Genomic DNA, 288,358 nt, shown 5'->3' with positions numbered 1-288,358 from the left:
ACCCAAGTCTTCCTCTTGAACACATCTGACTCCTTGTGTGCTGTGGATGAGATCTATGACAGGCCAGGAAGAGATGCAGCAGCAACAGCAACTATAAATATGCTCAGCGGAAGTCTAACCAGTGCTGAAGCAACATCTAATATTGCCTGTGCTGCTTGTCTGTGAGTTCCCATCATAACCTGAACTTTGAGACTCACTGAACAGCTCCTGGTAAGGCATCAAGGATATCGAGCCACACAACAGCGCTGGAAAAATTGGGACACTCAGCGCATAGAACTGCACCTGTATATATTATATGTCTTCCCTGCTCCTCTCACACCTCCCTCTCCTCTTGCCAAAAATCAAAAAAAGCTTCTCGAGAAAGGGAACTGTTTGGTGTACGCTCCGGTGCAAATCAACTTGAGGGAACGAGAGCGGCGACGTTGACTTACGGCAATTCTTCTCGTCGCTCATATCCCCGCAGTCGTTGTCGTTGTCGCACTGCCAAATGCTGTTGATGCAATTCCCGTTCGAACATCTGTACTGGTTGGAGAGACAGGTGTTTTCTGGTACGCGGCAGCAGAGAGGGGCAGGTGAGGAAACCAGCGCAGACAAACAAAAAATTAAAAGGAAAGTACAGCCAGGCTTCAATGACCAAAGCAGCGTTAAGAAGCCAGGTCCCAGCACAGCATTAGCATGCCACATCCGAACCATACATTTAAAGCATTGTTGTGCCACTTTAACATACATAGCTTCCCCCCAAAGGATTATGGGGGGTGTAGTTTGTTAAGTATGCCGAGAGCTGCTAGGAAACCCCTATTCCCCTCACAGAGCTACAATTCTCATAGTAGTTTGGGACTTTGGCCCCTCACCGTAGACAAGGGGCAGGTTTTAGCCCTGTAAGAGAAATAGCACAACAGCTTGGGACCAGTTTACCTGAGAGATTGCCTTAGCCCAAATATGCCTACTCAAACGCTCTGATCTGCAGAACTAGCATGGTTACAGGTGCTGCATAATGCTCATTTCAAATTTGTAAGGAATCAATCTTGTTGTGTGGCAGCACCCAAACTTTGGAACTTCCTGCCTATTGACATCAAGCAGTCACCTTCACTGTACTCTTTTGGCGCCTGCTAAAAACATTTTTAGGAAAGCCTATCCAAGCCTCGGCCCAGTATACCTGAAGGAGTGTCTCCACCCCCACCGTTCAGCCCGGACACTGAGATCCAGCACCGAGGGCCTTCTGGCAGTTCCCTCACTGCGAGAAGTGAAGCTACAGGGAACCAGGCAAAGGGCCTTCTCGGTAGTGGCACCCACCCTGTGGAACACCCTCCCATCAGATGTCAAGGAAATTAACAACTATCTGACTTTTAGAAGACATCTGAAAGCAGCCCTGTTTAGGGAAGTTTTTAATATTTGGTGTTTTATCGCTTTTTAATTTTATTAATTATTATTAATAATATTCTGTTGGGAACCACTCAGAGTGGCTGGGGAAACCTAGCCAGTTGGGTAGGGTATAAATAATAGATGATGATGATGATGATGATGATGATGATGATGATGATAGAAAGGTGTCAGGTGTTTTAAACTGCTTTTTAGCTTATTGTTTGTTTTAATTGTTTCTGAAGGTTTTTAACTTTTTTATTTTTTACTGATAAATTGGTCGTTTTATTCTTTTCATAAACCTGTTTAAGGTTTGCTTGTTTTTTCCCCCACCATCAATAGGTATATACATTTTATGAAATAAATGAGTATGCATAGCACACATTTATATCAGTTTCTGTACCACAGTAACTGTTATGGGTACTCTCCCGGCAAACTCTAGGAATTGTAGTTTGACAGGCTTCCACAAAGCCCTAGCTCAGTGTTTTCTAAACTTGGGTCTCCAGCTGTTTTCTGGACTGCAACTCCCATCATTCCTAGCTAGCAAGACCAGTGGTCAGGGATGGTGGGAATTGTAGTCCAACAAAAAGCTGGAGACCCAAGTTTGGGAAACACTGCCCTAGCTCTTCCTAACAGAACTACACTTCCCGGTTTCCCTTAAGAGAGAGTTACTGTTAATCCTTCAGTGCAGGCAGTCCCTGTGCACAAACAGAAGAGATGCACGCATCACAGCGGAGTGTGGAGGTGTGCTTCTTACCTTCCTTTACACAGGTGCTGTTCTTCAAGAGATACCCAGGCGGGCAATCGCATCTCACTTCCCCAGATGGGAGCACGTGGCTGGCAACTCCCTCGGGGCATTTACAGCTTCGGCTGTTGTTTGATCTTGGGAGGCACAAAAGGCTGCAAGGCTTGGAGATGCAAGCATTCTGCCCTGTCCAGAGGAAGGAGAGAGAGAGAGAGACACCTTATAAAATCCTGAAGCTTCCAGAGATCTTCCTTCAGGGTAAGCTATTAAGTCATGATTTTATTTCCATCAACAGTGGGGGGAAGCATTTGCAGCCCAAGGGCCACATTCCCCCCCTTTTTAAAAAATAAAATAATAATCTTTATTAGATATTCAAAGTATACACATCAAATTTAAAATCATACACACATACAATAAAAAATTGACTTCATATTGCTTTTACATTGATTATCTTGAAATATATAACATTCCTATGCTTCGTCTCCTTTTCAAAATTATTCCCTTACACCTTGAGTAATCAATGAAAGCATCTCACCAATTCTGTTACTATTCCTTCTTTTTTTCAAATACATCTCCATATACCTCCATTCTTCTTTCAATTTCTGCTTTGATCTATTCCTCCACCCAGGCATGCAAGATGCATTTCCGTAGTTCCAAGGGTGCATTCCAGGAAGGTAAAAACACTCAAGGAGGCTGCTAAGCAGGACCGGTGAGTGGTTTGGCAGAAGGAGAGTTCCAAGGGCCAGACTGAGAATTACGGAGGGCCACATATCTCCCCCAGGCCTACAATTCCCCACCCCTGATTTAAATCAACAATATGCTTTCCACTTCAAGCTTCCATAGCAATGCAGGAAAAAAAAATAGCATCTCATCTGTAATGGGTGTGCGTACGCGCACACACACACACACACAGAGAGAAACAATTACATAAAACTGTGTGGAACCAAAGCAGTCCAATGGGGATTGTGCATCCTCAGCACAAACTGAATTCTGACTGACAATGGGGAGGAGGAAGAAACCCTGGAGGAGGAGGAGGAGGAGGAAGGGAGAACAACCCAAAGAGAAGGACTTCACCCTACAACTTTTTGTTGCAGGTCCCACCTGTGTGCGCCAGGGTTTTATTTCTCTTATCAAGGGAGATCATGAAATGGAATAAACAGAACCATGCTCGTCAGCGGTCAAGAAATACCTGCTGTCTTTCCTCGGTAGAAGATCTTCATATCCATCACACCATTGAGATGGTCAACCAACGTCTCCATTTTGGACCCGCTGTGTTTGGAGGCTCTGAAAATGCTCAGCTGCGACCAATCGTTCCAATAGATTTCATTCTGAAAAGCAAACCTCTTATCTTTTAAGCAATAACGTTTGATGAGAATCGCAACTGCAGATAAGCTAAAACACACACACACAAATGAAACCAAGCAAAGCAAGTACCATTTAGATATATGAGCATAACAATAATACTTAACATTTATATTATGAATTTCATGTGTCACGTACATTATCTCAGTTACCTTTAAAATAGGTGTGCAATGTAAATCTGTGTTATTATCACCATATTATAGGTCGGGGACTGAGGCATGGCTGAGGCTACCTTACGAATTTGTGGATGAGATGAGATTTGAGCCAAAGCCATCCCAGATCACTGCTTGTACACTGAACCACTACACTAGTGAAATTTCCTTATAATTACCATATTTAATTTTGTATCTTTATTAAGGCTTTTATTGTCATTAATTTTTAAATTTAACTGTGTGTGTATTTGTCTTACTTTTGTTTTATATGAGCTTAAAGCTGAAATAAAGTGAATGATTGATTGATTGATTGATTGAACCACTACACTGGGCCATTTAATTCCATTGCACTACTCTTGAAACTGTAAGAGGGAGGGTTGTATCTCAGCAGCAGAGGGTCTGCTTTGTACGCAGAATGTCCCAGGTTCAATCCATAAGGCAGGTGGAGCAAGCTTGTTTTCTCCTGCTCCAGAGGGCAGGACCCAAACCAAAGGCTTCAAGCTACAAGAAAGGAGATTGTAATGAAACAGTAGGTAGAACTTTATTGATGGTCAGAGCTGTTTGAGAGTGGAACAGACTACCTTGGAAGGTGATGGACTCTCCTTCTTTGGAGGTTTTTAGGCAGAAGCTGAATAGTCTCATCTGCCATGGATGCTTTAGTTGGGATTCCTGCATTGTAGGAGATTGGACTAGATGAGGGGTCCCCTCCAACTCTATGATTCTATGTCCCGGGTCCAATCCCTGGCATTTCCAGGTAGGCCTGAGTGAGAATCCTGTTTCAAATCCTGCAGAGAGCTGCTTCCAGTCAGCCCGGACAATACTGAGCTAGAGGGACTCGGTGTAAGGCAGCTTCCTATGTCCCTATGGGATCCTTCCTTTTTTCATAACAATGAAGCAAGTTGTCGAGTTAGCTGCTCCACAACCAGTCAGGGCCATGGCAGCCCCCAATCCAAAGCAACCAATGACTGTTCCATTATCCCCTCCCCGACTCCATCCAATACGGCCTTCGCGAATCTGATGCCCTCCAGATGTTAACTAATCCAAGGAATTGCAGTTCAATGGGAACACAGCTTGGAGGCCAACTAGTCTACAAACACAAACGCACTAATGCAAACCCTGCAATGCAGGGGGGTGGGGAAGAGAGTGAAGGGTGTTTCTCGATCACACTGCTTCGCTTTCATTTTTGGTTTTTTATTTCAACGTTTGCACGCTACCTCTCGGAGCAAGTCAGTTCAAAACGCAGCCCAAAACGGACTTAAAGCCATACAATTCAACGCAGCATTAACGCGAAGGAAGAAAGTGCGAGAGATTTACAATGCAGTTGAACCAACGGTGCATGGGATGCTTCCCTTTTAAGCTGCAATGGGATGGCGCTCTGCTGAACTCACAAACGTGAGGAAAGAAGGATAATATCTAATAAATGTATCCTCTCCTAGCATCTATACGCATCCCTACAAAAAGGCCTCGGCTCAGCGGCTCAGCGATGGAAGGGCCCCTGGGTCTGCCCCTGGCACATCCAGTTAAAAAGAATCCAGAAATGGCTGGTGGAAGAGACTCTCCAGTGGGAACCCTGGAGAGCTGCTGCCAATCGCAACAGGCAACAGTGGGCAAGATGAGGTGGTATAAGGCAGTTTTTCCGTATGCAAAAAGAGGAGGAATTTCGCCACCAAAGCTTCCTGTTGGCATGGAGCAGGCAGGACCAAAACTGGGGAGGAGGAAGGGAAGCTCTTCCCAGTGTAAAGGGCAAAACTGTACCTACTTTGCATAGCCCTCCTCTATGTCGATAGAGAAATCAGGATTGTGATGGTTTAACTAGACAAGCTCTGCAAAATAAAAATCACAATCCCGCAAGCATTCTTGTTTAACAAGCAAGACTCTGTAATTGCCATATATTACTCTCAGTTCTCGCTGTGCTTGCAAGGACATCCTGTACAGAAGGACATCTTTTCCTTATCTGGTTGCCAGGGGCAACCCATAACCTTGATCCGGAGAGGGGTACCCAGAGGGGGGCTGGGAACTGGCTGACTGGAACAGAACTTTTAGGGCTTGCACACAAACGTTAAATGGTTTCTGCATGTACCCTGGGATCTATTAGCCCAGTGCCAACCCTAATTGATTTCAGCAATAGCTTTAAGGTTGTTAGTTGTACCAACAGAGTGACGTGGGTTTCTCTGGGAGTGTCATGTCAATGCACCTTCCTTCCTATCAGAGCCAGCCTAGAGCCAGAACTGAATGGATCTCTTCAGAGGTGGGTGAGGGGGGAAGTCAACCAACAACTTCACCTCATCACCCCAGGATAATCCGCAAAACTGGCACCTATCCACATATATATATTTTTCCTGCATTTGTAAGAAATGGATATTTTCGTGTGAAAGCACCCACACTTTGGAACTCCCTGCCTATTGACATCAACCAGGAATCTTCACTGTATTCTTCTCAGCGCCTGAAAACAACACTTTTTTTTTTTGCTCAGGCAAGGCTCTCCAGATCTCTATAAGACCAACATATGTTTTAACCTGCTTTTAAGCTCAACTGTTGGTCTTGATCATATTTTTATTTTTAAAAGGATCTGTGTTTTTTTAACCTGCACTTCTATTGGGCACTTATTTTCATTTCTTTAGAAAACTGCTTGGATGTTTTACTTACAATCAAGTTTACTTACAATATACGTTTCAATAGATAGATAGATAGATAGACAGACAGACAGATAGATAGATAGATAGATAGATAGATAGATGATAGATAGATAGATAGATTATGCTGCATAACTGGGGAGACCCAACCCCCCTCAGCTGGTCACACATCCAAAGCTCTAGAACTTCTGCCATCAATCCAAGGAGCAGAAGGCCAAACTAGACAGGAGAAGGTTGGCTCTACATTTAAGTTGCAGGTTTGTTTGTTTTTAAATGCAAATCCTATCAGCCACAGAGGGCACATAATTAATGGTCTCAGGGCATGCACTGGGAGGGTGAGATTTTGATCTTTTCCTCCTCTGCTGTGGTCCAGAAGAAAATCTCTTATCTGAAGCTATTATATAGATAGTCATGATGGCTACATTGCCACCAGTATCAGAGACAGAATGCCTCTGAATGCCAGTTGATTGGAAATATGTTAGCAGACTTCCTGTTGGCATCGGGTTGGCCCCTGCTGAGAACAGGATGCTCGGCTAGATGGACCACTGGCCTGATCCAGCAGGTTCTTCTTACGTCCTTACGTATTGGGAGGAAAATTCACCATTGGTGCCATGTGTATTTTGATTCAAGAAACGGTGCTGAGTCTGAACTAACACCCAGGCTAGAAGGCACAGACTAGTAGCTGCCTTGTTCTGACCATTGGTCCATCTAGCACTGTCTGCACTGACTGATGGCAGCTCTCCAGGGTTTCAGAAATAGGGCATTTCCAGCTCTGCTCCGAGGTGCAAAAGATTGAACCTGGGACTTTCTGCACGCAAGGTAGATTGCTGAGCTGGGCCCGTCCCCTAACTCCAGCTCCCATCAGCCCCAGCCCAGCATGCTGGGAGCTGCAGTCCAACAACATCCAAACGGCTACAGGATCCCCATCCCTTCTCCAACCCAAAAGATTTTGGTCCAAGAGAGAGAAACATGTTCGAGGGATATAAAACGAAAGCTTTAAATGAAGGCGCCCAGTGAATACCTTAAAAACAGCAATGGCGTAAGGATGCGGGAGGCTGTCCAGGATTACCGATCTCTGCAAGCCGTTGAAATCGATGCGCTCGATCCTGTCCATGTAGGCTTCTGTCCAGTAGATCCAATGATCATCCACCGAAATGCCATTTGGCCACCTCACTCCCTCGGAGACAACGCAAGTCGGGGAAGAGCCGTCCATCTCACTGCGGTAAATGCCAGGCTTGGAGTCCCCCCAGTCTGTCCAAAACATCAGCCTGATAAGGCAAATTATGGACGTTACAAGAAAATTATTGCTCTTCAGCACGTCCCGAGAGCAACCATAAGGAGCTGACTTATACAGAGTCAGACCTTCGGGGCACATCAGGGACAGGGATCCTGTGACTTTCCAGCAGCTGTTGGACTACAACTCCCATCATCCAAGATCACTGGCGAGGAATGATAGGAAATGGAGTCCACCAATGGGCTACACTGACTGGCAGCAGCGTTCAGACCTTTCCTAACCCTGCCTGGAGAGTCCAGAGACTGCACATATATTAAACGCAAGTGTCACATCACTGAACATCATCCCTTCCCTGAATTTAGGACAAGGTCTCTCCTCCTGGTCAACGGACAGGACTAACTTCCGACTTCACTAGAGGGAGGGGTTTTCCCTGCCTTCCCAAAACAACCCTGTCTCTTGGGCAAGGATTAGCATCTGTTCAAGGGTCTGAGCTCTGCGCTTTCCCTCTGTGCTGAAACTGCCCTCTGGAGAAAAATGTACTCCCCGTTTCCAAAAGCATTACTTTACAGTCTACATAAATGAATTTCACTCCGGGATTACACGATCGATCAATCCAAATCTCTTTATTAAGGTCAATGAACGGCTGCTGTGGTTGGCGTCTGTCTCGAGGGACAATGGAGTGAGCCTCCGGGGGTTAAGTCAAACCTCTGCATTAGCAGAACCGAGGTGACCTCCCTTGGACTGCCCAGGTGACAAGACCCGCCTTTCGGCCTCACTGATGTAGTCCAAAGGAAAGCAGAGTAACAAGTTTGGCACCAGCCTGGCTGCAGGAGTTGCCAATAGGAGGCGTACCATCAACCATCTTAGGGACTCCACTACAAATTTGTGTTGGGTTTGCCCCTTAGACTTTTCTTTTCCCAAAGATATCTGGCAAGGCAGTGGAGGGTTTAGGATCAGAGCTTTCCATCTTCTAGATGGGCTACCTTCCTAGGTTGACAAGCCCCATCTGCCCCCCACTGCCCTCTAGAGCATGGGCAGAAACCTCCTTCTAGACAGTTGCTCAGGAGACTATTGGTCTTGTCCACTCAATCTGCCAGAGCCTGTCTCCACATGCAGGGGAAATCCCTAACTCACTGAGGGTTTGAGACCCATTGGCTACCCTCATCTGGTTTAGCTGGCCAGTTGAAGCCATTTCCCGAGGTGTGGCCACTGTTGCGTGTTAACAGCTTCTAGGAGCCACAGGTGAGAGCTGAGTGCTGGGTGGGGACCAAAGGTGCAAACTAACCCAGGAGCACAATGTGCCCCCACCAGAGGTACTCCTCCTCCCCTGACCCTCCATACAATTAGGTAAAGATAAAGGTACCCCTGACCATTAGGTCCAGTGGCGGACAACTCTGGGGTTGTGGCGCTCATCTTGCTCTATAGGCCGAGGGAGCCAGCATTTGTCTGCAGAAAGCTTTTGGGTCATGTGGCCAGCATGACTAAGCCGCTTCTGGCGAACCAGAGCAGCGCACGGAAACGCCGTTTACCTTCCCACCGGAGTGGTACCTATTTATCTACTTGCACTTTGACGTGCTTTCAAACTGCTAGGTGGACAGGAGCAGGGACCGAACAGCGGGAGTTCACCCCGTCACAGGGATTCGAACCGCCGACCTTCTGATCGGCAAGCCCTAGGCTCTGTGGTTTAGACCACAGCACCACCCGCATCCCTCCTCCATACAATTAACAGCATTAAAAAAGAAACTGTACAAATATCTAAAGTAATTCCCAACAAAACAAAAGAACCGTAACAATAACATCACTACGTTACCATATTACAGAAAAGGAGGTGTAGAACAAACAACAGCAGCAAGTTTGCTAAAATTAGTCTCTGGCAAGATTTTATGTGCAGAAACATAATAATTGACCACCCCGAAAGAGAACGCATTAATTTCAGTCCTGTCCTCGCATCGTTCATCCTCCCAGCAACCCTGTGGAGCTGGCCACTATTCCGCTCAGGGTCTTACAAATCTGGCTGCTAGTATTTCCGATGTTTCACTTACCCTTCTTTAGGTACCAGAGTCAAGGCTCGCGGCCGTTCGAGCACAGAGGAATTCAACACCGTAAGTCGCAAGTCTCCATCTGGGTTGGCGACCTAGTGTGACACCACAAAGAGGAGAAACAAGGAGCATATCTGGCTGTCATCACTGGTAGCAGCAGCACTATTCCTGTACAGACTAGTCATTCCAAAGGCTTATAGCCAAGGATGTGGACAGTATTCAATGTACGTGTTCCTTTAGCAAAGGATTTGCGATCGCACAACAGAACTCGCTCCAATCCTTCTCCCCACCCCAACCTCAATCTGCTCCAGAAGGTTGCAGGAACCCCCCTCAAAAAAAAAACCAAAAAAAAAACAACCAACAGATTTGGGAAGCACACAGGAAGAAGAAGGAAAGTTCCATGTGCAAATGTCAATCTTTGCATTGACAGAATGAGGTTTGGCCCTACAGGTCAGAAGTTGCCCACTCACTTCACCAGCTTCATAAAGGAGGAAGATGGAGCCTTTTGTTGTTGTCGAACAACTGGGAGCCAGGATCTCTTGCCAATTTGCTGCCAACTACCCAGAGATCTACTGGTAGCTCCGAATCCTGTCTCTGTCCACCCCAGCCTTGTACTCCCAACCTGACCAAAGCAGGAAGCAGAAGGCTGTGGTGCTGTCCTCTGCCACTGGCTCTACTGAGATAGACAGATAGATAAACGCAAAGCAAAAGCCTGAACACACTCTGTAAAAGCACAGCAAACGGCTTCCTGACACTAACTTGGATTAATCTGTCCGTTGATTCAGCCTCCTGGTCACCTGTATACCAAACCTTATTGAGGCAAATGGGTTGGTCACCAGGAAGCAGCTGGAGAGAAGTGGTGGGTGGGGACTATCAGCTCACAGATGTGCCAAGGCTGACAGAGGGGGTGGTGGAAAACTATTTCCAACATCCAGGCTGTGGGAAATGCTCCTCATGTGGTCAAAACGGCCCCACTCATGAGCTTTACAGAACAGCAACAAGATACATTGAGATACATGGCTCGCAGGAGGGAAAGGAGAACTTAATTTTCCCTTAGGGTCGACCTATGCTCCGCCTAGTCTGCCTTCACGGGCCTGGTGTCCTCCAGGTGTTTTGGACTACAACTCCCATCAGCCCTGCCAAGCATGGCCAATGGCCAGGCATGATGGGAAACAGAAGCCTGTGGCTCTATGCACAGATGCGCCAAGTGGCGAGGGCAGTGAAGGTTCTGCAGTGGCCCTGCCTGTCTTGGCTGGCCAGTGGCGGTTCGCTCAACCTGCACAGGTCCCCCAGACGTTTAACGGTCCATTGATACCTGCGCTCACCACTTTGTTAATTAACCGCTGCCACCAACCAGTCTGTCTGGTATTTACTTCACTCAGTTCAGTCAAGGAGAATATTGGAACAAAACTGTTTTATTTGAAGTTTGGTACATAAGCATGTGGTTTCTGAATAAACAGTTCTTTCTTGGTTGTGTTCTTGTTAACAACAGTGCCCAACGTTTTCTCCCACCCCTGTTCCTACTCCTTCCCTAGCCACCCTCCTTCCAACCTCTCAATACCCACAACAAGCCCCCAAGACAAAGACAAAGACCAAGACCCTGACAAAAGACAAGCCAAAAGACCCCCTTCCTTCCCCGGGAGGGGTTTATATAGCCCACATAACTCCACCCCCTAAAGGTTCTTACTGGTTATTCCTTTTAACTCCTTCTATGCCATTCCTAAGTTTGGGTGATCATCACAGCCGCTAGTTCTCCTTGACAGGAAGGGCTGTAAAAGCTTCAGGGTGGGACTCTGCCTGGACAGTGATAGTCTTTACGGGCTCTTGGCTTAGTTTATTATTTTGGCCTCCTGGGTTTGACCCTCCCGGCTTCCACTGAGCTCCAAGAACAGGTGCTGCCTTGGGCAACAACACATCCAGGTTGCGCAGAGACGCATACCTCGATTTTTGGAATGCCGGCATTCACCCAGTACAGCAGCTGGCTGATGGGTTCAAAGGCCAACGCTTCAACCGTCTCCAGACCGGTGCTGACGATGATCTCCTGTCCCGAGCTCCCATTAAGGCACAGGCGCTGAAAATAAATAAAAACAAGGAATCCAAAGCATCAAATGAGTTCAATTGCTGTACAAGCACAGAGCAAATCAAAGGGGGACTGGAGATATAGAAAACAAAGCACATCCCTGGGCACTTTGAATCAAGCATGGGAAAAACTTTTTTTCCATCTGGAAAACTTTCGGGGGGGGGGGCAAATTTAAGCGCAGAAGTGAGTGTACATTGCACCTTTGTATCATAGCTTAGTTTCCACAAACACCCTTTTCTACCCAGGCAAGCAAGAAGCATCATCTGGCTCAGCTGTGAGTGCTGCTAAGACTGACAGGGAACAAGGGCAGGGTCTTTTCGGTGTTGCCCCCTCCCCACCTTTAGAATTTTCTCCCCCAGGGAAATATGCACATTGCAATGGCTGGTTTTAATGTGCTGTGCTTGTAAAAGGTTTTGGCGGCTGCTGGTTTGTAAAAAAATAAATTACTGGTGTTTTTATAGGTTTCGAAAATAAATAAAAAGATCTATAGACACACATATTTTGAAAACCAGGTTAAAAAGCTATTTAAAGTCATTCATTAAAGTTTTTGCCTGGCTAGGATGTGTCCTTGAACTCCAATCTTGTCTCTTGCTTGCCTGGACAAAGGGACATGTGAATGTGTCTATAAACTACCCTAGTGTGCAAAGGTGAAATTTATATCCATTGCCCCACCCACTTTTGCCTCTGGCCCTGCCCACCACTGGCATGTGGCCCCTGGAAGGCTGCCGAGAAGGGAATGTGGCCCTTGGGATTAAACAAGGCTCCCCATGATATCTAACTCGTTTTTAAGAGCGTTGGATAGCTCCATTGGTTAGAGCATGGTGCTGACAATACCAAGGTTGCAGGTTCGATTCCCGTAAGGGACAGCTGCATATTCCTGCATTGCAGGGGGTTGGCAAGATGACCCCCAGGGTCTCTTCCAACTCTACGATATCCCTGCATGTGTATCTTTGCCCACCCTCTTTGATCCTTGACCAAAAGCGATCGTCTGTCCTAGGATGTCATTCTCTAAAACAGCCCCCAACATTACGCCCTTGCTAATCCATATGGCTGCAACTCTCCCTGGGACTCCTAGGCGACGCCACCTTTCTTCAAAAACTTTCACCAAAGAAGCTCCGAAGGCAGAAAACTCACCTGGATAATGTCTAGTGTCACATCGGCCCAGTACAAACAGTTGCGGTCATAATCAAAGTCAAGCGCCACCGCCCCTCGCAACCCCGTCAGTGGCAGCTCTTCACTGATCCCAGAGGAGAGGTCGTATCGGTGGATGGAGTACCGGGTGGTGTAGAGAATGAATTCATTCTCCTCTGCAGACAAAGCAGACAAGAGAACATTGGGTGCAGCTTTTGGTCTCCACCTCCTCTGGCTAGAACAGTTGCTCTGGTTGGTGGTTCTAGTGGGGGCGGGAACTGCCTCCTTCCCACTTACCTGCTAATGGACATGGTACAGATTCCCCTTCCAGCCGAGCCTCGACGTCCCCCCCTGAGCAAGTGTCTCCGGATATCTTGCGGTAACTAACACAGAAAAGCGAAGGGTGTTAATGCTGCAGTCCTGCTCTGCGTCCACTGTCAGAGGCAGCGGTGCGGCTGAATGCCAGTTGCTGGAAAGCACAGGAATCATAGAATCATAGAATCATAGAGTTGGAAGAGACCACAAGGGCCATCCAGTCCAACCCCCTGCCAAGCAGGAAGGTAGAGTCCTCTTGTGCTCGGATCGTGCTTGGCAGTTTCCAATAATAATAATAATAATGAAAATTATTTATACCCCAACACTCTGGGCGGCTCCCAACAGACTATTAAAAACACAATAAAACATCAAATATTAAAAACTTCGCTAAACAGGGCTGCTTTCAGATGTCTTCTAAAAGTCAAATAGTTGTTTATTTCCTTTACATCTGATTGGAGAGCATTCCACAGGGCGCTCCATTAGGGCAGTGGTGGCCAAACTTGGCCCTCCAGCTGTTTTTTTTTTTTTTTTTTACTACAACCCACACCATCCCTAGCTAACAGGACCAGTGCTCAGGGATGATGGGAACTGTAGTCCCAAAACATCTGGAGGGCCGAGTTTGGGGATGCCTGCCCTAGACCAAATGATGCTCTTGGCGAGATGTATTGCCTCCTCTCTGTTCAAACTTAAAATACATTAAAAACAAGAACACTTGTGTCCCATTGCGCAGGCTCTCCTTATGTTCTTAGATAAAGGTAAAAGTAAAGGTACCCCTGACTGTTAGGTCCAGTTGCGGATGACTCTGGGGTTGCAGCGCTCATCTCACTCTATAGGCCAAGGGAGCCGGTATTTGTCCATTTGTCCACAGACAGCTTCCAGGTCATGTGGCCAGCATGACTAAGCTGCTTCTGGCAAACCAAAGCAGCGCACGGAAATGCCATTTACCTTCCCGCCGGAGCGGTAGGCCTACCTATTTATCTACTTGCACTTTGATGTGCTTTCAAACTGCTAGGTGGGCAGGAGCTGGGACCGAACAACGGGAGTTCACCCCGTCGTGGGGATTCGAACCGCCGACCTTCTGATCGGCAAGCCCTAGGCTCTGAGGTTTAGACCACAGCGCCACCCGCGTCCCTTATGTTCTTATCTAAGCACATTGACTTGATAGCCAGTCCCACTGAGACCCGTAGGAAGAACAAACCCATTCCCTCTTAAACCCGCTCCTTCTTCTGAATCCATATGGACAGAATGGCATCATGAATACACTGAGGAGGGTGACCGATGGCCCTCCTGTGGCCTTTTGAGGGAAAACAGTATATAATCTTAATAATAATAATAATAATAATAATAATAATAATAATAATAATAATAATAGATGAATGCATGCCCCCCAGGGCAGTCACCTACCCTCTGCTCTTCTTGTAAGTTGAACCAATGGGACACGGCACAGGGGGAGAAGATGGTTTGCCGGCAAATTCAGGGTCTGGTACACAAACTTCTAATGACAAGTCTTCACTCAGCTTGAAGCCAAAGTCACTGAGCCGGGGAAAAGCAGAGGCGAGGGGCAAGGGGAGGGGAGGAGAAGGAAATATGCCCTTCAAGTATAGGTTTATATGCATATGTATTTATTTAACTACTTTTTTACAATTGGGGGGGGTGGGAAGCTAAAGCACCAAATGTTCTGGAAATGCAGCTATTTAAACGAAGGTTATTATTAGCAGAATTCAAATATCTCACAGTATGCCCCTTTTCACTGGAGGACCTGTGAACACGTTAATGCATCCCAGGAGAGCTTGCCAGCTGGCAGCTACACAGCCCAAGAGCCAGATGCTGAAAGAATTTATCTTTACGCCCCCTCCCACCTGCCCTTGCCAAAAATTAATTTCATTTGCTTCTCCATGATGGACTTTCTTTCTTTCTGATGCTAGCCCCACCGCATTTTAATCAGAGTGTAGTAAAAAATGAATTAGCCCGCAATTACACCTGCAAGAAAGTCTGTATTTCAATGTACACATATGGAGAGAGAGAGAGAGAGAGAGAGAGACAGCTCACAAGGACTGTGTGAAGTAAGTTAGCCCAGGGTTGGGAAATCCACACCTGTCTCACCAGCTCACCCGTTCAGCTGGCGCATGGGGACTTCAAACCATCTCAGTTCAGGTACACCAAGTAGTTCTCATTGAGAGCTAGCCAGCAAAACTGAAACCCTACCCAAAGCAGAGCTGAACCCCATCTGGTGGTGCACATGAAGCTCAATCCTGCTTTGTGCAGCATCTTCATCTCCTGGTGGGCCAGTTTTGACAGCTGGACCACCCACCTGCCAATCACCTGGTGTTCAATATGACATCAGAAGATTGACAGTGGGTGATCCAACCCACCAGTAAAGTTGGCCCATGGGGTAGAAGAGATAAAGTTCTGGCCCAATATTACCCAGAGAACTTCAGTGCAGTAGGAGAACATCAACCCAAGTCTTGTCTGTCAAGCTTGGTCCAACAGTCTTCCCACTGTTCCACACCAGCTTACCTCTGTATATGTGCTCTAGAACAGGCAATCCCTAACAGTTCAGCAACAAGAAATTTATTATAGAGGTTGGCCATGAGAGGATTGGCTTGTGTGGCAAATACACATCCAGCCCACAGGCCACTGCCAGGGAAACAAAATGGCCCCAGGGAATGCCAAAGCTATTCACCTCCAAGTTACAATAATACAGTAGTTATTTCCACAAGCTCCATTCACCTCAAGGGGTTTTCTTCTTCCAGTTCTTCAAATATCCAAGTGGTTGTATGCTACCCAAGAGCTAATTGCTTTCTACAATATGGGTCCACTGAGGCCCAAACCACTGTCAAAATTTATCCAGCTGTGTTAACAAATTCCAGCATTTTTACTTTTATCTTGTGGCCTGCCTAGAATTATATTGAATAATTCATTGGATATAATAAACTGCTCTACAAAAAACAAAAAACAAGCACACTGAAATCTACTCTACATCATCTTGACTTTTGTTTCATTGGCTAGAAGGTCACCTTGTACTTTTGAGGAAAGTTGTGTTGGTTGGTTGTTTTAAAGCTGTTTTAAATATCATACTTCACAGCAATCAATCAGTAGTTTCTGACAAAGCGTCAATACCTCAAAATCCAGCCACTAGAATTCCATTTTCTTTTAGCCCCTTGCCCACAGACCTAAATTCCCGATATCTGAGGTTGTCATTCCCGTGTGTTGACGAATATCCATATACCCACAGCCTAGTGAGTTCTCCCCTTAACTCACCAGGTGACCATTAGTCAAGCCACTTCCTCTTGGCCTCCTCACCTGTAATATGGGTGGAACTATACTAATCTACCTCACGGAGTACGTACCAAGGATGACAACATGACAATGTATGTGAGCCCCTCTATGCATGCCAAAATGCTATATAAATGCTAAAGTATTAATAATCCCTTGTTCAGTTTGAGTGCTCAAGGCCAACTGATCAGTGGGAGTTATGCACTCATAATTACACAAGGAACTGCAGCCAACAATCCCTCGGGAAGCTGCCTTCATTTGAAGGGAAAAGTGACAAGGCAATAATAATTGCTCGTCTCTATTTCTGGATGCTCCAACCATCTCAGCAAAAACCTCATTCGCAGTGGTGGGGGGAAAGGATGCTCCCTACCGCGCTTTCCTATTTAGATTAGCCAGTCAAGCCAAAAGATATCCAGCGCTCAGATAAACTGGGTCTGTTTAGTGAGCATCCATTCTGATTTGTTTGTGGGCAGATTATTATACGATGCTCCCTTCGCGGTAAGTCACAGCCAAGCCCCCTTCCAAGATTATACAATAATTTGACAATTATACAACAATAATAATTTGGGGTGCACTGCAACGAACTGCACAGATCTCCACATGTTGCCTTTCAGCTATCTCTACGATTTTCCGTGCACATATCATAGAATCATAGAATCATAGAGTTAGAAGAGACCACAAGGGCCATCCAGTCCAACCCCCTGCCAAGCAGGAAACACCATCAAAGCATTCCTGACAGATGGCTGTCAAGCCTCCGCTTAAAGACCTCCAAAGAAGGAGACTCCACCACACTCCTTGGAAGCAAATTCCACTGTCGGACAGCTCTTACTGTCAGGAAGTTCTTCCTAATGTTTAGGTGGAATCTTCTTTCTTGTAGTTTGAATCCATTGCTCCGTGTCCGCTTCTCTGGAGCAGCAGAAAACAACCTTTCACCCTCCTCTATATGACATCCTTTTATATATTTGAACATGGCTATCATATCACCCCTTAACCTTCTCTTCTCCAGGCTAAACATACCCAGCTCCCTAAGCTGTTCCTCAATAAGGCATTGTTTCCAGGCCTTAACATGGACTAATCCTTCAGAGTGATTTAAGTTCGAGTTTTCCTTAAAGTTCCAGCGTATGCAACCAAACTTGCACGCCGTTCTTTTGAAATGGCTCCGTATTTTCAGTGTTCCTAAATGATTAGCCTTGGAGCTTAAGATGGCTAAATAGCCACCCCTTTCATGCTGATTGGGTGGCTCTAGGAGGCTGAAGATAGGGACCCTTCAGCAGGAATAACAAGGATCCTGCAACCCCAGATCATTACACCACTGCTGAGGCAGTGCATTCCCCTGTCAATTTCCATACAGCAAAATGTCTGATTTTTTAATTTTATTTTTGGCAGGGGGTGGGGGGAGAAGTTTTGGAAGAGCTTCAAATCAACTTTAAATGTACAGCCTATGTGATTGAATCCCACCTAAAAAACAGAAACAGCCATTAAGTGCCCTTCATTGCTGACATTTACCGTACTTTTCCATGTATTTCTTTAATAATTATTCAAAAAAGTGGATACATGAATAGTGCATAGGGTGGATGTTTGATTGGTTGCTGTCAGAGGCTATTGGGCACGTTATTGGTTGCTGCGTTGATGGCTGGTGTTGATTGGCTGATGCTGCAACAATTGGGAGGGCGATTGGCAGCTTCTGCCAGTGAGGGGACAGGCGAGAGGCAGACTTTGCGACAGGTGCTGGTGAACGATTTTCAGCAAACCCCCCCCCCAAAAAAAGCTCAACAATTCTGTGCCATCTCCCCCCATTTTCTTACATCTGAGTCCCCCAAAATAGGGGGCGTCTTATACATGGAGGCGTGTTATACGTGGAAAAATACGGTAATCACTCACCACTCATAGTCCTCTCTGGTGCAAGAACAGTTGGAGACCATGACCGGCCGATCAAAGTCTTCCCCATTGAAGCAAGTCGCATGGGGCGTTCGCCTTTTGAAGACCGTCTTGTGTCCCAGGAGACACTCATTGCCTCTCTCGTCAGAGGGGGACCACAGTTTGTAATCGTTTTCAGTGCAAGGCACCCCTATGGAACGAACAAGCAACATTAGATGGGGGGAGGATAGCAAAGGGTTTGTGCGTCTAAACATTAAGTGGGCTCACCATGTCATGGACTCAACATATCTGCTTTCAAAAAAGGGGGGGGGGGACTCCAAGATTTAAGCACAAATTTCTCTTAACAAGCATTTGTAATGTGGGTTTGACTAATTTTGCACATTCTTGTACATAATTTTCCCCAATGCAATTTTTATGGGGTTGTGTTTTTTTTTTACCAACCTTTGCATTTTTATGCACACATTTTGCCCTAGTACATGCATTTTCTGTACACATCGCTTGGCTGAAGAACTTCATTGCCAAATTAGGAAACGCAAAAGATTTCTAAGGATGGTTGTGTTTCTGCTGATGCGATGTTTCACAAGGTGTAAATTAGATAGGTCCATCTTTAAATGCGAGCTGGATAAAATTTCTCCCCCGTACCTACCTAAGACAGACAGCAACAAACCCTTTCCGCAGAGTATTCCTTGGAGTGAGTCACGTATATTATTTATATTTCAAACCCATTTGAGCTGCCAAGAAGCTCCACTTAGAACACTTACAGTTTTAGAAGGCATCAGTTCTACACTTTAGTCAAGCTCATTCTTCTGCCATGTTTAACTGCTTCTCCTGTTTCCAGATGTGATTGCATGCCGGTATTTTAAACACCCATAAAAGCAGGATTTCGGGACTGGAAATTTCTCCTGCCTCCCACTCCCCACAAATCTATGCCACCACACATGAAGCTGCCTTATACCATTGGCCCATCTAGCTCAGTACTGTCTACACTGACTGGCAGCAGCTCTCTGAAGGATTTGAGACAGGGTTCTCTCCCAGTCCAACTTGGAGATACCGGGGATTGAACTTGTCACATAGAATCATAGAGTTGGAACCCAAGGGTCATCTAGTCCAATCCCCTGCAATACAGAAATCCTACCTACAGCTGTCCCTGGGTGAGCTCAAACCACTAACTTTCTGGTTAACAGCCAGATGCACTGACCAATTGTGCCACCTGAGGATCACCCTCAATGAGCATGGCCAGAGTGGTCAGGCATGCTGGGATTTGAAGTCCAGCAGCCTCTGGAGGGCACCATGTCGACTACCCCTCAATTAAGCAGTTTATAATTTTATTTACTTGCAAATTTATAATCTGTGCTTTCATTAAAAAAGAGCAAGGTCAAGTACAATATATAATGATAAAAACCAACAAAAGAGTCGTAAAAAAATATATATCAATAAATATCAATGAATACTGACTGACTGACTGACTGACTGAAAGAAAGAAAAATAATATTGTAGTAAAGGTAAAGGTAAAGGTACCCCTGACCATTAGGTCCAGTCGCGGACGACTCTGGGGTTGCGGCGCTCATCTCGCAGCTTCTGGGTCATGGGGCCAGCATGACTAAGCCGCTTCTGGTGAACCAGAGCAGCGCACGGAAACGCCATTTACCTTCCCGCCAGAGCAGTACCTATTTATCTACTTGCACTTTGACGTGCTTTCGAACTGCTAGGTTGGCAGGAGCAGGGACCCAACAACGGGAGCTCACCCCATCGCGGGGATTCGAACCACCAACCTTATGGATGGCAAGCCCTAGGCTCTGTGGTTTAGACCACAGCGCCACCCACTGTTGTAGTCTTGTCTAAACAAAAGACTTCCGAAGGAAGGAAGGTGTAGTTCCTAAATGAGTCTCCTAAATATATGAATATCCAGTAAAGATTAAATTAAATTAACCAAGCTTTTGGCTGACTGACATCTAACACCTTTTAAAAATGTGTTTATTGGGGGGGGGGGGTTATTGGGTTGTTCTTTTTTTTTAAAGTATTTTGTGTTTTTATATTATTTGGCCAAACTGCAGGAGGCAGTGAAAGATAGGTGTGCCTGGCGTGCTCTGGTCCATGGGATCATGAAGAGTCGGACACGACTGAATGACTGAACAACAACAATATTATTGTGATTTTATGTTGTGAACTACCTCGAGACCTGCGAGTATAGGGCAGTGCAACAACAACAACAACAACTCAAACAGTCCTTTCCTCTCACCAAGGAACCATGGGAGTTATAATTCTATGAGGGAGGATATATAACAGAGATGTCTCAGTGCCAAAATGCAATTTCCAGAATACAGTCATACCATGGAAGTTGAACGGAATTTGTTCTGGAAGTCCATTCGACTTCCAAAATGTTCAGAAACCAAAGCGCGGCTTCTGATTGGCTGCAGGAAGCTCCTGCAGCCAATCAGAAGCCACGGAAGCCCCACCGGATGTTCAGGTTCCAAAGAACGTTTGAAAACCGAAACAGTCACTTCCGGGTTTGCAGCATTTGGGAGCCAAAACATCCGAGTACCAAGGCGTTTGGGATCCAAGATACAACTGTACTTCTACAGGATAATTCTACGACACATTAAAAATTGCAGTACTCAGACTCCCTCTGCAGAACTTGGAGGGACACCAAAAAAGCAACTTCCTCATTCACCAAGCACATCTGTGGTGTTGATCTGCAGGATGAGCCAGCTGTGCCTGTTCTCCTTGTAAGAGCCAAAGATGGTGAAGATGGTACTTTTCTCCCCGGGCTCCGTCAGGAGGCCGTAAACAAAGACCGGCTTCTCCGAAAAGGTGAACACCTTCCAGGTCTCCCCTTCGTTTGTGCTGTACCTACACAGAGAGAAAGAAAGGCAGGTACAGGCTGTTCAATGTTCACTTCTGCTCTACTCCCTTAATCAATACAAAGTAAAATCTAGACCGGTGCTTCCCAAACTTGGGCCTCCAGCTGCTTCTGGACTACAATTCCTATCATCCCTGTCTTGCTAACTAGGGGTGATGGGAGTTGTAGTCCAAAAACAAGTTTGGGAAACACTGATCAGGACCTGTTGATCTCTTGAGAACATGTTCAACAGGGACAACCTGTTCCTGCCCAAATGCTAAAAGAAGAAGCTAAAAGAAGGTAGATCTCCACAGAGGTGGCATTCCAGTCTCAGTCCCACCACTGAAAAGGCCCTGCCTCACATATATCCTTTGGTGCCCCTGCCCAAGTACCCCTGTTACAATTAAAATCAGAGCTCAGACCAGCTGCTTTCAGTTTTTTAAAAAAGAGGTTAAAGAGGCCCAACTATAGAACTTCTGTTTTGGTCTTCAATTTCTTCCTGAAGCACAGCATGAGAAGCGTCCAATCCAGTAGCCTTCTTCTACCTGCCTCATTTCTCTTTCCTTTTGCATTGTGCCTGCCAGACTGTCAGTCAACTGGCAGAAACTTATCTTTTAACGTATGTAGATAACTTATAAAATTTTAGGCGCTTTGTGATGCTAGGTTGCCTCCAGTGCTAGCCCTACTCAGAGCAGACCCGCGGAAATCAAGGGACACAAGTCATTTGAGTCCGTTGATTGCAATGGGTCTAACTCTTGAGTAGGACTAGCACTGAAGGCAGCCCACTGTTCATAGCTACAAGGAAAGCAGCAATAACTACATGCATTGTGATGCAAATCTGAACGGCAATTTGGATGGCTTGTTTGTTCCTGAGAGCAATCTGCTGCAAACGTTTTTTGTACAAACTGTAGTAAAATCCCAGATTCTCTAGCTCACCATCGCCATCTCTAAAAGAGGAATAGGGGGAGAGGAATCACACCATTCCTCAATTCTTGAAGCTCTCCATTGGTAAAGCTTCAGATAACGAATCTCAACAATCCTCCCCTATGTGGCCCAAAGGAAATCAAGTGGAGAGCTAATTATTGGCTATTCTACTGATTTCTGTTAGCTCAGATTCAGCAGCCCATTTGCCCATGGAACTTACTTGAGCTGGTTTGTCTCTGTGCCCTGTGTTACCGCCATGAGGATCCCTCCATGGTCGCCCCATGAGTAATAATGGGGTCCGGACAGGACCTGAAGAAAGAAGCAAACAGGGGTGCATGAGTGGAAGAAGGCTGGAGGCTAGGGCGGGGCGATATCAGGCTTTTCAACATTGCGGTGTATCGTCAGCCAAACATTGCGGTTTGGCGATATACCGCGATGTAGAAAAAACAAGGTGCTTTGGCCTCTGTACGTGAGCTGAGGCAGTTTCACCCAGGCACTCTGCTACGCATTATTAGTGGATTGTTTAATTTTATTGTCTACTTATTAATACAAAATGCGTATTCCAATGCACATGCCTATTTCAATTTTGTCATGCCTTACAACTCCCAGTGATTATGCACACTTTTCTGAAGCTATGAGCTGCTTTGAGCAACTTGCCATGGAAAAGCAGCATAAAACTGAACTGTGATGATCGTCTATTAGTCGCTCCCAAGCAATTTTTATATATGGTATACGCTTATAAGGCCAGCAGCATAAAAAGTAAAAACCCCATTTGCTTTGATTGGGCTACTTACATGACTACAGTTGTACCTTGGTTGACGAACGCCTTGCGACTCGAACGTTTTGGCTCCCAAACGCCGCAAACCCAGAATGGAGTGTTCCAGTTTGTGAACGTTCTTTGGAACCTGAACGTCTTGCATGGCTTCTGCAGCTTCCTGCAGCCAATCGGAATCCGTGCCTTGGCTTCCAAACGTTTTGGAAGTCAAACGGACTTCCGGAGCGGATTCCGTTCGACTTCCGAGGTACCAACAACTGCATTTAGATTTTAATTTACACCTTATAATCAGTGATTTGTTAGTCAATTGTTACGCAAACTTTTCTGAAGTAATGAGCCGCTTTGCCATGGGAAAAGCAACATACAACTGAACTGAGATGATATAGCGCATTTGTGGCTCCCAAATAGTTTTCTCTGTGATATACATTACAAGGCCAGAGGCAGAACAAAATCCCTGCCTGCTGCTGCTGTTGTCCTAGCAGCCTTGGTGCTGCCAAACCAAACCCACACCACTCTCAGAAAGGAAGACGAGGTGACTCCATTCACAGCATTTAAACACTTTGCAGATGTTAGAATACAGCCTTAGACTAACATCCGTCTAGAGAGGCCTGCCACAAACCCCACTGCAGACCAGACCACCCAATCAGCCAAAAGCACTTGTAAAATTTGGGCCAAGCCCTACCCTGATGGAAGGTGGCCAAAACTCTTTGGCTGAGCGCACAGACATACTCTCTCCGCACGCACCCCCCCCCCCCCAAAGAGAGAATCCCATTGACTATGTTTTCAAAGGCTAACAGCCAAACATAACACATGACAGTAAACCGGCCAGACTTCTTTTTTTTCAAAAGCTGTGATTTTGAGAAGGAAAATCCACACACATACACCCCAATTCGCCACAGATGCACAGCTCTCTCGCCATTAAATTCAAAAAGAGCTGTGCTTAATTTGCAAACTGAGAGGTGCAGGGATCCAAGTCATGGGCTCTAACCGGATTATTTCCTCCTAATCTGAGAGACATGGGAGAGCTGCTTGAAGTTACTCCACAAGGAGAGAAAGGGCAGAAGGGCAAGGTACATGTCATAATATGCTCAAGTTGTGTTTTCCTTCACATCAGCAGTGGGGTACCTCAGGCCTAGGTTCAAGTGTGACCCCCCCCCCAGACCTCTCCATTTGGCCCCTTGGGACTCTCCTGAGGGCACATCTCCTCTCCCCAGACCACACCCCTCTCCCTTGCCCTGCTTTGCGCCATTAGTATCCTTGCCTGGCTGGAACATGTCAGGGAATTCCATATAAAGGGTACCACTGTCTGCAGTGTTTGCTTAGCAAAACTGGGAAGGGGGAAAGAGAGAGAGGCAGAGAGAGAAGGTTCCTATCCCCTGCTTGTAACAGTTTACAGAAGTGGCAACCCAACTGGAATACCACCAGGTAACTTCCCGCCTCTGAGAATCTGTAGAATTTCTCCTGCCTCCTGAAGAAGGCCACAAATGTACAATTACACCTTTTTAAACAGTCATGGCAGAAGGAACCTAAACCAGCCTGACGTTCTCTAGATGTTTTGGACTACGACTCTCATCAGCAACAGCCGACATGGCCACAGTAGCTGAGCTGATTGGGAGCTACGGTCCAAAACAGCTGGAAGACCTAGGGCATCTATAAACAGGGATTCCCAGATAAATGGGCTGTTTTCTCCTGGAGTGCTTTTCCTTGCTACTCCAGGACCAGGGGAAGACCCCGTTGTGGTGGTCCACTCCAACTGCACAGAACCCCCAGACGTTTGATGGTCCATTGGTACTGGCACCAACCACTGGTTAATTACACACTGCCACCAATCAGTATATGTCTGGTAATCGCTTCACTCACTTCAGTCAGGGATAAGGTTGGAACAAACTGTGTTTATTGAAGTTCAATACATAAGCATGTGGTTCCCAAATGAATAGTTCTTTTATCTTTAATAACCGTTCCTATACTGGCCTATACCTACAGCTTCTAATCCCTTACAGTTCCAAACTATCTCTCCCTTCCTCTGACCTCACTACCTCTATCTTACCCTCAGACTATCTCCACTGCCCCCTCTCAGAACTCCCCGCCACCCTTCCTCAAACCTCCCAACCCCAAAACCCCCTCCCAGACTCCCCCAGGGTGGGTTTATATAGTCCTCCTAACTCCGCCCCCTAAGGTTCTGACTGGCTAATCCCTTTAACTCCTCCTTCTAAGTTTGGGTGATCGCCACACCCATGCAGAGACTTGCAAAAGCCTTACCTCTTTCCACCGGACCCCTGCGCTGCTTGAAATGTACACGTTCATTTTGTTTGCCATGTTCTTGCCCACAGATCCTACAAAAGCAAGCGTGTGAATCGTCAGGGTTTGGCTGCTTTTTTGATTCATCATTCCCCACTGAGGTGTGACCATGGCTGCTAAACCGTGAACATTGTGTGTGAGAGAGAGAGAGGGGTTAGCTTGGCTTACAGGGAACAGCTCTCTCTTTGAAGCACACCATCAGTGCCCCAAGCCAGCTCAGGAACAACACATAGAAACATCCTTGGTCATCTTTGGAGATTCTGGAGGTTCACCAAAGCCTGAACCTGTGCACCTTCCATAAATTGGGGAATTTGCAGAAATAATATATTCATGTTATGTGCAACGTTGTAGGTGTATGGCCATTAACATGTAATGTGAATTAATTGAAAATAATAAAAAATATTAAAGGGGGGGATTCAAATTAGCTTTAGAGGGCGAGGGATAGAGAAACACATCGGCTTAATCATTTTTACAGGTTTTCTACCTATAACAGAGTACGCCTGGATCTACTGGAGTCGGGGAATATGGACTACAGATTAATACAAAACCAACAAAGCTATACCTGTTGCGATGATCAGTCCCGGAGCTGATTCTTTGGAGAGGATGGGCATTCTGCGCAGTTGGAAGTTGAGGAGCTGGCTCAGCCGCTGGGCCAGGTGAAGAGAGCAGCCCTTGGAAAGCTAACAGAGTTGAACCATACGGGTATTACTTGTTGTGCTTCCCCCCGGTACAGGCAGCATGTGTGCCTGCCCTTGTTCCAAACAAATGCAGCGCTGGAGGTCTGAAGCATACCCACCCCCCATATTCAAGCATGCTAAATGTGCACAGCTTCCGTTTCACGTTAAAAAAGCCAAATTACATAATGCCATTTGTTTCTTTTGCACAACCCTTTTGCCTACGTGGGAAGGAAATCCAGAGAAAGCAAACAAGAGCCCTAAAAGGCTAGGACTTTTTTTTTCCTTCTGGAGGCATAGGTATGTGGGCTAGAGGCCATTTATTTTTCACTTTGTCGGGGGGTTTTATGCATACCTCGTCTCTCCCCAAAAAACTGTTTGATGCATCATACAAATTAAAAGATAGAAATAATCACAGCAGTAAAGAATAAAAAAGCACCGAGTCAAGAACTACAGTCATGCAAGAGAAGCAGATCAAAACAGTGCTGGTAAAATCTATTTTTGCGATTTAAAAATAAAATAAAAATTGAGAAGATAAACTAAAACAGTCATAAAACAACAAAATGTTGGTTGAGCCCCTCTCCACGCCATCCACCCCAAACCTGGAAGCTGTGTAGATTGCATAAACAGAAAGAAACATGGGAAAGGTATTTCACACTGAGGGTCATAGATAGTGAGGTGAGGTGAGAATATTCTCCGGAGAATATTCTCTGCTAGAAAATTCTCCGGAGAATATTCTCCACAAACTGTAAATTCTAATGTAAGAACCAGTTTTACAACCCATACTTAAAAAATCCTAGTAAATAATAAGTCAAGTTTTGATATTGCCAGTGTAAGTAATGAATAATGATATATATATATTTTTAATCCAGTTACATTACTGGGCATTGTGTCATTCACCATTGGCAGTTCTGAAATGTGAGCTAAAGATTTGATTTTTGATTTTTGAGTTTTAAAAATGCTATTCATTTAATTTGATGAACATTTCAATTCACATGTATTTCAACTATATGTAATAGCCTTTTTTCTATTTTGGTGTGACCTTATTCTATACCCTTGACTCACTGTGACTTTTTTTTTACAGAAATTAGCTTTAATGCTTTATACACTTAAAGCACCTAGGCCTATACAATTATGTGCAACAGCATGTGAAGGTACCCTCTGAACAAGTTTACCCATGAATAAACATGTATATTAACTAATTATATCATTTTCAAAGCATTAAAATGAATATTCTCCCATTTTAAATGAACATTCTCTAATATTCTCATTAGTCTTGCGATTTGTGCGGGAGGCGCGTTCGCAACCCACAGCGTCCGTAACCCGCAGCGCAGCGTCTGTGCACACACAGGTTGCAATTCGGCGCTTCTGTGCATGCGTGAAGCACAATTTAGCACGTCTGCGCATGTGTGAAGCGCCGAACCTGCAAGTAACCCATTCCAGTACTTCCAGGTTTGGCACGGTGCGCAACCCAAAAACACGCAACCAGAAGCGACCGTATTACTATATTCTCGATAATTTAACATCATTAGTCATAGATAATTCATCCTTTCTTCCCAGGTGTGTTTACACCAAGGATGGGGAAGCTGTAGCCCTCCTAATGTTGAAGGACCCCCTACCATCAGACCCAGCCAACACAGGCAATGGTCAGGTCAGGGATGATGAAAGTTGTAGACAAGCAACATTTAGCGATCCCTAAGTCCTGTAATAAACCTACTGGCTTGAAATATCACTTTTTGCCCCTGACAAACTGGCTTCGAGGCCACATTATGCCACGGCAGGTTAAGTGAGGGGAGGAGAACAAATAATTGGATTTGCAAGAATGGACAGCTGGCCAAAGCATACAAGTCTTTGCAGCAAACGGAAGAGGGGTGCATTTCCCCACAACCCTCTGGTACATCAACTCACACTGCATACAAATACCAACGGGAGAAGCAGCGGTTGGCGGGGCAGGTGGCGTAGCGGAGCTTTCCTGGCTCCCGAACAGCGCCCTCTCACTTCTGCTTAGGGAGAGGGCGAGCAGCAAGGCAGCGGGGAGCTCAGCAAGCATAGGCAGAGTGGCAGAGTCGATCTGAGCCTCCTGCCACAGTGCCCACACCTCCCTAGGTCCCGCTGCCTTGCCCTTGTGGTAAGTTGCTGTGGAGGAGGGTGTTCAGCAGCCCCACCCACGCTGCCTCGCTGGCCATCACTGAGCGGGGAATAGCAAGGGAAGTCTAAGGAATAAGTATTGCACTTCCCCCAGGAGCCTGGAATAGCCCATTCACAACCCACCAGGTATATACACCGCATGCATCTACAAGCTTCAGCTGAGCCTAGCCAGGGAACGAGAACGTAACACCCAATCCAAAAGCCCTCAAAGAGGCGGCGAGACGTCTTTCGCATCGCGGCATCATTACCTCACAATTTATCTTTTCGCCGTAGCGAGTATACTCTGGCGGCTGGAGAAATTCCCAAGTCCCACCTTTGTCGAAGGTGATGACAGACCGCATGTTCTCATCGCTGAAGGAACTGTTGATCAAGGTGGCAATGTAGACCCCCGGCACCCCCTCCACGCGGTGGAAGTCCGCAAAGGGCTCGTTCGCAAAGTACCTGCCGAAATTGGGGTGGGGGGGGAGGAGAGATAACAAAAGCACTGAGCCACGCACCTCCGTTAGCTGCAATTCCCCACTGTGACCAGTGGCGCAGCGGCAAATTCAGAACTGCAGGGCTGCTTCATGATGGGAGCAGCTGGACCCTGTCACAGCTGTGCCCCCTTCTAAGATTACACAACAGATTAAATAATAAACGTGCCATTATACAATAATAAGAATTAGGGGGGCATTGCGATGATCAGTGTGGCTCTCCACGTGTTGCCTTTGAGCTAGATCAACTGTTTTCTGCAGACATACACGGGCAAACGATTTGCGACGCTCCTTCCACTGTATGTGACAGAACTCGCACACTGTTCCCTAGAAACAGAAGCATCTTGTGTTAACTGTGTTCCTAAATGCTTTGCTTTGGAGCATACGGAACAACTCCTCTGTGTTCTTCTCATGCACCTTTTCCAGAGTGACTCCAGGAGCCAACCCTAGGAGGCTGACTTACCTGCTTTCACTCTGGTTGGTTCCTGTCAGCACAAAAGGTGAGAAGAATTATCCAAAACAAAATAAAAAAATAAAAATTTCCTTCCAGTAGCACCTTAGAGACCAACTAAGTTTGTTCTTGGCATGAGCTTTCGTGTGCATGCACACAGACCAACACAGCTACCTACCTGTAACAAGAATTATCCAGTGACTCAAAAGCTCCCCGTTTCATACTCTCTGGGCAGCCCCGGGGTGTTGGAGACAGGGACCCTGCTGCAGAAATAGTAAAGGGTCTTTGACCCCCCCCCCAAAAAAAAAACTCTAGACCACTGTGCCTCTGATACTCCCAACCCACAGAGATATATCTGGCACCTTCATGTCATAGCTTCTGACACATCTCTTTACCCTGGACTTTTCACCCAAGATATATCTAGCTATTATATGAAGATTATTTAGAAAAATACTGCTCAAAAAATGATATGCTAATGTGCCTAGATTAGAGTGTGAGGAATATAAAGGATTGAAGAAAGGATTATAAGTCTTTAGAATAAGAGATTAAAAGAGATAAGGAACGCAAGCTGAAAATAAAGTATGGGTTAAAGGAAATCGAGAAAAGGGTGGAGGGAAGGGTGAAGGGAGGGGAGGTGGGTGAGTGTGCATATGATTGTAATTGCTGTATATGATTACTAATGTACATCATTAGATATTTGGATTATTGATCATGGAATGTATGATTGTCAAGCAAAATAAAATCAATATTAAAAAAAATATTGCTTGATATTTGAAAGTAAATTAGTTTTTTATAGATTTTTTTTTTAAAGATATATCTAGCTATTGAGCCCAATGCTCAGGAATGATGGGTGTTCAACTCCAACAACGTTGAATCAAATCAAATCTTTATTACGGTCATAGACCAGCATGGGGGGCGGGGTTACAGTCATTTAAATCCTGAAAAACGATTAAAAATACTAAAACTAAAAGGAATTAAAAGTCTATAAAAATCTAAAGGAAAGCTAGGAAAGTCTAAAAGAAGGGGTAGGAACATTAGACGGGAGTGGCAATGCATAAGAGGTTAGTATATATGAGACTATAGCTATCAGTCTATAGAGCACTCTAATATGGTAAAGGTAAAGGGACCCCTGACCGTTAGGTCCAGTCGCGGACAACTCTGGGGTTGCGGTGCTCATCTCGCTTTACTGGCCAAGGGAGCCGGCGTACAGCTTCTGGGTCATGTGGCCAGCATGACTAAGCTGCTTCTGGTGAACCAGAGCAGCGCACGGAAACACAGTTTACCTTCCCACCAAAGCAGTACCTATTTATCTACTTGCACTGCATGCTTTCGAACTGCTAGGTTGGCAGGAGCAGGGACCAAGCAACAGCTCACCCTGTTGCGGGGATTCGAACCATCGGCAAGCCCTAGGCTCTGTGGTTTAACCCACAGTGCCACCCGTGTCCCTAATATGAGTGCTCATTAAACCTGGTTTGTGGCACAGGTCATAGTCCGGCGAATTTTGAGCGCTGCTGTGCAGAATCTGGTAACATTGTATGTTGTAGCAGGGTTGGTATCTGAAAGCAGCAAGAAGGTATAGAATTGTCCTGTGCACTCTGGGTACTTATGCAGTAATGGTAAGATGAGGCTAGTACGAATATCTCTGTAATACCGACACCGTAGAAGCACATGCTCTGTTGTTTCAACAACATATGGAAGGCCACAGAATCCTCACCCCTGATGTAAAGCTTGCCCCCCAACTTCCCACTACCTGCAAGGAGGGAGCTCAAACTCTTATTACTGTATATTCTGGCGTATAAGACTACTTTTTAATCCCGGAAAATCTTCTCAAAATTTGGGGGTCGTCTTATACGCCGGGTGGAGAATCTGCGGTCGAGTATATCTCAAACTCTATATTTTAACTGGAAAAGTTGGGGGTCGTCTTATACGCCCAGTTGTCTTATACGCCAGAAAATACGGTAGATTTGTTCCTTGGCTGGCTGGAAAAATTTTGTGCTTTGCCATCATTGTTTGAACAGGAATGATTTAATCTCATTTTAATGCACCTTCGCTTGGCAATCAGGTGTGGTACAGAGATTTCTTCAGGCCGTTGCTGACCTTTCCAAGCTAAGGACAAAATCCACGGAAGTAGCACAGAGACATCTCTCCGCTTGAGTGGAGCACATCTATCTACTTACTTGACCAAAGTGTCACTCCCCATTCCTCCAGGGCTGTAGTACAGGACGTTCTCCAAAGTCAACGAAAACCTTAGGCCTTCCGCTTCGGAGATGTAGAGGTTGGTGCTGTTGTTACTATGACTGACACATACAAATACCTGGTCTTCAGATGTGTCCGCAATATAGTATTCCTTCAAGACAAAGTTGGGAAGGAAAAAATAAAATGTTTTTGTTCCCCTGAAGGCATGCGGATGTGAGTTGCAAGCCAGGAAACCACCAGTTTCAGCACTCACACTTCTGCCGCGAAATCACATGCCTTACGCAAACCTTTCTCAGCCTCAGTTTCCCCCATCTGTAAAATGGGGGGTAATAATTATACTGCCTTTTGGAGCTCTTCTGAGGATTACAAACAAACAAAAATGTATGGGCGTATGTTCGAATAGGAAGCCAAAGAAGATGGGGGACTGTAAGCTGTACATTCAAAGATAGAAAGGAAGCTATGTGAGGATGGAGCTTTCAGGGTTAAATAAGCTCAACAGTACGCCCCTCCCACAGGGATGTGTCACAACATCCGGGGTATCTACTGTGTGCGATGTCTTTGTGATTTATGTGACGCACCGTTTATTTCCTGGTCAGTCTTACTTTCACTTTTGACTGAACCGGAGCGGAGATGTCGTCTGTGTCTCCGGGAGAGGCTCCGTGATTTATATGCTTGTAAATAAAGCGTACTTGCTTTAATCAACCCAGACGTTGTGGGAGTGTAATTGCTGGCACGAAAGGCACACATACCGCTGCGCAAGAAGAAGTTTGAAGTCTGAAAAAATTCTGCAAAAGCACTGGAGAAGCAGGAAAACGCAGAGGGAGCGTAGCTGGACAACACTCCAAGTGCTAAACTGGTTCTGAGGCTTTTCCAGTTAAAACCAAAAGTCCAACAAGCTATCTTAGAAGAGGCCCCCGCCGCGTGCCTACCTAATTGTTCTGTGCCAGAGTGGGAGGTGCCTTTTCTAAGGCAACACAATGGCAACACAATTAAGCATCGTCTAAAAACAAAAACAACTAAATGTTCTCTTACCTTATTGTTTCTCTGACACATACGTTTATGTGAATTTTAAATTCGTTGAAACTCACACTATAAACATCAACTATAAAATGAAACAGACCTAAAAAGTGGCATGCAGCGTGATCCTAATGCATGCCTACTAGGAAGCAAGCCCCACACTGTTCAACGGGGACCATTCCCACATTAAAGGTGCATGAGAATGAAGGCGATATACAGTCTGAAGGACCCTGTATGAGAGAGATGGGGAAGGGGAGATCTCTCAGGGCAAGAGGCTGGGAGAAGAGAGGGATGTTGCCAGGTGAGAGCTGGGAGGATAAAATGTATTTGTGAGAGAGGACCTTTTATTCTTCTATCTCTTCTATAGCTTTTCTTTTCTTTTCCTTTCTTTTTTATTACCGTATTGGCCCAAATATAAGCCGCACCCAATTATAAGCCGCACCTTTATAATTCAAGGGGGGGGGAAGAGAAAAAGACAATACCCAAATATAAGCCGCTACCTTCAAATTCCGCAGGCACTCACACCCGTTCCGTTTTACCGTATGTCTGTTTCAGCAGAGAGATCATAAAAGCCAATTTTTGGAAGGTTGTGAATTTCAGCCGCGCTTTAACTTTTCACGGTCAGAATTGGGGGTGGGGTGTGAGGCTTATATTCAGGCCAATACGGTATTCTTTGCGTAAATTAGCTTGTCTTTTATTGTATTGTGGAACGTGTTGATAAAATTTTATTTTTAAAAAAGAAAAAAATGGTGCATGGGAGTGCAGCCATTGTTATGAAAAGCAGCAAAGGGTTTGAAACATTTCTTCAAAACTTCTCTTTGGATTGCAGCCGTCCCTTACAGTGGGGATAAGGGATATTTGGCCCATGACCTGATCTCATGCTGGGGAAGAGGGGTGAACCCGTAGGGAAAGAAGGCCAGGAGAGATGGAGGAAGAAGGCTGAAATGGATGGAGGGAGTAACGGAAGAAATTTGGGGCAGGGGGATCCAGCAAGTTCAGACTTGTTGCAAGAGCAATCTGTCCTTTCCTGGGGCAGGGAAGAAGATGGAGAGAAAGAGGGAGAGAATGAGAAAGGATAGGAGTGATGCCTCCCACTTTTGACTCTGCCCACAACTGATTTACACCCCACCCACCAGCAACATGCGGCCCCCAGCAGATTACTCCTGCGATAATGCAGCCCTTGACAACAAAAGGATTTCCCACCCACATGTCAATACCTTAATGGGGTGCCTCGTCACAAACTGGGCTGCTTGCATCGGCTTGCGGTTAAAGGATACCCAAAGCTGAACGGATGGCTGCTGCGTCCCTAAAAGATGCTGAGAGAGGAAAAGGGGTTGGGGGGAAGAAATCAAAGTAGTGAGTACCTCATTAATCTTAAGTTTGTTATTGTTTACAGAAAAAGGCTTTAGGATTTAAGACAGGCATAGGCAAACTCAGCCCTCCAGATGTTTTGGGACTACAACTCCCATCATCCCTAGCTATCAGGACAAGTGGTCAGGGATGGTGGGAATTGTAGTCCCAAAACATCTGGAGGGCCGCGTTTGCCTATGCCTGATTTAAGAGCTTGTACAAATAAACAAAGCCACGCAACGAAGGCACAGCTTCCCACACTGACCCGCCGCCCATTCCCAAGTTAAAGGAAAGCAAATTTTGGTACGGTTCCCGATATGAAGATAGATTTAGCAATGTAATAAAATGGCAAGGGGAGTCATAGGGTTTCTTTCCTGAACGCCGTTACCCACTTCCAAACCTTTACTTCTTGGAAAATGCCACTTGCTCACTCACCCATGGCAATCTTAAAAAAAAAACAGTCACCCTCAGATGACCAGACAGGGGAGCCATTGTAAACTGGAAGACAGTTGGCTCTTTTGAATCTTTCTCTTTCAGGATTTCAATGTCACAAAGCAAAAGACGTATGAAAGCAATGACCTCCATCCCAACCAACCCATGTTTCCATTCTGCTGCAGTTCAGCTTCTGGCAAAAGCTACATTATTCAGCTTGATCTCCACTGTGGCGGAATTTTACATACAGTGGTGCCTCGCAAGACGAAATTAATTCGTTCTGCGAGTCGTTTCGTATTGCGAAAAATTCGTCTTGCGAAGCACGACCATAGGAATGCATAGGAATGCATAGGAATTTAATTCCCATAGGAATGCATTGAAATTTTCGTCTTGCGAGGCAAGCCCATAGGGAAATTCGTCTTGCGAGTCACCCTTTCGTTAGTGAATGCCTTTCGTCTAGCGAGTTTTTCGTCTAGCGAGGTACCACTGTATTTAATTACGTTGTTAAATCACATTATTAATTACGATCCTGTTGCCTCACTCCACACCATGCAAAGGAAACGCAATGCAAATCGAGGGGGCGGGGGGGGGGGACTCATGTGCAGACATTAGCATTTGCAGACTGAGATGAACGAGCAAACATTTGCCATGTCTGCCACCACTGGGATTCTCCAATATCCCTAGCTACAACTAATGTAGGCACATCCGGACTGAAGTACTAGCAAAAAAGGAACCATGCTGGGTTGTATCTAGCCAAGTTATTTTTACAGGTATGCACACACCACAGTTTTCTGGGTTTAATTATTTTTTAAATTGTTCTCTTCCCTGGGAGTCTGCCAGGAACCACTTTTTCCTCTCCACACTTGCTGTGACCCAAACCCACAATGGGATGGATTACATGATGGTGGTTCTGGGATTCCCACCTATGCCAATATTCACATCGTTGCTGGTTCAAGCCATTAAGTGGCGTTGCAATGTTTTAACTACCCCATAGGGCTGCTCTTTTAACTGGCTTAAGAGTGGGGTGGAAGTGAGGGGGAAAGAGGTAGGTAGGTAGGTTTATTTCGGCCATGTGGCCCATATCACATTGCAAAACACATTCATCATAATACACACAGAGTAAAACAATTTAACAAATTTAAACAATACAGTACGAAACCAATTTTAAAGCAACCCATTTATACCCTTCCATCTAAGTCACACTGAGATCTGAGTAGTCCAACTGAACTAGTTTTTTTTAATTAAAATAAAAATCTGTTAAAATTAATTTATCAGCTATTTTATCGCCCCAATAATAGGTCTTAATTATTTTCTGCACTGTCATAAATGGGAAGAGAACCATTCCTCTTCTTTGTAAATAGCACATTAGTCAAAAACCTAGCAACCATATGGGTTCTATTTGGTTCCTCGTCATTTAATAAGTAAATTAATTTAGCATCCTGAGGGGGAAAGAGATTTTCATCCTTTTGTACCATGGCCCATATATGAAGTCGCCCTGTGTCGATTCAAACCATCCAGCTCAGTTTTGTGGCAGGGGCGGGGGAGCCTGTGTCTCTCAATGTGATGTTGGACTCCAACTCCCATCAGCCCAAGCCAGCATGGCCAATGAGGCAGGGATGATGGGAGTTGTACTCCCACAAGCTTACCAATCCCCGCAAAGCAGAGAAGGTCCTCTCCCATCAGCCATCATTAGTTTTTTTTGTTTTTAACTGGAGATGTCAGGGATAAAAAGTGGGCTACCCTGCCTGCCAGAAAAATAGGGGCAGGGGGAGCGAGGGAGTGGCAAAGCTTATTTCTAGGTCGGCAAGCTGCATCCCACATGTTAACAGCTCTGAAAGAAAAATAAAACAGCATGATAAGGAGTCCAGCAATGAAGGGTGCAAGCTCTACCTCTGAGCTATCAGTATACAATAAGCAGCACAAAAACGGCGCACACAAATCTACCAAACCATTCCACGTATTGAATTCTATATTGGCAGTCCAATCAAAAAGAGAGCAATGCAAAAAGTCAAACAAAGAAGCCACAAACAGAAAACTCATTCAAGTTAGTACAACAGGACAATTTCAGTCTTTAAATGTCTTTAGCCAGGCTCCTGTAGATATTGATGAAAATAGGTCCAGTCAGATGATACGCACAGATATTAATAGATGAAAGCAAGTCCAATCAGATGGAATATTGAAGATGTGACACACACAAATTAGACAGGGTGCCGGCGTTTGTCCCCTGTTTCGCCCATGGACAATTTTGGGCTTCTTCAGTAAATTATTTCCCAGGATTTACTGTATATTCATACATTTGCATTGCTCTCTTTTTGATTGGACTACCAATATAGAATTCAATAAATACGTGGAATGGTTTGGTAGATTTGTGTGCGCCGTTTTTGTGCTGCTTATTGTATACTGATTTACCACGAGTATTGGCAGCATAGGTTTATTTTTTCTGCTACCTCTGAGCTATGGCAATTCTTCCAGATGTGAGCATACAATATGCCTTCTGGGGGCCGTGTGCAAAGGTGGGCAGGGCCCGGGGCAAAAGTGGGCGGAGCAACATATGAAAGCATTGCCTGTATGCAGTAGGCTAGTCTCTACGCACGCTCAAACACTCCTCTCCATCCTCTATCCAGACAATCAGGAGATATTATCAGGGCCTCGTTCTGCTTGACGAACATACTTTTCCTCAATAGTACTGCAAAAGCTCTTCTTCTCCCATGAAACCCTGCCCATCCATTCCCCTCTCCCATTCCCACCTATATATGCCTATTACTTACAGGCATCTAAACTTCTCCTTCCCAGAGCCTCCGCGTTTCACACTGACCTAGATCTGCCTAAAGTACTAAAATCAAACAGAAGTAGGCTGGCATTTTTTTTACCCTGTTGTTGCATCCTGCATGCTCCTGAACCACAAAACTCAGGCTCGTTCTGCTATTTCTGCTCGCTCTCCCTACAAAGGGGTCAGGGCAGTGAACATGCTCCCTGCTTTATCCTCAAGACGGCCCTGTGAGGTAGGTTAACCATTATACCCACATTGACTCTCGCACAAGAGAGTTGCAACTACATAACGTGCATTTTCTGGTCATAAAATGTGGCGGGCACAGGAGAAAGAGATTTTTAACCCAAAAAATTCTGGGTTCCCTGTTTAAAACAGCCATCAATGGTAATGTCTTATTGAGTTAAATTTTGCATTTGGACCAAGATGCTCATTCATGGGGAACTTGACGCCCTCCTGATATTGGACTCCAACTCCCATCAGCCCCAGCTAGCGTGGCCAGTCCTCCAGGATGACGGGAGTTGTAGTATGACAACATCTGGAGGGCTAAAGATTCCCTATCTGTGGTCTATATTAACATGCTTCCGAGTTATTTTAATCTTCCCTAAGCAGAAAAGTATTGCAGTACATACAGGCTGCCTGCCAGACCCCCATGAAGGGATAATAAATTTGGATCACAAACACAAGTCAAAGGAGACTCTGATGCTTTCCTTTGAGGCTCACAGCATGTTCCCCTCCTCTTCTTCTGTAGCTAATGCAGAAGTGTTTTCGGAGCATTGTTTTGGGACAGTGCTGGGTGCTCAAAAATCTGGCTCTGCTTCCTTGACACCCATGCACTGTGCTCCTTTATAAACTTGGGTTGTGTTTTTATTTTAAGCTGCTCCCTCGACGGCAGGGACAGGAAACTTCTTTTCGAGCCTGAGGGCCACATTCCCTTCTGGGCAATCCTCTGAGGGCCACTTGCCAGCGGCGGGTGGGCCCAAAGGAAAAACTGGGTGGAGCAACAACCTTTCTCTGCCCTTTATCCAGGGAAGAAAGAGGCATGATCAGAGCTCAAGGACACATTCTGACTAAGCAGAAACACTTGTGGGGTGAAACAGGAGCAGGGTTTGCATGGCCTGGGAAGAGTACCAGGGGCCACACAGAGGGGCTTTGAGGGCCGTGTTCAGAGTTCCAGGTCTGAGGTTCCCCACTCCTGCTCTATAGATCATCAACTCCTTACCACAGATTTTGTTGCAAACAGATACTTTTCCCTGAGCTGGAAGTCTTCAACCTCCTCGAGCAGAATCTCTTTGTTTTCTCTGGTTTGAAAGAAATCGGTGCTGCGGAGGATCGTGGAGGCCCGGGTAGGCTCATGCCGTTCAATGTAAACTGTGTAGGGTTTGTCATACGGTTCAACACCCCTGGTCAGAAAAAGAAAAGAAAAGAAAAGAAGCCATCTTTTCTATGTATACCGTTATTGTTGCATTACATTTATATCCCCACCTTTTTGTCTGTTCTAAATCTACTGCTCGTCATTTTCATTACTCTACCTAATGGGCAATAGGTGCCATCTTCTCCTAGACAGTTTGGTGCAACCTGCAGTGGCCTTGGAAAACCTCCGCTGCTCAAAATTTCATCGTTTTAAGATTCTAACCCGCAGGCCCATGAAACACCAGACAGCGTGCAGCGTGACGTGACAGGTGTTTCGACCTGATCAGTAATCTGTTTGGGAGATAGACCTGTATAATAAACACTTCTAAATACAGTGGTACCTCTGGTTATGAATGCTTCTGGTTACGAACGCTGCAGGTTACGAGCTCCACTAACCCGGAGGTTGCTGCTCCTGGTTGCAAACTTTGCCCCGGGATGCGAACGGAAATTGCGTATCGGAGATAATGCGGGAGACCTCATTAGCGAAAGCATGCCTCAGGGTAAGAATGGTTTCAGCTTAAGAACGGACCTCCAGAACGAATTTTTAAAAAAATAATTTTATTGAAAAAATTCACCAATAAAATAAACATTTGTAAATACGCACTCCTACATTCTTTCATACATTGGATAAAAATATTCATACATAACTGTAATCAATATTGTGCATCTTCCTTGTCCCACCCCAACCCCTCACCTCCACCATCCATCACCTCACCCTGTGTTAGACTTCCAATCACCTCAGCTGTAATATCTTTTAACTTCCAATATTTCTTCTTGCATACTGTTTACTGATACTTTTTATCTTTCTATAACTCATTGCTCTAATTGTTATTTAGTGTTTTAGTATTCATAATTTAATGTTTTGAATTCCTTCTTTTTTTTCTTTTTACCTATTTCGATCACGGAACTTGTTTCATTCCGATAGGAGTTCTGGTTTTTCAATATAATTTTGTATATAACCTTTAAAGACCTTCCATTCCTTTTCTATTAAGTTCGTAACCAGAGGTACCGTTGTACAGTTTCTAGCCCTCACTGATGCAGAAAATAATGAAAAACACACATTGCCTTGGTTTCAGATTTCAAAAATGCTAAGAAACACAACGGCTGCGCCTGCAAAGTGAAAGGCAAGTCTTGCTGCTCATTGGCTTTTCTCCTGTAGTCAAGACTTAGTGCATAAGAACAGCACAGCTGCATCAGAACAAAAGGCCCAACTATCCCTTCATTGTGTTTCCAACAGTGGTCAGCCACATGCCTCTAGGAAATTCATATACCAGGCACAAAAGAAACCTCATGCACACCTGAAAGAAACATTTAGAGTACTCCTGTCCCTGATGATCCATGCAAGGAACTTTTTAATTTTTCTAAGGAAGGAGACTATTAAAAGATATGATGCACACACTCCACCTTCATCCTGGAGTAGCAGAGCCCAGGATTCGAGGCCCGTTGCTCAGAAAGAGGTGTAGATTCCATTGCAATGGGTGGGGACGAAGAAGTGGCTCCCGAGAAGCCTGCAAAGAATCCCACCACTTACCAGGAAAACGATTTCACGTGCTCGTGAATCATTATCCACGTCTGCCCAAAATCATCCGACTTCCAGAGCTGCAAAAAAAAATTAGAACATGGGGAAATATGTTTGGATTCTGGTGGACCAGACAAACCCAGATGGCCGGGGAATGCATGGATCAGGGTGGGTCCTGGATGCTGTGCATTAAGCTGTCTCAGGCTGCCAAAGGCAGGTGCTGAGAGAAAGAAATATGGGACGGTGGGTTCAGGAAGGAGTTAAAAGTTCAAGAGATATGCTGCACCTTATACTAGGCCACACCCGTGTTCCCCCCACATGAGCACACAGTGGTTAAGAAGACACTATCCCCTCATCCGTCCAATGAACCGCTCCGGTTCAAATTAAATTAAGCCTGCAAAGTCCTAAGCATCAGGAAGCAAGCCTGGTACAGTCACATCTTACGCAGGGGTTCAGTTCCAAGGGTTCCATGTATACACGAAATTCAGGGGTACCCAAAACCTTGGAGCTGCCCCACAGGTAGCAAGTGGGGCAAGGGGAGAAAATCCCCTGTGCTCCCACATCAAACGTGCCTTGCCCAGATAGATAGATAGATAGATAGATAGATAGATAGATAGATGTTTATTCGGCATTTGCGCCCATCTTACAATACAAAACAGAACAAATAAAAGAGAATCAAATAAAACAACGACACCGTACAAGCCGCAAATAAAAACACAACTCACAAGGACCAATATTAACATTTCCATAAAAGCAAATCTCAGAGAAGTTTTAAAGTTAAAATTTAAGCATAAAACTAAAATCAGTGACTAATTTCATTTTGGAAAACATATTTATAATTTCATTAATCAGCTAACATCCCATTTCGTCTCTTATACGAAATAACGGCTGTTAGGAATCTAGCAACCTGTAGGGTTATGTAAGGGTCCACATCTTGACGTGCCTTGCCCAGGTAGCAAGCCAGAGTCCTTAAAAGCCCTTTTTATGCCAGATAACCTGGCAGGAAAAAGCGGCCTTGCTTGAGAGGCAAGACCCACTCAGCGTGACACCTCTGGAAGGCCGGAGATGCTTGTGGGAACTCAGGTGGCCCCGTGAAATCTCATGAAAGCCTCGCAAAGCCAGCATGCTGAGCAGGCCTTGCCCCCAAGCAAGGCCGGGAGCTTAAAACCTCTTTTAACCCCAAGCGGATCTGGTGCAGAAAGAGCTTATGAGCAATTTCGCCCTGCCTGTGAGTAGCAAGTGCCATGGCTTCTGAGATCAGGGCGAGCCCATGTCGGTGGAAAGGGAGGAATACAATGAGAGGAGAGTTCGCCGGCAAAGCAAAGGACCAGGGAGAGGTTGCAAGCGATGCTTCCTTCTGGCTCCCTGTTGCTGGGAGCCGGGAGATATTTCTCCTCTCTCTTTTTTTTAAATGGCGAGAAGTGTGGCTCTGGCTAACCGAGTCAAAGCGAGGAATCGTCTCCGAGTTTTTACCACCAACCCCAGGGCACTAACCGCCTTTCAGTTATGGTGAAGGAAACATCCAAACGTTGAAAGCGGGAGCGGGGAAGAAAAACCACCCAAATGTGACCACACAAGACAAACACTGTTGTTCCTGCCAAGTACCAGGGCAGCAGAGTTAGGCTGTCTGGCGTCCCTCCACCTCCCGGGCTCCTGCCCATTTCGAGAGCCAGGCGTGAGAACAATGCAGAGCAAGCCTGAAGAGGAACAAAGGCAGGCTTCTTGCTGGGAAGAGGGAATCGTTGGCCTATTTCCTTCCTTCACCAGGCTCTGAACACAGTATGGTTGAGAACAGGAGGAAGAGCAGGGTCGCAGAAGGACTCTTTTCCACAGAACTGAGAAGCTGCCAGAACACTGGCCTATCCAGCTCATTTTGGTCTACACTGACTGGCAGCAGCTCTCCAAAGTTTCAGGCAGGGGACACCCCACTCCTCCAACTACAGGAGATGCCAGGATCTGAACCTGGGGCCTTCTACATGTAAAGCAGATGCTCTATAAGACATGGTGCCTGCCAGATGTTGTTGGACTCCCAACTGCCACCATGCAAACATGGCTGAGGATCAGGGGCGGTGGGAGATGCAGCTCAAATTTTGCATTGATTGTTGCAATGCATCCCTAATTATTATTCTTGTATAGCCTTAGAAGGTTAGAATCAAAGAATCATAGAATTGCATAGCTGGAAGGGACCTCAAGGATCATCTAGTCCAACTCCCTGCAATGCAGGAATCTTTTGCTCCTCGTAGGGCTCGAACCCACAACCCTAAGATTAAGAGTCTCATGCTCTAAAAGAGTCAGGTTCTGAACAGGGTTAACAATCTAAAACACAAAAGACACAACAAATGATTAAGAACATAAGACGAACCCTGCTGGATCAGGCCAATGCTGCGTCTGGGCCTGTATCCTGTTCTCACAGTGGCCAAGCAGATGCCTGTAGGAAGCCCACAAGCAAGACCTTAGTGCAACAGCAGCACTCACCCCACCTGCAATTCCCAATAACTAGCATTCAGAAGTCTTACTGCCTCTGACTATGGAGACAGAGCATAGCCATCATGCCTAGTAGCCACTGATAGCTGTATCCTCTGTGAATTTGTCCAGTTTCTCTTTCAAAGCCATCCAAATTGGCGGCCGTCACTGCATCCAGTGGGAGGGAGTTCCACAGTTTAACTGTGCTCTGCGTGATCACCAAGGCACCTTCCCACACTAAGCATCTCGTTCGCAAGACACCCACTCCCTACGCACAGAAAGAAAAGCAGAAATTGGGAGCCTTCGGCATGTGCATCCGTCAAAGATCTACTCGCCTGCTTGTTGGGATGGGTCTTGTCAAATCCCAAGATGAGGTTTGGGAGTCGGCTGTGCAAAAGCAGATCTGCCGCTTTGAATGGAATTGAGAAGCCCTGGATGGTGTTGCAGAAGTCCGTGGTAAGCCAGAGGTACTGAGTGTAAGCATCAACAAAGATGTACTGTAAAAGAGAAAGAAGGAAGGGGTAGGACAAAAAATCAATGGGTCTTCAAAAATCAGCACACAGATCTTGGCAGAATTGTTTGGATGTGGAAGTTGCATACACACAAACACACACCCCAAACAAAAATCTGTACGCCAATTTTTGTTACATTTTCACCAGTTTTTTGTAGCCAGAATCCCTCACCGATGCAATAAATTATATTTTAAAACAGTGGTTCCAAATAAATAAATAAATAAATCATCCACTGCCCTCTTGGTTCTACAAACTCATTCCTTGGTGCCCCCTACCCTATTCAAAGCATTTTACACAACCCACTAAAGAAAATGATAGCGCAATAAAATTCAAAACGTGCAGTTTAGACCTTCCCTTAGGATGGGATGGCTGGGGGGACAAGGGGGACGGGCAGGTTATGGAGTTAAATGCTAGACTAGGCCTCCCTCCTTCAGTGGTGGAGATGACAAGTCTGGTGACTTCATTTCTGCAAGGCACCCATCAGCTTGGCTTGCAAAGCTAGTTTAGGATTCACATCTGCCACAGAAGACAACTGTACAGCCTTTGCTTTTAGTGAGAGTTTTTGAAGAAAAAAACAACGTGAAACTTTTGTTTTCTATTCTGCCCTCTCCCATCTCCCCACCGCAAAATAAGAAGCTACTCAGTCAGTTTTCTTGATCAAACGCAATCTATAATCCTCAGGAGACAAATATTTTCTCTCGGCTACATGAACCCATTTGCTGTTAGGTAAACAGCTGTTTGGTTGCAGCGATTTCTATTGTTCTGCCTGAGCATGGCACGCACTTAGGCCTTCTTGGTCTGCTCTGAAGGCCTGGCAGAGATGCTACGTCAATGACCAAAACGGTGAAGCGAAGACTTTGCAGAGGTCAAAACAAAGAGCTGGCGGGGGGGGGGAGTTTAATTGACATTTTCCGCACAAATTGACAAGCTCATCTGAGGATGGAACTAGACATTACAAAACAAACCTCACAGCTGCTGCCAAAAATGGAAACCACGAGTACAGCTTCTCCTTCCATCTACTTATCATAGCAGGGCCACATGGCCTCACAGGCAGGCTTCCAGGGGCCGCGTGCCTGGGGTGGGTGGGGCCAGAGGCAAAAGAGGGTGGAGCAACGGATGTGTCTCTTGCCTTTACCACATTCACACTACACATTCAACACACTACAGGCATGGCTTTCTCCCAAAGGATCCTGGGAGCTATAGATTGTTCATGGTGCTCAGAGTTGTAAGGAGACCCCTTATCCTCTCACAGTTCCCAGAGTTCTCTGGGAAGAAGGATTGTTAAACCACATTGAGCACCACTCAGGAGACCCCCCAGTTAGGTGAGATCAACCATGTAACCAGCCCAGAAAAGAGAAAGAAGCAAAGGTCAAAGTGGCACAGGGGAGAGAAAGAGCCAAATACTTGCATTAGATCCTTTTCAGGAAAAATGTGGAACCTACCCTGGTTTCTTTTTTTTTTAAACAGAATTTATTAGCATTTTCATAATATAACACAAACCCAACCCCACACCTACAAATACAAAACAAATACAAATACACATAATGTCAGGATTCTTCTTCTTATCTATATACCTTGCAAAAAAAAAATTCTAGTTCTGAATCTTGACTTTTGACTTCCCCCGCCTATACACCTTCGGTTTTAAATCAATATACTATTTCCTTAACAACTTTTCTCTGTAAAAAATGTAACTTTACTTAAAAGAAAAAACACAGTTGTCTTAATCTTTGCATTATAACCTAGATCTTAACCAAGTATTCTTATAGCTAAACTTATTTCTTCTATCCTTTATCATGCTGCTTTTAACTTAAGATTCAATATCTCCTTACTTATTTAAAATAAACTTGTAATTAACAGACTTCACACTCCGATTTCGGATACCATGGCAGACCATTTGAATTATACATTTAATATTTCAACCCACTCCCCCTCTGTCCATTGTCTTTTTCTGTCTTTCACCAGAACCAAATTTCCAATTGTCTTCCTCTAAGTGTCCACAGGTCCAGGCTGCATCCACAACAAACCCCGCATCGAGCCTCAGGGTGTTCCTCCCCTCCATTCTGGGTTTCTCCGTTTCTTTTTCTTCTTCTTCTTCTTCTTCTTCTTCTTCTTCTTCTTCTTCTTCTTGTAGAAATCTTAATTCCTTGTCCCTTGCCCCCGAGCTGCCACCTCGGAGTCTGGATATTGTAAATTTTCCCGTTCCAGGGCTGCCACCCCCAGAAACCGGCCCCCCTTCCTTTCGGAGTTGCCCAGCCATCTCAAACCATCCTTCAAGCGCCTCTCCCAGCTCTTTGCCAAAGTTTGTTTCCATTGTGTAGACCTTTTGAAAAGCCTCTTCTGTGGAAAGTAAGTTCTTTTCATTTATAATTCCACTCAAAATTTGTAGTTTTCGATTAAGCAGTTCCAGTTGCAAGACAGTAAGCATTTCCTCCTCCTCCAAACCAGAGCTCGATACCAGTGCAAGCGCAAAGTCCAGCATTTTAGGAGGGAGGGTGAGTATCAAGTTTCAGTTCCTGTCTCTTCCTTTCTTTGTTTCAGTTTTTTCCCACGAAAGTCCAAGTCGTCGCCATTTCTCCGATGCCGGAGTATAAAGACCAAAACTTCAAATGGATATATTTTTCCCCCAGTTAACCCCCGAAGGGAAATCTCAACAGTCTCAGTTTTCAAATTCCAAATACTTTCAATCGCTTGTTGTAGCAGCAGTCACTTAAAGAGTTAATTCCTTTCATCTCCCGAAGGGAGGGAGGCGGGCTGCCTTTCTTCTTTCCCCCAGATCGTTCCAGGAATACAAAGAGTCAATCAATTACTCACCGCCTCTGGGTTCTTAACAGCTCATTAAGGACAGGTAGAACTTAGACGCTCATCACAGGCTTTGTCGCCGCATTTACATCCCGGTTGGGGCATGTCCCCTATAGCCCGGCTCCGTCGTCCCTTCACCCCCACTCCCCCTTTACAGGGGGAGCGGGGGAAGGGTTTGGAGCCACAACGGGCACAGCCGGGGAGCCCAGGGTGCGGGACGCTCTTCCCGCACCCCAACCGGAGCCCCGCTTTGCGGTAGCAGGGCTCCTAACCCCCGGGATGGGCTGGGTGCTTCGCAGCCGAAGCAGCCCACGACCACCCGCAATGGCGTCAGCCGCCGGAAGTCGGAACCTACCCTGGTTTCAACCCCAAAATATTTAGAACACCCTTATTTAAATCTAGGGGGGGTGCAGTTGAAATCCTTTGTTTACACATTCAGACGATTTCTAATTTCTTACCCTCTTGTTGTCGGCTGGACTGTGGTAGAATTGAGCAATCAATGCTTGGCTGCTGTTCCCCGGGCCAAAATTGAATTTCTCCGATATCTTCTTAAACGTTTTCCCGTAGTCGTAAGAAATATAAACCTAGCAAGGAAAGATGCTAATGTTACAAACCGCACACACAAACACAAAAAGACCATTCCACCCCATCAAATCATGTGGTTCTTAAAAAAAATAAAAATTAAAAAAAAACCAAGGAAGTTGAGAATTATTTTTATTTACCAGGATGAGAGGAAGGAGCTGCTACAGCATTGCACTGGTGCAGAGCTATGGCGGCTGCCTCATTGTATAAAGAACGGTGTCAACTGAGCGTCCTCAGGCTTGCTCAGGAGACAGGACGGACTACTGCAGCTGCTCATCCTTAGCAACAACAAATGAAAGAGGAACGGGTCTGGGAGGGAGTAGGGAAGTGAGTTTGCAAATCAGGGAATAGGCATCTGCTACCGTACAACGGCGTTTCCGTGCGCTGCTCTGGTTCGCCAGAAGCGGCTTTGTCATGATGGCCACATGACCCGGAAGCTGTACGCCGGCTCCCTCGGCCAGTAACACGAGATGAGCGCCGCAACCCCAGAGTCGGACACGACTGGACCTAATGGCCAGGGGTCCCTTTACCTTTACCGTACAACAACAATCACTTGTTCCTGAAGGACCACAGCTCACTGGTAACGAGCATCTGTTTTGCATGCAGGTTCCAGGTTCGATCCCCAGCATTTCCGGGTATGGCTGGGAATGATTCCCTGTCTGGAACCCTAGACAGCCCCAAGCTAGATGGACCAGCACAACAGACCAGCTTCCACATTGTTCTTTAATAGTATTATTTTTGTTGTATTTATACAGAGCCATTAATGCACGGCAACCTACACAGAGTAATGCTTGCGAACAAAAGGCAAGTCTCTGCCCTTGTGGAGCTTTCCAACAACAGAGAAGGTGAGGACAAACGTCGTGTCTCTGGAACCTTTACTGTTTGTGATACTGAGCTGAGAAATCATAATTACTTTGAAATTTGACCTTCTGGTTTCATTAAAGTTTTCCGACTCCTCCCTGCACACTCCCAGCTCCAAAATGAATGATGCCGTGTAATCTATAGGGATGGTTCCTATAAAGAAGTCCTTTCCACATTACCTCCCTCTGATTTCATATCCTGTCCTGTCCTGTCCTGTCCTGTCCTGTCCTATCCCACAGTGCAACAGTGTGCTAAGTAGTTGAGAGGAGATGATGGCAGAGGAAGAAGCTCAGAGGAGACAGTGGGAATGGACTCACTTTCCCAGGAGGAGTAATATTTAATGACAGCTTTTTTTTCTAGTAGCATCCTTTTCGAAAGACAACTGGAGCCCTGCTTTTTCACTTATTTGTAAACGCCAAAGGAAGCAGCAATTGTCTCCTTGTTCTATTCACTTGCAGATTTATAAACCTCTTCGCGCCAAAAGTGGTGTACAAGGCAGCTTACAATAAACTAAATACAACTGAGCCATGCCTACAACAAGTACAAGTTAATATTCCCAAAAATGATTGGGGCACACTTTGGGGAAAGCCTGAAACGGCGTCGATAGCTGCCTGCTTATCTTATTTCATTATTTCATCTCATTTCCATTTAACAAGGTTTTGTATAAGATTTTAGCAGGGTGCCAAAAACAGCACAAAACAGAAATTAGGCACTAGTTGGAAACCAATTTGAGGGCTGGAGCATTAATCCATGCTAAGCAACTAACTGTGTCGGTGTTTGGTTATCTGTGTTATTTTCCACCTTAAACTTGTTTTTTTTAAAACACACACACACACACACACAACTACTTACATCACTTAACTTGGGGCCTAGGAAGGCTAAGCTATCACGGGCCAAAGCGACGATGACGTTGCTCTTCTCTCCAGCCCAGTGAACGACCATCTGGTTGTGGGAATCATTCAGGCTGACCTGGGGAAGCAGAAGAAAGAAAGAAAGAAAGAAAGAAAGAAAGAAAGAAAGAAAGAAAGAAAAGAAAGGGTCTTGTTAAAAGAACATCCAATGTGAGTGTCGTCACACTACAACTGCATTCAGATAGCATTTTATTCCATCTTCATGACATTTCCTTACCTCTTCATTTTCACATTTTACGTGATCTTTCACCTGGTGTGAAAGCCACTTCCCGACATCTGGAGGAATCTAGCAAAAGTTGGGCCCTCGGTTCTGTTTTGTTTCTGGATGGGTAGTGTTATGTACTGAGTTGAATAGGATCCAAACTGCAGCAGTCTGATTGGTCCTAGAACAATAGGATTGAGATTGCAGCAGTCTGACTGGTCCCAGAACAATAGGATTGAGATTGCAGCAGTCTGATTGGTCCCAGAACAATAGGATTGAGATTGCAGCAGTCTGATTGGTCTGCAGGAGCCACCCAATCCAGCTCCAGGTGGAAGTGAATCCGCACTCCGATTGGCATACAGGAGTATCCCGGAATTAGCCAATCATGTGGGGCCCATTGTGTAAATAGTGTATATAAAGCAAACGTTTTGGGGGAACTACATTCCTCACTACTAATTCCTCACTACTAATTAATTATTGGCTGTCCCTTTGGCATAAATTGCCAAATTACCATCTTATTCAGTGCCTGTGGAGAGATGAATTCACCAGCCCATGGGCAACAAAAATCCATTCCAAACTGTTGTCCTATGGAATCTCTCCTTCCGATATACTAAATTTAGATCTAATTACAGCTAAAAAGGTCATCAAACAAAGATTGGAGGAGGTTGATTTGCAACAAAATCTTACTACAGGTGGAGGTACATGTTCTCCGATAAATATGGGCATTACACCTATGTCCCAGATACCTCGATATCTGTCTACCTTATCGGTTGCGTCGCACAGATTCGCATTTGTTAGAGCCAGATTTAATGTGTTCCCCTCAAATGTTCTGAGCAATAGATTTTCTAACGGTAAAACCTCTGTTTTATGCGCATGTGATAACAAATCAATAGAATCCCTTTACCATATCTTGTTTAATTGCCCATTATACAGTGTTCCCCGATCAAGGATTCTGAGTTCAATCATTCTGGAAATTGTTGCTAAACCACCTGAATTGCATCTAGCTTATCTACTCCAGGACATAGACTCTTATAGAACATTACAAGTTGCCAGATTCCTGGTTTCAGTTCTTTCATATAAAAGACTTCATGGAATGCTGCATGACTATTAAAAATCTAGTAAACTCTATGCACCATCTTTATCTTCAAGGCCATAATATGGTACATCTAGAGATTGTAAGTAATGCGAAGGAGATTATGCGTTGAAATATTTTAGTTGATATTTTAGAATGTAAAATGCCGTTTTATTTATTGATTTGTTTTACTTTGTGGGCTTATAGCCGAATAAAGAATATCTATCTATCTACTATGAGCTGAATAAAGAGCATGAAAATCACACTGGACTCCGAGTATCTTTCAGGTAGGGTGGGGGGATCTGTTTGCAACCTGGTTAACCCTGAAAAATCTCTGGAGGCTGACATAATTTGGGGGGAATATAGGGTTCCATGATCACTGCAGATGGTGACAGCAGTCATGAAATTAGAAGACGCCTGCTTCTTGGGAGAAAAGCAATGACAAACCTAGACAGCATCTTAAAAAGCAAAGACATCACCTTGCCGACAAAGGTCCGTATAGTCAGGGGCGTCGCTGGGGAGGGGCGGTGGGGGCGGTACGCCCCCAGTGACAGGGTGAGCAGCGGCGGGTGGGGGTGACAAGCGGCGGCCCCTCCCACCACTCCCACGCGCCGCTGCGCCCTCCGTCACCCCGGGAGCAGCAGCACACGGATGGGGTGCTGCCGCCGCTTTTTTTCGGCGGGGGGGGTCGACCAGCGAGGGGGGGTGTCACGCTTGTCACCCCCTCCTCGCTGGTCACCCTCCCCCGCTGAAAAAAACCGCGGGGGCGGGGGCGGGGAAAGCCTGGAAAGGAAGCAGAGCAGGCGCGTTTAAGCGCCGCTCTGCTTCTTTTCCAGGCTTTCCGCCCGCTTTTTTTCGGCGGGGGGGGGGGGCCGACCAGCGAGGGGGGGTCACGCTTGTCACCCCCTCCTCGCTGGTCACCCTCCCCCTGCCGAAAAAAAGCCTCGGAAAGGGGGAAATCCCCCCTTTCTGCATACATGTGCGTCCTGCCCCTCCCCCAGGGGGGTGCCCCTGCGCTGCCGCCGCCCCCAGCAGCGCAGAGGCTAGCGACGCCACTGCGTATAGTTAAAGCTATGGTTTTCCCAGTAGTAATGTACGGAAGTGAGAGCTGGACCATCAAGAAGGCTGATCGCCGAAGAATTGATGCTTTTGAATTATGGTGCTGGAGAAGAAGAAGAAGAAGAAGAGTTTGGATTTGATATCCCGCTTTTCACTACCCGAAGGAGTCTCAAAGCGGCTAACATTCTCCTTTCCCTTCCTCCCCCACAACAAACACTCTGTGAGGTGAGTGGGGCTGAGAGACTTCAGAGAAGTGTGACTAGCCCAAGGTCACCCAGCAGCTGCATGTGGAGGAGTGCAGACACGAACCCGGTTCCCCAGATTACGAGTCTGCCGCTCTTAACCACTACACCAAACTGGCTGAAGATGGAGGAGACTCTTGAGAGTCCCATGGACTGCAAGAAGATCAAACCTATCCATCCTTAAAGAAATAAGCCCTGAGTGCTCACTGGAAGGACAGATCCTGAAGTTGAGGCTTCAGTACTTTGGCCACCTCATGAGAAGAGAAGAGTCCGTGGAAAAGACCCTGATGTTGGAAAAGATGGAGGGCACAAGGAGAAGGGGACGACAGAGGATGAGATGGTTGGACAGTGTTCTCGAAGCTACTAACATGAGTTTGGCCAAACTGCGAGAGGCAGTGAAGGATAGGCGTGCCTGGCGTGCTCTGGTCCATGATGTCACAAAGAGTCGGACACGACTGAACGACTGAACAACAACAACCAGCGTACAGTTCTTTCCCACCCTTCAAATTCAACTGGCACAGCCTGCCAGTGTATTGATCAAAAAGCCAAAATTCAAAACCACAATCCTCTCTAGCAAACAAGTTTAGGGGTTATGATTTCTCTGTACAAGATTAAAACCAGCACTCTTAATTGAACCCAGAAACAAACTGGGAGTCAGGGAAACTAAAACCAACATGGCACCAGACACTCATTTGCAAGCAGCCGTTGTGGCTTCCAAACGCTCTCCTAGGGCAGCTCCAAGCAGAGGGTATTACAGCAGTCCTAGTGGGGGCTAGATCAAGGCATGTACAACAGCGATGAGATATTTTTTCGCCCAAGAAAGTGTGCAGCCTACACTGTTCGTCGAAAAATAATCTCATCCACAAAAGGAGGGCAGGGGGTCATTACCAGGCAATTCCCTCACAAAGTTTCTCATTTCCTAGGATTAAAAAAGAAAACAGAGTAACACACCACTTCCCTGCCCTATTATCACTTCACTCCCTCAGGTCTCTGGCTCCTGGCCATCCCTTTCCCACTATTTATTCATCAAGGCATCTGCATCAGGAGACAGCCTCCCACGAGGCAACTGCAAACCTGTTTGTTACATCATGTGGAAGGTGACGCTAAGGGAAGGCATTCTCGAGACAATGGGCTGCAATCGACAAGCTCACCTCCCCTGAAGGATCACGCACTTCCAACCCTGCTTTTGCTAGAAGGCTTCCACTTAACGATTTAATTCCTTTTTCATTAAAAAAAAACCCGCAGCTGAACCACCTACGCTCTTCAGAAGTGGTACTGAGCAGAGCTCAAGTATTAATGCATGTTAAACACTCCAAACATCATGAACGGTATCAAAGCCAAAAGCCTCTTTTCAAGGAAGAGCTGGGCTTGCCGCTCAACGATTGTGAGAACAAGCCCATAGGGGATGCTCTTGCCTCTCTGGGTTACGTCAAGACCAAGCAAAAATTGCCGAGGGTCTTTTGATGCTCGGCCTTGATCTCATCAGAAAGCTTTGCAATCAAGGCGTAATGAGAATTGGGGTCCTTGTTCAAGCGGAGCTTTTGAGTTCCAAGCCTTATGACAAATGCAAAAAATGAACACATCGCCAGGTTTGGATGGTATCCACCTGAGAGCTCTTTTAAAAAACACACAAACCAAAAAAAACCCCTCAAATTAGATATTGCTAATCTTCTCACAAAAATACGTAATTTCTCCAAAGACGGGCTTCTGTACCCAAGGTCTAGGAAATGGCCAGTGTAAAAAGGTAAAGGTTTAAAAGGGATAGCTTAGATCCAGGACAGTAGGAGCCAGTACTGTCCCACACAAGTTGACGGGAAGTGTTTTTAAAGACAAAATTGCCAAGCTCACCTTATTTATTTATTTGTAGAGGTACTTCTAGCCTATGAAATACCTATGTGCTAGAACATGGGTCGTCAAACTAAGGCCCGGGGGCCGGATCTGGCCCAATTGCCTTATGGATCCAGCTGCAGATGGTCCAGGAATCGCCGCGTGGATCGGCATGGGTATTCTGATGGTTCGGGCTGCGCCATTCCCCCCTCTCCTTCACACACACCATGGCGGCGCCTCCTCCCTCCCTCCTCCTGGCTTCTCCCCGCCCTGCCTAGAGGAGGAAGGGAGCTGGGCTTTGTTGAGCCGCGGTTGGCTGAGCGCCATTTTAATCAGCCGCTCATAGTCCCTCCGCTGCCGCTGCCGCTAGCCCCTGCCACTCGCAAGGCACAGGTAAGCAGCCACCGGGGCTCATCCGGTGCTGTGAAGAAGGGAGGGAAGTCGTGTGTTTGTTTGTTTTTCCCCCAAAATATAGTCCAGCCCCCCCCCCCCAGTTCTGAGCGACAGTGGACTGGCTCCCTGCAGAAAACATTTGCTGACCCTTGTACTAGAAGAATAAGTCTTGCAGAGTTAGAATCAGCATGGCTTCTGAAAAGGGAAGTCTTGTGATGGGAGTGTCAGTAAACATGTAGACTGGGGTGATGCAGTACTGAGAATTTTCAAAATCCTTTTGACAAGGTCACTCACCCGGGGCTCCTGAGTAAACTTGGTGGCTGTGGGGTAAAAGGGCAGATTCTAGAATTTTCATTAAACTGTAAACCACCCTGTGACCTTTGGGTGAGGGGTGGGATAGAATTATTATTATTATTATTATTATTATTATTATTATTATTATTATTATTATTATTAATTGTGTAAATAGTATCTTCCTTTTGTCCTGAATCTACTAATGGCCTGTTTCACTCTCTTAACTAGAAAGCCTGGCTCCCCACCATGTCAGCTGCCTAATATATCCCACTATTTTAGCACATCCACCAAACACACACACACCAAAAAACCCCACCACCCATGTGCATTGCTGCCTCTTGATCTGACCCATGGCAGGGTTGTTTAAACACAGCAAATGTCAAGACCAATCATTATTTTGCTGCTTCAAGGCCTTGGCCAAGATGTCTCTTGAGGTGTCTTCCAACTCAACGATTCCACACCTCTAATTTATTTATGAAGATGCCTGTCTGCCATTTAAAGAAAGAAAGAAAAATACGGGCAACCTCTTATGTTTGGGGGGGGGAGGGAAAATCTGTGTGCATAGGCTCAGTTGCACTCATTCTGTCCGTTGCTTGTGTCTATCCCTGATCCTAAACCAGCCGGTCACCCTGCTGTTACATCAGGTCAACACAACCGCTCAAGGGAATCCTAACACTCAGATAGAAAAGAGAGAGAGAAAGACATGGTGTGTGTGTGCCTATTAGCCAGAAAGAGTAGCAGAGGAACAAAATTACCAGAAAGGAAGGATTAAAGGAATTTGAAAACCATGTTCATCAGTTAAGAAATATTTGCAGAACACTCTTGCAGTAATTATATATAGATATATACAGATGATACACAAACGTCTCTATTACAGTGCCTAACAAAACAGAAATTCTGAAGTCTTACAGCATGACACTTCGGCTTCTGAAATATATATAAATACATTTGCTTTGAGGACTCCTCCAGTTGGGAAATGCTGTCAAATTCTAAGAAGCCCACTTCAACAAATAACACAGCAGGGCTCTTCTTTGGGTTCCTGTGAGCTGTGAGACAAAACGCATCTTTCCACGGGAGAGATTCGCAAGCCCCTATTTTTTTTATTTACCATTCATTACATCGTGTGCAAGCGCAGGAAGCATGCCTTCCTGTTTCTTCTTGAACCTGTGCATATGAATTAACGTCTGTACCAGTTACCTCCCCTCCATAAGAAGGGGAAAGAAACCGAAACAAATTTGACAACTCAACCACTTCCAGCATGGCACACTGTCAACAGTAAGGGAAACTAAGCGAACAGAGGAGCATGTGCTAAAAATAAATCCATCTGGAGTGCAAATATTATCACAGGATTAAAGACTCCCCCATAGGTCTGATACCAAGGATGCTTAGAGGGAAACCACTTCTGTTTCCCAGAAAGTGTGAATCCTGGTCCCCTTTCAGTGAAGGAATGAAGAAGTACCGTATTGGCCTGAATACAAGGAACACCCCCCCCCCAAAAAAAAAAAAATAATAATTCTGACCGTGAAAAGTTAAAAAGTACGGCTTATATTCGCCACCTTACAAAAATTGGCTTGGAGCAGCAGACTTGTCCCTGGATGTTGCTTGGTTTTGGCTGGGCCAGCTCCCTGAGAGGGAGCCAGAAGTCGGCGAGGAGGAAGGAAGAGAGGGGCGAGAACGAGAGAGCGAGAAGGTCTGCTAGGAGGAGGAACAGGAGATCCAGCTGGTGTGCTGGGACTGGCGCTAGCCCGAGGTGCTGTCTGGCTTTAGGCCGCAGAGGGGCGCATGAGTCTTGCCAGCCACCACCTCTCTCTGCCCATCCCATCAGGGGGCCATGGTGGTACTGACCCTTTGGAAGCGCTGCTGCCCCCCACCACCACTGAAGTGAAGGCACTGCCTCCTTGGCCCCCCTCAGCCTCCGCTCCTCCTTGGGCACTGTCTTCTTTTTCTCCCCCCCCCCCTTGAATTTTAAAGGTGCGGCTTATATTCGGGCCAATACGGTAGCTGAGCCTCAATACCAACTTCACCCAAGGAGCATCCTTGTCTTAGAACACGGATAGGCAACATGGTGGCTGTGAACTCCGTGACATCGGACTGCAACTCCCGTCAGCCCCAGCCAGCTTGGCCAATGGTCGGAGAAGAAAGGAGCACAGTTCAGGTCCAGCTCCTGTGCTTCCCATAGGCATCTGTTTGGCCACTGTGAGAACAGAATGCTGGACCAGATAGATGGGTCGTTGGCCTGATCCAGCAGGGCTCTTCTTATGTTCTTGCAAAGCCTCTCGGCAAAGTGCAACAAGCAAGGAATACCAAAGGTACTGCAGCCCCGCAGTTCCATTTATCGCCCGTGTAGGAGAGCGGACTGTGGGACCCAGGTGGCGCTGTGGGTTAAACCACAGAGTCTAGGGCTTGCTGATCAGAAGGTCGGCGGTTCAAATCCCTGCCATGGGGTGAGCTCCCATTGCTCGGTCCCAGCTCCTGCCCACCTAGCAGTTCGAAAGCACGTCAAAGTGCAAGTAGATAAATAGGGACCGCTACAGCGGGAAGGTAAACGGTGTTTCCGTGCACTGCTCTGGTTCACCAGAAGCGGCTTTGTCATGCTGGCCACATGACCCGGAAGCTGTCTGCGGACAAACACCAGCTCCCTTGGCCTATAGAGCGAGATGAGCGGCGCAACCCCAGAGTCGGACACGACTGGACCTGATGGTCAGGGGTCCCTTTACCTTTTTAGGAGAGCGGAAGTTTCTGACCACATCCCAATCGAGTTCAGATGCCTACATCTTACTCTGGTTATGATTCAGGGACATTCAAACTTTGCAGATCCCCATTCCCTTTTCTTTAGAGCTGCTTTATTCTAATTGTTCCGCCAATTATATACTAAGGACCATAATCAGTGACACACCCTCATCCCTTAATTAGTGGTTTTATTGCTTTGTTCTCTGTGTTCTTCCCTTCTGTGGCCTGTATTTACTTCAAAATATACCGCATTTTTCCGTGTATAAGACGCCCCCTATTTTTGGGGACTCAAAATTAAGAAAATGCACTGTGCACTATCCGTGCATAAGACGACCCCTTATTTTAAACTTCAAAAAAATTAGGAACAAATATAGTCTTATACACTGAAAAATTCGGTAATTCCACATTTCTTAAATATAGCAACTGCTGGTGTTGACGGTAAAAGCCTTAGATCCGGGATAGCTCACCTCTGGCCCTTCAAATGTTGCTCAATGACAGCACCAATCATCCCTGACTCTTGGGCTACTGCCAGTTTGTGTAGACAATATTAATCTAGACTGGCCAATAGTCTGACAGTATAAGGCAGCCATATGGGTACCTGCGTCTTGAGAGAAGGGCCCCAGCTCAGGAGTGGGGCATCTGCTTGACATATAGAATATCTTTGGTTCAAACCACAGCATCTCCAGGCAAGTCTGGGAGAGACCCCTGCCTGAAACCCTGGAGAGCTGCTGCCAGTCAGTGCAGAAAATACTGAATTTGTTGGACCAATGGCCTGGCTCAGTATTATTAACAGTATTTCACTATTATATCATAGAATCATAGAGTTGGAAGAGACCACAAGGGCCATCCAGTCCAACCCCCTGCCAAACAGGAAACACCATCAAAGCATTCCTGACAGGTGGCTGTCAAGCCTCTGCTTAAAGACCTCCAAAGAAGGAGACTCCACCACACTCCTTGGTAGCAAATTCCACTGCCGAACAGCTCTCACTGTCAGGAAGTTCTTCCTAATGTTTAGGTGGAATCTTCTTTCTTGTAGTTTGAATCCATTGCTCCGTGTCCGCTTCTCTGGAGCAGCAGAAAACAACCTTTCACCCTCCTCTATATGACATCCTTTTATATATTTGAACATGGCTATCATATCACCCCTTAACCTTCTCTTCTCCAGGCTAAACATACCCAGCTCCCTAAGCCATTCCTCATAAGGCATTGTTTCCAGGTCTTTGACCATTTTGGTTGCCCTCTTCTGGACACGTTCCAGCTTGTCAGTATCCTTCTTGAACTGTGGTGCCCAGAACTGGACACAGTATTCCAGGTGAGGTCTGACCAGAGCAGAATATAGTGGTACTATTACTTCCCTTGATCTAGACGCTATACTCCTATTGATGCAGCCCAGAATTGCATTGGCTTTTTTAGCTGCTGCATCACACTGTTGACTCATGTCAAGTTTGTGGTCTACCAAGACTCCTAGATCCTTTTCACATGTACTGCTCTCAAGCCAGGTGTCACCTATCCTGTATTTGTGCCTTTCATTTTTTTGCCCAAGTGTAATACTTTACATTTCTCCTTGTTAAAATTCATCTTGTTTGCTTTGGCCCAGTTGTCTAATCTGTTAAGGTCATTTTGAAGTGTGATCCTGTCCTCTGGGGTATTAGCCACCCCTCCCAATTTCGTGTCATCTGCAAACTTGATCAGGATGCCCTCAAGCCCATCATCCAAGTCATTGATGAAGATGTTGAATAAGACTGGGCCCAAGACAGAACCCTGTGGCACCCCACTAGTCACTTCTCTCCAGGATGAAGAAGAGCCATTGATGAGCACCCTTTGGGTTCGGTCAGTCAGCCAGTTACAAATCCACTGAATGGTAGCATTGTCTAGCCCACATTTTACCAGCTTCTTTACAAGAATATCATGGGGCACCTTGTCAAACGCTTTGCTGAAATCAAGATAGGCTATATCCACAGCATTCCCTTCATCTACCAGGCTTGTAATAATTGCAATTAATTCATCAATCGCCTTCTAAACCTCTGTTTCAATATGATTCACACATAAGATACTTAAAGACACAGTGAAAAACAACATATCGATTTAAAACAAGACTTAAAACTCTAACAAGTAGACCCTTGTGGTACAGACGCATTTATCCAGCTGGGGGGAAATGTATTCAGCTGTTTCCGGAAAGTGCAGATACTGTTTGATTGTAATAATAAAGGTATTAGTTTTTTTAATAAAAAAAATTAAACAGCTATTTAAGGCAACTTAAACTGATGGAATACGTGCAGCTTTCAGACTTAACTTATAGGAGAACAAGAAGAATGCAAGTTTAAAGAAGACTGGAAAATGTTTACTGAATATATAGGTGAAATTTGTGTTTATTTAAAAACACTGGTAACATTAAGATAAATTCAACAGTGTAAATAAGTTTTGATGGATGTAACAATGGATTCCTGAATTGTTTAGTTCATGTAAAATATGCAGGGATGTATGGTGTGCAATATGAACCACGGAAGGAGAAGAAGGGAAGTCGTTGATTTAAGGTTGTTTAAATGAATATTTTGAAATGTAATTTAGAAAATTTAATAAAAATTATTTTTAAAAAACCACAGCTACTTAATCTGAAGAATCTGAAGAAGTGTGCATGCACATGAAAGCTCATACCAATAACAAATTTAGTTGGTCTCTAAGGTGCTACTGGAAGGAATTTTGTTGTTGTTGTTTTTCGACTATGGCAGACCAACACGACTACCTACCTGTAACTACAGCTACTTAAAACATTCAAAAAATAATTTAAATCAACGATAAGTTAAAGACCAGATTAAAACACATTTTACATGTCTGGACAGGCTTGCCAAAACAACGATGTTTTTAGCAGGGGCTGAAAAGAGTAGCGTGAAGGCACCTGCCTGGTATCAACAGGCAGGGAGTTCCACAGTTTCCCCATCTCTGCCCAAACCAGCCAGGGCTCCAGATACTGGAAGCACCAGAAAGGACTTTTTCAGTTCTGACCCTAACACTGTGTAACTGCCCTAAAGGGATGATGCACTGTTTCCTTTTAAACGGCTGGCCAAGACCAACACGTTTCACAAGGCATCCAACAATTGATTCATATCGACTGTGATGGCCTGGGAGTCAGACTCTGATGCTGAACCTGAGGGATCCCAGCCTGCACGGGATTCCCCGCCTCCAGAACCAGCTGAGCCGGGGCCAGGGCTTGAGCCTGAAGGATCCCCACCTGTGCTGGATCCCCAGGTGCAGGCATCAGCAGAGTCTGCTCTGGCTCCTGATGGGAGGGAGGACCCATTGCCTGCAGGTGCTCCACTCCCAGCCTCTTCAGAGGAAGCTGAGGCAGCCCCTGGGTCCAGTAACCCACCATCCTCTCCTGAGCTACAGAGGCTCAGGGCAGAGAGGCGAAGGGAGTTAAGTGTCTGCAGGAGGAGTGCTCGCCTCCAGGCCCGGAGGAGAGGCGAGTCTCCGGAGGATCGGGACCGCCCTAAGCATAGGGCCAGATAAAAGCCAGCCAGACCCAGCCCAAGTTGCGTGAGCAACTTAGTTGCAAGCGTGTGCTCAACCTGCAACCTTGTGCCTGAACCTGCCTTGGACCTTGATCTGCTCCCTGCCTCGCTCCCTGCCGGATTGACCTCCTTTGGACCCCTAGACCCAGGACTGGACTTGGACCTCGCTTCATGGACAAACCCTTGGGGCCAGCACAGTTTGCTCACGCCACACCCGCACTCCCCCTTCGCTGGGGTGCGTTCGGGAGGAACTAGTAGCCATGGCTGACCAGGCGGCTGCGCTGGTGGCATTGGCCCAGGAGAACCAGGCCTTGACCCACACCGTGCAGCAGCTAAGCAATGTGGTTACGGCGCTTCAGCAGCGTTTGGATGCCTTACTGGCTCCTGGGGCCGCCGCCCCAGCTCCTGGCAAGTACCCAGTGGCCCTGCCAGAGAAATTTGATGGGTCCCCAGCCAGCTTTCCCATGTTTCTCGCCCAGGCCAAGCTGTATATTCAGGGGCGAGCTCGGGATTTCCCTGACGATCGCACTAAGGTGCACTTCCTGATCAGCTTGCTGAAGGACCAGGCGGCCAAGTGGGCGTTGCCGCTGCTCCGGCAAGACTCCCCCTTGCTGACAGACTATACGGGGTTTTGCAATCATCTGGAAACCACGTTCGCCAACCCTCAGAAGGGGAGTCAAGCCAATCGGGCAATTCGGCGGTTGAAACAGGGCAAGTCCACAGTGGCCACCTATGCCACGGAATTTCGGCTGCTGGCGCAGGACTTGACCTGGAACGACTCTGCCCTGCGGGACCAGTATCTCGAGGGACTTTCAGACGAGATACTGGATCAGCTGGCCACGTTGGATCACCCTGCCACACTGGATGCCCTCATCCAACGGAGTCTGCAGATAGACGATCGGTTGGAGGACCGTCGCCAGGCCCGGGGCCGCCGGCACTCCGGGCTCCCGGCGCCGGTGCTTCCCTGCAGTTCCGTGGCCAGAGCTGAGTCATTGGAGGAGCCGATGCAGCTCGGGGCAGCGCGGCCTCGCCTCTCCCCCTCGGAAAAGACTCAGCGTCGGGAGGGGAACCTGTGTCTCTACTGCGGTGGGAGTGGACACTATGCCCGAACCTGCCCTGAGAAACGCCAGCCGCAGGGAAAACGGCCAACCCCAGTAGCCGATGGCCCAGGCTACCTGGGGTCCCAAGCATCGCATGATGGGCCCTCACCAGTGGAATTGCAACACCTCATGATACCGGTGCGTCTATACCCCCCCGGTGGGCCCTGGATTCTCACCCACGCTCTGGTGGATTCGGGGGCAACCCGCTCCTATATGGACTCTGCCTTCGCCACTCAGCATCAGGTGCCGCTTCAGAACAAGCCGGAACCAGTACAGGTGGAGGCAATTGACGGACGGCTCCTACGCTCGGGCGCTGTTACTCGGGAGACCCAGCCCTTGGTCCTGTGCTACCAGCAGCACCGGGAGGTGCGAACCCTGGACATTGCCACCATGCCCCGGTTTCCCCTGGTGCTTGGGATGGACTGGCTGGAGTCGCACAATGTTCAGATCGACTGGGTCAATCGGACTGTACGCTTCCCAGACCCGGGTTCCCATGCTCAGTCCGAGTTAGTAGCAGCTGCCCCCATGGGTCAGGCTTTGTCAACACTCCCTGCTGTGTACCAGGACTATTTAGACGTGTTCGAGGAACAGGGAGCAGACAAGCTGCCGCCTCATCGGTCCTTCGACTGCGGCATAGACCTACAGCCTGGGGCGCCCCTGCCTGTGAGCCGCTTATATTCTCTTTCGGAGCCAGAGCGTGAAGCCTTGCAGGACTTCCTTCGCAAGAACCTGGAACGCGGGTTCATTAGACCCTCTACCTCACCCACTGCCGCTCCTGTACTCTTCGTTAAGAAGAAGTGTGGGGAGCTTCGCCTCTGCCATGACTACCGGGCCCTGAATAAGATCACCATCCCAGACCGGTACCCCTTGCCCCTTATTGCAGAATTGCTGGAGCGGGTGCAGGGGGCGCAGATGTTCACCAAACTGGACCTCCGAGGGGCCTACAACCTGATTCGGATCCGTGCCGGGGACGAGTGGAAGACTGCATTCGGGACCCGGTATGGGCAGTTTGAATACCTGGTTATGCCGTTCGGATTATGCAACGCGCCCGCCGTGTTTCAACGGTACATCAACCACGTGTTCCAGGACTTGCTAGACAAATACGTGGTGGTGTACCTAGATGATATTCTGGTTTATTCCCGTGACCCAGCCCGTCACGAGAGTCATGTTCGGTCCGTGTTGCAGCGCTTGCGGGAGCACCGCCTGTACGCCAAGCTCAGCAAGTGCGAGTTCCACCAGCGGTCAGTAGACTTCCTTGGACACCGACTCTCCCCTGACGGGGTGCAGATGGACCCTGGGAAGGTGGCTGCGGTTCGAGAGTGGGCAGCGCCCCGGAACCGCAAGGACTTACAGCGGTTCCTAGGGTTCGCCAACTATTACCGGACCTTCATTGCAGATTATGCTCATCGCACCACCCCATTAACCCGACTGCTGCGCCCCAAGACGCCCTTCTCCTGGGATGAGGAGGCTGAAGTGGCATTTCAGGGGTTGAAAGCCTGTTTCCAGAGGGCGCCGATTTTACAGCATCCTGATCCCTCTCGTCCCTTCGTGGTGGAGACTGATGCCTCCAGTACGGCTCTCGGTGCCATCCTGTCTCAGCAACACGGACCCGATGCGCCACTGTTACCCTGCGCTTTCTACTCCCGGCAGCTCCTTCCGGCGGAGCGTAACTATACCGTGTGGGAGCGGGAACTACTGGCCATCAAGGTGGCCTTTGAGGTCTGGCGCCATCATCTTGAGGGGGCACGACACCCGGTGGAAGTGAGAACGGACCACCGGAATCTGGAGTACCTCCAGACCACCCGCAAGTTGAACCAAAGGCAGATCCGGTGGGCGCTGTTTTTCTCCCGGTTCCAGTTCCGGATCCGCTACATCCCTAGCTCCCAAAACCGGAAAGCGGATGCCCTGTCCCGGAAACCTGAGGACGTCGCAGACACTGTACAGCAGGCAGTACCGACGACTATCTTACCACCAGCCGCATTCCTGGCCACTCAGGAGGCCAAACCGCTGCAGGCTCAGGTGCGAGAACAGCAACGGGTCGACGCTTGGGCACAGGAACGGCTCCGGGAACTGTCTGATGGGTCATGCCCTCGATATCCGGGGCTGGCCCTGCACCAGGGCCTACTGCTGCACCAGGGTCGTCTATACATCCCACCAGGACCATTGCGGGCTGAGGTTCTCCAGATGTCCCATGATGCCCCAGCAGCAGGGCACTTTGGGCGGTACCGGACCACCCATCTGGTAAGCCGGGAGTTCTGGTGGCCCCGCCTGAAGGCTGATGTGGCACGCTATGTTGCTGGTTGCGATGTCTGCCGGCGGGCCAAGGGTCCTACCGGGCGACCCCCCGGTCTGCTCCAGCCATTACCAGTCCCACCGCGTCCCTGGCACACGGTCTCGCTGGACTTTGTGGTGGACTTGCCCCCATCTCGTCACTGTACCTGCCTCCTGGTTTTCACGGACCATTTCACTAAGATGGTGCACTGTGCCCCCTGCCCGTCCATACCCACAGCTAAGGAAACGGCTCAACTGTACTTGCAGCACATCTTCCGCCTGCATGGCCTGCCCGAGCGTGTGGTTTCTGACCGCGGCGTCCAGTTCACATCCCACTTCTGGCGAGCCCTGCACCAGACCCTTGGGACGGAGGTCTGTCTATCTTCGGCCCACCACCCGCAGACCGATGGCCAGACGGAACGGGCAAATGCGGTGCTGGAGCAGTACCTCCGGTGTTACTGCAGTTTCCAGCAGGATGACTGGGTCGATCACTTGCCATTGGCGGAGTTCGCCTACAACAATGCAGTGAACGCCTCCACCCAGCAGACCCCGTTCCAGGCCTCCTACGGCTACCATCCTCGTTTGTTCCCGGACGTGCTGCCAGCTTCCGCGGTCCCCGCAGTGACAGACTGGCTTCAGGAGCTTCAGTCCCAGCAACAATTATTGATGGAGCAACTGCGCCAGGCCAAGGACGCATACAAGGCCCAGGCTGACCGACATCGTCAGGAGGGGCCAGAACTCCATGTTGGCGATCGGGTGTGGCTCTCTACCCGTCACCTGCATCCTTCTCGGCCCTCACGAAAGCTGGATGCACGGTTTGCCGGCCCATTCACCATCACTGCGCAGGTGTCGCCGGTGGCGTTTCGCCTCCAGTTACCTCCATCGCTCAAGGTTCACCCAGTGTTCCACCGGTCCCTACTTAGTCCAGTCGCCCCGCCCGACGAGTTCCACCCAGACAATCCACGACCGCAGCCAGTTTTGGTTGAGGGGGAGCCTGAGTACGAGGTGGAGCGCATTCTCGACTCACGATACCGCAGGGGGAAGCTCCAATACCTCATCGACTGGAAGGGGTATGGGCCTGAGGATCGTTCATGGGAACCAGCGGAAAACGTCCACGCACCTGCCTGCCTCCGTGATTTCCATGCAGCTTACCCCAGCAAGCCTGGTCCGGCCCCTCGGTTGAGGGGGGGGCCTGGGAGGGGGGATGGTGTGATGGCCTGGGAGTCAGACTCTGATGCTGAACCTGAGGGATCCCAGCCTGCACGGGATTCCCCGCCTCCAGAACCAGCTGAGCCGGGGCCAGGGCTTGAGCCTGAAGGATCCCCACCTGTGCTGGATCCCCAGGTGCAGGCATCAGCAGAGTCTGCTCTGGCTCCTGATGGGAGGGAGGACCCATTGCCTGCAGGTGCTCCACTCCCAGCCTCTTCAGAGGAAGCTGAGGCAGCCCCTGGGTCCAGTAACCCACCATCCTCTCCTGAGCTACAGAGGCTCAGGGCAGAGAGGCGAAGGGAGTTAAGTGTCTGCAGGAGGAGTGCTCGCCTCCAGGCCCGGAGGAGAGGCGAGTCTCCGGAGGATCGGGACCGCCCTAAGCATAGGGCCAGATAAAAGCCAGCCAGACCCAGCCCAAGTTGCGTGAGCAACTTAGTTGCAAGCGTGTGCTCAACCTGCAACCTTGTGCCTGAACCTGCCTTGGACCTTGATCTGCTCCCTGCCTCGCTCCCTGCCGGATTGACCTCCTTTGGACCCCTAGACCCAGGACTGGACTTGGACCTCGCTTCATGGACAAACCCTTGGGGCCAGCACATCGACTGTTCTTGGGGGGAATAGCTGGCTGCCATTTTGATGAAGCGCTGTGGGTTTTCTTTCTGCTGTCAATTTATGCTGCATGGTTTTATATCCCATATCGAATGTTAAGTCATCGCTTGTTACCTTGCGGGTGTTTTAAAACACAGGCCGGAAGGATTCAAATGTTTTCGCACATGGAAACAAACAAAGATAAGCTTAGAAGCTGGTCACTTTTGCCTTTCCATTGTACAGGTGAGGATTTTCTTTTCATAGGAACCTCAAGCAGGAGCTGAGCACAAGAGTCCTCTCCCCTCCTGCCTTTTCCAGCAACTGGCGCTCAGAAACATGTGTGACAGGGAGGCAGAGAAAGCCATCATGCTTAGCCCCTGGTGCCAGGCTTGGAAGATGCTTGCATGACAGTCTTCATCTGTATTAGTTTTTTGTTTTTTTTTAAAGACGTTTTTATGGTTTTAGTATTTGTTTGCCACCCTGGGCCCCTGTGAAACGAAGGGCAGGAGATATTTTAATCACAAATAAATCATAGAATCTTAAGAGTTGGAAGGGACCCAAGGGTCATCTAGTCCAACCCCCTGCAATGCAGGAATCTCAAATAAAGCATCCATGACAGATGGCCATCCAACCTCTGCTTTAAAACCTCCAAGGAAGGAGACTCCACCACCTCTCGTGGGAGTCTGTTCCACTGTTGAATAGCACTTACAGTCAGAAAGTTTTCCCCAAATATTTAGTCAGAATCTCCGTTCTTGTAACTTGAAGCCATTGGTTCGAGCCTGACCCTCCAGAGCAGGAGAAAACAAGCATGTTCCCTCTTCCATGTGACAGCACTTAAGATATTTGAAGATGGCTATCAAATCTCCTCTCAGTCTTCTCTTTTCCAGGCTAAACACACCCAGCTCCTTCAAGAGCTCCTCGTAAGGTTTAGTTTGCTTTCACTCATGCTAAACCAGTCTTTCAAATGCACCGGCTTCTCCCCCCACACACACACACACATACATACCCCATGACCAAAACCTTAATTTTCATCCTGTCCTCTGTTCCTATAAATATTTGCAACCCCAAACAAAACAGCTTATTACAAGCCATGTCATATAGTCCATCCAGGGTCATCCATTGCTTCCTTCTCCTTCTATCCATACACCTCTCATCAACGATGCAAGTCATATATATCTTCCCATGTACAGGTGAAACTCGAAAAATTAGAATATCATGGAAAGGTTCGTTTCTTTCAGTAATTCAACTTAAAAGGAGAAACTAATATATGAGATAGACTCATGACATGCAAAGTGAGATATGTCAAGCCTTTATTTGTTATAATTGTGACGATTATGGCGTACAGCTGGTGAGAACCCCAAATTATCAACTTTGGGGTTTTCATCAGCTGTGCGCCATAATCATCACAATTATAACAAATAAAGGCTTGACATATCTCGCTTTGCATGTCATGAGTCTATCTCACATATTAAACTCCAGTAGCTAATGAAAACAATTGCTTACATAAATGGACTTTTCCACGATGTTCTAATTTTTCTCGTTTCTCCTGTATATTAAAAATGTAAGGCTGTCATCACGCAGTCCCCCACTGGAGGTTTTGTAGTGCCACATCACAATCAGTGGGGCTGGCAAGCAGCGCAGGCTGAGGTGGCAGCCCTGTGTGCGTGCGTGCATGTCACATATATTTCGACAGTGTGATAGACAGCACTCGGGAGCTTGCAACACAATGACACCTCAACACCCACCCTGATATTTATACTTAGCTCCCAGAAGATTCATCCTGCCGGAGGTGTTTTCAAGCATTCATTCAGCTGTTAATTAATCACCTGTTCGTGACTCAGACAATGTGGTTGGACTCAGTTGCCCCAGGAACAGCTTTCCTTAATGGAGCCGCCCTTAAGAAGTAAACAGGAGTTGGAAGCAGGTGTTTTGCTGCTGGTAACATTAAACCTGAACTGAGCTCGGCATGCAGCAGAAAGATTTGTTCTGCTCAGCCTCTCTCATCTCTACAATTTGTAGGAAGGCCCCCAATACAAAACCAGTTTCTTTCATACGGGAGATATGAACCCCAGCACTTCTCTTCCCAGTTTTATTCCAATTGGGGAGCAGGGGACACATTCAGGCAGGTGGGTTTGACACTAATCCCAAATGCTCGGAGCAGACAACAGGCTATCTTGCTGCCATGCCAGCATCCCAGCTACTCCTCTTTGTACAGAGATCATGGCAAACTGATTTAGAATACTCAGCCCTTCTGCAATGCTTCGGAATTGAGAGCATTTCACGTAAACTGTTTCAGCAACCCTTAACCACAATTGTGTAAGGCAGGCCAGTTTTATTCACATTGCCAGTTGATGCTGAGAGAGTTATGTGTGGCTTTGCGAGTTCGTCACACCAGAGGGATTGCTCAGTCGGTAGAGGACGAGACTTTTAATCTCAAGGTTGTGGGTTCGAGCTCTACATTGGGTAAAAGATTCCTGCACTGCAGGGGGTTGGACCGATGATCCCTTCCAACTCTACCATCCTATCATTCTATGATGCGAATTTCAGCATCTAAACCCAAAACACGACCCTCTCTTTCAATATACAGTGCATGAAGTTCTGTCAAGGGTGGAGAACCTTTTCCCACTGGAGGGTCACATTTGTTTTCATTTATTTGTGGTTACATTTTTATCCCACCTTTCCTCCATGGTGTCCATGGTTCCCCTCCTCTCCCTTTTTACCCTCACAACCACCCTGAGAGGCAGGTTACGGTGAGAGGCTGTGAGTGGCCCAAACTCACCCCATGAACTTTGTGGCCCAGTGGGGATTTGAACCCTGGTCTCCCAGGTTCGGGGACTCACTCCAGCCAAGCCAAAGCACTCGAGGAAGGTGCAGACAGAGTCAGTGAGGAGGGCAGCCTACTGAGGGGTACGGCCTGAGAATAGTCCTAGGGGTCAGAGAGAGAAGCCTGGGGAGCCATGTTTGGTCCTGAGGTTCCCCCCAGCCCACCCCCAGTGTATGCGGTGCAATGAGGCAAATGCGTTTTCGCAAAGAAGCAGCTTCAGCCGAAAGGGTTGGAACAGATTTGAAGATGTGGACACAAGGAAGTTTCAGATCTCCTTCAGGTTTCGAGGAGGGAATTGCCGCATGTGCCTTTCACAAAACCACAACGTGAATCTGGCGCCGCCGAATCATGCAATAGGACTGAGTAAGGAAACTGGAAGCAGGAGAGAACGACGACAAGCAGCAGAAAGCCACAACACACCAGCCTTTTCGAACTCGAGAACCACCTTCACAATCCCAAACCCAATAAACGGCTTCACTGGATTTACTTATTTTTTCTTTTTTGTGATGAGTCAATAAAATCTGGGCTTCCTGGCTTCTCCCCCCCCCCCCGGACCACAATGCCCAAATTTATGTCTTAATCCCCATCATGTTGAGGAGGCCGGGTTTATTTGAGTCATAAAACTCTGAAAGGCTGACTTGTAAATAGCTATTTCCCCTGTAATGAATCAGGCCTGGCAGAACAAAATGAGGTGGACAGAGCACGAGGCTCCAGAATGAACTGTACTGCTTCACAGGGCAACGGGGAAGGATCTGTCAATTTTGGCACATCAAAAAATGGCCTGGGGTTGGTTTATTTCTTACTGGCAGGGAGTTTTGCTACCTGGAGAAGCAGCTGCAAGCAGTGCAGTCCTTTCACCCATGTTGTGACACTGTTTTATCGTTCCATCTCTGTGGATTGTTTCTATGTACACTGCTTAGAAATGCAAATAGTTAAGTGGTGTGTGTGTGTGTGAAATAAATAAATGCCATCTAGATTAAGGTGTTGGAGGAGACTCTTGAGAGTCCCATGGACTGCAAGAAGATCAAACCTATCCATCCTTAAAGAAATAAGCCCTGAGTGCTCACTGGAAGGGCAGATCCTGAAGTTGAGGCTCCAGTACTTTGGCCACCTCATGAGAAGAGAAGACTCCCTAGAAAAGACCCTGATGCTGGGAAAGATGGAGGGCACAAGGAGAAGGAGATGACAGAGGATGAGATGGTTGGACAGTGTTCTCGAAGCGACTGGCATGAGTTTGGCCAAACTGCGGGAGGCAGTGGAAGATAGGCGTGCCTGGCGTGCTCTGGTCCATGGGATCACGAAGAGTCGGAAACGACTGAACGACTGAACAACAACAACAGATTAATGCGGTAACATTACTGAAAGGAAAGGCTGCAGTTCAACAGTAAAGCACACTCCTCACATGCAAATGGTCCCTGGTCCCTTGCATCTCTAGTTAAGTCTGAAAAAGACTTCTGCATGGAATCCTGGACAGCCGCTGCTTGTCAGTATAGACCAGGGTTTCCCAAACTTGGCTCTCTAGCTGCTTTTGGACTACAACTCCCATCATTCTAGCAGGACCAGTGGTCAGGGGTGATGGGAAATGTAGTCCAAAAACTGCTGTAGGCCCAAGTTTGGGAAACCCTGGAATACTGTCCCTAGATGGACCCAATGGTCTGCCTAGGGGTGCATTCAGACATAGGGATTATTGTGTCACTTTTCCCTATTATAATGCTAGTGCTTCTGTCACATTTTCTAGTGTTCCTTTCACACTGCGGCACCTGTTGCCTTATGGAACTGTGGCCTTTCACAATGAATTTCATTCACATCAGTGGACATGGTGTGATACAACAATGGAAGCCACTGGACAACATCGCTACTCCCCCCTCCCCCCCCCCCCCCGGTTTCTTCACATGCCTGCTTCTGTCCCCCTATGAAAACAGCAGGGAACATCTATATGGCAGAATACCCCATCAAATTTCATCACTGACATTTTCTGGGTTAAGGGGGCTGCAAACTGATTTCTTTTCTGGAACCAAGTAACACAGAAATGAGCACCGAATGTGTGCTATGTACAGTTAGTTTTCTGCATGTGGATTTTACGTTGTGAGAAAGCTCAAATATAGCAGTTAGGGAAACGGAATGGAATAAACTGCTGTGTGTGAATGTAGCCTTGGTTGAAGGCAGTTTTCCAGGCTTCTAACCTCACAGGGCTGTAAGCCCATCTGCACAAACCAGAAGCTTGTTTTGGAATTACCGTCCGTAGCCAGTTCCACCAGACTAGCAGAACAGAATTAATCCACATGCTGCCCGAAGTCTAAATGCTGGGGGGGAAATACGCCGTTGCGTAACAAATCCACCCTGGATCTGAACGGCTGAGCTGCAGCTTCCCTCTTTTTGTTCTAAGGAGAAGGGGGCGGGGAGGCAGAACAGAAACATTGCCTGAATGCCGTTCCATAAAACCAACCTTAGTGAAACTTCACCTGCGAGGTTCCAGCGTGAAAGCAACTATTTCAAGGCAAGAGCTATGTTACACCCTCTCTCCTCTCTCCAGCGAGGCCTTAATGTGCATTAGGAGGAGATTTGGGGGCGGGGAGGATAACCATACGTCAACAGACACAAAAAGGCCATTCTCATTGTTCTGCCAACCTCCGGCAAGAGACAGAACCCAGAGCGGAGATGTGCCGGTCGCTTCACCCTCATCGGTATGGTACAAGCATTGCAGGACGGACTGTGGGATCTAGAATTGGCTGGTTCTTCTTCATCCTCCTATTGAGAACAGTTCCTTCACCCCCTTGTCTAGGGTTGCCAGGTCTGCTTCCAAAAAAATAGTGGACAAGCGGGGGCTGGGGTGTTAAATTAAATTAAATTATATATTTTCTTACAAACATTTTAAAATGTATTAAAACACCATTTCGTCATAAAGCTTTTGAATAAAGAATGTCCACTATTTTGTGGGAAAAAAATAGTGAACATAATGTGAAAAAGTGGACCGTCCACTCAAATAGTGGACACCTGGCAACCCTACCCTTGTCAAGTGATTTGCATTAGCAAATCATGTTACATCTGTAGCAACGTACACTTAAGGCTAACTAAGATTGCTCTAAGATTGCAGCCTTTCCCCACAGGTGGAGAGGGTCTTTCAGGGTTACCTAGAACCCCCTTTAATGCCCTTTCAGTGCTGGCACAACTCCCTAATCCCCATGGAGGGGAGGGGACTCCTATCCGTCCTAGCCCCCGTGGCCAATTCTCAGGAACGTTAGGAATTATAACCCTACAACTTCTGAGGGGCCAGCAACTCCCCACCCCTGCCACACTGCAACGAATCCTAAGTCTGTACAACTGCAATAACTGCATATTCTTGCCCTGATTTGCATTGTGATTAATACCCAGTCTTTTCCCCAGACTGGGACTCAAGGCAGCGTACACTAATTAAGATGTCACCGATAAAACACAAAAAGCTAAAAGCCTATAAACTCTAAAAGAACAAAAATGTCACTACTGAAGCCCTTTCCTTTAAAAAGGAATACAGCAGCCTTCACCTGTCGGCAGAAGCACAACAAGAAGGGAGCCAGTCTAGCTTCTCTAGGCAGGGACTTTCAAAGTCTGGGTGCAACCACCAAGAAGGCGCTCTCCCAACATCCCCACCAAGAGTGCCCTAAAGATCTCAGAGCCTGGGCAAGTTTGTAGTGGAGAATACAGCCTTGCAGATAGCCAGGGCCTAAGTTGTATCCCAGTCTCTATCTCCTTTCCCTTTCTCTGTGGTGTACCTAGCATCCGGTTCTAGGTTAGGGATCACTAACGATGGCAAAGAAATTAAAGTGTGTGGGGTTGTTGTTGTTTTTGCATTTTAATGAGAAACGAGCATATTTACACTTCTCTGTCCAATAAACAAGCGGAAACACTTTCACTGTCATAGAATCATAGAATCATAGAGTTGGAAGAGACCACAAGGGCCATCCAGTCCAACCCCCTGCTAAGCAGGAAACACCATCAAAGCATTCCTGACAGATGGCTGTCAAGCCTCTGCTTAAAGACCTCCAAAGAAGGAGACTCCACCACACTCCTTGGTAGCAAATTCCACTGCCGAACAGCTCTCACTGTCAGGAAGTTCTTCCTAATGTTTAGGTGGAATCTTCTTTCTTGTAGTTTGAATCCATTGCTCCGTGTCCGCTTCTCTGGAGCAGCAGAAAACAACCTTTCACCCTCCTCTATATGACATCCTTTTATATATTTGAACATGGCTATCATATCACCCCTTAACCTTCTCTTCTCCAGGCTAAACATACCCAGCTCCCTAAGCCGTTCCTCATAAGGCATTGTTTCTAGGCCTTTGACCATTTTGGTTGCCCTCTTCTGGACACGTTCCAGCTTGTCAGTATCCTTCTTGAACTGTGGTGCCCAGAACTGGACACAGTATTCCAGGTGAGGTCTGACCAGAGTAGAATATAGTGGTACTATTACTTCCCTTGATCTTAAATCTTGATCTTGATGCAGCCCAGAATTGCATTGGCTTTTTTAGCTGCTCCATCACACTGTTGACTCATGTCAAGTTTGTGGTCTACCAAGACTCCTAGATCCTTTTCACATGTACTGTCCTCAAAATTTGCATTCCCGTGAATTTTGTTATTCTACCAACCAATGTGTAAACAAATGCATATGTTAGGGGGAAGTGTGCAAAAAAGGGGGATAGAGATAGTAACATACAAACATATGTTACGACTGCTCATTCTTTGCAAAGTGCTGCAGACGTGGAAGATGATGCTTTTCATCCATGCTAAAATGATCTCCCGCCCGCCGGCCCCTGCTGAGTCACCACTAAACTTCTTTTGAATAGCTTGAATTGTTTTAAATTACTCTTATTTGCACCATGTCTTTGGTAAGCCGCCCTGGGGATCTTAAACCTTAAGAGGCGAGGTACAAAAGATTACAAATAAATATCAAAATCTGCTTTCAAATCACAGTTCCCGAAGCCTTAGCCTTAACCACAGTTTGTTCAGCCCAAAGCAAGTGCAATGCTAAACAGTTATGCATAAACAACAGGATTGCATTCACATGAGAGATGGAAAGGATGAAAACTACAGGTGAGCAACCTGTTCCCAGTCTCTCGATCACAATCTGCAGATCAAGAACACTATGTCCGACTCTGCACTGGGTCACTGAGTTCTAAATACATAATAAAGAATAGAATTCTTAGTCTTTTGAGTTGCCAAAAGACTCTTTGTTGTTTTTGCTAGAACGGACTAGCACAGCTACCCCTCTAGACATAAACAGATAGGTTGAAACCTAGGTCACAATCAGATGGAGATAAACCTGACCGAGACCCTCTTAAGAATATTAAGGGTGGGTGGGCAGGGGAAGGACTAGACCATGTGAAAAATGAACACGATATTTTAGCGGCAGTTCATTCACTTTCGGCTTTGTTTTCTCGTTATAAAAAAGCATGCCTAGCGATTCCATTGTTGCACCTATAACCTAGGTTCAAGGTGCCATTTAGCTCCTAGCTTTGGTATCTCAGTTTTTACACTGCGTGGGACTTACACTTATTGTAAGGAAGGCATATCGGCAGGTAAAACAGCACAGATCTCATCTGAAAATTCCAGTGTTTCAGGTAGCAGAACCAAGCAAGTATTTAATTATCTTTCATTCATGGGGGGGTTTAAATTGAGTTTATTTAGCCAAAACTAAGCTAAATACAATACAAAACACAAAACACTTATAGCAATAGGTCCAGTGCACTATACAGGATCCATCACAACCTCCTCAATGATTAACAAGTTCCAGGGATCGTGTCACATACATGAAAGTTGCCAAATACCCACGACTGGCATTGTTGTGTGTTTGCCTGGTACATATGTACTAAAGCTCTGCCAGGTGGCGTAAAATTATTGTGGTTTCTCTTTTCCCTGCACAAACCGGGTTTTACGTGTACCAGTAATTTGTTCTGCTATTACTAAACTCCAAATCCTTCTATACCATGCAAGTGAGTTTAGGGAATCCAGAAATTTCCGCCGTTGAGGGATGGTTTGTCTAGCCACAGTCCTTAGACTTGATATCCTTATGTCCCGTAAACAAAGAAATCAAAAATAATTCTGGAGTAAATTCAATATTATCACCTGTAATGTTAATTAGTTCCTTATGTACATCAGACTGAAGCCTTCATATTGGGGTCTATTCCCATCAGAAGCGGTAGTAGGTGCTTTCAGTGCTGCACACCCTCCTGTAGCTAGGGCTAATCGTGGAGGTCAAGTGAGCCAATTGCACAGATATTAGGGTTGTCATACTAAATAAAAAAAAGCTCAACAACTTTGCCTCCCCAAAACTTTTCTGTCCGAATTTTCACTTTTTGAAATATGGCAACCCTAACAGGTATCCTATATAATTGGTGTATGATTTTTAGTGCAATCTCTTTAATTTTAGCAAAAACTGTCTTCACGTGGTTAAAGGTAAAGGTAAAGGGACCCCTGACCATTAGATCCAGTCGTGTCCGACTCTGGGGTTGCGGTGCTCATCTCGCGTTAGTGGCTGAGGGAGCCGGTGTACAGCTTCCGGGTCATGTGGCCAGCATGACAAAGCCGCTCCTGGCAAACCAGAGCAGCGCACGGAAACACCGTTTACCTTCCCACCGGAGGGGTACCTATTTATCTACTTGCACTTTGACGTGCTTTCAAACTGCTAGGTGGGCAGGAGCTGGGACCGAGCAACGGGAGCTCACCCCGTCGCGGGGATTCGAACCGCTGACCTTCTGATCAGCAAGCCTTAGGCTCTGTGGTTTAACCCATAGCCCCACCACATTTGTCTCAATTTTGTCTTCAAGTACCGTACATAACCCAGATCTTTCTCCCATGTTTTTCACACCAGAAAGCGGTCCAGTTTGGATGTTTTCATAAAAAATAAAACAATCCCTTTTCCCACTCAGACGTTGCAATAATGCTAGATGCAGCATAGAGGTGTATGGGGCTGGGGTCACAGGGGCCAAAACCCGTTACTATTTCAGCTGCAGGGTCCAAATCTCCAGTGTACTTTCAGCATGAAAGGAGGTGAGTCAACCACCGAGGATTGGCTCCTGAGGTCACTGGAGAAGGCGTGCAGGAAGAACAATGAGGAGTTCTGTGCTCCAAAGCTAAGCATTTGCAAACAAGGTGCTTCATTTTCAAGAGAATGGTGCTCAGGTCCTGTTGTGTACAACGGAATTTCAAGGAAAACACAACTTAAGTCACTCCAAAAGAAGAGACTGGAACACTCCAAATCCAATTGTCCATGTACATGCACAGAAAATAGATCTAGCCAAAAGACGACACATAGAAATTTGCATTGATTGTTGTAATGCATCCCTAATTATTATTCTTGTGTCACCTTAGAAGGTTAGAATAAAAAAAATCATAGAATTGAAGAGCTGGAAAGGGCCTTGAGGATCATCTAGTCCAGAAATATGCAGCTACAGTATCCCATTTGGGGATCGAACCAGCAACCTTGGCGTTATCGGCACCATGCTTTAACAAACTGAGCTATCCTGTTGTATAATCACAGAAGGGTATGTGGCTGTGACTATCATGGAGGGATCCTGCACTTCTTAATTTGCCACTACTCCACTACGATGCAGGATCACGAATGGGGGTGCGGTTTATTCCTTTGGAAGGGAAGTACAGTCGTACCTCGGAAGTCGAACAGAATCCGTTCTGGAAGTCCGTTCGACTTCCAAAACGTTTGGAAACCAAAACGCGGCTTCTGATTGGCTTCAGGAAGTTCCTGCAGCCAATTGGAAGCTGAGGAAGCCGCATTGGACATTCAGGTTCCAAAGAACATTCGCAAACCGGAACAATCACTTCCGGGGCTGCAGTGTTCGGGAGCCAAAGTATTTGACTTGCAAGGTGTTCAGGATCTAAGGTACAACTGTAATGCAGCAGGCAGGGAGAATAAAAGTCTGGGACTTTCAGAGAAAAAATGATTTCTTCCTTATTCTGCCATTTTGGTCAAGATAGGCCTATCTCTATTCCATCACCACCTCCCTGGTGGGACAACAGAAACACTTTCAACTTGCAAACAACAGATGGAGATGAAATGTTTAGCTATTTTGGGAGTCAGATGCACAGAGATAAAGATGGGAAAGGAACTGAACTTCTGCCTGCTTTTTGTAGGATCCAGCTGCCCATCCCAACCGCTGCCAACTTACTGGGTGGCCGTGAGCCAAGACTTCACCTCTCAAGCCTCAGTTTCCTGATCTGCATAATTAAAATAATAATTCACTCCTGCAGGGCTGGAGCAGTAATGAGATGGTGATGTAGGGTTATAAGGAACTAATTCTGTGCAATAACTAATTTTTTAACAGTTGCAATGGGGGGCATTATCTAAACTAAGCAAAAGTTAATGTTTATAGAGCTTTCCCCCTTAATCAAGCCGTTTTTATGAGATGCCAAACAGATCCTGCTATGAAGAAAATTGAATACTAGGAGGTTAAGGTCTGATTGTTCTTGGAAAAGGCCCATGGCTGACAAGCCAGCAAATTGGGTTAAAATTAACTATGGTTCATGGCAAACACAAAAATCCATTTTCACTACGCTCACGAAGCTGGCTTCACAAACCACTTTAAATGTTGTTGCTGTTGTTGTTTTTAAAAAAGCAAAACAGGCCCAAGCTATTTTCTTCCCTCAGTCTAAAACCACAAATAATCTATACAGGATTGTTGTTGTATCCAATGCCAGTCATTCTCAAAGTAGACCCCTTGATTAATGGACACGACCAAGCTAGGTTCATTAATTTCAACCTGTCTGCTTCAAGAATTCAGCTGAATGCAAGCCTTGCTCTGCAAAGACTAGAGCAGCTCACAATAACTGAAGCACAAAATAAAGGTTTGAACAAACAAATTCACATCCACACATTTGAACCACATTTAATGCACATTTACCCCCCTCCACTCCCCAAGAATTTTGGGAACCGTAGTTTACCCTTAACAGAGCTTCAATTGCCAGCACTCTCAATAAACTACAGCTTTCCCACCAGCTTTCCTCTTAAAAACCCAGGCCTAGAAGATTCCTGGGCCATGTGCTCTGTCCAGATAAGTTAAAGGTGGAATCCGATTCATCTGCCAAGAGCTCCCTACATCTCAATTGTGGGATCACTGCGGGAGAATGTCTCTCTCAAGTTCCAAAGATCTCAGGAGGGAACACACCACAGTGACTTGGGAGCAGAGCTTTTAAAAATATTATCTGTTGTCTTTTCTGTGTTATTCGTTAGCTGTTTTTATTATTGTTGTGTATTAAGCAATAACACAGTCAAGATGTTTAATATAGAGTATTGTGTTGTATTACAGACCTTATTTGAATGTACAAGTTACAGCAGGAACGGCAATCATTTGCTGATTCAGGGAGCAGGATTTGGATCCTCTGCCGGATTGGTTTCCACGGGAGGGAATCCGTGCCATTGGTTCCCGCCAAAATGTACCTTCTCCCTACTAGATGACTGTTTTTATATAAACCCCAGTTTTCTCCATTCCTGTGCTGGTTTTTCCCTGTTTCCGAAATAAAGAGATGTTGTACCTGATTCTCGCCTCCAGTTATTAACGACACTACAATTATATTTTGGACACTGCGCTGAGACACGTGTGGAAGGTGATTAAATACTTCTACTAAAAATAGCAAGACTAAGACAGGAAGTTAAACTATGGAACTCACTCCCACAAGAGGCAGTGACGGCCACCAACTTGGATGGATTTAAAGGTGGTTCAGGCAAATTCATGGAGGACAAGGCTATCAAGGGCTACTAGCCAGGATGGTTGGAGGCAGGAACGACTCAGAATACGAACTGCTGGAAGCCACAGGAGGGTAGAGTGCTCTTGTGCTCGGATCCTGATTTGCAGGTTTCCTACAGGCATCTGGTTAGCCACTGTGAGAACAGGATGCTAGACTAGATGGGTCACTGGCCTCATCCTGCAGGCTCTTCTTATTTTCTTATTCCAAATTGAAATTCCACATTCCCAGAGCGGTTTAACAACCAATCCCTCTTGCCAGGGAACTGCAGATCTACAAGGGGAATAAGGGCCTCCTAACAACCGCTCGGCACCCACAACAAACTACAGTTCCCAAGGTCCTTTTGAGAAAATCTTGACAGTTTAAAGTGCTATGATGCTGCTTTAAATGAATAGTGCAGGTGGGCCCCAAAACATAACCATGATGAGTGAGGATAAGCAAGAATCCTGTTTGATCTTGGAAAGCTATTAGTATTTCAGTGCAAACTCCCTTCATCCAAATAGCCCCAGGGGCACAGAGGAAAACACTTGGATATCCAGACAGCTGATGCAACACAACACATTGTTGACACAAGGTTACAATGACATATTCAGCCTGGCCATGAAATTTAGATAACCAGAACACTTCTGGGGATAACTGGGTTTTTTGTTTTTTAAAAAAAATACCCATCAGTGTCGCTAAAAGGAGAAATCGTAATGCAGGGAGCTGTAATGAGCTTTTGTTTTTCTTTGGGTTTTAAACGGCTGCCATTGTGTCTGCTTTTATTTGTGGGGTGGGAGGTAAATAAAAGCCATGTGACACGTAATAACTGTGGGAAGTTATCTGCCTGAAAGTAAATCCTCGTACAGATAAGCTTTCGATTTCTGCTAGCAGAACGGGGTGTGTAGGTCTGAGCGGAGAACAAAGAAATACAGAGGGCACAGGCAGGGGCCTGGCGACCCACCATTCTAAATACAGGAGGCTATGGGAAGGGCTGTGGCTCAGCAGCGGAACATCTGCTTCCTGGTTTGATCCCCATCGTCTCTAGGTAGAGCTACAGGAGAACCTTGTCCAAAATCCTGGACAGCTGCTGCCAGTCAGTGATGGCAGTAGGCTACTACTGAGGTAGGTGGATCCACCTCAGTGGATCCAGTACTGGATGATAGGTAGGTCCATCCAGTGGATCTATTTTGGGAGGGGCCACAGCTCAGTGGCAGAGCATCTGCTTTGCCTGCAGAAGGCCCCAGGTTCAATCCACAGCATTTCCAGTTAGGACTGGGATTGTGCCCTGTTTGAAAGTCATGACCAGGTACAAGGAATCTTTGGCTCTCCCAACGTTTCTGAACTACAACTCCCATCATCCCTCCACATCAGCCACGGTTGCTGGAGCTGATGGGAGTTGCAGTTCAGCAAAATCTGGAGGAGATGTAGGCAAATTCATGGTGTGCTAAATGGACTAAGGCAGCTTCTTCCCATGTTCCTAGTTATCCAGCCACCCTACTTCTTGATTTTGCTGCCTACCTGGGACTGTAAAAATGGTAGGTGCGATTGTGAAGCCTCTAGCAAGCTGGATCCCCAAGGCTCTTGGACAATGCTGATCTTGCAGGGAGAAATAGTGCTTCAAGAGTGCCAGTCTTGGACAATCAGTGGAGGGGGCTCATGCCTGCTCCCCCACTCACTGTCACCCTGAACTGACCTTGTCTTTGTAGCCTGATGAGGGTCTGGGGTGGGTCGTCAAATACACCATGGTTAAGGAAGTGTGCTAGATTCACACAGAATGCCAAGCCATAGTTCAAGCAAGCCAAGGTCTGCAAGCCAACAGCAACAAACTATGGATTTAAGCTACGCTTTGTTGCCAATAAACAAAGCACAGTTAAGCCACTGGGAAAGGTTCGCACATAATGCTAAGCCATTGTTTAATAAACCATGGTTCAGTATACTGTGATGACAACCCTGGCTTACAATTCAAGATCCCATGGGAAGGCTTAACTGTGGTTTGTTTATTGGCAACAAAGCACAGTTTAAATCCATAGTTTGTTGCTGTTGGCTTGCAAACCTTGGTTTACGCAGAAGAAGAAAAATCAGAGTGCTTTACAACAATCATCTATAAAACTACACAATTTTTTTTAAAAAAAACATATAATGATTTAAAATCAGAAAATTCATATAATGATTTAAAATCAGATTGGGATTGGGACTGTTCTGTATTCCACCATCATCTGTGTCACAGTTGGTGGGAATATGGGAGAGGGCTTTTTCCACTGAAATGCCCCTGTGGAACTCCCTGCCCCAGGAGATTTCGCTAAGTGGCATTTAAAACGACAAGTGAAAACTTCTCTGTTGCAGAGCATCTTTGGCCTAAATACCTTCTGAACCGCTATCCCCTCTGCTATTGGAAGTGAGTTGTTGCTGTCCTTTTAATCTGGCTACATTTCCCTATCTTTTACAGGGCTACTTTAAAAATAAAATATGCAAAGAAAACAGGAACCCCCAAAAGGAAGTGAAAGCAGAAGCAAAAACTGAAACCATTCGATTGCTGTAGGCAAATGAAATAAGGTAGCATAAGAAAGAGAAGAGGTAGCACCTATATATTTTGAATCAGTTTTCTGAATTTCTCCGAAAAAGTCCAGCAGGGGTTGAAATGCGTTGGATCAATAAACCTCTTTACAGTCTACTCTATAGTTCACAGTGGGGGGTCACTTCTTCCAGTTTCTGTGTGAAACTAGGTGCAAAGAAGGAATATAAATGCAAACTAGTCCAACATGTGGACGCACACAATAAACAAAAGGCCAAATTTATTTAATGGGGAGAGCCAAATAAGCACAATTTGGATAAAGTCTGGCAACGCCTTTAAGGAAGCATAACTGTGCTCTGAATGCTCCTTTTCTGTATCGCCTAAAAATAGTGGTTGCCATTTCTGAAAACGGATCCGGCAGCCTGTTAGAAATGCAAGTAACTCTTTGATTTCAGCACGGATAAGAACAGTCTTTCCACAAGGATGTTCAAACTCTTCTCCTTTCTACAACAAAGTCCAACACCCTCCCTCCCTCCCATTGGGACTAAAACGAAATGTGAATCCTCAATTCACTGGGTGGGACGGGACTACACGTTCCTCCAATACAAGGCCGGAGACAACATTTTTTTTCTGACGGATGGCCAACTTCCCTTCTCGACAATCTTCCATGGGCCACCCCCCAGTGGTGGTAGGTGGGGCTGGAAGCAAAAGTGGGCGGAGCAAAAAATTGTAAAATTTGCCTTTTACAGTGGGGTAGTTTACACACACACACACACACACACACACACACACACACACATTCCCCTTCCCTTCTGCCCTTCCAGCAGGCAAGCAAGAGGCATGTTCAGAGTTCAAGGACAAAGTCCAGCCAGGCAAGAAGCCTCTAGGAAGGGGCAAAGCAAGGTGACTGATGGCTGTGGACGGATGTGGAGAGTCCAGGGGGCCAGATGGAGAGGTTTGGAGGACCATATTAGGGCCTCAGGGCTGGAGGTTCCCCACCCATGCTCTGCTCTGGCTGTTTTTAACAGGCCATACAGAATAGGGTGAGGCACCAGCCAGCAAACCATGGCTCCACCAATTGAGGTATAGCAGTTGCAGAATCAGGCACAGACTTGAGAGATCAGGGATCAAAATCCCACTCGGCTGCGAAACTCACTGGGTGACCTTGGAGGCTGCTCCTCACTGTCTTTCAGCCTGACCTACCATGCAGGGTTGTCGTGTAATAAAGAAATTATAGGCTTTTTAACCTCATTTCCCGGAACAGCAAGACAGGCCTTCAGAACTCAGCTGCTCAGTACCATTTCCGTGTCTTTTTCGTGAGACAGACAGACAGAGAGAGAGAATATCATAGAATTGTAGAGTTGCAAGGGACCCCCAAGGGTCATCTAGTCCAACCCCCTGTAAGGCAGGAATCCCATGCTGTGTTAACGATGCAGAAGAGGAGGTTAAGGAGCCCCTTGGCTCCATCTCAGCTTGGGTGGAGGTTCCAAGGCATAGAACCGTGTGTTTTTAGGGGACAGGCCATAGGTCAGAGGCAGATCATCTGCTTTGCTTGCAGAAGGTCCCAGGATCAGGACTGGGAGGAAGGCCTGCCTGAAGTCCCAGAGAGCTGTTGCCAATCAGTGTAGACAATAATGAGCTAGATGGGCACAACAGTCTGACACGGTGTTAGGCAGCTTCCCATGTGAAAGGGCCCTAGCTCAGTGGTAGAACATCTGCCTTGCATGCAGAAGGTTCCAGGTTCAATCCTCGCCATCTCCAGTTATGTTCTCAAGCCGCAAACCCTGAACAGCTGCTGCCTGTTAGTGCTGAGCTAGGTGGATCCACTGTCAGACATGAAATAAGGCAGCTTCCTATGTTCTTGTGTGCATGATTTGGAGTGGGGCAGGGGGTTAAGCTTCTATCAGTGTTTCCCAAACCTGGGTCTCCAGCTGTTTTTGGACTACAATTCACATCACCCCTGACGACTGGTCCTGCGAGTTAGGGATGATGGGAGTTGTAGTCCAACAATAGCTGCAGACTATTTGGTACCCCAGAAACTTATCACAACTCTCGGGCCTAAAGTGATCAAACATGCAACCTGCACCTGTTTATTATCAGGTACGCAACTTGATGCATTTGAGAGATTTCATGTTCAGAGGAATGTGGTATTATCCTCTTACACACCTTCCCCTGTGGAAAATCATTCAAAGAGGGTCTTTTTATTTATTTAAAGTATTTTATCCTGTTCTTCAGCTGGGGGAGGGAGGTTCCTAGAACAGCTTACCAATGTCAGTGATAATACTGTCCCCACCCTCAGGGCTTACAACCAAAAACGCAACACAAATGGAAAAGGGATTTGGAGGGAAGAGGAAAAAGGGAAACTCAAAAGCAAAAAAAAAGACTTGTTTTCTCCGAAAGGACTCAGTATGAGATGCCTGCTGCCATCCCAGGTTTGCAAACAGGAAAACAATAAGATGTTTGAACAATCAGAATCCAGAAATTGCTACCCCAGGGCTTTTTTCTCCTGAAGTAACTTCCCCCCTGCTTACATGCAGAACCAACAGCAAGGTGTTTCAGACCCACTCCTGAGACAACTGTCTTAAGTTAAGTCACAGGTGTGTTTCTCTTGTTCCCAGGGGGAATGTGCCAATTAAGCTGCACCAGAACTTAAGATGAGAATTAAACCTCTAGTTTGGATGGATCTCAGAAAGAGTATGACAAAAGGGTGAAAGGCAAGGTAAACAGCTGCTCGCCTATGGCGAGGAAGAACTGCCATCAGGTGACCATGAAAGGAGGTCTTGCAAAAGTTGGATATATTTCTTTCTTTCCTTCCATTGACCATAAACAAACAAAAAGGGCTATATCACAATGCTGGACTAGTTAACCAATTTGCAATAGCTAACCTGAGTTGCACCAATTCCTTGCCATTTTTTTCCAGAGCAAAAAAACAGGAAAGGAAAAACGACAGTGGCGACCTGAATACCAGTCTGACGCTTTTAAACTTTTGGGAGGGAAGTTGCAAGATGAGCAAAAAAATAAAAATAAAAATGACAGTGTGGTCCAAGGTTGCCCAAAACTGGCCTCCTGCCCGAGCAGCGGCTGAGAAGCTGCTGCAGCGCTCCGTTCCCCGCACTGCATTGTTTGCATCTGACACGGAACGATCCCAAAGAAGAAATATTTACAGTTCGATTCCCACCAGTTACGCGTGTGATACAACAACCAACCAACCAACCAACCTTGCAACTGAACCTGCGAGTCACCTGAGTCGCAAACCTCCCCCCCACCACCACCACCAAAAAAAAAAAAAAGCCAAGAGAGAGATCGCCTAAGAGACAGGAAGCGCTGAGCCCCTGATCCATTTGGGGAGGGGGATGCGGAGTATGATGGTGGGGGGAGGAAGAGGCAGGGCAAACTGAAGGGCGCCCACTACCCAATTTAAAACCGCGCGTGACTCAAAGGCGGCGGTGAACGAAGGAACACTGGACTGAGAACTGCGTGCATTCCAACCAGACAGCGCCGCGCAAAGTGGGGGGGGGGGGCATAACAAAAGCTCCTTTTGCAAAGAGGGGAGTGGAGTGGATGATGTTGCAAAGAAACCGCAAGGACCTGGAAGCAGAGCGCGCGCCCCCTCCCCGGTCCAAATTCCGCGCGATGCTGGCTGGCTTGTTTGCCAAATCGGGGGGAGCCTTGCGAGACAAGGCGATGGAGGGGTGCCAGAAGGTGGCCTCAAAGGTGCCCGCTCACCTGTCCGTACACCTTCATGGACTCTTGCTGCTGGGCAGCGGCGGCGCTCCGCTTGCTCCGCAGCATCTCACCCGGCGTCTGCTGCCTGACTGTGCCATCGGGACTCCTCGCCCGCAGCACCTCGAAGCCTCGGTCCTGGGCTCGGGATGTGGAAGCGGAGTGCAACCGCAAGGTCTTGCCGGCGGACTCGGCCGGCCGGAGGCTGCTGGCGGAGAGGAGGAGGAGGAGGAGGAGGAAAGTGAGACGCGGCGGCATCGCCAGCCGGGCGGCCGTTTCCCGGAGCGAAGAGCGCGGCTCCCCGGCGCGGCTTCTCCCTGTCGCCATGTTCGCTGCCTCGGCGCTCCGCCGGCTTGGCGAGCTGCAAAGTGGGGCGCCGCCGCCAGGACAGAATGTGCAATAGGATTGCAAAGCCGGGAAACCCGGTGGCGGCGGGGAGGGGGGTGGCGAGGGAGCAACAGCAGCGAGCAGATTCAGGCCAGCTGCAGGCAGCTCGGCTCCGGCGCGCGCCAAGGGCCCGGGGCTGCACGCGCTGCTTCCCGGGGCATTGCAACCCTTCCTTGCCTTTTGCGCGGTGCGGGGTAGAGCAGCGAGCGCGTGCGTAGCGAAATTATTCCCCGGGGGTGTTGTTGTTGTTTGTATTTGCATTCGCAGCCTCTGGCTTGCACCAGCCGGCCACGGTGTGCGGGTGCAAGTCACGTGTCATCCCCCACCCCCACAAAACGCACGCACGCTTTTCTCCGTAATCTTCTTTGCCTGCTCCTGCCTTTGACCTCCTAGAAGTACAGTGGTACCTCGGGTTACAGACCCTTCAGGTTACAAGCTCCGCTAACCCAGAAATAACGCTTCAGGTTAAGAACTTTGCTTCAGGATAAGTACAGAAATTGTGCTCTGGGCCGGTGAGGTGGCAGCGGAAGGCCCATTAGCTAAAGTGTTGCTTCAGGTTAAGAACAGTTTCAGGTTAAGAACGGACCTCCGGAACCAATTAAGTTCTTAACCCGAGGTACCACTGTACCTTAAAAGAGAAAGGGCTTTCGCGATTTTTTTTAAAGAGTCCATAACATCGCCTTTATTTGTTTTGCTCCGCGCAGAAATGTTTTCTTTTGCAAGCGCAAAAAGAAGAACGTGAAGCTTGGGAAGGTTCCTACGGGTTCCCTGCGGTGTGTGTGTTTTTGTGTGTGCACGTGTGTGTTTCAAAGCACCTTTAGAGCTTTAGCCTACAGAAGAGCCCATGGTCTCATGTGACAAGCGCTTTTCTGAAGCTACGCAGGGGTATAAATGAAGGCACTAGGTAGGCCAGGCCTGATCCAACAAGCTCTTCTTCCTTTACTTTCTTATGTTGTAAAACCAGAGCTGGTAAACTCAGCATACTAAATATGCTGGAGCAGGAAAATGCATTAGTTTTGCTCTAGCGTTACGTTTATTTATTCAATATCTGTATTTATTTACTTACTTACTTACTTACTTAGTAATGTGTGTACAGATCCACCTATTCATTTAATCCCTTTGAGATAATTTAGGCAGAGAGGCAGCAACTGGCCTGAGGACACCTGGTCAGCTTCACAGCCCAGTGGGGATTTGAACCCTGTTCTCCCAAATCCTAGTCTGGCACTCTAACCACTACACCACACTGGCCCTCTTAAGCAGTGAGGAGGAGCACTCATGGGAAAGGTGGTGAGGGATGGCTAACCTGTGACTACAGCTCCCATCATACCTGACCATTGGCTGTGCAAGCTGGGGCTGATGGGATTTGGAGTCCAGGCACATCTAGCTAACCATAGGTTAGTCACCCTGGTATAGAACGACCTACCACTGTTGTGTGCTTAGTGTTTCCATTTCCTTTAGAAGTGGATCACACATAGCTGATTACTTCCTTGCTCCATCTTTTCAGTTTCACCGGTGCTGCAGCGTCAAGTTCCCTTGGACTATTCGCCAGGCTCCTAAATTGTCAGCATTCCATAGCTGGTTCCTTTCCCCCATGTGCTTAGAATCTTTGGGGAACATTCCATGATGTCACAACTGCTCAGCCAATGGGGTGTCCCGCAGGCAACAGGAGACTGTTAGTCTCGTTTGTCATCCCAAGACATTCTGTAAAGATTTCTCTGATGTTCTAATGCAAGGGCTGCCCACTTATTTAGACTGCTGGGCACATTTGGATTTTTGAGCCAGTGCCATGGGCACACACACCACCGAATCACATGTTGCTTTCCCAAGGGATCTGCAGAGCACTGAAAAGCACATGGAAGTGAAAGAGGCAAGTGGGAATGAGCATAATTCTTCCAAGTTCCATTCTCTTATGTTATTTTTCAGGAAGAAGGTAACCACCCTCACTTCATAACCAAAGGGGCAGTGGCTGGCAGAGGGATATTGATAACACCAAGGTTGCTGGTTCAATCCCTGTAAGGGACAGCTGCATATTCCTGCACTGTGGGGGGTTGGACTAGATGGTCCTCAGGGTCCCTTCCAACCCTACAATTCTATGCTTCTATGTACACCAGGAGCAGACGCGTTACATCAAGGGCACTGTTGCACCCATAAGTGCCACATAGGTGACGCCTGTCCTAATGGGTGGTTTGGTTGATGCTACAAGAACAGGACCTGAGCCAGAGTGGGATAAGGCAGTGTGGTGTAGTGGTTAGAGTGTTAGACTAGGACCTGGGGGACTAGTTTGAATCCCTGCTCAGATACGAAGCTTGCAGGGTGACCTTGGGCCAATCACAGTATCTTGGCTTAACCTAGGGTTGTTGTGGGGATAAAATGGGGAAGTGGAGAACTGTGTGTACCCCTCTGTTGGCTCCTTGGAGGGAAGGTGGGATTTAAATGGGAAAAGTAAATAAATCCAGCAAACATTCCCAGGATCCTTTGGGTGGCCCAAACTCTTGTCAAACACATCCTGCCATGCCTCTTTCCCCTGACGTCTGCATGAGCCAGGTCAGACCTTCTGCGGGATGATATATGATAATATATGGCCAATTCTCCCGTGACAACGGGAAGATGGATTTTCTGACCTTTGAGGTCTTTTCCTCCGTCTCTGGGCTTTGTATGATAAATGGCTAGAACGAAGCACTCTGCTTCTCCTAGGGTTAGAGGCAAAGAGGAATGTGATTGACTCTCCGTGTGCAGGTGGCAGAATATTCCATTATGGAATATTAAAGCTATGCTAAGTTTTCTAGTCCCCATCAACCTCCCTTCCTACCACTCTCAAAAATGCTCAGAGGGCTGATCTTGATACAGAGGGTGTCATGATGAAAGGGAAAGCACTTTTGCTGAGCTAGCAAATAAAAAAGGGGGGCTCTCCTGTGCTCTTTCTTTCCCCCCACCATTTGTACTTGGGAGGGTCGAGGAAGGGCAGGAGACTTGATGCTATTTGATTTCACTTTTAATTCGTATACCAGCTTTCTATATTACTATTCACAAGGCGGTTTACAGCAACAAAATATACAACAAAGAACACACACCTTATAATCTTTGACCCCCTTGGAGAAGGATCTGAAATATTCTCCTTGAAGCTTGAATATGTTTCAGTCTGGATTGTTTCATTTGATGTTTTGATGTGTTGTAAACCACTTTGAGATTTTTCCTTTAAAATATAAGGCGGTGTAGAAATGAAGTGACTAATAATCTAATCCAGTACAGAAAGTCATAATAAAACATAACTTTAAAATCCAACGACTTATATCGAATAAAGTACCATATTCTGTAATTCTATAACAGCTTGGTATGGTACAGCCTCCAAAAGAGACAAGAAAAGGCTCCAACGAGCTGTAAGAATTGCAGAAAGGGTACTTGGTGTTATCTTGCCTTCAATAGAAACAATTTATGCTACCCGAGTTAGGAAGAGAGCAGAGAGAATTGTAGCAGATTCTTTACATCCCGGTCATCATCTGCTTGATTTACTTCCATATGGATGTCGCTACAGGACTTCATATACAAAATCGGCCAGGCACAAGAATAGTTTTTTCGCTTGTGCCATTAAATTGTTAAATTCGTAGTTGTATAGCTGAAGGGGAGGTAAATTATGGGTGGGGTTTCTTTGCTTCTTTGTATTGTGAGAGGAACAGTGTCTGTATGTTTACATTGCAATGTAGCCGAAACAAATTCCAAGTATGTTGGAAAATGTACTTGGCCAATAATAAATTATTCTTATTCCTATTCCTATCATATTGGCCCGAATATAAGCCACACCTTTTTTTCCACATCCTGATCGTGAAAAGTTAAAGTGCAGCTTATATTCGTGACCTTACTCCACCGGCAAAGTGGTGTGACTCCCCACACACACACACCCCCGACAGAGAGCAGCGCGGGGCAACGGTCCCCATCCCGTCCACGGCTCCCAAGCCTCCCCCAAGCCGCCAAATTTTAAAGGTGCGGTTTATTTGTGGGTGCAGCTTATATTAGGGCCAATACAGTAATATTCAATAATCTATTAGTTAATTTTATTGTGTACTATTATATTCTATCAAAAACCTCAGCAAATAACAATTACAATCACACTTACCTGCAAGGCTGCTGGTTGCACCTGTTCGATTGCACCTGTGTGTGGAAGGAGGAAGGGGAGAAGCAGCTCTGAATCTGCCCATCAGAAAAGTATGAAGCTATGAGGTTGACAGCTGTGTTCTACCTCCACTGGCGAGGTAGGATGCTGAGAATCACAGGCGGTGCAGGAAGTGCTGCTATTGCCCTTGTGTCCTGTGTGTGTGTGTGTGTGTGTCATTGGGGCATGTACATGGCCACTGTAAGAACAGAATGCTGGACTTATTACCTAAGTGTTAACTTCCACATTCTATTTAAACTTTCACATGCTGTAAAAGCCACTTCTAGAACTATCGTAGGATATCACAGAAGTTTAGTACTCATTTCCATATTATTTGCCAATGGGTTTATCCCGGAAGCAAATAACACAGAAATCAGCACCCTATTCTACTATAGTTCCTGAAGTGGCTTTTATATCGTGCAGAAGCTCAAATATTGTGCAGGACTTAACAGTTGGGGGAAAGTCTTGGAAACGGAATAAGCTGCCATGTGAACACACACTAGATGGGCTGTGGTCTGATCCAGCAGGGCTTTTATGTTATTTTATTTATTGGTTTCATTTCGTTTCTTACCTGCCCTTCAGCACCAGGTACCTGGGCAGGTTACAGCGATGTTTGTAATCTCACAAGGAATGGTAGAGTTGGAAGGGACCCCTGGGGTCATCTAGTCAAACCCCCCTACAATGCAGGAATCTTTCTGCCCAATGTGGGGCTCAAACCCACAAACGTGAGATTAAGAGTCTCGCGCTCTACCGAATGAGCTACGATTTGTCCTAGTGAAATTCTCTGCTGCTTAGAGAGTTGAAAAGCATATACACTGCACTTTGGGTTTGGTTTTTACAGGTTTGAAACTGGTCACCAGCAGAGGGAAGTCTGTACATTGACACACTGATCTTCAAGCCAGACCATCCCTACTATTGGGCTGGTGTTTGTCTTGCTGAGGCTATTCCCGGTGATCTGCTTTGCACTTCCAAATCCAGTTAGCATCCTTTTTTCTTTCTTTCTTTTTCTTTCTTTTTTAACTGATTGAGCGGACTGCAATTATGTACCTTTCAGCTGTTCTGACTCAAATCAGTGAGAAATGTTTCTCCAGAGAGTATTAGGGGTCGTGATATTAAGGAGGGTATGAAATTGTTTCTGCTTATGAGATTTCTATGGTACAAGCTTCAGCTGGAAGGCAGTGCTGGATAGGAATGGGGCAGGTTGGGGGTGAAATCCTGATTGCAGCAAGATTTTTGCTAATTGGCCTTACAGAAGGGTTGATCATATTCTGTGATCGTGGCAGAGGAAAGCTTCATTGAAGATCTCCAAAGATTTTAAAAAGCTGTTCTAGCACAGCACAGAATCGTGTGGTGGAATCCTGAACTGTAGCACTTCATATTTCAGATCAGGGTGGGTGATTATTAATTATTATTATTTATTATTATTAGGCAAGTATTACTACTACTACTGTTTTGCCTCCAAAGACTGGTGTGTTGAGCCTTTGGAAGCTACTCTAAACCATGGTTAGTGTATACATTATGGCTGGTTCAAACCACATTTTTGCAGGGTGTCTTGACTGAGCCAATCTCTCACCCAAACCTACCCCACAGGACTGCCATGAGAATAAAACAAGCCTCATGCATGATGAATATAGTTTGTTGGAAGACGTAGATAAAATTTTAGAGGATTTACTTTAGAATCAATGTAATTAAATAAACGGCTTTCTCAACAGAATTTTTTTAAACAAATATTTATATCACATTTTTTTACACGTGCTCAAGGCAATTCCCGTCCACAATCTCAGTAATCCTTACAACAAACCTGCAAGGGAGGCCAGTATTATGCTATATTACTTTTGGCATATTGTAGATAGGCAGGCAGACAGAAAGACAGACAGACAGATAGATAGATAGATAGATAGATAGATAGATAGATAGACAGACAGACAGACAGCCTGACAGTGTCTCCCTTTTCTTGTAAGGAATCCTATTCGGAATAAGGGAATTTCCCTTAAAAAAGGAAAAGTTGACAGCTATGCCAACAGTAAGTGTATGCTTTTCATTTGGCTCTACATTGAGCTTTCTGTTTCTATTTTTTGTCTATTGCATTTTTCTGCTTCAGGTTTGATCATTGTCGTTAACTCTTTCTCCAAGGAGCGCAAGGCGACATAATATGATTTTCCCTGCCTCTGTTTTATCCTCACAACAACCCTGTGAAGTAGATTAAGCCAAGAGACAGTGACTAGCCCAAGGCCGTGAAGTGAGCTTCATAGCTCAGAGGGGATTTGAACCCTAGTCTCCCCGGTCCTAGACCTAGTCCAACACCCTAATTCATTTATTAAGTTTATATTCCGTCCATCACCCCAAAGACTTGTAAACGGCTTTGGATCATAGCTGATGCTTTTAACTGCTGTGTTGCACCAGCCCTAGTTCACTGCAACAGCTGACTGACTCCGCTAAGAAGTGGTTTCCCACAAAAGGAGCAAAGTGAACCCAAAGTGAGCCAAACATGCTGGTTCCACTCCGCCCCCTGTGCTTGAAGGAAATGCTTAGTACATTGCTACCAGCTTCTCTATCCTATAGCTTATGGGTAGAGAGGGAAACACATTAGAATTTATCTTGCATCTGGATCCCATCAGCAATGAACAGCATGAACTCTGAACACTTAGGTAAAGAGACTTTTAAAAAAAGAAGTCCCTTGCCACATTGCTTCATAAAAAGAGAGAAAGAGAGAGATTGAAAACTCAAGGAGTAGTTTAAAACCTTCCAGCAAATGAGAAGTGTGTTGACACGGAATTCCCTTTTCCAGGGGTGTGGGTTGCATTTCAGACCCGCAGACGCACTAGTGTAATATATATTTTTGTTAAAGTAATTGCAACTAATCTTTTCTGCAAAGAACAGATAGAGCTGATTACCTTTTCCGCTGTGTATGAAGAGGCCTTAAACAGAGTCAGCATTTTGTCCAAACAAGCTGATGGGATCAGCAGGACCCAACATTTGCCATACTGAATTTTGCCTAAAGTAAAATTTTGGACAAGGAAGATTTGTCCCTTCCGGGTTTTACTTACTTACTTACTTACTTACTTACTTACACAAGAACATAAACTTCAATAATATGCAGGGACCAAGCAAAGCAAAAGAAAGAAAAACAAGCGAACAGAACGAAAACTAAAAATAAACATAGGCAAACAAAGTACAAATTTAGCTTTCTGAAGCGAAAAACACCTGACAAATTTTGAGACAAACAAAAAAATAAAAGGGAGAGGGGGAGGAAAAGGAAGTTTTGATCAAGATTTGGAATATTCCCAAGAGGCAAAGATGGCCATAGGTTGCAATCCTTTCAGCTCTTGTTGTTGTTGTTGTTCAGTCGTTCAGTCGTGTCCGACTCTTCGTGATCCCATGGACCAGAGCATGCCAGGCACGCCTATCCTTCACTACCTCCCGCAGTTTGGCCAAACTCATGTTAGTAGCTTCGAGAACACTGTCCAACCATCTCATCCTCTGTCGTGCCCTTCTCCTTGTGCCCTCCATCTTTCCCAACATCAGGGTCTTTTCCAGGGAGTCTTCTCTTCTCATGAGGTGGCCAAAGTACTGGAGCCTCAACTTCAGGATCTGTCCTTCTAGTGAGCACTCAGGGCCGATTTCCTTGAGAATGGATAGGTTTGATCTTCTTGCAGTCCATGGGACTCTCAAGAGTCTCCTCCAGCACCATAATTCAAAAGCATCAATTCGGCGATCAGCCTTCTTGATGGTTCAGCTCTTACCTGGGAGTAAATTTCTCTGAACTCTGTGGAGCTTATTTCTGAGTAGACATGTGTAGGATTGCACTGTTAAGAACATTCTGGTTCCCTAGTCTACGTATTGTTTTGGAAATCACAAGTTAGGTAGGTTTGCCTTTAAATGAATTGAGTTTCTTCCCCATCCCTGACACACATTTGCCTCTTGGACAAATAAAAATGGTGATTAGCTGGGGTCTCGCCAGCCATATGTTTTGCAGAGTGCTCAGCCACTCTGTATGCAAAGTTGTGTTTTTTTTTTTCTTTTAATGGTCAAGCAGCAGGAAATCTGTGGCCCAGTGCAAAAGACCCAGAGCTCAAATGCATGGGACACCCTTTATTTCCACCCATGACATTAGTCTCTTGTGATTTCCACAGAGGCTGCCGTAACTTGTAAAATATATTTGTGTGTGACTAGTTGAGCCAGAATGATGAATGGGGATGTGCATTCCTTCGAAAGCAATCCTGTGGTTCATAAACCAGCAAAGATATGGAAGACCGCCTGTGCGCACCCATCTCCTTTGCTACATCAGAGCCCTCGTCTTGTAGGGACTGTGAGTAAAAGCGTATGTTTGGAGGCTGCTATTATGTTATCCCAGCCGTCGTATATGCCTCATATCATTATATCTGCTTCCGCAAAGAATCCGGGGAATGTGTGTGTGTGCTGAGAATTCTCTGCCAATGTTTCCCAATCCACAGGTAAAAGGGAATGGCTATCCAGCCAAGTCTGCAGTGGACACATGCAGCCAGAAAAAGGCCAGTTTCCTGATGTGGAGTTAGGTGGGGGAATGATACCTAGGAAGGAAGCAGATCTGAGCCTTTCTTGAGTGGCCTTCTCATTCTTACTGAAGCCATTAGCAGGCACTTTTCTTAAAGTGCCAAATCTCATGAGGTGGGCACAAAAAAAACGAGCCAGGCAGGTCACTCCTTAATCATTTCCCATTTCTGCACAGTCCGGCCAAGTTTTCTCGGCTTGTATGTAATCCACTGGGCGGAATTGTTTCCTGAAGGTCTTGGATCTTATTGTTAAGAACACCACGGAGCTGCAGTAAATCCGCTTCTGGTGTCAGGCAAGGGGAAGTAATCTCCCGGGGAGGGCAGAGCACAGCATTAAGAGATGCAAAATTAAAAGACGGACTTTGGCAGGGACAGGGAGACAAATCCTAAATGGCCTTTGTCAGTTACTTCTGGTTGGTTTGTTGCTTTGCTTTTGGCAGCGTGTAAACATCCTTTGGCACACACACCCTAACAATGCCCCCCGTCAAAGAAAAAAAAAAACCTATCATTTACAATGTATGTAGCACATTTTATACTTTGCAGTTGTGCACTCCCTGTCCTCATATGGCTTTGTTAAGTACATCGTAGTAATTTCCTCTGCATATATGGGAAACAGGCTAACAGCTGGTGACCTGGTTCACAAACAGGCTAAGCTGTGGTTTGTTTATGCCATGGTTTGTTTAAAAAGCTATGAGTTATCCGCAAGTTGTCGCACAGGTGTTTGGTTTGTTTGCCAGATGCTCTTGCGTCATTCCTTTGAAGCTTGCCTGATGGGGCAGCCAAACAAACCACAGTTAAAAAGGGGCATTCAATTTGGACACAGCTCCAAGTCATAGTTAACACAAACCAAGGTTTGTAAGCCAGCAACAAACCATGGCTTCAGATCATAGTTGGTTGGCAGTAAACAAACCATATTGAAGCCAGTGGCTGGTGTTTGCAAATAGCTCTAAGCCATGGCTTCACAGACCACAATTTAACAAACCATAGGTTTTTGTCAAACCAGACCACTGACTTCTAGAAGAAGATTTTGAGTCAGGTCCATCCACAAGAATAACACTGGTTCTTGATTTGGTTTCAGGGGTCTGAAGGAAGTGGACTTGGCTCTTTAACAAACATGAAGCTTTCTTTTTGCCAACACCGATCTCAGAAATCACCACTGGCTGCTTAGGTTGCTGTCAAAGACACAGGAATAAACTCCATTTAACTGAATGTGTCTTACTTCTCAATAGACATGTGTAGCACTGAACTCTTAGCGTGTGTGGTGTGCAAATGTGCTATTTTATTACAAGATTTTCTCTGCCCTGCCTTTCTGCAAAGCAGTGCACTCCAGCTGGCTCATAGATAAAACTAGAAACAATAAATGCAAAATAAAACAAGCACATTGAGACGCTTTATTTTAAAAACCCAGCTTTTTAAAGCCTTCTTTCACTCGGGAAACAAAAGTCAGCGAAACACACACTGGAATAAATGCAATCTGACGGTGCACAATGGTGAAAGAGGGTGAGAGGAAAGTCCTCTCTGCCCCCGGAGTCAGCCTGCTCTTTACAGTGTGATTTATAGGAGTTCTCTTATCGTTCAGGGAAACGGGAACACATTTCTTGGCAGGCTCAGGCGTCCTTTTGGCCCGTTGCTTTGCAGAGCGGTTGTAAAGCCCACCCCTCAAAAAACAGCTTCCTTAGCACTTTTCGAAAGGGGGAGCTCAGCAACCCTGCAGCCTTCTGCACTGCCTTGCTTAGGCTCCAGCTAGCAGGGCAACCCCTTCCACCACCACGGCCACGGTTTCATCCCAAGTCTGCTGCTGCAATAAAGGCAACGAAAAGCTTCAGCTGCTACTTTTGGTGGTTGCCGTGCCCGAAATTTGATCCTGTTTCATTGGTCCACGGGGACCAATCGTGGGCATGCCTGTGGTTGCTGGCGCCTGCAGCCCATATGTGGTTTTCGCTGGCCTCCAAGAGGGAAATCACAGAGTTTTGAAAGCAGAGGGAAGTAGGAATCCTAGAAAGCAAAACTCATTAGAGCTGCGGTTGCCAAACCTTTTCTGGCCACTGGGTTCCATAAACTCATCCCCAGTGCCACCCTATAAAAAGCATCATTCAGAGTAACAGTTTGCATGACCCACTAAGGAAAATGATGACACAATAAATCAACGATTAATTGCACATTCCTTCAACATATTTAGCTTAATTAATTCCACAAAATGGATGACGTATATTTCAAAGCTTGATAGCAGAAGTGCCAACTTGAATAAAATAATGGGAGGGGGGCAGGTAAGTCCCACCCTGCATCATCGATCACATGATAAGCACATGAACACAATTTGAATGGCAATGCCCATCAATTTGGGGGTGGCCCAGCCCCTTCAATTACTTTATAGCAGGGTGGGGGGAGAGAGAGAGAAGGGACCTTGGCCCCTAGGAGTTGGCTCCTATGTCTGAGTGTCATTTATACTTCCAGCCAGAGTGTTTTTTCCAGCTGGAACTCACCAGAGCCCAGTTCCAGAACCCAGGGGCATAGCAAGGGGGCGGAGGGCGGGCCGCCCCGTGTTCCATAATGGAGGGGGAACAAATTATCAAGGAACAATTTGGGGGGGGGGATTTTGAAAAAATAATAATTGTTTTTTTAATGCCTGCTCCGAAGGTCTTATCTTACTATACTAGGGATTACATAGCTATATATGAAATTTCATGCATATTGGTTAATATCTTGACCCTCCTCCACCAAAATAGCTGTTCACTTGGCTGTTTTCCTATGTCATGAAGTCTGAAATTTCAGTTCAGAGGACACTTACTGTTCCCAACCTTAACCTGTGGAAAGCCATCTAATTAGACTTTAATTTGATTTTGAGATGTTTTTAGGAGGTAACTTAATTATTGTTTGATTTTATACCAATGTTATGTATCTGATGTTAGCCACCCTGAGCCCGACTTCGGCCAGGGAGGGTGGGATATAAATAAAAGTTTTTTATTATTATTACTTGTTATTATTCCTTTGCAAGAAAATATGAAATATCATAAAACCATTTTTGCGGGGGGGGGGGGGGTCAAGAAATTTTCTACACCGGGACCACCTGACCTTCCCATGCCTGGAGGGGGGTGACAAAATGTTTTTGCCCCCGGGTACCAATTTACCTTGCTACACCCCTGGACATGACTAAACGACTAAACAACAACAATAATTGTTTTGCGAAGTGCAGATTAGGTTGCCATGCACTTTCCACATGTGGAAAGTTAAATTCAGTTCACATGAAATAGTAAACCTATTGTGCTTTTCGAAACAATACAGGAATGGAAACGAAACCATCCTCTGAAATTTGCACTTCTGTGAGTTTTGCAGTGCAGTTCTCTAGCAGAGAAATGAATACTGAAAGGCATTTACTGGGGTAGAGCGTGCATTAAAACAAAGGTATTAGTGAAAATAACATGCAAATGCATTATGCAGGTCGGAACTGCTGTGTGAACATGCGTACATAAGAGGAAATGCAGGGCACAAGTGGTGGCCAATGCAGGGCAAAGGAGGAGTGTGGTATAATGGACAGAATGTTGTGAGAAATTTAGAATCATTGAGCTGAAAGGGACCCCTGAGGGTCATCCAGCCCAGCCCCATGCTACGCAAAAATAGGTGCATTGGGAAATATTTGCACTAAATGTGCCCCCACACTCCTGCCTTTGAGGGCTTCCCTTTGCAGACCAGCTAGCTCTGCCCAACACCTGACACCTGAGAAGTGGCATTAAAGCCAAGGCTGCTTAGGCACAGACACACCTGTGATCCCTCCCTGCAGGCATTTAGTCACTTAACCTCCTGGGCAGCTCCGATCATCCTGACACGCTGCAGTTCCTTAGCAGTTCCTTAGTAGCTCAGCACCGTTCAATTCTCAAGTCAGGGGCTGCTGTAGCTAATTAACGCTCCGTGCGCATGAGCGCCCTGGGTTATTTGGAGGGAGAGAAAATGGGATTCGGGGGGGGGGACAAGCACGTTTATTATGGTCTGGGAGAGATGGAGCAGCTGCCAGGGCAAAGCAACCTTTAAATCAGAATCGCAAGGACACAGCTATAGAAGGCTGCGGCGGGGGGGGGGGGGAGGCGATGTGGCGTAATTCACGCATCTCAGTTCCTGAGGAAATCCTGCCATGATTAAACATTTCGCACCTCCATTTATGAGACCCAATCAGCTGGTGGCAGATTCAGACGTGCAGCAGTTAATTTAATTGAACAAGAGTTACGTACATCCTAATTGCAAATGGAGCTTCTAAGCGATTTACAAAGAATGCAAAACATACGTTATAATTATCTGTTAAAGTCAAGGTTAAAAAAAAAGTTTTTTAAAAAATTCAAAATACAATTACAATTAAGCTAAGATTACAAAACCAAAGCCATAGCAGCTTTTGCATGTTAGTGCAGGCTGTCTTGACTAAAGAATTCGTTTTTTTAATAGCAGAATTCATAAAGGATACTGTGAAGGTGGTTGCCTAATGTCAATAAGCAGGGAGTTGCAGAGTTTAGATGCTGACTCAGGGCCATCTTAGGGAGATCGGCCGCCGTGGTGCAGCGATCCCTCTGGCGCCCCCAGCGTGCCGCCTCTCCGCCACCTCCCTCCCGCGCTTGCCGCCACTCGGGGGGGTGAGCGGGGGATGAGGGGCGTGGAGCTGGAGCGGCGCGGGGCTCTGCGCGCCCTTCAAGTGCTCCCAGGATGGGAGGCGAGGGCAGCTGGCTCGCAACCCATGGGGGCGGGGGCGGGTTGGGGAGGGGGGTGCCTGGTATGCCAGCGGGCTCATGGGGGCACCCTTGGGGGGCCGGCGCCCTGGCGCAGCGCGCCACTAGCCCCTATGGATGAGACGGCCCTGTGCTGACTACATAGTGACCACCATGGCCCCTCATAGCCAAGCTCCCTTCTAGAAATACACAGCTTTCTAGGGATGCATTGCAATGATCAGTACAGATTTCCATGTGATGTGGGGACAACCAAGGGCAGAGGTGCCTCCTTCGATCGCCTTTTGGGCAGTGTCTTCTGGGCACACCACTGTGCCTCAGGGTGGGGACTGATGCCCCAAGGTCCCCATTTGTGCAAGTGGCCACCCGAGGATCCTGCCTCTCCTTATTTTAAGAGGAAGGGCCACTGAGGCTCAGGTTCAAGTTCTGCTGTGACTTATCTGAGCATGCCTCGATGCTTGCATCCTCCTTCCAAGAACGGCTCAGCATCACATTGTCGTCGTGCGGCCAGCCACGGCAGAGCTCACTGGAGGGAGAAGCCAGCCAACCAGCCGAGCCCGGGGGGGAGGGGGTACTTGCTTGGAGGCAGAGTCTGTATACAAGGTTCAGTCCAGTACTAAGGTCAGGAGTATCTCAGTTCACATAGTCAGATGATCCGGGGGTCAAGAAAACGGAGGGCCCAAGTTCACAAGAAGCAGCAAGATCTGGCCAGGAACGACAAGTGTTGTTTCCAGCAACTGACTGAAGGTGGAAAACCTGCTTAAGAAAGCTGGAGCCAGCTGATTCTTATCAGGAGCAAGAAGGCTGATCAGCAGCAGGTGGAGTCACTTCGCCTTCTGCTCCTTCAGGCTGCTGCTCAGCAGGTCAAGTCAACTCCTGGCCCATGACACTCATGCCACCAGGTGGGCCCCACAGACAGAGCCAGTGCCAGGACAGCTGCAGAGGCCCACAGCCCAGCAGAGGACCCACTGCAGCTCTTCCAAGCCCCTTGTCCTGCTCTCTTCCTCCTTGTTGTCCATGCCTATTCCCCCATTGCCTTCTCACCATGCAAGCGGTGACCGGGGGGGGGGGGACAAAGCCACCTGCTCCACTACCCCCATGCATTCTGGCAGATCTGGTAAGCAAATAGATTGCAGGAAAAGCAAGTGGGAGACTCAGAGAGGGGGCCCAATGAGTGCACCTTACCCAAGGTGACCTCCCTGCAGTTCCTGGAGATGACCCTGCCTGTACCTTCTCATCTGTACATCAGCTTGAGATTGTCACTGACTGTCTCCTAGCCTGGGATCCTAAGGGGTGAAGATGGAGTGTTTGGAGTTGTGATTTGTGCCCAGCTGGTGAGCACCGAGTCCTCTGACTTTGAGTATATGTGTTCCAGGGAGTCCCTCGTGTATGCCAACTCCCCTCACCCCCAGTAGGTGCTGGGCTAACTATGAGGTCCTCCACCAAGTTAGTCTGAGCTGGTTCTGGTCCCTGATGCTCTTGCTTGTGTTTCAGGACACGCCCACATCCTGATACTCCTCCTCCGAGTTTCTTCTTAAAGAAACTTTGTCAAAGAATGAGGTTCTGACAGCAAACATACTTCCTTGAAAACAAAAATGGTTGCTGGTCTTAGCTTGGCGCTGCATTTCTAATTCAGGGCTGGTTTCCATACGAATGGCAGCTTCTCAGAAGAGGAGCGCCCCTGACTGCATATTTCCTGCATCATCATTCTCCTCCCATGTTCCTTATTGAAATTGTAATAGTGCAATTTCAAGGCTCCATATTTTAGCAGTAACATCTCTTGCAGCTCTTTTCCAGAGGCGGCGGCAGCTGCTGCAGCTGGGGGAGTGATCTGGCCATGGTTCATGAAGCTCAGCCATTCATATGTTAGGGAGAGACCTTGGCAGGCGACACTACACTATAACACTCAAAATAAGGTTGCCAGATTTTTTTCAATGAATCTGGGGACACTTTAAATACATACATACATACATACATACATACATACATACTACACGTTCAGGACTTTGATGCTGCAGCGATGGCGGTGGCAGAGGGAAGGGAGGTTTCATACTATCTTTCAGAGCAGCCCCATCCCAATTCCTACTTGCGTGTAAGCAGGAGGGTGTGGGGATCCCTCAGCTGGGAAGGGAGGCTTCCCGTTGCCTATCTGAGAGATTCCTGCCCCCTCCTGCTTGCACGCAAGCTCTGATACAGCGTGAAGTCTCCCTTCAAAGCTGAGAGATCCCCACACCGCTCCTGCTTGCACGCAAGTAGGAGGAGCAGGGGCATAGCAAGGTAAATTGGTACCCGGGGGCAAAAAAAAATTGTCCCCGCCCCCTCCCGCCAGGCATGGGAAGGTCAGGTGGTACCTGGTGCGGAAAATTTCTTGTCAACCCCCCCATTGATCCCCCCCCGCAAAAATGGTTTTACGTTATTTCATATTTTCTTACAAAGGAATAATAACAAGTAATAATAAAAAAACACTTTTATTTATATCCCGCCCTCCCCGGCCAAAGTCGGGCTCAGGGTGGCTAACATCAGATACATAACATTGGTATAAAATCAAACAATAATTAAATTACCTCCTAAAAACATCTCAAAATCAAATTAAAGTCTAATTAGATGGCTTTCCACAGGGTTAGGGTTGGGAACAGTAAGTGTTCTCTGAACTGAAATTTCAGCCTTCATGACATAGGAAAACAGCCAAGTGAACAGCTATTTTGGTGGAGGAGGGTCAAGATATTAACCAATATGCGTGAAATTTCATATATAGCTGTATAATCCCTAGTATAGTAAGATAAGACCTTCGGAGCAGGCATTTAAAAAAAAATTCAAAAATTATTTTTTTTTAATTGTTCCTTGATAATTTGTCACCCCCTCCATTATGGAACACAGGGCGGCCCGCCCCCTGCCCCCTTGCTACGCCCCTGGTTAGGAGGCTGCTTAGTTGCTGGGGTCAGGGAAGGTGGAGGCAGCCCGGAAGCTGCATCTTGGAGCCCCTGCACCACCATCATATGGGGACTTCCGAGCAGCTCCTGAAGCCAGCCAGAGCCAACTGCTCCAGGCTGCTGAGACTGCCGCTGCTGTGTTTCACGGGGACATTAGATGAAATCCGGGGACATTCTGGGTATGGAATTTGTCTGGGGACTTGTTCGCAAATTCAAGGTCTGTGCCCAGGAAACGGGGATGTCTGGTAGCCCTAGCTCAAAAGTTCGGAGCCTTTTAAAACACACAAACACATTTTGGGTGCATTTAAACCTCTTGGGTAGCAGATGCACTTTGGGGCAGAAAAAGGTACGTCCTACAGGAGCTCAAGGTCCTTTGGAATCACCCGCTGCCTGCTTATGCAGAACAGACGGAAGCAATTTAAAGACTCGAGGAGACACGGCGATTTGCAGTCTCTCTGCCTGGGAGATGGATGGCTCATCCCTTCGAGATGATGGCAGAACTCTCCCCCTCTCTCTCTCTGCATAGCAACTGCTTGCCACTCATTCTGCTTCTGTCTCTTCCAAGGAAAGGGGGATACAATATATTGATTCCCCACCCTGCACACTCTTCATAGCAAATGACATATCCGGGAGGCCCCCTTAAAAACATCAGAGCCCCCTCTGATCCAGATTTTTCCTTTTCTTTCTTTTTGCTCCTAATGTCATTGGAGAACAGGGGCAGAATCAGGTCCTGTTGAGGAAGCCTGTTTAAAAACCACCTGCCATATTTTGAAATGTCTGGGCCAGAGAGGCAGAGAGCGTTCAACGTATGTAAGCTGGCTGTTTCAGGTGAAATCAAGGCAAGCTGACCATGTGTCGCACGCCACATTAGTTTCAGCTAGGGTGGGCAGTGAGATGACGAAACACAGATTTTTAGCAGAAGCCGGACTGTAGCAGAACGGAAACAATGCAGGTTACATTGAAACCACGGGCTCCATCCATCCCCTATGCACAGTCATTTCTGACCTGTGGGACTTCTAGAAAACCACGTCTTTTCCTTAGGAAGACAGAATGTGCTCCAGGTGTGAGAAGCTGACGTGTGGTGGTTTCTTTTTTAAATAAATAAATAAATAAATAAATAAATAAATAAATAAATAAATAAATGTGTTTGTATTTACTTAATCGAGATCATATGCTTCAATGACATATGGAAATAAAGGGGTGGGGAACAATGCAATTGAATTAAAATTAAGATTGCATGCAAACACATACAAATGTGGGTCATTTAATTCACAATCCCTGGAAATGAAAATATTTATTTATTTATTTATTTATTTATTTATTTATTTGGGAAATAAAAGTATTTGTTATTATTGGCGTTGGCAGGGGAAGGTGGTAATCTTTTTTCTTTTAAAAGGTTTGTTTTATTTATAGATATCAGGATATTGTCCTCAAGGTCTTGTGATATTCTCACTGTTGCAATTTCTGATAGCCCACAGCAAGGTGGGGTGGGGGGTGGGGGGCTGAGTCACCTTCCTGCCTGAGATGTAGAACAAGATGGTATCTCCTCAGTTTGCACACAGGAACTGACCAGACTAGCCATTATTTTTATTACAAGAAAACAGCAGGCCCCGGGAGGCACACGGCCCCCTCCTACGACATCTTGCTGCCAGTCCCCAGCTTCTGAAGCCTGAAATGCTAACCTCGCTCTGCCTAACGGTAGAGCGGGCCCTGTCGCAGGGGACTGTCACAAAGGCACCACACACAGTACTGCTACCCCCCAAGAGGTGAATGAGCTACTGTACAAGTGGAATGACCTGACAATTAGTGTGTGGGGTTGTTTTGTTTTTTTTAAAAGAACTAAACAAAGACTGTATTGTTAGGTCTGGCTGACCATTTAACTGCTAGTGACAACACTTGTTAAACTGCACAGTATGGTCCACTGATGTTGCTGATGTCACAGTAATTGTTAGGAGACAGTTGGGGAAATCACGTACTTTAAAAGCGACAGGCGTCCGATGGAGAAAGTGGCCTCCCCTCTCCCCGAATAAGGGAAGGGACCTGATGCTAGTGGATGCATGAGAGGAAGAGTGTGAAGAATGAGTATTTTGCACTTGGACTACCGTGTACACTTCTGGTCACCTCACCTCAAAAAGGGTAATGTAGAGCTGGGAAAGCTTCCGAAAAGGGCAACCCAGATGACCAAGGGGCTGGAGAGACTTCCCATGAGGGAAGGTTGCAGCATTTGGGACTCTTTAGTTTAGAGAAAAGGAGAGTAAGAGGTGACAGGAATGTTGTTGTTGTTGTTGATGGTGGTTTTTTTTTTTTTTTGTTTTGTTTTGTTTTAAGCTATGTGGAGAAAGTGGATAGAGGAAAGTTTTTCTCCTCCTGTCATAACACCAGAACTTGTATATATCGATATATTGTCCCAAACTGGTTTGAAGTCCACATCGTGATATGGGTTTCATCGTTTTTGACCTGACAATATATCGTAAATCATGATGTGCATTAGGGCTAGGCAATATATCGTCCAAAACCGGTTTCAAGTCCATATCATGATATTGGTTCCAGAATTTCTGACCTGGCAATATATCACAAATCATGATGTATTGGAAAAATCACAATGTGGGGAAAAAACGTGAAGCCAGCCAATGCCTCTACATTGTGCCATCCTTATTTCAGATGTTGTGATATATAAGTATATCGTGATACTTAGCTGTTGATATATCACGATGATATCGCCCAGCCCTACTGTTTGCCTCTACAGTGGTACCTCTGGTTAAGAACTTAATTCATTCCGGAGGTCCGTTCTTAACCTGAGGTACCACTTTAGCTAATGGGGCCTCCCACTGCTGCCGCGCCACAGCCGCCCGATTTCTGTTCTCATCCTGAAGCAAAGTTCTTAACGTGTGGTACTATTTCTAGGTTAGCAGAGTCTGTAACCTGAAGCGCCTGTAACCTGAAGCGCCTGTAACCCGAGGTACCACTGTACATAGTTCCATCCTTATTTCAGACATCATATCAGTCTATTGTGATGTTTAGCTGGTGATCTATTACGATGTTGAAAGCCAGATATCACCCCCAGCCCTAGTGGACACCCAATGACGCTGAATGTTGGGGGATAAAGGAAAGTACTTCTTCACACAGAACAGAGTTAAGGTAAGGAAGAGGTAGTGGTGGCCATCAACTCTGATGGCTTTAGAAGAGAATCAGCCAAATACATGGAGGAGGCAGCTACAAATGGCTACTAGCCACAAGGGCTATGCTCTGCCTCCATGGTTGGAGGCAGTAATGCTTCTGGAAAACACAGGAAGGGAAGACTGCTCTTCTTGATAAGTTTCCCACAGACATCTTTGTGGCCACAGTGAGGATGCTGGACCAGGTGAGCCATTGATATGATCCAGGAGACAATTTTTATGTAGCATCCCCCCCCGAAAGTGTGGAGCAAACAGAAAAAGAAGTGGAGAGAAGGGGCTGTGGATTAGCTCACATGGAAGCCCCACCCCCTTTGGGTTGTGGACCCCTCTGTCTGGGGAACTGATGTAGGATATAATTTGATCCATTCCTTGATCATCCTGGTGCCTGTCTCTATTTACGCTCCGCTTGCACAGCTGCGCATCAAGCAAATATTGCAAATACATACACACACATGCTGCAATCTATGCGCACTTTCCTGGGAGAGCAAGTCCCATTGAACAGAATAGGCCTTTTCTTTCGAGTAGACATGCATAAGATTCCACATGGACACAGCACACACATCGTAATTCTGCAGCACTCTCTCGTCTTAAGGAAAACAAATCCTGGACAGGCTGCCCTTGGAACTTCTAAACTTTCTTGGGAAAGCAGGGAACAATGGAGCAGTGTTTTCTCCTGACTGGAGGCTGATGCAGGTATGAGATGAATTGTTCTTTCTCTTAAAGGAGGGGAGGGGCAGCATCTGTAGGGTCTTTTTCTGGGGTGCATGGCTGTGCAAAGGAAAAACATCAAAAGGGGGAGCAGGCTAATTGATCACACAGAAAAATGAGGGGAGGGAATAGTATACGAATCCAGAGGGAGGGAATGAGTTGAGCCTACAGTTTTTAAAATTCAAACTGGGAAAGACATGGGCCACATTCCCGCCATACATTCAAAGTGCTATGATGCCCATTTAAACAGACATGACTTCCCTCCAAGAGTTATGGGAGCTGTAGTCCTTTAAGGGAGCTGCGAGTTATTAGGGGACCCTTGATTTCCTCACAGAGCTACAGTTCCTAGAATGGTTTAACCATCAGCCCCTTCCCCCAGGAAACTCTGGGAATTATCTGTGAAGAGAATATGGGTCTCAGCATCTTTAACAAACCACAGCTCCCAGAATTTGTTGGGGGAAGCCGTGGCTGAGTTGCTCCATGGAAGAATCCTATGGCCCTGTTGCTCCCACTATAAGCTTAATGGATGGGAATCACCACCACGAATGCCTGCCCTATGCCCAGCTTTCGTATCTGAGTGTAAATAAATGCACATATTCCAAAATGCTACTGTGAACTCATTCCAAAGGAAGCCAATGCAGGGTATACAGTGGAAACCCTGAAACCTCTCACCGCTTGGAAATTAGTACAGTCCGTGTGGGAAAATCTGCAGTGAACATTTGACTAAGGCATTCAAAGAATATCTGTAGGTTTTTTCCCCAGCATGGAAATTCAGAAAGGATAAATTTTGGCCTTTGTGCAGGTCATCGGCTACAAGCAGCTGACTTGAACAATGTTACTTTTCAGACCAAGGGAGCTTGCATTCCATTTTTACAAAACCTTTCTAATATTTCCAAATCCTCTTTCTGCAGAAAACTTGACTTCGACTGGACAGAGAGTGATGTTCTTTGCAAAGGAAAGCCTGGAGGCAATAAGATTTTGCATGCAATTTAGTGGTTGCCACATTATTCACTAAAGGTGACCTCCCCCCCCAAAAAAAAACCCAGTGTGGGTTCCTACTTCCCTTGTCAGCCACAAGGAGGATGAATCAAGGCTTGTCTCCTGATAAAATAATTTGTGAAGTGCCATCCTAAAACAATTTCCTCACAATTGTGTGAGGAAAACCCCTTTGGGGTTAATGGGGCTTACGCCTTACTAAGTGTGTTTAGGACCACAGCTGTACTTGGCTAATAATTTAAATTTTGATATATGAAGAGTAAAATCAATGGTAATACAGTGGTACCTCAGGTTAAGAACTTAATTCGTTCTGGAGGTCTGCTCTTAACCTGAAACTGTTCTTAACTTGAGGTACCACTTTAGCTAATGGGGCCGCTGCACCGTCGGCGTGAGATTTCTGTTCTCATCCTGAGGTAAAGTTCTTAACCCGAGGTACTATTTCAGGGTTAGCCGAGTCTGTAACCTGAAGCGTCTGTAACCCAAGTTACCACTGTGAATATATATATGTGTATATGCAGTGCTTTTTTCTTTAAAAAAAAATGTTTAGGGATACTCTCATTTTCCAACTTATATTGAAATAATGCCGCACAATGAGGCCAAACTTAGATTCACAAAATGTTTAGAGGGTATGCGTACCCCTGCATACCCCCCAGAAAAAAGCAGTGTGTGTGATGGAACATCACCATCTTAAAAGAAGCATGCTTCTTAATGTGGCAGAAAAGGGGCACTGCTTTTTAAAATTAGCAGTTAAGCGCCATGTTTTTTTTTCTTCTTGCATTTATTTCCTACCTTTTCTCCAGGTGGCCTACATGGTTTTCCCCCTCCTCACTTAATTCCCCACAACAACCCTGTGAGGTAGGTAGGGCCGAGTGGCAGTGACTGGGCCAAGGTCAGCCTTTGAGCTTCATGGCCAAGCGGGGATTATCCTCTTGGGTTTCTGGGATGAGTCACCAATAGACCTGAATGGAAACACCCACCCTTTTCTTTGCCACCTGTAGCTAGAGACAAACCTCTCTTGCCTAAATGCAAACCTCTCTGTATAGCATTTTACATACAAAGCATTCGACACAGCATTTTATGCATCCTGAACTTAACAGCCTTAACATACTTAACCATAATGTACCAGTAACCTGTCAGGCAAGTGGCCGGCATTTCTACCTGAATCTGGTGTCTATGTCTATATCTTCACAGTCGGAGGCAATAATGCTTCTGAACACTAGTTTCTGGAAACCATAGGAAGAGGGCAAGGCTCTTGTGCTCAGCTCCTGCTCGCTGGTTTCCCACAGGCGTCTGGGTGGCCACTGTTGAGAACATGATGCTGGACTAGATGGGCCATTGGCCTGATCCAGCAGGCTCTTATGTTCTTACATCTTTAATGCACCCAGTGAAAACATTCCCGCTCTAGTCCTTTTAATTTACATTCTAGATCTGCTTAGTGCTGCAGAGGTTTTTAAGCCCTTTCTAGTAAAAATACACACACACACAGAGAGAGAGAGAGAGCACACATACATTATTTTAATCGTTAATGTGTAAAGTGCCCCGGCAAGTCACAACTTATGCAGTGCCAATTAAAGCCAAAATTCCCCCCAAGGCTTTTTTATTCTAGGGTAAACAGAAGCATAGACCCAAATAATTATCCAATTCATTACATGCACTTAAAAGGCCACTGGATTGTACGCTTGGAACAGCAGACACACACGTCGAAGCACACACAACATGCCGTGCAACATTTTGCAGTGAAAACACACACACACTTGTAATGACCATATTATCATGTCAAGAATCACCACCTGATTTCTTCCCCTCCTTACACATTCCTGGAAGCTCTATTCACTTGCAGGACCCTGCATCCATCCTCCTTACAATGGGCTCCCATGCCCTATAACCAGGCCTTGGGCTGATTAACGTTCTGCGGCCTTTTAAATGTGTTTGAGGAGAATGGTTATTGGTTTGTTTTTGTTTTATGGTGTATTTTGAGTTCTCATTTTGTATTTTTATGTCGTGACTGCCTTGTGGTCTTCGGATAAATTCAGTAAATAAATACATAAATAATATAATAAATAATACATAAATACATAAATAATATAATAAATATATATAATATAATAAATATAATAAATACATAAATAATAATAAAATAATATTTCCAAAGCCAAGAAGGTGCCTTTTATTTACGCTGCAATGTACCGGGAAAGCCTAGTTGCACATGATCTGTTATCAAAAACTGGCCACGGCGGCTGCAAGGCGCAAAACGGCAGGCTGTGCTTTGGCGTTCATGCGCATACTTGGACTCGGGGATTTAAATCTCAAGAGAACCTGGGGAGGGAGCTGAACTTGAAATGAGGGAAACCTCCACCTTGGCCCACACCAACAGGAAGACACATTCAAAGGGGAAAGAATAGGGTCCAGTTAGGGAGAGCGATTTCCCAGGGTTCAAGAACAAAAAGAAAAGGTGCTGTCTAGTCAGGGCTGTCTCGTCCATTTGGGCTGGTGGCGCGGCGCACCAGGGCGCCGGGCCCCCGCGAGCCCGCCGGCATACCGGGTGCCCCCTCCCCAACCCGACCCCCACGGGCGGGTGGGTGGGCGGGCGCTCACGCGCCGGCGACACAGCCCCGTCTTAAAGCGCAGCGAGCGGGGGGGAGTAGCACGGCCCTGCTGGCGGCCTCCCCCCCGCCCCCACGGGCAATCAGGTGCTTGCGCTGCCAGCGCTCTCCCCCGGATGCCCCGGACGCATGGGGGCCCCGGAAGGATCGAGCCCACCGGCATACCGGCTGCCCCCCTCCCCAACCCGCCCCCAAGGGCGGGCTGTCGGCCGGGCACAGCCGCTGCCACCCATGCCAGTCCCGGGCGGGCTGTGAGCCGGCCGCCCTCGCCTCCTGTCCCGGGAGCGGCAAGTGCGAGAGGGAGACAGCGGAGAGGAAGTAAGCTGGGGGCGCCGGAGGGATCACTGCGCCACAGCGGCCGATCTCCTTAAGACGGCCCTGTGTCTGGTAAATGGGCACATGGGCACCTATGCACAAACACACTGATCACTGCATGGCAAGGTGTCATTTAAAGCTTTAGGCAGTTTTCAGGAGCAGCCTGTACCACGATGTTGACAGGATGTCCTGGGGTCCCACTTTGTTTGTTTGTTTGGCCATTCATCCATTCTTGCATTTATATCCCACAATTCCTCCAAGGAACTCAACAGGGCATACATGATTCTCCCCTTCTCATTTAATTCCCACAACAGCCCTGTGAGGTAGGTTAGGCTGAGAGGCAGTGACTGGCCCAAGGTCATCCAGTGAGCTTCGTGGCCTAGAAGGAATTCCAACCCTGGTCTCCTAGGGTCCCGGGAGTCTGACCCTAACCACTACGCCACACTGGTTCTTTAAAGAGGTGAGCCCTCTAATTGCAGGACTGTTGAACCCAAATCTGGTTTAAAGGTAAGAAACCCTAAGAAGGGAGAACTGCAAAGACTAGCAAACCCTGGTTGTCTGAAAACTGAGCAGCAGGAGCATAGAAGTCATCTGGCCGGCCACAGTCTTTCTCACTAGGGTGAGATGAGGTTGTCTTTTCTGTTTAAATTACAGTACACATTTCTAAGTGTGCATCTGTACATAGGAATCAGCATATGCATACCCTCCAACATTTCTCCAATGAAAATAGGGACGTCCTAAGGAAAAGCGGGACATTCCAGGATCAAATCCGAAACCAGGATAGCTTCTGTAAATCTGGAGCTGTTCCTGGAAAATAGGGACACTTGGAGGGTCTGCTTATGTAAATTTTATGCAAATCTCCATTCCCTTTTGTCCTTTTTGTTGATGCCCCGCTCCCCCACCCCACTGTCTAAGTAGCCACCACTGGTAACCCACAGTGGAAAGAAAATCCAGCTTGCATGATAGAAGAATTCCTATGAGGTTCTTGCCAGGCATTATGCAGCTGAAACCTAAGCATATTTATACATAAGCAAGTCTGTTGTCCCTCCAGCCAGTGCTGGGTTCAATAGCATTTTCTGCCAAGTTAAGGGTGCCTAGGATTGCAGACTTAAGAAAACCGTTCTCCTCGGTGTGATCTGCATATTCCCGAGGTTTGACGTGCTGTCGACTGAATTGCAGCTGTGACGTGGGCTCTGTGGCATTGCCAAGAACAATGTAAACATGCGTTTTTCCCTCCCCTCCTGGGCTGGGAAGGCGCTTTGATGCACTTCCCCTTTGCCAGAACACAAAAGCATTTAATAATTAAATAAGCCTACCACCCAGTCTGAAGTGCCAACATGTACACAGACAATGCCAACTGTGAACAGCAGACCTCACTGGCAGCCTTCTGAGGATGCCCTCCGGGATCTCAGGTTACCGAATCCATTCAGCTCAGTCTATCAGGCTGTAAACATTGCTTCTAGAGTGTCTGATGCTTCACCATGTCTGATTCCCTCTCCTAGCCAGCCTCTTTGATCACTGGTTTCTCTGGGTTGGTTTTGTGGAGTCTAGTGGCTCCAGATGGCTCAATTTTTCCGAGACAGCCCTTTTATTCTGAGCCCTGTCCTTGGGATATCGCTAGGGATGAGTAAATATGTCAGATTCAGTTTCTCAGGAAATCTCAGCACGTGGTCCCTCATCCAATTCGAAGCCATACCAGGCCCCCCTTAGCCTTGCAAATGTTTTAGCAATTGTATTGCTTCTGAAATGCACCCCATGCATCCACATTAAGTGTGATCAGTAGCTAAGGACAGTCACGTGTCACAATGGAAACATGTTTCACTATCATGGCTACCAAAAAAAGTAGAGGCAGTGTTCTTTTTCATTTGATTATTATACCTCAAGTCCTACTGGTGCTGGTTGGATCTAGAAAGTTCTGACTTTATATATAAAATATTAAGGCAAGGGTGAGGATCCTGTTGCCGGACTACAACTCCTGTAATGCTGTGATCTTGTTTCTCTTTTAACTTCTGTTGTTGGGACTACAACACCCATTACCCCTTGCAATAGGCCATGCTGACTGAGGCCTATGGGGAAAGGAGTCCAGCAACATCTGGAGGACCACAAGTCCCTCTTCTGAATTCTAGGGGTCCACAGTACCTCCGTGTCAAGACTGAGATGGGAGAAGAGATTATGCAAGTCAGCATCTGTTCTCGGTTTGATTTTATTTTTGAAAACATTTATCTTATTATTTTATATGGGTTATAGCCTACTAAGTTCTACTCAGATTAAAGGTAAAGGTACCCCTGACCATTAGGTCCAGTCGCGGACGACTCTGGGGTTGCGGCGCTCATCTCACTCTATAGGCCGAGGGATCCGGCGTTTGTCCGCAGACAGCTTTTGGGTCATGTGGCCAGCATGACTAAGCCGCTTCTGGCGAACCAGAGCAGTGCACACCGTTTACCTTCCTGCCGGAGCGGTACCTATTTCTCTACTTGCACTTGACGTGCTTTCGAACTGCTAGGTGGGCACGAGCTGGGACCGAACAATGGGAGCTCACCCCGCCGCGGGGATTCAAACCATCAACCTTCTGATCGGCAAGTCCTAGGCTCTGTGGTTTAGACAACAGCGCCACCTGCGTCCCTTACTCAGATTAGATATACAGAAATTGATAAATGTAAGTTAGCCAGGTCCATTAAATTTAGTGTGTCAATTCTGAGTAGGATTAGCATGGGCTACAACTATTTTTTTTTTTATGGAATTCTGGAATCGCTTCAATATTTTTCATAGGAAGCAATTAATAAATGGAAATAATCATAATAATTATATATTTGTCCTTTAATTCCTGCAGCCTGTCTTCTTGGTGTTTGCAACTACAGACATCAGAGGACAGAAACTGAGCTGCTCTGTACTCTTGATTGGTGACTAAGGGGATCCCAAGGGATGTTCAGGTAATAGGGCTGGGAAGAATTAAGCATTCCTTGAGCAGAGCCGCTCCATCAAAGTCATGTCCTCTGGCCACTGTCTGCACATTTTGTCTTGTGCCATTTCCCAGATGGATGGAAAGTCAAGCCAGAGACACTCATTGCTGGAGGCAAGAGGAGGCTGGCAAGGAGGTGGGGTGGCGAGATGATATTTCAAGGTTTGCACATTCATCCTCTTTGCTGCAGACAGATCAAAAAAGAAGGGACGGGGAAGCTATTTCATCTCATTAATGGGGAAGTACCAACTTTTTGTGATTAAAAAAGAAACCTAGGGGGAAGGCCAGCCTTGTTGATAATTCAGCTAATCACGAGCTTGCACTTAGAAATCAAACAAAACAGCTCATCCTTCCTTCTCACCTTCTAGGAATATAGGAAGCTGCCTGTATTGAGCTTGGGTCCTTCTGCATGCAAAGTGGGTGATCTTCTGCTGAGCTACAGCCCTTGCATTCTAGCTGTGGTCATCCACTGCAAAATGGCTTACCAAGCAGGCTTCTTCGAACGATCCCCCCCCCCAAATAAAGACAACATTTATATTACTCACCGATTCCATTTATATGCTACCTTTCTGCCAGTGGACTTGAGGCAGTTCAGAGTTCTTAAAATAAAACTCCCACTTAATTGAAATCCAGGACTGGAAATGAGGAAAGGAAGAATTTTCCCTTTGAAGTGTGGTGTTGTCACAGGATGTCCGGTGATTGACAGGTGGGTCATGCTCATTCTGAGCCCTGTAATTACTACCCAATTAGCTGTCTTGAATCATCAGGAGAAAATACTCAAGCAGGGCTTTATCTCATGTGTCCGCAGGTGAAATCGCTTAGTTTGGCAAGCACACAAGGCAGGGCAGGGGTGCCAACTTGGATAAGATATTGTGGGGGGAGCATAATCGATCACAAGATGCAGCACACAAACACCATTTGAATGGCAATGCCCATCAACTTTGGGCGGGCCAGCCTCCTCAAATATTTTATTGAGGGGGGGGGAGGGCTGAAGGGACATTGGGCCCTATGACACAGGGACTTTCCGGTGGTGGCCCTGCAGTTGTGTTAAGGGCCGCCCTGGGTTGGTGTTTTATTGCAGGTGTATTCTGTAACCTATCACTGGTGCAATAATAGCGCATTAGTGCTGGGTTTATACACGATGCTCCACACATAATTCCACTTCATTAGCTGTTCTGCAATGCTTCCCCATTGTTACTGCATTAGTGCCCCTGGAAGGGGAACTCTTGTTCTACAGTGCAACAAAAGCAGAACAATATAAAGAAATAAGCCAGAACATTCACGGTACATGATGATTTCAGTAAGAATTTACTGGGCATGCACTGATAAGAATGCAAGCAGTATGACTGCCCCCAACACATCTGCAGGTGCAAGCAGTACACAGTGGCGTATAACTGCCCCAATACAATGAGCACAGACCATGAGGAATGCATAATAAAAAGAACGTGGGGGGGGGCAGAGACATGAGCCTCAGAAACTGCTGGTAAGTGGCAGCTCCTTAAGCGAGTCAAATGGGGAACAGTCACGATCTAGGGAAGATGGATCAGGGTCAGAGGGGGACAGGATGTCTCTAAGAATGGGGTGAGTGGCTGGGACTGAGATCCAAGGCAGTGATCCTAGTTTAGAAGGACCAAAAGCAAGTGTGCAGTGAAGCCAGACAAGGGTCACAAATAATCCAAGACTGGGAAAGGAATTTTTGCAGACAGTTTCCTTTGGCCTGTTTCCATTTGAGAAGTAGGCTTTTTTTTTTTAAGTGCTTACATAAATAGATAAACAGATTGCTGTTTCTTTGTCATCCTTTGAGAATGAATATCTTCTCTAGAAGCCAGGACCCAGATATACACCCCTACCAGATGAACGTATGTGGTACCAGTTGCACGTCAAAAAAAATATTTCACTGGCAGGTCTCAACTCTGGCTCATCTGACATCCACTGTCTCCCACTGCTTGTGATGGGTGAGTTTCGTTGGCGGCAGTAACGGTTTCATTAACTTGCTCTATGATTCATTGCCTTCTACACTCTGTTTTCCCTGCATGGAAGATGGCCATGCATTCTGAGTGACCCCTGGCTGGATCGATGGGTGGCCTTTTCGGAGCCTCTTGCAAAATGTTACCACAGAAAGTCTGCTCTTGCGTCACCATCCCCCAGGCTCTGTTTCAAAAGGAGGCCAAGAATTACTTGCAAAGACTAGGATCTGTTAGCTGGATCATCAATGGATTTGGGGGGGGGGGAGAGAGAATGCTGTGGGTGGTTGAGAGTGTTGTTCAGAGCTGTTTTGCATGTTTCAGAGATGGGTGGACCAGGCACTTCAAAACAAACGGAACATATGAAGCTGCCTTATCATGGGTTGTATCCAATGTGGTGCTAAGTTAATGTCACTTTGTTGTATACTTGTTGCACCGGTGGAAGGAGAAAGACGAGCACATTCCTGAAGATTGGTGTACAGCAGATTGCACAAGAATCAGCTGTTGCCCAACAAGAATCAGCTGTTGTTCAATAAATTTTAGTTGGCACAACTCTTGCGTTTGACTCCTATGTTGTGCAACCGTTCAGCTCTGCCAGAGTTTAAACAGAGAGCCTTGCTTGAGGCGCAATGAACTATACCACTTACCTATCTAGGGCAATATTGCTTGCACCTCTGAAGTTTGGCCCTCCATATGTCAGGCGCCAACTCCCAGCAACCAGCATGGCCAATGGGTCAGGGATAAGAGGCGGTGCCACCCATCAACATCTGAAAAAGTTTGCCAGTCATGGTCCATGCCAACTGGTAGTGGTGGACTAAATGGCGCCACAGGTAAGGAGCATCTTTGATGCCTTTGTTCACCTGTTGGATACCTTTTTTAATGACACCTGTAGCTCATTTTATGACTCAGATGCACAACTTGCATGCAAAATTTGCCTGTCGCATAAGATGTGCATACATGCAGTCTGATAAGAACCACTCAGTGTCACTCTCTCACACACACCATCTGTTGGTCACTGATGTCATGAATTTTCTTGTGAAAGCTATCTGTCTAAATGCATAAATACACATACGCAGAGAAAGGTGGCCACTGTTGCAAGTCTTACAATTGCTGAACCTTTCGTCCTGTTTTGTTTCAGCCGTTGAACGTTATGCAGAGTAGGCAAGTGGGACCTGCCACAAAAAGTGGAACTCTATTTTCACCTCCTAATAGACACGTCGGCTTCTGGGAGACTCCATTCCATTCTTCTGTTTGAAGGTCTCTCTCTCTCTCTCTCTCTCTCTCTCTCTCTCTCTCTCTCTCTGTGTGTGTGTGTGTGTGTTTTACACGCACTCACAAATGCACATACTTCAACTGTCCATGCCTTATTAGCATGTTCAGTCCTCTTTGGGATGCTTATCTTTTTTTGGATGGGGGATAAATTTAGGGTGAGATTTTCAGGATTTGTCCCTGGTTCATGTGAATGGAAATATGGATGGATGGGTCTGTGAAGCTGGCTGGAATTTCATCACCGTCTGCATTTCAACACATCTATCTATGAGCCCTGTTGAGCAGTTTGGTGTCTTCTGATGCCACTGAGGGTCCCCATCCATTCTGACTTTTGGTTCACTAGTTCTTAAGTGTGACTACTTGCTCATCACTGCAGATGAAGCTTCAAGGATTGAATGTAGTGTCAGGAGCATGCAGATTCATGTGCAGCTGCCCCCATGTGATGAGACACTGAACTGCAGGTGACAATTCATCTTTATAATCAACATTATTATTATTATTAAAACTCTCTGGTTTGTTGGTTTGTTTTTACAAAAAATAAGTCAAAGCTACTTAACAACAGTAAATAAGTAATCCTTATCTTAAAACAGGGATACATACATACATACATACATGTGTGTGTGTGTGTGTGTGTGTGTCTCACACTCTCTCTCTCTCTCACACACACACACACAGAGAGAGAGAGAGAGAGAGAGAGACAGACAGACAGACAGACAGACAGACAAAAAAAGGCAGGATTGAAACATCCCATCCACTGAAAGAGGCCAAGGATAATGAGAAGCCAAAGGTCTGGCAGAAAAAAAATGCTTTTGCCTAGCTCCTAAAGACAAGTAATAAGGGTGTCAGGCAGGACATCCCTGGGGCTAGCAGCCCACAAGCAGGGAGCTACCACAGAAAAGGCCCACTCTTATGTTGCCACCCTCTAGATCTCCCATGGTGGGGACACATGGAGAAGAGCTTCAGAGTCCAGGTCAGTTCAAATATGGGGAGGTGGTCCTAAAGGTGTTGGGGGGGGGTCTGAGCCAAAAGTACTGCTCAGTGAAGTACCTTTCAGCCCTGGAATGACTCTGCTCACCAGAACCTCCTGGACAGGGATGAATAGAAGAGGGCTTCCTCCTCCAGTCTTGCTTAAGCAACAAGGTCTTCTTGGTCTCTGCCGTGTTGCTATAACCCATTGGTTTGGGCTCACTATTACTCTGGCTATAGAGACCTCTGCTGTTGTTTTGGCCACAAACAAGCTGAGTCTGAGCCCTATAGTGACAGCAGCATCCTAGCTGTTAGCTCCACCTGCCCTGGAAGGTGATTCTTCAGTAAAAGACACCCAACCTGCTCCGGTCATCTCCTACTTGAAGTGAGCAGGGGAGGCTCTGCAGGCAGATGGAGTCTGAGGACAGCAATGCCACACCATCGGGCCGGAGGGATGCTGACCCCATAGGCACATCAGACAGAAATGCTTCTGGGGGTGGCCCCTCCATCAAAGAAAGGGAAATCTGACTTGAGGGGGAGCTGATAGCAACTTGACTCTGCCTCCTTGTTTGTTCTTTGATCCTAGCCACCGGCTTGTACTGGGGCTTCTGGTTCCTAAACTGCAACCAACAGCCCAGCCCAGACAACAGATATAGGATCCTGCAGCCCGCCCCCGCCCCCAACTATTGCTGCTGCTTTGATTTAGGTTCATAACCTGTTGAGTGCTGATTGAAGCTGTAAATTTTCATATAACATCTGCCTTTACTTTGAAAGCAGGAGGAAGCAGTAATTGCATTTCATAGGCAAAGCAGAGATCTATGACATGGTGCATATCATTAAACCCTGTGGCAGAAGAAGAGAAAATGCGGATAATTAATATATATATACATATACACATACATATACATGTATATTGGTGAGGCCAAATTACCTATGAAGAAATGATAAGGTATCCAAAAATCATATTTATTTCTCTGCAGAGATGTTCAGAGAAATTATAAATGTGGTTGGACTACCTTTTGATGCTTAATATCTGCCACCCCCCAAGTCATTCTAAGATTTTCCTTAAAGGCTATAAAAGCATGAACAATTCACATGTAATGCAGAGGAAAATAAGCTCAGCTAATCACAGCCTAGCTAATCTTCTCTCAAGTGCTAAACAAGCTAAAATTAGACATGTAGGGCCAAACCCACTCTCTGCTGTTTCCTTCAGTTGCCTTACCTACTGGAATATGGGGGTGTAACTCCAGCAATGATGGGGGGGGGGCTGTGAGGTACATTCAGACCACAGCCATACCACACACTGAAGGCACTATGATACCACTTTAAACATCATTGCTTCCCCCCTGAAAAATTCTGGGATTTGTAGGTTGTTAAGGTTACTGAGGGTTTTTAGAAGGTTTCCCATTCCCTTCCCAAAGCTACAGTTCCCAGAGTGGTTTAAAAATCATAGAATCTTGAGAGTTGGAAGGGACCCAAGGGTCATCTAGTCCAACCTCCTGCAATGCAGGAATCTCAGCTAAAGCATCCATGACAGATGGACGCCCAACCTTTACTTAAAAACCTCCAAGGAAGGAGATTCCACCACCACCCGAGGGAGACCTTTCCACTGCCGAACAGCTCTTACTGTCAGGAAGTCGTCCCCCCCCCGTATGTTTAGTCAGAATCTCCCTTCTTGTAACTTGAAGCCATTGGTTCGAATCCTACCCTCCAGAGCAGGAGAAAACAAGCATGTTCCCTCCTCCATGTGACAGCCCTTAAGATATTTGAAGATGGCTATCAAATCTCTTCTCAGTCTTCTCTTTTCCAGGCTAAACATACTCAATCCTCTTCCCCAGAGAATTCCGGCAATTGTAGCTCTGGGGGTATACAAACCCTCCTCAGCAGCAGAAAACAAGCTTGCTCCATCTTCCACTTGAAAGCCCTTCAGATGACTATCATATCTCCTCTCAAACATACCCAACTCCCCCAACAGCTCCTCATAAGGCTTGGTTTCCAGACCCTTGATCATCTTGGCCACCCTCCTCTGTCCAAGACCCAGCTTGTCAATCCTTCTCAAACTGTGGAACTGATGTAAAAATTGGGGTTTGGCTTTTGCTGCCCAACTCCCCAGGGGACTGTGAGTCTCCTAAGTCCATGATCAGTGAAAGAATGGATGGAGGCAGGATTCAGTGGAAAGAAAGGCAGATGTTTCTGTTTCTGTTGCAAGCGAGTTCCCTCCCTGGAGGAGAGACCCTGAACAAAAGTGTGCAGGAACCTTTAAATAATTTTGACACCCCCTTAGCCAAAGGCCGCCACAAAATCATAATACATACATCATAGGAAGGGGTCTATAGCAGAAATCCTGTCTGCCAGGATACATGATAATGGTTGCTGATTGCATTACCTGGACAGACTGGCCATTCCTTTGTGATGGTTAATAGTTTAGTTCCTGAATCCAGGCCACAGGCTCAACCTATTCATACACAAAATATGCCCTTAAGAAAGGATTTGTAAGCAAAAAGACAATGGGAAGGCTTTCCCTGTTTGCCTCCCTTATTGCAGAGGAATATCTGAGGTCATTGGGAGAGTCAAAATGGCTTGAGGATTGCTCTCCCATACTATTTCAGACACATGGTTTATATAGTTAGATATGTGTGCATTTATGAATATATACTCTATATTTGAGACCTTAGAATTCTTATAACGGAACCCAGAACTGGACACATGACTCAGGACTCCAGGTGGGGTCTGACCACAGCAGAAGAGTGGGACTATTACTTCCCTTGATTTAGACAGTATGTGTCTCTCTTATGAGACACTTCAGGCACTGGCAGAGGAACGGGAGCGGGGCGGGGCGCCCCGGCCCCTGCACCATCGGGGATGAGGTTACCATCGTGCCACGCCCCCGGGACACGCGCCACGCCCCCATGACGCACACCACGCCCCCGCCTGCTCTCCGCCCCCAGTGCTGGAGCATGTAGCTTCGCCACTGACTTCAGGTCCAATTTTGTGGAACAGCGGCATACAAATGAATGCATGATATAGTAGTATGCCTGGCTGCAGGTATGGTTGGAAGGGCTCTGGAATGCCTTATGGATGTTTGGGAGTACAACTCCCACAAGCTGGAGTCAGCAGGGGCGACAATCAGGAATGATGGGATTTGTAGTCCAACAACACCTGTAGACACCACATTGTCTACCCGTGCTTTATAGGTCACCACCTGCTCACACATCTCTGCATGCGCGGGATAGGAGGAATTATACCTATTCGTCCCTAGAGAAGTGGAGCTGTGAGCGGCTGTACCAAATTGCCCACTGACTTGTGAGCAGCAGCAAAAAGCTGGCGATTTTCAGGCGGGTTCAAAGAAACGTCCTTCGTTGCTATTAGATGCTGGGAGGCGTAAATTAAAACAAGGAGATTAATTGGCCTAAGGAGTACTTGGGAGAGATGAAGGCCGTCCATGAATAACCCGAGAAAGGCCTTAATTTATTCCCTCCAGATTGATTATTTATTCTTGCTCGGCCTTTGACCCCCGCTATTGATCCTGAGTTAATCTGCAAACAGCGATCCAAGTTCATTCGCGTGCGTGGAGGACGCCGGGAGTCTAACAAAGAGGCGGTGCCCATAAAGGCACAAGGTCGCCGGCAGGGCACATTAAATAAATGGTTGCCGGTCCTTAAGACAGTCTCCTAGGCAGCAAATCACCATCTTGCTGCAATGCAGACTCACCAGGACGTTGTTTTGTTTTGTTTCGAAATGGAGAAAATGAGAAACCTGGAAGCGTAATAAATATCCACCGCTGTTTTGTCATTAGGCACTCTAGTCGCTGCAAGGGCTATGGAAACGGTAATGCAAAACCATGCCGGAGAACTGGGGCACAAGGGGCATCATCAGCCATTTAAGTACATTTTGTAAACAAGGCTGCAGACCTGGCTTTGAAATCATCTGTTTAATGTGACTAATTTCCTTGAAAGGGTCAGGAAATTTTTACGCTGGGAGTGATGTTGTTAGCACGCGTAAAAAGCATCCACACTCACTTAAAAACCTGGGCACATACAAGCACCTTTTCTCTCTCCCCCCCCCCCTTTTAAAGGAAACACTTCCATATGCAATTCTACAATGCTGTCCCACGCGTAAATACGATTTATAAAAATCTTGTTATTGCAAGAAAGATGCAGTTGGGAAGGCAGGCAGGAAACAGGGTTTTTAAGAAGCAATGAACTTGGTCAATTCTGTAACATCCACAACAGCAGCTTTGGCCCATCCTTATTAGATATAAAGAAAACATTTTATGATAAATTTACTGTTCAGCATTGCTCAGCAATAAGGTTCATGGGGGGCTGGGGTGTGGGAGTTGGACAAACCTATTTCCCCTGACCCACTGACCTCGCAGGGTTGTTGTGAAGATACACTGCCCTGAGGTCCTTAGAGGAAGGGCAGGATACAAACTAACACAGTAATTTTTAAAGCAGATTTAAATAATAAAGTCGAATAAAGATGGCGCCGAGGTAAGACGTGTTTATCGGTGCTCCTCGGACTTCTTTTAATCTTCAAATTTTTATCTTAATTTGACTCTCTGGGTGTAAATTCTACTTACCGGAAAAGACTCTAAAGACTTTGAAGTACTTTTATATATTCTTTGAAGCACTTTGAAGCACTTTTAAAATTCCTTCCTGCTCCTTGGGACAGTAATTGCTGAGAGCGTTGGCTCGGTTCCAGCCTGATCCCAGTCATTCTTATCAACCGGCCGGTCAAGATTGCTAGAGAGGGGGAGAACACCACTGCCTTAGCTGAGGAGTGACGAGACAATTTATGTTGGGAGTTGCAACGCTGATTTTAAGCCTTGACTGTATTCAGCCTGCCAAGCTTGAGGCTGGTGATGGTCGTGGCAGAGGGCAAGAAGTGAATTACTAAGAGCTACACTTTGTCTGCTGGCGTTGGACAAAGTTTTACTGCGACTGAGACTCCCAGCTGAAAAGGCTAATCGGGGGTAAGGGAAATTGCCTTGATGAAAACCCCTCTGCAGCATCTCCACACCCTGTTTTCGGTATTATGAAGTTGGGCTTTTATCTCTTTTCTCGTCTTTCTTGTCCTTCTGGCTTTCCTCCCACTTCATTATGACGCCTACTAGTAAACGCAGCAGAGACCCAGAGGAAGCAGTCTCAGCACCAGCTCCTAAACAAGCTAAATTGGAGGACTCTTTTAGTAAACTGACCTTCATGGTGCCAATAAAAAACAGATTTTCTCCCCTTAAAGATGTCTGCGATAACAAGGTGGTTACTCCAGAGGAGGATTTGAATACTCCACAGACTATAAATGTAAATGGAAAAGCTACAGGGGATGGACCCCCCCTGGCGTCAGGTCCAGAAATTGAACGGGGGGATTGTACTAGTTGGGAACAGCTCCATCTAATAATCAGAACTCTTCACTGTATTTTTGAAAGACTCGATGGACTATCCTCACAATTCTGCAAACTTCAACAAAAAATTGTTCTCCCTCCGCCGAAGGCAGCTCAACCTGTGGCAATAGGTGATCCAGGCAGACAGCATTACCTCCCTTCGAGTAACAAAGAACTGGGTAACTTTAAGTTTCAACTTAATCCTCTATTGTCCCACCAATCGCTGATTCTGCAACCAAGGAAATTATGCCTCACTATCTGGGATGGGTCTCCGCGGTGGGGTACCTTGCGTGGTGTTAAAGAGCATCTAAGCAAACTTCTAAACATTGTGTCATCACAAGTCGACCTTATTGCAGTGCTACCACTGAATTATCAGCGCAGGCACCAGAAAGTAATGCTCGCTTTTTATTCCTCAAGGATTCCCTCTATCTCCATCAGGCGGAAAGCATTCCTGGCAAGTTGCGGCATTATACCAACAAGAGTTTTCACCGATTCCAAGACAAAACCACTCCTAATTGATAGATCACCCGATAAGACACCCTCACCTATTATCCCAGATACAATCCGGGACCCTGAGCCACCTACCTTAGACACGTATGTCCCGCAACAATCCATGTCCCATGCTTCCACCGTAGTAGCAAAGGATCATAGCTGTGAGGACAACCACTGGACACCCCCGGAGGAAAGATGTCTTATCGCCTCTTTTGGTGAGCTACCAACAACTGAACAACAGGGAATAATCTGTAGGCTGGACTCACTTAAACAACAGCTCTTGCACATCCTCCATACTAAATCGTTCATAAACATCAATCACCCCAATTCAGCAGAACCGTGCTCTATGGAAATGGAGGAGTTAATCCCTCAAAGCCCTATGCCAAAGTGTGCGACACCCTTGCTGGGTGCCAGGGCCTCTCTCCAGGAAACAGATCCTTGCTCCATACCTCAAGTTGGACATCTATCTCCACCATTAATAGATCTACATTCACCCCTCTTGGATAACGAGCCGAAGAAGGATGCTCAAAATCCTACCTCTCCTAATAAATCATTGCCATCCTACTCCTCTATGCCGGAACTGGAGTCCTCCTATTCTACCGACATACAAAGAGCGGATGCATTAGTGAATTCTCCCTGCTTAGCCCCAGAGGCAGTTCCAGATCTACAGTCTCCTCTGATACCGAGACAAACACAGGAGGATGCGGTCCCAGAGCTGAGAGTTAACACCGTGCTGATTGAAGATCCTGCAGGACATATAAACCAGATCATCTCAACCTCATCTGGTTGGCCTACTAGGGGGCCCGTCTCTGCCGTCCCTGTGAGAACTGCTACACAATCCCTTAAAGACCGACGGCTCTACTTGGAGGCCCTCCACACATCGTCCCCTAACACCATGGAGGCGTGTGACCTGTCTGTATTAGAAACTCCACCCAATAGAGGGAATGTCCAGCTGCGTCAGCCTGTCCATCCCTCCTTGAACTCTATGCCAGTGCGGCCCCCACTTGAGCCACTCCTACAAAGTAAAATAACTGATTTCTTCGCGGGGTCCTCTCAGCCTCCTAAGGACACTACCTTTCCCCCTAAATGACAGTCAACTAGCTTGCAAAAGAGGACACTCTCCTTTGTATCATGGAATGTAGCCGGTATTAAATCTAAGCTTATGGACCCGTCTTTCGTTGACTACGTAAAAGGCAGCCAGATTTTGCTATTCCAAGAGTCATGGGCCGATGAGGACATCTACCTATCAGGATACAAAGGCTTCTACCTGAGTGCAATACGGAATCCCTTATCACCTGGTAGACCGCAAGGTGGCTTGGCCACCTTTGTTTCTCTGCCCTTTAACCTACAGGCCGAAAAAATAGATATTCAGTCTGCACTCATGCTAGCTATAAAGTTACATACAACAGAGGAAACAATAGTGGTGATTAACGTATATTTACGCCCAATTTATCAGAAAAACCTAATCGACCAGAGATGGAATGAAATTCAAAGGACACTTGAAATGCTTATTGAACAATACTCTGAAGCCACCTTTGTGATGGCGGGAGACTTTAATGGTCGCCTTGCACATACTGATCAAATCCTTTTTAATAAATTCAACAATTACCCCTCAACATCTCTGATAACTACTGAGCTTCTACCTAGAAATTTTAAAGATAGCGTTGCTACATACGCTGGTTTTAAATGCAGGCAAACCTTGTCGGCTCTTCACCTATTCCTTCTAAATGGGGCAGTTAAGTCTGACTACCCAGCTGAATTTACTTACTGGACTGGGCTACGGGCCTCCACTATTGACTTTATTTGGATCTCCCCAGAGCTGATTCCAAAGATATCCAGCTTCAAGGTGGCAACGAGGGTAGAGAGTGATCATTTCCCGATAGAACTTTCTTTGACTCTGGCAGATGAATTGGACAGATACGCTTCCGTGCACTTAACAAACGATCATCTACAGATAGGACCCACAGCACTAAAATGGTCTGACAATGTGGCACAGCACTTGAATGTGCTTCTTTGGTCTGACCAGCTGAAAAGGACAAGAGATTCCCTTATCATGGCAGAAGATCCGCTACCAATGTATGATAATTTACTTGAAACGTTAAAACCAATACTGGCGCGGACCCCTACAAGGAATAGCAAGCTTTACCACAGAAAATGGTTCGATGAGGAATGTAAGAACCTCAAGAGATACCTGTACAGTGAATACCTGGCTTATAGAGCATCAAACGACCCTGTACCTAACAACCACCTCCTGATCCTTAGGAAGAAATATAAAAACCTATTAAAAGAAAAGAAACACGCAGCTGAAAGGAATAATTGGAGTAAACTGTTGGTAGCAGCGGAAAATAAAAACCAATCTGCTTTTTGGCACCTAATTGCTGGTTACCTGGGCAGGCCATTAGCCAGGATTGAACCACAAATCCCTGCAGATACCTGGGAAAAATACTTCTTTGATCTATACGCAGACCATACTGAAGGTGATGAAATGGTGAATCAGGAACCTTTGCCGGACTGGGAGCCAGTCACCTGCCCCGAAGTTGAAACCCTCATAGATCAATTTAAAACGGGCAAGGCTCCTGGAGACGATCTTATATCTATCGATGCCATTAAAGCTAACAAAGATTGGTGGATTCCACCCTTAGCGGCCCTCTTTACATATATAAACACCACAACAAAATTCCCTCCAAGCTGGAACTCTGCCTTGATTGTATTAATCCATAAGAAAGGACCACGTACAGAGCCAAGCAATTTTAGACCGATTAGCCTGTTAAATGTCATCGGGAAGATCTATGCTAGATACCTGCTAACCAAGCTTTTAAACTGGATGGAGAGTAACAATATTATTGCTGATGAACAGGCAGGTTTTCGCCCTGGAAGATCCACAACTGACCAGATATTAATATTGAACCACCTAGCTGAAAAGTACGCAGACAAAACTCCTAAAACCCTGCATGTGGCCTTTATTGACTTTAAACAGGCCTTTGATCGGATTTCCAGGAAAAAGCTATGGACAAAACTGGCTGCTACAACAATTGATCGTCGTCTTCTCCTTCTGATAATTAATCTCCACTCGAACACCTTCCTGAGAGTCAGGATAGATAACAAGGGTTTAGTTTCTAACCCTATTGCCACCTCCAGGGGAGTAAGACAGGGCTGCCTTTTGGCCCCTGCTCTGTTCAACTTTTATCTTAATTCATTGGTGGCCCATATGGCCAACAATGCTTACCATCCTCCCAAATTAGCTGGCCGGCCTCTAAATGTCCTCCTGTACGCAGACGATGCCGCACTTTTGGCTAGATCCCCGATTGGGTTGAGGAGAATGTTAGTAGCACTTCATGAATACTGTGTACAACATGAGCTGCAACTAAATTATGCTAAGACTAAGGTTATGGTTTGCTCTGCTCGACCAAAATTGCTCTCGTGGTCGATGAATGGTGTTACACTGGAACAGGTTAACAGCTTTAAATATTTGGGCCAAGTGATCCGATCAAATAGGTCCTTTGTAGCTCATAAAGAGTATATATTTGCTAATGCCTCTAAAGCAGCCATGATGATCAGATCTTTATATGCTAAGAACCAGGCCCAATCTGTGAAAGTTGCCTTGAGGCTCTTTCAAATGAAAGTTCTCCCTCTTATGTTGGCGGGCATATCTTTGGGAACACGCAGGGACTTTCTTAGATTGGAAGCTGTCCAAACTCGATTTCTCAGAGCTATTCTCAGGATTCCCCCGTCTGTAGCGGGTGCAGTCATGAGATTAGAAGTGGGTTGGCAAGCCTTTCGATATGTGGCCCTAAAGACTAAGCTTTGGTTATGGCTTAAACTTTGTTTTAACCCGGTAGGCATGGCACCCCTGATACTAAGGGATGATTTCCAATCTATGTGGGAAAAAGAGATTTTAAACGAAGTGCAGACTTGCGGACTGTCACAGCTCTTTCTGGAGTCCATGACATTCTCTCATGCCAAAGCTGTGATCTCTCAAAGACTGAGGGACATTGCAAGACAAGAGGACATTGCTTGTGTGAAACCAGGGATGTTTTTTGGGGAGCAGATCTTCCGGAATTCACCAGCCCCTTACCTGGTGGAAATCCAATATGTAGAATATCGCAGACTCCTCACAGCAGCAAGATTAAACGTCCTGGAAACAGAGGTCCTGTTGGGAAGATATAAGGGAGTCCCATATGCTCTGAGGGTCTGTCCCTGTGCCTCGGGAAAGGTTGAATCAACCGAACACATTCTCCTGACCTGCCCATTTTATGTTGCTCTTAGACAGAAACTGATAGCTCCACTCTTAGGCCACCTTAGCCTGGTAGATGGAGAATGTCAGGTTTCGTTTTTGCTGAATAATTTTACTGGCACCACAACTTTTGAGGTGGCCAAATTTCTTCTTTTTTGGCCCTTAAACAGCGTAAGGTCAAAATCGATGGTATCGATATGGGTTTTTATGTATAATTTACTTTTACTGTATGTTTTAGTGTAAACCCCTCTGAGTTGTCTCAGGTTTTTAAAATTTGTATGGATGATTGTGTTCTGACTGACGGTCGAATAAATTGTTATTGATTGATTGATTGAAATAATAATAATAATAATAATAATAATAATAATAACAGCAGGTGTAGCCAATGCGCTGTTGTTGTTCAGTCATTCAGTCGTGTCCGACTCTTCGTGACCCCATGGACCAGAGCACACCAGGCACGCCTATCCTTCACTGCCTCCCGCAGTTTGGTCAGACTCATGTTGGTAGCTTCGAGAACACTGTCCAACCATCTCATCCTCTGTTGTCCCCTTCTCCTTGTGCCCTCCATCTTTCCCAACATCAGGGTCTTTTCTAGGGAGTCTTCTCTTCCAATGCGCTACTCTCCAGATATTTAGACTTCAACTCCCATCATCTCTGGCTATCAACCAGTCTGGCTGAGACTAATGGAAGCTGTAATGCACACTATCTAGAGGACTCTATGTTAAAGGGGGTTCCTGTGAGGCCAAAACGTTCATCACAGGGAGGCTTCTTAATGTATCTCTGTATGATTGCTTGCTCTTGGTTCTCATCAGCTTTGACTGTGTGGGGTTCAGTAGCATTTGCACATGCTCACATTGGGTTTGAGAGGATTAGTTGCTACAGGTACAAAACATAACTAGCTGTGCTTGGGAGCAGCAAACCCAGGGTAAGAAACTCACAAAGAGACACATGAAGCGCACTCTTCCAACATAAGTCAGTCTTCATTGTGCATAGCTAAGGGCCTTACAACATCTAAAATGTAGACATACCTATATGGTACACGAATTAAAAGAATACTCAATATGGAAAATCACAAAACAATCACTAATAGCTATGTATTCCACCCTCCAAGGGCGACAAAAAGTTGAATTAAGATTTAGAATGCACTGCGATTCTTAATATAAGTAGAGCGCAGCTTCTTAGCTGCCAGTGAAAATTTAGCTGCCAAATATGTAATATGCAATGGTTTATCAAACAGAAGTTCAATTAGCACTTCCTGAGGTGATTGGTCTGACTAAAACTGAAGAGAATAGAGGGCAATGTTTTTCCTCTGGGCTCCAAATGGAAAGAACAGCAAATAGTGCATAGTATCGCCAATCTGATTACAATCAAATATACAATTCCATTCTGTGACCGAGATTCCAAGATGTCTCCCATCTATAGAAGCTGAGAGCCTGTTCTGGAACCTTAGTAATATAAAATCCCGGTCTGAAAGTGATGGTGCTTTGAATGATTTATCTTGATTTGGGGGTTGTTGTTGTTCAGTCGTTCAGTCGTGTCCGACTCTTCGTGACCCCATGGACCAGAGCACGCCAGGCACCCCTATCCTCCACTGCCTCCTGCAGTTTGGCCAAACTCATGCCAGTCGCTTCGAGAACACTGTCCAACCATCTCATCCTCTGCCGTCCCCTTCTCCTTGTGCCCTCCATCTTTCCCAACATCAGGGTCTTTTCTAGGGAGTCTTCTCTTCTCATGAGGTGGCCAAAGTACTGGAGCCTCAGCTTCAGGATCTGTCCTTCTAGTGAGCACTCAGGGCTGATTTCTTTAAGGATGGATATGTTTGATCTTTTTGCAGTCCATGGGACTCTCAAGAGTCTCCTTCAATTCTTTGGCGATCAGCCTTCTTTATGGTCCAGCTCTCACTTCCATACATTACTACTGGGAAAACCATAGCTTTAACTATACGGACCTTTGTTGGCAAGGTGATGTCTCTGCTTTTTAAGATGCTGTCTAGGTTTGTCATTGCTTTCCTCCCAAGAAGCAGGCGTCTTTTAATTTCGTGACTGCTGCTGATTTGGAGGTACCAGATGGAAAAGCAAGCAACAACTATTTCAAGGTCAAGTGATTCTCTGGCTGAGGTGCCTGCCTTCTTTCTTTCTTTCTTTCTTTCTTTCTTTTAAATGTATTTTTGACAGGAGCTGCTGTTTTATGAGTTAATTGCCACATATGTCAGGAGTGTCCGAGGACTCCTGCTCCCATCAGCACTAGCCAGCATGCCCAATGGACAAGAATGATGGGAGCTGTGGTCCATCATCACCACAAAGGCAAGGGTCTCTTATCACTGCTTTAATGGCTCATAATATGGATGGAGGCAACCATGCACATCTTTAACATCAAAACATCCCAACCATGATCTGGCGGCAATGTTTTCACACTGATTGAGCCCCAATCTCCGAACAGTGAGAAGCTCCAGCACTTTCCCAGCATTTAGTTTCCTTGGAAGGAAGGTCAGTTCAGACTGTGGTATCTTTAGGGCATGTTGTTTTACTAGCAAGGGTGTGCCTGGTGCTGCTCGGGTATTTTGAGATGTTTAAACAACTTGCGAGTTTGGACCTGCCATGCCAAAAATTAGGTGGAGTTGCACACAAGTCACAATTTGGTCTGCCACCTTGATTCAAAATGGCGTCCACATCCAAACTTCAACAAAGAGTGCTTCCCCCATCTCGGGAGCCTTTGTGCCAATTTTGGCAATGATATCTGCTTACCTGTAATTTCTATAAAGGTGGTCGAATTAGATTGGTGACCCCCGTTCTCTCAAGATTTCTAAGTGTGACTTTTGAATGTATCTGGTCTACCTTTTGGCAGAGTCAAACAAATGATTCACAGATATTGTTGCTAGATTTCTCCTTCTGGCTGTAGAAACACAAAAGGAAATATCCCCCAATTAAACTCAACCCATCCAGTTGCTGTTCTCATACACTACACTTTTTAATCTGGTTATATCATTTATTGGCTCACTCTCAGCTGCCATATTTTAAGGTATTGGACGTCATATTTATACATACTCCTGCTATTTTATACCATTTATATGACAACCCACTTTATTTACTTTTTAAATGTATGTATTAACTTTTTCAAAACATCAACAGAATACATAAAACAAACCAATACAACAATTACAAACACATTACAAAAATAGAAATAAAAACTATTACAAACTACAAACTACAAAAATGAAAAACAAAAAATTATTTGTTTAAAAACTGCTTCTTCCCTTAACATTATTTGACTTCCTCACGTCTGCTCTTCCTGCGTTCATTGTCATTCATCTTTAGTAATTTCTTTACATTATACAAACCATATTTTTCAAAAAAATCTTATCCATTTCTTCAACTATTATCCTAATTCATTATTTCACATTTCCTTAACACTTAACATAATTCTAAATCTGCAGTCTAACTTTTCTACCAAGTTCCTTCTAGATTTCAATCTTACTATACTTTTTCAAATACAATTTAAATTTCATATATGACAACCCACTGTTCTGCCAAGGGGCAGGGTTCTCCTTTTTTTGAATCTGGATCCAATAAAACACACAGATGGAAGAAGAACACAAAAAAAAAGTATGCTTTAATTTTCTAGATACAATCAGACAAACGTAGCGTACCTGACCAACGCCCAAACACAAATCTCCTCCTCTTCTGCCGCCCGGGGCTTCAAGAGAGCAGCGGGAGAGATCCCTCACACCAGAAACCCCACAGCACCCAAGACCTAGTCTGTGGCGAAGCCCCCCAATCTGTCCCCTCCATTCCCTTGCTTATATAGCTGACTTAAGTTTGATTGTTTTCACCTGGCTATCAGGCACCATTCCCGAATGGTCAGGGAATCAGGCACCTGAGTGTGGCTTGGCCAAGGTCATTGGCAGCTGAAGGTGTTCTCGACTAATTGCATCCTCCTCACAAGCAACCTTACTTTGCTAATTAGAGGAGGAAAAGGGAATAGGACATGTAACCTGACTCCTCGTGATTACAAAGATCTTCCGCGAGTTTCCACTACACTCCACCCCTTAACATATCCTATTTCCTTTTCATCCTCGGTGTCATTTGATTGAGTATAGCCCACATAGGTTGCACCTTTGCATACAGCTGCTTAATTTTAACAAACAAAAAACAAGTGAAGATCATGGAAATACATATAATCACCAAAACAATGATAACCGGATGCAAGGCCAGGTTCAAAATATTGGTCATGGTGGGACTCCATCCGGAGAATATGTCCCACCAATGATGCACAGTGAGATCCCCAATATCTCGCATCACTCGCACTAACTCTGCTCCCTCATGTCTAATTTTTGACATCATTCCTCTAATCAAATTTACAAAGAAAAAACTATACTCATGACTATCTATATGATCCCCCCTCAATCTGTCCTCTGGAATCTTTATCTCGCCAACTCCCCTGCGTTATCTGTTGTATTCCATGTGATGGACCATGACAGCGTAAAATTATCATATGTCCATGGGATGGAGAAGTACAGTCGTTTGCTAGACATCATCCATGTCCCCTGTCCAGTCACATTCATACATCTGCCATGGATGCCGGGGAGCCATCGCCTTTGAGATAGAGCTGGTTGTTCACACAGCAGCAGCGTAGTCGTGTTCAACTCAGGAGGATTCGATTGATCATAGATGTGCGCACAGAGGCAGACTATTACCCACCACCACCAATTCATGGTGTCCTAGAAGCATATAATAAGAAAATTATTATGGCGTATTACAAAGAAATAGGAGAGTCATTATTCTCGCCGCTTCAGCTTGGCTGCATCTAAACATATGGGTGCAGTAGCATTTGCCAAAAGCACCCAGTAGGTGGCCCCAGGTCCCTTACTAACAATCTCTCCAGGTCTGTTTGGCTGATCGGGGTATACCACCCATACCTTCTGTCCAGAGGTGAGAGTGGTATCTGTAGATCCAAACTCTCCTCTCCTCCTGACAGTAGATGGAGGTGGACCTGGTGCTTCCTGAATATCGGGCACACTGATACGCTCGCAAATGAGTTGCGCTATTCGTTGTCCTGTTAGCAGAGATGCATCTTGAGTGCTGACATTATGGAGGAGCACCTTTACTTCTCCTTGGTAGTCGGCGTCCACCACCCCTCCTAAAACCTGCAAGCCTTTTAAGGCTAGGCTGGATCGAGGTGCGCTGCGCCCATAGGTTCCATGGGGAACGGTGACCCCAATCCCCAAGGGTACTAGTACCTGCCCTCCGGCTGGTACCACCACATCCTTAGGGGTTATGAGGTCAGCCCCAGCACTATCGGGCGTCGCTCGGAGGGGTGGCTGGCCATAAGGTTGGAGTTTCCAGACCTTTAGGTACTCCACTGGTGCTGGCGCTGGCAAACTTATCATTCGTTGCAATGGTGTTTGGCCAGCGCATAGTGGACGGCTATTTAGTTCAAATTCCGCCTGATCTAGAACTTTACCCCACCCCTTCAGGGTATGGGTGGGGGTCAACTGTTTAAGCTTTTGCTTTAGTAACCCATTTAGCCGTTCTACCAACCCAGAAGCCTGTGGGTGGTGAGGAATATGATATATCCACTGGATATTCCATTCATTTGCCCAATCTTTTACCTCTCCCCCTGCAAAATGACTCCCATTGTCACTCTGTACCTGAAGGGGCGCTCCATACCTCCGTATTAACATCTCCAACCCCTTTATGGTGTTCTGCTGGTTCGCTCGTGCGCAGGGGTAAGTCAAAAGATACCCTGAAAAGGTGTCTACCATGGTTAATGCATACTGCCAACGTCCACATTTGGGTAAGGGCCCTATATAATCAATCTGCCATATTTGCCCAGGACCACTTCCCCGATGTAATTTCCCCATGGGTGTCTTAGACAGAGGCATCTGTCTCACCTGGGAGCACACTTGACAATTAGCAACCACTGTGGCAGCGGCACTCACTGAACATGGAATGCCTCTCTTGATGGCCCATTCTTTGGTGGCTTTGGCCCCCAGATGCCCTGCCTTGACATGCGCCCAGCGTGCTAATACCAATAACTCTTCGTCTTCGTCTTCTGGAGTAGCTGTCCGTACTCTTGCTAACCGATCAGCAGCCTGATTGTACAGGGCAACAGGTGTCCCTGTTGTATGTCCATCTACATGTCCAATGTGCATTTGTACTTTTGAGAGCATTTGATCCAGTTTTATCCAGAGGTCCTGCCCCCACAATGGTCGGTTGTGGATGCAAAAGCCATCCTGTTTCCACTTTGGAAACCATACAGTCAGCCCTTTAAACACAGCCCAAGAATCAGTATAGATATATACAACATCCCCTCCTTGCTCAATTGCATGTTCCATGACCATTAATACAGCCATTAACTCAGCATATTGGCTGGACTTCCCTTTTCCTCCTCTGGTCAGAGTAATTTGTTTTCGAGGATTTAAAGCGGCGGCACGCCAGACTCGCTCATTTCCCTGGTAACGGGCGGAGCCATCGGTGAACCAGACTTCGTCATGAGTAACCTGCTCATACGGGGGAGCTTCCTGTGCTGGGGGATCTTTAAGTTCTAAGCTAGGAATTTCTTGGATTTCTTCCCCTGTAGGAGTCACAGCCAACACTTGCTCCTGCAGTGCGCTCACCCCATGAGAACCAGGTCTAGCTCTTTCTGCAATATACCACTTCCACTTTATAAGGGAAGATTGTTGAGCTCTCCCTACCCTGGGACTGGTAGAATCATCATTCACCCAAGCCATGATAGGAATGGCTGGTCGTAATACAACAGGGTCGGATCCAGTTAGCCTAGCAGTTTCAACCAAGGCCCAATAGCATGCTAAAAGCTGCTTTTCAAAAGGGGTGTACTGAACCGTGGGCAATTTACGAGACCAAAATCCTAGGGGGACGCGCTTCCCCTGCAGGCTTTTCTGCCACAAGCTCCAGACTGCAACTTCCTTATTTGCAGAGACTTGTAACTCAAATGGTTGCCCTTTAAGGTAAGGACCTAAAGGCATAGCAGCTGCCACGGCCGCTTTGGCATCAGACAGAGCTTTCTCCTGCAGCTCCCCCCATTCAAACTGAGCCTTCTTTCGTGTCACGTTATACACGGGTCTTAGTATCTGGGCTAGATGTGGTATATGCTGTCTCCAGTACCCCATCAGTCCTACCAGCCGCTGGGCTTCGGTTTTGGACGTAGGAGCCTGGAGGGTAGCGATTACATTCAGAACTTTTTCAGGGATATGCCTCACTGGTCCAGCCCACACCACCCCTAGGAATTGTACCTGCTGAGCAGGGCCCTGAATTTTCTTGGGGTTGATCTCCCACCCTCGGGACCGCATATGGTCAATCACTGTTATTAACCCTTGCTGCACATCTTCTTCCGTGGGTCCCGAGATAAAGACATCATCAATGTAGTGGGCTAAAAACAGGGCTAGGCTCAGTGTAATCTGCTGCAGGTCCCTAGCCACTAGCCCATGACATAAGGTGGGACTATGCAGATACCCTTGCGGTAAGACTTGGAAAGTATACTGTCTTCCCTCCCATGTAAAAGCAAACTGATCTTGCGATTCTGCATCAATTGGGATAGAGAAGAAGGCATTTGCTAAGTCAATTACCGCATGCCACACCCCGGCGTTCTTCTCAATATGTTCTAACAAAGTTACCATATCAGGTACAGCTACGGCCAGGGGCGGGGCATGTTTGTTCAGTTGACGATAATCTACCGTCATCCTCCATGTACCGTCAGGCTTTTTCACTGGCCACACGGGGGCGTTAAAGGGAGATGCAGCCGGCCTTAATATCCCCACCTCAAGGAGCCCTTGGATTGTACGAGATATTTCTTCATGGCCACCTGGAAGCCGATATTGTTTAACATTTACAGGCTTGGCAGGTGGTGGTATCTTGAGTGGGGTCCACTTGGCCCTACCTACTGTGATTGCTCTGACCCCAAAAACGTATCTTCCTAGCGGGGTATAAAACTCCCGACCTTGCAACAGGTCTATCCCAATGATGTACTCTGGTACATGGGATATGTAGACTCTTGCCCAAAAGGGGAGCGAATCCCCCAAAGCCACACGCAGTCTTACTCGGGTGGTGAGTTCTTCCCCATCCCCATACGCGTTAATATATACAATCTCTCCCTTATGTTTTGCTGGATTACCATATATCAGAGTGACCTCAGCTCCAGTATCCATGAGAGCTAACACTCGCTGCACATTTGCTTTGGACCAATGAATGGTTAAGGGAATGTGTGGGCGCGGGTCCCCAGGGATAGCCGTCTTTATTGGCCTCACCGCTGGAGCCCTGCCACACCCCTATCCAGTAGGTTGGGGTATTTCCCACCTATGTTCTGACAAAGAGGGGTACAGTGACTCCGGGGGTGGGGCAGTCGGCGTAACCGTGCCCCTGACCCGGGGGCCAGTCCCCTCCTTTTTAATTTTCCCTGCACATTTTTGCTTCCACAAGTTGTACATTTCTGCAGTGGGAATGCCATCTATATCTTCCTTGCGAACCCCTGCTTCCAATAATTCCAAAAACATCTGCTTCCTCGTCACCTTAGGGGTGGAGGATGTTTTATCTGTCCTGGTGAAGGACTTCTTATCAGTCCCTGACTTTCCCTTCTCCTGTGCTATTCGGGCGCGGGGTTTAGCGACATTTTCTCTCTCTGCCTCCCCTAATTGTCCTATCAAGAGAGCAACTTCACCAACAGGTCTCCCTTGGGCGGGGCCCAGCAGCGCTAACAATGGGCCACGCATATGTGAAGGTGCGCCCTTTAACAGCCGCGCCCTCATGCCGGCAGTGAGACGCTGACTCTCTGGTCCCTGGAACCCTTGCTGATAGATCCCAGCCTGCAAAGCCATGCCACGCAGCTGTTCTATGGCTTCCTCAATGGTTTGCCAGGGGCCTGGCTGTTCTTCCCAATCCATTGGGGCGGGGTATCTGGCGTATACAGCCTCTACACACCACTGAAATAGGGAACCTGTTGCACCCAAATTAGGCATGCGCAAAAACTGATTAACCAATGTATCACGAGATAGGGTCCCCAATTTTACCAACTCCTCCCCCGTCAAGTAAAGACTGGTAGTTCCCTGGTCCCACAACCTAACCAGCCATTGGCTCAACCCCTCCCCGGGTTTTTGCCTGTTTGTCTTTGCCATTTCCGCCAACTCCTGCTGAGTGTAATCCCGTACTATCCGGGTGGCCTGGGCCGCTTGTGGGTTACCTGGCGGTCCCTTACTCTTGTTGGTCACTAGAGGACGTGCCTCAGCAACCCATTCCTCTTCATTCCCCTCATCTTCTCCCTCTGTCCATCCTGACTCCTCATCACTAGAATCCCAAATGTCCCCACTCCATGTCTTGGGGTCCCATTCCCGGGAAGCAATGAGGGCTCTAACCTTCCGAGGGTTAGGGATACACTTCTTTCTTACCCGCTTTGGGTGTTTCATTTTAGCGAAGCGAATAGCCATAGTGGCAGCCCGCTCCTTAGCCAGTTCTTCCCTCCCCCGAGCGCTTTCTAGCACCTCCTTAAGAATTGCCTGCTGGTCCTTTAAAGCAGCGATGTCCTCTAATTGCTGCTGTACCTTCCTCTGAGAGGCTTCTAATTGCTCCCAAACACTCCGGAGCGCAGTGAGTAGGACCCATCCAAGCCCCCCCACTGTCTTCTGCCCCGCACCTTTCTCTATCCCCATTAGCTGCAAACACTTAGACACAGCCATAGGGGTAGCACCTCCAAACCCAGCCATCTCAGCATCCCATGACACTGGTGGGGTCAACTGGTTCAAAATTTGAGCCACTGGTGCCCAAGCACTAGTGCTGGGCCAACCAGGGATATGGCTCTGGCCATCCTCCTGCCTAGGGCTTTTCTTCTTCCACCAGGGCATTGTCTCCAGATCCTGCTCACAGCGCCAAATGTTCTGCCAAGGGGCAGGGTTCTCCTTTTTTTGAATCTGGATCCAATAAAACACACAGATGGAAGAAGAACACAAAAAAAAAGTATGCTTTAATTTTCTAGATACAATCAGACAAACGTAGCGTACCTGACCAACGCCCAAACACAAATCTCCTCCTCTTCTGCCGCCCGGGGCTTCAAGAGAGCAGCGGGAGAGATCCCTCACACCAGAAACCCCACAGCACCCAAGACCTAGTCTGTGGCGAAGCCCCCCAATCTGTCCCCTCCATTCCCTTGCTTATATAGCTGACTTAAGTTTGATTGTTTTCACCTGGCTATCAGGCACCATTCCCGAATGGTCAGGGAATCAGGCACCTGAGTGTGGCTTGGCCAAGGTCATTGGCAGCTGAAGGTGTTCTCGACTAATTGCATCCTCCTCACAAGCAACCTTACTTTGCTAATTAGAGGAGGAAAAGGGAATAGGACATGTAACCTGACTCCTCGTGATTACAAAGATCTTCCGCGAGTTTCCACTACACCCACTTTAATGTATTTTTATGTTTTGATATTTTAATCATACAGTTGTTGGTTTTAGTTTGTTTGGGTATACAGCGGTATAAATAATTTGTATCTTACTAGATGGGCTATTGGTCTTCTCCAACAGGGCTTTTTCTAGATTTTTACGACTCAGATTTCCATCTGTTAGTTATGGGTGGGAATTTTTTAAGGGAAAAAACCCTAAACATGGAGTTCATTAAATGCTTAATATGCATTCCACCACCCCCCGAAAGCTAATGAAATATCAGCTTATTCGCGCATTTTATGACCCACCAATAAACATGGGGCAACTGATTAGCCTCTGGCTCACTTGTCTGAAAGATAAATTGAACTATGACTGAAAGAAAGTTAATACAATTTAACTGCTAATATTGCAAATGTCACTTTAATTCAGTTACGGAGCAATTAGAGTAACCACTTCTGTGCCTGCATTCAAGAGTTATAGCAATTACAACCACATGCAATTAATTTATTTTAAAAAGGCAATTTCAGGAAAGCACCCATTTGACAGTCACAATGAGGAGACCTACATTTTCTGACCTCCATGCACATATTGCTGAATTGCAGGTCTTGAGAGGCCATTCGTGCAGCTGCACAGGTGCTTGGATTTGGTATTCAGCACTTACCTTCCCCCATATTTACACAGGTCTGGAGCCCCCATCAAAGACCACCTACTGCAACCATCCCATGCTAGCAACATGATCTCTTCATTACGTAAGTGTTCTTTTTAACAGTGGTCTCCATTTGGGGAACCTGTTCTGTTCCTGTGGGATAACCAGCCTCATATAACCAAGATGCTTAAATCTAATTCATGCATGAAAGGGTTAAGACCATAGAGTAAGCTATCCTGCCAGGCTTAGCTCACCTTGGGAGGCACTAGGTAATCAAGCCATTGTTCCTCTTCAGTCTACCTGGTGAACTCAGCATGTGAAGAAGCCAAGCTGGTTGCTCCAGCTTAGCCGCATGGCTTTCACAAGCCATTCTTGAGTTCCTATTGCAAGGCATTTAAAGGATCCTTCTTCTGCCTTGAAGTTGTGCACTGTGGAATCATTGAGCAACACCACATTGTACCTTCCTCCTTCTCTAATGGAAAGCTTTAGTGAGCAAACAGCCATAGATGATGGGAGCAGTGGTGCAGTTACAACACATTAGATTGTAATGCATATTACTTCGGAATATAGTAAACACTAACTCCTCCTTAGATTGATGAATAGGAAGTTATCCCTCACATTCTAGGTCCAGTACATTTCGAGGGTATGAGACTTTTGAGAAATAATTTATCCCCAATATACTTTCAGGTTCTCCCCCACCCAAGGCACAATGGAAGCAGAGGAAAATGCTGGTGAGCTGGAGACTTTCACCATGTGCTGAAGAGGCAAGCCACTTGCTGCTTTAAACTTTTCAGCAGCACACACAACTGCGAATTCATAGAAACCTACAGTTGTGGCTGCATGGTCAGCCCTCCCACCCTGTGCTTATAAAGTGCTATCAAACTGCTGCTGAAGGAGATAAATACGGAATAAAAAGTGGTGGTCTTTAAACCAGCAAACCAGCACAGCAGTCCTAACGGAAGGTTTTTCAGGACATATTCAACACACCCCAAACTCTCTCTGATTGGAGTGTCCTGTGGATCTTTAACTCAAGCACTTGCTTTCTCAGTCTGCCTTTTAAAATAATCTGACAAGCAGTGGGCTATTATTTTTGTTTCCTTGCTGGTGTCTCTGGCAGCTTGAAGGTCTCTTTCCATCTACAGTACCAGATTTATTTTCCAAGAGCAGAAAGTTCTGACTAGATTAAAGGGCTCCCCCTCGTGGCCAGCCTGCATTTTCTTAGAACCTGTATGCTTTTTAGGGTCTTGGGCTGCACCCGCCATGTTAAAGCACCCCCCCCACAAAATAAAATAATAATAATAATAATAATAATAATAATAATAATAATAATAATAATAATAATAATAATAATATAATAATAATAATAATAATAATAATAATAATAATTTAAAAAATCATAGGAATTGCAGTTTACCTCTCAAAGAGCTACAATTCCCAGCATCCTTCCCAGGATTCTTGGGGGTGGGGAGATTGTGCTTTAAATGTCTGGTGTGGGCATAGCTCTTGTATTTTAGGAAAATCAGACCATAGGATGCAGAGCTGCACCTAAAATGGCCATTCTAAGTGGCAGCTCTCAAAAGTGAGGAGGAGGCAGCTAGGATAACTCCTTCAGTCACATTGGGACCAGCCAAAAGTGGGCTATTCCCTTCTGGAATTGCTGTGGCTGTTCCATCTTGTAGGCATTTAAAAAGATACACTAAATTCGTTATTCTCTTATTTCCACCTTCTCCACTTCTATTGGCATCATGTTTAGCAGTTTGGACAAGATTTCGTCTGTGTTATTTTTTTGTTACCCTGCTTAGACCTTTAGGCTGTTTGTGAACAATAAATTGTGATTGACTGTACTATCAGATAGCAATAATATCCAGTGCTATTGGACAGTATTCTAGAGGAGAGCAGGGTGGAAATTCAATCTGCAAGTTGGGAATCTGGATGAGAACCGACCTAATTTGCATGTCCTGAAACAATACATGAACCAAAACACAGCTTTCTTTTGGCATTCACTTTTCCAAATGTTCTGATGTAATTCTCCGGCCAAATAATGTGTACAAACATGCATGTAATAGTGATAATAGCATACAAAAAACCCTATAAAGGGAAACTGACTCCACAAGATTGTGAGCATTAGGCATACCAAAAATATGTTTTAAGAGAAACAGACTCTAAAATGAGGACAAATTTTCACCAGGACTTTAAAGAAATCCACAAAATCATATAGAAATGTGGACAACTGGACTAAAGACTGGAAAAATGAGAAACAAAAATTGACAGATTTATCCATCCCTATCTGTAGGCAGCAAAAAGGGTTTGTGTGTGTGTGTGTGGGAGAGAGAGAGAGAGAGAGAGAGAGAGAATGAAAGCATGCGTTGTAATACTCCAGAGATACCATATACTGTAAGTTGAACCCACAATGAGCAAATGTCCAAGACTTTTAAGTGGTATCATTAATTACAAAACCGACAGTTTAAAAGAAAAGAAAGAAACTTGGGATAAACAAAGAAAGCTTTAAAATGAACGTGACTGATGCTCTGACCTTTGGTTTTGGACATTCAGGGTCAAGCATGTGGCTCAGCTGGAACGATGGGAGTCCGTATGCATTTGTTGAACAGATGCCTTATGTTAACCACAGAGCAGGGCAGCTGTCTACCAGCTCCCTCTGGTACGCAGGCTGAGACCCTACCTGTCCATGGACTGTCTCGCAAAGAGGTGCATGCTCTAGTTATCTCTTGCTTGGATTACTGCAATGTGCTCTATGTGGGGCTACCTTTGAAGGTGACCTGGAAACTACAACTAATCCAGAATGCGGCAGCTAGACTGGTGACTGGGAGCGGCTGCCGAGACCACATAACACCGGTCTTGAAAGACCTACATTGGCTCCCAGTATGTTTCCGAGAACAATTCAAAGTGTTGGTGCTGACCTTTAAAGCCCTAAATGGCCTTGCTCCAGTATATCTGAAGGAGCGTCTCCACCCCCATTGTTCTGCCCAGACACTGAGGTCCAGTGCTGAGGGCCTTCTGGTGGTTCCCTTGCTGTGAGAAGCCAAGTTACAGGGAACCAGGCAGAGAGCCTTCTCGGTAGTGGCACCCGCCCTGTGGAACATCCTCCCACCAGATGTCAAAGAGAAAAACAACTACCAGACTTTTAGAAGACATCTGAAAGCAATCCTGTTTAGGGAAGCTTTTAATGTTTAATAGATTACTGTATTTTAACATTCTGTTGGAAGCTGCCCAGAGTGGCTGGGGAAACCCAGCCAGATGGGCGGGGTATAAATAAATTATTATTATTATTATTACTACTACCACAGAGAGGTACATGGAAACACACTCATTTATACCCAGTTCCTTTCAAAATTCTTTATTATTTGTCACCAGGAAACATTAGTATGAGTGATCAACAAGCAGATCAACAACTCCATTCGACAGCCATTCGAAGCTACAGTCACTTTTTTATTATTTACAGACAACCAAATACAAACCCCTATTATCCCTGTTTGTTTTGTAACTCTTTAGGAAAGAGACAGACAGAATGTCTGACTTAACTAATGGTTATGCCAAGGTTTGGAGTGGGGGCAGAACCCTTTCTGCAAACTTGCCACTTCAAACCAAAGGTGAGTAACCTATTTTTGGCCTGCAGTTGCTCTTGCCTAACCCTCCAGCAGCTGCATTCCAGTGATGGGCACAGCCAAGACAAGAGCTCGCATGGCCATTAAAACATACCAACAGGTAAGATAGCTGTGCACACGCATCAGAGATCCCCACAGCCACATAAAATATACCGGTAAACAAGATTTTCTCACTGCCTTCCTCTTGATCATTGTCCCAAATACTCCAGTCAGAACCAGCTGACTTCTCTCTACTGCAACAGTCAACGACGGATCTTCAAATAATGTCAGATGGCTTCAGCAGTTCCTTATTCAGTGGCAGCTTTCAAGAACCCCTAGACTGAATCTCACGCAGCCTGTGTTAATTTGCATCTTCAGCTGAAGAGATGCATATATGTATTTTAAGAGAAGGAAAAACACAAGGTGTTCAGATCCTTTAGTAGGGTGGAATTATTCATGATCCTCTCAACAGTAGAGATAGCTTTCCACATTAAAAAACAACAGCAACCTGAACTCAGCTTTCTTCACCTTCTCCCTGTTCCTACCCAAGCAAGGACGTGGATGTCGGAGAGCAAAAGAATTACTATGGGATTTGTTTCATAAGTGCTGGGGGTTATGTGAAAGGACAGTGAGGCATTCACTATGAAGATGCTTTGTTGCCTAATCAATGGAAGTTCCTCTCCAACAGGACCCTTATGATTTCTGCCCACAAAATGTCATGCACAATAATGGGGGGCTTAAAAAAAAATTCAAGCTGTATCCTTGCAAAATACAATTATCACCACATATACATAGTATTACTAAGTAGCACTAAGTTGCTCCCCAGCATGAATGGATGCAATTAACCTAATTGGTGGAAGGGCTGCCCAAAAAAGGACCCAAAGTCGTTTACTACAGTCATCAATGACTCACCTCTATAATATGGCATGGTCTCAATTGGTGTGTGTGTGGGGGGGGCACTTCCTGCCCTCCTTTATTCTGAAGGCCAGAAAGTTTTGGTCTCAAATCTTCAGTGGATATTTTTTGCTTCTTTACCAAGTTCTGGATACAAGGAAAACGGCACACACAAGCAAACTTACTTGTGACATATGCCTTATGTAGTTCTAGAAAGCTCACAACTTCCATTAATTTGTAGGTAATTTGTAAAGCTTCATAACTTTAATAGCAGTCGTGCTTTTATCTCTTGAAAACCTTTTTTTAAAAAAAGAAAAAGACAGTTTTCACAGGCTGCTGCCTGGCTTAACCAGAAAACACAATCCTTCATATGATATAATTATCAAACAGAGAACTTCTTTTTTGCAACGTCTCTGAAATTCTATGTATTTGTCTATATCAAAGCAGTAAGGCATAGCACTGTTGAAATGAATGTTTTTGGCATTTAGACTTCAAAGTGACACATGCTGAGAGGAAAGAAAGTAACAGCAAATTGCGAAAATGAAGAGCCAATGAGACAGCTTAGAAAATGTTCTGGGTTTAATCTACTAATAAGTTGACTAATGCAAGCACCACTAATATAAACTTACTGGTGAACTGGAGCCACTGACAAGGCTCAAAATGGAAGCCAACTCCGCAATGGGATTCAGCTCTTTAAAAAAACTTCCTAAGACGGCTTTTTTTCCACTTGACCAAACCTCTGTCCCCTTCACTCTCATATGGCCCCTTGAGAATTGCAAAGAGCGCTCTACAACCTTGAGAATCTGATCATTTTTGTCTTTAACTAGATCACATTGCTTTGTTTCTAATATACAATGCACTCTATGGAAAGGCAATGTTACCGTATGCTTCATTGCGATTCCCTATAAGATAATCATCCAAAGGATTCCTGAAAGTATAACAAAGGCATTCTGAAAACATAGCAATAGTTCCTTTGCCTTATTTTCTGCATTTGCATTATATGATGCTTTCAACAGAGGGACATTGAAATACCAAACAAGTATCTACTCCACAACAGAAGCCAGGCATCAACCTTGCTGTACAAGAAAAAAGGGCATTTCAACACATATTTTCTAAAACGTTAGGGAGCATCTTTTGAAAACCACCTATAAAGCAATCTGGACATGAAAAACCACCCGTTTTATCTTATCTGATAAACTGGGGCACTTGGAAAACAGAAAGTGACATGAATGTTGCATGTTTGATATTCATCCTGCAAGCCCATTTTCACGCTAGTAAATGCAGTCACAAAGGCTGCTGTCTAGTTTGTCAACTCCACACATTGACTTATACCATCTTGCTGGAATTACAACTGAACTGCAAACTATGGATTCAAGAGTGTTAAGGGTCACACAAAGAAGCAAATGGCTTCTAAACTTATTCCAATGGCAACAGAGTTCATGTCAGGTTTCGGCTCCTATGTATCGTGCAAGAAAAAGCAGTGTTCCCAAATTAACTTACCATTAGCATCATCAGCTACAGGCATTTTCTCCATTACTGTATCCAACAAAGTTGTTGCTTTGCAACTCACAACTTAATGTATTTCTGCCTTACCAAGCATAGTCTTCATTACAGAACAACTTAATTATCAACTATATAATTCCATCACCAAGATTTCTGAGTGATGTCTACAGTTGCCTGTCTCCCAGTTGTGTTACAGGAAAGGGAAGTTTATATACAGTTATTTAAAAATAATGCATATAGGGCTTTCCTATCCTTGGAAAGGGAGAGGCCTATTTATTTTTAAAACTGCCTTCCTCTAGCACTCCCTCATCCCCACAGCCATTTTTAAAACTGCTCGATTTGCTTTCTATTAGCTTTTTCAAATAATCATGGGGCCCTTTCCCTTCAAAAGCAGAAGGGTTTTTGTATGAGCCCCCAATTCTATCCCAGAGCGTGAAATACTGGCCATAGTTGTAATCAAAGTACAAATGGTGATCAGTGTGATGGGCGGCACCATTGATAATTTCCTTCAGTACGCCAGGAACATGATAGTCCCCGTCATGGATGGAGATTGTCCAGATATTGACGAAGACATAGAGGCCCAAATAGGTCACCTTGTGCAGGGGGAAAAGGAATGGGTAGATGTGATAAGGGACGCTTTGAAGGAAGCCATCCATTGGGTGAAAAGCATGGCTTGCAAATGGAGTTGGGATCTTCCACACGTGATGGGGCTTGTGCAAACGCTGTGGAAGAAAAGAGAGGAATTAGAAACTTAGAATAGAAACAGAAAGAGCCCAGAACACTTTCACTTTAATACAGCAACAGAAAGCATCACCTGTGCAAGGAAAGACCATTCTGAGATGCCCTGGCAGAGAGGTGGTGGATTATTTGTTTGTGTGGCTACTACAGGTATGTGAGAATCAAGCTAGGCTTTTATTTTATTGCAAAATAAGATGGCAAAGATCACAATTCTGCTACATGAACCCCTGGCCTGGCTACATTTAAAACCTAGTTCACAGTCTTTAAAAAGCCAAGTGTGGAGAGTTGATGGGTGGAAAGAGATGCAGAAAAGGGAAATGCAACTGTCAAATTGGACCACGCTTTCCATAAGGAAGAATTAATGCCTCTCTTTTTAGTTTAGTTTAGAAAAGAGAGACAACTACTATCAGGTTATCTGGTGAAAAGAGTGAAATCCATATATTACTGAGTGTTTGAAATACTTCCTTTTGTTGGGCTACATCATTTTCTTTCTCTATGCTGTTCATGATTTATACATCTTTAGTATGTCGGTCCTTGCAACCACTATGTTCTGTCCTATGTTTTGATTACACTTAAAAAAAAACCTTTTCTTTTAAAGAAAATGTTCAATTCTCTCATCATTTTTGCCACCCTTTTGGATAACTTTTCCAGCTCAATGCCTTGAGATCTAGCACCACAGTAACTGTACCCCCTTAGCAGTAGGAGAAAGGTAACTCCTTGGTTTTCTCTTCTTATTGCCATGCTGCACCACCCTCGAGGCCATATCATCCTTTGCACTTGATCCGATCAACAATGGCCTGCTGGTGCTAGTCTTTTAGTTCTCTAGCTTTTCCTGCAAGTTAAGCAAGTAGCCTCTAGGGCCAGATGCATATTCGTAAGTTTCCTACCTCAAAGTATATATTTATCACACAGCTTCACACACACCTGCCTTGAATCCTATTATTAGTGGTCTACAGTAAAGCAAGTTATGACATTGAACACTCAAACAGCACAACCCAGAAATGCTTAAGAAACAGCGCAATGCTACCTGGCTTATGACCACATAACTGATATGCTGCAGGGGAAACTATGCTAGAGAAGAGCACAATGGATGCAGGGCTTTCCTATCTCCAAAATGGCTGGTCCTTGTATTCTAGAAAAGCCTTCATGGATCAGACTGAGGTACACCTACTCTAGCATTCTATTTGCGCCAGCAGCCAGCCAGAAGCAAGGCATGAAACTGAGGGTCCTTCCCTGCTTTTTGTCTCCAGCATCTGGTAACGAGGGATATACTGCCTTGATACATGGAGAGTCCATTCACTCCCCCCTCATCTGCACATGGAATGCATGCTCCAGATTGGGTGCACTGTTCTCTAAGCATGTCTTATTATTTAACACTTTGCCATACCTTATACAAGAGCTTATGATGAAGAAATCGATGAATCCAGTAGATACACATATCAGTAAAGAAGAGGAAAGAGAGCATGCTGAGGATAACACCAAACCAACCTGGACAAAAAAAAAAGTGAGTTGTTGGTTTTTTTTTAAAATAGACTTTTAAGAATGTTTAGAATATTTCTGGATTTGTCCAATATTGGGTTATGAAAACAAAAAGTAGTTTTTATGAAATGCATTTTGAAAGAAACTTCCTTACTTGAGCCTTTGGCAATCTCAAGCAAACAGAGCTAATTAATACCGTGTTTCTCCTAAAATAAGACACCGTCTTATATTTTTTTTCGCTCAACAAAACACAGTATGGCTTATTTTCAGGGGATGTCTTATTTTAACCGTGTCGCATCGGTAAGCTGCATAGCCACGCCTCTCCAGGCTGTTTTAATGGGAGGTACCACGTCACTATGGCTTATTTTCGGGGTATGGCTTATTTTCGGGGAACGGCTTATATTTCGCCAATGCATAGAAATCCTGATATGGCTTATTTTATGGCTATGTCTTATTTTAGGAGAAACAGGGTACATTGGAAAGGATCTGAAGGCTAAAGAGATAAAACATGAAGAGCAACTCTAGCCAAACAAAGTCTGTTTACCATGGCAAGTGTAGCAGCAGCAAGACACACATTAACTCAGTGAAGTTGAGTTTATTTAAAGAAAACAAAGAAAACAACCAAGCCTCTAGACTGGAGCTCCCTGCTTTCACAACCTCTGGCTACTCTGTTGATGACTCATCTGAAACTTCAGGGTGGTTCCTCTTCTTCTGCGATGACAATTTCCCTTTCTCTTGCACCCCACCTCTCCTGCGTTCCTCTGAGGTAAAAGGAGCCAGTAAAGGCTCTGACAAACTGCTTTCAGAGAGATTTGGACTAGCCCTGGACTGAGCGCTTCCCTCAGTCTTATCTCCTGCTCTCCCAGCTGTTGGCTGCCATCCCAGTAAGACAGCTGCAGCTGCTGGCTACCTGGCTGTAACCTGACAGCAAGGTGCTCAAATAAGTACAAAGGTGCTTTAGAAACTGAATATTGACTAAACTGAAGGCACTGCTTCAGATGTTGTTGACCTACAACAGGAGCTCAGAACGTCTGGCCTGCAGACCATTCTTTGCCTTCCAGGGGGTCCAACTTGGCCACTTCTTTGCTAAACTGTTTCCCCTTGTCAATCACATGATGTCATCTGTCATCACTTGTCAATCATCTGTGGTCAACTGAATTGTTGCACCCTTGCCACAGCAACTTCGGATGCCGATTGCTCTCTCCACGGCTAAAGGGTGAGCATAATAGATAATTCTCAGACATACAAAATACTTTGCCTCACTCACACATGGCTGGCTCATGACCAACCCTGTCCTCTTGTTAAGGCTGTTGCTAAGGGTACTCTGGAAACTTCCTTCTCCTTTACTTTCTCCAGATGAGAAGTGTTTGGTACGGGATTTCATTGGAAGCCTTGTTACTTTGTAAGCAACTTTTCTCCCTACAATTTGCACTGTGTGTGTGTGTGTGTGTGTGTGTGTGCGCGCGCACACCTTTTATATGGCAGTGAGTAATATGTGGGCTGAAATGCTGTTGTAAAGCTACAGTGGAAAAACTCCCTATCCCAAGGAGGTTGCTGAGTGACTTGCCCAGGTGCCCAGAAGATGGGCTGAGTCAGAGCTGAGAAACAAACCTGAGTAACACTTCCCTTGCGTGGAGCAAGCTTGTTTTCTTCTGTTCCAAAGTGGAGGACCCAAACTAACCGATCCAATTTATAAGAAAGGAGATTCTGACTAAACATTGGGGGTAGTGGATTCTGATAAGTGCTATTTCAAAGTGGACTCCTTCAGAATATGGCAGACTCTCCATCCTTAGAGGTTTTTAAGCAGAGGTTGGATGGCTATCTGTTAGGGATGCTTCAGTTGTGATTCCTACATTGTGGTTGGTGCATTGGACTAGATCAGTGTTTTTCAACCTTTTTTGGGCAAAGGCACACTTGTTTCATGAAAAAAATCACGAGGCACACCACCATTAGAAAATGTTAAAAAAAATTGACTCTGTGCCTATATTGACTATATATAAAGTAATTCTCTTGAATTTTTCAATTTTTCCCACGGCACACCAGGCAACATCTCGCGGCACACTAGTGTGCCGTGGAACAGTGGTTGAAAAACACTGGACTAGATGACCCTTGGCGGATCCCTTCTGTATCTACAAATCCCATAAAGTCCTCCACGATAATGGCCCTCATTATTCTCCATAAAGTAGGGTTAGATGCATTTTCTTCCATGCATGTTTAAGTGTAAGGGAAGCCCACAAAAGTTGCACATCCTGGAAGAATCCTGTTGGGGAAGGAAGCAGCAGCAGCAGCCCACCTCACACTATTAGGAGAAGATCTCCTAATAATTATACCCTTATTACCTGCATGGCAGGTGAGCAAGATTCAGTAGTGGCTACTTGCCCATCTGGTGCTTCAAAGTAAATAGCAGGGTGTTTTTTGCTCTCTGTGCTGAGGTGGTCAATGTGGAGGCAGGGCTGAAATGAGGGATGCTGTAGTACAGCCTGACTGAAACTGAAAACCAAGGAGGGTGTACAATTGAAAAGCTAGCTCAAGTCTACCTGTGGTGGAAAAAAATGAGAGATCAAGTCGTGGAAGGAATTTGAAGGAGAGAAACAGTAGGTGTGGTTTTGCACTCTATCTTCTGCTGCTTTTGCACATTCAACCCCTTCCCTCCCCAAAACAAGGACAATGGGGAAATATCAGAACATGCAGAAGGCCCCAGCATCTCTAGGTAGTGCTGGGAGAGACACCTGCCTGATACCCTGGAATGCTGCTGCCAGTCTGTGCAGACAATACTGAGCTAGATGGACTAATGATCTGACTCCCTTTCATTCTAGCTTGGGCTTTAATATGCATGTCATATGTAGCAAGGTCCCATGAGAAGAAATAAATAAGAGGCCATCCTATGTACAACAAATGGTGGTTAGAAGAAATGATAAATAAGTTACATAAAGTGGACTCTTAAGATAAGGAAAGGACAGAGACTTTGACCCGATATACAGAGGAAATGCCAAGCAGTTTCCTTACCATAAGGAGAGTCTTCAATGTTATCATAGAGTTTGCTGTAGCCTCTGACTTCAGCAAAGAAGATGGCAACAGTGGGGACACTGATCCATGGCATTGATTTGAGAGTGTATTTGATTTCACGCTGCACTTGATTCTGAACACAAGAGAAGACACTTGTATAAAATAATATCCAGTACATTTACAGCATTTTAGAAAGTTTAGCACATATATTATCTCAGTAGTCATTTTAAGGCAGAGCCATATTTTTATCTGCATACTGCAGGTGAGAAGATGAAGCAGAGAGGGGATTGCCTAATGACACATGACAAAATGACATTTGAAACTGAGATTTCCTAGCTTAGTTGTTGCCAGTACAGTACACTGCTTTGAGAAGCGTGCATGTTTTAAAAAAACATAAGTATCTATTCTTCCGCAAAGCAGAAAGATAAACAGGTCGTGTTTCTTTGTGAAAGACCTTGTTAAATGGACTTATCTCAGACATATGAGGTTTACTAGACCTGGTAAGGAAAGGCAAAACCTACTCCCCATCAGGTAACAATGTTTGTGGCTGAGTTAGCTGTGAGATTCCTAGGACCCCACCTGTTACTGTTGCCTGCATTTTGCTTTAGTTACTACCCTGGGAATCTATGGTTATGGCACAATAGCTGTGAGGCCCTGCTTGTTTCCTTTCCCCCACAGAACTACTTTAACCTCACCCAAAGAGCTTTCCTTTACTAGAAGAGCTAAATCCCAAGGCTCAAACCCCAGTATCTCTTAATTAAGGAGGATATCACACATCAAAGCCTTTGAAAGACACATGCAAGAGACTTTAGAGAGCTGCTGCCAGTCAGGTAGAAACTTGTTAGGCTAGATCAGGGCTACATAATCCAGATGTTGCTGGACAACAATTCCAATTGCTGCTGGTCACGTTGAAGTCTGACAACATCTGGGAAGCCCTAAATTAGGTACCAGATAAACCAATAATCTTACTTGGAATATGAGTACTTCATGTGTTCATACTCCAGTAATCCAGATTAGTTAACACAAGCACTAGAGTCACCACCACAATCATAAGCAAGCAGGTTCAGAAAGAATAGGTGGAAAAGCCACCCTTAGAGCTCTTTAGCTCTGTGAATTGAAAAGGTGACCTCACTACATTCCATGACCCAATGAACATTTGCACAACATAGTTGGAGCGTAACAACCTTAAGCAGCATTATTAGGCCTAGAAATGCTAAGAGAAGAACATGCTTTCACTGAAATAACAAATCACACTGAAATCTAAACTGTTTACATTTCAAAATGTTAGTGTTGCAAGGCTGTTGGTTAAAACGTGACTGCATTTACTAGGGTGAAAACAAAAAAAAAACCCACCACATACAGCAGAGGCCAGTCTGTGTACAGAAATTGCAAGACACTCTGAAGCCTAGCCATAGACCACTGAAGAACTTAGAAAAGGGAAGAGCTGTGACACAGTGACTCACCTCCAAAAACTGAGGATGTTTCTTTAGCGAGTGATCAAATATGAAGTAGTAGTTGAGACTGCCAATCAGAAAATAAAGGACAAGAGCACCCACATTTGTTATGACAATAAGGCTAATAAACTGTCGAAAAGGGTTATCTTCTGGCCATGCTGCTGGATAAACATATGGCGTCAAAACGGAGTCATCTGCATATGCCAGGACAAGATCCATTGTTGTACCTGCATAAAATTGCCAGGAATTAATGGAAGGGTATACATCAAGCCACAGTGAAGAAACAAGAATGGTAATATCGACAGATAGGTTTTTCTAAAAATAGGCTACAATGCTGCAAATAAAAAGCTTGTATTCCTCAAAACACCGAGTTGACAAGGACACCGAGTTGATGAGTTCCCATATGTTTAGTGAACTAATAATATACAATGATCTAACAGAATGCCAGCATGGCTAATGAGCAGAGTCAAGGAAGTAAAAAAAAAGCTTTACTTGTTCAAATAAAAATAAGGAATACAATAAATATTATTTGGAAAAAAAAAACAAATAAAAATAAGAAGGAACACATAACGTGGCCTTCACTCTGGAAAGTATCCTACCAACTTTTGGCACTCTTAATAAACCATAGCTCCCATATTTATTTGGGGGGAAAGACAGCTATGACCGTTTGAAGCAGGCTTCCTCAAACTCAGCCCTCCAGATGCTTTTGGCCTACAACTCCCATGATCCCTAGCTAGCAGGACCAGTGATCAGGGATAATGGGAATTGTGGTCTCAAAACATCTGAAGGGCCGAGTTTGAGGAAGCCTAGGAAGTGAATTTATATTGTGATGCCCATGTGGTGCAATGGCTAGCGTCAGACTAGGATCTGAAATTGCCCATGAGACATCTGAAGGCAGCCCTGTTTAGGGAAGTTTTTAATAACTGATGTTTTAATGTATTTTTAATCTTTTGTTGGAAGCCGCCCAGAGTGGCTGGGGAAACCCAGCCAGATGGGCGAGGTATAAATAATAATAATATATTATTACTATTATTATTATTAGGGACATTGGGCCAGCCACACACTCTCAGCCTAACCTAACCCCACAGGGCTGTTGCAAGGAGAAGATGGGGGGAAACATACATGCCACCTTGAGCTTCTCGGAGAAAAAGGTGGGCTATACATGTAATAAATAACTAAAGCATGTTTTAAATGTATGGCCTGAGTAAGAGGCAGCTTCCCCCAAAACAGAGAGCTTTGAGGACAAGCTACAGAACCTGTCAATTTGTTCCTGCTGTTTCAAAAAGAGCTCCTGCAATTAAAAAGCCACCATGATTCCCAACTCCTTCATGAATCACTGCCTTGTCGTGGCGAAGGGGCTTGAATAACTCAGAGAAGCTATGAGCTATGCCATGCAGGGCCACTCAAGATGGACAGGTCATAGTGGATAGTTTTGACTAAATGTGATCCACCTGGAGCAGGAACTGGCAAGCCACTCCAGTATCCCTGCCAAGAAAACTCCATAGACAAAGACAACAGGCATATAAAAGTTATGACGCAGGAAGATGAGCCCCTCAGGTAGGAAGGCATCCAACATGCTACTGAGGAAGAGCAGAGGACAAGTGCAAGTAGATTCAGAGCTGATGAAGTGGCTGGGCCAAAGCCGAAAGGTCGCTCAGTTGCGGATATGCCTGGAAGCGAAAGGAAAGTCCAATGCTATAAAGAAAAATATTGCATAGGAACCTGGAATGTAAGAACCATGAACCTTGGTAAACTGGATGTGGTCAAAAATGAGATTGCAAGAATAAATATTGACATCCTGGGCATCAGTGAACTAAAATGGACGGGAATGGGTGAATTCAGTTTGGATGATCATTATCTACTACTGTACTGTGGGCAAGAATCCCGTAAAAGAAATGGAGTGGCCCTCATAGTCAACAAAAGAGTGGTGAAAGCTGTACTGGGATGCATTCTCAAAAATGATAGAATGATCTCAATACGAATCCAAGGCAGAACTTTTAACATCACAGTAATCCAAGTTTATGCACCAACTACCAGTGCTGAAGAAACTGAAATTGACCAATTCTATGAAGACTTACAACACCTTCTAGAAATGACACCAAAAAAGGATGTTCTTCTCATTATAAGGGATTGGAATGCTAAAGTAGGGAGTCAAGAGATAAAAGGAGCAACTGGCAAGTTTGGCCTTGGAGTTCAAAACGAAGCAGGGCAAAGACTAATAGAGTTCTGTCAAGAGAACAAGCTGGTCACCATAAACACACGTTTCCAACAACACAAGAGATGACTCTACACATGGACATCACCAGATGGACAGCATCGAAATCAGATTGATTATATTCTCTACAGCCAAAGATGGAGAAAATTTATACAGTCAGCCAAAACAAGACCTGGAGCTGACTGTGGCTCAGATCATCAGCTTCTTATAGCAAAATTCCAACTTAAACTGAAGAAAGTAGGAAAAACCACTGGGCCAGTAAGATACAATCTAAATCAAATCCCTTATGAATACACAGTGGAAGTGAGGAACAGGTTTAAGGATTTAGATTTGGTGGACAGAGTGCCTGAAGAACTATGGATGGAGGCTTGTAACATTATACAGGAGGCAGCGGAGGAGAGAAGGCAAGCAAAATCCGAGGGAGACAGTGAAATATACAGGAAACTGAATGCAGATTTCCAAAAAATAGCAAGGAGAGACAACATGGCCTTCTTAAACGAGCAATGCAAAGAAATAGAGGAAAATAACAGAATGGGAAAAACCAGAGATCTGTTCAAGAAAACTGGAGATATGAAAGGAAAATTTCATACAAAGATTACCACAATAAAGGACAAAAATGGAAAGGACCTAACAGAAGCATAAGACATCAAGAAGAGGTGGCAAGAATACACAGAGGAATTATACCAGAAAGATATGGAGGTCTCGTACACCCCAGGTAGTGTGGTTGCTGACCTTGAGCCAGACATCCTGGAGAGTGAAGTCAAATGGGCCTTAGAAAGCACTGCTAATAACAAGGCCAGTGGAAGTGATGATATTCCAGCTGAACTATTTAAAATTTTAAAAGATGATGCTGTTAAGGTGCTACACTCAATATGCCAACAAGTTTGGAAAACTCAGCAGAGGCCAGAGGATTGGAGAAGATCAGTCTACATCCCAATCCCAAATAAGGGCAGTGCCAAAGAATGCTCCAACTACCACACAATTGCACTCATTTCACACGCTAGCAAGGTTATGCTTAAAATTCTACAAGGCAGGCTTAAGCAGTATGTGGACTGAGAACTCCCAGAAGTGCAAGCTGGATTTTGAAGGGGCAGAGGAACCAGAGACCAAATTGCAAACATGTGCTGGATTATGGAGAAAGCTAAAGAGTTCCAGAAAAAAATCTACTTCTGCTTCATTGACTAAGCAAAAGTATTTGACTGTGTCGACCACAGCAAACTATGGCAAGTTCTTAAAGAAATGGGAGTGCCTGATCACCTCATCTGTCTCCTGACAAATCTCTATTTGGGACAAGAAGCTACAGTTAGAATGGGATATGGAATAACTGATTGGTTCAAAATTGAGAAAGGAGTACGACAAGGCTGTATATTGTCTCCCTGCTTATTTAACTTATATGCAGAATTCATCATGCGAAAGGCTGGACTGGATGAATCCCAAGACGGAATTAAGATTGCCACAAGAAATATCAACAACCTCAGATATGCTGATGACACAACCTTGATGGCAGAAAGTGAGGAGGAATTAAAGAACCTTTTAATGAGGGTGAAAGAGGAGAGTGCAAAATATGGTCTGAAGCTCAACATCAAGAAAACTAAGATCATGGACACTGGTCCCATCACCTCCTGTCAAATACCTGTAGAAGGGGAAGAAATGGAGGCAGTGAGAGATTTTACTTTCTTGGGTTCCATGATCACTGCAGATGGTGAACGCAGTCACGAAATTAGAAGACGCCTGCTTCTTGGGAGAAAAGCAATGACAAACCTAGACAGCATCTTAAAAAGCAGAGACATCACCTTGCCAACAAAGGTCCGTATAGTTAAAGTTATGGTTTTCCCAGTAGTGATGTATGGAAGTGAGAGCTGGACCATAAAGAAGGCTGATCGCCGAAGAATTGATGCTTTTGAATTATGGTGCTGGAGGAGACTCTTGAGAGTCCCATGGACTGCAAGAAGATCAAACCTATCCATTCTTAAAGAAATCAGCCCTGAGTGCTCACTAGAAGGACAGATCCTGAAGCTGAGGCTCCAATACTTTGGCCACTTCATGAAAGAGAAAACTCCCTGGAAAAGGCCCTGATGTTGGGAAAGATTGAGGGCACAAGGAGAAGGGGACGAGAGGACGAGATGGTTGGACAGTGTTCTCAAAGCTACCAACATGAGTCTGACCAAACTGCGGGAGGCAGTGGAAGACAGGAGTGCCTGGCGTGCTCTGGTCCATGGGGTCACGAAGAGTCGGACACGACTAAACAGCAACATGATACCCAAAGAGATTGAATTTTAAGCTTCGCAAATAACTGCATCCTACTTACCCAAAGGGGGCTTGCGCACAGGAGGAAGACCAGAAGGTGGACTAGTGGGGGGCGACACCCTGTTGCATTCTGGAAACCGCACCCCTCCCCTCGCCCGGCTTATGTCCTTCGAGCCGAGGGAGGCCCCTCGCCCTCCACAGGTGTTTCCTCTGCCTGCCTGCCTGATCCTGCGGCGGCGCCTCCTTCCTCTTGCTCCGCCAAAAGCGCCGCGCAGGTCGAAATCCAACTCTCTCCCGATGTGACGTCTGAGCAGGTAAGAGGTGGGCGTGGCCGCTCCGGATAGCGGACCAATGGCTGAGGAGGAAAAGAGCCAGCGGCTCGGTGGGTGAGAGGGGGCGGCCCAAGAGAAGGAAGCGCTAGCCTGATGGGACGTCAGCGCCTCTGCCCAGGAGTCGCGCGACGCTGGCCTGTTGTGTGATGACACCGGCGCGTGGCTCAAGGTACGGCGTCGGATTGGACGGGTCTCCAGAGAGGGGCGGGGCAGTTGGAGAAAAGAGGAGGCCGCGAGCGAATGAGCGGGCCGGACGTCGAAAGAGGGCAGAGCTAGGCGTGTCGTGCGGTTTTGTTCTGTTTTTGCGTTCCTGAGGTAAAGAAAAACACCGTCAGAAGCTTCTCAAGGGGAGGATGGAGCTCTGAGGGGAAAGTTAGCCTAGATTTTTTTTTTACCTCAGGTGTGTCAGCCTCAACAGCAGGTTGACTTGACCAGCGTTTAGTAATCAAGTGTGCAATCAAGTGTGCGCACACCCACCCACCTACTTATATCTCACTTCATAAAAAGTATTCACCATGTGATGGTTAAAAAAACCATCAAAAGTGTTTTTTTGTTTTTTAAAAAAGATAAAACTATATACCTATAGTGGTATTCAGCTGGTAGAGATCCACCTCTGACTGCCCGCTTTCACATGTTCACTATAGATTTTATGATGGAATACTTTATTGTTTCAATCTTCATGGTCATATCAACCACAGGGGAAAAAATTATCTGGAACCAGTATATATATATTTGTATTAAAATATATCAAAAGTAATAATAATAACAGTACACAAAAATGTTAACATACAAACAGTTAAAGGAAACTAATATATTAAAAGCATCCCATTAAATACTTGCAGTTCACCATATTTACCTCAATAAAATTTCTCAGCTTTTGGGCAGCCACTGCAAATCTTGCAGCTGTCCCAGATTAAACAACAGATATGCGATGTTCACTTGATTGCCATCTGGTATCACGCTTAACAAATTCAGAATAAACACTCTCCTCTGTTGAGAATGAAAAGAGCAGTAAAATAAATAATGATAAAAGATCTGCTGCTTGAGCCACACAAAAAAATACATTGTTCCTCTGGTATAAGACTGGCTGTGTATGTACAGTACTACGCATTTACAGTGGTACCTCAGGTTACATACGCTTCAGGTTACATACTCTGCTAACGCAGGAATAACGCTTCAGGTTAAGAACTTTGCTTCAGGATAAGAACAGAAATTGTGCTCTGGCGGCGCAGTGGCAGCGGGAGGCCCCATTAGCTAAAGTGGTGCTTCAGGTTAAGAACAGTTTCAGGTTAAGAACGAACCTCCAGAACGAATTAAGTTCTTAACCCGGGGTACACACACACACACACACACACACACATACACTGCTTGGTTGTAAAGAAAAACCCTCAAAGCTGTTTACAAGGAGAAGAAAACAATACCATCATCAGTAAAATTGTTGTTGTTGTTGTTGTTGTTGTTGTTGTTTCAGAGAGTTCCCTGTAGAACAGGGGTCAGCAAACTTTTTCAGCAGGGGGCAGGTCCACTGTCCCTTAGACCTTGTGGGGGGTCAGACTATATTTTGAAGGAAAAAAATGAACGAATTCCTGTGCCCCACAAATAACCCAGAGATGCATTTTAAATAAAAGCACACATTCTACTCATGTAAAAACACGCTGATTCCTGGATCGTTCACGGGCCGGATTTAGAAGGCGATTGGGCCGGATCTGGCCCCTGGGCCTTAGTTTGCCTACCCATGCTGCTGTAGAAGCTGCAGCCTATTTAAATAAATGTATGCAAAATGAGAAAATGCAATCCGATGCCCTTATATGCATTTAATTGCTCCTTCTGGAGTCGCTGCCCCTGCAGTGAGGCATTCTTTGTTGTTGTGGTTGAGGCTGTTGCAACCACTGCACTTGTCTTTGTGTACATACACACTCCTCCCCCATTTTACCCCCTTTTGAGGAGGGGGATGGGTCTTCCAGTTTTTACTACTTCTGCATACTTTGGAGATATACAGGATTTAACACACACATACATGTGCATTCATGTGTGTGCGCACACAAACAAAAACATTGGGGTTGGGGGGGGCTACGTTGTTCAGTTGCTTGTCTTTTTTGTTGTTGAACTTTTCTTTAGTTCTGCCCAAAGTTGATTATCTTTTTGGGCAAAATTGCAATAATAATGATGATGATGATGATGATGAATAAATGCCGTTTTGGAGCTATTTTTATGGATAATTGGCAAAAACGGATTTTATTATTATTATTTTTCTGATTTCCGCCTGGACACTGCTGTCGACTGCACTATTCTGGATAAGTTCTGTTGTACTACACTTATGAGGCACCAGAATAATTTTGCTGTATTTTACTTCTTTGTGCTAATGAGCCAAAGTGTGCCAAGCACAATGCCCCTTATATGACATAACGATAATTGCTGAGGCTGTTGATGCAGCAAAATGTTGCCCATTCCCCGTGACATCTAAAGCAATATCACTAAATAGCACAAAAACGGGGTTCATGCTCTGTTTAAATAAGAGTCTGAATTGTGCCAGGCAAGCCTGTGCATGTTGATTCAGAAGAAAGGTTCAGTGATTGCAATGGGGTTTACACCCAGGTAAAACTGCATAGATCTACAGTGTTAATTGCCTTCTAGATTGTACATAATAAAAGAATTAATTCATCCCCCAGTTAAGAAATTACTGTACTGCATGTGCTTCATTCATGCAAGGAGGCACATGCAAAGTCTCACAGCTTGCCAGTCTCAGAGCTTGCCAGTTTCAGAGCTAGATTTATTTATTTATTTATTTATTTATTTATTTATTTATTTTGCAGAGACAGAACAGGTAATCTCTGAGGATGGGTATGTTGGGCTCTCAAGAACCTTTACTTATTTCCAGTAGGGTGCTTGCAATTCTCTTGCGGCACACTAGTATGCCTGAGTGCATAACTTTGACTTACCTTACTCAGGAAATGTTTCGTACCCTCCAACATTTCTCCGATGAAAATAGGGACGTCCCATTCCATAATGATAATTTTACTATTTATATCCCATACATCTTATTGAGTTGCCCCAGGCACTCTGGGCAACTTCTAACACATATAAAAACATAATAAGACATTAAACATAAAAAACCTTCCCTATACAGGATTTCCTTCAGATGGCTCGGGGGTCAAATAACACTATACCCTCCAACATTTATCCAATGAAAATAAGACATCCTAAGGAAAAGTGAGACATTCCAGGATCAAATCAGAAACCAGGATGGCTTCTCTAAATCAGCGATGTCCTGGCAAAGGGATGGTATCTGCAATATACAAAATACTACTCAAAAATCCCACGAACTCCCTAGACGCAATCAAAAAATAAATGGGAGGATGACATAGGCTATGAAATCAACCCCACCCAATGGACCAGAATGTGGTCTAAACCCCTCTTTAAATCCATATCAATGAAAAGAAAAGAACTCACCCTGAAACTAACCTACAGGTGTTACCTAACACCAAGAAAATTAGCGCTAATACGCCCAGGAATCTCACCAAAATGCTGGAGAGGGTGCACCTCCACAGGCACATACCTCCACATGTGGTGGGAGTGCTCCAAAATCCAACTATTCTGGACAGCAACCATACGAGAAATAGGTAAGATAACCAAGCAAGTGCTAGAAATCACCCAAGAATTGGTCTTACTAAACATCTTCCAAGACAATAATGCCCACTTACAACACAAAGAACTCATAATCCATCTACTCTCAGCAGCCAGAAACATCAGAACCAGACACTGGAAAGACCTGTCAAGAGTAAACATGGACCAATGGTACCAAGTAATATGGGAAACAGCCCTACTAGAAAAACTAACCAGTAACCTGAAACTGACACGGGGACAAACAGAAGACACCTTCACCCCGGTATGGTTCCCCTTCATCACACACACAGCCCAACAAGACAATGACAAAAATCTACCGACAGCATACAAATCAATATGGCTAACCTGACCAAAAACACTCACCCACCCCACTCACACAGGAAACCAAAGATCACCACAGCCAACCACAAATGAACAATCACATCCTACGCCAACCCCAACCTCTCTCACCACCAAATACTTTTTTAAAAGTGTGTGAGAGAGAACGAGAAACACTTAAAAAAACCCAAAATAAATCAGGGATGTCCATGGAAAATATAGGTGCTTGGAGGGTCTGATGTTTTAAGATCTGGATTAATGATACTGCCACTTCCCCAACCATACTGAAGCTGCAGTCACATTTGCATTTGCAGTTGAATTCACTTCTAGACCTGCAAAGGATTGCACTCTAATTATAATGCCAGTTTAGTTTAGGTTCAGTGACACAAAACTAGGTAAATGTTAGTTAAGAGATACCCTACGAGCAAGATATTCTAATGATTGTGTTTTGCATAACTGGCAAATTGACATCCAGCCTAGCCTGTAAGTTGCCTCTGTTTTATATAATTTTTGTTTTAAGGTAACCAGCTAGCAGGATCAACTAAATTTTACAGCTTGTGACCCACAATTATGGATCTCCAATGAGTCACACCTGAATTGCTCATGTTGATCCTTCTTCGGTTCATAATATGGATCCTGTTAAAAAATACTTGCTAGCCAGAGCTATAGGGGTAACAGTATATCTGAAGATATGTAAATATATGTAAAAAACTCTCAAAATTGTTATTTCTATTCTCTTACTTGTTTATGAATGCATTTTAAAAATAAAATAAAATACTGGTGCATTATTACAGGAAATGGCAAAGAGTAGCAGAGGAGTTGGGACTGCCCAGTAACATCAAAGCTAGGAACAGCTTCCATCCTGTGGCTGTAATTTGACAGTCTGAAAGAGATTTCTGAAGTGTTGCAGGTCAACTTCTGGGAAACAGCTGAGCTGTAACTATTGCAAAACACACAGCCTAGCAACACAGGTAAGTACAAACACCATTGCACACATTCAAAAGAATAGTTAGAGAACTATTGTTCCTTCTTTCTCTCTTTACAGAGGATAATTCAAGTTTTGCTTTCTGGATACTTCCTAGGAACCCAGAACCCCAATTCCATGTTTCTGGGGAGATGTTGAGTTTGCTTTCAGATGTACTAAACTGTTAATCCTCATGGAAATGCTCATGGACGACTTCACAACTTTTCTCAAGGTATAGTGTTTTAATACTGGTGCTTTAGTTTGCAATTGCAGTGCTGTGGTTTTTATTTATTTATTACATATTTTCAAACCTGTATGTGAGCTGCTCTGAAATGAATGCTATATGGTAATTTATGGAACTAATAGGTACCTAAAGCCATTTGCACATAACAAAATATGTATTTTATCAAAGTAATTGTTGAACTGAAATACAGTTAAGAAGAAGTATATTAATAGTGAAATACAATTAAGAAGAAGTATATTAAGAGTGAAATAATTATTAAGTTCTAACTTAAAATGATTTTTTTCTTAATAACAAACTTAATAATATGAACACATTGGCATTTGGCAATAACAAAAGTTCCTTTAGAAACACAATTTACAAAGATTCATAATTTTTGGGTGGCCCCCAAGAGAGTGGGGCCCTAAGCTATAGCTTGTTTATCTTATACATAAATCTGCCACTGTAAGTGACCAATGTTCCTCTGTATCACACAGATTCAGAGACTTCACCCTTTGAAATTCACTTACAAAAAACCTTTAAAAGGTGAACATGAAAAATCCAAGTAAGTAATAAAACACTTCCCCTTTGCATTGAAAGTTATTGAATTGCTTTTCCACAACAAATTCTGAATGTTTTTGCATGTTGAATATTGCTTTGATATGATCAGACTAGGATTTTTATAAAATGACTTTTCCTCCATCTGAAAGGAATTGTTTTGCATAAATAATGTTCTGTAATGTGCCAGATTATGTTACATTCACAAACGGTGCAGTCCATGAGTGTAGCCAGGGGGTGCAGGGGGGGCAACTGCCCCCCTAAATCAAGTAAATAAATACCGGTAAAATACTTAACTATCTGACCAATCACGTCAAGGATAGCTTGGTTCTCCCCCCCCCCAAAAAAACCCCTATCCCCCCCCCCCATAAATCCTGGCTATGCCCATGGTGCTGTCCCTACACAGAAGTTAAGCCTCACTGAATTCAATGGGACATACTCAGAGGCAAGCATATATTATTTTATGACAGCCTAAGTGAGGCTGCTAAGTGAATAATTGTTGGTGGCAATAATGCGGAACAGCAAATAAGCTATTAGCATAATAAATAAGAGAACAGAAAATAAAGGATGATTCCCCACCCAATAAAAACATAGGACTCACCCAATGAACCCTGTCAGCAGCAGCCCTGTGCAAGAGCTTCCACTTGTGCAACTGGACTTCCCTCCTATTTTCTCCCCCACTGCCCAAAATTGGCTCGAGAAGGTGTGGGTGTAGAGAACGCCTAGAACAGCTTGCAGGGGAAACGGGGATTGTTCCATCTGGCAAGCTGATACACTTGTGCAGACATAATGTTTGTAATAGCATGACACTGAATTCCACCCATAACCAGGAGGCTATAGATGGTATTCAACCAAGTTTTATTCAGAGAAGATCCATTAACATTAATGGGACTAATTTAGTCATGTTTATTAATTTCAGTGGGTCTGATGTGAGTAAAATGTAATTAAATGCCAACCTATGCACACTGGGGTATATACAACTATTACAAGAATAAAAAAACTTTTAATGTATCAATAAAAACCAAAGTATCTTGGAAAATAAGCAATAACTGTCCAGATACTTTGTCATTCATAAAGATTACAAATACAAAACCTTGCACTTTTATCTGAAGCAGTTAATGAATGCTAATGTACAGGTATGCCTCAACTGCTGAATTATCCAATTAATTTTGAGATTATGGGTTTGCGTTTTAGAAGATGTTAATAATGCCTTGCTGACCAGGGCTGTGTTGATTAGTTCATCTCGCCCATTAATTGTGCAAGAGCTTTGCACAGAGAGGCACAAACAGTTTATTGTTTTTCACAGCTCTCTGGATCAAGGCCAGCCTTTTCCCAGAGTTCCCAGACAAGAGCCCCTGTCAGACACGGAGAACTTTACTCACTCGTTGTCATTAGACCCATTCTTGGCAAAAGCAGCAAGAGATACGCCTACTGATGTGGTCAAAATCACTGTGAAGGAGTTTGCTGATGGCTACCTCAACAGGGCTGCTATTTTCAATAGCATGGATGAAATAATGACTGAAGTGGCCCATGCAGATTTGCCAAAACTAGTGAGTAATATACTGGCCACCTCTGTCCCACATCTCCTCCTTTCTGCCCCCTGTGCAAAAGGAAATAAGTGCAGAATTTCTCTGATGGTACTGTACATGCTCTTTTACTGCTGGCTCAGATCCAAGAGGCACAACAAGAATTGGAACAAGAGGAACTGCTGGATGGGATCATCTTGTGTGTTGTTGAGGAGGAAGCCAAGGCCTTAATTCAGACTGTCCTTGATGAATATCATTCTGAAATGTTTAAACTGCAGAAGGGAGAGGTAAGCCTAGAACTTGTGCTCCAAGAATTTAAGAAGTACCTTGTCGGCTCAGAGCAAAGGTCTATGTATTCCACCATCCTGTTTCTTATCTTTGGGAAGCTAGAAACAGGATATGAGGATAACTGATGCCCTCCAGTTTGTCTCCAGCCTTCTGAAAGTTACACTGCATGGAACATGAACTGTCCATTTTGCTGTCATGGATAATAATCATTTATTGACCTCCATTAATTTAATAAGCGATTACAATTATATCATATTGGCCAAACTATTCATCAATTAAGCTAGCTGCTCTTAAGAGAAACCATTAAATAGACAACTGGAACTTTTTATATTTTTTGATGCTATTGAACAATTGGGGGTCTATATTCTAGATTATATTTTATATATTTGTATACCACTTAGTAGGGGACGTGGGTGGCGCTGTGGTCTAAACCACAGAGTCTAGGGCTTGCCGATCAGAAGGTCGGTGGTTCAAATCCCCACAACGGAGTGAGCTCCCGTTGTTCGGTCCCAGCTCCTGCCCACCTGGAAGCTGTCTGCGGACAAACGCCAGCTCCCTCGACCTATAGAGCGAGATGAGTGCCGCAACCCCAGAGTCGTCCCGACTGCACCTAATGGTATGGGGTACCTTTACCTTTTTATACCACTTAGTACTTAAGACAAGCTGTTTACAAAACAACAGTGTGTGTGGGTGTGTAGCAAACAGTGATTTTGAGAAGCTATTTTGCAATAGAAAACAACTACCATACTATGCAATTAAAATAATAAAGCCTCAAAAGACAAAAACATAGTAGTTCCCAATATTGCCAGCCAGCACAGCTGTAACATGTGGGAGTTCAAAATATCTGGAGGACACCAGCTTGGTGAAGGCTGCAGTATGGTATAGTGGTTAGACCAGGACCTATGAGATCCAGGTTCAAATCCCTACTCAGCCATCTAGCTCACTTGGTAACCTCAAGCCAGTTATGATCTCTCAGTTTAACCTACATCACAGGAGCATTGTGAGAATAAAACAAGGACGAGGAAGAAATCCATTTACACAGCCTTAGGCACCCTGGAGGAACGGTGAGATAATGTATCAGAAGGTAAAATAAAGTAAGTTGGGGGAGGACAGAAGTTTGGGTCTCTGTGACAAAGCCCAGGATGCTCAGACTTGCCATTCAAAGAGTAAATTTAGCAAGTGACTCCTGGTGGTTTTCTGGATATGCACAGTCCCCTTCAACCGCCATTGAGCTTTTTCTCCTTCCACTTCCATTTTCAAATTTTATATCAATTGTCATTAATAAAATGAACTTCATTACTTCTAATCATCCCGCCCGCAAGAGCAGTGAGGGTTGCATGCTCCCTCCACTTGATGCACTGAAATGAGTTTGCCTCTCTCACCACCACTCTTCACTGTCTGTTCAGTGCCATTTCTCTTTGAGATTCATCTCACTATTAAGGCACATCATTCAGCCTGGACTCTGTCCTTCACATTCTAATTACTTGGAGAAAGGGGAAAAAAATATTGTTGTTATAGTCAGGCACAATGCAGAGACCTGTCTTCATTTATTTGCATATCAGGCAGGAGCACGTCAACCTCCCCTCTTCTGCCAAGGTAATCTCCACAAACAAGCATCTCTGCATGTACGTCAGCGAGGAGCTACACAAAATCACAATGCACTCTTCCTTATTAGAAACCAAATCCATTACAATGCATGCCAAGTTCCCTGCAACACGACAGGGTGTAATCTATAAATCATATGCCACAAGTATTTATGCCGCCTGTCAGTTCTTATCCTTTAGTACCCAAGCAAAGCATTTTTCCTTTTACTGATTCGCAGCTTCAAAGTGGCATTTTAAGACCTTTTTTGTGTGAAAAATAACAGCAACCATGAACCATATCAAAACTCACCCTTTGGCCAGGCAGAGGTGTGAAGGTGAGGCATATTTCATAGCCACCCTACTCAAGATATGAACATGGCATCAGAAAAACTGATTTTGTCCTGGACTACATTATTATTAACTAAGGGCTTACCCACACTTTCCAGGCATAGATCAGTGCTTTAACGCTCTGTGTTCGGGCATACACACACACACACACGGGGGGGGGGGGTCGCAAGCTTTCTTCATGAAAACATGCTCTTTAAAGCTGAATTGGGGCAAACACCAATTTGGGTTTTCTACAAATTGCTGCTTGCACTGATTGAGCTTCAAAGAGCGGGTTTTCATGGGGACAGCTCTAGAGCAAAAATAAAGGGCACTTGGACATGGAGCTTTAAGTCACTGACGGTGCCTGGAAAGAGTGGAGGAAAGGTAAGTGTGGATAAGCCTTATCTATAAAATCTAAATATAGTGTTTCCTAAAAGAAAATACTTCTTCATGAGCTGCTTAATGAATTTGCTGCCACATAGCTTAGAGTGGGAGTGGGGAACTCTCCAGATGTTGCTGGATTCTAGATCCCAACATTCGCTACCAGCATGGCCATTTTTGAGGGATTATGAGAATTCCACTTCAACCAAATTTGGAAGGCCGGAGTTCCCCCACCCTTGGCTTAGGTGGTGTCCAAAAGGAGTTCAGGCTGGTTTTCTCACCTCAACTGTCCTTACTAACCATCATCGAGGGCTTGAATACTGATGTAAAATCTAAAGAATTAGTGATTGTATTGCTGGTGGTTGCCCAGTTATCCACAGTGCAAACAAACAAAGCTTTCAAGGACTGTGGATTTATGCTACAAGTGTCTAGCCCTTGCTGAGAAAACACGTAACTTGAAAGCAATAAAAGGAAAAGCAGACAAATTCAATGCAGTGTGGGTGCCATTTATTTCATACACTAACAAAACTGAATTTAAAAACAGACTTTCAAGGGCATCTTTGCAAGTCTGGATGTCACGAACAGGACAGACTGAATATACCCCCTCTGAACACAAGATCTTATTATGAACTGAATGATTTATAAGCAGCCCGCGAGATGTTGTGTTTTGTATATTTGGATTCTCCGTATGGATAGATGAGAATAGTTTTGTTATGTATATTACCTGATATTTGCTTTTGGTGGTGATGGTGGAGGGGTCCAGTTATGTGATGTTATATCTGTTATTCAAATAGCCAAAAAAAAAAAATTGGAGGAAAAAAAGAGGTAAATTGATGAAAGATAATAAGTCTTCCGATGAATATTAGTCATGATAGCTAGATGGACTAGCCATGTTCAGAAGTACTTGTTTGGGTGCATGTAACAGGGAAAAGTTGTTGCCCTCATACCTTACTTGGAGGTTTCCTAGAGATATGTTGTTAGTCAGACTGGGAAACAAAGTGCTGGATAACAAAGGCTTTTGATCTGATCCAAGAGGGCTGTACTTGTGTTATTACAAGTTAACAATTTAGTACAATTGACTTCACTTGAATATTTTGCTCTTTTGGAATATGTTAGGAAGGTTGTGGCAAAAACAAAAGGGCAAGTAAAAGCAAGAAACACATAGCAGCAGTATAAACAGGTAGGAATAAAATAATTAGGAAGCAACCACTGAAGAAGGGGGTATCCTGACTCTTGAAACTTAACACAAGTTTTATTTGTTGACTTCTTAGACTGCAACAGAAATTGCTTGAGATACCTCAAACTTCTTCACAAAACCGGAAGGTCTAATGAAACTTGATTATTTTTTTTAAAGAAAGAAGAAAGAGAAATCACACTCTGTGACATTTTTCAAGTTCAGTGCTGCTTGGCACAATCCTGATTAAGGAAATCAGCAGTGCAGCCTCCAGGGACAATCTTTCTCTGACCCTAAGGTCACCATACTGGAGGACAAAAAAGCTTTGGGGGATGGATAAAACACGAGGCTGTTGAATTAAAGTGCATTAACAATTTGACCCTGCACTATATGATCTGCCATGGATCATTATCTCTTAAAATGTCAGAATATTTATACACTTTTAGATTGTCCTTGAGAGGTAAGCTGAATCATTCCAAATCTGTCAAGCACTTGCTCTCACTTGAAGAAATTCGTTGTAATGCAGCAAGTTAAGTATGTGTAACCATCACAGTTAAATGCCATGTCACAGTTCAGTGTCTCATTAATACTAAAATACTTGTTATTCCCACTGATCTTGGTTGGATTTAGAGGCATCCAGTTTTTGCTGAATTGAACCTCTTATCTGAACTTTAGCTGGACATTGCTGCCACTGCCGCAGGGGAATTGGTTTACTCCTTCAGCAGGCTGTGCTGCATTTAGAGTTTGGGAATACTAGTATATGTTCTTTCATTAATTCTCAGGAAGCAGATTTATTTATTTATTTATTTATTTATAAGATTTCTTACCCACATTTCACTATAAGGTCCCAGGGCAGATTACAACAATATCACATTCAAGTATAAAAAAGATAAAACTGTTGCAAGAATAAAAACAAATAAAAACATATTTCATTATTGCTGTTTTTAAAAAGAGAAAAAAGCTCCCGAAAGCATTGAAACCAGGCTGGGTAGACTGAGCTTGCTTTGTTTGCACACCTATAAGGGCAACCACTGGAACTCTCTCCTTGAGCGCAATGAGAAACCTTACGAAGCAGCTGCTGAAGAATGTTTTCTTTTTCTTTTAGAAATGTAATGGGGGTGTCTGTTTCTGTCTCCTCCCCTCCCAGGTTGCTGTGTTTGCCGCTAAACAACTTATTGATATATTTCTCCTGGAGCGTGCGATAGGGAAGATGAGTTTGCAGGGCCCAAGGTTTTCTGGGAAGGAGCACTCAAGCACAATTTTAGATAGTGAGTATTGAACGGCTGGGGAGGGAGAGGAATGCCTGTAACTTTGGGGAAAGCCATAATATCTTGGATTTATTTAACACTGGGGATCTAAGAAGCCTTTTGCAAACACTGGCTGGCGGAGATGTGAGCTTTGATTTACTGTGGCATGAACAATGCTTGCAGGGGTTGAATTTGACAGATACTAGGCATACCTACTTTGCAGATTTAAAGTACCTTAATATTCAGATGGTCAGGTGCATCTGCCACCAAGTGCAGGAGTCAGCCTTTGCATGTTACAACAAATGAGTAGGAGCATGGCAAAAGTGGAATCGTGTAGGCAGCAGCTTGTGCATGCCACTCACTGGCCACTCACTGGGAGGCAGATGGAACTGAACATTCAAGTAGACCCCACATGCTCAGACATTTTTCCTAAAACAAAATTCACAGGGTGTTTTTTTTTGGAGGGGGGAGTATTTATTTATTTTATAAAATACCTGCAATATATTTTGTCAAGGCCAGTAAAAATTCTCAAAGAGGCTCTACACATTCATAAATTGTTCTAGCTCACTGGCAGCCAGTGCAATGCTTTCAGGTCCGGTGATGACACATAGTCACATTGGGCTGCTTCCCTTACCAACGTAGCAGTTGCATTCTGCATGAGCTGCAGCCTCCAGACCATCTTCAAGGGCAGCTGTACATAGTGCATCACAATAGACCAAACAGGAAGTCATCAGAGCATGGACAACTGGCCAGGCTATCCCAGTGCAGGAATGGCTATAGCTACCCATAGTGCTACACTCACACACAGTGCTATTTTTCTAAAAAAGGAGGTGCTGGAACTCACCATGAACACCTCCCTTGTTCTCTTATAATGGCAATGGTGTCCACCCAAGAGGTGCCAGAACTGAGTTCCAATGAGTCCCGGTTGGAAAAAAAAGCCCTGCCCATATGGCTGTAGTGTCCTGCCAACATTTCTCACAGGAGTATCAAATATCCCTCAAGAAAATCCTTGCACACCAGTTTTATGGGGATATAGCCACATTGCTGTTATGGCTGATTTTTCTAGGGACAGGAAGGATACAGTGCTATTTGGTAGGGGGAAAGCTAGATCAGGACCTGTTACGGCATGGCAGGGGCTTGATTGGAATCCTGATTAGAATTGCCTTCCCCACAACTGTTATTTGCATTGGGAGGAAAGCGCCTATTGGCACTGTGAGAATTCCTCTCATTGCAAAAACAGGCACTCAGGTGAGGAGGGATTTCAACTGGGAAGATGGCAAGGACAAAGAGTTAAAGCTGTTGTTTCCCATGCCAGAGTCCCAGCCTGGCTCCTCTCTGCCCCCTGCTATTTCAGGTTTGTTTGTTTTTAATCTATGGCCTTTTAAACTGTGTGTTACTAGTAACTTTGTTACTGTGCTGTGTATTTGTGTGTTTTTCTATTGTAAACTGCCCTGTGATCCTGGAATGAAGAGCGGTATATTTATTTATTTATTTATTTATTTATTTATTTATTTATTTGATCAATAATAATAAAGACAAAAAAGACAATTCCAAGCTCACCAGGGCAAACTGCATGACAAATGCAATGTCCAGTTTGGCCCTTGATCTTCCTTGCCTACCTTTTTCTTTCTAGATTTTATGTTTGATATTCTCCTTAAGCAGTTATTTAGCATTCAGCAGCAGCAGCGAGTTACCTCTGAAAACATCCCCCTGGGAGATTTCCATCTGAAAGCTTTTACCGAGCTGGTAAGTAGGCTCATATTTTAAAATGTTGATTGTTTTGGCTGCCTTTTATCTTTCCTATGCTGCAGTGTCCAGAGGAGCTTCACCCAACCTGCCTGGCTCATAGCTAATTAAGGGGAAAGGGTCGGATGTAACACACACACAGAGAGGGGGGGGGGAGGGAGAGAAGATTAGTTGAGAACTACTTCATCCTAGATTATTGCTCCTCCTAATATCTCTTTCCCTATTAAGTATTCTGTTTAACCTTCACAGTGCTGAAGTTAAGTCAAATACTCCAGTGCAGTAGTTGTCCTAAGTGCCTCAACGCAGCAATTGCCCTAGGTACATAGTGGTAGTGGGCTCATTACACTCACAGAACAGCAGCTTTGCATTCACAGTATCATATGTATCTGAGGTGGAGGATAAATCAAGGTATTTACCTTCCACACACATAGGCTGGTGCAGAATGCTGCAGTATGTATCGTAAGTTAAACTATAATTTAAAAGGGCTTCCTCAAGGCAAGTGAGGAAGTCCCATTTAAGTATGTGAAATTTACTTCCAAATGAATACGGTATGTAGCTCTTTCTCAATACTTCCTACCTGATCATTTTTAACTGGGGATGGAACAGATGAACCAAGTGGCCAAGTTCTGAGGTGATATACGGTAATAGACTGCACCACTTCAGCCTGCAGAATGGGGTGTTGCATTGTTGATTGCTCCATGTAGGTAGAAAACTAGCGCAACAGTCTGATCTAGAATCTTCCTTCCTGGTATGCTACCTTTTCATTAAAAGTGAGCTTTTACACGGGAGGATGCAAAAGTGGCATTCCATACTAGTAGTTTGAAATGGTACACTACCTCTTCATTGTTTTTCATGTGTAAGCCAGGACAAAACTTGCTTACTCCCTATTGGCAGCTTGCTTCTCTGCAGCTAGCTAAGGCCAAAGGCCCATCAAATCCAGCATCTTGTTCTTACAGTGGTTAGCTAGATGCCTGTGGGCAGCACCAGATTTAAGGTGGTATGGGAGGTTGCCCTGCACAGGGCACTAGGCTGAGGGAGTGCAAAATTGAGAAGATCCATAATTGAGAAGATCCTTTTGGGGTGCTTTTTTGTTTTGTTTTTTGCTTTGCACAGAGCACCATATTATGAAAGATTACCAAAATCTGCCCCTGCTGTGGGAAACTTGCAAGCAGGATTTGAGAGCAGCAGAACTCTCCCAACTTCTGTCCCCAGCAGCTGTTTTACAGAGACATACAGTACTGCCTTCAATGGTGGAGACAGGTCATAGCCTTATCCTCCAAGAATTTGTCTAATCCTCTTTAAAAGCTATCCAAGTTGGTGGCCATCACTACAGCTTGTGGTAGCAAATTCCAGTTTAACTATGCACGGTGTGAAGAAGTATTTTCTTTTGCCTGTCCCTGAACTATCCTATCAGCCTTAGGGCACTGGGCTCCCCCTCTGCACTGTAAACCTAATTCTTTGTGTCTAGTTGTCACTGAATGCATAGACAACTGTGCTCCTTCAGTTGTTCCGACAACCTTTAAAATATAATCTGTTTGCAACATTCTGACAGTCTGGTTGCAGATCGTAACAGTCTTGTAATGCAGAAATCTAGAACCACTGGGTTTAGCTTATTTTTACAGAATAGTTTTACAGAATAGATAGTTACAGAATAACTATCATCAGATAGTTCCTAGGAGTTAGAGCACACATTTTCAGGGTTTCCATCCCTGAATTATTATTATTTGTTTCCTTGCTGCATTAAACACAACTTCTATTATCCTCAGTATATTCCTGCTTACCTTTAGCCACACATCAAACGTAGAGTTACCAGAAGGTGAGTGGTGCAATTATTCTGGACCAAAAGCTGGTAAATGATTTATTGATAAGCCTTATGAAAGTCGAAAAGTACCATTCTTGAGTCCTGAATATCAAAATCCTATAGCCACAGGAAGCGTGCCTGTCCCGATAAGTCCTTGAATGACCTTTCAAATGCCCATTGCCTCTGGAGGCACTTTGCCCTCCTAATTTGAAGGAAGTGCTGTTTTTCAAAACGTCATTGTTGTTTACCTTTGGACACTCTGCAGATCAGATGGACTACTGACTCTCAAGGGTTGTATATCATTATTAGAGAGGAAAACATTGTGATGTGAAATAATTGCAAACCAGCGATTTGTAAACCAAATTTTCCAGCAGATGGCAGCAGAGTAAGCAAGTTTTAAACTCTACTTTGTACTGCAAGGAGCCTTAAAAATAGATCTTAAAGTGAAAGATTGGCAGGGCACATGGTTTGTGTTTCTTCAGGCTCTGGTACATTCTTTTGACTCTAATCTGATGGGATATTGCTTTGTCTCAAATTACTCATGTGGCTGCTACTCCTTTTATTATGAAAACAGCAATGTGGTTCACATCAAATCAGATCTCTCATTTCATTTTTTTTTAAAAAAAAAAACAGAGCATGAAGCCTTTTTGCTGTAACCTCACTTGTGCAAATGCCTCAGTTTAAAGAAAGTGTTAAGCTTGTTTCTTTCCCTGGATCAGCTCCTGCCCTCACTTTTTCCTTTTCATCTAAATTTTGGGACACCTCTCTTGTGTATTTCAGGCTTTAGATGTTATCTTGACAGAGCTGAATAAAGTGGTTGAGGAGGACATGGAAGATCTGCTGGAATATGAAAAGAAAGCTCAGGTAGAAAGGAATCTGTGGCTGGGGGGTAGTTTTATTACATACATTTTTGGGGACAGACAACTATATTTGTATTAATGTTCAAGGTATAAATAACAGAATGTAAGCACTAGAATTCTCTTAAATCAGATCATAGGTCCATTGTGTCTAGCAGCCATTTTCTTCACAATGGCCAGCCAGATTCTTCCAGGAAGAACATAAGCAGAGCATGAGTGCAACAACTCTCTTTTGCCATATGTCCCCCACCCCTGGGCAATTGCTGTTTTAAGGTAGAATGTCTCTGAACCTGAAGGTTCCATTTAGCTATCATGGTCAATATCCATTAATAGACTTATAAATACATTTTTCTAATCATTTGCTGCCCATCACTACATCTTGTGGCAGTAGCTGCAAATTCCATTAGTAACTAGTTCATTTTGCATTATGTGAAGGACTTTTCTTCATGTAGTGTTTTGCAGATTTTTGCATTTAATTAGTTACATGTATTCCCCCATCCCCCATAGAGGTATGTGATTTCATCTTAAGCCTCCTAAGCTCATGGCCATCGCCACAAATTGTGGATGGAAGCTTCATAAAATTAACTTATGAGAGACAGTCCAGCTCTTTACTGTTCATATATGTGGGTGGAGTTCAAGTGTCTGTCACAGACTTGGAGCTGTTTAATCCCCTTGGCTCTAGATACCAACTGTTTCCACAGTCTAATTTCAGGAGCTTATCATGCCAAAGAGTCCAGCCCCTGACATCTGATTGACTTGGGGCATTTGAGAGGTAGGACTACCCTTGATGAGGAAGCTTCACCGTGCACAGAGAGGCTGGATTGCCTGTACAAGCCCCAGAATGTTATTCCCCACCATGGTATCTGAGTACCTGGGCTGCTTATTGGAAGCTGCCTGAATTATCTCAATATGATTGATTTAAGGACATTCAACTCTTATTTTCTAAGTGTGTGCTTACCATTGTTCCCTTGCATCAGGAAAGGGCAGACGGCAAGACTCCTTACACCCGACCCACCCGCCAATTCAGGGGCTCCATATGGCCTGCCCAATCACAGGGGGCAGTGTTGGAATGTTATTCCTTTCTGTGCCCAGTGGCGTAGCAAGGTCAGGTGGTAACCGGTGCAGAAAGTTTTCTGTCACCGCCCTCCCGCACACACACATTGAAATCTAGTTGGACTCCCAAGAGACTGCAATCTACTCACAGTATAAAAAGACTGTCTGTGATTTACCCATTGTCATTGCCAGGAGTTGTTCAGCTTTTTAAAGGGAAGGATTGACCAAAGTTGTTGAGCTTTTTAAGGGGAGGGTTGTTGAGCTGCTTTTGGGATTCCAGGGTTTGGGTCCAGAGTTCCCTCCACGCTCCACTTGTTTGCCCACCTGCCTCCTTCGCGTCCTCTCCCTGCATGTCTGCCTGCCTCCTCCAGCAGCGCGGGAGAGTGGGGCTGTCAAAATGAAGGGGGAAGGGGGGAACAACACAGCTTCCCCCCTCCCCAGATGGATCAGGGTAGGCAGGAGCTGCGGGCAGGCGGTGCACTGAATGCCACCCTACCTCGGAGATGACACTCGGGGCGGTCCGCCCCCACCTTGCTCTGCCTCTCTCTGTGCCTGAATAGTCCTTTGAGGCCTGAGCATAGGCTGTCTGAGGTGGCTTTCTGGGTTATCAAAGACTGCTAGCCAAAATAGCTGTGTTCCACCTCCACTCTCAGAGGCAGTATGCCTCTGAACACCAGTTGGTGGGTATCACAGGTGGGTGGAATGCAGTTGCACTCAGGTTGTGGTGTGGGCTTCCCAAAGGCATCCGGTTGGCTGTGAGAACAGGATGCTAGATTAGATGGACTACTGGACTGATCCAGAAGGTCTCTTCTCATGTTCTTACATCAGCTTTGGGCTATTCGTTTTTCTAAAAAGCCCTGTGCTAAGTATGCCAAGTTTAATGCAGATGCCCTCTTCTGCAGATGACTAGAGGCATTTTGTTCTACTGCATCTAGTCCAATGCACCTATTAAAACTAGGATTTGCACTATTAACAGAATATCTCTCCCTTAACAAGAATGATACTCTGCTCTCATAGAGGAGCTTGCTACATAATTGACTGAGGTACATGCTTAACTCATTCTCTATGATATATTTCATTTAAAGGGTATTTAACAGAAACAGAAGAGAGGAAAAGAGCACCTAAATAATGTAAGGCTTTTTGATATGCTTATGTTTCATTTCAGAGTAATATATGTGAGTGTAACACTATTTTATATTTACCTTGATTCCCCATGTGATGCAATAACAAACAGGAAATGAGCATATCTGAACACAGAGTTTTATTAAGAATAAACCATGTTTAAATTATTTGGCTGAATGTATAACAAAAAGGGACAGAGTTTGAATTGGGATGGGGGTGGGGTGGGGAAGACATCCCAGCTGTCCAGAGCTCTTTTGTGAGCTATTTACTGAGTTCAATGATAACATGTGAGCATAATTAAAGGGATAGGATCTTAGGCTGTAACACTAGAAGCTGTTATCAATCCTTGCCTGTTTAAATGTCATGGCTTCTCCAGGAATCCTGGGAATTGCAGTTTGATGAGGTGTTGAGAATTCTCTCCTAGAGATCCTTACACACCTCACAAAAATTTAATTCACGGGTTTCTGTTTTAAACCAATGTAAATCTGTTATGTCCACACTGTATCAAAACCTCTGATAAACTTGGTGGTAGGTTGCACCACAGACATTTCTCTTGATGGATTTGTTTCTATGGTAAAGTGTTATGCCTGAATGTTCTCCAGCATATCCGTAGAAGCCCCACATTCAAAACAATGTTTCCAAAAGCAAGTTGCCTGTTGTCTCGTCTTAAAGCTATTTGAGCAAATATATCAAGAGAAAGAAGAGTGGTCAGAACTCAAAAAAAGAAGAAATGCTTTTTCATATGACCAAAAGCTTGCTCATTTAAACTGGATGTGTGAGTGGCAACGATGGCAGCTGCAACAGAAACTGGGATGGCTTCCCACATGCCAACCACTCAATGGTGACATTTTCAAGGTACCTGTAGATTGCCCCCATCTATTGATTCTCTTAGCCCTGCTGTGTGAATGGAGAACTTGAACTGGATGTTCTTTGAAGAAATTAACAATGGTTAATTTCTCTTGTGCATGCAAGACTCACAGCAACCACATAAAAAAGAAAACGAACAAACAAATGGCTAGAGCCTGAACTAAATCACAATGATGGAGGGCCTCCAAAGTAGGAGCCTACAGGGAACAATTCATAGATTTCAGGACACCAATTCCATGACTACCTACAGCCAATTTTCCTTTTCTTCCAAGATCAAGTAGGAATCAAAGAGGTAAAATACCTTCCTCCAAAATTTAAACAGGAAGAGAGAGTGGGGATTGTCCTAAAAAATGAAGACAAACAGGGAGAAACACAGTTGACTATTTGCTACGCATCATGTTGGACACATCCCTGATGTTTAGAAGAGTGCAGTGCCCTGTTAAATTTTTCCAGCTTTCTTTAGGATTAAGACCATTAAAAGCAGGCCAACAACTCCAGTGCAGCAACGGACAAAGTGTTGTCGTAGATGGCGATGACTGTCGTCAGTGCAGGTCTCAGGTTTAGGGTTGCATGCGCGTATCCTACAGGGACTTAGAAGGGTTAAAGTAAATTACAGTACTTGTAAGTAGAAGCTGCGGGTTAATTATTATGTTGGAATTGATTTACAGAGAATACACCATAATGATAGCTGGGTAACAATGAGGGGAAGCAGCCTGGCTTGAGGTCCACTTGACGAGCTGGTTGCTATAGAGAGAAGAAGAAGAGAGAGAACTCATGAGCCACATTTTAAAGAAGCAGAGCCTGCATTTCTCGTACTGGTTTTGGTTTTCTTAGTAACCCCAGGATACAGCTAGTGAGATCTTGACAGTACAATAAATTACACTGTGACTACAAATATATAATCAATTAAATCAGTTAGATTAATAGATTTAAAATACTTTTAAACAAGTACCTCCCAATTAATCAGGGAATAATTTTAAGAGTGTTTTTTTTTAATGAGGGCTTATAAAAACTAGAGATAGCACAGCACCTTCAGAGGCATTCTCCCTGTCCTCTTACAGTGAGAGAACGCTTCTTCTAAGATGATGCCTGCTACAATATACCAGGCCTATCTAAAAATCAAAGTATGCTTCAGAAATACAGCTTTTCCCCATGTGCAGTTCGTTCGTTTAATCAATCAATCAACTAAAACTCCTGTGATTAATCAACTAAGCTGGCCCAGACTGACTCTCCATACATATTCATATAGGAAGGTGTGACATGTGGTCCATAAAGTATGTCACAAATTTTAGGGGGAGGAAGGTAAGTAGGGAAGGTCAATAGGTAGCAACAGAGCACATACTTTTCATGGAGAAGGTTCTCATTTTAACCACTGAGGAGCCCAGTGCTATTTTTCTAGAAAACAAGGTGCCAGAACGCACCATGAATGCCTCCCTTGTTGTCTTAGAATGGCACCCACCTGAGAGGTGCTGGAACTGGGTTCTGGTGAGCTCCGGCTGGAAAAAAGCCCTGGAGGAGCCACTGCTGAAGCAGACTGTACTGAATAGATGGACTAATGGTCTGTAGCATGAAGGCATATTCATATGTTCATGACAAAATTACAACAGCCAGAATAGTAAAATATTTCAAAGGAAAGGGATGTCAGTTTTTGTAAGTGGACAGTTCCTGGCATCAAAGGGAGGCCTTGTTTCCAAACCTTCCTAAGAAATAACTTGTGGAATGCCTGGATACGTCACCTCGGCAGCTCTTGCCATCTTCCTGCAAGGTCCCTGTTACGCAGCTGCATAGAGGCCCATCCATCTGGCTTGTACATATCTGTTCACAGCCTCCATTGTCTTCACACCAGTCTAAACCTAAAACACAAGATGTAAAAAATGAAAGTGGAATATTTCCAATAAGGAGGAATGGTCTGGGTCACAGTGACACTGTGATGTTACCACTGCTTCATATTAAAACTGATTTTTACACAGTGATGCTGCTTTATGGCTAGTCAGGCTCTGAACCCTTCCTTCTTCAATGCTCAAAACTATTTTTTTCCTGCTACCTTGGGGACCAGAGAGATTATTAACAAAGGCAGGATTCTGCCTTTGCAACATGCTGAATCCCACCACTGTAGCCGTGGAGTAAAGTAAACCCATCATCATTCAGGAAATTGAAGAAATGCCAGACTTACGTTTCCTCCTGATTGGCCCCACAGAGATGATCTGCTCATTGAGCTCTTTGGTATAGTCATTGGCCCTCCTGGTGTTCTGAGGACAGTTCTGACCAAACAAGGAGAGAAGATTGCTGTAAGTGTGTGCACTCTAGAAATCCACCTAGAAATCACCATAAAGACTTAGAGATGTGGCCCACCAGATGTTGTTGGGCTCCATGTCCATCATCCAGGGATGATGGTAGTCCAACAACATCTGGAGAGCACAGGTAATCTTCCTGGGGATTCCAGAATTTAAGGGTGACTACTGAGATATCCATAATGCACCACCATCCCTCAAAATGCATGCATTTCCCCATTTACACAGATGCTATTGCTGTGGGTTTCCTGCATTAGTTGGGGGTTTGGACTAGATGACTTCTGATGTCATTTCCAACTCCATGATTCTGTCTCAGGGCACTTTGAGTAGAGTCTCTCTTGCAGACCATAAACACCGAGGTGAGCTTATATAAGATGGTAATGACCCCTGTGTGATCATGTGTGATCATCCATGATCACTGCAGATGGTGACAGCAGTCACGAAATTAGAAGACGCCTGCTTCTTGGGAGAAAAGCAATGACAAACCTAGACAGCATCTTAAAAAGCAAAGACATCACCTTGCCGACAAAGGTCCATATAGTTAAAGCTATGGTTTTCCCAGTAGTAATGTACGGAAGTGAGAGCTGGACCATAAAGAAGGCTGATCGCCGAAGAATTGATGCTTTTGAATTATGGTGCTGGAGGAGACTCTTGAGAGTCCCATGGACTGCAAGAAGATCAAACCTATCCATTCTCAAAGAAATCAGCCCTGAGTGCTCACTAGAAGGACAGATCCTGAAGTTGAGGCTCCAGTACTTTGGCCACCTCATGAGAAGAGAAGACTCCCTAGAAAAGACCCTGATGTTGGGAAAGATGGAGGGCACAAGGAGAAGGGGACGACAGAGGATGAGATGGTTGGACAGTGTTCTCGAAGCTACTAACATGAGTTTGGCCAAACTGCGAGAGGCAGTGAAGGATAGGCGTGCCTGGCGTGCTCTGGTCCATGGGGTCACGAAGAGTTGGACACGACTGAACGACTGAACAACAACAACAATGACCCCTGTGTAGAGTCTAAGCTATGCAAATCTACTGGGCCAGGATATAACGCTCCATGCCACCTACTATTTTGCAAGAATATCTTTCTGAGTCGCAAAGTGAAACGGCACAGTGGAGATGAACCTCATCGTAATCACCGATGAACTTGAAGACAGTGACGTGAAAGCGGCAAGTCAGTGAAACTCCGTTTTCTTCAATCCCAATTGTGTTGTCCTTTATATTCTGGCACCTACAATGCAAAAATACTCCCAGCTCTCAACACAGCTATGAGGAATCTCTGGAATTTCCAAAATTGAGGAAGGAAAAAGGGTGTCACTTACCCTTCTTCAATGATGAAGTATCTGAGCTTGTCATTGCTGTCTCGGGAAGGTGTTGCATAACATTTATTCAGCATTAGGATGAGATGGGTGGAATCTGCCCCAAGGACGAAGACACCAACATACAGCACGTCACGGGTGGTCAGCACCACTTCACCTTGCCGGTAGGGATGCTTGTAGGATGAGTTTTTGTACAGTGCCATCTTGGTTGTGAAACTGCCTTCTTGTGTAGGCACTGTCAGATTAATCACACTGAAAAGGAGAGTTATAATACTTAACGAAGAGTGAATAGAGAAAATATCCTGAAGAAACCATGGAGCAAGTTTGCTGAGTCAGAGAAGCAAGTCTAAATCTGCCTCAGGTGCCTATTTATTTATTAATTATATTTATTCCGTGCCCTTTCAAGTATATTATCAGGATGGATTACAATAAAATGCTAAAACACCATAAAGTGATGAATGCACTAAAATAAGCTGTAAACAGCAATTCAGCTACCTCGTTCTTCAGACAAATAGCATGGATTATGACTCGCTGTTCTTTTTCCTAATTTTTTTATGGTGTTGCATATGCATACATGAGAACTTTCAAACATGAGACATCAGAGGCCTCTATAGGAGGGACAATATCTTTTGCAGTCCTGGATACAAACATATGAGGACCAAAGAGTACTAACTGGGCTGTTGCAGAGCTGGTTCACATCCTATGCTAGTGTAAGTTTTTGCAAACATAGGGGACAACCCATGGTCTCCAGTCACAGAAACCACATAATGCCTGCAGCTCCTGAATTGGATTACATTTATGCCCATTTTTAGACAATGCTCTCATGAACTCAGACACAGGAATGACACTAGCATTTAAAGAAAGAAAGAAAGTCAAATCCAATATAACACGTGAATTGACTCCATATATTCCTGTGGGTGTCACCTCAGAGGATCCTGTACCCTTCCAAATAAAGTCAATGAGAGGGGGGGGCCTTTATCCATCCCACCCAAATGACCTCTCCACGTGTACAAAGGAAGCAGGTGTTTCTATTACCTGAGCATTGGTCTCACAACGGAATCCAAAGAAATTTTGATGTCAAGCTCATAAGCACAGGAGAATTCAACATTGATAGTTCGGTCCCGGGTGATAATGTTTCCAGTGTTGTTTGCACTTTCAATCCAGACTGTGTTTTTGTACATGATGTGGGTGCTGTTGGACTGTGCAGAGGGAAAAAATGTGGGGGTGGGGAGATACACGTAGAAGATTAAAGGCCTCTCAAATGCGCAGATGCCCTCTCAACACTTGTATTGTTCTCTTTAATAGCATCCAAAGCCATAATCTGTGCTTTAGACTTAACAGCAATATGTGTCTACTCAGTAGTAACTTGCATGGAGTTCAGTGGAACTTACTCTAAACTGGGTGTATACAGAATTGCAGTCTAAATTTTCTTGCTTAAGTTGAGTGAAATGGAGGGAACCATCCAACAGAAGACTAACCCAAAAGAAGCTACCTTGAGTGAAGAATCTCTTTATGTGGTCTGTGGATAGTCTGAGAAGAATGGAAATCTGGCAAGTTGAGGAATCAATTAAAAAGTAGATGATCAGTTGACAAAACATTCTTGGATTTGTGGATAGCCCTAAATAAAATTTCAGGATAACTTATAATAAATTAAAATTATGATAAAAGTCTATTATATATCATAAGCTTCCTAAGGGCAGGACCTGCCTGTCATGGACTGGTTGGATACAGAGGAATAGTGGGAGGACCCAGTTGGGGAACCAACAAGGGAGAAAGGCTTAGAGCTCAGGGAATGGTGGTGGGACAATGATGAGCAATCAGAGGGAGAAGAGAGAGAAGAGGAGATGTTGGAAGCTGAGGAAGTAATAGGACCAAGAGGCAGAGATGAGTCAGGCTGTTGAAGAGTCATAGATGTCTCCCCCACCTTGTCTGGGAGATAAGCTCCCCTACCTGCTTGACTCCCAGAACCAGAAGAGGCATTAAAAGGGCAGAGAAGAGTTTGGCGACACACAAACACAGTCACAGATTGACTGGGAAACACCCTGGAAAGCAGGGGACTTAGGCAGCTGTGGGGGGGGGACCTTCAGTCTCAGCAACTGCTTCATGGGGGCAACACCTACTGGAGATGAGTTGCTGTGTTCATTAGGCCCGACACTCCTGTGCAGATCATGGCTTTTGATAATAAAGAGTGAACTCCAACTTGTACAATGTGATATACTGCTGCTGGCTCTGCTGACATGGCTTAATTTTTTTGCTTATGAAACTGTAAAGTACCATATACACTAGTAGTGCTGTATGTATATAACATTCAGAATGTATTTGATGATGTTTTGATGGCAGGGATGCAAAACCTTTCATGGCAGGACTCTAGTGACACAAGCCCAGAAAAATCAATGAGCTGATGAAGTGTGTCATGAGAATAGGAGCAAATCCAGAGTTCCTCAAACATTCTGACCTGCACTATGTTTCCACAGTTGCCCTTGGTGTTATTTATCTGAAAGGAGATGAAATCTTCTCCTTCAATGCCAGGACAGTGGCGGTCATTGATGCGCACCCCTTCTCTTTCAAAGCCCAACTGAAACAGCTTGCACTTTGAGATGGACACCTCCATCTGGGCAGCTTTGCAGGTCACCTCAGCATCCAGGATGTCTTGTGTGTCTGCAATGAAAAAGAAAAGGAGTGGGGAGCTGTGTGCAGATAAGGGCTAGGCAATGGGTAAATGGATTTCTATCACATTTACTAGTCAAAATACCATTTAAAGGCCACAACACGGTCGAAAATAGAAGTAAAGGACGTGAACATTAACAATTCAGTTCAATCAAAGCCTTAGTCCTGATGGCCAGCTGATTTCCTCCCCTATTATTTATGCAAGACTGAGGAAGTCAGATTAATTGTAAGATTAATTCATTAAGATGGAAGCGCATGGTGCCTAGGAATGACTGTTTGCATATATTAATGGCTTATCTAGTGTAAAGCTAGTCTAATATTTATATGCAGGTGATAGGTGCAGTTGTACAAAACTGCAGTGTGGTGTCAGCAATATGCAGATAACATCCAGCTCTATTTTAAGTTTTACATCAGCTTCTGGTGCAGCACTCAATCCTTAGAGAGTACAAGTTGGAAATAAATCTCAAGAAGATGGTGATTTTGATGGATTGCAAGCCAAATGTGAGAGATCTAGGAGTCTGTCCTGTCCTGGGTAATTCCACCTGCTTAGAAGGGTACTCCTTGACCTTGTTTTGCTTCTGGAGATTCAGGTGACAAATGAATTTAACCAATTTTAATTGAATCTTAATCATTGTTTAGTTGAATCTTAACCCTTGTTATCCATGTAGTTCATGCCATACAATATTCTCTCATGTTGATTACTACAAAAGCTGTTTGTATATCCTTTAAAATTGGGAGATGGTATTTGATTTTCACCAAGGAAGTTTTTTTGCCCATTCATGTGTTCTTATGTGATCTCCCAAAATACACCTGGCATTCTACCAGGACCACAAGTCTTAAGTCAGACTCTCTGATGGGGATGCAGAATAAATCCCCTTCCCTCCTCAATTCAGGTTTGATGGACAGTTCCAAGTGATATTTTCAGGGCTGGCGAGCTGAGGCTACAAGCAATTGACATTCACGACAGCAAGGAAGATAGCTGTGCAAAATTGATTTTTAATGCTGTTAGGATTTTTTAAAATAAAAAAACCTGTGTATTTGTATGGAAATCAGTTGAAGCCTTGGGACTCAGAGCAAGTGGAAAACAAGGCTGGATGAAGCAATGGAAAATTCTGCCACAGGAAACAATCCAGTGCTGAGACCCAAGGGAGAAAAATGAGATGAAATAAGGTGTTGAAATAATGGGCCTTTTTATGTTCCCGTGGACTGACTCATCACTAAGGTAACTTCACATTGCACAAACTACAATTGTTTGAACTAGAACAAAATGTATCTTAGCTGAAGAGCAATTCAAAGTTTCTGTGACAGTATGAAACTTCCACCCCATCCCAACAAATTCCATTCAAATCATTAATTTCTGTCATCTTAGTCCTACAATTGTTCTGTAACATCCTTGTATCTAAGAGCATGAACAGTATTCCAGAAACAAAAATTTAGTGTCATCACACCTACAAAAGTAATGTCTGATACTTCCTAAATTAGGGGTGGAAAAGATGGAAGATACAAGGAAAAAACCAAGATTCTTTAAGACTACACATACTGATATATTTGCGAGGAGAAAAACTCAAGGCTGCATGCAATGTTCTCCATCCACTAGTGCAAGAGTTTAAAGGTTGAGCAACAATGGAATCCAATGCAGCGCCTGCAATTGTGGAAGCTGTTTGTGAAACAGCCAACCCTTGTTGTCCAACAGCTGATTTTTTGTGTGCAATCTGTTTCTTAACCATCTTTGGAAATGTACTTTGTTTTTCTTTGCACAACAGTTTTCTGTCAGTGCAACAAATACACTGCTAGGTAACTTTATACAACACTCAGCCAACATGAAAACCAGATCTACAACCTCAACAAACCTTGGAATTACAAGCACCAAGACTGACATCACAAGTTACTCGCTGGATGGTAGCAGACTTTCTTCTAAACTTGGGGTAGCCAATATGATGCCTACCAAATGCTAAGCTCTCTTCAACCCAGCCACCATGGCTGATGGTGAGGGATGATGGGAGTTGTAAATCAACAACATCTAGAAGCACTGCATTGGCTACCCATGTCCTAAACTAAGGGATGGGAGGGAGAGAGAAGGCTGGACTGTTCTTAAAGGGACAACACACTGTTAGTTCACTGTGCTGGATCATATATGTGAAGGACACAGTGATACATGCAGAAGATCATGCCAGAGACTCAGTGCTGGTTGTGACTGTCTAGTAAAGTTTTAATGCCCCAGAGTGGCTGGGGAAACCCAGCCAGATGGGCGGGGTATAAATAAATTATTATTATTATTATTATTATTATTATTATTTATTATTATTATTATTATTATTAAAATTGATATTTTGCATCACCTGTATAGTATCCATGATACAGGCACACTGCCTGCATAAAAGGGGAATCTATGAAAACACATGGAGTTGGGGGCTGCAGGTATTAGGCAAGCCAAAGTAGAGAATGCTTGCTGTTTGGATTATCTATGAATGCATTTATGCTCCCTCTGTAACAGAGATGTGTTAGAGATGCTTTCCCAGTCACCCCTTGGCAGCTTCAACATGGCCACTGGTAACTTACTGTTTCCATAGGGTGGTGGTTCTATGCAGCCACACAGCTCTCCTCCGTTCTCCACCTCACAGGTTCTGTTGGGACAATCTGCCCCCACACAGGGATCTTCGACCACTCCTGCTAAAAAGGAAAAAGGAGGGGGAAGCAAAGAAGGACAACCAATTTATTTTAAGACAAGTTGCTTGAGCTGCTGTTTATCACTTACACACAAAGTGCTAACACAAGAGAAGACCTCCCCCATAGCTAGGGAACCAGCATATCTGGGCCTTTCCCCCTATGCTAACCAGCATTTTTGGGGGGAGATGTGAATTAATCTAAGGTGTAATCAATTATTTGTCATAATCAAGGGTATTATGTTACGTCTTTATATTTGCCATTGCAATGACAAGTTCAATTAATACTATCCAGAGGGGATCTCTAAGCTTGGATAGCACGAAACACAGTGAATCAATTGACTGTAATGCAGGGGCTGCATCCAACTCACTTCTACTCAGAGCAGTTCCATTGAAAGCAATGAATCTACGTAGGCCATGCTATTAACTTCAGTGGTTCCACTCTGAGTATTTGGCTACAAGTCATATATATCAGAGTCTAAGAACTAATGTGTTTGGGATTTTTTTAAAAATTTTTTTTTTACAATGCCTCTTCCCTGAAATAAAAAGTTAGCACCCAAGACTGTTACATGCTGAAAGTGTTGCCTAGATCAGTGTTTTTCAACCACTGTTCCGCGGCACACTAGTGTGCCGCGAGATGTTGCCTGGTGTGCCGTGGGAAAATTGAAAATTACTTTATATATAGTCAATATAGGCACAGAGTTAATTTTTTTAACATTTTCTAATGGTGGTGTGCCTCGTGATTTTTTTCATGAAACAAGTGTGCCTTTGCCCAAAAAAGGTTGAAAAACACTGGCCTAGATAGCCCTTTATTGTGCTCCCGATAAATTTGCAATAATGTAGCTGGTCAACAGCAGGATCTAACATGCCAAATGTGCCCTTGAACAGCTGTTTTATTGACTTAGGGAAGCCCACTGTGACAAAGTTTGAGAATTTCTCAGTAGAAGATGGAACTAATCCTAGCTCGCTTACAGCAATTTTCCTTCTCAATCCATTCCGTGCTGAGAATTCCAAAGGAGCGGCAGGCCTCCCCATAGGCTGCCAGAGAGCCACAGAGCTGGTACTTCTTCTGGTTGTAGCAGCCGTCGAGAAAGCAGGATTCATAGAAAGGGCATTGGGTCCAGCAGCCCGTAACAAGGCTGGAAGAAGCCTTTCATGTCAGTAAGTTTGAGGCAGTAGCTGTCACTCTGCAGGACCTGGATCTGCACGTTGTCGCAGGTGGCAGCGTACTGAGCGTATTGAAGCTCATTACAGCTAGAATCACAAAAACGAAAAAGACTGCAGAATACTGAAGATGTGGAAAGGTGTACAAGAAGCATGGGGAAGAGCACAGTGGTGGAAGCTGTATCAGGAAACCATGACTGCGCAGTGAGGCACTAGGGCTAGAGAATGGAACATTTTTCTAGCAGTGAGTAGCAGTGGCAGAGGAAGCCTCTTGGCTGCCTGGGGTGGCACGCGGATGCACCTCCTGGGGGCAGGCACGTGATGCCTGCATCGCGTCACGACGTCACGAAACGTTGGACGGGTTGCGCATGTGCAGAAATGCTGCACATGCACAGTCCATCCACCCCGGTGCTGCTGTGACGCGGAGCGACCTGCCAAATGGGCGATGGGTTGTGGGGCTACCCCGTCTGTGCCGCCGCTGGCTTGGTGTCTTGCTCGCTTGCCGCGGGAGCAGCGGCACTGACTCAGATGCACTGCACATGCCCGGAATTTCTGGGCATGCGCAGTGCATACAGCTCTGCACTGCTGCTCCCGCGGTGACCGGCGGCTTGTGGGGCTACATGCACAGTGCATCTGGCCCGGTGCTGCTGCTCCCGCGGCTACTAGGGGAGCTGCCGGGCGAGCAGCAGCTCGTGGGGCTGCCCCGTCCGTCTGTGGAGCAGCATAGACGGGGTGCTGAGTGGCAGGAGGGGCTGCCAAGTGTCACCCCCCTCCTCTGGAACCTGGGGCACCCCGCCCCTATCGCCCCTCCCTTGCTACGCCACTGGTGAGTAGTCTCCATGCAAGAGAGTGGCTCCACTCCCCCAGGCTGGCCATTGGCTTTCCTCAACAGGAGGGACTATAAAAAGGCTTCCTACGTGGGCTTGGACTTTGCTTGAGCAATAGTAGATTCTACTGGCTGAGGCTTGTTCCCTGACTTGACCTCCTCACCTCTGACTCCTGGCATGATTCCTAGCTCCCACTTGCTTATGACCCAGCATGCGTGTTGCATGCAGAAGCTGCATCTCCTGGCCCCTGAAAGAACCAAAGCGCCCCCCCCCCGGTCTTATCTTTCATTAAATAGACATTGTCCAGCCTTTACAGCAGGCTCAGGAAATGTGTATTTGTCCTTTCCTTCACCTAGAGCGAGGTTGAGGAACCTCAGGGCCAGAGGATTGAATGCAGCCCGCCAGAACACACTATGTGGCCCCCAGGACTCTGTTGTTGTTGTTGTTGTTGTTGTTGTTGTTGTTGTTGTTGTTTGCTGTTGTTAACCTGTCTTTTTCCCTAACGGGACTCAAGACAGCTTACAAATAAAAAATAAAAATCACTAAAAACATAGAAAAAACTATCATTAAAAACAATTAAACACTGATAGTATCTAAACTATATACATATCTAAAATCTGTTTAAAACTACTGCAATAATTACAATAAGCACCAGCCCTTTAATTACCAGTAAAAGCAGTCAATTACCCAAAGCCTGTTGGAACAGTAATGTCTTTGTCTGCTGGCAGAAGGAAAGCAAGGAGAAGCCAGTCTAGCTTCTCTAGGGAGAGTGTTCCAAAATTTGGCAGCAGCTACTGAGAAGCCCTCTCCTGCATCCCCATCAAGCATGACTGTGAGGGTGGTGAGACCAAGAGAAGGGAATCCCTGAAGATCTCAAAACCTGAGCAGGGTTGTATGAGGGAATACAGTCTTCAGACAGCTTGAACCTAGCCATGTAGGGATTTATAGGTGATAACTAGCACTTTGAGTTGTGCCTGGAAACAGACCACCAGTAGCCTGTGCAGTTGCTCTAGCAAGGGAGTCTATGCTCCCCATGATCAGCTCCTGTCAACAATCTGGCTGCAGCTCTTTGAGCCAGTTGAGGTTTTTGAGCACGTAGTGTGTGTTACAGCAATCCAAATGGGATGTAACTAAGGCATGGGATGTAACTGTGGGCCAAATCAGACATCTCAAGGGATGGTTGCAGCTGGTGTGCACTAGCTTTCACTGTGCAAATGCACTCCTGGCCATTCATGTTCAGGGCTGAGTCCAGGACCATGTCCAAAACTGCGAACCTGTGTCTTCAGGGGAAGTGTTACCCCATCCAGCACAGGCTGAATCCCTATTCCCTGTTCTGCCTTCCGACTGACCAGAGCACCTCTATCTTGCCTGGATTAAATTTCAAATTGTTCACCCTCATCCAGTCCATTACTGATGACAGACGCTGGTTTAGAACCAAGACAGCTTCCTTGGCTCTAGGTGGAAAGGAGAAATAGAACTGAGGTGGAATCTACACACATAGAAAAAAAGTTGTGAAAATGCTTTAAAAAGTTTGGGGAAAAAAATACACTGACTTTGCCATAGCTCACTGTCGCCACCTAGTGTCACATTTGTATATTGCACTTTACAACACACTTAAAACGTTTTATTTGTAGCTGTATAGCTGAGTCCTGAGTGTCATCAGCATACTGGTGGCACCAAACCCCAACAACCTCTCCTAGTGGTTTTTGTTAAATAGCATGGGGGACAGATCAGAACCCTGAGGGACCCCACAGGCCAACAGGAGTCCCCCAGCACCACCTTCTGCGTTCACCTCTCCAGGAAGGAACAGAGCCACTGTAAAACAGTGCCTCCGAGTCCCATCCCATCTCTAAACCACACCTCTTCTCCTCAGGCCATGTCTTTCATTGGTGCTGCTCCACACCCTTCTCAATTGCTTTTGTCTTGCCCTGCCCTCAATTGCTTTTGCCTGGCTGGAATGTGCAGCCCTTCCCCCAGCCCCCCTGCATCACTCCGTGTACCTCTTCTGCATGCCATTCGTCTTCCAGCTCTGTGCCAGGAACACACTGCTCACCACCGGCTTCCCTCTCAAGGTGACATAATCATCTGTGCGATCCCCGTTGAAATTCCCACAAAGGCCACATACTTTATTCTGCAGTCGCTCACTGATGGCGATTTTGATGACGTTGAAGCCATTGTAATGGATTTGGATATCTGGGCTGGTATCAATGACCAGGAAGCCCTCTATGCTGTAGATTTTGGTTGACAAACCAGTCACAAAGGGGATGTTCACCTGTGTCCCATTCACCTGATCAAGAAATAAAGCAACATTTTATGCTACATTGATGCATCTTTTTCTCTTTTGGCTAACTTATAAAAATGGACAAGATCATATGAAAAATTGTAAGACTCAGTTTTGAAAGGTTAAATTCCTATGTTCAAATTGGATGTGAGAACTTGATGCCAGTCATCTTCCACAATGAAGACATCAAATTAAGCTGATTGGTTTAGCTGAATTTGGGAATGAATAAATTTGAATTTCAGAATTCAGTGTACCAAATTCCCAACCAGAAACTTTTACAAAAAAGATTGGGACTTTCTGTTAGCAAGGAAGGCCAACTCTTCAGCGAGTGCTAGAGGGGCTTTCAATTTCAGAAGCTACAGGTTCAGGTCCTAGTTAACCATCAAGACAAGCACCTGATATTAGCATAAGTATGTCATAACACCAGGATCAGATTTTCTATACCTAAAAGGTGAGACCATGGACTTCAAGAAAGTGATAGAGTGGAGCAAGGATTCAGTCTCAGTTCAAACCATCCCACTTTCCCTGGAGCCTGTTGTCATCACTCTCATATCCCAAAGAGTCCACTCCAGAAATTGCAGTTGAGCCTCCATCTTCGCAACACTGCCAGAGCCTACTGAATCAAGCATGGCCCCTTTAAATATAGTGTCTTTAAATATAGTGGTCTACTGAAGCACCATCTGATCCTTGCTGGTGTGTAAGTATCTAGATTGACTTCTCTACACACCCAGGAATCTACTTGGATGTGTCAAGAGCCCCTTTTGTACATGAACTCTTGACTGAACACCCCTGCCCCCGTGGGCTTGCTTACTACCTGGAATAGGATGCTGTGTATCATTACTGGTGTCTTGGGATTTAGACAGTTCCTAGGGGACCACCAGCTACTTATGGATTAAATTGCCCCTGATGGCTCTTATTCTGCTTCCACTGTTAGGTGCAGAATGCTTCTGAATACCAGTTGCTGGAAACCACCATAGTGGGAAAGCACTCTTGTGCTCAGGTCCGCTTGTGGCCGTCCCATAGGCATCTGGTTGGCCACTATGAGAACAGGATTCTTGGTCTTTGGGCCATTGGTTTCATCCAGCAGGCTTTTATGATCTAGCATTCTAAGTGAGTCAGTACTGTACCTTGACAGTATTACGATCACTGATAAGAATCTGTTCTTCATTGATGTAGAAGTAAACAGGTGAGATGACTGTCAGGTTTGGGGAAGACCACTTATCAAAATTGATGATGAGCTGGAAGGAGACATCAGGGAGTTCTGGCAGATCGTGGAGAGGACAAAGGCGCAGTTGGCAGGGAAGCGGAGGAAGGCACCATCAAACGTGCGGAACACCCCTCCACCCGCTGCAATGCAGTAGGAACTCTTCTTGCTGAAGCAGCCACGAACCCCATTCCGGAGGGCGCACTCCTCGTCCGACTTGCACTGCCGTGGGTCGCACTGAATGAGGTTGCGGCGGGAAACAGCGGCAGCGGCGGGTGCAGTCACTGCTCCAGAAGAGCTGTTTGGGCTGCAGGAAATGAGCAAGGAGAAGGAAGAAATAACATGAATTAAACATGAAAAACAATAACATGAAAGCCCACAGTGGATCCATCCAAAAAAGGGTGTACATGTGGTCACAATGAATACCCAAATAAAAATCAAGAATCCAAAGTACATGCACTTTTTTCAGCACCTGAGGTTCTGGGTCCTGTTCTTTGCCTGCTGGCTAACAAGTTGGGTGGGTGGGTCTGAGGAGTGATACCTTTTCGGTCATGATACCAACCCTAAAGAACACCGTACCCAGCAAGCATGTCGGGTCCCATAATTTAAAGTACATTTCCACTCCCTCAAAGAGTTCTGGGGAATTGGAGTTTGTTAAGGGTGCTGGGAATTGTAGCTCTGTGGGGGGGGGGAATAGCTACAGTTCCCAGGATTCTTTGAGGAAGAGAGTGCACTTTAAACGAATAGTGTGTACACAGCCATTGTCTGTCAGCCTCCTAGATACGATCTGGGTCTTCTGGGAGGCTTTTAGTGGTGGCTGACTGCCATTTTTGAATGTCCTTCTTGTTGCTGTTGATGAGATTGTGTCTTCATATTGATTTCATTTCTTTGCCTGCTGCTTTGATGGGGTTATGCAGGTTTGCTTCAGTGCTTTATTGTTTGCTGTTGTGCCATTTTTGTTTAGTGTTGTGATGGTCCAGATTGTTTTAATGATACCCACATTGTTAGCTGCTTTGATTTCTTTTGAAGAGAAGGTGGGAGACACATTTTAAAAAGAATCAAATGAAATCGGTCGTCCCCCCCACACACACATTTGGGCAGTCGTGTGTACTAAGACCCCTACCAAGTTTCGTCTGTTTGATGTGATATACCTGGATTTAGAAAAAGCTATGGTGCTCCCTGGTCAGAAAAAGCAATGTGAGAAATGGATCCCATTCATATTGAGAAATGCTAGCTACAAAACAAGAATTATTTTTGTTGTTACTACTACTAAGTCCAGGGTACCTTAAGAACTCACAGAGCCCTATATCCCAGCCCAAACACTGAGGGAAACTGGAGAAGTGCTGTTGTCTGCTGTATTATAGAGGCCCAACTGGCCTCCACTAGGAGCTGAGCATTTAGAGTCGCTATTTCCATGCTGCAAAACACTCTTCCAAATCTGTATTTGGCAGGCATCCTTACTATGGGCTTTCAAGAATCCCCTGAATACTTTTTTTTATGCCAGTACACTTGAGCAGTTGCCTAAAATGTCCTTTGAGTAGCCAGTCATTTGTATAGTACCCTGGTGTTTCAGGAGAGGGCAATATATAAATACTTTTCTTTAGAAACAAAGACCATGATAATCTCTTGAAGTAGATAGTGGTCTGACCCTAAAACTTGGTTTGGTTTGGTTTGGTTTCAAGACATTTGCAACAGAACCGGGCTCCGCAGACTCTTGTGCTGATTGACATAGAGTGTTCCTTGCAACCAGGAGAGGGCAGTCATGCAGTATCTATTTAAACAGACACCCTGCATGTTGTCACTGATCTGACCGTGGCTGAAAACCCCTGGCAGGACTTTAGGCATTTATCACCTGAAACCTGTGGATTTTGTCTGTGTGCTTCTCCCCAGAGTACATGCAGGCATCCCAAAGGGTCGTTTCCTGGAGAATGGCTGCCTATCTGTGATGTGATGCCAGTGTGTGCTCCTAAATATGGCCAGAAAATCCTTAAAGTGTGCACTACTAGGCTTGCAAAGAGCAACAGTCATACATACAAAGAAAAACTTGGGACTTTCATTATATTAGTGCACATCTGGATTCATCTGTCAGCCTCATTCACAGATGCATGTTCATCAGCTGGTGATCATAGCAGTGAGTGGTGATTGAATTTGTGACTTGGCTATCGTGGGTCAGCTGTCACTGACAGACCTTCCATATCACCTCACATCATCTCTAAAACAGGGGTTATGCTCAGTTGTAACACCAAACTATGGTTTGGGCCTTACATGCATGAGCAGAGCCTTGTGCTTGTTCATTCCTGCTTCCTTCTCCATTGTTTGCCATTGTGTCTGAACACAGCAAACTATGGTTCATGCAAAGTACAGTTTGCTCTCAAACCAGGATCCCAATCAAAGAAATAAACAATGTTTTGCATCCTGGTTTAAGGGCAGGCCAGGTTTGTTGAGAACCTAACAGTAAGTGAAGAAGTTGGGTCATGCAATGGAAGAAAGAAATTCCTGAACATGAGGCTCTGTTCGCACACACAATGCCAAACCATGGTATGGTGTTACATCTGAGTGAATCAAGAGTTGTAGGGTAGAAATAGTTCACATTCAATTGAGAGCTATCAACAGCTGAATAATCAAGTGGCATACATACATGTGTGAGCCTGCCCTTAAAGGTAAACGTAAAGGGACCCCTGACCATTAGGTCCAGACTCGGACGACTCTGGGGTTGCGGCGCTCATCTCACTTTACTGGCCAAGGGAGCCGGCGTACAGCTTCTGGGTCATGTGGCCAGCATGACAAAGCCACTTCTGGCAAACCAGAGCAGCACACGGAAACGGTGTTTACCTTACCGCCAGAGCAGTACCTATTTAACTACTTGCACTTTTTGCTTTTGAACTGCTAGGTTGGCAGGAGCTGGGACCGAGCAACGGGAGCTCACCCCGTTGCAGGGATTCAAACCGCCGACCTTCTGATCGGCAAGCCCTAGGCTCTGTGGTTTAACCCACAGAGCCTGCCTTTAGCCTAACACAATTTCTGAACTATCGTAACTATGGGAAAAGGTCGCTGTTTATTCACCATTCATCCCGATTTGTATGCCCAAAGTTTGCAGGTAGGTTAGACAACACTGGTTATCTATTGAGTTTTCATTCTAATTCATTTGCGGGCAAGTTAGATGACATTGTATCAACAAATTGTTTATGCCCCACTTTCTAGTGTGTTTTCTGGACACTTTCCTTATAGCATAAAGTCCAATTTTGGGAGGAAGCAACCATGTTTGTTGCAGAAGAGAATCAGCTTTAATTTGGCAACTCAAATTTGCCAGTATAGTATGTGACTGAATCCCACCTGAAAATAGTGACAGTCTGGATTAAAAGCATTGACACTTGCCTTTCCACCTAATCAGCCTTTTTCTTAGGAACTGGGCATGGGTGATGGGTGAAGGAATAGTAGAATTGTAGAGTTGGAAGGGACCATGAGGGTCATTGCAAGATTGGGGGTGGGGGGAACGTACTGTTGAGTACAGTGGTACCTCGGGTTATGTAATTTATTGGTTCCAGGGTGCAGTTTGTAACCTGAAAAGTACGTAACCCGAACAGTGATACCGTGCATGCGCAAAAGCGCAATATCGCGCTTTACGCATGCGCAGACCGCGCAGAATGCTTCTGCGCATGCATGGACCACGCGCACGGCGAAAAACACTTCCGGGTTACGGGAGTACATAACCTGAAAAAACGTCACCCGGAGTGGACGTAACCCGAGGTACGAGTGTACTGCCAGAAGAAAGCACTGCTTCCAACAGACAAGGGTAAATGAATGAAATGAGATTCTAGATCACTTCCCTATAAGCTGGCCAAAGCACTGCAAGGTCACCAAGCTTTTCAGTGCTACTTGCCTCCCCTCCCTTCCTCCAGGTTTGTTTTTACACACAACCTGACTTGAGGGCTTAATTCTGGCCGCCCAAAAAGGGGTGTGAAAAATTCGAAACCAATACTACTTGCTGACACCTTTATCGCTCGTAAAAGCAAGGAAATTCAAAGTTACAGTTTCCACAGCAACCTCGCTTCTCTCCTCGTTCCAAACAGAGCTCAACAAATATCCTGTTGACCACCGATGTGTACTTTTGCAGAGGAGCACACATTACATTCCGCCCCTCTTGTTATTAGATTTATAGAATAATTGAGCGCATGAGCTTGCTTCTCAGTTGATAAGGGGCTGCGGTAGCCACATTTTAACAGAAAGTAGGAGAGCAACTGCTAGAAAGTGGAGAGGCAAAGTTCTTCCCTGCACTTTTCATGGGGGAATCATGGGGGAGCAGAAGGCATGTGCAGAAAGGGTGGGGGAGTAGTGATGTTGTTTAATGACTATCATTGTTTTGCTGCAGCATGCCCACTGGTGTGAATGAAATTTAGCACAGTGTGCCAGTATATTGGTCAAAAAGCCACAGTTCCATAATGCAATAGGTACTGCCGTGGGAAAGGAACATTAAAAATGAGCTAGAAGTGCTAGCATTATAACCAGGAAAACTAAAATATTACGCCCCACATCTGAATGCACCCTTAGACTAATGTGTGGATCAGAATGTAATTACTGTATCCTGATGTTGGAATCTCTTTTCTTGAAACTTGGACCCGAGACAATGGATTTAAGTTAGAAGAAATGAGATTCTGACTAAACATCTGCAAGAACTTTCTGGTGGTAAGAGCCGTTCGACAGCGGAGCAGACTCCTGCAAGAGGTGGTGATCTCTCCTTCTTCGGAGGTTTTTGAGCAGAGGTTGGATGGGCATCAGTCACAGATGCTTCAGTTGACATTCCTGCATTGCAGGAGCTTGGACTAGAGATGACCCCCAGGGTCTCTTTACGACTCTACAATTCTTTGATTATATGATCTTTCAAGTTTTGCGGTTCTCCAGATTTTCAATTCTTCATGGCAGGGCTTGAGTCCTCATGCAAATCATGTGCTCTTGTCGCACGACAGACTGCCAATGAACATACATTTCTAAGCATTTGTGCTAGATGCAAGAAGAACCTGCTTCTGACCAAGAGATGTAACTTGAGTTGGAAGCTCAGCTCTGAAGACTGGCAACAACTCTAGCAACTCACACTGTCAAAATCTTTACAAGGCATCAGCACACAGCAAAAATAGAGACAAACAGGGGTAGTGATTTATCAGGACTAGTGTTTAAAAATGAGGGCTGTCAGAAGCTGGAACTATGGGCATCACTGAAATGCTACACATTTATTCATTATCCCCAAAACAAAACAAGAAGCCTCCATTCTAGTCTCTGATTGTGCTCCTGTCTCACCAATTTATTATTTCAGATCAGTGAATTCAAAGCCTAAAAATCTCTTTTCTCCTGAATTTATATCTTTCATTGATACAAACTAGGAGTAAATCCTTGTGAGTCAGTAGTCAAACTGGCATAAGCAACAGGGAAGGATCTCCCTCTTGGTTCATGCAAATGAGGTCATCAAATTAAAGTTTAATTTTGTCGTATTCCCCCGCACCCCACCATGCAAAAGCAAGTCTGGAAGCTCAGCCTCATTACAGGGAATTTGTCATTCCATTGTGTGGATTAAACTGATTAATATTACATAACGCACAGAACTATGCCACTAAATGCACCACCGTTGTTCATTATTTCAGGATCACTCTGTAAGGTAATGGAGAAGGAGACCGAAAGCTGACAGCAATGCAAACTAGCATAGCAGAGAGAGAGAAAGAAAGAGAGAGAGAGAGAGAGCGCGATACGGCTGCCTGCAGCACCCGCAAATTATCTATGAGGAAATTTCACCCTTCTGAAGGAGCGCGAGCGAGTTCCCAAGGGCATTGTGTTTACATCCCCCAAAATCAAGCTATTAAGGCAGAGACATTGTCAGACGCAACGGCGGCAGATAGAGAGCATTCCATCTCCATCCTCTGGTTTCTTCTCATTTGGAAACCATTTACGATCCAATCCCACAGGCGGCTTAGGGTAGAAAAACACCATAATTTGCAGTGTGCGATTTCAAATTCTACAGCTGCTTTTTATTTATTTATTTATTTTTGCCATTGTTGCTGCTGCTTGGAAGAATATAGATGAGGAGAACTTCTTGAAGAAACCCTTGTTTTTTATGCAACACTTACGACAGCATGGAAGCATCAGAGCCCGCGGTAAAACAGAGAGCCCCCCCCCCCCGGCCATTCCTCCTTAAAGCAACATGAACCATGAAAGCTGTGCTTCAGATTTGCTGGGACATGTTTTAAAAATGAATCTTGATGAATGCAAAGGAGCTTTTGAGCAGGATCTCGCTTCATTCTTAAATCCCCTTTGGATATTTTAAGCCTGGTCCTCATGGAAAATTCATTCAAGTCACAGAAAGAATATAATACGTATATGCATTTTTAATTGGTTTTTTTTTAAACAACAACCATGCAAGCAACACTCATAATTTCAATTTAAAAGTAGTTTGAACTTCTAAGATGAGTTTTGCCTTAACAAGGGAGCTTTATCTGAGTCCACCAAAACATACACAATGCCAGACAAGGTAAAAAGAAGGCAATAAACTTCCTCCCCATTCAGATAAGTAGCATCCCCACCACCACCACATTGGTAGATCCCTGGGAGTATTTGATAACCCTGACCCTGGGGTTATTTGAAGGAAAGATACTTTGCCATCCTGCAGGGTGCTTTTCTTCACCATCAGTCAATATTTTTTAAAAAGAGCCGATCCCTATTGCTCACCTTCATCAGATACAGAACTAAGGTGGGGAATAGCACTTAAGCCCACCAAAATCAATACAACGTACTTCAAAGAAAATATTTGTAGGATAAGAAAGTTAACGTGAAACATGCCACTATTCCTAAATTGTAACCTGAGGCCAATAAGAAGAGCCTGCTGGTTGAGTCCAATGGCCCATCTAGTGCAGCATGCTGTTCTCATAGGGGCCAACCAGATCTGCCTGTGGGAAACATGAAAGCAGGATTCGAACACAAAGCACTCTCATTTCTAGCAAGTGGTATTCAGAAACATTACTGCCTCCAACAAGGGGTTCCAACTTGAACAAAATATTGTGGGGAGCCCAAATAAGCCCTGCCATGCATAATCGATCCCATGACATGGTGCACAGACACCATTTGAATGGCAATGTCCATCAGATTTGGGGGCCCCCAGTGCCCTCAAATATTTTATTGGGGGTGTGTAGACCCCTCAGCCTCTAGGAGTTGGCTCCTGTGCTTCCAACTATGGAGGCAGATCATAGCCAACGTGGCTAGAAGTCTCCTTATATTCTTACGGCTAAGAAGAGGTTCACAAAACAATTGAGAAGCCCTGAGAGCCGCCATTCTGGAATTGGTGCCTTACCTCGTAATATTTGCCGTCGGAATAGCAGCCACAGTTGTGAGGTAGGATGCAGCTCTTGCCGTTGAGGACGTAGCCCGCATCACACTGGCATCCTTCGACACAATAATGGTTGCAGTCACTTTTCAGCCGGATGGCAGCGCATCGGGGCTGGCACACACTCACACAACTCTCATAGTGGCTGTTGGGAGGGCAGCTGACCGCTGGAAAAAAAGAGGAAAAGCTTCTTAACATGGCAACACACCCCTGCCTGATGGTCAAACTTCAATGTCCCCCTCTTGCCTTCGGGAGCGCATGCACACCAGAAGGCCCAGTATGATCAAGAGCCGGAGAAGGCCAAATCTCTTTGTAATTCCCAGAGATGCATTGCCTTTGTCCTTGAAACCAAGTGGGAGAAGCAGGGGGCCTACCCCCCTTGCTCAGCACTATTGCCCCCAACAAGGAACCTGAAATATGGGGGGGGGGGAATTGCCACCATCTTCCTCATGCTCCTTCTAAAATTCAGTTCTGCAGTTGCCACCAAGGAAAAAACTAAGGCAAAAGAAGTGTTTCTTTTTCTCCCTCTCCAACTGATGAAGACAATACTTATTGAGAGACAGGAAAAGGGGAGGAGATCTACATGGCACATTGGCTCCAGACACTTTACGGTCAAACAACGAGAAAGAGATGCAAGCATATAGCCTGACAATAGGCAGAGATGAGTTGAGCAAAGGTTCTGTGGGGCCTGGAGGTAAGCCACGATGACGATGATGATGATGATGATGATGATGATGATGATGATGATTAGGAGGACCCTTGTGAGAACAGGGAGTTGGCCTGGGTAGGCTTTTTGTCTGACCTTCTGTACTGAGGAGAGGCAGTCCTACCATGGAACAGCCACCTAGTACCTAAATGGGAACTGTAATGATGAAGGCTCTATTCTGAACACAAGAAAATCTGGAGAGCTGAAGAGAGACAGTATATTATTCAGAGTTCTGAAACCAGTACAACAGAGACACCGAGGCTCACATTGTGCAAACACCTTTCTTCAGCTGCACCGACCAACACAGGAGTCAGCAAATGGCAGTCTTGTGGCCACATCAAGTCCTTTGAGGGCGCAGTTTGCTTCCTCTGCTATTGTCAACCTGGCACAAAAAGGTGGGTAACAGCAGGCCGTTGGGGGAGGAGGTTAGACACCTGGCTGTCCCCCACTCCAGGTTGAAAACCAAAACCAGTTCCTTATAGCCTCTGACCTAAGTGGGGCGTGGTTATTTTTTTTGGTAGTGCATCAAAACATTGATCAGAAATGACAGGATTAAAAGTGTGTGTGTGTGCACACCAGATTCAACCAAAGTGGAGGCTGGTCCATTAGAGTGCATGGCACACTACCCTACCAGCTTTAGTCTACCCTCCACCAGCTCCGACCTGCCTGATTTCTTACTTACATCCAGTCCAGGGGTTGACGCTGATGGGCAGCTGCCTCCCGCTTGGGAGTTGCTTCCACAGGAGGCATTGATGGCCACCAGCTTGGAAGAGGATTAGACAAATTCATAGAGGAGAAGGCAATACATGGCTACTAGCCATGATGGCTGTGCTCTGCCTCCATATTCAGAGGCAGTAATGCTTCTGAGTGCAAATTGCTGGAAACCACAGGAAGAGCAAGTGCTTTTTTGCCTAAGTCCTGCGTGAGGGTTTCCCTGTGGCATCTGGGTGGCCTCTATGAGAACAGGATGCTGGACTAAATGGGCCATTGGCCTGATCCAGCAGGCTTTGCTCATGAAATGAAATTAATAATGATCTAGCCTCGGTGCTCTCCTTGAAGAACTCAGCAAGAAGAAGGATGGGGATGAAACTAGAATAAGTTGGTTGTGCCTGCCAGTGGCTCTGGCGCCACCTACTGTTGACCTCCCTGCCCACTGGATGCAGCCACCACTGCTCTTCCAGAGCACTTTTCTGTGCCTCTGAAAAACAACTGTATCCACCCTATGAGAGTCTGAAAAGCCAAGCTACTGCAAACACTCAAAAGATGAAAGAATGGAGAACATCCACAAGTCCTCTGCTTCTCCTCCTCTCCCCATCTAACAGCTGCATTCAGGTCCTTGAATTTCAGGAGCAGAGCTGATTTAGGCCATCAATTTGTGAATAGAAAATGATCCAAATTTAATTTTTAAATCTTATTAGTGATGAAAATGACTTTTCGATTGATTTGCCAGACGGTCTGCCTGCCGGAGGAGCTTTGCATCTTCATTTATGAGGAGACTAATTGAACGGTACATTGTAATCCTATTGACCACAGAGACAGGCCTCCAAAGAACAAATACGCACTCTTTCGCTCGCATGTATAAACTAATAACATTTGCATTTGACAAATGAAGAACAACTGCCGCTGGGACTGGAGATTTAACCTACATCTTTCCAGAAATGGGTTTGGATGTGCAAAAAAAAAATACCTTTGCTTATTTAACAGTTCTTCCCTTCCAACCAGAGGGGGAGAGGGTACCTGACTCCCCTTCCACCTTGGTGAAGGGACAGGACACCTGGTGTAGGGGGTACATTGGCAGGGGACAATCTGGTAGAATGTTGCAGCTGACTGTCCTTCCTTATGTAGGTTTGTATTCAGTGACGAGGTCGCAGTGGGTTTAAAATTCATTACTATTTCTGCAGTAGGCTCCCTGTCTCCAATGTCCTAGAGCCACACAGCCAGCATGAAAGGAGAGCTTTTTAGCCACGGGATGCTCCAAAGCAAAGCATTTAGGAACTCTGAAAACACAAGGTGCTTCAGTTTCAAGAGAATGGTGCGGAGCACTCCAAATCATTTGCCCATGTGCGTGCACAGAAAATGCATCTGGCTGAAAGGCAACACAGAGATATCTGCATTGATCATTGCAGTGCATCTCAAATTCTTATTATTGTATGATCTTAGATGGTTGTGTAATCTTAGGAGGAGTGTGGCTGTGACTATTACGAAGGGACTCAGCACTTTTGAATTTGCCACTGCACTGTTGGTTGGAGCCAACTAGGTTCTACTGAGAGCAGACCCACCAAAATTAATGATCCTACGTTAGTCATGTCTAGTAACTTCAGTGGGCCTACTCTGTAGCACAACAGGATGGAAACAAGCAGGTCCCGTCCGGACAAGTTTAGCATTTCTCATTACAATTAGGCAGACTGTGCTTGGGTCAGTCCAGTGAGCCACATCTGTCTCCCTCTGTTCCAAGATCCAGTGAGCCACATCTGTCTCCCTCTGCTCCAAGATCCCCCAGAAGTTTACCTTGGAACAGTGAATGGCAGAGGTGGTGGCTTTTGGTGCTCCCAGATCCCAGCGATATGTCTTTTCCTGCCAAGGACCACAATACCCAGCATCCCTGGCAGAGACAATGGCACTCTGCATGCAACTCACACTGAGCAGGCTGTTTCTCCCCCCTGCTACAAGTAACGTTTCTAGGCCTCGGAGCAAGGACTACAGTGATAGCAAGTGCTTTGTAAATGTTGGATTGGAATACTCACAAAGCCCCAGTTCTTTTTGGATGAGTCAAATGCATTTATTATTTAGACAGTGCTTCAAAAGCAAAGTGAGTGTATGAAGCTACATATCTGACCGGTGGCATAGCATAGGGTGGGGGTGGGGGGTGGGGGTGGGCCGTTGCCCCAGGTCCATTTTTTTGAGGGGGCACAATCAGGAGTAACCCATTTCAGCCTGCAGGGCCAGATGCAAAACTGAATGGAGCAATTAATATGATTATTATTTTTTTACCTTTGTACAGCAGACCTGTTACTAAATATACTCCTCTCTATCCTCCAATGAATATCCAATGAAGCACATGTTAGTATCATTTGTTTGTTTGTTTGTTTGTTTGCTTTCCTTCTAATTTTATAACTTTCAGAATCATCACATTTTCATTATTATTTGTCGCTATTGCTTATTAAATTTATGTCCAACTCTTCCTCCCCAAATAGCTCAGGGGCAACAAACACACAAATGGTTAAACATCTAAAAACAACTAAAAACAATTCTAATACAGGTGCAGACTGTATTATCAGAATTCAAGGACACACTGCAGCCAGGCAAAAATACTCAAGGTTCTGCAAAGCAGAAGCAGTAGCATACCTGGCTGGGGAGAGGCTGTGGCCTGGGGAGATTCCTGAGGGCCAGACAGAGGCATGGAGGCCTGAGGTTTCCCACCCCTGTGCTAGAGACTGAAACTGGGACCTTTTGCATGCACACCCATTGGGGAGCTAATTTCTGGGGCAAATCTGTCCTACATGGCACTCCAGACAATCCAAGGACAACAGCTTCAACTTTTACAGCAGCCAGATCAAGGGCAGGCTGTTAGGAGATGCCACAGCAGGTTTGCAGCAATGAATCCAAGGAATTGCCAAAGTCAAAGTGAGCTTTTGTGCTGAGTGCTTAAATATCTGTCAGATTTAGGGAGCAACCCATAATTCATCCTCTTGTGGCTGCGTTTCCTTTATGAAGCCGGTGACATGAGAGATAATCTTCCGTGACTCTGGTACACATCTCTTTCATGTTGAGGCATTTGTTGAGCTATTCTTTTCCGCTGTCTCCTCTTATCTGTGTCATTTTTATCCAATACTTTCCATTTTGTCATTAGGTGCCCTAATCGGAGTCCCTGCCTCTCTCTGGGAAACCTTGGCACAGAGAAGCTCTTTCTTTCTTTCTTTCTTTCTTCTTCTTTCTTCTTCTTTCTTTCTTTCTTTCTTTCTTTCTTTCTTTCTTCTTTCTTTCTTTCTTTCTTTCTTCTTTCTTTCCATTCCTAGCAATTCACTCACTGTCTCCTTCCTGCAAGCCTCAGACCATGAAACTGTTCTCCATCTTTGATACAAGCTGAGCTCCACTTCTGTGTACCTCAGAGGGTCTCGCAAAGATTAAAAACAACAAACAACAACAACAACAACAACAACATGCTCTCCATTTAAAGAGCAATCATTAAACAAGGCAAAGAAAACCGAGAGGGAGGTCAGAGGCAGAGCTGAGGAGATTTCAGATGTCTCCCTGAGCAGTTAATCACACTGAATCTGCTGTTGCAAAGTGGACCACAAAGTGACCTGGAACTGGGCAGAAGGATGGTTGCTACAGGCCAGCTATACTGATGAACTGTGGAGCAGTGCCAAGCAGCTGACTCTTCAGCACCCAGGGCAAAAGCCTCGTCAGCCAGGTTTGTGCATTTAAAATAAGAATCCATGCCAATGCTCAAGCTCACAGCCCTTGTGAAATCTGAGGCCTGAGAGGTGTCATTAGGGATGAGGGGAGATATCTGATTCAGCTCGCAGAGCGATGTGCAAATCAAAACACAGTCATCCTTTGACATTTGCATTTATCCGAACCTTGTCGTGCATGTCTCCAGCCTAGTAATATACACAAACATGCATCAGCTTAGCGAGGACAGAGGACAAAATTGTACGGCACTAGGGGAAACTGCTTTGTGAAAACAATGTGTATGTTAAGCCAAAATGCATAGGAAAATGCGCACTGAAATGTGGATGTATTTTCAAAAATGGATGTAGAAATGTAGAAACTGAATTTATGTTTTATATGTGTTGGAAGCTGCCCAGAGTGGCTGGGGCAACCCAGCCAGATGGGTGGGGTATAAATAATAAAATTATTATAATTATTATTAAGATGGGAAATATGAGAAATAGCAAGAACCCGAAATTGACAAATCCACCATTCCCTTTGCTTAAAGTGGGGACTCGACCCCTGCACAACACCAAGCTTCGGCCAGTGAGGAGGCCGGTGACAGGTAGACTAGCCAGGAAGCTTCTTACCAACTAGAGCCTAGATTTTGACCCCCTATAAAAGCTTCCATGTCAAGATTTCTGACTTGCCTGGCCAACAAGACTCTTCTCTGCTGTTGTTCCAAATGACAAATCATTTCTCTCTCTGTTTTTACCTGGCCCACACCTTCCTTTTAGCATGAGGTGAGGAACCTCTTCCCCTTCAGATGTTGCTGGACTACAACTCCCTTTGTTGCTGACCATTGGGCATGCAAGCTGGGGCATCTCAAGGGCCACAGATTAGCAGGAGCTACGTCTAACAGCACACAGCCAGCTATTTTTGAAGCTGTTAGAACAGGAAAGGTAATTAGACCTAAGTGTGGTGTTGAGAGTCGAGATCTAGACACTTGCTTACTAAGGACCAGGCCTAGTCCTAGTCAGGTTGCTTTTAGACATAGTAACATAAGAAGCTGCCTTATATCAAGTCAGACTGTTTCTCCCTACACTAGGGTGCTCTATTCTGATCGGCACTGGCTCTCCAGGACCTCAGACAGAGAATCATTCTCATCACCTGCTGACTTGATCCTTTCAACTGGAGCCAGTGTGGTTAGAGTGTCAGACTAGGACCTGGGAGACCAGGGTGCAAATTCCCAGTCAGCCATGAAGCTCAGTGAGTGACCTTGAGCCAGTCACTGCCTCTCAACCTAAAATATCCCACAGGGTTGTTGTGAGATTAATTGAGGAGGAGCAGAACCAGGTACACCACCTTGAGCTCCTTGGAGAGAAAGGTGGAGTGTGAATGCAAGAAACATAATAAACTGGGACCTTCTGTGTGCAAAATGCGTGCTCTACCCCTGAGCTATGATCGCCTCCCCAGACTTACTTTAAGAAGAAAGTATTCCCTTAAAAAACAACAACCCAGGAATGCCCCTGTTAAACATCAGTGGAGCTACTGGAGATGGAACAAAAGGATAGTTTTCATGAACAATGACAGAGATTAAAACAGGTTCAGCTCACAGCACAAGGTGAAGTTTCTCCAGCCAGTTACAGCAATCCCCTGGGTCTGGCAGGTGCTGGCGTAGTTCTGCAGCCAGCTGCAAGCCGTTTGCACTGCGCCACGATCGATGCAGGTGTCAAACAGGCAGTTCTTGTAGAAGAAGGAGGGGTTGACTTTGCTGTGGCACCTGGAGAAGACGCCACTCTTGCTGGGGATCAAGCTGCACAGCTGCTGGGGCTTCCAGAAGCCTTCCACCTTACGACAGGCAGGGCACCTGTCACCACAGCCAACCTGGCAAAAGGGGTCCCTCTTGGCCCAACTGTGGCCAAACTCATTGATGCTAGAGACGGCAAAGCCACCGGAGGTCTGGAGGTCATCGTCAGGGTTGCTGTTGTATCGCCCACAGAGGCCGTACGTGTTGTTCTGAAGGCTCCGCGGGACAGTGACGGAGAGGAAGGTTTTCCAGTCATAGACGACCTTCAACCCAAAGTCGGTCTCCACGACAATGTGGAAACCAAAGGCAAAGATGTTTACTTTCCCTTGTCCAAGCTTCAAGGGGAGGTAAAGGCGCTCATTGTTGATCTGCAAAGAGATGCAGTGAAGTTAGCTAGAGACTAAGACAACTGGCGCCACACCATTCTCATTCTGCATTTGTTAGCAAATAACCATTTAGCGTGGCAGCACCCACACTTTGGAACTCCCTGCCTATCGACATGAGGCAAGAACCTTCCCTTCCCTTCCATTTTTGGCACCCACTAAAACAATTTTGCTTAGGCTAGCCTCTCTAGATGCATAGAATGTTGACTTGTTTAGTTTATCATTGATTTTAATCACTGTTTTTGAACAATCCAAATTGTTTTTTTTAACTGTTTTTTTTTTTGTTTATTGGTAATTTTATTACCTAATACATTTTGTAAACCACTTTAAGATTTTACTACAATCAAATGATATGTAAATCTTGAAAAAAATAAATAACTAGCTTTGGGAGGTGCGTTTCAAAGAAAGATGGCCTGACACAGAAAAACCTGGTCTTCGCTCAAGTTGTGGAAATAGTTGTGTGGCTTTGGGCCAGTCCCCATTTTTCTTTTCCAAGTTGCTCATAGGGTTGTCATCAAGTTAAACCTCTGCTTTGAGCTCCTTGGAAGAAAAAGAATAGAATACCAGTGCCATGAAAAATTGAGTGAAAAGGGACACATGTATCTAGCAGGAGAGAAGCACCACACACTAGTTTATAATAGTGAAACACACAGGCCACAATCCAGCTCAAAGCTGGGTTCACTGAAACCCATTGAAATCAAGGTAGAGTGTGCCTACAGGTTCATAATAAACACTCCAGGTCACCTGACAAATGGGGTGATTATGGTGCACCAGTATTTACAGTCTGCAACTGTAACAGTACACGTGCCAAATATTTGGTCTGAGTAACCTCCACCCACCTTTGACTCACAAAAAACCAACAGATCATGTGTTCGTGTATAGATGGAGAGGGAGCTGGGCAGCAATCTCATGTGAGATGGTTCTAACCTCTTCTCAGCAAGAATCCACAAAGACGGGCAGCCGCGGTTTCAGCACCTTGGCTAGCTCTAAGCACACAACTTTCACTGGAGAAGTCTCCAGTGAAAGTTGGGCATTGATTGAGGCCTTATAAGAGCCTCCCTCTTGTTCACTCCTTCCAAAGCTCCACCCACCCTGCCTGAGGAGTGTGACAAGCCCTTTACCGGAGGGCGGGGGCTGCTTCTTCCTTCTGTGGCTTCTTGCCTAATCCACTCCCTCATCCTTTGGGCAGCCTTGGCTGCTTGGGCGAACCACGCATAGGAGAAGCTGTCTGGTAGTTACCAGTTTAGGTTTGCAGGTTTGTGGCCATCAGCCTCAGATTTGGTATCTGGAACCTGGTTGTGTTCCTCAGCCAGCAGTATAGCAGCTCCAGACTGGTTATCATTGGACTAAGACCTGGGACACAAAGGTTCAAATCTTCACTTGGCCCTGAAGCTCTCTGGGTGACCTTGGGCCAGTCACTGCTCCTTAGCCTAGCCTACCTCACAGGATTGTTGTGGGGATTAAATATGAAGGGAGCAAACCATGCACACCACCTTGAGTTCCTTGGAGAAAAAAGTGGGACATGAATTCAACCATCAATTAGCTTTATCTATCACCTGAGGCCAAGGCCATGACAGGGACTTAACTCCATGATCTATGGAGACATTGTAATGTCCCATTACTGAGCAGTGCCAGCCCTACTGGTAGGCAAGCTGAATCAGTCCGTCTTAGGTAGCAAATTCTGGATGCCGTTAGGGGGAAGAACATTGCCAAATATTTATCTTACTGTTGTCTTTTTACCATCACGCAGGGCAACATTTGTATTTCCTGCCTTAGGCATGAAACAACTGTTTCCGGCTGACTCTGTGACTGAGAGTCACTGAACAGCCAACTTCATCCTGACCACAATGCTAAAAGAGGTTGAATTCAGATTTCCATTTCAGTCCTTTGGGATTCCTGTTTAACACTTCTGTGGATTCTCTGCTATTTAAAAGAGAACAAGCCAACAACATGCTGCTCCCGGGAGGACTGAGCCCAGACATGTAAAAATAGTGACAGAAGAGTTTCATCCATGACAGTGTTTTCCTCCTTCAACTGTGCAGGAAAAATAATAATACACGAAGCTACCTTTGACAACCAAATATGCAAAGGGGACAATATTTAACAGTGCATTTAAGCACTTAAACATATCTAGCTCCTTCTGGTTTGCAGTCACTGCAAAGTTATATACTGGAAATAAAGTCTATCAGTGACTACTAGGCATGATGACTAGGTTCTCTCTCCACTGTTAGAGGCAGCATGCCTCTGAATGCCAGTTGATGGGATCCAGGGATAGATTTACCATGAAAATGATAAAATTTAAGCTTCAGGGACACTAATCCCAGAAGTGACTTTAATCCACATTGCTTAAAAAATTGGGTCTGGTAGACCCAATTTCATCGTTCTGTGATGCATCATGCATGTATATGACATTTCTCTAATTTTCATCCCCCAAACTGTAAACCATAGAAAATTTTGATTCACTTTATTTACTTTGACATGGGATATAATCCAGTATAGCAATTTTAATGAAATATGAGATGTTCTAGTACGTGTGTGTATGTATATATACACTGATTGTTGTGGAACAACCCTATTGAAGAAGATAGCAGTGGCTACCCAGACCTCGTTGCTGGTTACGAAGGGGCCCCCATAACACTTCAAGCTTCAGGGCCGCATAAATGTAGGTCTGCTAGGGCTGGGATCAGGCCAATGGCCCATCCAGTACAGCATCCTCAACCAGATGCCTGTGGGAAACCTGCAAGCAGGACCCAAGCACAAGAGTACCCTACCATCTTGTGGTTTCAAGCAAGCATTACTGCTCCTCAGAGACAGGAGCACAGGAGTTGACGGTCATCTTTCAGGAGTTGCTAGAGGATGCCAGTCCCTCAAAGGTGGTCCTGTCCTTCGCTCCCCAGAAGAAATAGCCATGAATTTACATCTCCATCCACCTATTCTCTTTCCGCTCCCTTGCCCAACGTCCTCAACCCCTTGAAGCATTTGTCATCTCCCCATCATAAATGCTTGGCTCTCAGGTACAATGTGACCCCAGTTCAATATCTAATGGAAGTTAAAACCCAAAGGTTTCACTGACAGTGGCTGAATTTGCATCAGTAGCAGTGAGAACAAGAGAAAAACTCACCACCTAAAACTGGGAGGGCCCTCTTCAGCAGTTAACCTGAGATTGTTGTGGTTTCTATATTCTGCTTTTCCATCTGTTTTGTTCTGACATTTGTATGTACTGTACGCTTTCTCAGTTCTGGTCTACAGACTGTAATAAATCAATTCAGTGTTGCTGCGTTAACTCACCAGCACGGTGTGCTTGTAAGCCCGGTGGATGATGATGTTGTAACTGAAGACCTCCACTTCCACCTGCTTCACCCACAAGGCGAGGGAAGGGTCCCGATCTTCATTCTTGGCAGTGACCGTAAACTCGGGGAATGTTTCCAACCTCTCCGACCTCTGCCGGGAGACGGTGGTGCAGAGGACCAGGGGGCAGCTGCTCTGAAAATCGAAAGCAAAACCATCAAAGGTCAAGTAATGGCCATAGCCGGAGATGATGCAGGAGGCATCGGTGCGAGCCTGGCAGTAATAAAGGCCGCTCTCCTCCATGCAGTACTCATCCTCTTTGCAGGGGATGTTCTCGCAGTGCACACTGTTGTCGGAGCCATTGCAGTAGCAGAAATACTGGCAGTCAATGTCCATCCAGAAGGACTGGTTGGTGGAGAGCTGGTGGCCTTCAAAGCTGCAGCCGCACTCGGTCCTGGGAATGCAGTGGGTGCCCCGGAGGGCAAAGCCATCGTCACATTGGCAGCCCTCCGTGCAGGTGTCCAGGCAGATGGGGCCCATCCCTAGGCTTTCGCAGGACTCCGAACAGGTCATGCACTCCTCAAAGTGGCTGTTCTCTGGGCAGGTGAGAGCTGGAGCAAAACAAAAAAGGGGGGAAGCACAAGTTCAGCTGGCAGCCAGCCACTTTCTCTTGAAGTCCTGCCGTGCTGTGCCTCAACATTGTAGCATGGCTCAGGGTGGAAAAGCAATGAAAAACTAGAAAAACCCTTAGTCTAGTCCAGGTCAAGACAGGACTTTCTGTTTTGCACCTATCTGCAATCAAATCCTGTACTGAGCATAGGTGTCAATGTCTTCAGAATCCCAAATTGCTGTTTAAATTGGGGGGAAAGCTACATTCTAGTCCTTATGCTTTTGAACAGAAGCCTGGAAATGCATGCAGGCAAGGTTAATTTCCGAAAAACATAAACAAAAAGTCAGCACAGGCTTAAAAATTCAACAAGCTGAGCACACTCTGGTCTGCAACTGTCAAAGATATCAGGGTGAGGTTTAAAACCATTCTGCTTCTCTGGGAGCTCATAATCACAGGCTCCAGACCAGAGCTATTCATCTCTCTCTCCTTTTTTGAGCAGAAGGATATGGGCTGTCAGGTCTAGCTAAGGCCAATCACTCTGGGCTCAGTCTTGCCCAGCCCCTCCTCTATACAGTCCTAGCGATCAGGGTTGATCAATTGTTTGCTAAAGTGCTTTGTAGTATAAATGCCCTGGATGTGTCATGTGCATTCCCATTTTCAAACTAAGCAAGAAAGGTGCATGCACAAGCCTCTCTCCATGGCAATCTGGATGGCCGTCTGTCAGGGGTTCTTTAGGTGTGATTCCTGCATTGCAGGGGGTGCCTTCCAACTCTACAATTCTATGGTTCCATGGCTGGGTGGGGTTGGGGGTTATAATCAGGACCATACAATGAAACTGATTCAGGACAGGCAAAAGAAAGTTTAAAACAAGTTTAAAACAAGACATACTTAACCTTTGGAACTCACTGCCCCATGATGGGTTGATTGCCACTAGTTTAGAAGGCTTTAAAAGGGAGTTAGTGTTCTCCTCCATTCTTTTGCCTATCAGTAGTTATTAGGGACTGCCATGTTCAGAGCCAGTATACCTCTTGACTAAGAGGTCTAATTCATTTCCCTTTTCTTTCTTCCTGCTTTGTGTGTGTCAGGTGGAAGGACCCTTGACTCGCTGCACTTTACTGGTAGCTACAAAATGCTCTTGAACTTGATGCTGTAATGTCCAGCAATTCAGAAACACGAGGGAAGCCTAGGATGCTTTCAGCTAAATCCGCTGGAGGGAGTTTTATTAAGGGAGAGACAATGCAAAGCCTTGCAATATTACTGCATGGTTTTATTCTTATTCAAGCTGCTTTATTAGTTTCTTTGTCAATTATTGTCATTCAAATTGTCGTTGCGTTGCATTGCCTTGTTTATTATCCTTTCAGCATTGTGCTACATTACGCAGCCTTAGGCTTGATGGAGCTTCCTTCCTGTTTACCCTGTTATCCCCTCCCCTCACCGCATATCAATATGCTGTTAAGTTTGTTTCAGTTATAGTCATAAGAACATAGGGAAAGCCTGCTGGATCAGGCTAATGTCTTATCTAGCCCACCATCCTCTTCTCACAGTGGCCATCCGGAAGCCCGTGGGAAAACCACAAGCTGGATCCAAGCACAAGAGCCCTCTCCCCTTCTGAGGTTTCCAGCAGTTGGTGTTCAGAAGCATTACTGCTTCCGACCGCGGAGGGAGAGCATGTTATCATGACTAATAGTCATTGATAGCCTTCTCCTCCATGAAGTTGTCCAATCCCCTTTTAATGTCACCTAAGTTCATGGCCATCACTGCCCCTTCGGTGAGTGCGTTCTATAGTTCAACTATCAGGAACCCGTGGCCCTTCTTACTGGTTCAGCTTTATCCACTTGGGTGCTGAATATCAGGACCGCAGACCCACAAATGTTGGGAATGAACTAGGTCTGTTGCTTTTAAGCTTTGCTTTAGGGTTTTCTGAAGGCATCTGATTGGCCACCATGAGAAGGAGAGGGCTGGACCAGATGGAGACCTGGTCTGATCCAGGAGAGCTCTTTTTATGTGGGTGGTTTCTAGGTAGGTGGTTTTTACGTACGTCGGGTTACAGACGCTTCAGGTTACAGACTCTGCTAACCCAGAAATAGTACCTCGGGTTAAGAACTTTGCTTCAGGATGAGAACAGAAATCGTGTGGCAGCGGCACGGCGGCAGTGGTGCAGTGGCAGTGGGAGGTCCTATTAGCTAAAGTGGTACCTCAGGTTAAGAACAGTTTCAGGTTAAGAACAGACCTCCAGCACAAATTTCTTAACCCAAGGTACCACTGTACTATGATTAAAGGGGTCCTTAGTCCTGTCCATTCACTTCAGTGAGTCTACTCTGAGCAGGACTAGCATTGGATAGATCTCTGTGCTTCAGTAAAGGGCCACAGCTTAGTTTTGTACAAAACGCTAATTCGTTTTTTGTTTAGCCAAAGTGTGGTCTGGTGTGTCCAAACCCAGCTCTGGCAACAAACCATGATTCTGGCAACAAATCACAATGCAAAGCAGTTCCCGAACTGTGACCTTTTTAAAACTCTGGCTTCATGTTCACAAGATGATTCTTCTTTTCTTTTAAGCATAATTAAAACAAACCATGGTTTAGCATTATTTATGACTGCAGCCAGTGTATCTCCAACTACTCCCCTTAAAAGATTCACAGATTTCCGAGTTTGTGTGAAAGCTCATCGCCTGCCAATTCCACGTCCTTCCGTTTGCATTAACTTGGCTAAGCCTTCTTGAGCTTCCGCAGTGTGAACTTCCTACATCCGCCTTTAGATTATGATAATAATACCACTGTCAGCAAGTATATTACCATAGCTAAACAACTCCCCCCCCCCAACCGTCTCGCTCATTCAAATTAGCCTCTGTTGTTACAGCTTAAGTCGGGATCCCTACTGCAATTCAAGAACACGGCGCAATAAAACTCCTGATGTCTCCTAGAATGCATTCTATGAAAATTACTTAATTAAGAAAGTGCATCTAGAGGCAAAAAGCAACTGGAAAGAGAGAGAGAGAAAAAACACCCCAGGCACAAAGGTAATGTTTCCGCAACACTGTTTTAATCTATATTTTACATAGATGAGTGAAATGCATTATATTGGGTGGGATGGAGGTGTGTATTTTGCAGGTATGTGTGTGACATACCTGAATCCTGCTATGGGTCCCAGGTTCCCATGTCTTGGAGGTGGGGAGGCAGCCTTCCCTGGGTGGGGTTGCACTCCCCTGAAAGGAGCAGGTTTGCAGTGTGGGGTGCTCCTGGTTTCAACACTGTGGGCTGGAGGCTCAAGAGGCCTCAGTGGCTAGAAGGGCCTTTTTAAAATAAATAAAGCTCCAGCTGGTTCTCCTGTTTATGTTATAGATCACTATACTACCTTCAAAGTTGGATTATTATGATGTGCTCTACGTGGAGCTATCTTTGAAGACGATTGGGAAATTCCAGTTAGTTCAAAATGCAGCAGCCAGATTCCTGGCTGGGGTTCCACCTACATCTCATATAAACCCTGTTTTAAAACTGGTTGCCAGTTCATTTCCGGAACAATTCAAGGTATTCAACATTGTTGTTTAAAGCCCAAATGACTCAGGCCCCAAATATCTGAAAAACCACCCTCCTTTTCTACAGACTCTCTTGGGTGCTGAAATAGGCAGAGGGAGCCTTCTTGGTACCCTCAGAAGCTCAGTTGGCAGTGGCCCAGGAGAGGGTCTTCTCTGTGGTGGCCCCTAAGCTGCAGAAATCTCTCCCCAGAAAGGCGCGCCTGGCACCTTCATTATACAGCTTCCGGAGAATGCTGCCCCTGGCTTTTGACACTTGAGGTGTATACTTTGAGGACCCGCCTTAATTTTTTATTATTGTAAGTTGTTTTAAGTTGTTTTTAATATTGTCTTTTTAATGTTGCAACCTGCCCTGGAGGCCTTAGGGTGAATGATGGGAAATAAATACAACACAATACAACACACTGAGCCCTTGCGGATAAAAGGTACACATTGAATGGCAGGACCCAAAGGAGCGCATATAAGCCTTTGAGCACACAAGGCAAGCTCCTTAGATCCCTGTAATGAGCTCTCTGGATCTTAGCCTGTATAAAATAAATAATCCATGAGGACTAGTAATTTACTTTTTAAAAAATGGAACCGAGGTTTTAAGGGACTTGTGGAGGTCTGCTCAAATGGCCACACTTTTGACAAAAAGGCACACGCACTGACTTACGGCAAAAGTCAAAGCTTCTCCACGGACCGACGTCCACTTCTGCATTCTTGCAGGCGCTGGCATAGCGGGCTACTGAGTCACAGAGCTCTGACTGGTTCCCCCCACTCTGGCACAAGCGGAAGAGGCAGGTCCGATAGTAAGCAGAGACATTCACCACTGAGTGGCACTCCAGGAAGGAGCTGTTGGTGGGATCGTTGATGATGCCACATTTCAATCGGCTCCGGTAGTCCTTCAGGAGCTCCGAATCGTTGTTGCAGGCCTTGAGAAGGTCGCCGCACTCCCCATTGCAAATCTCATTGAAGGTTGTCCAGCTGTCCAGAAAAACCGCCAGGTTGTCCGTGCACTTCCTGTTAGGGAAGCAGAATTCGTCGCTGCTGTTCCCGTTGAAAAAGCCACAGAGGCCCCCGGTGCAGTTGAAATAGATAGTTGAGAGGCGTATCTCCAGCATGCCAGAGTCCAAGTACAGGATATGTATGAGCCCTTCGGACTCAACCACGGTCCCATTTTTGCTGCGGTAGATTTCCAGTTGGCCGGAAGGATGGAAATATGGAAGCTCCATTTCATATCCATTCACCTGCAAAAAGGGTGGGTGGGTGGGGGAGAACAAATGAATGAATGAAGAGGAAAGTTAATGAGATGAGCCAGACAGTGGTGCCTAGTGTCCATTGGGAATGGGAGGGTGAAAAGCAGGGAGGCCAACAGTAAGTGGCGCCAGAGCCAAGGACAGGCGGAGCTAACAAAGGCTTATCCACATTTCCTCTTGTTCTGCTGCTTTCCTCTGGGGAAAACCGCTCTTTAGCACCCATTTGGAGCAAACAGCAATTGGGTTTTCTGCTGTGGCTCAGTAGCAGAGCACCCCTTTGCATGCAGAGGAACCCGGGTTCAAACCCTGACATGTCCAGGGTAGGGCTGAGAGAGGTCTCCTGCCTGAAACCCTGGAGAGCTGCTGCCAGTCAGAGTAGACGATATTGCACTAGATGAATCAATGGTCTAACTCAGTGTAAGGTATCTTCTTGTGTCTCCATGTTCCATCAACATCCCTACTCCTGTATTTAAGCCTCTCGGCTCTCTGAAATTGATTCCTGGCCTTTCCTTCTCTTTATTCTCTTCAAAACTGTTGAAATGTGCATTGGAAAGTTCTTGGGCAAGGAAGAACAGGGCTGGCTGTGTCTGCCCAAGCTATTCTCTTCTTCTAAGGGGCTCTGGGGTTCAGCAGTAGGTTTGGGATGTGGGTTGCTGAATGACAATGCTAGCCAATTGACCACTGGCTTTGCTGAGTGGTAGCCATCATGGCTAGTAGCTATATGGACTGTCCTTGAAATGGCCTAGTCCCAAAGATGTGGGACTGATGCAGTAATACAAAGAAATCATAAGTTCTTCAAATGATCTGTCCAACTCTCAAATTCATGGGTAGGCAAACTAAGGCCCAGGGGCTGGATCCGGTCGAATCGCTTTCTAAATCCAGCCTGCAGACGGTCCGGGAATCAGCGTGTTTTTACATGAGTAGAACATGCCCTTTTATTTAAAATGCATCTCTGGGTTATTTGTGGGGCATAGGAATCCATTCCCCCCCCTCCAAAATAATAGACCGGCCCCCCACAAGGTCTGAGAGACAGTGGACCAGCCCCCTGCTGAAAAAGTTTGCTGACCCCTGCATCTAGTTTTTGGGAAGTGATTTGCTCCTGTGGTTGTTGCAGAGCAAACCATTCTAGGCACTCGCGCCCCTGATATTTTAAAACAAACAAATCTGAGATGATCACAGTATGCAGGTCAGAGACGCTTGATCTTACAGAGCTGTGTGTGAGACACATTGATCTGCAGATGCAGACATCCAGTGTGTAAACATGCATTTGTTGGAATGAACAGGGGGTGGGGGTGGAATGAAGCCGGGATGGAGTCTGACTGCTAAGCGCGGGTTTGCAAAATCAGTTTTTACAGCAAAATGTCATCACAAAATGTCACCATCAGATTGACGAAAAGGTGAATTTGTTTTTATAATGTCTCTCCTCTGCTTCCTATCACACATTAGCAGTGCTCATACATGCAAGCAAATCGTATGAGACAGGTTCGAAGGTGCTGTTTGTGCTGAAAACTGTTTTAAATATATTGTCCAGAGTGAACGCTTGCTAAAGCGCACATCCTTCCACCAGGTGGCAGTGTTGCCTATGCGCATGAGCCTAAGATGTGGAGATGAGATTCCCAGTGTTCAAGCCAGTGGGGGCAGAGGCAATGCTGCCTGGGACAGGTAAATCCATCTTGCTCCTATCTCAATCCAGAAGGTCTGCTAGGTTTCTGCAGGGCTTTGGAAGCCTGCAAAACTTAGGGAGGGGATTGAAAATAAAACTCATAATATCTCTATGGTGTAACCACAACTTGGGATATTGTATATACAGTTCTCGTCAGCTCACATCAACAAGGATATTGTAGAGCTGGAAAAAGTTTAGGAAAGGGCAGTCAGAATGATCAAGGGGATACAGGAACTCCCCTAGGAGGAAAAGTTACTAGTTTTCGGGCTTTTTAGTTTGCGGGGGGGGGGGAGGTGAGTCTGGGGCAGGGACATGATAGAGGTGAATAGGATTGTGTGGAGAAATGTTTGTCTCCGTCTCTTAGGATACTAAAAACCTGGGAACATCCAGCGATGTTGAGTGTTAGAAGATTCAGAACTTCTTCACAAGGCACATAGTTAAACTATGAAATTTGCTCCCACAGGAGACAGTTATGCCTACAAACTTGGATGGCTCTAAAAGACAAATTCACCAAGGATAAGGCTACCCCTTCTCCTGTAGTTTCCAGTAACTGGTATTCTGATGCATTGCTGCTTCCAGCCGTGGAGGCAGAGCATAGCCATTGTGGCTAGTAGCCACTGACAGCCTTCATGAATTTGTCCAATAATTTTTCAACGCCATCCAGGTTGGTGGCCGTCGCTGCTTCATGTGGAAGTGAGTTCCATAGTTAGGGGGCTCCCCACTCTCTTCCTACAGTCCTGACTGAAGTTGCCTAAACTTTCTGTCTCATAACATTGATTTGGCATTCAAACATAAAATACAATAATTAAATATTGAATTATCTAAATCATCCAACCTCCCTCCTCCCCTCCATGGAGTCCACTAACAGCATTTTCTTCTGCATCTCATACCATTTTCTATTTATCTATATAACTCAAATTTTAATCACAGTCAAAGTTGCCCAAACTTTCTGCTACTTATATATTTTTAAAACTGCATGTAAATTTCGCTCATGCAAATAACATTATCTCCCTCCCTCCCTTTCTATATATCTGTCTTTTTAAGAGACACACAATTATTTTAACTGTGAGCAGCACAGCGTCAAGCTGAGGTTGTTTGATCACTCATGTAAACTCATTTTGTGTCTTCCGTCATTAGTGTTAACACTGCCTGATAAAATGTGTATCTGGGGGAGAATGTCAGCGGCGGGTGTAGCTAATGAGACACTCTGCATTTCCTATCACAGATGATCCTCCGTCTTGGCAGGATTAAGAAAAGAACCAACACTTGTTTTCATCAGGCAGCCAGGACAGGGGGGCAGATGACACGTTCAGTATGAACACACTTGCTATTATTGCTAAGCATTGTTTTGCTGGCTTAGAAAACCTGCATTTTAACCACTGGCTCAGCATCTGAGTGGATATTAGCAAACAATCACATATTTGCAGTACACAATGAATGTTATATTCAGTTCCACCAGAACTCTTTGCTCTGCTATGTCAGGCTGTGGATCTGTCCAGGCCAAGAGCGGGGAAACTTTTGGGCTCCATGGGCCCGATCCTTATCAGGATCAGCCTTGCGGGCCACATTTGACAAGTGGGCAAAGCTGCCTACCTGTCAAAATCCATTGTGCTTACTCCGAGGCTTAAAAGTGAACCAGGAAGAGACCAACAAAGTTGTTTCCACATCTCCCCATGCTTCCCCTTTAAGTCTCCAAAATCAGGGACTTAAAGATGGGAGGTGGGGAAACCCCTAGACTGCATTTAGGGGGCACATAAGTGGAGGACAGGGGGACTCAGAGTAGGACCCTGGGAGATCAGGGGTCTAATCCCCACTCAGCTCTGAAGTTCACTGGATGACCTTCCACCAACAGAATTTACTGAGCATGGTTTCTGACACAAGCCAGTACCTTGATTTCAGAGTTGTCTATGCCTCCAATTTTGACTTCCTGGCTGCCAATATGGATGATCAGGCTCCGAAGCCAGTCAGGACTTGATTCCGGTTTCTTTTTGCTGATGTCCACTTCCAGAAAGCTGGGTCTGTCTGGGCAGGTTTTGACTAGCGTGTAGGAGTTGTCTGGGGGGTAAGCGAACGTGACGCCGTCAAAGGTCTGAAGCACCTGATCCTGGGAGACCAGGCACAATGTCTCCCTCTTGGGATAGCAGCCTTGGTAGCCATTTTCCACGGCACAGACCTCTCCTTCTTGGCAGGAGGAGTTGAAGCAGGTGACCTCCCCTCCGTCCTCGCACCAACACTGCACCGTGCAGTCCACCGAGGCCCAGAATGACTCTCCGATGGCGTGGTACTGGCCATCCACATCGCAGCCGCACTGGTGGACCGGGACACACAGGTCCGTGCTGAGGACGTAGCCCTCGTTGCAGTCACAGCCCTCGGTGCAAGGGGAGGTGCAGGTCAAGGGGGCAGTGAGGTCCGAGCAGGTGGCCGGGCAGCTGCTGGTACACACAGAGTAGTGGCTGGACTCTGGACACTGCACAGCAGCAGCTGGAAGAAGCAGACAAGGGGCATTTATGGATTTAGCCAGTTCATTTATTGCATTCATAGCCCACCTTTTTCTCCAAGGAGCTGACATGTGGCACACATGGTTCCTCTTCTTCCACACAACAATCCTGCAAGGTAGGTTAGGTTGAGAGTGAGTGACTGGCCTGATGAGCTTCATGGCTCAGTAGGGATTGGAACCCTGGTCTCTCAGCTCATAGCCCAACACTCTAACCACTACACCCCACAGGCTGTCATTCGGCTTAAGAACATAACAAGAGCCCTGCTGGATCAGGGGCCAATGACCCATCTAGTCCAGAAGCCTGTTCTCACAGTGGCCAACCAGATGCCCATGCAAAGCCCACAAGCAGAACCTGAGCACAACACCACTGTCCCCACTTGTGCATCCCAGTGACTGGCAATCAGAGGCTCACTGGAGATGGAACATAACCTTTATGGTAAAGGTAAAGGGGCCCCTGACCATCAGGTCCAGTCATGTCCGACTCTGGGGTTGCGGCGCTCATCTCGCTCTATAGGCCGAGGGAGCCGGCATTTGTCTGCAGACAGCTTCCAGGTCATGTGGCCAGCATGACAAAGCCACTTCTGGAGAACCAGAGCAGCGCACAGAAACGCTGTTTACCTTCCTGCTGGAGCGGTCCCTATTTATCTACTTGCACTTTGACGTGCTTTCAAACCGCTAGGTGGGCAGGAGCTGGGACCGAGCAACGGGAGCTCACCCCATGGCAGGGATTCGAACCACCGACCTTCTGATCAGCAAGCCCTAGACTCTGTGGTTTAACCCACAGCACCACCTGGGTCCTCAGGTTCTGCATTACAGTGTGTCAAAATTGGGCCTACAGTGTGGCAGCCTTTGGAACTCCCTGCCACACAAGCAGTCCTCTATTGCCTTTCTGGTGCCTTGTGAAGGAGTTCCCCTTTCAGCGAGCCTTCCAAGTGGAGAACTATATCCCCAGTTTGTTCTTGTATGGGATTTGAAATGAATTGCTGCTGTTGTTTTGAACTGTGTTTGCCTATTTAATTGTTTTTTAATCAGTACTATTTTTCTAGGGGGAAAAAGGTGCCGGAATGCACCATGAACGCCTCCCTCATTCCCTCATGAGCTGTGGCTGAAAAAAAGCCATGTGTTTTATTATTGTTTCTAACTGTTTTTTAAAGGTGAAAGCTGTGTTATTCGTGCAGGGGGTGGACTGGATGACCTTTGGAGTACCTTCCGACTCTGCAGTTCTATGGTTCTATGATTATATTGTGTGTATTGATTATATTGTCGATCACTTTGGAATGGCTTGTGGAAAGCGATTCATGGATGACATTAATCACAATCATCATCACATCTGGAATGCATCAGCTTTAATAAAGCTCTCTTAAGCTAGCAGATGGTTATACCTGAAACACGTATCAGTACTAGTCCAACTCAGAGTAGACCTTGCCTGAAACCCTGGAGAGCTGCTGCCAGTCATTGCAAGCAATATTTAGCCAGATGCATCAATGTTCTGACTCAGCTTCCTATGTTCACAGTTCCTTTTCCTTTTCTGACTTGGGCAGGTGCAAATCAAGGGCCTGAGGTTCACACAGTTACCTGAGGATGAAGTCGGCTGAATGATGCAGGTGACAAACAGAGAGAGAGAAGGGGGGGGCGCAAGCCAGTACAGATGCCCCCAATTTATCCAAGTCCCAAATGTCAGCCATAAATCCCGCCCTGTCTCTCACTCGAACTCAACGGGGGCACTTAAATTCCTTCCACCAACCCAGCATCGAATTCCACCCAGGGAGCAAAGAACAAGCTAGAGTGGTTTCGCTTCTGCTTGTCCTTTGCTCGCAGCTCCTTAGTTACTTCAAGTGTCCCTTTGTCTTTCCTTGGATTGTAAGCAGGGAGAGGGCTGAATCAGCTTTCATGGCAACAATGCCTACTTGAATCCCAGCCCCTCTTGGCTTTTCTGTGTTAAGCTCATTCAGTGTTTGGGTGGAGAGATGTTTTTTTCTCCCCCCCCCCCCAGTGCTCCCACAGACATTTCTTGAAGGCTGCTGTAACCACAGCTCTACTCAGAAAGGGAATCCAGTGAAAATTATCCTTACAGTCCTAACCCTCAAGCCTGGGTACAAGCAACTGCTCTGAGGCACAGCCACTCGCTCTGTCCTCACCTCTCCTTTTCCTGTGTGCATGGTTAAGAGCCTTGTTGAGCAAAGGATTGTCATGATGTGTACTGCTTGGGAGGGTGAATAGTGAAGCAACATAGACATGTCTTAAGTGAAGAAATCAAAATGTGCATCGAGGGCACTAGATCAGTTCGGCGTTAGCATGCATGCCAGAGAATGGCGGGAGACTCCAATTATTTTGTCAGTCTGTCAGTTTTTCTCCAAAAACACAGCGATGCTGATTGGGGACCAAGAAGGGTAGAGTGAATTCCAGTGATGGCCACAAGCTTTGTAGGCTTTACAAAAGGATTAGACAAATCCATGGAGGAGATGGCTAGCAATAGCTATCCGCCTTCACTGTTGGAGGCTTTCTGCCTTTGAATTAACTTGGGGTCATAGGTGGGCAGGGTGCTGTTTCACTCATGTCCCCCTTGCAGGCTTCCCAAGAGCATCTGGTCAGTCTAGGGTTTCCCAAACTTGGGTCTCCAGCTGTTTTTGGACTACAACTCCCATCATCCCTAGCTAGTAGGACCAGTGGTCAGGGATGATGGGAATTGTTGTCCAAAAACAGCTGGAGACCCAAGTTTTGGAAACCCTGGGTTGGTCACCTTGAGAACAAGAAGGTAGAATAAATGGACCATTGGCCTGATCTAGCATGGCTTGTCCAATGTTCTTATGTTGTTAAATGTGGGTTTTTACCCAATGCTAGCCCTACTCAGAGAAGACTCATCAAAGTTAATGGACATGAGGTCCATTAATTTCAGTGGGTCTATGATGAGTAGGACTTAGTCGGAGACAATCCTTGTTTTGCACCAGTGGCCCTGCTTCTTCATCTTTTTACAAAAATAAATAAATCACAGATTGATGAGATGTGGAGAACTGAACCAAAGATTGGGAGAACGAGAAACTGAGAAAAATGGAAACCAACAAATCTACCCATTCCTTGGGATGATGGGAGTTGTAGTCCAAGAACGGCCCCTGCTCCCATCTTATTTACTTCTGGAAGTTTGCATCTTTCTGAAGCTCCATTGTATGCCCACTTACCACATCCTGTCTGTGCTCTCCACTCTCCGATGGGGATCCCAAGGGCTTGGCAAACCAAGGCATAAGCCTGAATTGCTTGGCAGAGCCCCCCAGTGCCATTATCTCGGATGCTACACAGGTCGTAAACACAGCTGTGGACAAAAGCTGTAGGGTCAACGATGGCGCCACATTCCCAGAGAGGACCTCCAGTTTTGTTGATAAAGCCACAGTGCTCGGGGCCAAAATAGAGGGACTCAGTCGCTGCATCGCAAAGGCTACAGTTGTCTAAGCAGCCTGGGGAGCACTTCCATTCAGGGTGATAGACACGCCAACTTTCCCCCAGATCCAGCACCGACGTGGCCATTTTCCCATCAGAGCGCAGCACATCGTCCTCCGGGTTCTTGTTGTAGTTCCCACAGAGACCGCATGTGGCATTGATGTAGGAGCCTGGGACAGAAATAGCAGCATAATGGTCTCCATCGTAGGTCACTAAGAGGCCAAAGTCTGTTTCTACTGCTGTTGACAAACCACTCTGGTAGATTTTTATGGCCCCCAGTTCCAGGAAAACGGGTAGAGACATAGCCAAGTCGTCTATCTGCAGGATGGGTACAAAATACAAAACATTGTTTTCTTTTATTTAGAAATAAAAATAATAAATAAATAAATAAATAAATAAATAAAGAGGGGCGGGGGGACATGGGGAGAGAGAAAGAGAGGAAAAGAGGAGGGTCCAAAATGTATTTATTTATTATTTTATAACAAACCATCTGCTAACCAGACCATTATTATTTCATAATAATGGCTTGCATTCAATGCAGTGCTAAGTCACCATCCTGTCGGCACAAAGATTTCTGCATGTGCAATAAGATTTCCCCTCCTCCTCCTCCCACCCTTTCCTCAAATCTGCTCTGATTCAGTTGGGGGAATCCCAAATAGGTTTAGGGGGCACACAGCGGGGGCTGAGGAGCGAGACACAAGGGGAAATCCTGCTACTCATGGGAAGCTTACATAGGGCTACATTTGATACGATCCAACATTATGAGTCACAGAGCCCCTCAAATTTTTTAAGCACTGCACAAAGACGCTATCCAGATGTGAGGGGGGGAGAATGCTGTGCTGCAATCCGGAATTCAATCAGAAAGTTCAGTTTTGGATCCCACTATCGTAAAGGCAGGAATGACCTTGGGGTGGTGACGATGCTTTGTTCTCCAAACCATAACCTGGAGGTGTTCTGCTTCATAACTGAGTTGGTACCATCCAGCCAGAAAGACTCTAATAATGTGCAGCATATACGCTCGAGCATAGCATTACATAGGAAGAGGTGCATTTACATCTTGTGTATAAAAGGGGTGACATTGAAGTGTGAAGGAAGATGTAACAGTGTGTTTCTGAACAACTTAAAAAAACTTGGGGAAAGGCTTCTTCAGCTTTATCCAGCCCAAAGGCCACCAAGTTGACCACCCCTGTCTGAAAGGAGCGTTCAAACAGCAGCTACACACGCTTCTCGAGATGAACTGAAAACCACGTGAAATGCTGTTTTAATGTCAGAATAAAAACCTGGAAAGGACAAACCCCAGTATTAATGACAGAAGCCTACAAGGAACAGTGTTAAGTGGATTCTGAGCTAATATTTTATGTATTGTTAGCAGGCTTTGTTGCTTTGCAAATGAAATATTTCTCCAAACGACCCTGTTATTATTTGAACACCCACCTCCCTCCCCAACTGGCTGACTGACACCACTACAACCAGCAACACCAGCGTTCTTATTCCAGTGCCATTTTTCCTCTTCAAAATTCTTCCTGGTAAATTCCCAGCCAACAGAGGGTCAGATGTAGTGGTGTCATGGCATTATGTAGCCAATCAGAGCTGGACACATGACAACTTCTCTGAGGCTGAGCCAAACAGCTCGGGAAGCACTATCCTAACTTTGCAGTACTGTACCTGGAAAATTGCCAAAAGGGGGGTGGCGATGGTGGCGGTGGATTTTTGCTGCCAAAAATGTTTGTGGAAATATCCCATTTTTTTTCAGTCTAGTTCTAGTTTTAAATGGGGTTGGAGGAGAAATTCAATACAGGTTTTCTTTTGAAGATGAAGTGGCTTAATTCGCTCTTTCCAAAACAATGCGTGAACAGAAGCACAACCATCCTTTGAAATTTGCACATCTCCAGATTTTGCAATACATTTTTTCAACCAAGTAATATGCACGCAATGCATAGAACAGAGTAAAGTGTGCATAAAATAGCACGTATTAGTGAAAATATCGTGTAAAAATGCGTTTATATTAAGCTATACTTTTCTGTGAACTGCCCCGAGACCTCCGGGTATAGGGCAGTATATAAATTCGAAGAAGAAGAAGAAGAAGAAGAAGAAGAAGAAGAAGAAGAAGAAGAAGAAGAAGAAGCTTTGCAAAGAAGAAGTGAGCACTGGGAGAAATCCACTCTAAAATGCTGATGAATTTTCGTGACTTAAAGCAAATGAATAAATCACAAAAAGAAGTGGAAATGTGGATAGCTGATCTTTAAGACTGGAAAAGTGAGAAATTGAGAGAAACGAACATTGATGTATTTGCTGGTCCCTAATTTTAAATGAATCAAGGGCCTTTAATTGAAGTTTCTCCCCATCATGAAAGAATTGACTCTCACCATAATTTTCCCAAAGCTGCCTTTGGGGATGATTATCTTGTGCGAATAAACCTCAACAGAGATGTCCTTTAGCCAGGAAACAGAAGAGCCACCTCGATTCTCGTTCTTGGCTTCCACGCTAAAGAAAGGGAGGATGGATCCTGGCCAACACTGCCTGGCTAGGAGGTAGGAGCAAGAACCCTGGAAATGGAAGAGGAAGCCATCGAAAGTGTGGTAGTGAGGGTCCCCGAAGACCACACAGGTGCTGCTTTCCACTGGCACACACTGGTAGAACTTATCCTTTGGCTCACAGAGTTCGTAGGGGCCGCAAGACACCTCCTGGCAAAATATCTCGTTGTTGAAATCCAGACAACGACATTTGATGGAGCAGTTCACGTTTTCCCAGAATATCTCTCCTTGACGGAGAAACTGGCCTAAAAGAATAAGAAAAAGAAAAAGAATCAGCCCATTTTGTAGCAAAGATCTGGATGCAATGATGTTTTACTCTGAGTAAATTGACTTAAAGTCTTAGTCATGTCCATTGGGTAGTATTCAACTTAGCTTTACTCAGAGTAGAACCACTGAAATCAATGGAGCTTAGGCATGTCCATGCATTTCAATGGGTTTGCTCTGAGTAAGACTAGCATCGGGTAGAACCCCAAATCCCCAACAGCTGCTTTTCCCAATTCTGGATGATAAATTTGGTCATTGAGATAGCAATGACAACAGTGAAGTATCAACCCATGTTGCCACCTGAGGCCTTGTCAATGGCCTTTGCTGTCTGCCTTGACCTTGATGGTGCAGATGTTCTCAGTCAAGGTCCCTCAGCTTTGAGATGTTCTTTTAACAGATGTTGGAACAGGTACCCATTTGATGAATTTTCAGAGAAGTTGAAACCCCCCTTTAGCCAGGGCTTGGGGCTGAAAACAGCCTCCTTCGCCTCCCACTCTGGACACAGCTAGCCAGCAGGACTCTGGTGTGGGAGCTGCTCCAACACCGATTCTCAACCAATTCCATCTACACACGATGGGATTATTCTACCCAATCACTTTCAGAAACTTCTGTTCAATGAAATAACTTTGTGGTTCCATTTTAGCCTGGGTAGAGGCAGCCAAAATTGTGCTTTCCAGATGTTTTGGACTACAGCTCCCATCAATCCTAGCCAGCATGACCGACTAGAACTCATTGGGCATCCAATGAAGTTGAACGCTACGCTGGAAGATTCAGGACAGATAGGAGAAGAGACTTCTTCACGCATTGAATATTTAAACTATGGAACTCCCTCCCACAGTGATGGTCACCAGCTCAGATGGCTTTAAAAGAGGATTGGACAAATTCATGGAGCAGAAGGTTATCAGTGACCACTAGCCATGATCGTTGTGCTCTGACTCCATGGTCAGAGGCAGTGACACTTCTGCGGAGAGTGCTTGGGTCCTGCTTGCAGGCTTTCCACAGGCATCTGGTTGGCCACTGTGAGAACAGGATGCTGGACTAGATGGGCCATTGGAATGATCCAGCAGGCTGTTCTCGTATTAAATTCTTATGATGGGAGCTGTACACCAACCGCATCCGGAAGGAGGCACCAAGCTGACTACCACTGGGTTGGGATTGCTTACACCAGAGTTTCTCAAGCTTGGGTCTCCAGCTGTTTTTGGACTACAGCTCCCATCATCCCTAGCTATCAGGACTAGTGGCCAGGGATGATGGAGATCCAAGTTTGGGAAACCCTGGCCTACACTAAGAGTCCGTTTCAAACAACAGAGGAGAATAAGAACAGATCTGCTGGACCAGGCCAATGGCCCATTGAGTCCAGCATTCTGTTCTCATCTCATCCAAGGAGATGGCAATCTGTTGCCATGATATATAACCTTAGCACTAGAATGTGATATTTTAAGGTGTGTGTCTGCACCAGCATGCCTCATTCCCAATATACTTTCTGCTGTCTTCCACTCCCCAGCCTTCGTGCATATGTATTTCCTTCTTTGAGAGCAGTAGCTCGGCATTTTAAAACACACATACACACACACCACACACACCCTAAATGATAGCAACCTGAATTGCAAAACCTCCTTGAATTTAGTAGGTGTCACTTCTACGTTCACAGCACGAGAAGATGAAAACTCAACATGTTCAAATCGCAGTGCATTGACCACAATTAAGCTCCGGCAAAGTCTTCTGGCACCAACAAATTACTACATCCGTGCAACACGAATTACATCTCAAATACTCCGCCACTGCTGTAACTGAATTCTAGTAACGATTGGGTGAGTTATGTTTGCAACTCAAGGGGCATTAATTTGCAATTGCTTAGTTAGGCTCATTTTCCTCCAATATGAATTAGCAGTAATTAAACATCAAGTAGCATAATTTTGAAGCAACAATACTTCATGATAGACACAGAATTACAGAAAATAAACCACTGTGTGTGTGTGTGTGTGTGTGTGTTTATCTATAATACAAAATTTTGAATTCCTTACATCAGGGGTGGGGGATGTTTTTTAGCCTGAGGGCCATATTTCCTTCCAGGCAAACTTCTGGGGGAGATATGCTAGTGGTGGGTGGAGCAACCAAGTTGAATTTTACTTTTGCACGGTAGGCCAGTTTCCACACATACCCACACACATCTCTGTCAGCCATCCAAACAAGTAAGAAATATTATCAGAGTTCAATGACACATTGCTGCCCTGGGTTCCTCTGGGAGGAAGGCTGGGATGTAAACCGAATGAAATCAAATCAAATGAAATAAATAATTCTAGACAGGCCAAAACACCCAAGGAGGAGGCACAACAGGACTGGTGAGGGGTGTGGTCTGGGGAATTCTAGATTCTGCTGTCCGCAGGTTACTTGATTCAGGTTGGAAAACCCTCCCCTTCATTAGGTTATCTGAGCCTTTTCCTCCTGGCACATGCCCCAGGTGAATGAAGAACGGAGTGGCAATTGTAATTTTGGCAAACGCCACCCCCCCCCCTGCTGAAAGTCATTGGGCAGGCGTGGATACACTCTCTTCCCACTGCTGTGGTCCCCACAACTCTTTTCACATGGACACACTGTGGGGTAATGCAGAATCTATTTTCAGAATGAAACCAGCTTTTCAGGGGCAAAGAAATATGCAATAGTTCTAGGTTGTGTACGGTCTGCATTAGCTAAAACCAGTACTCAGTCTCCATTAAGTCTAGAATAAAGTGTGTCTGCAGCTGAAGTTTCCTTGTCATTTCCACCATATTGAGCTTGGGTCATTGCCTGGGCACCATCCAGGTATCTCTGCCTATCAACCTGCCTGTTCCTCCTTTATCTCCCTCCCTCCATGCCTTCATGCCTGCCAGTTTCCCCATCTGTTGGCTTGCCTTCATCCTCATTCCAACCCACTCCTGCCCCTGAGCTTTGGACAGGCTTCCCAGCTCAGCTTCTGGCTTACAGTCGCCTCTGCCTCCAGGCTGACCCTCCTGTCTGTGGGTCAGCCCCGGGGCTCCCCAATCCAACATGGCCAGATGGACTGACACATGTTCTGATCCCAGCAGTGTGCAGACAGGTGGCAGAGAAAGAATGTTCTCAGACCTGTGGCAGAGAAAGGATATATGCTCTTTTAAATTCCTAAACTGCTAATGCTATAATCTCCTTGCACTCAAGTCCCTGTGAGGTGGCAGAAATAGTTTTGGTCCTGTTTATACTGATGCTCTCACACACATTATGCAGGGAGGCCTGTTAACGCATCTGAGATCCATAATTCAGGAGCTGGGGAAATGTTTGATCAGCCGTAGCATCTTTTCAAGACGATGGCATTTCCAACAGAGTGTGCAGGAGGGGCTCGCTTGTTATCAGCTAGCATGTTGTGTTTGTAAAGATAAGGTTAATAGGATCCCTATCAGTGCTGGTATTTTAAAAATCTAGCACAAGAGGACCATAACTTAATAGAAAAGTAGTAATGAAGTCGTGGCAGCCTTGTGGTGTGCTTCTTGTTGTTTTGGTTCATCTGCTGGTTGCAAATTACGTGAGCACAATCTGCACATTTTGTTTGTTAGCTGCAAATTGTGGGAAAGCCTCAGTGTCTCAGGACTTGCTGAGGCAGATAAAGTACGGATGGGGAACAGTGGTGATTGGTGTCCGTTGGGACTGGTAGGGCGCGAGGCTGGGAGACCACCTCTAGGTGGAGCCAGAGGCAATATCAGGGAGAGCCAACTGATTCTAGTTTTGTCCCCATCTTCCTCCTTCCTGCTGGGTTCTACAAGGGCAACACTGAGATTAAGCAGAAGGAAGACGACAGCCTGGGATTGTCCCGGGAGGGTGGGAGCTGGCTGAGACCAAGCAGAGATTGCCCAAATTGCCCACTCCCCCAAATTGACCAGCCTCCACTGATGAGGAAACTGTGGCCCTTTCGTTTTTCTTAGGCAGCATGCCCAAAGGTCATGTGATGTTGGGAAGTGGTAGTCCAACAACATCTAGACAGCCACGTTTTTTTTTTTAAAAAAAAACAAATTTTATAGGCCGCTTCACAGCACAGAGCCATCGTACATGGTAAAAGCAAAATAAAACACAGAGACACAAGCTCATAAAACCAACCCAACGAACTCTTAAACAGTAAAACCACCCATAGAAACTAATATAAAAACTGATGCATCTGATGCTCTGTGGATGCCTCTGTTGATATTTGTGGCTCGTCTGTGGCCCTCTAGCTGTTGTTAGACTCCAGCGAGCTTGCCCAATGCTCAAGGATGCTCAGACAGTAGAACATAAGAATTTTATTCTCAGGGTTGTGGGTTTGAGCCATAAGTTGGGCAAAAAAGATTCATGTATTGCAGGGGGTTGGACTAGATGACCCTTGTGGTCCCTTCCAACACTACAGTTATAGGATTCTATTATGTGAGCCCAGCCATATCTGGAAGGCCACAGGATCTCCACCGCTGCTATAAACGGAAGTGCTGTGGGATTCATTGCTGCTTTCACTTCAACAGACTGACCTGGCTAGCGTTTCCCATTCATTGCTGCTACCAGAGATAAGAAAGGAAGTGAGAGAACAATGCAACCTACTAGCATTAAATGAGATCAATTTTTTAATGTAGGAGGCTCTTAGCGGTCTCCACTGCATTTGTCCTTTATTATCAGACAGGTTAAGATAATGACTGTAAGGTACTCTGCGCTAATTAACATCAACATTACCAGCCAAGGATGAACAAATATTAACAAATTATGACAATACACTACCACACTCTCATAGCTTATTGCTCCACCCGCCACCCCCTCAGACTACAGTTCCTGTAATTCCTTCAGGAGGGTCACCGCAGGGATGCTAGAAATTCCTCCAAGCAATTTCACAGAACCTTTCAGCTCCCCTTGTAATTCCGTGGGTGTTCTGCATGAGTAGGAATTTACTTTAAGTTTCTCAGTTTAGGATGAAATGTGATGACAACCCCAGTTAAACAGGCTTAAAAGCAGAGATATGCTTGTAGTGCAGATATGGCCTGCCCTCTTACAGCATTGTAAGTAATGAATAAGGTGCATTGTTCGTGCACAGGTGTCAAGGCAGGGGCCTCCCTCCCGCCCAGGACTAATCTTACCTTAGAGTTATCCAGGTGATCTTTGGCAAACTGCTATTCTCTCAGGGCCCAGTGTGCAGTATGGAGACTAGACTGGCCTACTTTACATGGTTGTTGTAAGACAGCCTTCCCCAGCAAGGTGCCCTCCAGATATTTTGGACTACAGCTGCCATCATCCCCAGCCAGCACAGCCAATAGTCAGGAAACATGGGAGTTGTAGTCTAAACCTTCTGAAGGGTACCAGATTTGGTGGGAGGGTGTTATAAGGCTTGTGGGACTGCTGCCATCACTTTATGTTTTTGAGCACTAGGAAGAAACATTGATATTCAACAACCCCATTGGATCTTAAATGTCTCTTAGCAGGGTGAGGTGTCATTGGATCTATCATCTATCTATCTATCTGTCAGGAAAGCCCCCTCCCCACGGCAGGTAACATCCCAGGAACGTTTGCAGTACAGGGAACCACCCCCGTTGTTTACCAGCTCATCATCCCCCTCCTCAGGAGGAAGCGACCATTCCTCCAGTGGGGAGGGGGAGTTGGAGGCAGGAAGTCGGTGCAGGGGCTCTGAAGGGATCGCAGAGCCTGAGCACCAAGGGGGAAGCGGGGAACAGGGACAGTTTCCCGCCCCCCGAGTTCGCAGACAGGAAAGACGTGGAAGGGGGAGGCGGGGGTTCAGGATCCCGCGCCTCTTTTGCTGGACAAAGAACTGGAAGGGTTCATTCCCGGACTCTGCGGAGGGATGAGATGGACGTTTGAACTTTTGCTCCACTGTAAATATCTGCACAATAAAGAACTTAGTTTTTAGAAGTGCTGTGTTTGACTGCTTTCTCATGAGCAACCACTGAACGACCATACACTATCTATCTATCAATCTATCTATCTATCTATCATCTATATCTGTCTTTGTATCTATCTGTATCTATCATCACTTATCTATCATCTATCTATCAATAGATTTGTGTATTTGGAGTTGTTTTACCCTAGGTTTTTAATGTGTTCTGTGTCCTTTTTGGTAAGCTGCTTTGATTTTCATTCTTTGTTGTTCAGTCGTTCAGTCGTGTCCGACTCTTCGTGACCCCATGGACCAGAGCACGCCAGGCACGCCTATCCTCCACTGCCTCCCGCAGTCTGGCCAAACTCATGCCAGTAGCTTCGAGAATACTGTCCAACCATCTCATCCTTTGTCGTCCCCCTTCTCCTTGTGCCCTCCATCTTCCCAACATCAGGGTCTTTTCCAGGGAGTCTTCTCTTCTCATGAGGTGGCCAAAGTACTGGAGCCTCAACTTCAGGATCTGTCTTTCTAGTGAGCACTCAGGGCCGATTTCCTTGAGAATGGATAGGTTTGATCTTCTTGCAGTCCATGGGACTCTCAAGAGTCTCCTCCAGCACCATAATTCAAAAGCATCAATTCTTCGGCGATCAGCCTTCTTGATGGTCCAGCTCTCACTTCCGTACATTACTACTGGGAAAACCATAGCTTTAACTATACGGACCTTTGTTGGCAAGGTGATGTCTTTGCTTTTTAAGATGCTGTCTAGGTTTGTCATTGCTTTTCTCCCAAGAAGCAGGCGTCTTCTAATTTCGTGACTGCTCTCACCATCTGCAGTGATCATGGAACCCAAGAAAGTGAAATCTCTCACTGCCTCCATTTCTTCCCCTTCTATTTGCCAGGAGGTGATGGGACCAGTGGCCATGATCTTAGTTTTTTTGATGTTGAGCTTCAGACCATATTTTGCGCTTTCCTCTTTCACCCTCATTAAAAGGTTCTTCAATTCCTCCTCACTTTCTGCCATCAAGGTTGTATCATCAGCATATCTGAGGTTGTTGATATTTTTTCCGGCAATCTTAATTCCGGTTTTGGATTCATCCAGCCCAGCCTTTCGCATGATGAATTCTGCATATAAGTTAAATAAGCAGGGAGACAATATACAGCCTTGTCGTACTCCTTTCCCAATTTTGAACCAATCAGTTATTCCATATCCAGTTCTAACTGTAGCTTCTTGTCCCACATACAGATTTCTCAGGAGACGGATGAGGTGATCAGGCACTCCCATTTCTTTAAGAGCTTTCCATAGTTTGCTGTGGTCGACACAGTCAAATGCTTTTGCGAAGTCAATGAAGCAGAAGTAGATGTTTTTCTGGAACTCTCTAGCTTTCTCCATAATCCAGCGCATGTTTGCAATTTGGTCTCTGGTTCCTCTGCCCCTTCGAAATCCAGCTTGCACTTCTGGGAGTTCTCGGTCCACGTACTGCTTAAGCCTGCCTTGTAGAATTTTAAGCATGACCTTGCTAGCGTGTGAAATGAGTGCAATTGTGCGGTAGTTAGAGCATTCTTTGGCACTGCCCTTCTTTGGGATTGGGATGTAAACTGATCTTCTCCAATCCTCTGGCCACTGCTGAGTTTTCCAAACTTGTTGGCATATTGAGTGTAGCACCTTAACAACATCATCTTTTAGGATTTTAAATAGTTCAGATGGAATATCATCACTTCCACTGGCCTTGTTGTTAGCAAGGCTTTCTAAGGCCCATTTGACTTCACTCTCCAGGATGTCTGGCTCAAGGTCAGCAACCACACTACCTGGGGTGTATGAGACCTCTATATCTTTCTGGTATAGTTCCTCTGTGTATTCTTGTCACCTCTTCTTGATGTCTTCTGCTTCTGTTAGGTCCTTTCCACTTTTGTCCTTAATTGTGGTAATCTTTGTACGAAATGTTCCTTTCATATCTCCAATTTTCTTGAACAGATCTCTGGTTTTTCCCATTCTGTTATTTTCCTCTATTTCTTGGCATTGCTCGTTTAGAAAGGCCCTCTTGTCTCTCCTTGCTATTCTTTGGAAATCTGCATTCAATTTCCTGTATCTTTCACTATCTCCCTCGCATTTTGCTTGCCTTCTCTCCCCGCTATTTTTAAGGCCTCATTGGACAGCCACTTTGCTTTCTTGCATTTCTTTTCATTGGGATGGTTTTCGTTGCTGCCTCCTGTATAATGTTACGAGCCTCCATCCACAGTTCTTCAGGCACTCTATCCACCAAATCTAAGTCCTTAAACCTGTTTTTTCACTTCAACTGTGTATTCATAAGGAATTTGATTAGATTGTATCTTACTGGCCCAGTGGTTTTTCCTACTTTCTTCAGTTTAAGCTGGAATTTTGCTATAAGAAGCTGATGATCAGAGCCACAGTCAGCTCCAGGTCTTGTTTTTGCTGAGTGTATAGAGCTTCTCCATCTTTGGCTGCAGAGAATATAGTCAATCTGATTTCGATGTTGCCCATCTGGTGATGTCCATGTGTAGAGTCGTCTCTTGTGTTGTTGGAAAAGAGTGTTTGTGATGACCAGCTTGTTCTCTTGACAGAACTCTATTAGCCTTTGCCCTGCTTCATTTTGAACTCCAAGGCCAAACTTGCCAGTTGTTCCTTTTATCTCTTGACTCCCTACTTTAGCATTCCAATCCCCTATAATGAGAAGAACATCCTTCTTTGGTGTCATTTCTATAAGGTGTTGTAAGTCTTCATAGAATTGGTCAATTTCAGTTTCTTCAGCACTGGAAGTTGGTGCATAAACTTGGATTACTGTGATGTTAAAAGGACTGCCTTGGATTCGTATCGAGATCAATCTATCATTTTTGAAATTGCATCCCAGTACAGCTTTCGCCACTCTTTTGTTGACTATGAGGGCCACTCCATTTCTTTTACGGGATTCCTGCCCGCTGTAGTAGATATGATAGTCATCTGAACTGAATTCGCCCATTCCCGTCCATTTCAGTTCACTGATGCCTAGGATGTCAATGTTTATTCTTGCCATCTCATTTTTGACCACATCCAGCTTACCAAGGTTCATGGTTCTTACATTCCAGGTTCCTATGCAATACTTTTCTTTACAGCATTGGACTTTCCTTTCGCTTCCAGGCATATCCACAACAATTCTTTGACACCCCCCCAAAATAATAAATATAATAAATAAACAAATATTTAATATGCATTATGAGTTTTGAACGCATATGTCAAACATTGCCGGGTTGCAGAGGCGGCCTGCCAGTCCAGGTATTCATTGCTGCAAAAGACCCCTGCCCAAAACGCTGACAGTCAGTGTATTCAACATTTTGCTGGCTGGATCAAAAGTTGGAAACAACATAAAGTGGGATTTAAAAATAAATAAATTATTGCTTACCTCTAAAACTGCACCCATTGGCTGGGTCAATTTCCCTCCCATCGATTCTGAACACCCAGCGGCCCGGCACGTTGACGTTGGTTGTGTCTTCTATGTTGGCTATATCAGGGCTTCTGGAACCAGGTATGCTGAAAAAGTTGGTGCTATTTCCACCATTGAACCCAGCCTACAATACATAGGGGAGGGGGGATGAGTAAAAGGCTGCAGCTAGAGTTGGCCCACCCATGAGGCAAGGTGAGGTGGTTGCCTCAGGCAGCAGATCCAGCCTCTACTGCAGCTGCATTTTATGTTATTTTGTTCCTTTTAGATCACAGCACACCCCTGTTTTCCAGGGTGATTAGCATTGCACATAAAACTCACCAGGGTTAATATCAGCAGCGTTACAAATATGTTTTCTGTGCCTGGCATTCTATTGTATGATGCAGTTATTAGTAGTTTTATTGCTGTGGTTTTCTGGGGGGGGGTTGTACTTATTTTGGACATTTGCACAAAGTTTCCTTCTGAATATTGGTCACTGACCGTCATCAAGAGATGGATGGACTGATTGATGGAACTCCCATCAGTAGTGATCCAAGACACCCAGAAAGCAATGCAGCGGGGAAGGCAGGTGCAACCTTTTGTGAAGCAGGGTACACTTCGTCAGCTGCGCAGTTATCTTCAGTTGGCAAGCGTATGCATAAGCATGTGTGATATACACACACTTGGGCACCGAGTGGGGGAAATTGCAAAATGCAGTGGAAAATGGAAAGTCCAATAAAAGTAGTCTCTTGCAATTCAAGGAGAGCTTAAGTGGGGAAATAAACACAGTGACTATTCACGAAAGTGGTGCCCCACGATATGCCTCTGATGAAGTGGGCTTCATCTTCTAGCGTCTATCATACAGCTTATGGTGGAACAAATTCGTTAATTTTTCAGTGCTACAAGTCTGCTGTTTTTGCTGCAACAATCCTCTGGAATAAGAACATAAGACGAACGCACTGGATCAGGCCAACAATGGCCCATCTAGTCCAGCATCCTGTTCTCACAGCAGCCAATCAGATGCCTGTGGGAAATTCTTGAGCAAGAACCAAATGCAGGAACCTCTCTTCTTCTGTGGCTTCCAACAACTGGTATTCAGAAGCATTTTTTGTCTCTGTGCTGAAGCAAACACTGAACTTACAGGGAAAGGCCATAGCTCAATGGAACAGCAGCTGTTTTTGTGCTGAAGGTCCTAGGTTCAATCTCCATCATCTGCAGGTAGGGCTGGGAACATCCCCTGCTTGAAACCCTGGAGAGCTGCTTCCAGCCAGCATGGACAATATTGACCTAAATGGACCAGTGATTTGGCTCGGTCTGTTTCTTTGAACCAAACTGAACTGTGAGTAGTGACTCTGCCATTCTATTCCTATTGTGATTCCTATTCCTACTAGTTACATTCCTATGTAGTTACTAGTTACTAGTCCTATTCCTACTAGTTACTAATTCAGTGTATCTGAAGAAGTGTGCATGCACACGAAAGCTCATACCAAGAACAAACATAGTTGGTCTCTAAGGTGCTACTGGAAAGAATTTTTTATTTTATTTTGTTTTGACTATTCCTACTAGCCACAGGACCATCAGGTTTGATGAGCCACAGAGGAATGGATGGATGGATCCAGCTCTTCCTCCAACTCCTTTACTTCTCCCCAACTCCACACTGCCGTATCCATCACTAAGATCTTTGCCTCAGGGCAAGGCACAGGCCAGCTTTTCAAAATGGGCCCTGCCTCCTGTTTCCTCAGGCTGAACATAGCCTCTGGGCCTTGAAGGGGAGGAGGAGAGGAACATGTCCCTTCTTCTCAACTCGGATGCTACAGGTGGAGAAATAAGCAACACGACCCCTCTCTGGAACTTGGGACCTTTTTTGAGGGGGTGTTAGAGACTGTTCTCTACACCCATAGAGCTGCCTGCTTTTTCCTCATGGATGCCAGGCACCAAAATGGTCACTGGAGAAGACAGCCTGTGGAGAGAAACTCAAGTTCCTACCTGAGCCATCACACCACCAAGGCCTGTCAGAGGGTCTCCTCCACTTGCAGTCCCTGTGGTCCAGTTGATTTCCTCATAGTTGAAGATGGCAAACGAGGATGTTCCATCTGAGACCAGGAGAGCCTGGAAGGTGTTCACCTGTTTGAAGCACAGGTGCTTGTTTTAGACAGCGAGATAAATGTTTCCCTTTGGCCAAGCTTTTCCTTCGAGTTTGAATAATTTCTCCAAACAATTTAAAAAACAAAAACAAATAAGTGCAACTTTTTTTATTTATGAAATTAGGGCACAACCTCTTAAGCATGCCAAATTTCAATGTTTTGTTTTCTAGTCCCTAAAAGCCCAACAGCACCTTTAGTTGGCTGAAAACGTTTAGTGCTGAAAACATTTAAATTGGGATATAATCTTGACATTTTGTAAGCAAGACAGAGCAAAGAATTAGTCTGCTCCCCCCCCACCAATGCACACACTCAATTTTCGTTCCGCTGTTGGTTCAACCTCGACAGATGTTGCTCCAACAAAAATATCTTAATTAACCCATTTTTGTACTTTGTATGTCCTATAGATGGCAGTGTTAGAATAAGCACTGGAAAACATGACTAAAACTTTGTTCTGGAACTTCTGGTATCAGTCTTCCCACCATCACATTTTTATCCATACAAGCGTTATCTTATTTGGTTACCTTCCCTATTCAGATAGTATAATAATGCAAACCCTGGCTTTTGTAGAACAGTAAACAGGATTTTGCACCAAAACCAAGGGGACAGAATATGTTGGCCATTGATTTGTTTGGTTATTTAAATTTAGAAGACCTTTCTACTTGGGAGAGAAAAGAAAAGGGCCTGGGAATTAATCTAATAGAGAATAGATTTCAAAGCCACAACCAGAAGAGGCTGGTCTGGTCTGAATGTGCCCTTCTTTAATAATAATAATAATAATAATAATAATAATAATAATAGAACAAGACATTCCTATTTTCATTGGAGAAATGTTGGAGGGTATACAATTTAAGTTTGAGAAGTTTCAACAATTAAAACAAATGCTATATTAGATAGGCCTGGTAATGCTTCAACTGCAATAAGCCCATTGATAGTCTATGTGTTTTGCCCTGGTAGTATCCTAAAAAAAGAAGACTGGGCAGTCCATAATGTGCAAGTTAAAAGGTGGCAGCAGTAAGCATAGCTGTCTGGATATGTCCCCCTGGGACTTGTCTCACTGGGATGCAGAGTGGTCAGGCTAACGAATCAATGCCTGTTAAAGCTGCTTTAAAGTCTCCTCATGCAATTGGAAGTTCAAAATACAAAATCACAGAATATTAAAATAGTCCAGCAGATGATACATCAAAAAGCGGCCGCTCAGAGCCGCATGCTCAGCCAGAGTTAAAATAGCTCCACTTTGGAGAATTAAATGCATGAGATTCCAATTTGCATCGGGTCGGGATACTGCCCAGTGCCTGGAAGAGGCCCAATTTCAAAGCAATTTTGGCAGTGTGTAACTTCTCCTTTTATGGCCCCTCCATGACATGTGTTTTATAGAACCTCCTATTTCAGCCACCATAAAAGTGGGCCCAGCGGACCAGCTCTCTCCTCCCTCCGGCCGGCATCCTTAATTCCCCTGACTTTAATGGAATGATTAAACCAAGAACCAATTTGGCCCAATAAATCTAAAACCCACACTAGTGAAGCAAATGCTCCTCTTAACTTATGAAGCCATTTCTCTTGACTTGTATTTTTGGGTGGAAAGGTGGAGAAAGAGTTGGGTGCCTGCCTGGCTTTTATAGCCCATCAGCTGATGATGATGATGTTTTTCAGCCCAATCAATACATACACTGATGTTTGCCCAACCACTTTCCAGTATGATAAGGTAAGCACAAAAAGGACATTTCCTCCCCCACCCCCCTTTTTTTGCAATGTCCTTCAGAAGATGTGTTGGGACAAAGGTGAGATCTGGACCAGAGATGACATGTTTGCAGCTGACATCCTTAACTAGAGGTGTCCCCACTAAACAAATAAAGCCCCCCCCCCCAACCACCAATTTCACAGTCACAGTCACATTGACACTATACATTTAAAGCACATGGTGTCTCTCAAAGAATTCTTGGAACTGCAGTTTAGCTCTCGCAGAACTGCATTTCCCAGCGCCCTTAACCAACTACAGTTGGTTTTGAGGATGGAAGGTGCTATCAATGCATGGTGTGAGATGTGGTGAGCAGCAGGGCTTATTCCCCAATAACTCTGCATAGAACTGCAGGCTTCGTTGCAATGAACTTCAGCTGGATCATGTTCAGTTTATATCACCGACCTCATTTATTGAGATATCCCACCTTTTCACTCAGCAGACCCACAACATTTCCTTCCGTTCCCCAGGCTGGAACACCACAGGGAAAACTCAGCGGTTGCACAGAAGCAGTAAAGTAGCTGCACCCTGCTTCCAGTTTATCAGCTCCAGACCTTGTGCTTGGAGCTGCCAAGCGCTGCCAGGGCTCAAACTGGGAAGCTTTGCATCTCTGTGCAGCTGGGGTGAGTCACTGAACACCAAGGATGCAACATCGGCTTAGGCAGTGAGGTACCCTCATGTCCTGGGGCTGACTCCAGCCAGCCAACTGCTTCCCCATTTTCAGCAGCCTGGGTTCCAGCTGTTTGGCTCTGCCAGGCAGTAGCACTGAAGGAAGAAACCAACCCAAGCCCCAGCACCATGTCCGGGTCTGAACCACAGCTTGAGAACATCAGCTCAGTGACTCTTGAGTCAGGGACTTCTGAATGGGGACCTCCAGTGTCTATACCCCCATGCCAGCATCTTCCCTGCCCAAGGAACCAATTTCCCCTGTGGCAGAGACCACTTTGCTATCTTGATTTGTCAACATAGGCAACAATTGTGGAGGGAACTGTCAGAAAGGAGGAGGAGGAGAAGGAGTTCTGGGCTCCAAACCAATGCCCTGCCCCTTTTAAGATCTTCCACTTCTTAAAGAAAGGGCAGAGCCTGGCTCTGGAAACATAACAGCTTTTAGCCCGCTGTTGGACTTTGTTGAAATACTTTGCTTACTAGGGGATGCATCCAGTGTTCTCTGAGCACCAGCACAAGGGCTCTTGCACATGAGTATTCATGTTGAGCAACAGAAGAATCCAATGCAGCAGGTGCACTAGCGGGAATTCATTGTGCAACAGATTGTGAAGTCTATTGCACAAAAAAGTCGCCAGAAATCTGCTCATGAGTTTTCTTTCAGAAAACCATTCTGCAAGGGTACAAACAAAAACCATTTGATGTTGGGGAAAAGGCAAAGTTGCTACAAGTTCCATTGAAAGGGATGAATGCCCCCCGCCGCCGCCTTAAGTGTCCACCCTCTTTTATATTCTGTATGTAAATCTTAAGTGTCTTTTCCTCGTTGTTTTGTGTGAAGGATGGTGCCATTCAAAACAAATTGCACTGCGTCGCAAATGCAATTCCCTCTCCCCGAAACAATCCATGCTTCCTCCACGTTGCTGCCTCCTCCAGACATTTTGAATTGAGTGAGAATGAGATTGGTAAAGGTCGTTTCAGAAAAGGCAAAGAAGCAAGAAGGAGCATGCCCTTTGGTTACAGCTGATTTGAAAGTCTGTTGCTTCAGAGCACAGCCACAGTTTCCCAGTGGAGACAGCAGGGGAAACAAACAAAACAACCACATCTGTCCCCCCTGGAAAACAAAACCGTGGCCCAGTTTAGTAGGGGCATCTCATGATGCTTCATTTGGGCATCATGTAAGTTGATCAGGTTTGAAAAATGGCTGAAAGTTGTATTGGGTCAAACACCTGACCAGAGCTCAATGGTAGAAGATATGCATTGCATGCAAAAGCTGAGGCTGCTGAAGAGACCAGAGACCATCTTGGCAGTGAGTCCCGGAAGACCTGCTCCCTGTCTTGCAGGCCTTTTCCCACCTGGCCTGGGAGGGGAGGGCCTGGACTGACTCCAGCTACAAAAGCTGAGGCTACAGAACAGACTCTTGGGCTGGTGTATTGTTTACAGGGCACATTGATGTTGTTAGTTTTCTATATCTTTATTTTAAAACTTGTTATTTCTGTGGAAATAGTTCCTTTCAGTTGTGTATTTTTTGTTTTGTTTATAATTACTTTTGTTATGTTGTAGTTACATACAGCCCCCCACTTATGTTCTGGGCTCCATGCAAATAACTGAAATAGCGTAAGGGGGGGAGCACCTCAATTTAATAGGGAGGGCACGCAGGGAGGAGAGAGAGAGAGAGAGACTCACAGGTGCCTGGCAGCCTTCCCTCGCTTGGGGCTGCTGCTCCAAGCCTTCTCTCCAATCCTTCACATCACAGCAAGTGAGTGACCAAGAACAACTTCTGGGCAGCAGCCCCAAGCAAGGGAAGGCACAGCATTTCAATCAATTTATTTATTTTGTGGCGACTTGCATAAAAGCAGCCACATGCAAGTAGAACATACATAACTGGGGGGAGGCCTGTATGTGATTTTTTCATGTTGTAAGATGCCTTGAGCATGGTTTGAACTGTGGAAAGGCAGCATGCAAATAACATTATGTATTTGTTATGTATGCAGATGGTCCCAGGTTCAACCCCTCCTTCCTTCCTTTATTCATTCATTCATTCATTCATTCATTCACTATAGGCGGTTACAGAAGCATCAAACAGCATCTCATGCAAGCTTGCTCTGGGTCTCTTTCAGTATTCAGTTAATCACTAATATAGTATATAAATTACTGAGATTAACAAAGCAGAGTATTTTTTTATTAGTGTGGGAAAATGTTTTGCGTCCCACCTTCATCAGCTGCCAAAATATTTTGCCACGTTGATAAAAAAGACGCTTTGCTAATCACAGTAGCACGCACACAATATTAGCATTATATTTGTGTTTTCCACGCAACAACGTAAAATAAGTGGAGATACACATATATATACACACCCACACCCACAGTAATGCAATCAAATGTGATGTGGCATAAAAATCAGATTCAAAATTACTATTGGGATCAAAGAGTGGAGAATATGACATAAGAGCTAGAGCAGATAGAAAAGGTCACAACAAGATTTTAAAGGATGGTTGGAGGTTTGAAAGGTCATTACTGGCTTCCAAAAGGACATTAGAGGAAGCAGCAGGTGGTCCTCTGTGAGGAGGGCCGTCTGCAACTGGGGAGCCATCATCTAACAGAACGCTCTGCACCAGCCACCCACGACTGCCCATCTAGTGATGGCACCTGTAGAAGGCTTTCTGACAAAGACCTCAGGGTCTTTGTAGGTACATGGGAGAAGAGGAAGAGATCTTTCAGATATTGTTCCAAGCCATGAAGGCCCTTAAAGGTCAACACCAGTCCTTTGAACTGGACTGTGAGCCAGTGAAGATGGCAAAGTGCTGGTGTGATATGTTTGCAACACAAGAAGTCCCTGTTAGGAATCTCACAGCCATACCCTTGACTGAATTTTCCAGGCTGTTTTCAAAGGTAGCCCCAGGTGCAACACAGTGTGATGATCTAAACAGGAGATCACCAGGCAAGGTGGGATCCTAGCTGGTGTATTAGCCTAAGCTAGTAGAAGGCATCCCAAACTAGAGAGGCCACTTGTGTCTCTAATGACACAGAGGGGTCACTGAGAATTCCAAACTAAGAACCTTTACAGTGAATGCAACCTTCTCCAGAACAGGTTGAGACACTATTCACCTGGGCAGATAAACAGCCCACTCAAAGTAACTACCCTCTGACTGGTGTGGATTGAGTTTCAAGTTATTGGCCCTCATACAGTCCATTACCTTATCAAGGCACAAAAATGAAATAGATCAGGTATGGCTAATCTGTGGACCTCCAAATAATCTTGGACTTCCATCATCCCCAGTCAGCATGACACTAGGCAAAGATGAAGTCCAACATCATCAAGAGGGACATAGGTCAGCTGCCTCTGGGCTAGGTAGGTTGATAGTCCAATACTGGGCCAAGATGGACTAATGATTCAGCAGACTGAAATGATATAATCATTCATATGATCTCTAAATGAGCTGCTATTATGCTGTTCATCATAAGATACAGTGGTACCTTGGGTTACAAACTTAATCATTCCGGAAGTCCGTTCTTAACTCAAAGTGTTCTTAACCCGAGGCACGCATTCCCTACATAGGCCTCCCACGGCCCTGGAACAGGAATTGTGTTTGTATCCCGGGGCAAAGTTTGCAACCCGGGACACCTACTTCCAGGTTTGTGGAGTTTGTAACCTGAAGCATTTGTAACCTGAAGCGTTTGTAACTGTACAACAAGGACAGCAGAACAAGATTCTTGCCTGTTAGTCTTTCATATGTGCTTTTTTGTGATGAAACTCACTGTTATAGAGTGCACAGTTTGTTGCCCATGGCAGCCATTTTGTCCTGGCACCCATGACACTTTTATCAAGGTTGGAGTACTGCACCAAATCTCAATCTCTCTCTCTCTCTCTCTCTCTCTCTCTCTCTCTCTCTCACACACACACACACACACACACACACACACAGCCAATCAAATATGTCCTCTGCATCATTTGAATCTTTAAAATAGTCAAATACAAAAATAAATAAATAAGCCAATCAAAAGCAAACACAAAGCGGAAAGAAAATACTAGTTATACTCAGAGTAGACTCATTGGCATTAATAGACATGACTAATTTACATCTATTAATGTCAGTGGGTCTACTCTGAGTTGAAGCTAAGTGGATACGACCCATAAACACACCACTCGATGATGCCACCTTTATTAGATTGTGTCCTCTCTCAACCAACCAAACCCTTGTGTTGTGGGTGGGGATGATTGGAAAAGCCACAACACCCTAATGGTTGGTCCCTTGATTCTTGGTGTAATCAAGCCAATGGAATGCAAGCTAGATGGATTAAGGGACCTATATATGTCCATGCACATGACCCAGAGCTTCCTCTTTTGGTGCGTGCATCGGAACACCCTCCCACCTCTCCCTACTTTTAGGGCTTGTAAGCTTGACCTTGCTATGCTGCCGTGTGTCGTCTGTCGTTGCAACAGGGGCATGGCAGGAATTTTCCCCACTTGGCTGATTGGCTGGTGCCATTTGGGTTTTTGCCTGCCGCAATGCCGCATAGCAAATTGTCACAACTTGTAAGGTTGCAGATAGGCTCTGGTTCACATCCCTATGTGAAGGTTATTCCGTTAAAGGAATCCATGGACTCAATGGTCAATGGTCAACCCTGAGAGGGGTTGTGCCTGTGCCAGAGCCCAGGGGGACATCTGGGAGGTGGACTAGCATGTCCCCAGCTTTCCGCTATTCCAGTGTTCACCCTGGGCTGACCTATGCTGGTGCCCTGGGTCAGCGCTACCTGCAACGCTGCAGGGAGCTAGTCGAACCAGAGCCTATGCAACCACTCACTTGCTGTAATCAATAAAGTTGTGGCCTAAATTCTGCCAAAAACCAAACCAAAATTTGAGTCTTGTCTGAATTTATTTAAGGGGGAGGTTTAAAGGTTTAAACATGCAAATATTCAACATCTATAAGATGTGTGGGTAGTTCTGGTCTCTGCACTAGCGACTGGGGAACAGTGCCCCCTCCCCTGATAATATCAGCATTAGTTGCAATCAATGAATGAGCATTGCAGCCAACTGCGATCAATCCCCTCTTTGACTGGAGCTTGATTTTTGTGGTGATAGCGTTGCAAATGGCCCTCTTTCATTTTTTCCCCTTCTATGCTTTTAAGAACCCTGTTGGGATTTTTGTGCGGCGGTTAGGTTCTTTTGGACACACAAGCAAACAACCTTCATTTCTGAAATGGCCCTCCTTCCCCGCCTGCTCCGATTAACATCACAGAGGAGAAACTCCATCTGTGCTTACTTACATTTAAAAGCCATAAAGTTCTGGAAATCAGATCAGTCGCTTGGGCCAAAACATTTTTTTTTAATGGGGAGGGGGGGCTATTTCCTTCTCCCAAAACACAGGCTTTAAGATGATGGATGGCAGCCAAAGATTAATTCATTGTGGCAGAGGGGACACTGAAGGTGGGCTACACACTCATACATATATATCTATAGATATATACACCTTCATTTATATACTGTATCTGGAAGATCTCTCTTGGTTCCATTAAATATCCACTGGGGACCAGTTGCCGACTCGAGAGACTGGCTGGGCTTACTAGGTCAAACAGCATTTTCATTCAGGTACTGCCCCTGACAACAGCACTTACCCTTTTCCCACCCTGGAACCTACAATTTAGATGAAGCCTCTCTTCAATAGAGAGACACACTATCAAGTTGTTAAAGGCCGGGGCACACTAAGTGAAAATGCTAATGGGCTCGAAATGAGCAAAGCTGAGAAGCTGGGCTCCAGGCTTCTGCAGTAACTTAAGCAGAGCCTCTGGAAAGTGACTTGTGGAGGAAAAGCACAGAATTAATAGCCTTAAAAAACTTTAGAAACAGCAAGCAGACGAGTGACCAGTTGACATTAAGAGAGCAGTACAAGATTTAGCAGAGGCTTTTATTCGAGACAGTTTAATTACAAGTGTTCTGACCAGACGTGGTAAACCCATGCCCCAACTTGGCATCACTGAGCCTCGTTCAGTAACTTGTGGGCACAACGCTGTCCCGGGAAGAAATCAAGGGAAGATATCGACATTTCAAACGCTCGGCGACCTTTCAAGATTGACTTCAAATGGAATTGCCACTGAATTCTGCTTACAGACATCTTTTAAAACCATGGATTTTAAGCACACACCATCGATGCATTTCAGATGCTCAGGATGCAAGGCAGATCCAAAACGGATCCACTTTGGACTTTGTAACACCTCCAGGGCCCAGCACGTTGTCATGAGATTAATCACCACATGCCAAGGACTGAAACAGAGGTGGGAGAACTAGTGGTTCTGCAGATGTTGTTGGGATCGATTCTCATTGTCCCAGATCACTGGCCATTTTGACGGGGACTGATGTGAGTTGGAGTCCAACCATCTCTGGAGAACCACAGGTTCCCTTCTCTGGCCTAGAAGGGCTTGCCTCTGCTGCAGAATTATTGCCACAAACTGGGTACTCTTGTAGCTTTACTATCAGCTTTGCATTCAATTACTGCTTTACAATTTAGCACATGAAACCCATGTATGGTTCCATCACTTCCGATGCTCTCACATACAGGTTTTTTTGAATATATAGACGTCTTGTGCAAGTCCTGAGAAGACAACGTGAATTCCTACCAGTGACGTAACATGGGTTGCCAGTGCCTGGGGTGGGACAAGTGTAGTCCCCCCCCCCCCCCGATTGGGCAGCTGAGGTAGGGGCGTGTGCTGGGGGGGGGCACAAACAGAGCCCACACAGAGGGTGAATGGAGCCCACCTCCAAGAGGCTCATCACCTGCTGCCTCCATCCACCTGCCCACTAGACCAACCTGTCTGTCATTACATCTCAACTGCCAGGGCTCTGTGCCTGTTGTGGAGGCACTTGGTTGGGTCCTCTCAAAATGTGAGCCTGGGGTCACGGCCCCCTCTACACCCCCCACACGATTCCTACTGCACAATCATGCAACAAACTCCTGCTCCCCATAGGTAAGATCAGCAAACGTATGTGCATATTTTGTACTTATTGCTATACAGAAGTGGCCTCCTTTTGGGAGTTTAGTGTTGGCTCCTATTCAGAACATGCACTTTGACAAAAAGAAGAAGAAGAAGAGTTTGGATTTGATATCCCGCTTTATCACTACCCGAAGGAGTCTCAAAGCGGCTAACATTCTCCTTCCCCTTCCTCCCCCAAAACGAACACTCTGTGAGGTGAGTGAGGCTGAGAGACTTCAAAGAAGTGTAACTAGCCCAAGATTACCCAGCAGCTGCATGTGGAGGAGGGGAGACGCAAACCCGGTTCACCAGATTATGAGTCTACTGCTCTTAACCACTACACCACACTTTCTCATGGTAGAGCCTCTCTCTGGCATAGAGGTGGTCACAGGTTCAATCCCTGGCATCTCTGGGGTAGGGCTGGGATAGACTCCCGCCTGAAACCCTGGAGAACCCCTCCCAGGTAGTGTAGATGGTACAGAGCGAGATGACTCAGCATGACACAGCATGAAGCAGCTTCCTAAATTCCTCCACTGTGAAATAATTCTAAACTTGTTTTTAGTACATCCCATCCCATCAATGTTCCACCCTTACCGGGGTTGTGCTGCTGCCTCCGTAGAAGGTGACCTCTTCCCAAGTAGCAACAAAAATGGACACAGCGTTGAACGATGGCAGGTTCTTGAAATACTTCCGGATATCTTTGGAGACCTTCTTGAGGAGATCAGGATCCGTGGTCTCCCGGTAATAGACTTCCCCTCGGATGCCGTTGTGGACGTCTGCCCAGAAAGGAGCGATAAAAGCCCGCCCGTCAGCCAGGGGGAAAGACTCTGGTGTGAACTGGCTGACCAGCACATTAAAGGAAACAACGCCATTGTTGTTGACCTGCGAGGGAAAGTGGAATGGTTTGATTTAAGCCAGTGGAAGCCTTGGCAGCGAGAGGCAGAAATGTCAGCTAAAAATTATGCTTGCGTAGGTTGAGTCGGTGGCAGAGGCTGGGCTATGCAATTACGGGTTGTAAATAGGGCTATATTTCTAGGCTCCTCTGCGGCCTTCATCTCACCCTGAGGCTGGGATAGAATTGAGGTTCAAAAACCCACAGAGAAATGAAACCCAGAGGTCACCCCCCACCCCTGGAAATTTCCATACTCTGCATTCTCCTCATCACCACCTTTTCACAGAATACGCACCAAAGCAGACTAGTCTAAAGAGATTTGTGGGAATTAACTTCTGGGGAAGTTGTATGCTTCCAATTTATGGTGCGTAGTCAGCTCCGTTAGAAGCTAGTTTCCCATGGGGAAACAACCAGACATTTACCTCTGCCCACATCACTTTCTAAAGTGGTAACATCCACCAAGAGCTTCACCGCACAATTCTGCTTTGCTGTTGGAGCCTCCTTGGGACTACACCACATCTAACTAAAGGTTGAGGATCTCTAGTTAACTAGAGAGATGGGGAGCCAGAAGGAACCAGAAGGTGGAAAAGGCCCTCTATCTGAGACCTCAGAGAGTTTCTTGCTGGTCAGAGTACAGAATCCTGGGTTGGATGGGCCTGTGGCCCAACTCAGCGTAAGACAGCTGAGGTCTCTTTCTGCACATTGTGCCCATGTATTTGCTCACCCCTTGACCCCGCACTAAAGAGGTAATTTTTTTTTAGTTTTTTCAACCACCACCATGGGAGATCAAGTCAGCCGAACAGCTCATCTGCTAAACAAACAAACAAAACAAAACAAATAAAGATGCAAAAAAAATAAAAAAAAATCCCCAAAGCTGGAACGAAATAAATAATCTTCATTTTCCTGCAGCTGCTCCCTCCATACGCTTGTTGCGTGTCATGCAACAGGAATAATGTCCGACGTGTCAAGGCCCTCGCGTCTCTCTGGTGTTTAATCACCTGCAAAAGGCAATTTATTGCCTTTTATATCCCTGCCCCCACGAACATTAGCCCATTAAATATACCTCTGACTTTCTTAATCATAAAACCTATCAGTTCATGAAATCTAAGAACTTGTCAGGAGGGATCCCATAAATCTTCCTCTGCCCTGAAATGCTGGAGGAAAGCTGTGTTTAAAATGCAGACGTTAATGGCGGGGAAAATGAATAATAGGGTCCGGCGGCTTCCGCAGCCCCAGCCCTGTACTTACAAAAATGGTTCGATATGGGACTCCGAAGAAGATGAATGGGAAGGACAGCTTGATCTCCGGGGAGCTGCCGTCATCCACTTTGGGCGTTTTGGTGTCGTTGGGCCAGAACGGATACAAAATTGCCATGGCCTGAGCTGTAATTGGGACATACGTTCTATTATTCAAATGCCAGCCCCACTGCGTTGCGCTCACCATTGGCACACAATCAGAACCATCTCATTTCCCTCGCCCTGAAAACCCCTTTAATATTAAAAAAAACGAACAAGTGAAATGGCTAACCGTCCACTAAAATGCACCTGCATCTGCGGTAAGTCGTTGCTGGTAATTTAGAATGACGCACGCATTCACTATACTCAGGCAAGATATAAGGACCAGCAAAAGTGAGACCTGTGGACCTTAGAGCAGACACATGCAAATTCAGACACACACACACACACACCCCAGTGCCCCTGTTTTCCAGGGACACTCCCGGATTTACAGAAGCTGTCCCGGTTTCTGATTTGGTCCCAGAATGCCCTGCTTTTCCTTAGGACGTCCCTATTTTCATGGGAGAAATGTTGGAGGGTATGGAGTTATGCGACCCCCTGAGCCAAGAAGACATCTGAAGACAGCCCTGTATAGGGAAGTTATTTGTTTATTGCTTTATTATGTTATTATATCTGTTGGAAGCTGCTCAGAGTGGCTGGGGCAACCCAGTCAGATGGGCGGGGGTATAAATAGTGTTGTTGTTGTTGTTGTTGTTGTTGTTGTTAAATAGGATGTCCCTATTTTCATCAGAGAAATGTTAGAGGGTATGAGATATGTCCTTAATGTCAGTCATGACAATTGATTTCAGTGGGTCTACTCTGAGTAGGCAGGACGAGATTGGATATAACCCTTGAAGTTTGTCTGATCTGCCATGTTTAAAGTTATTTTTCACATTGATTTAAGCTAAGCTGGGTGGCAAACCTCCAGTTGCTCATATAAGGCCCAAGCCTGAACACTGATACAAGTTTGCAGATGTTCCCGGAGAAACCACTTGCTAAAATGGCCTTGTTGGCAAAGGCGAAATGGCAACAGCTCTATCCTGAAACATTCCCATGATGGGCAGAAACCCCCTGCTCACACAACATCAACTGAATTCTATCTGCTTGGCTGAGGTTTCTTTCCCTGATGTTTTTACATGAGGGGATAATGCCGTCTCAGCTAGAAAAGAACTTTGCTGCCCTCGTTATAGTCAATGAATGCTCAGCCGAGCCTCCAAAGGCAAAACAATTCGCCCTCTGTTTAAGATTCTTTGCTGCAGTCCTATGTTAAGTTTCATATGGGCGCCTACCAGGGCCGCATGGAGACCTTTAGAGGCCCTAAGCACTGAAAAGGTTATGGATCCCCCAGGTGCAATTCAAAGTAAGAACAATAGTTAACCGTATAAAGTAAAAAAAATGAAATAACAATAAAGTATTAGATTAATTGTAGCACTAGGGTTGCCAGGTCTGCTTCCAAAAAATAGTGAACAAGCGGGGGGTGGGGTAGTGTTAAATTAAATTAAATTATATATTTTCTTACAAACATTTTAACACGTATTAAAATACCATTTCATCATAAAGCTTTTGAATAAAAAAAATGACCAATATTTTGTGGGGAAAAATAGTGAACATAATGTGAGAAAGTGGATTGTCCACTCAAATAGTGGGCACCTGGCAACCCTATGAAGCACATAAAAGGACCTGATGTTCTTGCATTATTTCCATCTGCGTTAGTAGGATGTCCCCCTGTTTTAAGTGGGGATAAGTAATTGAAAAGAGAATGGAAGACAGGGGGAAAGTGTGGAGTGTAAAGAAATCTAACAAAGTTCTGATTTCCCTCATGATGCCTGCTCAAAAAAAATAATCACATTTTTTAATATATATATATAAAAATCTCATTTTGTGTGTGTGCACTCTTTCATTGAAGGTGCTTTAAGCATGTGCTTAAATGGAGATTAATGGAGAAATATCTGCAGAAACTGAAGAACTGGCCAATGAAATATGAACTTTTTTAAAGGAGTGGAATGGTTTTGGACAGTATCTGGTGTATAATATTTTTGTCACGCACCTGCTGAATCGTTCTAACCTACACAGAATGGAAGGAGTAAAAATGTTGTTGCTTTTTCATTATTGTTATTGGTGTTTTTGCTGGGAAGGTGCCCAGAGTGGCTGGGGAAACCCAGCCAGATGGGCGGGGTATAAATAAATAATAATTATTATTAGCCTAGAATGGCTTATTGGGTCATCCAGCACTGGCACCTTCCCACTGTGTGTTCCTGGATTTTGAGAAAAGTAGAGTCCTTGTGGCTGTCCTCCTGCTCTTTGGCCTTCCAGCTGTACTTGTCTTAACAATTCGATAAGAACACCTAAAGGCCAAAATTCGGGATGGAAGGATCTGCCTTCCTGGATTTCATTCACTTGCTTTCTCATTTTTCCAGCCTTAAATTCAGTTCTCCACATTTTACAGCTATTTGCAGATTTTATTTCTTTCTTTCCTTTTTTAAAAAATACCTCTTGAAAATTCATTGGTTTTAGTACAAATTATTCCTAATAATCACATTTTTATATGCACTTCTGACTTATTTTGCAAGCAATCTTCCCTGCCTTAACACATTTCTGTATATTATTTTCACTAATGTTTACATTTTTGTGCACACTTTCCCCCAGGAAAGCTGGAGAACTGCCTCACAAAATTCAGAGCAGTGCGAATGTCAAAGGCTTAGCTGTGTTTCAGTGGACATATTGCTTTGGAAAGTGCAGATTTGATGGGTTGGCATGCTGAATCCAATCTCTCCACAATCCCTGGCCACAACCTCAGGGCCCTTCGCCCTTTTCTGAATCACATTACGCATTCCCACCTCTGCTTTCAGCCACGGCGAGGTCGACATGCAATGTCATTTCTCCTAATTTGCTAAATGCTGCAATGGCAGGTAGAGTCGCCAGGTCCTGACCCAGATTCAGGGTCTGGGCCTCCTCACAGTTTCTGAAAGACCTGAGTTCTTTTCGCACAACGAGGTGTGTACTAGGAATGCAGGCATGTATGTGTGTGTATGTGTGTGTGTGTCTGTCTGTAGAGGGGATCACCGGGACTGTATCTGGTGGCTCCATTTCTGCCACAACACTGGTTGGTGACTAGGCCCGTGGCTTGAATCAAAAGGTGCCACCCTGATAGAAAAGCATTTTCAGCCCACAGAAAAGAAATTATGAGTCCGAATCAAAAGAGGTCCTCCCCATTTTGCACAAGTTCTTGAGCAAGGGGAGCTGCAACAAATATTGCAGTGTGGTGTTTCTGTTCCAGCGTCCAGCCAGTCATTCCCTCTTCCAATACATTTCATCCTACACCCTCTCCTCATCTCCAACTCCTCATCTCCAACTCCCCATTTCCCTTCTCTTCCCCAACAGATACTCAGTATTCTGTGGGCTCTGAGCATGCTGTTTAGGGGCCGGGCAGGCTGCCTCTTTGGGTAGAGAAAACTATAGAGATAACCAGCCTTTGTTGAAGCCTTTAGCATGCATTGGGCTAGTGAATCTGGTTAGAGAATGGCCTTTACTTTTTGCACATCGAGAGATGCTGGTAGGTAAGAGAATAATAAAGTTGTTTATTTCAGGAAATATACTGAACTTGGACAGAAAGGTTTCCAGTTCTAGTCCCACTAACTAGTCTAGAGAGGAATAAGGCAGCCATGCTTGCTCCCTTTGTTCTCAGAGGATAGTATGAAGATGACCTCTCATCCAGAGGCCTGAGAGAGAGACGTGTGAGGAGAAGGAGGAGGAAGTTGTAAACAGGATGCAACCTGAGACATATCAGGGCAAACAAGAAAGAGATAAGAGAAGTAAGCTGATAGGTTAAAGGTACAGGGATAGTCTGGGAATGTGGAAGGGCCTCGCGCTATCTGCCTTAACCCCATGTAAAGCCCTCTTCGGCAAGCTGAGTTGCACCCAAACTTCCAACAAAAGCCCTTCGGCTTGGCACCACGACAGGAATGAAGGATCTGTTTGAGAAACATTTGTGAAAGAGGGCAACTGTCCTGGCTCTGGAGATCGGTTACAAGGACTTGAGATCATTGAAATAAATAAATGGCCCAGCTCAGCAGGATGCAGGCTCCACCCTCTGCTGTGATGAGGGAAATCCCTGGTCTCCCTGGAGCTTCCCCTCCCATTCTCCAGGCAAATACGGTCTCTCAATCCCATCAGCATCAGAGGCACAGCTGGTGGTGACAAGAGGGAGAGCCTTTTTTGTGGCTGCCCCCAGATTGTGGAATTCCCTCTCAAGAGAGGTTCGACAGGCTCCCTCCTCGTTGCCTTTCCTCTGGTAGGCTCAGACCTTCCTGTTCTGGCAGGCCAGACAATATTGACCACTTGCAGCTGGTATTTCGGTATCTGAATTGCTGGTGCTAAAAGCGTTTTATTGTATTTTAACTAGGGTCTTCAGCTACGCTTTTAAAATTACTTTGTGTTTTATAATGATGCTTTTAAAATTTTGTGAGTTGCCTTGAATCCCATCTTGGGAGAAAGGTGGGATAGCCATGCATTAAATAAATAAGGCCCTTGTGGGAAATGTATCGTGTTTTTTTTTCATATTTGTGTCCAGGCAAACTGTGGATGAAGGGACGGTAAACTCCCATAGGGTAGCGCCTTGCCGAATTTCTAACAACTTGGAATTAAGGTTAAGGTGCTTGCATGTGCTTAAAAAAGAATTGATAGGATCTACAGGGCCTCAAAAAAATTCTTATTGTCAGCCCTAGCAGTAGATTTGGCCAATTACCAGAGCAGGGTAAGGATTTGAATAGGGGTGGGGGGGACCTCAGACCCAGGGCCTGAATGCAGCCCTCCAGGTGTCTCTATTTGGCCCTGGGGAATCTCCCCAAGAAACGGCCCTTGCCCACCTGGCTTCACTCCTTCCTTGGGTGGTTTAGCCCGGCTGGAATGTGTCCTTGAACCCTCATCATGCCTACTGCTTCCTTGGATGCCTGATAGAGCGAGGTTATGCAGGGTATGTAGAAACTAACCAACCATGCAAATGCAAGAATTACATTTCTCCTCCACCCACTTTGCTTCTGGGTGCACTCAGCATCGGCATGTGGCCCCCAGTCTGTAGAACCGAATGGCGAAAATGACCTGGAAGGCCTGTAAAGGTCATCTTGGTAGCCCACATAACCCTGGGACTATGCTATTCACTGCAATATGTTCATCCGCTTGCTTTGAGAGATGCTACTTGGCTTGGCTTTGATGCCATGCTTATCTGCTGACTTGGGATGCTTGGCTATTGGCCTTGGGAGGGGAGCTACCCATAAGGCTTGGATGCCTGCCACCTAGGCCTTCATTGGTCAGGTGGACCGATAGAAATTTCTGGCCAAACTGACGTATGATGTTTTCTGTATAAGTAACGCTTAACATGCTAGCCTCTCGTGGGCAGTCATGACAAACGTTTGCTATTTCGGGGGTTGCCCCGAGTCTGTAAAGGCAGGAAGGTCTCTGGCATTGCATTGTAAGTTTTCACTTTTCTAAAATAAAGCACTAGGATTGACCTCTCTAGCATTTTTGACCCCTGCACCAAACCACTCGCACAAGCTCTCCTTTGGGCCTGTGGATGAAGACACCCAGAAAGCTCCCCAGAATGGAATGTGGCTCCCTGGCTAAAAATGGTTCCCCATCCCTGGATTAGGAAGTGTTAGACCAGACCTGGGGATACCAGGGTTCGAATCCCCACTTAACCAGGAAGCTCACACAGGGTGCTATGAGAATAAACCAGGCATAGGCAAACTCGGCCCTCCAGATGTTTTGGGACTACAACTTCCATCATCCCTGACCACTGGTCCTGTTAGCTAGGGATGATGGGAGTTGTAGTCCCAAAACATCGAGTTTGCCTATGCCTGGGATAGACTAAGAGGGGAGAACTGTTGGCAGTGAGATGTAACTCAGCCCACACTGGAGGCTGATGTGTCTGCACACAAAATAGCAGAGAGAGTTGGGGGGAACACCTCCAGACTTCCTAGACTGGCCTTTAACCTTTGTTGCCCTTCCTTCAGGCTAGACTGATACTCTTATGGTTGCTGGCCTCATTTCCTACTTTCCTCTTCTTCACTTCTCAACTTGCGAGACGAGGAGCCTTTTGTGTATTTGTTGCTGAGATGCAAAAGCAGGTGCAACTCGTAGCATTCTCTCTTCTTAACTTAGTTAGAACTAGGATATTTCCCACCAAGCATGTATTTCCTGCAATAAATGCAGCTTCCTCGCCTTCCTAAACCCAGAGTCTCAGTGAACTTACAGTATATCAAAGGTAAAGTGTTCTCCTGCAACAGTGATTTGGTTTTAAGTTCAATTTCTGCTGGTGCATTTCAACTCCAAATGCCACCAAGAACCACATGTGACATGCTGAGCACCCTGGAAGAATGCTGGGCTCCCCACAAAAGCAATTTAATAAGTTAATAATCAGCCCATCCTCTACTCTAATCCCCTTAATACCACCCCAAAGCTATTGTCTAACCTCAGCAGAGATGCTCCTTAGCAGAAATTGCTCACTCCTTCTCTTTGCTCGCTGCCACACCATTCTAAGCTATCATGCACAGGAATGGGAGTGGGTGGGTGGAGAAATTAAATTGCATTTAAAGGTGAATCTACCCAATCCACACTCTCTGAAACTGCATGAACTTAAACGCAGCCATCCTTTGAAAACTGCACTTCTCCAAATCTTGCAATGCATTTTCTCAAACCCAGTAATGTGTACCAAAATTTAAAAGGAGAATAAGCACAGGGTGTGGTACAGTGTGAACTGAAATGCACATATTCCTGAAAGCAACACGGAAAAATGAATTATATCAGGGAACATTGCTTTGCAAAAATGTGTATATTAGGAGAAATTTTCCACTAAAGTGCTGATGAATTTACACAAGGACTCTTTCCGGGGAAAGAAAAATCCACAAGCTGAGGTGGAAATGCAGAGAACCCAAGAAAACCCATAACTGACGTATTTTCCCATTCAAAAACATACTACCAATTTCTTGCACACAACGCAATACACACATATCTTATTTTTCTTTGCAAGTGACAGAGGGGTTGAAAGATATTGCTATGAGACATTCTCTGTCTCTGGAACTCTTAAAAAAAAACACCACCTGTTCTAAATGCAAACATGCAAAGATAAGTTGCCATAAAACAGAGAGACTGGCAGGCAGCACAGCCAATCGGATAATCAACATGTTTTTGCATATGGATACAGACGATGTTAATGTCTCTGGCAAGCATTCCTTTGCCAGAGAGATAGTGAGCGAGCAAAATCATTTCACAGCTGTTATATAATAGCTGAACAATTACAGCTCGGGTCACAGCTGTGAAATGTAGGGGTTGTTGTTCTTTCTGTTTTCCAAGAGTGGAACTGAGCCCAACTTTTCCTTTTAACAGCTGCTTTAAGAATCAGCAATGAGCTGCATCTTTGCAGGTGCAGCCTCTCCAAACATCCCCAAAGGTTCACCCGGTCCCATTATGAGGGAAAGCGCTACTACAACCGTTTCCCTCTATTGGGACCAAGTTCTACATGGTAGATCAAAGCGGGGAGCGATCTGCAGCTTTCCACCGGGATCCGAAACTAGTCTGAATAATGGTTTCCGACATCAGTCCCTAAACACACTCACCTATCTAGGGGAAGGGGCAGGCTGTTTATTACAACACCATTTCCCTCCCATTTTGCAAAATAATAATAATAAAAATCCATACAGAAACAAGCAAACAAATACTGAAACAATAAAACCGCCAGCCTAACAGAAGCTACACTTCATCAAACACAAAATCACCTCTGTGAATCTAAAAAAAAACACCCTCTGAAACAGAATTAGATTCACCCGAAGCCTAAAAACTAAACCAGAATGGGAGAGATGTGCTTTATTGGGGAGGTAGGCCCATAAACCCAGTGCCACCACAGAGAAGACTCTGCCCCACATCATCACTTCCCCATTTCTCTAAGGGAATGGGGAAAGGGGAATATGGGGCAAGACTTCCTTAGGTGACCTGCCCGTGCAATTAGCCGCATACGGGAGGCGGCAATGGGAGTGCCCAGGTAAGCTGACTGCATAAGGCAGGAGATAACCGCCTCTCTCTGCTGGTACAGAAGCAAAAGCAGGTACCACGTGGGCTCCTTGTTCCCCCACAAAATAGGGTGCCTGGTAGCGTGGCAGTTGCTTCCACATAGCGTTATTCCGTGTGGCTGTGGGATGCAGGTGAGTTGCAGAATCACAGGCATTACTCACTTTCCCTTCCGGCTGGTGACAATCAGACTCACCCTGCCTACCTGGTACCTTAACTCACACCAGTTCTCCAGTGGGATGGGAAACTGCTTCCCTGCTGCCGTGGAGGTTGGTGGGGTGGGATGCTAAGGTCAGGGCACCAGTTTGAGCGCCCCAAGGATGCGCTTTCTTGGAAATAAGTCCGGCTGCAGCCCGCAAGATGTACAGTACTTACTCTGCTTTCAAAACTGAGAAGCCATTAGCTATACATGCCTGGTTCTTATGCAGCGTATCTTTGACGGGAGCGGATTGCTAATTACCAGGGAAGTATCAGTATCCGGCCGCTGACGAGCCGAAATACTAACCTTGCTGTCGAATAATTATGAAGGCAAAAGCCACCCAGCTTCTAAAGAACGACGGGTAATTCATCCTAGAGGAAGAGGGAGAAGAAAAAGTGCAGCAAATCAGTCGCCCATCCAGAACCAGGTCCCATATGTAAATCCCACCGTAAATCGTATGTCAAGATCGCCTCGGCATCGCTTGACGGGACCAGACGGCTGGAAATTTGGGAAACCAGTCACTCCATCCGTGCCCACAAACACAAAACCTCTTAATTAGGTCGCGGTTAACGACACCACTCTTGTTTGAAAAGGGGAACAAAGGGTTTGTTTGGCTCATTTTGTCGGGGCAAACTCAGGGAACAATGCTGGAGGGGGCAAGTTTGCTAGAAAGTGCTACCAGTGTCAGCTTTAATAGGTCTGAATATGAAAATAGCTCGGAGAGGAAACGCTCATTCCCCTAATAACCCCAAACGATTCCTCAATGAACTCCACGCTACAAAGCTTTTGGCTGAACAGATTCTTATTGTATACCAAAATGAGAGCCAATTATCTACCGTGGAGTGCTCTCCTCGCTGGAAGACTTTCAACGCTGCTTTAACTAATCCTTTCTTCTTTGTCTTCGTCTTCTTCTTCCCTTTCTGTATCAGCTGGTGAGGCAAAGAACACTTCACATTTCTTGACTGGTAGGATGGGAGGACAAACATTGACACAGCTGCCCATCTTTTGCATTAACACAGATATCAGTTTTGCAAAGGGTTCGGCAGGGGTGGGGGGACGAGATAAAAACGAAGCTCCATAAATAATACAGAAATCCTACGTGGGTATTTTAATTCCTTCCGTGCCCAGAGGAATTTGTTATACATTATTAATCCGGTACAAAATCGCTCTCAATGTAAAGCGCTCAGAGTTTCATTACCTTTGCATTTTTATTAAATCAGGGCCAGATTTTTGCATTTCTGCCCAGGAATCTGTTGCAAAAGAGAGAAGCATGGACTGCCACTCTGGACCAGGTGAAAGGCTCTTGTATTAATTTGCAAGGCCCTTAATGACTTGGGTTCAAGGTACTTCAAGGACTGCTTGCTCCCTCTTGTCCCTGCCCGGTCACTGAGGTCTTCAGGGAAGTCACCGCTTTTTTTCGAGGCAAAAAAGGTGCCGGAACGAATCTCTTTGAGCTGTTGGGGGAGTCTTCTCATGAGCCAGAGGCTTGTTGAGGCTGCTCAGCTGAGGCAAGGGGGGGGCCTTCCATGCCTCAGCTGAGCAGCTTAACAAGACCCCAACCCGCCTCTCCAGCTCATGTGAGCCGGAGCAATGTGGGGGCTTGCTCACTGAGGAATGGGACATCCTCTACAGGTTCCTGAAAGGGTCTCCTCACAACCTGGAGGTGCAGCGGGGGTTTGTTGAGGCTGGTCAGAGCTATCCCCCCACTTCTGGGACCCAACTGAAAGGTGCCAGAATGCTGTTCTGGCACATTCCGGGTGAAAAAAAAGCCCTGCTGCTAGTGGTCCCCCTGGCTCATATGCATGGCTTAGATCCACCAGAAGCTGTGATGCATTCAATAGTGTGGACCCAATTTTGTGGTACTTCCATCCAGTTGAGGTCATTCAGGCCCCTTCTCTCTGCCAAACTTCTGATGTTTAGTAAATACTTTTTTAAACAAATCCAGCAAGCATTTTAACAGAAGCCTGCTTTTGCAGTTTTAACTGATTATCGCCTTTTCTGTTTTGTGTTTCTTGTACAGAACTTAAGAGATGATTGCCATTAAGCGGTATCTCAGTCATGTACATAAATAATAATACACAACTCATATGGCTGTCTTCAACAAAGTTAAACTCAGAGTAGAACTCACTGAAATGATTGAACCTGTAGGCCGTGCCCATTAACTTCAATGGGTCTACTCTGGGTAGGTCCATCATTGGAGACAACCCACAATGCCTCCTGCATTTAGTTTAATAGGGGGGAGCAGCCCCAGGACACCCACAGAGCTGACCCTCCTTTGAAGGGGGCTGTGTGGGGCTCTGAATATGGGGCAAGACAGTGGCATAAAGGGGGTTTACAGATTATTATTATTATTATTAAAATCCACAACTTGTGCCCAAGTCGGTCTGGAGCACTGAATGTCAGCACAAATCATACAAAGATCCCATGGATAAACTCAGCTGGTAGAGCATGGAGACTCTTAATCTCAGGGCCATGGATTTTAGCCCCACGTTGCTCGAAAGATTCATGCATTGCAGGGAGCTGGACTAGATGACACTCATGGTCCCTTTCAGCTCTATAATTCTTTGATTCTATGAACCCACAATGGTTACATACACACGTATATGCTAGGAGATGACAATAGTACTAGTATAGGTTTCTATATATCTTCAGAAACCTGAGCAAAAGCCAGCAAAATACAGTAGCAACTACAGCTGCGGTCATACGCAAATACCGGGTTGTAGCCAACTGAATCCATACTCAAGAGTAGAGACCTGCTGAAATCAATGAACTTTCATTGAATCCACTCTGAGCATGGATTCAGTTGGATACAACCTGCCACCTCCAAGTCCCGCTGTAAATGAGCAGAACTTCTAACAAGCATCAGGTCAGGCTATATCATGAGCCATTGAAAGCAATGGAGCAGGACTTCAAAATGAGGAATTTTCCCAATCTATTATTATTATTATTATTATTATTATTATTATTATTATTTCTTAAATTTGTTTACCACCCTTGAGGGGGCTGGAAGGGGGGGGTCCCATGCATTCATGGTTATCATAACTAACTTTTACTGCATTCAGATGTCGCAATGTAAAGCTATCATTAATCACAGCTGCTTAAATCCTTTAGCTAAAGGCTTGTAAATGTACCCTTGTCTAACATTCTATTATATATATACACACACACACACACACACACACACACACACACATGTACAGATTCATTTTCCTAAAACGTAGGAGTGACAGAGACTGTAATTATAAAACTGTACAATGTAAAAGAGAGATATATGTAATGACATACTAACTTTCTATGTAAGTTTAATGTATGCATGATAGGTATTGGATAAAGATAACAATATGAAATTTCAGCATTTATCTATATATATAACCAGGAATTGACATTGATATACCAAATGTGACATGTTCTATCAAATAAATCCAGAGCTCCCAGAATACTGAACATATTTCTGGATTGTTACAGGGGTAGAATTAATTTCAGATCCTCAAACTTTTTTGCTGGGCTCCTAAATGACAGACGAAGAGAAGTGCAACTCTGCCTATTTTACAAGACATCACTGAAATGCTGTCATAAAAGCAAGCTTGCAAGGGACAGATGAAGAGTTGCACAGGAAAGTTAAGGTTTTTAAAAAATAAAACAAAAAACATATACATGGAAAAGAAATCACCAACCTGGTTTGTGGCGAAGAAAATTTAAATCTGAAATAGAAAACCAAAAACTTGGAAAAACCTGGGGGAAAGAAATTATGTCAAGGGCACATGCCAAAAGTCCCCTTTGCTAATTATGGTTGATGGCTGATGCCCCCCAAAAGTCCTTTTGGTCTTTCTATTGAAAATCAACACAAAGCAGCTTTTCTCCCCCTTTTATGGAGTAGCGACAAGTTCCAATTCAGGACAAAATCCACTTTCCCATTCTAATGGTTATTGACAAGTTGGCTAATCAAAAAACGCAGATCAAAAATGTAGGCCGTGTAAGTCTGGAGCAGCCTCTCGCTCTCGCTCTTTCTGAAAAGTTAAACCTTCCAGTAGATCCAGGAGGGAAATGTCAAAGCTACAAGGAACCAGGTATGTGGCTGTTTTGACCAGAATCACTTTTCACTTACAAGGGGGGAGAAAAAAAACTACCCCTTCCTTCTTTGTGCTCCTGACGGAGGGTCTATATAGTATTACAAAATTAGCATTAAACAGCATAGGAATTAAGCACACACACACACACACACCCCACAAGTGAGGGCTGTTGGCTTCCAAGTTAATTGTACTCTGGTTTATTTTACATTCAAACAGATGTCCGGAAACCAGTTGAGGTCTTCCAGTTTGCCAAATCCACGCCCCACCTTTCAGCCTGGCAAACCTTTTGCAAAAAGGCTAAGGGGAGGAGTGTTGTTTCAGGAAAGAACCTGGCTATATAGTTGCCAAATTACAAGGGAACAAACCAGCACTGCCTGTTCTAGCAGCTTGTTCTGCAGCGTTTCGTGGCTTGGAGATTTAGCACAAGTGCTCAGTAATGTCTGCAGAGATTCAGTGGTTGTTTAGGGTAGCGTGACAATTGGTTGAGAAGCTGGTAACCTCTTATCTATCCACCCACCCACCCCCATCCTAGCACTTTGTCCATTGCAATATGTGTTGGAAGCAGGGGTGCCAACTTATTTTTTTTGAGGGGGGGTCCTAGGTAAGCCCCATCCTGCATAATTGGTTCTGCCCCATTTATTCACCAGCACGCCCCCACCCCCAACTGCAGTGCAGATTAAGCCAAATCCCCATCCTAGTTAGTGGCACAAAGACATGTGAACTGAAACTAAGAGAATAGCATTTGGATGTTCAATGTCCCAAGATAATCCACACAGGATCCCAAAGCAAAAATGGAGGCACGAATCTGTTATGCGAGACACACCAACAGAGACACTGCAACGCTGCCGTGTTTCAGTCCAAATTACATGTGCATTAATCCATCCTGTTCCCATTAGGACACTAGCTTTGGCACTTTTTATCAGTTAGAATATGTCTTAATTGGTAAAATGGTCACACCTGTCATTTCCGGTTATTTTGAAGAGTTGCCAAGTGATGATATAATGTAATTTGGGAAGCAGTACTTGCAGAGAGACTGATGCAGAAGTTTCAGGTGGGTGGAGGACAAAAACATAGAGAATTTCATGGTAGACATTAGAACGAAGACTCTGTAGGACAACCAGTACCTGTCCAAAATATATACCGCTGTGCTCATTTCTTTCCTTAATACTGGTTTCAACAACCTTCAGACACTCTCCACTTCAGTGGTCAAAGGAACCTGACGGTTATCATTCTGTCCTGGCCTATGTCTTCAAGTTTGGAAAGGCAGGATATTTGGTTCAATTCAATTCCATGTGCAATAATTTATAATAATGAAGAGATGCCATTGGGCAGCAAGGAAGAAGGCATCATGTCTTCTCAGAATGTATTTTAGAATTAGGTCTAGTTACTTGCCCTAGCGAGGTTGATAGTTGAAAGAGTCATGTGAGGAAGTTGGAGTGATCAGTGTCAGCTAGGATTTGATCCAAGGCTGCCTTTCCCTCCTGCTGGCAGAAATTAAAGAGACTTGCCCCAACTTAACATTTGACTTACTGAACAAAACCAATGCCATGCCTTCTACAAAGGACATGTGACAAAGTCTTCAGTCTTCAGGCCATGAGTTTTGCATGGCACTGCTGGTAACTAAATCTGAGGTAGCCTAGCATGAGCTCTCTGAAGCTTGGGGGGTTTCAAATCCCTGCATTCCATTCAGAAGTCGTTGCCAATGCCACACACCCTGCATGCCCGGGTTACAGTTTTGTGGATCAGCACAGCTGCAACCACTGTGGCAGTTTTCAAATGAGATGTACACTGGGCCATTGCAACTGGAGTGGTGCAGGTGGTCTTTGTTGCGATGGAAGGAACTGGATCTTTTGGAATCAAGAAGCTTGAAATAACTCGCTTTTCCGTGTGACCAAGGCACAAGATGTTGGCTGGATAAGTTATTTATTAAAAAGGTAAAGGGACCCCTGACCATTAGGTCCAGTCATGTCCGACTCTGGGGTTGCGGCGCTCATCTCGCTTTACTGGCCGAGGGAGCCGGCGTACAGCTTCCGGGTCATGTAGCCAGCATGACAAAGCCACTTCTGGCGAACCAGAGCAGCACACAGAAATGCCATTTACCTTCCTGCCTATTTATCTACTTGCACTTTGACGTGCTTTCGAACTGCTATGTGGGCAGGAGCTGGGACCGAGCAATGGGAGCTCACTCCGTCGTGGGGATTCAAACCGCTGACCTTCTGATCAGCAAGCCCTAGGCTCTGTGGTTTAACCCACAGCGCCACCCGCGTCCCGTCAAGTTATTTATTAGGTGCACTCAATATGCCATAGCACTGACAGCTCCATGGGTGGCTTTGCGGCACGACACTTTAGTGGTGGGGGCACTCGTCCTTGCTGCTGTTACTCTTTGCCACCGTTGGATGCTCACATGCCTGAGAGGGATAGGCAACTGAGCGAATACATCGCGGCAACTGCTGCTCCTCACCGTTCCTGTTTAAGCCACTTAATCCAAGCCAGAGAGAAAGAACAGCCACAGCCGAAGTCAGGAAGCTCTTGCCATGCCAACCTCCAAAGGCGATCCTGCATATTGACATAACATCTATCCCGGGTGCTCCACTCTTGCTCAATCCCATCTCCTCCTGTATTTGAACTAGATGGCCTGAATTGCTACATCAACAGTGTGATCCTGTACGTGTTTACTGAGTTCGATGGGACTTGGTCCCCAGTGAGTAGGCACGGGATTGCAACTCAAGGATTTATGGCAAGTCTGTATGGCAGCATTAGCAAACAATGCCTGATTAAATTAGCACGCAGTCTGAGGTTCCAGCAGATGCTGTAGCAACTTCTTGAAAAATCATTACTAGTTTTAAAATGATATATATTACATAATTGGCCTGTGTTTCTTTCCACACCCCTAGATATAGTTATAAATCTGATGTGGCTTCTGCTTTTTAGGGATATGCATCATTTATACCCAGGCGGTCACGCACAGCCTGCATACCAGTGGCACATGTGTTGTAGAGTTCAGCAATCTAAGAATGTCAGTGTTGAGAAGTTCCAAACCACCATGGTTGGGCGTTTTGGAGCATGAAAATGGTAGGTGCTATCTAGGGATATTTAGGACCACCGAACTTCTTTTGAAACCAGCACTATATAGACAGTTATGTGCCTAAAGTTTAAATCAGCAAATATTTGCTTATGGGTCAACATTATATGGACCTTGTTACAAGTTCCTTCAATTTCCCCACCTCACTTTTTCGGCATTCTTGTCTCACTGAAGATGAAAAAGCCAGAGCAGATGCAACATTTTCAACAGTCTGGGCTTCTGTGCTCAGTTCACATCCTTTTAATTCCCTTCTTTAACTTTTTTAAAAAATTATTAGCCCAACTTCTATCACGCGAACAAAAAAATAATCCTATATATTTCCCCCCAATAAACAGTTTTAGCCCAGCATTCCATAATGGAAGAAAAAAAAATCCAACTTCTTTGCCCAACTTAATGATAGAAGAATTAAGATACAGGTTAAATAATTTGCATAATTTATTCTGAATGCTAAATTTGAGTCTAGCATGCACAGAAATTGGTTTCCTTCAAGTTCTGTAGACCAACAGGCCTCCCTTCAGGCCATATTTCTAGAACCACATATATATCACTTCTCATTTGCTATGGCTTGGTACCCAGAGACAACAGTTCCCTGAGTTCTGAAGCTAGTACATTCAAATCCCGTAAGTTCAGCACAAACCCGTTAAATGTTGTAGGTAATTTGCACGATTCATTATTGATTTAAAAGAATTTTTAATACCTCTCATCAGCCAAAAAAAACCAAAACAAAAAAAAGCTCCCAGAGAGGATTAGAAATGTTAATATGAAGCAACCGTAGTGCATTTTATCAAACGAAGTTCTACCCAGAGCAAACCCACTAAAATTCATGGCTTAGTTTTATCCATTAACTTCAACAGGCTGACAGGGAGTAGGGACGATACTGGATACAACACATTCCCACTCTGGGGATGCCATTTAATGGCTGCCCAGTTATTTCAGGGAAGTGCCACCTTTGGTGAATTGGGAAATGTAATTCCAATTGCGAAGAGGAGGATTGGGAGCTGGAAATGATTTGAGATTGGGGGGGGGGAGAAAAACAATATATGAACAGTAAAAGCCTCCCCTTCTTCTGGTGACTTTTATAACCCCCCCCCCCCAACTCTTTAAGGCATGGAGCTTGCTGCAGGCGTCAAACACAAATGAGAACTATAAGCTTGCTTCCTTAAGAAATGAAAGCTGCAATTCTTAAAGAGGGTGTGGGTGTCCATGATAGAAACGATGTTCATGATTCAGAATGTTTCCATCAAGCAAGCCATTCTTCCCGTCCATGCTATTTAGCTTATTGCACATACACATTTGCCTTCAGATGGTTGTTTGAAAACCACCTCGAGATGGCTGTGTAGAAGGCAATTCGTCAATATTTAACGATAGCCATTTTATGCAACAGTGTGCTCGCCTGTTTGTCGGGTGGACACTGTTGTATAAAGTGGCTGTCGCACATATATTCTTCAATGAAAACACCAAGACCGGCCTCCGCTGAAGAGCTTGACACAGAGACAATCCAACATGGCATCATCAGTATTGGTTGTAAACATTTTGTGCGGTTCCACAATCGAAGCATGGCAAGGATGTGCACAACTTCTCTCCTTTTTGGAGATGCATTCTTAAAAATAATAATAAAAAAACTATGTTCGGGTCAGTGCCGTGTGCAGGATGTGGATAGCTGGAGAATGCTGTCTTGTGGGATTGGTGCCATTTGCAAACTATAATGGTCCACTAGCTTTACCATGTAATCCTGCCAAAGACATTACATCTGGGCAGTGTGTGTGTGTGTGTGTGTTTGAGAGAGCGAGGTACGGTTACATGAAGCTTACTCCCTTTTTCTAATCCTTCTCCCACCTTGCAACCATCTGGTTAAACAAAACTTTAAGATTACAGTGGTACCTTGGTTCTCAAATGCCTTGGTACTCAAACAACTTGGAATCCAAGCACTGCAAACCAGGAAGTGTTCCGGTATGTGAACTTTTTCCGGAAGCCGAACGTGCTCCATTTTGAGTGTTATGCTTCTGTTTTGAGTGCCACACTTCAGTTTTGAGTGTTATGCTGAGGTCTGTCTGTTTTTGCTATTTATTTTGCATTTTTGTTTTTGCGGCTCTTTTTTGTTTTGTTTTTGTGACTGTGTGGAACCGAGTTCCGCTACTGATTGATTGATTGATTGACTGTGTGAGTGCAGTACATTGCTTATTGCTTTCATTTTATGGATCAATGGTCTCGTTACACAGTAAAAATCATGTTAAATTGCTGTTTTAGGTGTTGTTTTAAAAAGTCTGGAACGGATTAATCCATTTTGCATTACTTTCTATGGGAAAATGCACCTTGGTTTTGGAACGGACTACCAGAATGGATTAAGTTTGAGAACCAAGGTACCACTGCACTGCTTCTCCCAATCTTGGCAGGTTTTTCCAGAACAGCATGGGTTTTGCACAAGTGCCAAACGCCTTCAGAACATTACACTAGGTGCCAAGGTACCAAGGAATACAAGCGGTAAAAAAAAAAATGTTTCCAGCTTTTCCGAATGGAAACGCACGGCTGGAGTCTCAGAAGAGAGATGGCCAAATACCATTCCCAGTGGCCGAGGACAGTCTTGGTTCCTCTTCCTTCTCCCTCATGACTAGCAGAATAATGTAAACACATGCAAAACTTGCTTGATTTGCATAAATTATACAAGCTACAAAATTCCAATTCTCTCTCTCCCCCCCCCCTTTAAATTAAGCGCAGCGTTCACGCAACTCTCTCGCAGGCACACAGACAGGGGTTGAGACGGCAGTCTCTTTTGATAACAGAAACACATACATGGTTCTTCAGTGAATCCCTTCATAAAGTTTTAATATGTGGAATGTTTCCTTCTAAGACACAGACACCTGTGCAGTCGGATGTCCACCAGTTACAAATATTTCATTAAATTCCTGTTACTACTGTATAAATATTGGGCTTGGAGATGGGCAGGAGGAAGGTGGGAAATACTGTTCTGCACAACCCAAACGGCCACTTCTTTACAGTCTATAGTCTTTCAGCGGCCCAGATTACGGGGCTAACATACTTCATACAGCAGGTCCACAGATAAAATAATAATCTAATATTATTACACAACCTTATCTTTCAATAAAACTTTGCTTTATAATAAAATATCTTATTAACATTGCCATTTCCCATTATGTGTAAATATACATACATAGATACATACATATACCCACACACACACACACACCATAAACAAAGCGTTGGTTTGGAGCTTTGCTACCCAAAATGGACAGGAAAGAACCTCAGCTCTGTTTCAGCTTATAAAGCTCAGTGTCAGTTCATCAACACAATGTCCTGGAGTGACTCCACACAATACATAGGTAATTATTTCTTACTGGAGTCAGTGAAATAAAAGAAAATGGACTACCACATTCCACATGCAAGCCTTGGTTTGCTCTATATTGCTCATCTTTATATGATCATAGGAGAGATTTGTATTTTTGAATAATCCTACCCTCTTTTCTACGCTTGGTGTTCAGGCAGGACTTTTGCCATAAATGTAAATAAAAATAAGATTACTGGGATTCTGTTTTGTTTTGCACACCGCAGGAGAAGAAAATGCACAAACTCTCAGATAGATGTATATAAAAAAGAAGCCCTCCCACAAGAGAACATAGGAATTATGGGAAAGAAACCTTGCACGAGAAGCTAAGTAACGAAGGTCAAGAGTTTATGGGTAACAAGAGCTTAGCGACACTGTGGGGGGGGGAGCTGGAAAGCCCACTTCCTCCCCCCCCTCTAAATGTACATGTGTAAAACTGAGCGATTCTCCAGTTTTCAACTTGTCAAGCTGACAGATGGGCATGGAAGGGCACTGCTAAGGGAGAGAGCCCAGCCTGATTTACAAAGCAAGCGTTCTTAACAAAAATAATATTTTCCCCCCTAGAAGAATCATAAATATGATGTTGAGCTACAGGAAAAAGTGGGTAGAAGACATCTCCAAGAGCAGGAGGCGGCCTTTTACTCTTTATGACAGTTTCCTATACTCCTCAGTAAATGGTGCACCCACCCCTTCTCACAAGAGGAGCTCACCTGCGGTGGCCCCGCAAAACTCACCACTCCAATACACCTTTCAAGTGGTAAAGGGGAAGTCTAGAAAACTGACTCCTGCAGAGACAGGACCCCAGTGACCTCAGAGGACCAGTACATTTGTTGCATCTCTGCGTTGGCTTTAAAAAAAGTGCTAATTTATGAGCAAACACTGGGCAGGGAGGAAGGCCTGGCCTTTGGTTTCCACTGCTGTGTAGCAGTTTAGCATAGGACTTGGATTTGAGAGACCCAGGTTCAGATTGCCAGTTAGCTGTAAAACTCCTTGGGTGACCTTGAAAGAGCTATTTTCTCTTACAGGGTTATTACAAAAGAAAAAAGAAAATGGGGGGGGGGAGAGAAGCATGTACCTCACCCGCAGCTCCATGGAAGAAGGGTGTGATAAAAGAATGCTATTTTTTAAAAAATGCAAGGGTTTTAGGGTTCTTCAGCCACAATGAGGATGGTGACAGTCCGTTAAGAGCCGCCTGCAAGCTGAGAGAGGTATCTCAGCAGCGAAGAGGAGGGCGAGCCTTCACGAAATAGATCAAACATATGACCGGGCGACCAACATGAACTTGCCCAAGAGACAAAGAGGCTCCCATTTAAATGCCTGGCACTATCTGCATTGAGTCTGGCCCCTACGACACCCTTGAGAGTCAGCAAGCCAAAAAGGTTATGCAAGTGATTGTGATTTAGCAGAGTGCCCTGCAAGCTGCAGTGTGTGTGTGTGTGTGTGTGTGTGTGTGTGTGTGTGTGTGCGGGCGCACATGTCAACCCCTGTCAAACTTTTGATCTCCTTCAGCTTAAGTGAAATCCAGAAGGGCACTGGATATCCAGTAGACCAAAGTCTAGTAAAACACTGCTTATAGAACGTCCCCCTTCCAACCTAACCCTCGGGGAACAAAGAGGCCACCCAGGTGAAGGGGCACCAATTCTGCTGCTTGTAATTGGAGCCCGGCTACTGAGCCACAAAAAACCTTTTCAACACGTACTCAGTGTATGGCCTGAAAGCCCGAGCTCCTTGACTTGAGTGACTGCAAGAACCTTCTTAAAGCTCTGAAGAAAGACTTTCATGCTAAGTTCACAGGAGTACTGGGGCAGTTGGGGAGAAACCAAAGAAAAGCCGCACACACACACGCTTGAAGTCAGTCACCTCCTCTTAACAATTTGCCGCCACCGCAATCTGCACTGGGTCGCAGCGCACCTCTCACAGATCTGGGCCTGCTGGAGAAGCTACCTGGTACTTATAGAAAACCAAACCTCAAACGACAAACCAAAACGAATCCCCCCCACTTCCAGAATGTCCTCAATTTGCGTACATGAGGTGGCCGTGAACCCCCTGGAGATGGGGGCGGGCTATTTAGCTTTGGAGTCCACATAGATTTTATCTCCATCCCGAATGCCATAAGAGTGCAGAGCCCGCGAGTTGTACTTCATCTCCTCAGGGCCGAAAGGAGCTTCGTGGTCAAAGTAAGTGACATGCATGTTGCTGGTCGGGAGCTGGACCAACGCTTTCAATTGTTTCTTTAGTTCTGCCACCGTCTGATCCAGGCGTATGGTCATCTCCTCCACCTGGTCTCTGAAGTGGACCTCGACTTTGGCGCTGCTCTGGGGCCGCAAGTCCACCACCGCCAGCTTTTCCAACTTACCGTATTTCGTCACTAGCTCATGATACCTGAGAGAGAAAGAGACGGGCGTTACGACCGGTGCCGCAAATCCCCGCACTCTTGGCTAATGCAGTTGCTTTATTAAAATAATTCTTGCATCAAAGCCAGGCATCCCCAAACTCGGCCCTCCAGATGTTTTGGGACTACAATTCCCATCATCCCTGACCACCGGGTCCTGTTAGCTAGGGATGATGGGAGTTGTAGTCCCAAAACATCTGGAAGGCTGAGTTTGGGGGTGCTTGATCAAAGCCCTTCAAGGAGGCTAGCTGCATAAAACATAAAACGGAAGCTTAAAATTAAAGCAAAAATCACTGGAACGGCAGAGGAACGGATAAAACCAAGAGGAAGAGAAATCCCACTACAGCAGCTAAAACAGCTTCAAATAGCCTTGTGGGGAGAAGAAAGAGGAAAATTATTTGTTTGCCGCCATAAGGGAACAACAGCAAAGAGGACCAAGAAACCCTTAAGAAGGACATTTCTGCAACCCGGAGCCCACTATGGGGGAAAGGTATTAGTCACTGTTCCTCAAACTTCTGAAGATGAACTTAAAGAACAAGTATGTTTGAGTGAGAGGAGATAATCCTTTAGGTACCCTGGATTTACAACATTTTGAATTTTTAAAAGGGTCCAGAATCTGGAACTGGACCCACCCAAAAACTAAGCAGAAGCCATTGGACTTGTCACTTTTATGTTCTCAATTTTATGAATTTCCCTCCTACAACTTTTAGGAAGCGTTTCCTGGAATAATAATAATAATAATAATAATAATAATAATAATAATAATAATAATTTTATTATTTATACTCTGCCCATCTGGCTGGGTTTCTCCAGCCACTCTGGGTGGCTTACAGCATATATAAAATATGTAGCAAAACATTAAGCATTAAAAACTTCCTGATACGTTATTATGTGTCATTAAGTAAATTAACTGGAATTCTCAGGACTAACCCATGCAGTGAGAGATTTGTAAGATTCGAGGCAAGCCCAGAGTGGTGATTGTGCATAGCACTGCTCAAACTCGCTGTTTTCACGGTTCAGAGAGACTGTTGCTACTCTCTTATGGTAAGCAAGCTCAAAGTCCTGCTGGCTGCTGCTGCTGGAACATTCTAACAGCAATAGGTACAACTGAGCCTTGCGACTCCTGAATTTCCACCTTAGCAGCGCTGCTAGTGACCGAATAGTCCTTTGCCGTGCTAGTAGGCAGGCACATAACCTAAGTGAGGATGCAGCAGTGACAGAGCCTCGGTTTCAGCTCTCACTGGACATGCAGAGATCAGCCCTTCCCCTCCTAATTCTTTCAAAGTGAAAACGCTACATGGTTTAACGTTGCTTTAGCAGCAGCTGTTAATATTACTTTCCCCTACTCTTCACTCTGATCTAAGCAAATGCCCTGCATTTCATTCCGCCATCAAATATGCCATAAAGGTATCTGTGCCCCCCGAAAAATCAGGAGCGAAGGGGGAAAAGGCGAGAGCTGTGTCTGCCTGGACGGTCATGAACCTGCTCAGCAAGTTTCGCCATCTTCCCAGAGATGCTCTTTTGTTCTGGGCTGGCTCTTGGGTAGAGAGAGAGAGAGATCAGTGTTTCCTCGCTTCTCCCCTCCCATCGCCCTCACTTCAGGTATCTCTCCGATTGGTAATGAGGAGGCAGCGTCTCTTCTGCCGGGGCTGGGAAAGTGGCAAAAAGTCAACCCAAAGCACAAGGTAATTGAAATAACAAAGACAAAGAGCGGCTGAGAGGAGGTTAACATTTCAGAGTCTCCAGACGATGCCCGGGACTGAAAGCTCCTTTTGTCTCCTGTCCGGCTCAGGGGCTTAAACGTGATCGCTGCTGTGTCACTGCTCCTGTCAAGAGGATGATGGAGCCTGGCAACGGAAGAGGGAGGCCCCCCCGAGGGACTCATGTTAAATGTAGGAATGCTCTCTCAACAGCGAAGCCTCTGTCTGCCCGGAGGATGAGGTAACCGACGCAGTGCGCTATGATTTCCCCAGCATCTTGGACACAAACGGCCTTTATCAGGGTTGGAAGGCTCCAGCAGAGGCAGCTGCGCCTGCTCTTGCAAATCGGCAGATAGGATCGGCCCACATGGGAAACTATTACTTGGCAAAGATGGAGGAAGATATGCGTTTTCAGAAAAGGGGCCGCCACCTACGACTGTAGTGGGGAAAGTTAACGGGGAAGGAGCTTCCCAGAGAGCTTTTCAACACTTCTACCTGCACCAAGCAATTGGTAGCGGCTTCCACGGCTTAACACAGCATGGGCCCCCAAACTGCTTCTGCGGTTATATAGCAGGGTCTACTAAGGCAGAGGTACAAGGGACAGAGCTGTTCTGGACAAAAGCCTGCCTTATATGGAGCGCGGCGAAAGCGCACTTTTGGGAGTGCTTGGAAACAACATCTCAATCAGCAGAGGTGCTGTTCCTGTTGCCCCCAGGTCCAAAAACCACATAGGAAAAAAAACAAGCAGGCTAAGAAGAAAGCAAAATGAAGTGGAAGAATTGGAAACTTGGGGCTACAGAAGGATTTCCTTCAACTTGGCTCGAAACTACTGAGAGAGGTCATTTCTATGGCCGGCCTGTATCCCAAAATGAGATAGATGGCAATTTCCAGTACATTTTGCTTCCTGCATTTTCAGCTTGGCTCTCACATGCCTAGTACGTATGCTTTCATATGAACAGCACATCTGCATAGTGCTGGATCATCATTTCCTACAAGTCATGGCCCTTAAAAAAAAAGCATCCTCACACACAAGTTTCTAGCCATCTTGTTTGCAACCAAAATTCTGAAAACAATGAAGTATCTTTCATTTTCAAAATCAATAAAATAAAAAAAAAAATCAAAGCAGCAAACCTACAAACATTTTAAATATTACCAAATGATATAATTAAAACAACTATTTAAAAGGGCCTGTTGAAAGGAGAGCAGTGATGGGGCATTTCAGCACCTCAGCGCTGAAACAGAAAATATTATTACTATTACTATTACTATTTTATTTATTTATATGCTGATTTCCTCTGGAACCAGGACTCAAGCTGGCTAACAAAAATTCAAACAGACCCATGGATAAAGCACGTAAGCTAAGAACATGTTAAAAACAATAAAAAATAAATTAAGCTATAATAAAATTAAAACGATGTTAAAAACAAATATATAACATCTAGCAAAAACATCTCATAAAAACAGCACAGCACTATTACAAGCTCCTTTCTCTTGCAACCTCCAGCAGATGAGGAAAGGAAAGGAGACGCAGAGCAGGGCCCCAGCAGCTCTCCAGGATCAAGTATAGTAAGCCTGCAGCTCACACATTTAACTTGTGCGCATTAAGTTTTGCATGCTTGGCAAAGTAAAAGAAAGAAAGAAAGAAAGAAAGAAAGAAAGAAAGAAAGAAAGAAAGAAGGTGGGCATCCAGGAAAAATGACTTTAGCATCCCCACCCACCAATGAACCCAACGTGTACTGACTTTACGCGATTTTTGCTTTAGGGCCAATCCCTGAAGCATAGCCCCCATGTAAGTTGTGGGCTGACTGTGGATTCATATCACAGGAGGCAATTCTTCAGACACTGTTGCTGGCTCAGAAACCAGGTCATTTGGTGGTCTGGAATAAAAAGTCAGTGCCCTGCATTGCAATTTGTTCTTCTGCACTACGGCTGCTAGGCTTACCTCCTCAAGCCCCAAAGTTCTTGCAAATTCAATAATGTGACTAAAGCGCGTGATTTTTATTCCACTATATGTCACATGCAGGACTCAACCAATGAATTAAATGTCGTTGTTTTGGGTGTGTAGGTGCAGAGGACTGACACTGCTCATGTAAAGGTCACAGCCCTGGAAGAACTGGAGGGCTAAAGAGAGAGAGAGGCTTTTGTTTGTAATATGGGCTGGAGAGGGAGGCCCAGAATGAAATGGGGTGGGGTTGGGGGAAACGTACACAACCACAGGTTGAACATCGATCATGGGCCAAAGGTCTAGGATGTGGAACCTGAACCTTTGTCACTGGGGAGACCATCCCAGCCATGCGCAGCCTCGTCCATGGATATCCCTGAAATGGCACACTAGCTCTGTGGAGCGGAAAAACAGCTTTCAATGGGGGCACAAGTCTTTTAGAGACCCCACACAGATGAGGGCATTCGGACAAAAGGGCCATTGAGCACAGAAGGATGGGAGGGGTTGCAGCATTTTTAAAAGGCTATGAACCGGGGAGTGGGGCGGGGGAGGATCCGAGCTCCCCTTGCTTCCTACGTGAAACCTGTCTGGAAAAGGCAGAAAACTTTCTAGAACGGAAGCAAAAATTGACACACAAAACGACAACGATTCTAGAAAAGTGTTGAAAAAAATATTTCTTGACCCTTTGTTGGGTGGGTGAGGGAGGGCAAAACAAAAACCTCCTGGGGGGGGGGAATCATTTGCTTTGTGGGACGGTAGGGGAGGAGAATTTATCAAAAAATTTCAGGATGGAATTGCCACTTCTGAGTGGCCATTTCCTCCCTGCCCTTTTTAACGTTAAGAAAAGCCATGTGGGGGGATACCCTCTCCGTAGGTTCCCACAGGCCGCACTTCCTAGAATGCCTTGCAACATCACATCATTCCAAAGCATTCTGGGAAGCGGGGTTGGTGGGAAAGGTCACAACGCTCCCTTCCAGGTCTTCTTGTTTGCCCACACTTTCTGGAGAGATCCAGCAAATTAAGCAGCGAACAACTCCTGGGAATTTCAGAGGAATTCCTCCCCAGTCACACAAAGAAAGCAGGAGAAGAATGGGACATACTTTTTGAGAAATGAGGGGAGAGGGGTTTCACCCCAACCTTAAATGGAACACCCCCAGAGGGTCAGATCTGAGCTTTTCACAATGGCACCCCCCCTCCCCATTCCAGAGGAATGTACAATTGTTAACGCAGAAGCCAAGGAGAAACGGTTGCAATATATTTCAAGGGAAGTACAGGGAGCAGCTGTTTCAAGGCCATCAGGTATGTCCATGACGGGGCATGCGCATGTCACGCCGAACCTGAAAGTGACCCACAAATGTCACGAAAAGGGGAGGGACGGCGGGTTTGCAGGCTTTTAAAATGGTGTTTCAAATACACACGATTTCACTTGAATGTAACCCCCAAGTAAACTAGGAGGTGCCTGTATTGTTCTCCAAGCAAGTTATTCATAGAGGTCACACAGACAGACCCTACAGTCTTCCACTCAACAGGGCCTCAAAACATAGCAGGACATTTTGCCACAGAAACCTTTGCAAGTCAGAGATCTCCCTCAGCCCGTTTCCTCCATCCCTTCTGGCCTGCATTCCCACCCTCAACCAACTTCTATGGATCTCGAAAGACTTTACCCTTCCCTTTTACAAGACAGACTGCTCCAGGAAGTGCTGCCCTATGGGTGCAACTCTGCAGCTGGGCCTCCTGTTTTCTCCTCTTAACCCCATACCTTTTTCCAGCGGTCAGGTCAGCCTGCACACCTGACTCTGCCCCAGAGAGAGAGAGAGAGAGAGACAACAAGGAACTGCTCTTGTCCTTGGGAATGCAAAGTGCCAACAAGTGGCCAGGCATTCCAACTGATGGCTTGGAGCATGGCCAGGTTTTCGCTCCTTTGTGAAGGAAGGAGAAAAATGGCACACAGGCAATGCCATCTAAATACATTCGGTCTGGGCACAAACGTCTCTGGAGCTCAAGGGCACTTAAACACCAGATGGCAAGAGGATTAGCCACTGAGTGCTGGCACAGAACTGATGGACTGGAACCCATTCCCAGAGGATGCTGACTTCTCAGTAGGGGCTCAGCTTAGTGAGGTGGGAATTATCAATCGCCTACACAGAACTAACAGCCACATCCTGCCCACATAAAACTGTAGGTGCCAGGGACACTGACAGTATGGTATAAATGATAAAAACAGGTGAAAATATTCATACTTTAACCATACAATTTAGCATTTGTCTAGCATTTTAGATTCAGCAATCCTTACAACACCCTTGAAGGGAAGGTCAGTATTATTATATCTACACTGATGACAGGTAGGGTAGACAGGCTATATGGCTATCTAATGAGCAAAGGTGAAATCTCAGTTTACAGCTCACAGTTTCTAGGAACTATGGTACATACATGACTCAAGGACTTTAAACAAATTCATTTCCTATTCTAAAAATTCTGGGATCAGAAGTTCTCACCTGAAAGGGGCTTCCTCTTGTGGAAAGTCCAGGTAGTAACGAATAAAAAACCTCTCAGAGTCCTCTCGCTCTCCTTCCAAAATGACACTCCCATTCAGCTTATTGATAGATGGTAACCTGTCATGTTCAAAAGAAGTAAAAATGCTGTGAGAGACAGAATAACAAGAAACGTCTGACCTCTGTAATTGCCAACAAGGGCCTTGCCACCAAGTACTAAGTCATCTTTTGCAAAGGGATCAAATACTTATTTCACTCATTAAAATGCACATCAATCTCTGACTTTTGTCTTTTGGGTTTCTGGGGGTTTTCCTGTTGTTATTCTGTCTCTCACAGCTACAATAAACCTACCATTAAAATTATGGACTGGTCATTTCTTTGTCAGAGGGCAAACGGGCAAATTTAGCAGGGGATCAAATACTTTCCCCCCTCACTGTAAGTTCAGCAAGGCATTTGTTAAGTGTTGCCTCCTGATTGTGCAGAATTCAACCAGAAAGGCAGCCAAGGACAAGAAGGCAAGTTAGAGACACAAATGTTTTGGTCATGTCTGACAGTGGTCTACTCATAAGACTTCCACAAATGCAAAAAACAAAGGGGGGGGAGATGGGGAGTTCACTTGAGTTGCCGAATGTTAGGCAGGTATTTTATGATGCAGTGACTCTGTTCACACATAAAGCTAAGCCAAACTGTGGCTTAGTGTGAACGTGCAGGTGACCAAGCAGAAGATGGTGGCTGCTGTGTTCCTCTGTTGGTCCTCCTCTTTTCGTATTACCCAGGACTGAGTCATGGTATGTCTTAGTGCATCATTGGAACACAGGCTTGTGCTTCCCAAACACAACTCAAAGTGGCAATTCCGAGAGATAAGGCCATGAACGTCCTTTCCTACATGAACCTGATCGCTTCATGAGATCTTCAAAAAAGGTGCCCCTTGAAAGAGTTCCACACCTTTGGAAGTTAGGGAGGCAATCAACAGCAAGAAGGCCTTCACTGTTGCAGCACCCAAACCATGGAACCGTGGAATGAATTCCCTCCCGGGACGTACCTTCTCAGTGCCTAATTTGATGCAGTTAATTTTAAGTTCCAAGTGCAGAGTTTTAGCCATGAACATGTATGGCCAACATGGCAGATTCTATGCAAAGAAGTTCGTTTCAGCAGCACCTAGCCTATGTTGCTAGCTTGTAGCGAACGTGGGATAATTCTTTCATCAGACTTATTCCCAATAATCCAAACATTCTTAAAAATAGTACAGCTAGCCACAAGAGTTCACGAACCTTGTAGATCAACACTGTCCCCCAGAACTGAGGCTGAGTTCGGAACAGAGAACTGCATTTACGGAAAAAGACCTGCTGAGCGCTTGAAAATTAGCACTCAAGAAAGCTGCTTTTGACAAGTGAGGAGAACACTACAAGGCATGTTGATGGATGGGGACTCACCCTCAAAAGATTTTGATGAGTAAGGATTCTATTGCCCAATCCCCAACCAAGCCAGGATGACTTCCTTCCTCTGGAACTCAGCAGTGCACTTAGCCAAAACTGAGGTAACAGCTTCCACTCAGAAGGCTTACTGTTGGTCTGGGTTCCTTCAGTTTGGATGCAAGGATGGTATTTTGGCATGTTTAGAAGCAAGGTGGCAGCTCCTCACAATATGTAGAATAATTTAACACCCACAAGAGAATATTATTTTCTGCTTCTATCTTCCCCCCAGAAGTAAAGAGTCCAGAGCTCATATGACTCAACAGTTGTCTACTCCACATACAGGCCGTTTTCCACAGCTACTCCCACACTCTACCTGCTCAAAAATCTGAGCCATTCATGCTTGCTTTATTCATTCATTAATTTTGTATCTGGCCCTTCCTCCCAATGGAACCCAGGGAGGCATCAAAAGGTTTAAAAGCCACACTATTATGGCTGCATTAACCCAGAATCAACCAAGAACAACAACAAAAAGCATCTGCAGACCTGGCTATTACCAGCTTCCTGCGCTCCTCATTGGTGTATGGCTGAAGGAGAGGAATGCCCAGTAACCTCACTTCCTCGAGCTTGGGAAAAGAATTGAGTTTGTCGATGTCTCCCCAGCATTGCAGACCTGCTTTAAAGAAAGGCAGTGTTCAGGGAAGGAAGGCATAGGAAAAGAGCAAATCAAAGTAATTGGGTGTTCTTGTGTCTGTGCGTAAAATCGACTTGGGAAAACAAGGAGACATTGACATTCCACCAGTACATGTGCTATCAGAATTATAAATTACTCTCAAGCCTAGAGCTTGTTTGGAGGTTCTAGCAGGGGAGCGCAGCTATCGTATACCCTTGACCGAGGAACGGTACACTCCTTCTATCTGGGATGGTCGTCCTCTTCCACCGAGTGCGCAGCACATGGAGCGGTGAGGGAGGAAGGGGACACCCGCCTAGCCAGCCAGATCAGCCGAATCAACCCTGGCGATCAATGGGGTGACAGATGTTGCAGCCAGATCGCCCTCACATCCAGATTGTCCTCACATCTCAAGCCTAAGTCTATGGATGCAGTCAAATCAGGTAACACAATGGATTGGACCACTTCCATTTTTGGGTGGACGTGGCAGAACATTCTTTGAATGTTCATCCATGTAAATGTATCTCAGTCTGATGTGATGAAGACTGTTCTATCTTCGCAGGATTCTAGTATTTCATGACTGCCTCAGTTTGCCAAATGCATGGACCTAGCCTGTCACAGAGGCAAACCAAGACATGGTAGTGAATCAAGCAGAAAATCCCTTCGGTGTCCCCCACACCCTCTCATACACACACAAGCAGTAAAAATAGAAGCTAAACTAGGTACAGGGAACCCTTTGCCTTTCAGATGCTGCAGGACTACAACTCCCAACATCCCTTGGCCAATGGCCATGCTTGCTGGGGCTGATGGGAATTGTGGTTCAGTAACATCTGGAGTGCCCCACTACGGACCCATAGGAACCCTTGAGGAATGGAAAAAAATGAATTTGAATTCTAATGAGATGTGCCATCCTCATTTTTCTAAAAAGCTTGTATCTCCCAATACCCTCTCCCATCGCTCCTTGTCCATGATCATAAAAAACAATCAAGAGCCAGTCAACTAGCCTAATACATCAATGGTAAACAAGATAGTATTTCACAGTACAGTAACTTCATGCTTTAGGAAACTGCACAGGCAGATGCTGAAGAACACTGGTCCACTGAGAAATAAGTGATGAGGTGTAGTTTAGGAGTCAGCAATAAAACCAAAATAAAATTTAAATGTGGGCACAGACCAATGCTTCCTTCTCATTACCATATTAACAAGATCGTGTTGATGGAGGCAGCACACTCAATTGCAAGATTTGAAGTGTGTGTGGATGTTAGAAAGATTTACAGCAAGTCTTAAATCTGGATCCAGAAGGGCATGCCTCACTGGGGACCTCACCTGACTTGTGCAGACTGATGGATCTCAAGTTTGGAAACAGCCTTGCCAGAGAATCTTCTGAGTCTTCAATGGCTGTCAGGTAGTTGTTGGCCAGAACCAGCGTGTCCAGTGATGGAAACATTATCCCCAACTTTCGGATTTCAGTCCAGTCTTTGAGATTATTGTCAGTTATGTGGAGCAGCTTGAGAGAGTGGCAACAAACTGGAGAACAAGACACCGTTTTATAGTCGTTAAGGCACAGGAAGAGTTCCTCCAAGCTGCAAGAAGAAAAAATTAAATGTTATTATACGTCCAAGGCTTCTAGTGAAATAGAAATAAGTTATAGACATGCAGCAGAATCAAGTGCCAATGCCTTTTTCCTGAACTGTCACGTGTTAGGCTGAAGGTAGGAAAACTGGGAGAAAAACAAAACAAGTCTTGCAACGTAGAAAGCCTGCACATCAGGAATGTCAGCCTAATCTCCCCACACACTGCCCCAGACTCTCTCCCTTCAGTGTGTTGAAATGTCCTGCTACCAAGAAAAAAAAGCAGTAACGAATAAAAAACAACCCTGCCCCCACCACAATCAACAGGCTGGGGGCATGTATAGGGAAGAATGACGCCGAGTTGGAGCCCATCCAGAATGTTGCAACCAGACATCTAGATTTTTATGATTTTTTTTTTTGCAGATCTTTAACCAGGAGTTGTCAGCCAGCCATCCGGCCACCCCTTCAAAGGCCAGTATCTCCATTATCAAGTTTTTTGGCCTTGATAATTGAATAGCATCTCAGAAGAAATAATATATTTACACTGGACCACCATCATTTGGAAATCAAGATTGGGGGGCAGGGCTTTGCATCAGTGCCCTTGGCAGTTCAGAGTTAGTGCGATATTGGAAATAACATTATCTTTATGTGACACAAATCCTTCAAAATACAGCAAAATGAGTTTGTGGACTGTTCAGGTGGCATGGCTGGAGCACTTCAGACTATAGGTGGAGCACAAGTACTTCTGAATGCTCACCAACACGTAAAAACAAAATCCCTGAAAGCAGAAAGGTAGCACAACAGAGAGAAAAGTTCTAGTCCAGCACTTTGCCTATGCCGAAGTGCTACTTGCAGGGAATTTGGTGCATTCATATACAAAGACTCCTACCGGTACCTGCACTTCAAAGTGGTTCAACTCATTCTACCACCTTATTACGTGGCACTGTGTAGAACAGCCCTACGTAGGGAGCAGAGAAGAAGACTTTCTTCTATATTAGGAAGTCCTGGTTCAAATCTTCGCCTCTGCATGAGCTTGCAAATTAGCCATCTCTTTTGTCTAAGGTTAACACAGCTCAGCATCCGCATGCTGGCCTACCTTACAGAGTTACTGTAGGGATTAATGCAGCTGAAGCTCTCTGAACATTCTAAAATACGGTATACATGCAAACTATTAATAATAATAATAATAATAATAATAATAATAATAATAATAATAATAATAATAATTTGTACCCCGCCCATCTAGCTGGATTTCCCGAGCCACTCTGGTTGGCTTCCAACAAAAATCAAATACATTAAAATATCACACATTAAAAGCTTCCCTAAACAGGCTGCTAACAATGACAGGCTTCGAAACAGCCACTCGCCCGACTGATAGCAACAGGTTGCAATCAACTCAAGCCAGAATGACTAACATGGGGGCAAGAAGACTAGTACAACTTTTTGAGCTACTAGGTTAGTTATGATCATTAACTTCAATGGGTCTACTCTGAGTAGGACTAGCAACCCTATAGCTACTTTCCTAAATTAATTTCACAGCTGCAACAAGCTTTGAAGTGGGGGCTTCTGATCCCATGCACAAACTTTTGTTTGATACGCCAATCTGTCTGTAAAGGGCACTTGCCCCCTTTTCTGCCCTTGCTGCTCCAGGCTTACTCTGGCAATTCTTGCAGTATTGTATGGACCGTTTCCCAGGATGCTTTGCTGTTGTTGAGCACAAGTTTCCGAATGCCGGCAAAAGACCCAGCACACGTCCTCTCTAAGACCGACAGATTCAGAGGGTTGGAGCTCAGGTTCAGAAACTCCAGGTGGGGGACGTTTGACACAATTTTACTGACCTGAGAGGAGAAAGAAGAAGAAAAAAGGAGAAAGAAAAGCATATCAGGCAGTAATCAAATCTCAAATATTCTGTCCACGGGGGCTGGGATAAGGACGGGTCAGGATGGGACCCAAACTCCCAGAACGGCTCACTGACTCAAAGAATGATACGAATTCTAACAGCATTCAAGATAGTTATCTGTAATTCATACCGCTGCTATTCGCTGATCTAGATTGATTGGCTAATTGCTTGTTCACCTCAATGCTTCATTTAATTACACTCATTTTTTTTTATAAAAAAAAACTGTGATAAGGGGAAAAACCAGATCGCTGGCAGGCTTCATAAAATCTACTTGAATGGCAGCTAAAAGGGGAATAAAAGGCCTCTCAAGAGCCAACATTGGTCAAAAGGGCTATTTTACCGGGTTATTTATTATTTCTGCCATCTTGCATGCACTGAATTCCATTTCTAGGAAAGAACTTTTATTCCAGAGATTCTGAGTTTTCATTCTGCCCCACTCCACATAGCAAATTCCTAGTTCTCTTATGGCTTCAGTTGGAAAAAAAATAAGCAGTTCTGTGAGCCACTTCCGCTATGTCTGTCTTTGCCTTCCCATACTTCCTGAACCGTGGGAGAGGGTACCTTGGTGTACGGCTTGTGGCTTCCCAGAGATACCTGGCTGACCATTGTGGGAAGTAATGTGGGATGCTGGGCTTGTACCAGGGCTGCTCTTATGTACTTACAGACAAGCAGAATTTTCAGACCTGACAAACTAAGGTTTGCACAAACCATAGTTTGCTTACAAACCAAGCCCCCACATCACAATTTGATTCCTCCCCCCCTAAAAACGTAATTTGTCAGGTCCAGACAAAATGGTAAACTGCACTTTGCCACCATCTCCTCTCTTGTGTCTGAGGGAAGGGGGAAGATGGAGCACATGAGCCCGGGATCTCAGGCCATTATGTGCTGATGTTTGAATGCAATCTTTGTTGCTTTCACTGCAACAAACTAACATGGCCATTCCGCTGGACGGTCATAACGACAAGACTGGCACACTATTGACTGGAGCACATGCAGAACTCCACGTAGGTCCAAGTAGGCATGATTCAAATTTCTCAAGGGTTGGGGGTGGGGTGGGGAAAGACAGCGACAATTAAGGGCTTTCAGAAGGTTGGATAGGAGGGTGCAGCAATGTTAGCTTCCAACCCCTCTTGCCCACTGGTCCAAGTATACTGCTAGTAAGGGATTATGAAGTTGATTGACCTCTTTGAAACCATCTTTCCATATGCAGGTAACAGCCAGGTATGTTTCACAAGCCAGATGGAACCCCATAGAAATTGAACAGCTACCAAGTTAGAGGGCAACTATCTCCCATATGGTAGGTGAAACTGTGGCAGCTTAGCAGGAGCCACACAGGTCAGCAGACTGGTGTTGGGTGCCCTAAAGATACTCATGAGCTGAGAGATGGAAGATAGAGTAGGCCTTACAGATTCAGGAAGAGGAAGCTCATGCTCCAGGGAAGTTGGGAGAAGGAATGGAAGCCGGGAGAAGTTCAAAAGCCTCCCAGATAACAAGCTATTGGGTCCATCACAATAAAGCTGAGCTGGCATTTCCAAATGTGAGTTAGAATCCACCTTGAACAGCCAAATCTGCCTGCAGCAAAAGCAGCTGTCCGTGTAACTGTTCAAACAATCTCCTCTACCTCATGCCAGTCTTCTAGTTTATTGTCAGACAGATCCAGTTCGGACACATGAGCACAGAAGGCAGCGATCTCATTCTCATCCCCTGCACAGGTTATTCCACAGCTGTTCAACACCAGCACACTTGGGAGGTTGAGACGATCTGGAAAGGCAGGAATGACAGCACATTAATTTGTGGGGTGGTCTCATTTCAGCAGATGAAAAGAATCGCCTGTACAAGCTGGGGGAAGCCGAGTCAGATCACACGATAACTGGTGGGGAAAAAATTGCTCAATGAAGCAATGGGCAATGCATCACATTCATAAGCAATTTTGCCTCGTCAGGCTGGTTTATGTTTTAATGATATATTGTCCTGTTTTTCAGACCGTAACCACTTAACGATATTTTTGAAATACTAAGCAGTATATAAATGCTTTTAAATAAATAAATAACTTTTGATTTTGGTGCAAAATCATGTCATGTGTACTTCTGAAGACTGAGTGCAACAGACCCAAACCTGAGACAACATGATCACATACCCAAGCTCAGGGTCCAGCTTTTGCAACATGACGAGTTCATAATGAGTCCAATATGCGCAAAAAATTGTTTTATGCAACCAGGTGGTTATTTTGAACAGGATCCCAAACCCCATTTCAGATGTCAGAAACAGTGAATTATGACAATCGCTGAAGAGGGGAAATCAGCAAGAACATTCAAAAAGACTGTTTGCTGAATACGCTCGATGGCAACATCAAAGATGGAATCATGTAGTAAGCTCTTACCTCTCTGTATGTTAAAGTGCTTCTATGTGAACAACAACATAATGAGTAAGAATGAACAGGACAAATGTAGGATCAGCTGTGCATTTTGGGAGCTGCTGAGCAGAGGGGAGGGGGCAGTTTGAGAGCTGCACATCAAATAAGAGACAGGCAATCTGCTGCAACATATACAATATTATTTCAGCATGTTAGAAGATGGAATAGCTGCATGGATAAGGTGACATTTTTATCATTTCTAGGCCCACAAATGAAGACTTTAGAGGACTAGCCTGGAAGTTTTTGTTAAGGTGACTCCATTGTGGCTCATTTTGAGTGACATATGGTGCATTCTGTTCTTGACTGACTCAACTTAATTCTGCTCTTTTCTGTCAAACTCAGTTACCATCATTTCCACCCAAATAATTTCCTCGTTCTTCTCCCTTTGGGGATGGTTGCGGTACAAATCAACCTGACAGCACTTTAAAATTACGCTGCATGGTATGTTGTGTGTGTGTGTGTGTGTGGTGGGGAGGGGAGTTTGCCTTATGGAAAGAAAACTAGATCTAGGTTTAGCCACTCCCCCCATTCATATAATTGGAGGAAAGATTGAATAAGGAACCACATCTCAAACAACTTTTCAACTATGTCCCTTGGAATGTCAGACAAGAGAAACACACTCCTAGATAAGGTCAAGATGCAGTCAGAAATTGTACCTTTCATAGGTGAGCCCTGAGGTGTAGCTGGGACATGAACGCCCATTCCAGGACCACGACGGTATGGGAAGTTTTCAGGGCTGTATTTCTCACAGAGAACTTGCATGAAACTTCTCCCGCTGGGCAGATCCATGGTCCCTTCCTGAAACTCTAGAGTTCGGGAGTGGGAGACACACAAACAAAACCAATTACACTTTGCAGCAGCGAATATCAGGATCCTACTTAAGTGAGACCATTTGGAAAAACACAAGTAAGCAGCCATTCTGTCTGTTTGGGACTGGATGTCAGGAATTCCCCCAGCTGCGCACTGTAAGAAATAAAGGAAATGTGAGATATAAATGACAAGCGGCCATGGGTGCACAAACACACGTGTGCTGGCAAGTGTCTCCCTCACCTCTGGGAAGCACTTGGGAGACGTTCCAAGCAGTTCAAGAATGCAGCAGACAGAAACACTCAAACCCTCCTTCAAAGTTTGGAGCTGGCTGAGAGATGTCCTCTTAAGATTATGCTGCACTCCAGAGGTGTCCTGAAACTCTGTACGATGCTAGATATAAGGCTCTGTTTGCCACCGCACTGGAGGAAAGGAAGGATCCTGGCAACCACAGGTTCTGGCTAATCAAAGATCTGTTGGCCCCTGCCTGTGAGCCAAACAAACCCATTCAACAAAGGTTATCAACTCACTCACTGCTCTGCGTTCCCATCAGCCTTGCTCAGGGATGAAACCTAGGAAGCTCCTTTTTAGGCTACTTGCCCACCTAGGCAGAGAATGTTTACATAATGTGTTACTTGATCCTTTGAACAGGTTGTTCCCTTTGGGGTTGTGTGCATATTTTAAAATTTGACAATTATGAACCACAGTAGTCAAAAAGACACATAAATGAGAACACCTTAGGACTAACCAAGAGGAATACATTTACAGTCCACTATAAGCCTATTTCAAGGGGTTACTTACCAGTCTCAGCATCAGCTCTCCCTAAATTAACAGATGTGAATCTCAGCAGATGGCATTCAGGAGAACCCACTCCATGTTTTCAGAGGAGAAACATCACATATCCATGAATTTCACTGAATAAGGGGGGTGGGGTGGGGCGAAAGGTGGGTAAGAAAAGGAAGACTGTAAGCAACATTATTTGCTTCGAGAAAAACCGAACAATTTGATTCTCTCTTCTAAAAGCACAGTGTTCTCTGCCTGCCAGCACAAGGGCCCTTAAGCAAGAGGAATCCAATGCAAGAGTTACAGATTGCACAACATTCCTCTGGCACAAAACCTTTCACCAGTGATGACAAATACACTGCTAAGTGACTTTAAAATAGCACTGCATTGGATACAACCCATAATAGCAGCCTTTCTGGATCAAACTAAGCTTTATTCGACCTAGGTTTCTGTTTTCAAAAGAAGCCAGCCATACACTTCTTGGAAGCAGTGTTAGAAACTTAAGATATATAATCTAGGCCTGACGGCTCAAAAGTCATATTTTGCAATAGGACTTTTCGGTTCCAGAAATTCATTCTGATTGTGCAGATAAAATATAACAGGTAGAATTCTACAGGATGCGCTGCTAGTGTGTGTGAAAACAGTCAAGATCTAAGGATCCCCAGGCATGCATCTCCAGATGGTGGAGATGTCAGGTGCCATCCTGGTGCCCAGGCATCTTCACTTGGTTGCAAGTGGCCATAGTTAGGTGCAAAATGCACCTGGTGAATTTTGAACACTGATTGGAAGAAGCAATGGGCACTAGCTTAAGTGAAATTCATGGAAGATGAGAGTGTTACAGTATTGTGCTGCAGGGGCCATCACCAAGAAAACTGCCTTCAAGCCATGCCTGTTCGACTTCCTGGATGCATCTGGTTAGCCAACGTGGAAAACAGGATGCTGGACTACATGAGCTTTTGGCCTGACCCAGCAGGACCCTTAAGCAGAGAACACTACTATGCAAGCACTGTCAAGTGTTGGGTTAGCCTGTTTTCCTATTAAAGGTCATATCCCAATTGCACCTTTTCTGGTATAAAAAAATATTAGCAGCTGCCTACCACACACAACATCAAACAAAATGTCCTTGAAACTCAAATGTTTCTCCTCTAAGAAGCTAGTATTCTACATACACACAGGGATTTACTGCAGCCTGTTTTAGTGAAAAGAGCACAGAAATAAAAATCAAGAAACTTTACGGAGGAATTATTAAAAGTGAAAGGGTTCTATAGGTCGAACACCAACTGCCGCTTCTGAAATTTAGAAAGGTATATTGTACTGATCATCAGGCTTACTGGAGTAATTTTATCAGAAAAACCTCAAGTGACAATAAATCCATACATGGGAGCTGAGGAACCTTTTATCTGAGTGTACTTTTCCCCCTGAAAAGAAGCAAACTTAAAGCCACTTGCACTCTGAGAAGCAGAAATTATTGAAGAGGCAGGCCTCAGCTTTAAAGATGGAGAATGCAAATGAAAAAGTCCATCAGAAGCAAATTATCTCTTCAGTTTTTACAAAGAACACCATAACACTACTGAGGAGATTTTCCTGGTATTGGAAACCCATGTTCCTCTTTCCCAAGAGTCAGGATTCAACTGAAAAAACAAATGTCCTCAATCAGAAGCTCTAAACTACAAGAAAAAGACATGCCCTTGACTTAATGAAGCTGAGCTATTACTCCCAATAAAACACCAATAAGTGGATTCTTTGGGAAATCTTCAATTATGACTTATCTATACATACTAGAAATATACCAAAAGGTTTATCATCTTGCTAAAGTATAGACCAAGCGCAGAAGTACCTTATTGCATTATTTAGCTGCAATACACCTTCCAAGGTATGTATGGTGTATTAGGGGAGGGGTAGTACCTCTGGTGGGGGACAAATTGTGCTTCTTCTGGGGTTGTTTGTCCACCTTTGGTCCCCACCCTGCACTCAGCTCTCACCTGTGGCTCCTAGAAGCTGTCAGCATGTTTCAGCAGCCACACCCTGGGAAATGGCTTTGACTGGCTTGCTAAACCAGGTGAGGATAGCCAATGGGTCTCAAACCCTTGGTGAGTTAGGAACTTTCCCTGCATGCAAAGACAGGCTCCGGTGGATTGAGCAGACAAGACCAATAATCTCTTGACCAAAGATAAAGAAGGCAGTTTTTGCACATGCTGTAGTGGGAACTGAGGGGCAGATAGGGCTTATCAACCTTAGAAGGTAGACTGAAAACTCTGGTCCTAAACCTCCTTTGCTTTGCAGGACATCTTCAGAAGAAAAAGGAGTAAACCCTACACAAATCCAGAGCAGAGTCCCTATGCCAGTTGGATGGTGTGTTGTATGCCGCCTTCCGACAACTCCTGCAGCCAAGCTGGTGCCAAATGCTTTGCTCAGCTTTCCTTGGAATTTTTTTTTTTGTAAAGCTTAGTAACTGAAATGGAGGCTGGTATTGACTATTTAACAGAGGAAGCTGCTAGCTGTGCAAAAAAAAAAAAGTTATTTTCAGCCTTGCTACTTATGATTCCTTTTCATTGCAAGTTTCCATACAACAAGTCAGTCACATGTTAGCATAGGTAATGCTGGGCTAGGTAGACATAAGGTGCCATTCAACCGTCTTAGGGATTCCACTCTGGATTTGTGTAGGGTTTATGCCTTAAGTCTTTTTGTCTCCTGAATACATCATGCAAGGCAGCAGATGTTTAGGATCAGAGTCTTCCTTCTCTTACATGGGCTACTTTCCCAGGTTGACGAACCCCATCTGCTCCTCACTTCCCTCTACAGCACATGCAGAAACCGCCTTCCTGATCAATGGACCCACTCTTGGTCTCATCCACTCAAACCGCCAGAACCTGTCTTTGCATGAAGGGGGAGGTCCCTAACTCACCAAGGGTTTGACACCCATCGGCTAACCCTCCTCTGGTTTAGCCGGCCAGTCGAAGCAGTCCCTGGAGTGTGACTACTGTCACATGCTGACAGCTTCTAGGAGCCACAGGTGAGAGCTGAGTGCAGGATAGAGACCAAAGGTAGACAAACTAACTCAGGAGGAACGCAATGTGTCCTCCACTGGTGGTATGGCCCCTACCCTAACACCCAGATACTAGGAAAAAGCAGTAAAGAGCCCAGGGTTTGAAACAGAATGCTTGACTAGGAAGGTGGACCGTGGACTGATGCAGCTGGGGAAAAAAATTATGTTCCCTTTTCTTGAAGAGAAAGCTGCAGACTTCCTGATAGCACTTCTCATATTTGGAAGTACGGTAATGTACCAATAATCTCCTGTTTTAAATTACTGTTTCAGTAAATTCCATTACAGCTGAAGCATACTCCTAAAGGCTGCATATTAACTAAACATGCACCATTTGTTTGCTCTGTGATGGAATGGATAATGACAGCCATATGACTACTAAAAATGCAGAAAAACATATATTTAAATGATTAATACCTAAAGCATCACTTTTTTTTCATTTGCTAGTTATGCATTAAGGTTTAAGAATACTAAAAAACAAAACAAAAAAACAACTTCACACCTATAACAGCTTTTTTCAGATTAGCCAAGGACATGAAAGATGTGTCCTTGAACGAGTCACCATTTTAAAATCTAAAGTCCATGCTGTGTAAAAAGCAGGACTATTAGCCTGTTATCTGAAATGGATTTCGTGAGTCAATAGATCAACAAGTAATCTCATAACCAGCCCTCTCCAACCCTCAAAATTGACGAAACTAATGAATATCAGAGGGTTTTTGCCTTTAAAAAACCCCCTAACATAATCAAGCTATAGTTACAGGTGGGTAGCCGTGTTGGTCTGCCATAGTCAAAACAAAATCGAAAATTCTTTCTAGTAGCACCTTAGAGACCAACTGAGTTTGTTCCTGGTATGAGCTTTCGTGTGCATGCACACTTCTTCATAATCAAGCTATGTCAGTGCCAGAAGCGTCAAGTTTAAGTCTTCCCCCAATTAATCAGAGAATCAAAGAACTGTAGAACTGGAAGGGCCCTGAGTGTCATCAACCCCTTGCCATGCAGGAGTCTCAACTAAAGCATCCATTACAGATGGCCATTCAACCTCTGCTTACCACAACCATCTACTGGGCACAATGGTGTGTGCAAATGGGAGAGAGGAATTGCCTTATATCTCAAAAGGCAAAGGTGTTCTTTTTGGCTACACGTATTGTAAAATCAAAGTTGTGACTATCTCAATCTAAACATCAGCAAGAACTTTCTGACAGTAAGAGCTGCTTGACAGTGAAACAGACTATCTTGGAAGGTGGTGGACTCTCTGTCCTAGGAGGTTTTTAAGAAATGGTTGGATGGCCATCGGTTATGCATGCTCTAGTTGAAATTCCTGTATTGCAGGGGTTTGGACCAGATGGCGCTCTGGGTCCCTTCCAACTCTACAATTCAAACAGAAGCAACTTTTGCCAGTGGAAGTTTGCCCCACCAGCCTCAGCACTGTGCCATTATCAGCTCGCTCTGATCCACAGTTTTTTCTGTCACTGTGGTCTTCAGCTGCCCCAATGCTATAGCCCATTCACGTCCAACAGGTAGATCGTGATCTACCGGTAGATCACTGGACATCTGTGGTAGATCACTGGCTCCCCCCAAAGAAGCCCAAAAAGTTTAGCTCCCCTAAAAAAGCTCAAAAATTTTGTCCTGCACCCCCCCCAAAAAATGGGGCTTTCCTCCTCCCTAAAAAAGCTCAGCAACTTTGACCTGAAACCCAAAAAAGGGGGTAGATCACTGCCAGTCTTTAACTCTGTGAGTAGATCGCAGTCTCTTGGAAGTTGGCCACCCCTGCTATAGCCTTACAACTTGTGCAAACCCACATCGCTTTCTTGTTGTTTTACTGCAGAAGGTTTGTCCCTAATGACATCTAGTCACCCTAGCCACCCAACCGTTCCTGCTCTTTAAAATCCTAGGTGCACTGCTGGATCTGGCCAAATGTCCGCCTAGTTCAATATCCTGTTTCTGAAAGCAACCACAGTCAGGTGCCATTTTACTTAAATACTGTATGTTGTTCCAGCATCTTGTTCCAACCAGCCTGATCCTTCCAGGAAGGCAGCACCCCCACCCTCACGCTTCTCGTTTGACTCCTACATCTAAGTACTTCAGAGGAAGATTACCTCTAACTATTTCTAATTATTTCTATCAGGCAACACGCAACCCCCCCCCCCCCCGCTATTTAACAACAGTTAGCACGCCAAATACCCCGGGGGAGGAGGGATTCTAAAGCAAGGGGCAAAGGTGACCGGCCGCCCCACCCCACAATGTATAGAGGTAGACTGCCTCTGAACATGGAGGCTCCTCGCACCTCAGCACCTCTTCCCATTTGGGTTTTAAACCCCTGCCTCTCCGTGTCGGGCCTTCCTGCCTGCCCTGACGGGAAGCTGGTAAGAGTGGGGGTGACATTCTCCAACACCCCCCACCCCACTCCTGACTGAAACCATTGCACCGTCCCCCCTCCCCCTCTTCCTCACCGGGACCCCAACCGCTTTTAGGCTACCCGTCCAGCCGCCTCGTCCTGTATTGACCCGGAAACAGCTTTGCTCAGGTTGGAAGAAGCAAAAAAAAATTATATCCAAACATCACGTGACTTCCCCAGCTTTGGGGGTGGGAAGAGAGCAGGTCACGTGAAGCGCCTCCATGGCGAGGCGGAAGAGGCGAGCGGTTACCATGGAGACGGGAGCGGCGGAGGAGGAGGAGCCTTGGTTCTGGCCTGCAGCTGCACGTTTCCCGGCAGGCATCGCGCGCGCAGAGCGGTGTCCTCCTCGCGGCTGAGTCCCGCGCTGCTTGCCGCCTCTCCGCCGCGACCTTTAACCGCCACCAACCCTCCGTTGGCGCCGAGGGAGCGTCGTTGGGCGGCTGCGTAGTCCGAGGGCTCCTCTCCTCTGAGGCGGGGAGGCCGGCAGCGGCGGCATGACGCTCCTCAGCCACATAATTAGGCTTTGTGAGGCTGCTGCCTCGGCCTCAGCCTCAGGCGCGCTGGGGTCGGAGCCTCTCCCAGCTGCGCACGCGCACAGGTGTTCAAAAGGAGCTGAGCCGTTGAAAGGATGTGGGCCAGGAACGGAGCCAGTGGCCGCGTCCACACCCTGCATCTAAATCACTTCAAGATGCCTCTGCTCTATATAATCCGCGCACGGTAGAACCATAGCATTGTAGAGTTGGAAGGGACCACAGGGGTCATCTAGCTGAACCCCCTGCAACCCATTGTTTTAGGAATTCTAAGGTCTCATTTAAACACACACACACACACATGAATCATGTTCATAAATTTACAAGGCAAACACCTACTTAAGTATATAAACTACGTGTCTGAAATAGTACAGGAGAGCAATCCTGAAACCATTTTGATTCTCCTTATTCCGAATAGGATTCCTCGCAAGAAAAGGGAAAAGTTGACAGCTATGGTCTGTGTATGAATAGGGTGAGCCTGTGACCTGAATTCAGGAACTGAGTGTTTACCATCACAAAATAGTGGCAAGGATGATCCTGTTGGTTGTAAGTTGCCCACAACTCACTTCCATAAAGCAGCATGTTCAGCATGCAAGCCTGCTAGACCTTCATCTTGGTATTGGATGCTAGCATCACGTTTTCTCTCTTTTGGAGAGGCTGTTGTTTCTATTACTACTATTATTACCATTGATTTATTGATTTATTTATTGCAAAACCAACACAAATATAAAATACTAAAATCATTCAAAGAAAAACTCCTTTATTTGTAGTTACTTATTTTAATGATGTATTCCTCCTCCTGCCTCTCATCATAAATCTTTGTTCCAAGGCAGCTCACAACAACAACACAAACAAAAGTATCATCAACAACAAAACATACTCAAAAGTCCTATTGAGGACTGTGACCTAAAATGCTCTAGTCAGGATGTAACATATAAAAGCACCCCAATTATATATAAAAGGCCTTGTGATTGTGATTCGTGTGTAGTCTTGAATAACCACCCAGTGGTTATTCTTGCTGTGAGATCAAGATGATGATTTAGTAGCTTTTAAACTGGTACACAATTATACGTCCTATGTAATTAATGCATTGTTCAACTGCTTTACTAACAACATTCCAGAAAACACATAATTTCCTCTCTCACCATGGGGCCCTGTCTACAGAACACTCTTAGCAGACACATTTGCCCTTGTGCCTATTTTATAATGCTGCCTTGTCTTCAGCCTAAGTTTTTCTTGATGTTCAACCATTTGATCTAGTCCTGCTTACTGGAGGAAGAAGAGCTGCTGTGCCTCTCCTCATTCTTCTCCCAGTTAAACATATGATCCTTCAGTCTTTCCTTGTAAGACTTGTTTTCCATATCCCCGACCAACTTCGTTACCCTCGACTGAATCTGTCCTACTTTGTCTAAATCTTTTTTTAAGTGTGGCAGCCAGAACTTGACATGGTTGGTTGTATTCAGTATTAGCCATGCTCAGAGTTAAAACTATCTGAGGCCCATTTATTTCAAGGGGTCTACTCTGAATAAAACTAAATTGGATACAAACTAGTACCCCATAATATGCAAAAATTAGTATAAAGTGGAATCATTTCTTATTGTGACTTGTAAACTGTTGTTCTATTCATCCAGCTTTAAATTGCAGTAGCCTTTTTTTCCAGGTGTGTTGCACTCCGGTACAGGACAACTTGTGATAGACTACAATCCCTAGATCCTTCTCACCTATACTGCTGCCAA

At 45.2% G+C, this 288,358-nt stretch overlaps 4 protein-coding genes across 5 annotated transcripts in view; 1 reads left to right on the top strand and 3 right to left on the bottom strand.

Annotated features, from left to right (window-relative positions):
• The window catches only part of SORL1 (sortilin related receptor 1), a 117,319-nt gene extending 34,281 nt beyond the window's left edge, over window positions 1-83,038 (bottom strand). Inside the window, exons 1-23 of one of the 2 annotated variants that reach the window (XM_033171434.1) lie at window positions 82,871-83,038; window positions 47,550-47,666; window positions 45,713-45,838; window positions 42,279-42,440; window positions 39,493-39,560; window positions 37,771-37,951; window positions 33,217-33,315; window positions 30,964-31,133; window positions 28,111-28,303; window positions 25,603-25,720; window positions 25,002-25,075; window positions 22,188-22,276; window positions 20,876-21,054; window positions 18,208-18,394; window positions 14,455-14,583; window positions 13,033-13,118; window positions 12,739-12,911; window positions 11,464-11,595; window positions 9,528-9,619; window positions 7,273-7,519; window positions 3,294-3,432; window positions 2,117-2,290; window positions 432-545 (exon numbers count right to left, since the gene is read on the bottom strand). In XM_033171434.1, coding sequence (XP_033027325.1) covers window positions 432-545; window positions 2,117-2,290; window positions 3,294-3,432; window positions 7,273-7,519; window positions 9,528-9,619; window positions 11,464-11,595; window positions 12,739-12,911; window positions 13,033-13,118; window positions 14,455-14,583; window positions 18,208-18,394; window positions 20,876-21,054; window positions 22,188-22,276; window positions 25,002-25,075; window positions 25,603-25,720; window positions 28,111-28,303; window positions 30,964-31,133; window positions 33,217-33,315; window positions 37,771-37,951; window positions 39,493-39,560; window positions 42,279-42,440; window positions 45,713-45,838; window positions 47,550-47,666; window positions 82,871-82,936 — 3,115 coding nt within the window. In that variant the 5' untranslated portion in view covers window positions 82,937-83,038. The remainder of the gene's footprint in view (window positions 1-431; window positions 546-2,116; window positions 2,291-3,293; window positions 3,433-7,272; window positions 7,520-9,527; window positions 9,620-11,463; window positions 11,596-12,738; window positions 12,912-13,032; window positions 13,119-14,454; window positions 14,584-18,207; window positions 18,395-20,875; window positions 21,055-22,187; window positions 22,277-25,001; window positions 25,076-25,602; window positions 25,721-28,110; window positions 28,304-30,963; window positions 31,134-33,216; window positions 33,316-37,770; window positions 37,952-39,492; window positions 39,561-42,278; window positions 42,441-45,712; window positions 45,839-47,549; window positions 47,667-82,870) is intronic. The other variant, XM_033171433.1, reaches the window with a different exon arrangement.
• Window positions 83,039-138,997: 55,959 nt separating this feature from the next.
• SC5D (sterol-C5-desaturase) lies at window positions 138,998-153,030 on the bottom strand. Its single transcript, XM_033171618.1, has 5 exons — window positions 152,858-153,030; window positions 148,344-148,561; window positions 146,881-147,013; window positions 143,783-143,883; window positions 138,998-142,379 (listed from the first exon to the last, which is right to left on the bottom strand). Exons 2-5 carry the CDS (start codon window positions 148,551-148,553, stop codon window positions 141,927-141,929), a joined length of 897 nt encoding a protein of 298 aa, XP_033027509.1. The 5' UTR covers window positions 148,554-148,561; window positions 152,858-153,030; the 3' UTR covers window positions 138,998-141,926.
• Window positions 153,031-157,866: 4,836 nt separating this feature from the next.
• On the top strand, window positions 157,867-172,084 carry LOC117060409. The gene is made up of 9 exons (XM_033172654.1): window positions 157,867-158,041; window positions 158,153-158,266; window positions 158,752-158,819; window positions 160,119-160,362; window positions 160,482-160,625; window positions 165,239-165,359; window positions 166,972-167,084; window positions 169,666-169,749; window positions 171,881-172,084. Exons 2-9 carry the CDS (start codon window positions 158,228-158,230, stop codon window positions 171,887-171,889), a joined length of 822 nt encoding a protein of 273 aa, XP_033028545.1. The 5' UTR covers window positions 157,867-158,041; window positions 158,153-158,227; the 3' UTR covers window positions 171,890-172,084.
• Window positions 172,085-173,011: 927 nt separating this feature from the next.
• Window positions 173,012-286,330, bottom strand: TECTA (tectorin alpha). Its single transcript, XM_033172655.1, is given in 34 exon segments — window positions 173,012-173,528; window positions 174,521-174,637; window positions 174,958-175,045; window positions 176,138-176,300; window positions 176,392-176,640; window positions 177,424-177,587; window positions 178,844-179,046; window positions 181,615-181,725; window positions 182,691-182,829; window positions 182,831-182,972; window positions 185,710-185,996; window positions 187,118-187,251; window positions 187,254-187,449; window positions 187,451-187,501; window positions 194,525-194,724; window positions 201,254-201,815; window positions 205,119-205,729; window positions 209,913-210,486; window positions 214,047-214,639; window positions 217,832-218,405; window positions 220,454-220,866; window positions 230,132-230,297; window positions 232,136-232,273; window positions 242,252-242,539; window positions 243,798-243,931; window positions 252,387-252,451; window positions 271,102-271,218; window positions 273,057-273,183; window positions 274,507-274,763; window positions 276,408-276,589; window positions 278,273-278,412; window positions 279,721-279,870; window positions 280,673-280,785; window positions 286,148-286,330. Coding segments are annotated over 32 exon segments (7,416 nt in total). The 5' UTR covers window positions 279,854-279,870; window positions 280,673-280,785; window positions 286,148-286,330; the 3' UTR covers window positions 173,012-173,430.
• Window positions 286,331-288,358: the final 2,028 nt, after the last annotated feature.

Source organism: Lacerta agilis, chromosome 15 (genome assembly GCF_009819535.1).
Source record: "Lacerta agilis isolate rLacAgi1 chromosome 15, rLacAgi1.pri, whole genome shotgun sequence".
Lineage (NCBI taxonomy): Eukaryota > Metazoa > Chordata > Lepidosauria > Squamata > Lacertidae > Lacerta > Lacerta agilis.
The sequence above is the reverse complement of the archived record's forward strand: the minus strand, read 5'-3'. Positions and strand labels throughout refer to the sequence as shown.

What these genes read in the sequence shown, in the direction of transcription:
- SC5D (XM_033171618.1), bottom strand. Translation starts at nt 148,553, where the DNA reads ATGGATCTTGTCCTGGCATATGCAGATGACTCCGTTTTGACGCCATAT. An exon ending in CATTGAAGACTCTCCTTATG is followed by an intron (nt 143,884 to 146,880) that starts GTAAGGAAACTG and finishes TTTTTTGTCCAG; the next exon opens with GTTGGTTTGGTGTTATCCTC. An exon ending in ATCATAAGCTCTTGTATAAG is followed by an intron (nt 142,380 to 143,782) that starts GTATGGCAAAGT and finishes TTTCTTCCACAG; the next exon opens with CGTTTGCACAAGCCCCATCA.
- LOC117060409 (XM_033172654.1), top strand. Translation starts at nt 158,228, where the DNA reads ATGGAAATGCTCATGGACGACTTCACAACTTTTCTCAAG. An exon ending in ATGCAGATTTGCCAAAACTA is followed by an intron (nt 160,363 to 160,481) that starts GTGAGTAATATA and finishes CTGCTGGCTCAG; the next exon opens with ATCCAAGAGGCACAACAAGA. An exon ending in TGAAAGCTTTTACCGAGCTG is followed by an intron (nt 167,085 to 169,665) that starts GTAAGTAGGCTC and finishes TGTGTATTTCAG; the next exon opens with GCTTTAGATGTTATCTTGAC.